The sequence below is a fragment of the Bubalus kerabau genome, chromosome 23 (assembly GCF_029407905.1).
Source record: "Bubalus kerabau isolate K-KA32 ecotype Philippines breed swamp buffalo chromosome 23, PCC_UOA_SB_1v2, whole genome shotgun sequence".
NCBI lineage: Eukaryota > Metazoa > Chordata > Mammalia > Artiodactyla > Bovidae > Bubalus > Bubalus kerabau.
This window is the reverse complement of record NC_073646.1, coordinates 15283897-15549799: the sequence shown is the minus strand read 5'-3', so window position 1 is coordinate 15549799 and position 265903 is coordinate 15283897. Positions and strand designations below refer to the sequence as shown.

Genomic DNA, 265903 nt, shown 5'->3' with positions numbered 1-265903 from the left:
GGAATTTGGAATTCCCAATCCCCTACTTTGGAATTCAATAGCACTGAAACTGGAAATGACGAGAGACTATTGATCGAAGTATCCAACAAATTTCCCGAATCTATTTGACCCGTAAATTTCACAAGTGATGTATCATCTCAAACTCCATTTAGGGATTTGGTCGACTGGTGTAACTTTCCATGATAAATGATCAATTAGCTTTTTTTAAAGCAAAACACGTCGTTTAAGTTCAGCATAATATTTTAAAAGATATTTAAATTGTATTTAATCCCACCTCTGCTGCTGCTACTGCTGCTAAGTCGCTTCAGTCGTGTCGGACTCTATGCGACCCATAGACGGCAGCCCACCAGGCTCCCCCATCCCTGGGATTCTCCAGGCAAGAACACTGGAGTGGGTTGCCATTTCCTTCTCCAAGGCCTGAAAGTGAAAAGTGAAAGTGAAGTCGCTCAGTCGTGTCCCATCAGGCTCCTCCATCCGTGGGATCTTCCAGGCAAGAGTACTGCAGTGGGGTGTCATGGCCTTCTCTGAATCCCACCTCTAGTAACATTTTTATAGAAACAAACTTTGGGGGTTTTCCCCCAGGAAGCAAAAGATGCATGCAGTTTGACTTACTTTGAACTAGCTCTGTGAGGCGATGCATGAAAATCATCTGAAAGCATCTGTCTGAAAATCAGTTCAAAAATCAGCATGTTATGTTTTGTCTCAAGACTGAATGTATGCCATAATGAAGATGAACTACAAGTCACCATATCAAAATAGACAAAAACTGCCCTTCTGACCAGATGTTTGAAATTCTTACATTTCACTCAAGAAAATCAAGTGCTTTTATTTTGATGTTGTTATACCTTGCTCCTAAATGATGAAGTAAAGAGATTTCCCACTGAAATTCGCCACTGTGGTTAAGACTCAAGCACTATGCAACTATGAATTACTACACAGTGGCCACAATGGAAGGATACATGCACCAGAGGATCTCAGCCATGAACACATCTGATTTCTCTCACTCTTCGTTCTCCTTCCAAATACAGTGAGACTCTCAACTGTTTGATTATAAAGAGAAACCATTTAAGTAATTGTTTTATTTTTTAGAGGTTCATTATTTATCATTACAATTAAAACAGATGTTTCCATTTGTTTCTTAACACAAATCCCTGGTTTGTCTTAGCAAATACCAGGGGATTGAAAGTCATCAATTAGGAAGTGCTTGGCCTATGGAATCATCTTATTTTACAGACGGGAAACCAAGGCCCAGAGAGGTAAGAGGACTTATCTAGGGTTGGTGGTTCAGTCAGTAAAGTATCTGCCTGCAATGCAGGAGACCTGGGTTCTATCCTTGGGTCAGAAAGATCCCCTGGAGAAGGAAATGGCAACCCACTCCAGTATTCTTGCCAGGGAAATCCCATGGACAGAGGAGCCTGATGGGCTACAATCCATGGGGTTGCAATAGTCAGACATGACTTAACGACTAAACCACCACCATCAGAGCTCGGCACTCAGCCATGTGCTGTTCAGAGAGCTGGAAAGTAGGCTCTGTATTTGAGTTCTGTTCTTGGCTTACCTGGTTGATTCCCTCTGTGTGCTTTCTGCCTATCTGACCATCCCCCCTCAAACCTTCACCATTTCCCTCAAATTCATCTTCATATATACAAAGAAATAAAGCTCTAGGGCCATGTCCAGTTGCAATGGGGATTTAAGGGGGGGGGTCCTCAAGCCTCCTGATAATTTCCATCAGCCTTCACCAAAACCACCTCAAACAAACAGAGATGATCGGAATGTAAACAGCAGACCTGCCACACTCAGCTTCAAGAAAAATCTTTGAGTTTTTGCATCCCTGCTCTTCCAGAAGACCCAAGCAGGAAGACAGCTGAAAGCATACTGCCAGGGCCCCAGAAGAGGGTTGGGGAATCTCAGGAAAGAAAGGGGAGAAAAGACCAGGTAGCCCCTGCTGTAGAGGCCCTGAAAAAGGCAAGAGAAAAGAAGACACCAAAGTAACAACGCAGCCTGGAGAGTGCAAAGGATTTGAATTCTTCACTCAAATTAAGCACCTGTTCTTGTCTGTCTGAAAAAGCTCAGTCTTTTATTCCTGTCTTGAAAGGGAATACATGGTCATTGCAGAAGGAAAGAAAATAGAAAAAGGAAAGCAAGAAAAAAGAAAAGAAAAGTAGGAGTTCCATGAACACTGCTTTAGTGCATTTCCATCGTTTTGTCTATGCATATATGTTACATAAAGTCATTTCCCAAAAGAACGCTTGGCTTGGGACACACATTACTTTAAGACCCAGAAGAAAAAGGTAAATGACTTGAATTCATTCCCCACTTTCCCTAACTTAAGCATATACTATTTTTTTTTCTTTGCACACATATCGTAAACTATTTTGTATTATAATCTTTTTTTTTCTCGCTTAGCATTCAGTAATCGTTTTTCCGTATTAAACCTATTTCTTCAATGGCATTTTGAACCACTGCTCAGTAACCTAGGGATGAAATAATACTACGAATGCTAATAAAAGTTAACTCTGATTGAACATTTACAGTGTGCCAAACACTCTGCTAGACGTTTTATTAGTAATCTTAAAATCTTCCCACCATCCTAGAGGCAGACAGGGTCGGTCCCACAGGTGAGCGGGCTGCGGCTCCAACCTTAACCCGGGGTCCTCCCATCCCCCATTCCGTCGGTCGCTGGACTTGTGCACACCGGCTGGGTTCGTTTATCTAGATAAATTCCTGGAATTGCTGATCCACAGTATTCGGGAAGTTCGGGATGACACTTGCGCCAGGGGGAAAGGGGATTATATGCAGACATCACCGCACTTTCTGGGGCTCCGGGACCCCCGCCCTCTCTGCCCTAGGTGGCCGCCTTGAGCGCCCCTCCACCTCGCCTCGCTTCACCCCTCCCCGCCCCACCCCCGCCGCCCGGCCGGACCTTGCCCCCCGGCCTTGCAATCCGAGAGCTCGAATCCCCGCCCCTTCCCCCGGCCGGAACGCGGCCGAGGAAGCCTTCCTCGGACCCCGACAGTCCGACAGACAGACCAACAGACAGACGACGCCCGATGGCCGGGCAAGGCGAGCCCTGCGCGGGCCCGGGGGTGAGTGTCCCCACCCCGTTGTATTCCTTCTCCTACTGGCTCGAGAGATCTCTTGGACAGATCCCTGGGGCTGCGATACAGAGGAGGGGCGGGCCCCCGGGGAGGGTAACAGACCTGCCAGACTAACCCCAGGGCTGGGCGATCTCCTTAACCAAGCTGTTCCCCAAGAGACCAACCCTGTGAAAGGGGCCTCTAGACGCCCCAGCTACAGGACTCCCCACGTCTCTGGTTCCTGCCTCAGCAAAAGACTCTAATGGGAGGGTGGCAGTGGTATAGGAGGGAGAGAATTAAAGCAACTGTATTTTCTGAAATTTACATTCCCACTTCTCCGGTTAGGAAAGGCCAGCAGAAGATCTGGGGTAAGTACAGATGGAGACCTCTGGTAGAACAAGCTTTGGGGTTAGCCAGGCCAGCGTGGAGTCAGCTCTGTCCCTTCCTATTTGTGTGGGCCTAAAAGAGCCTGTTACCTTCCTGGCTTCTGAGTTTCCTGGTCTATGAAATTGGAACAGTAATACCTGCCTCCTAGAGTGGTTATAGGGCTTGCCTGGTGGCTCAGTGGTAAAGAATCCACCTGCCAATGCATGAGACATGAGTTCGATCCCTGGGTTGGGAAGATCCCCTGGAGAATGGAATGGCTATCCACTCCAGAATTCTTGCCTGGAGTATCCCATGGACAGAGGAGCCTGGCGGGCTACAGTCGTGGGGTCGCAAAGTGTCAGACATGACTTAGCGACCAAACAACAACAACAGAGTGGTTTTAAGTCTGTGCCCAGCAGTCATCATGGATCCCAGGTCTCCTAGATTCTAGGACCCAACTGCCTTGGTTCAAATCCCAGCAGTACCCCTGTCCGGTTGGGTGTGGTCAGTGGAGTTACTCAATTATGAAGTACTCTAGGGATACAGAGGATGAGATGGTTGGATGGCATCACCAACTCAATGGACACAAGTTTGAGCAAAGTCTGGGAGATAGTGAAGGACAGGGAAGCCTGGCATGCTGCAGTCCATGGGGTTGCAAAGAGTTGGATGTGACTCAGTGACCAAACAACAACAAAAATTGCTTAGCACATTTTTATTGTAAATATTTGGAGTCCAAAGAGTTGCCTGGCCCCCCAAGTGGTGAGTTTGGGACCCCTGCATTGTACCATCATAAGGGTCACCCTGGTGTTCCCTCAGGTCTGGAACCAGACGGAGCCTGAGCCTGCCGCTGCCCGCTTGCTGAGCCTGTGCTTCCTGAAAACAGCAGGGGTCTGGGTGCCCCCCATGTACCTCTGGGTCCTTGGCCCCATCCACCTCCTCTACATCCACCGCCATGACAAGGGCTACATCCAAATGTCCCGCCTCTTCAAGGCCAAGATGGTAGCCCCTTCCTCTGGGAGCCTATAATCAGACAATGGTCAGGGGGTGGGGGAGCAGGCTGGAATCAGGCAGAGACCCCAAAGTGGACACGTGGGACCTTGTTAATCAGACAGAGCAATACCCCAGAGGCTGCAGAGGGAAACTCAGTGGCATAGACGCTGTCAAACCAATCATCACAGATAATAAAAACCGTACATCCCAAACACACCCACAGACACCCACACACACCCAGACAAGTTTATGGCCACCACAGCCTGGCATTCCCCAAAGTGTACGGTGTACACTCCTAAGATACACACGGTGATTTTAGAGCCACACCAGGACGCACCTTTTAAATGTTAACACTTAGGCATTGATTTTTGTGTTTCCCCGCCAGCGGTACTAAAGAACATTCCTTAAAACTCGTGTGTAGTTGTCCAGTGTTAGAAAAACACTGGCATTCCAAATGTGAGCATCTCTGCTCATTCTCCTGTTCTCCAAACCTCTAGAAGCACGCCCTCCATGGTTCATTTATTCCCATACCACCTTGTAAATATTTGACCTCTTGCCAACCACCTCTCCAGGGTCAGCACACTCCTCCTTAAAGGGCCAGAGAGTATCAGTACTTGTCTGAGATTGCAAGGATCATGTCGCCTCTGTCTCAACTACTCAGTTCTGCTCTTGCAGCAGTAAAGCAGCCACAGACAACAAACAGTAAGCAAGTAGACATCACTGTGTTTCAGTAAAAGTTTATTTATAGTTACAGAAATTTGCATTTCATATCAATTTCACGTCATGGCATATTAGGCTTTTTAAAGTTTTGTTCAATGAGTGAACAATGGGAAACCCGCTCTTAGTTCCGAGGTGATACAACAACAGACAAGAGGCCAAACTCAGACTGCAGATAGTAGTTTTGACTCCTGCTTGAGACTAACTGACGTTCAGTGGTTTCTCCGAGGCTCCCAGGTCTGCGTGTGCGTGCTCTCTCCCATTCTTGATTTCTCTTATCCAAAAGAGAGACCAATTTGACCGATGGCAGCTTGGTCAAAGAAGGCCTGGAAATGTATCAGTCCCAACAGAGAGTTCCTCCTTGATTTAACAGTAGGGATGGAAAGAGACTTAAAGAAGGTACAACTTTTTCACCTGGAGAGTAAATAGCTTTTCATGCCGTTCCTTCATCCCCGAAGCATCCTCCTGTGCGTTGTGGGAGCACCACTGGCATTTTGGAAACCACTGACGTTATTTGTATGGTGCATTATTTATATGACAGTTACAGGTCAAGCTTGAGCTGCGTCACCCCTTACAACTTTTTTCTCTCACGTCGGCCTTGTTCAGTGGTTACGCTGGTACATTGCAGTGCCCCACCCGGGGCCACTGTCCAGTTGGACGTGGAGTCCCTGTCCAGTTGGCAGGGACTGGCAGAAAGGCTGCCATCTTTCTTTCCCCCACCAGCCTTATCCCAGCCCATTTCCCCAGGTGCTTGGGTTCGCCCTCATAATCCTGTGCACCTCCAGCGTGTCTGTGACTCTTTGGAGAATCCAGCAGGGAACGCCCCAGGCCCTCGAGTTCCTCATACACCCCACCGTGTGGCTTACCACAATAGTGAGTCGCGGCCCAGACCTGCTGGCTTCCTCCTGGGTGCTGCTTCTCCTGCCCTGGTGGAGGGGTGGGGCAGAGGGAGCTCCCTCCAGACTCTCTCCTCCCCCAGCGTCCCCCACCCCCGGCCCACCTCCCACCCGACCCTCTTGTCCAGAGCTTCGCAGTGTTCCTGATCCATGCCGAAAGGAAGAAGGGCATCCAGGCGTCTGGGGTGCTCTTCGGGTACTGGCTACTCTGCTTTATCTTCCCAGCCACCAGCGCCACCCAGCAGGCCTTGCGAGGGGTAAGTGGGGGCCTGGGTCACCCGGGAACCAGTATAGTGGTTTCAGGCCTTGGGTCCCATCCATCCTCCTCCCGCTTCCACCAAGGCTTATTCTCTCTGCAGAGACACACACTCCGCAAGCACTGAAACTCAAGCAACACACACAGGCATTTCACATAGACGTTCTCATCACCCCATACCTTTTTATCAACAGAAATTCTTATTGTCTTACACACTCAAGTCACACACTTCACTTGCACACACTTGTATGCTCCCATTCACACACTGGGCTTCCCTGGTGGCTCAGACAGTCAAGAATCTGCCTGCAATGCAGGAGACCTAGGTTCAATCCCTGGGTCAGGAAGGTCCCTTGGAGAAGGAAATGGCAACCCACTCCAGTATTCTTGTCTGGAGAATTCCATCGACAGAGGAGCCTGGCGGGCTACAGTCAATGGAATTGCAAAGAGCTGGACACCAGTGAGCAACTAACACTTTTCACTTCACTTTTTTTCATTCGTGTATCACACAACCACAGACTCCAAAACATCACATACACACACACACTCGCCTGCACTCACACTTGCTGCCATCCAGTTGTGTCTATACTTTCAAGCTCCTACAGGACTTGTGCACAAATGTCCCACACTCATACACACACACACACACACACTGCATGGGCACCGACACACTGTTGGTTCAAAACCTCAGGGGTTCCCGGGTGAAATTAGAAACCAACCCCAGACCTGGAGGGCCAAGAGAGACCAAAGAAACAGGCCGCCACTGCAGTTGGTAGGTGACGATTCTCATAAGCAAGGGAACTTATGTCCGATGCTTGTCTTGGCCGCTGCAAAATACATTGATCTCTGCACCTGCCCGCCAGAAACTTAACAGTTTATAGAGGTTTTAACAGGGTTCAGTCATATGTGCCATCCAGTGGATCTCACCAACACATTGCTCTTTCAAGGTGGCATCCTTGAAGTAGTTCCTAGTGCAGGAACAGTGTGGCCAGAATGCACACTTCAAGGGTGGGAGGGGCGAGTGGGGGTGAGGAGCCTCTGGGTCCAGCTCACAGGTCAGCCAGGGGTCACGTCCTCTGGATGACTTCCTCTGGCACACAGCTGTGTTCGTTCTGACGCCACGTAAGTGCGTGTCTCCCCTCACTCTCCACCTTCACCCGTGCCCTCATGCATCTGTATTTACACACTCATTTTGCACATTCACCTGTATTTCCACGTTAGGGGGCGTGATCTGCAAAGAGAAAAATCTATAACTTCAACCAGGGTTTTTCAACCTCAGCACCCTTTATCTACTTCTCTCTTGGGCGGGGGCGGAGAGGAGCTGTCCCACGTGCTGTGGGATGTTGAATAGCATCCCTGGTCTCCACCCACTGGACGCCAGTAGTACCACCCCATTACGGTAACCTGACACGTCTCCTGACAATGGTAAATGTCCCCTGGGGGCAAAGTCACCCCCAGTTGAAAACCGCTTGCATGGCTGGCACACTCACCCAAGACATCTGATCAGGAAACTGATCAGAGTCTGCCGGTCATCATTTCATATGGTTACTCCCTTCGGATCCTGAAAGAAGAAGGCAGAGAAACACTTTCTATCCTAAAGGACAGATTTTTAACAAAGCAATTTTTGTAACTAATGGGAATAGCCCCCAGGCCCTCCACTGATTTATGAGAGGGTAGCTTTCTACAGTTGACTTAGCAGCTAGCTGTTGGGAACACAGCACTGAAAGAATAATATTGGGACCACATATGCTCTGGAGCTCCATGTGCAAGGCCCTGTGGCAAGCACTTGATGTCATGAATTCAGTGAAGATCTGAATGATCCCATTTTAAAGATGAGGAATCCTAAGCCTTAGAGAAGTGAGCGACTTGCTCTAGGTCACGCAGCTCGGGACTACAGAGCCAAAGCCCACCTCACCCAAATTCAGGACAAACTTTCCGACAGAAACGATAGGAAAAATGACACTATGGGGAGTAATGTAGCTGCACTATCAAATTGTCTACTATCTGTCCCCCAAAACGAAACCAAAAACAGGAAAGTAAAAAATCCAATAGAGAAATTGTGATCTGAAACTTGGGCTCATGTTTAAAAACATAAAAACTCAGTTCACACTGGCTCAAGGGGGAAAAGTCCAAGGGTATCTATTAGCTCACATACCTGGGACCTGCTAGGAGGCGTAGCCGGCCCAGACATTCAGAGAACACAGCTAGAGCTCCATTTCTGCCTGTCCCTTGGCTCTCGCCTTTTGGCTTCATTCTCCAATGGGATGACAAGAAGAGCCCCAATTATTCCAGGCTTTCGTTTCACAAATATAGCAAACCTGGAAGATCTCCCGATGGTTCCAGCTCTCCTTGCTCCAGCATAGGTCCTGCGGCCATTTCTAGCCCAAGCACAGTAGCCAGGGACTAGAACATGCTCATTGGTCAGGCCTCCACCATCTGCCTGCCCCGCCCCTCCCCACCTGCTGGGATGGAATTAGCTCTACATAAACCTCATACCTGAGCATGGGGGGAAGAGTTAGGGTGCTCTGGCCAGAAAGGGCAGGGGGTGAAAAGCAATCATGGCAGGGCAGCAAGAGCTCGTGATCTGGAGCAGATCATCTGTGTGGCCTTGAGCAAGGTACTGTCACTTCTCTGAGCCTTGGTTTCCCACTGAGTAACACAGAGCAAGTAAACGCCCCCTGGGACAGGGTGGGGAGGGACTTGACGAGACAGTGTATGTAAAGACTCCAGCATGTGCTGGAGGCAGAGTGAATGCTCCCTGAAACCAGCCCCCTTCTTAAACCAGAGAACACTGGCCACAGGGAGTGGGATGGGAGATCGGGGGGTGGGGTTCCTTTGTTGCCCAGGGAGAAAGACAAAGTGTCCTTCAATCTGTGTCCTGGTGGCTAAGGCCAGTGGCCACCTAACTAAGGGCACACACCCTGCCTGCCGTTTGTCTGGACAGAATCTGTGTAAGCCAGGTGTTTTCAAGGCCAGGAAGGCTGGGGGCTCCAGCCACCGGCCTGGGCACTGCTCCCAGCATCAGAAACCCCGTTCCGCCTCCACCCCTTCCCCCCTTCCCGACACCCTCCCGTCTCTGCTCCTCCTAAGCCCCGACTCAGAGACTTCTGCTTCCTCTCCCGCAGGATTTCCAGAGCGACCCTTTCCGGCACCTGTCACCCTACCTGTACTTGTCTCTGGTGATGGCGCAGTTTGCACTGTCTTGCCTCGCTGATCAACCCCCGCTTTTCCCGAAAAGGGCCCCGCAGGCTGTAAGTCACCATGTCTCCAACCAATGCCTTGCTTGTCCCTGTTTCTCTTCTGGTCCTCAGTGGCCCCCAAGTGATGGAAGGAAGTTAAATTAAAGCACAGGCCTTTATTATTTTTTTTTATTCATTCAGCCAAAAAAAGCATATTACATATCGACTCTATGCCACGGGTTGGCCAACTCTTTCTGTCCAAGATAGAAAATATTCTGGGCTTTGTGGGCCATATGGTCTTTGTATGGCAGCTACGGAGGTCAGGTTTTACAAAAAGCAGACAGACTATATGTCAATAAGGGAACATGGCTGTGTTCCAATAAAACTTTATTCGCAGAGAAAAACAGTGGGCCGGATTTGGCTTGGGGGCTGTAGTTTGCCAACCTATTCTGTGTGCCAGCTCAGTACTGAGGATCTTTGGTAAAAAGTGATGTCTCTGTCCTCATGTGACTAATACCCAATAGGGGAACCATTAATCACACAATTACACAAATGTGTGGAAAATTACAACTCATCATCATAAAAATTCAGGATTAAAGTGACTTGCTCAATAGAAGTGCTCCATAGGAGAAGTTCATGGTCCATAAGAGTTTACAGCAGATAACACTGTGAAATCTGGAAAGAATTCTCTGAGAAAAAGACAGTTGAGTGGAGATCATCTAAAAAGATGCTCAACAGTTTGAATAATTAAATAATTAAATTAAATAATTAAATAATTAAAACTGTAATAGGACTTTGTCCAATGAGTAGCAGAAAAAAAAATTAAAATTGATAACACATGCTGATGGCAAAGATGTGGTGCAATGAGCATTCTCATGCCCTATTGGTAAGAGTATAAATCTGTGCAGTCTTCCTGGAGCCACTGGTAAAATCCCACCTCTTCTTCACCTTCTTGTCACATTCACTGAGAAATATTGTTGAAAACATTGCTTGTGTCATGCATGGTCCTTGCTTTGGGAATTTCTTGGTCTCAGTATTAATAAAGTTGTTCTGAGCAACTGTTAGTTCTTACCTAGGCACTTTCACCGAAAAAGCAAGAGAGTTCCAGAAAAACATCTATTTCTGCTTTATTGACTATGCCAAAGCCTTTGACTGTGTGGATCACAATAAACTGTGGAAAATTCTGAAAGAGATGGGAATACCAGACCACCTGACCTGCCTCTTGAGAAATCTGTATGCAGGTCAGGAAGCAACATTTAGAACTGGACATGGAACAACAGACTGGTTCCAAATAGGAAAAAGAGTACATCAAGGCTATGTATTGTCACCTTGCTTATTTAACTTCTATACAGAGTACATCATGAGAAAGGCTGGGCTGGAGGAAGCAAAAGCTGGAATCAAGATTGCCAGAAGAAATATCAATAACCTCAGATATGCAGATGACACCACCCTTATGGCAGAAAGTGAAGAAGAACTAAAGAGCCTCTTGATGAAAGTGAAAGAGGAGAGTGAAAAAGTTGCCTTAAGGCTCATCATTCAGAAAACTAAGATCATGGCATCCAGTCTCATCACTTCATGGCAAATAGATGGGGCAACAGTGGAAACAGTGGCTGACTTTATTTTTCTGGGCTCCCAAATCACTGCAGATGGTGATTGCAGCCATGAAATTAAAGGACACTTACTCCTTGGAAGGAAAGTTATGACCAACCTAGACAACATATTAAAAAGCAGAACCATGACTTTGTCAACAAAGGTCTGTCTAGTCAAGGCTATGGTTTTTCCAGTGGTCATGTATGGATGTGAGAGTTGGACTATAAAGAAAGCTGAACGCTGAAGAATTGATGCTTTTGAACTGTGGTGTTGGAGAAGACTCTTGAGAGTCCCTTGGACTGCAAGGAGATCCAACCAGTGGAGATCAGTCCTGGGTGTTCATTGGAAGTACTGATGTTGAAGCTGAAACTCCAATACTTTGGCCACCTGATGCAAAGAGCTGACTCATTTGAAAAGACCCTGGTGCTGGGAAAGATTGAGGGCAGGAGGATAAGGGGACGACAGAAGATGAGATGGTTGGATGGCATCACTGGTTCAATGGACATGGGTTTGGGTGGACTCCGGGAGTTGATGATGGACAGGGAGGCCTGGTGTGCTGTGGTTCATGGGGTTGCAAAGAGTTGGACACGACTGAGCAACTAAACTGAACTGAGGCACTTTCAGCCCTGTGACCAAATCCCTTTTTGCCTTGCCTGCTAGGAAGCACCAAGCCCTTTGGTATCTACTATGGTTAAGTATCGGAGAAGGACATGGCAACCCACTCCAGTACTCTTGCCTAGAGCATCCCGTGGACAGAGGAGCCTGGTGGGATGCTGTCCATGAGGTCACACAGAGTCAGACACGACTGAAGCAACTTAGCATGCGTGCATGCACTGGAGAAGGAAATGGCAACCCACTCCAGTGTTCCTGCCTGGAGAATCCCAGGGACGGGGGAGTCTGGTGGGCTGCAGTCTACGGGGTCGCACAGAGTCAGACACGACTGAAGCGACTTAGCAGCAGCAGCAGCAGTGGTTAAATATACAGGACATCTCAGTCTGGTTTTCAGTATTAAGCTTGTTGTCAATTCATTCTGTCTTCCTGCCCTTAGCTCTGCTTGCCACATACTGGCCATGGATTATGAGACCAAGTCCTCCCACTTCTAAATCTTTTGTCTTTGCAGAATCCATGTCCTAAGGCTGGGGCCTCCTTCCCCTCGAAGGCCATGTTCTGGTGGGTTTCTGGGTAAGTAAAGAAGCAGGGGAAGGGGCTGGGGGTGGGGGTGGGGGGTGCCCCCACCCACCTACATGTGCCGCTCTTGTTTGTTACCACAGCTCTTTCCCAAGGAGATTTCCCCAAGCCTACCAAAGTCAGCCAGGCTTTCTCCATCCCAGCCTGGGTACTGGGATTTTAGTTTGTCCACCATCCATATCCCATTGCTACTCACTCACTGGAGTGAGATTGGAGTCCTGGCTCTGTCTCTTAGCTGGCCACATCACAAGCATTTAGTCTCAGTTTTCCCCTCTGTAAAATGGGAACAACTCTATCTTCATTAAATGTAAAGTACTTAGTGCTTGTATATAGAAGGCACTTAATAAAATCGTATCTCTATCTAGTCCTTCCACCAATGTAGTTATCTGCTAAACACCAAGGGTGAGGAGGCAAAAGACCAAATCTTTACTCACCAGAGGCTCCCAGGCTGGTGGAGAAGATGTTTCTCCAGGGTTACCACACCAGGCATGGAGGACGTACCTACCTCCTGGACCCTCTCTTGACCACACTGCCATCAGATCATATTTGAATTCTGTCTCCACCACTTCCTGGCTGTGTGACCTTGGGCAAGCTACTTAACCTCTCTGTGCTTCAGTCTCTGCACTTGTCAAATGAGGATCATAATAGCATCTACCTCACAGGGTTTTGAGGATTAAATGAAATGAGGTTTCTGAAGCACTTAGAACAGAATCTGGCCCATAAAAAGTTTTATATAAAGTGGTTATTAAATAAATGAAGGATAGACTACTCTGTGGAGAAGGCAATGGCACCCCACTCCAGTACTCTTGCCTGGAAAATCCCATGGACAGAGGAGCCTGGTAGGGCTCCTACCAGTCCATGGGGTCACTACGAGTCGGACACGACTGAGCGACTTCACTTTCACTTTTTACTTTCATGCGTTGGAGAAGGAAATGGCAACCCACTCCAGTGTTCTTGCCTGGAGAATCCCAGGGACAGGGAAGCCTGGTGGGCTGCCGTCTACAGGGTCGCACAGAGTCGGACACGACTGAAGTGACTTAGCAGCAGCAGACTACTCTGAGGGCTTCCCAGGTGGCTCAGATGGTAAAGAATCTTCCTGCAGTGTGGGAGACAGGTTCGATCCCTCTGTTGGGCAGATCCCCTGGAGAAGGGAATGGCAACCCACTCTAGTATTCTTGCCTGGAGAATCCCCTGGACAAGAGGAGCCTAAAGGGCTACAGTCCATGGGGTCACAAAGAGTCAGACATGACTAAGCGGCTAAACAACAACGAAGACTACTCCGAGGGTATGGAATTGGTGGAGGGCATGGAATTGGTGGAGGGTACAGAATTGGTGGAGGGCATGGAGTTGGTGGAGGGTACAGAATTGGTGGAGGGCATGGAGTTGGTGGAGGGTACGGAATTGGTGAAAAGAGCCTGGAAGTTTGCTAAATATCTCTGAAGAGAATCTAGCCCACTGTTTACCAAATGCAGGCATTTATGGGCCATTCCTCAAGCTTTTTGCCTTATTTGGGTATCACTTATACTCAATTTACTCAATGTTTTTTCTTTGGATTAATTTGCTTTCTCTATTTTGTGTGTGTGTGTGCTTAGTCGCTCAGTTGTGTCTGACTCTTTGTAACCCTATGGACTGTAGCCCGCCAGGCTCCTCTGTCCATGGGATTCTCCAGGCAAGAATACTGGAGGGGGTTGCCATTTCTGTCTCCTTTCTCTACTTTAGTAACCTGTTATAAGGGAAACTTCCTATCACTACCAAGATCACAAAAATCTAGAATCCCTTGCCATGTAAAATGCTAAAAGTAGTTTCAGTGAAAAACAAATATGAATAATTTCTGGATTCAAACTCTTGCTTGCCTGAGTTTACTCTGTATTAGAAAAGGGAACTTGAAAAGTCTCAAAAAGGAGCTCAAGACCAGCTCCAAACAAGCCCTCCTTGGTGTCACAAGAAAGATGAGAGACCTAAAAGGAAAAAAAAAAACCATTCCTGCTGTGGAAGTCTGCAGTAGTTAATTTCTTTTCTTTATGGCCTGCTGGCTTATTTGCCCCAAGGCATATGGGATCTTAGTCCCCTGACCAGGGCTCAAACTCATTTCTTCTGCATTGGAAGGTGGATTCCTAAATTCCTAACCACCAGGGAAGTTAATTTCTTGTGTATGCATGTTGGTTTGAAAACTGGCCTCAGTTAACCAAGGGCAAGGAGAGACAGAAGAAAGAGGCAGCCACTCCAGGCTGGAAGGAGGCAGGGTTAACAACAAGCCAGAGATCTTACATACGAGGCGTGTCTTGGGCCCTGCAAGCTGAGTACATCTCACTGGACTTCCTAGAGTTTACAGAACAGCCTTAACGGGGTTCAGACACATACACCATCCAGATAGTCTTAATACTTACTCTCAAAGTAGCTCCTAATGTGGTAACAGTGGGCAGAACGTATGTTCCAAGGACAGGGGAGGGAGGAGCCTTAGATTGCCCGGGCCCAGGTCATAGGTCCACCAGTGGCCACATCCTCTCGATGACCTCCTTCAACAGTGCACCAACTACAGTCATCTCATATACCAGTCCCAAGCGCAAGAAAACATTCTCATTTTAAGGTGAGAAAATTGAGGTCCATTGCCGGGAAGTGACTTGCCCAAGGTCACAGCACTGAAAAGTGGTGATTTTATTTGACAAATCTTATGCCCGGAGCCCGCTAGTGGTAAAGAACCTGCCTGCCAATGCAGGCGACATAAGAGATGCAGGTTTGATCCCTGGGTCGGGAAGATTCCCTGGCAACCCAATCCAGCATTCTTGCCTGGAAAATCCCATGGACAGGGGAGCCTGGCAGGCTACAGTCCAGGGGTCACAAAAGAGTTGAACACAACTGAAGCGACTTAGCACCCATGCACACACATGCCATGAGCTGGGAGGTGGTGATAGGAGAGGGAGAATCTTTGTCTCCATGAAACTTATCGCTAATGGAGGAGAAAGACTAAATAAATAATCCGACCAAAAAAAGTAAACAGTGGTCATCGCAGCAAGCATTAGAAAGAAACAGCTCAGGAAACTAAGGGATCTTGCAATGGGGAATCTACCTGGACTCAGGTGTGGGGGTCATAAAGTGGGCTTTTAAGGAAATCATGTCCAAGCCAGAGATGCAGGACAAGTGAGAAGTGGCAGGGAAAGAGTTTTAAACAGAGGGACATGCATGTGCAAAGGTCCTGAGGCCAGGTGGCTGGAGCAGTGAACCAGGAGGAGAATGGGGAGAAGTTCAAGTTTCCTCCACTGTAATAGTTTTCAACTCTGGACTTCTGACTCCTAGGGAGGCTTATTTCCCCTGTTACAGGTTACTCCTTGTTTAAGTCACTTAATCTCTCTGAGCCTCTGTTTTCTTCCTCATCTGTAAAATGGGACAATAGTAATCTATCATATAGGCTCATGTGAGAATTAAATGAGATAATCTTTGTAGACTGGGAAGCGCCTACCACGGTTAGTGCAGTTAGATAAATTGCTTTCCTTGTACCGAGGGGCCAGCAGAGGTGCAGAGAGGTAAACAACCTACCAGGGATCACACAGCTACCAAACCAGGACACTGCAGAGGTGGACGCGGGAAGGGCTGGCTGTGGTGACCCTCTCTTATAGGTTGGTCTGGAAGGGCTACCGGAGGCCACTGGGGCCAAAAGACCTCTGGTCACTTGGGAGCGAAAACTCCTCTGCAGAACTGGTTTCCCAGCTCGAAAAGGAATGGACAAGGAACCGCAGCGCCACCCAGCGGTGAGTATGTGGAAGGTGGGCGCTTAGCCCGAAGCTAGTCAGCAAAGCCCTTGGTCCCACAAACAACCCCGCCCCTACTCTGGGCTGAGTCCCTGAGAAATAAGTTCTCAAATAGGTATAATTAAGCCTGGGTTAAATGTAGCCCTGCCGTCGAGTAGTTGATGACCTTGGACAAGTCGCTTGACCTCACTGGAGCTTGATGTTTCAGGGCACAGACAAAAGTAGCTCTGTGGCAGGACTGACAAGGTTCCCTTGCATACTCTAGGACTTCGTGATTATTGTTATCGATGGCTAAATCCCACACATTGAAAGGAGCCAGAGAGAGAGTCTACGGGCTCATATAGCTGAGAAGGTGGGTCTGGCCTCAGGTGCAGCTGGATTCAGAACTTGCGTGATGTTCAATTCTTTGCCTCCGTCTCTAAGCTCAGCTGTTGTCCGACACTGGTCTCTCCATAAGGCTTGTCCCATACTACGCCAACTCAACACCCACTTCCTCACCAGCCACCTAAAAAAAAAAAAAAAAAAAAAAAAAATCTCAAGGAAGGGCTCTGATTGGCTGGCTGAGTCATGTGCCTCTCAGGGGCCAATCCCATGGCTGGAGGGCAGGCCACATGATTGGCAGTCCTTTCAGAGCCACACAGGGAGGGGAGGGGCTGCTCCCGGAAGGAAGGGTATATGTTTTCCAAAAGGGATAAATAATATGACAGATCGAAACAGCAGCTCTCTCTCACCTCAGGCATATCTTGCTGTACTGCCCCTCCACTCTTAAATGAGTTTTGAGTTCATCCCAAAGGGCTCTGGAGGTCTTGTCCACCTTCTCCCAGCTCTGCTCTCCACTGCCAGCATAAGAATGATGGTCACCCAGTATTAGAGCTGCAGCAGAAGCATTCTCCAGAACGGCTTGAGAATCTGTGAACAACTGACAGTAAGAAAGCAGAGTGGCAGGGTTATACAGAGATCTGGCTCAGGCATTTTCTGAGCTCACTGCGTATACACGGGAGAGAACTTTGGTTTTGTTTCTAAAATATGTTGCAACCTTTGCGGGAAGGGTGAGGACGTCATCTTAAGAGGTCACAGACCGATTTGTTTGCTGGCCAAGTCAGGGTCACAGGGGGCCAGCATGTGTCTTGCTGTTGTTTGAGGTTTGTGCTTTGTTTTGTTTTTTTGGGTAAGTTGCCAACATTTAAGCTGTTGGAGATGTTACAAAAATATGGAATTTGGGTGTCTCTTAAAGTAGAATGGCAGTGTTAGGTCGCATCCCTCATGACAATGGGAGGGTGGGTCTGGGAAGTGGTTGCCCTGTGGAACAGGGCGTGTGTGCTTCACTTTGCCACAGTCCCTACCACTCCCTTTTACATCCCCCAGCAACACCCGGCCCTCACACCCCCTTCCTTGCTCTGTGGTCATTTTTGGAGCTGGCACTAAATCGCTTTGGGACCAGACACCGAAGACCAGCCAACAAGTCTAGTGGTTTCCCTGGTGGCTCAGACAGTAAAGAATCTGCTCTCATTGCAGGAGACCTGGGTTTGATCCCTGGGTGCCAGGGCCAAGGAGAGGTGACATCTTGGGGCTACAGGGATGACCAGGGTAGAGATGTGAGTGCAGGGTTAAAAAATGGTTGAATTAGAAATACTGCTGGCCTCAGAGGCTGGGGGTAGGGGTAGGCTTCAAGACAGGTAGTAAACTAATATTTGTTTATTTCTTTGCAAGCAGGGTGGTAATGACTGGCTCCTTGTAGCCTTTTGTGCTAAAAATACCAAGTTGTCCTAGGACTGCTGGTTGAGATTTGCCCTACCCCTTCATCCTGAGGGGGGCTTCCCTGGTGGCTCAGAGAGTAAGGAATCTGCCTGCTATGCAGGAGACTGGGTTCAATCCCCAGGTCAGGAAGATCCCTTGGAGAAAGGAATGGCTACCCACCCCAGTATTCTTGCCTGGAGAATTCAATGGACAGAGGAGCCTGGCGACCCACAGTCCATGAAGTTGCACACAACTGAGAAGCTAACACTTTCACACTTTTCGTCCAGAGGAGATGCTCAGAAGATTCTTGAGAGGGGAAGGGGGACTGGAGGCCCAGCTTGTGGTGGAGGGGTATTCACCCCGTTAGCTGGGCTCTGGGAGTATAAAGGCTGACATTGAGGGGGCAGGGAACGGGGATGTCTCAAGTTGTCTCTCTAAAGAAAAAGGCCCAGGCACGCCACTGATCCTTAAACTCACTCACGTGGAAGAGGGCTGGGCCGTTTGCTCTGCAGGACAGCTGGAAACTCGGCTCTGTTAAAAACCAGTCCAGGAGACTAGTTGCACAGCATTCTAGTAAAAGCAACCAGTGGGTTAAGTCGAGTGTCAGGAGGAAATCTGGAGAAGTCAGTCAGTTCCCAGGCCGTGGGTGCTTGACTGAGGGCCTGGCAGCCAAACCCTGTTTGGATGATGGGGATACAGCCGTACACAAGACAGCTGAGGCCTCTCGTCCCATAAAGCTGATTTTTTGGTGGAGAAGACAGATACTTGCAAGTTGAAGTCAATGCTGGGACAAAAATAAGGGTCTGGGACGGGGAAACAGAGATACTGCAGTTTCCCAGCAGGGAAAGTGTCTTTGAGGAGGTGATGCTGAAATGGAAGTCAAGCCTGGAAGAACTGGGCAGAGACATTCCAGATCAAGGGCAGTTTGTGCCAAAGCCTGAGAAAGGTGAGCTGTGGATGTGTCAAGGTGAGGAAAGAAAACCAGCCCAGGAAAGAGGACCAGGATGAAGTGGAGAAGTGGGTGGGGGCCAGGTCACACAAGACTGTGTCTAGGAATGGAGACATTTTATTAAACCGTTGAAGGATTTTATGCAGGAAAAAAAAAATAGTCTACCCACTTGGAGTCCTAACAAGACAGATGAGAAAAGGAGTTGGAGACAGCATGGCTCTGAGGGTGATGAATGAAATGATTCCATCCAGTGGGCAGGGGTGGGCAGGGATGGCCTTTATAAGAAGGTAATATCCTTTTGGCATTCAAGACCCAAATATCCAAATGCGAGTGGCAGGCCATGCCCAGCTCATGATGGAGGCCAAGCCACAGCTTACCAGAGATGCCAAGCTAAACCACAAGCCAGGCCAAGCCGGGAGGGGTAAGACCTTGACTTCGTTCATGAGGGCTTAGGTACCTACACTCATCAAGGGCTTTTTTCTTTTTAATTTTTGGGTGAGAGAGGGGGCTCTGTGTGAACTTTGAGTAAAGGTCTGGGTTCAGGACTTCCGTGGTGGTCCAGTGGTTAAGACTTCCACCTTCCAATGTAGAGGATGTAGGTTCAATCCCTGCCCAGGGAGCTAACATCCCAGGTGCCTCACAGCGAAAAAACCAAATCATGAAACAGAAGCAATGTTGTAACAAATTCAATAAAGCCTTTAAAAATTATCTACATAAAAAAAAAATCTTCAAAAAAAATTCTAGGCTCAAATCCCTGCTCTGTCCTCCATGTGTGACCTCAGGCACCTGTCACCACCTCTCAGAGCCTCAGTCTCCTCTGAGGTCAAATGGGGACCCTGTGACACCCAGGGGCCAGGGAGGTCGAGAGGAGTTGATGAGCTTATGTGAGTGAAGCACTGATCCCAGTGCCTGGCCCTGGGTCCCAGCTCTCAGCACCACTGAAGTTCTGATAATCTCATAGGCTGTCAGAGCCAGAAGGGACCCAGAGTGGGACCAGCTCCATCTTTGCATGAGGATACAGAGGCACAGAGAGGGGAGCAGCCTGCCCAAGGCCACACAGCAACCGCATGGCTGCCAGGCTCTCCCTACGGCCAAAGCCTGCCTCTGGAAGGGCCCTCAGGCCTCCCTGCTCCTCCTGTCACTTCTTCCCCTGAACCTTTCCCTGATAACCCAGGGCCTGGGATCTTAGACGTCACGGCTGCCAGACCTTCCATCTGTGGTTTCACTCAGTCCAGGGGTGCCAGGCTCAGACCTCAGCAGTGATTCTAAACTGGTCCTCAACCAGTTCTGAACCACCTCAGGGCTGGCTGGGGTGGGCTGCCTAAGGGGTCAGAAAGTGCTCTGAAGGTTGGGGTTGAATCCCAGCCCTTTCATTTCTCAACCGTGCATCCTTCCCCAGCTTTACCTTCTGAGCCTCAGTTTCCTCATCTGTGAAATGGGGTAACACCCGAGGGAGCTCTCTGGGGTCTTTTTCTTAAGGTCACTAATCCCATTCATGAGGGCTGCACCCACATGACCTAATCACCTCCCGGAGTTCTCACCTCCTAATACCATCACACTGGGAATTAGATTCAACATGAATTTGGGTAGTGGGTGGGACAGGGGTGGGGACATAAACCTTCAGTCTATTAAAAGGGCTCAGAGCTGATGTCTTCTTTCCCCTAAGGCACACCAAGGCGACAGCATTTAAAATGAAAGGAAGCCATAACAAGGAGGCCCCAGAAACAGAGACCCTCTTGCCGCAACAGCGGGGGAAGAGGGGCCCGCTGCTGAGGGCCATCTGGCAGGTGGGCCACTCCACCTTCCTCCTGGGGACCCTCAGCCTCATCGTCAGTGATGTCTTCAGGTTCACAGTGCCCAAGCTCCTCAGGTGGGTCCAGGCCTTGTGTGCCTTGTTGAGGCTGGTGGTCCCTGAACGGTGTTCTTCCAGGGCCTGGAGGGCCTTCAACCCTCCTTCCGCCCCTGCCTGGACCTCTGGCGCTCAAGGCACTGAGGGTGGATGAAAAGGGTGCTGAGGAAGAACAGAAATAAATGAAAAAGTGACTCCCGTTTCCCTTGGGGAGGGAAAATGAATGAATTTGGGCTGACTGCATCACTTTGCTCTCGCTGTACCACAAAAGTCCCCAAAAGTGAGGGGCTTCAAACCGCTTCCTTAGCTGTGATGGTGTGGGGCATCAGTTCATGCTGGGTTCAGTCTTGGCGGGTTCAGTCGTGTGTCTGCAGTCACCGAGATGGTCTCAGCTGGGACAGCTCATCTCTCCCCTGATGGTCTGTCACCCTCAAAAGGCTGATTTCCAGCTCTTTTGCGGGGCTGCTTGGCGGGATCTCTAGACAAAGCCCTTTTCTCCTGAAGCCAAAGCTGGTTGTACAGCCAGCCCAGATTCAAGGGGTGGCCTGTTACTTTGCTCAAGCTGCCGTAGCAAAGGACTACAGACAGGGTGTCGAGCAGAAATCCTTTTCCCGGTGCTTATCTTTTCTACTGTCGTTTCTTTCTTTTCTTTTTTGTAAAATTGAAGTTTAGTTGATTTATAATGCTGTGTTTCAGATGTACAGCTAAGTGATTCCGTTTCATCAGATTCTTTTCTCTCAGAGGTTATTATAAACTATTGAGTATAGTTCCTTATTCTGTACAGTGGATCCTTGGTTATTATTATTTTATAATAGCTAATCCCAAACTCTTAATTTATTCCTCCCCTTTGGTAACTTTGTCTTCTATGTCTGTGAGTCTGCTACTGTTTTGTAAGTTCATTTGTATGATTTTTTTTTTGATTCCACATATAAGTGATATCATATATTTATCTTTGGCTTACTTCACTGTGTGATAATCTCTAGGTCCATCCATGTTGCTGCAAATAGAATTATTTCATTCATTTTTATGGCTGAGTCGTATCCATCTCTTTAATCTGTTCATCTGTTGATGGAGCCTAGGTTGCTTCCACATCTTAACTATTGTGAATAGTGCAATGAGCATTAGGGTGCATGTATATTTTGGGATGGTGTTAGTGGTAAAGAATCATCCTACCGAGGCAGGAGACGCAAGAGATGAGGGTTCAATCCCTGGGTTGGGAGGATCCCCTGGAGTAGGAAATGGTACGTAACTCCTGTATTTCTTGCCTGGAAAATTCCATGTAGAGAAGAGGCTGGCAGGCTACAGTCCCTGGTGCCTCAAAGAGTCAGACACGACTGAGCGACTGAGCACATGCACACACATCTTTTTGAATTATAATTTTCTCTGGATATACCCAGGAGTGGGATTGCAGGATCGTATGGTAGTTCTATTTTTAGTTTTTTAAGGAACTTCCATAATGTTCTCTTCCCCGAGAGAAGGGATAGGCTACCCACTCCAGTATTCTTGGGCTTTCCTTGTGGCTCAGCTGGTAAAGAATCTGCCTGCAATGTGGGAGACCTGGGTTCTATCCCTGGGTTGGGAAGATGCCCTGGAGAAGAGAAGGGCTACCCATTCCAGTATTATAGCCTGGAGAATTCCATGGACTGTATAATCCATGGTGCCTCAGACAGTCAGACATGACTGAGCGACTTTCTCTCACATTCCTACCCATCTCACATACTGTTCTCTATAGTGGCTACACCAATTTACATTCCCAGCAACAGTGTAGGAGGGATCTCTTTCTCTTCACACCCTCTCCAGCATTTATTGTTTGTAGACATTTTGGTGATGGCCATTCTGACCAGAGGATGAGATGGTTGAATGGCATCACCAACCCAATGGACATGAGTTTGAGCAAGCTCCGGGAGTTGGTTATGGACAGGAAAGCCTGGTGTGCTGCAGTCCATGGGGTCGCACAGAATTGGACATGACTTAGTGATTGCACAACAACAAAGTCTAAGTGGTGTGGAGTGATCCCTCATTGTAGTTTGGATTTGCATTTCTCTAATAATTAGCAATGCTGAACATCTTTTCATGTGCACTTTGACCATCCATGTGTCCTCTTTGGAGAAATGTCTATTTAGATCTTCTGTCCATTTTTTATTTGGGTTATTTGTTTTTTTGATATTAAACTGTGGGAGCTGTTTGTGGATTCTGGAGATGAATCCCTTGTTGGTCACATCATTTGCAGATATTTTCTCCCAGTCTGGAGGTAGTCTCTTCATTTTTGTTTCTGGTTTCCTCTGCTGTACAAAAGCTTCTAAATTCAATTAGGTCCCATTTAAACAGCAGACATTTTTGTCTTCCCATCACCGAAGGCTAGAAGTTCAAGATCAAGGTTGTTTCCCCTGAGGCCTCTCTTGTTGCCTTGTACACAGCTGCTTTCTCTCTGCATCCTCACATGGTCTTTCCTCGGAACACACGCACCCCTGGGGTCTCCTTCTGTGTCCAGATTTCCTCTTCTTCTAAGGACACCAGTTGTCCTGGATTCAGGCCCCTCCTAACGGCCTTGTTTGAACTGAATCGCCTCTTTAAGGGCCCTGTCATCAAATGCACGGTCATATTCTGAGGCACTGGGGGTTAGGACCTTAACATATACATTTTGGGGGGACACAACTCAGCCATAACAGATGGGGATAAAAACTCCGCCTGTTGATTGGAGATGTAAGTCATGGTGGAAATGAGCGTGGACAGTGGGAGAAATAGTTGCAATCGTTTTTGCAAAAACAAAAGACCCTCTGGTACTGTCTGGTCCTCCAGACCTGGCCAGGCTTAGGCAGAGGCAGTAGCCATGGGCATCCTCTCTCACCAACTTCTCCCTCCCTCTCCTCCTGCAAGCTTCTTCCTGGAGTTTATCGGGGACCCCAACACCCCGGCCTGGAAGGGCTATCTCCTGGCTGTGCTGATGTTCCTCTCCGCCTGCCTGCAAACGCTGTTCGAGCAGCAGCACATGTACAGACTCAAGGTGCTACAGTTGAGGCTGCGAACGGCCATCACTGGCCTGGTGTACAGAAAGGTGAGCCCCGGGGGACGGGCGTGGCCCTTCCTCTCTTTCCAGCCTGTCCCAATTTACACACAGACGTCCCAGCCAAGGAGAGCCACATCACTGAACTCTCATCTGTGCCCCCAAGCACACTCATTCATCACGTTTCTCATAGTTGCTCATACTGCACTCTCACCTTCTTGGTTATTTCTGTAAGACCTTGTGTGATCTGACCCTGAGACCTCTTCTGTCTGATTACATCACATGCTTCCTTCACATCTCCTTTCCTTTCCTCCAGCCACACCAGTCTCCTTTCAGTTCCTCAAGCATCCTCCTACCTCAGGGCCTTTGCACGTGTGGTTCCCACTGCCTGGGCACCCTTTCCCCAATTCTTCATGTAGTGAATTTCCGCCCACCTCTCTGTGGATAAAGGACTAACCTTTGGGCTGTGTGGAAACCAGATAAAGGTGGACTGTCAGCTATTTGACCAGGTAACACTGCTTACAGTTGAAATGACCCCTGAGCCACTGGTAAACGGAATCTGGGCTGGAAGTTCTGTCAGTGAACTGTGACACCTGGAGGGAAGCCAGCGCTTTGGGCTTCTGTCTGTGTGGTCGTTCTTGGAAACGAAGCCCGTGAGGCTGCTGCTCTAAGACATGTTGGCCCCTCTGGGTCTGCAGCCTCTGAGCCAGGACGACCCAGTCCCCGCTGAGTCCCTTTCTCACACCTGAGCTGTCACCTGGGAGACGAGGGGAGCAAAGGGAACAGCTCCAGGGTGGCTGAGTGAGTGTCTCCTGAGTTCCCGACCACGTGGCTCTCTGGGGACAGGTGTGACCTGTCCTGTCTTTTGAGTCCACACGTGGAGCTGAGGCTGTGGGAAGGCAACCTAAGGGCTTTGCACTTCCCATTTTTTGGAGAATTTCAGGGCAGCCTCTTCATCTCCTGATGGGTCAGACCCCCCCAGTCTGCCCTCTGGGCTGCTTCTGTATTAACCAGGTTTAAAATTAATTTATTTCTTTTTGGCTGCACTGAGTCTTTGTTGCTGTACTCGGGCTTTGTCCAGTTGCGGCGAGCAGGGGCCACTCTCGAGTTGCGGGGTATGCAGTCCTCGTTGTGGTGCTTTCTCTTGTCGTGGAGCACGGGCTCTACTGTGCAGGCTCTGTAGTTGTGGCTCATGGCCTTAGTTGCCCGAGGCATGTGGATCCTCCCCGACCAGGGGTTCAACCCATATCCCCTACATTGGCAGGTGGATTTTTAACCACTGGACCACCAGCTAAGTCCAGCCGTGCTTCCTTATTTTCTGTGTCTGGTGCTTCGACACCTGGGCCTTGCTGACCCTGGAGGGACTGTCCCTCTGTCCCTTCCGAGGTCAGCCAGTTCCTCCAGATGGTAAGTGACCCATCGGAAAGCATGCCTTTCACATGCAAACCAACCCACCCTGACTCACACTCCAGCTGCCTCCTTTTGAGGCCCTCAGCCTCTGGCCATTGTCCTTGCTGTAATCACCCCAGGGCCAGGTATCAGACAATGAGTCCCAGTCCCTATGCCCAGAGCAGCTGGAATTACTCAAACTAGCCAATCCTAAACCTGCCGACCCTGTCTGACTTTCCCATGAAAACCACAGCAAGTTCTTGCCTGTGGTTCATCCCACCCTGCCCCACTCCAGTGCTTCCCCAGGTGCCCCCGCCCCATAGCGTGGAATACCCCTTTCTATTGAGATTGTTGAGTGTAATAAACCCTCTTGTCAATATTAGTCTTCTCTGGTCTGTGGGCTTGCCATACTTGAATAATAATAAAACCTATATTTTAAAACACTTCATGACACTGATCATCAGTTCAGTTCAGTTGCTCAGTCGTGTCCGACTTTTTGGAACCCCATGAATCACAGCACGCCAGGCCTCCCTGTCCATCACCAGCTCCCGGAGTTCACTCAGACTCACGTCCATCGAGTCAGTGATGCCATCCAGCCATCTCTTCCTCTGTCATCCCCTTCTCCTCCTGCCCCCAATCCCTCCCAGCATCAGAGTCTTTTCCAATGAGTCAACTCTTCGCATGAGGTGGCCAAAGTACTGGAGTTTCAGCTTTAGCATCATTCCTTCCAAGGAAATCCCAGGGCTGATCTCCTTCAGAATGGACTGGTTGGATCTCCTTGCTGTCCAAGGGACTCTCAAGAGTCTTTTTCAACACCACAGACACTCATCATAATTACTATTAAACGGTGAACTGTATACATCTCTAATTTTGTTCCCCAGCTCAAACTCCACTCCCAGGAGACCACTCACCTCGCCTCTGTTGACCATAGAACTCAGAGTGAGGCCCAGAGCAGGTGCTCAGTAAAGATTGAAAGATTTTTTTTGAAGAATTTCTATACTTGTTTGTTTCCAGCTCATCATTTCACCCCCTCACTTCTTCCCTGACACACCCAGCAGAGAGGATTGCAAGTAGAATGTAGTGTTCAACAGGCTGGAAGGGGTCCACTGTGACCCCAGAATCAGGGCAAATGTGTGGCTGTTAGAAAACCAGGTTAGTATCTACAAGGCACATTGAATGCCTGGGGGGAATCAGTCTAACACTCTGTCTAGCCTCTGTTATCCTGGATTCCAATCCAAACCCTTTGGTTTTGGGCAAGTTGGTCAATTTCTCTGTGCCTCAGTTTCCTTGTCTGTGAAATGAGATTAATAATTATCCATCTCATTGATTCTAGTTTCACTTTTTCTTTCCTCTTTTAATCAAGATGTTTTAATTTATTGAATAGTTGGCATTGATTTTTTCCCCCCAAAGTGATACAAAAATTGTTGTTTACTTGCTAAGTCATGTCCAACTCTGTCGTGACCGCATGGACTGCAGCCCGCCTGGCTCCTGGGTCCATGGGATTCTCCAGGCAAGAATACTGGAGTGGGTTGCCATTTCCTCCTCCAGGGGATCTTCCTGACCCAGGGATTGAACCTGTGTCTCTTGGGTCTCCTCCAGTGGCAGGTGGATTCTTTACCCCTGCCCCACCTGGGAAACCCTATGTCCTAGGCACTGTGCTAAATAAATGAAGATTTTCATCATTTTTTCCATGATGGGACACAACAGACAGCTGTATGGAACAGGCACAGTGTGTGTCATTTAATTTAAAACACTGTGGATAAAACACTATATTTTTGCAATCAGGCTTCCCTGGTGGCTCAGTGGTAAAGAATCCTCCTGTCAATGCAGGAGGTGTGAGTTCAATCCATGGGTCAGGAAGATCCCCTGGAGAAGGAAATGACAACCCACTTGAATATCCTTGCCTGAAAAATCCCACGGACAGAGGAGCATGGTGGACTACATTCCATAGGGTCACAAAAGAGTCAGAGATGACTGAGCCCGAGCGACTGGGCACAGAACAGCACGGCCAGGACATAGCACCCAGCAGATGGCTACCATTATCATCATAAATCCAAGGTTTTGATGTAGTGTGTTATTGTTTCCAGTACTTCAGGGATATCAAGGTATTTTCGTTTTTGTCATCTCCCTGGATTCTTTGGTCCTGGGAGTTGTGCTTAGGAGATTTTATCAGCCCACTTTACAGATGAGTAGACTGAGGCTCAGATGGTAAAGAAACCTGCCTCAGCCAGCAGGGGCAGCATAACTTAGAGCCCATTCTGCCAGGTGGCTGGGCTCTTGCTCAGTCCAAGCCGTCGGCCTCCCCCACTTCCCTCCGACTCAAGTCTCCATCTGCCCACCCCTCCCAGGTCCTGGCTCTGTCCAGCAGCTCCAGAAAGTCCAGTGCAGTGGGGGACGTGGTCAACCTGGTGTCTGTGGACGTGCAGCGGCTGACTGAGAGCATCACCTACCTCAACGGGCTGTGGCTGCCGCTCATCTGGATCGTCGTGTGCTTTGTCTACCTCTGGCAGGTGTGCTGGGGCAGAGGGAGTGGGATTTGAGCGGAACCCTCCTCCTCCTCATCCCCTTTAATCCTGTCTTTGTCCGCACCCCATGGGCTGCTGTTGTGGCCAAAGTCTCAGGCCAGGGGCGGCCTTCACTTTACCCGGGGGCAGGATGCTCACCAGTCTGGGCCTCGGTTCCCCGTCTGTCAAATAATAATGATGATGGTGATGACGTGGGCACTTTTGGGGGTGTGATACCGGGGCTTCCCAGGTGGTGCTAGTGGTAAAGAACCTGTCTGCCAATGCAGGAGACATAAGAAACATGGGTTTGCTCCCTGTGTCAGAAAAGTCCCCTCAAGAAGGAAATGGCAACCCACTCCAGTATTCTTGCCTGGAGAATCCCATGGACAGAGGATGCCGGCGGGTTACGGTCTGCTATTGCTGCTAAGTCACTTCAGTCGTGTCCGACTCTGTGCGGCCCCATAGATGGCAGCCCACCAGGCTTCCCTGTCCCTGGGATTCTCCAAGCAAGAACACTGGAGTGGGTTGTCATTCTATAGGGTCACGAAGAATCAGACACGACTGAAGTGACTTAGCACGCATGTATGCATGCACGCATGCATCAGGATATGTTTTGAAGTTATCAGTAATGCTGGGGCAGTACCACCGCGCTACCACAAACAAAAATGAAAGAAAATTTAGGAGCAGGAATTTACTTAGTTTTTAAAACACATAAAGTAGCCACTGGGGGCAGGGGCAGGGGGCGGAATCAGAACTTAATTCTGACTCCTTTATATCTGTTTTGTGATGTAGGACCTATTTTTGGTTGCCCACGCAGCTTGTGAGATTGTATTTCCCTAACCAGGGCTTGTACCTGCACCCTTGGCAGTGAAAGCTTGAAGACCCAGCCACTGGACCGCCAGGGAATTCCCTTCTTTTAAAATTTTTAATTAAAATCAGACCTTGCAGTGAGCTCATACCCTGCTTTTATCACTTGCTAGTTGCGAAACTTTCCCACAACTAGCCCCTCTGTGCCTAATTTCCTCATCTGCAAAGTAATAATGACATATAAACTCCCTCTGGCAAAAATGCTACAGTAGCTAACCCCAATGCCCAGCCTTCCCCCTTTACCAGGGTCTCCTGGTGACTTTCTGATGTTAGGGACTGTCTGCCAAGAGGCAAAGTGATGGGTGGTGTCATCTGCAGATTCACTGGGGTCGTTAGTCGGCCTGCTTCACTGCCCTGCATTTTCCCCCGTGTCCTTCCTCCCTTTCTCTCCAATGATAATAATTACGTCTGTGTACTTGCTGAGCACCCACTGTGTGTGCTGGGTCCTGAACTGCAGGGTGGCAAGTTGAAAAGCATCCAGGCTACAAGCTTTTATGGGGGTGGGGTGGGGATGGAAGCAGCAGCAGAGGTACAATAATGATGATAACACATAACTGGTATTCTGGAACATTCCACACACTCACTCACAGCTATTTAGCCACCGATACACCCACCCAGGGGTGTGTGAAACCCGGCATGCAGGCCAGATTCCTCCACCTGCTTATGTGCAGATCTCAACCTCTACAAAATAATCAGTAACTTTTCCAAGAGAGACCCTACTGCCTCCAACATCATACCCTGCATATGGAATTAAAGAAAGGGCCTCTGCCCTTGAGTTGAATTCAGTGAGCGCGTAGACAGCGAGACCTAGCTGTACCCTATAACTGTTTGTCTTGTTGATTACACATGGGGGTGGAGCTCTTTAAAGATCTTCCGCTCTGCTCCAGGTGTGGGTGTCAGGCTCACAAACTTTTCTGTAGAGGACCAGCTCAGATATTTTTTTTTCTTTTTTAAAAAAACTTTTGTATTTGGAGGATAATTGCTGTACAATGTTGTGTTGATTTCTGCTGTATAAGTCAAATCAGTCATGACTATAACTATCTGTCTATATATTTATATCCCCTCCCTCTTGAGCCTCCCTCCCACCCCCCTTCCCACCCCTCTAGGTCATCAGAGTGCCAGGCTGGGCTCCCTGCAGCAGCTTCCCACTAGCTGGCTGTTTCACACATGGTAGTGTGTATATCGGAGAAGGCACTGGCACCCCACTCCAGTGCTCTTACCTGGAGAATCCCATGGATAGAGGAGCCTGGTGGGCTGCAGTCCATGGGGTCGCTAAGAGTCGGACACGACTGAGCGACTTCACTTTCACTTTTCACTTTCATGCATTGGAGAAGGAAATGGCAACCCACTCCAGTGTTCTTGCCTGCAGAATCCCAGGGACGGGGGAGCCTGGTGGGCTGCCGTCTGTGGGGTCGCTAAGAGTCGGACACGACTGAGCGACTTCACTTTCACTTTTCACTTTCATGCATTGGAGAAGGGAATGGCAACCCACTCCAGTGTTCTTGCCTGAAGAATCCCAGGGACAGGGGAGCCTGGTGGGCTGCCATCTGTGGGGTCGCACAGAGTCGGACACGACTGAAGCGACTTGGCAGCAGCAGCAGCAGTGTGTATATATGTCAGCGCTACTCTCTCAATTCATGCCACCTTCTTTTTCCGCTGTGTCTACAAGTCTGTTCTCTACATCTGGGTCCCTGTTCCTTCCCAGCAGATAGATTTCTTAGTACCATTTTCCTAGACTCCATATATGTGCGTGAATATGCAATATTTGTTTTTTCTCTTTCTGACTTGACTTCACTCTGTATAACAGCCTCTAGGTTCATTCACCTCACCAGAACTGACTCGAATGTGTTCCTTTTTATGGCTGAGTAATATTCCATTGTATACAGGTTCCATATCTTCTTTATCCATTCATCTGTCAATGGATATCTAGGTTGCTTCCATGTTCTGGCTATTGTAAACAATGCTGCAGTGAGCATGGGGGTACATGTGTCTTTTTAAACTATGGTTTTCTCAGGGTGTGACATTCTAGGAGTAGTAGGGTCTCTCTTAAAACTATTCAACTCTGCCCTTCTAAGCGGCTACAGACCATACTAACCAAACAGGCCTGGTGGGGTTCCAATAAAATCACTTATGGACACTGAAGTTTGAATTTCACATAATTTCCATGTGTTGTAGAATCTTCATTTGATTTTCATTATCAATCATTTGGTAGTGGAAAACCTATGGATCATTTTGTACAGCTTGAGGTCTACACATAAACAGGTGGAGGAATCTGGCCTGCATGCCGGGTTTCACGGGCCCCTGGGTGGGTGTATCAATGGCTTATTGACTGTGAGTGAGTGTGGAATGTTCCAGAATACCAGTTGTGTGTTATCATCATTATTATACGTCTGCTGCTGCTTCTACCCCGACCCTCCCCATAAGGGCTTGGAGCCTGGATGCTTTTTGACTTGCCACCTTGCAGTCTAGGGCCTAGCACACATAGTGGGTTCTCAGCAAGTAAATAGACGTTAGCTGTTATTATTGGATAGAAAGGGAGGAAGGACACGGGGGAAAATACAGGGCAGTGAAGCAGGCTGACCAGTGACCCCAGTGAATCTGCAGATGACACCACCCATCACTTTTGTCTGCCTCTTGGCAGAAGGTCCCTAACTTCAGAAAGTCACCAGGAGACCCTGGTAAAGGGGGAGGAGTGGGCATTGGGGTTAGCGTTTATAGCATTTTTTGCCAGAGAGAGCTTATTTAACCTTCTGTTCACAGTCCTCTGAGTAGTCTCCCAGCTCTGGCAGGCGTTTGCTTTCTAGGAGCCTTTCCATGTGACCCCTGGGTGGCGATATTGCTGCATAAATGAAACAGACGGGCTAGCTGTTTCATTTTACTGTTTCAACCACATAAAAATCGTTTATCCTCTTGGCCACTTTCACATTTTCCAGAGAGAGAAACCAAAGAGGGAGGGAAGAGACCTGTCCCCAGTCACAAAGCTGGTGGGGGCAGGGCTGCCAGAGAAAATACAGGACGTCCAACTAAAGATGAATTTCAGATCAACAGAAGTATTTCTTATTGTAAGTCTATCCCAAACATGACATGGGATATATTTACACTAAAAACTTATTTGCTGTTTATCTGAAATTCAGATTTAACTGGGCTTGCAGTTAAATATATTTATTTGCTAAGTCTGGCAACCCTTGCAGGGGGTGAATTGAAGATTCAGCTAATGATTGTACAACAGCAGCCCTTGCTACAGGCAGTGGAAACAGCTCCACTCCCCTCTAATATGAGGAAACTGCAGCATGGGGAGGGTTACTATCTTGCCCAGGTGTTGCTGTTCAGTGGCTCAGTCCTATCTGACTCTGCGACCCCATGGACTGCTGCACGCCAGGCTTCCTGTCCATAACCAACTCCCGAAGCTTTTTCAAATTATGTCCATCAAGTCGGTGATGCCATCCAACCATCTCATCCTCTGTGTCCCCTTCTCCTCCTGCCTTCAGTCTTTTCCAGCATCGAGGCCTTTTCTAATGAGTCGACTCTTTGCATCAGGTGGCCAAAGTATTGGAGCTTCAGCTTCAGCAACAGTCCTTCCAGTAAATATTCAGGATTGATTTCCTTTAGGATTGACTGATTTGATCTCCTTGCAGTCCAAGGGACTCTCAAGAGTCTTTTCCAACACCACAGTTCAAAAGCATCAATTCTTTGGCGCTCAGCCTTCTTTATGGGTTCAGCTCTCACTTGCCCAGGGCCACACCAAAGTGTGGCATAAATTCAGGATTGGAACCCAGATCCCCATCCAGAGTCTGTTTTCATCATAGTAGCCAGGCACAACCCTGCCCATTTGGATGCATGTCCTGTCATGACTATGACCGCCCCCTCCATCATGTGAGGTTCATCATTTTTCCTTCCCCCACCAAACACAGGTGGGCTCCATGTTCCACGTGTTCCCTTCTAAGGAGCCCAGGAGTCCTGGTCTCTATGACCTGGTGGCTGCTCTCATTGGACTCTCTGACACCTCACTGCCTTAGGACCCGAGTCTGAGCATCACAACACCACCCCCCACCCCAACCAGCCCCGTTTTGACAGCTGGGCTCCTGGAGGCGTCTCATGACATCCAGCCCCCTCTTTATTCCAGCTTCTAGGACCGTCTGCCCTCACCGCCATCGCTGTCTTCGTGAGCCTCCTCCCTCTGAATTTCTTCATCACCAAGAAGAGAAACCACCATCAGGTTTGGCATTTGGAAGAAGGGACACTCCAGGCTGGAAGTGGGTGGCAAGCCTGCAGGTCTCAGGACCCGCGCTGGTGCAGGGCAGGGGGGAGGAGGCAGGTGCAGGATAGGGGTGGGGGCTTGTGGCAGTTGCAGAGAAGGAACATTCCAGACTTCCTATCCTCTCCTCTCTTCTTCCCTCTGGTCCCAGCAAGAGCAAATGAGGCAGAAGGATTGTCGGGCGCGGCTCACCAGCTGCATCCTCAGGAACGTACGGACGGTCAAGTACCATGGCTGGGAGGGAGCCTTTCTGGACAGAGTCCTGCACATCCGGGCCCAGGAGCTGGGCGCCTTGAAGACCTCCAGCCTCCTCTTCTCCGTGTCTCTGGTGTCCTTCCAAGTGTCCACGTTTCTGGTGATGTCACTCTGGTCCCCCTGCAGAGCAAGGACTTGGGGGGGGGGAGTGCAGGGGGTGTGGGATGAGGGCTCCCCATATAGGCTCACGGGGTCACCATCACACCGAGTGACCGTCGCAGACTGACCATCACCTAGCATGACCATCGTATCAATAACACCCGAAAACATAACAGCACCAACCCCTGGAAATGAACCCCCCACCCAGTGACATTTAAAACCACAAGTGCCACCAGGACCCAGAGTACTCCGTGGTGGCTGACACCTGCGACTTGAGTCATCTTCCCAGAGTCTAGAGTCATAAATCCCACTGTTGTCTAGGACCACGAAAATGCTAACAAGATGGAAAAATGCATCATCATCCAATACCTGGAACTAAGAGTTTCTGATACTAAGAGTGGGGGCCACATACACACAACTCCCTCCATCAATAGCAGAATTTGGGGGATGATCTGGGTGGAAGAAAAGCCATTCCAACATGGCAGGTGTGGCCATTTGGCCCCTGGAGACCCGCAGCCAGCCTGCCTTCCCTGGCCACATTTAGCAGCTCAATGTCACCACCCGTGTCTCACCCAGGTGGCACTGGTTGTCTTTGCTGTGCATACTCTGGTGGCCGAGGAGAACGCCATGGACGCCGAGAAAGCCTTCGTGACCCTCACGGTTCTCAACATCCTCAACAAGGCCCAGGCTTTCCTGCCCTTCTCCATCCACTCCGTCGTCCAGGTGAGGCCGCGGGGAGCGGAGGCTGTCCGGGAGGAACCCTGCAGGCTGGGCTGAAGCAAGGAAACAAAACAGGGAAAGAGAGCCAGTCACAGGGAACAGTGGGAAGAAGCCAGCAAGCATCCTCAAAATAGGCAGCATCACCTTTCTAGCAAACCCATCTGCGAGGATCCATTCTGGTCCCTTTTTTACATTAATACAAACGGATTTCATTTCATTTCTCTTCCTTTACTGTCTCTACTCACACTGTGTCTCCTTGCGCGTGATGAAAATGAAAAAACTGCTCCAGCTGAGACATTCCTATTTATTCTTTCATCCCGGAAGACGGGCTTGGGGCTGGGAGTGGAGACACCCCCAGGCGGACAGAGTCTGTAATTGTTCCTGATGTCAGGCAGTCAAAAAAGCCACCGTCCTCCTCCCTGGTCTGGTCTGCAGAATGGAAGCAAGGAGCTGGGAGCTCACCGCCAGCATTGCGCCAACCTCATGCGCTTCATCATCCGCGACCTGCAAAGCTTTGTGCTGGTGCCTTGTAAATGTGTAGGGCTTGGTAGGCAGGAAGCTTTCCCAGTATCCTGAGGCACCCGACACCCGAAGTCTGAGTTCCCTTGTGGCCCTTACGATACAGCTGACCTAAGGCTTTGGTTTCTCCAGGCCCGGGTGTCCTTTGACCGCCTAGCTGCCTTCCTCTCCCTGGAAGAAACTGACCCTGGGGCTGTGGACTCAAGTCCCTCCAGATGCGGTGAGAGCTGAGTTCAGCAGGAGGGGGTGGGAGAGACAAGAGAACCAGCAGGGCCCCCCTTCCCACTGGTGGAATGCCAGGACCCCAGTTGGGGGCTGCCAGCAATGGGACTGCATGTGCAGACCATGCTGTAGGCGGTGTTACTTGGAACAGGCACTGTGTATGAATCCTCCCCTTGTGACTAAGCAAGCTTCAAGCTGCCTACCTAGAAATCATCCGAATCCAAATTCTGGCTCCAGCACGGACCCCAGGATGGGTGACCTTGACCAGTTATTAATCTGCCCAAGCCTCAGTGTTCCCATCTGCAAAATGGACATGGTGATCATCACAGCACCTCTGCACAGGATTGTTGTGAGGGTTGAATGGGTCCTCTTAAGCCTCGCAGTTAGAGCAGGGCCCTGCAGCAAGTCAGCATCCAATGCATTTTAGTTATTATTAGAATTATTCTTGGTAAAAATCCAATAATCCAATAAAACTTACGTCAGCAAAGAGACCTCTAAATAACCCCAGATTGGTGTTTCTGAGGCTCCTCACGGCTCTGGCACGTTTTCAGCTGGGCACAGCCACGTTTAGCCGAATTGATGTGATTCGGGTGTTTGGAGGTGGATGCTGGCTTGGAATCCCAGGATTGCCTTGCCAGCTGTGTGGCCCAGGCAGTAACAGCCCCACTCCTGGCCTCTGCTCCCCACTGTGGCAACCCACCTCCACTGTCCTGAGGACCGTCCTGAGGGCCACCAAGAGAGAGCAGGCCCCTGACTCTCGGGAGCTGCCCGATAACTAGCCTGGGGTCCGAGATGTCATGCCTGAATCCCAGCATGAGGCCCTGTGGACCCTGGACCAGAAACCCCTGAGTGTTATTTAAGTCATGACTCTGATACCCTTGGTCACCTGCCTATGACCGGAGCCTCACCACACCCCCCTGCCCCCACCCCAGTCCTTGCACTCTCACACACCCGTGAAGGTGTGTGACAGTGAGATTAACACAAACACCAACAGCTGGCAGTGACTGAGCATTTACCATGAGCCAGCACTTTGGAAGTGCTTTTCTTAGTGATGACCCCCTCGAACCTCACCACGGCACCGTGGGGTAGGTGCTCCCGTGACCCACCCACTTTACAGACGGAAATGAAGACGTACCCCCACACCCCAGACTTAAGAAAGGACAAGCCCCCAGAGCAGGGTAGCCAAACTCACAAAGGAAAACACAGGACTCCCAGTTAAGTCTGAATTTCACGTATTAAAAAATTCGGATTTTTTTAGCATAACTATCTCCTATGTAACGTGTGGGCAAAATTATCCTGAAAAAGTGCTCATGGTTTATCTGAAATTCAGATATAACTGGGCATCCTGCAGTCTGAAACCCTCCCCTAGAGACCATCCAGTTCAGTGGGTGTTGACTGCTTATTAAATGTAGGGTTCTCAGGCCTCACCCTCAAGCAGAGTCTCCTTTATTGGTTTGAGCTGAACCATGGAGAGCTTTGTGTTTTTTAAAAAAAATCTTTCCAGGTGATTCTAAATGTGTATTCAGGGTCTGAAACCAGTAATCTGGTGCCTCCCTTATTACATAGATAAAATATCTGAAACCCAGAGACATGGGAAGACTATATATCCCTGGTTACATCAGTGGTCCTGGTGAAATGAATAACACTCCATTTCCAGGGTCCTGGATCAGGTGATAAATTGTATCAGCTGCCCTCTAACCTTTTCTGTGAAGGACCCAATTGTACTTGTTTTAAGCTTTCCAAGTCCTTTTTTCTCTGTTGTAACTGCTCACCTCTGGCTTTCTAGTGTGAAAGCACCCCAGGAATACATAAATGAATGGGCGTGGCTGTGTTCCAATAAAACTTTATAAAAATAGGCAGCAGACAGGGTCTGGCCCCTAGGCTGTGGTTTGCCAACCACTGAGTTATGTAACCATCTGACAGGGAGAGAATGTGACCACTTCAGGGTCACACGAGCCAGTGTGTGGAGGAACAGTTTGTTTAGTGGGGGAGATTTCCTGCGGCCCGTGGGTGTCCTGGAGGAGGGGCGAGCCGGGAGCACCTTGTGTAACTGGCCTGTATGCCCTGTAGCTGCTGGGGAGGACTGCATCAGCATACAGGAAGGCACCTTCACCTGGTCCCAGGAGAGCGCTCCCTGCCTGCGCAGGTACAGGTGGTTGCCCTGGGAACAGCCTTCCCTTGGATGTTGGCGAGGTGGGGAGGTGGGGGAGGAAGACGGGAAAGCGAGAGTTCCCATAGACGGACAGGAACAGGGTTTCTGAGCCTTGCCTATGAGGGAGGAGACGCCCCTCTGGTCCCCAGGCTGGTCATTTTGATGTTGACAGAGGCCTGGCCAAGAGGAGCCTCGGTCCAGTAAGCCGTGGCGACTTCTGTCTCTGCTATGTCAAACTGGCCATTGTCACCTCCAGCCCCCAGCTCTTTGGCTGGGTCTCTGTGGCAGAAAACCCCAGCCAATAGCAAAGCTCCCTGTGAAGGGAGAGGAAACACCCTGGACTGTATCTGTGTTGGTTGTCATCCACTCATTTCATAGTGTTTATTGAGCACTCGCTATGTGCCAGGCCCCGTTCTAGGAACTGGGAATAGAGTGAAGAAAACAGACAAGGGCCCTGTGCTCTTGGGGCTGGCATTCTGATGGCAGGGGGTGGGGTGGGGCAGCGGGCACAAATGAGAAATCAGGGTGAGGGGGCAGAGTGATGTCAAGGGTGGGGTATGTGCAGTGAGGGAAGGCCTGGCATTTAAACAGAGGTCAGATAACGGGAAGGAATGAGCCTTGCACGTGTTTGGGAGAGGAGCTTTCTAGGCAGTGGGAAGAGCAAGTGCCAAGGTCCTGTGGCAGGTGTGTGCCTGGACCCAGGACTCTCCACCTCCACATCACTGACATTTGGGGCTGAGAGTTCTGTGTGGTGGGGGCTATCCTGTGCCCTGTCGCAGGATTAGCAGAACTCCCAGTATCGAGAGCAGCCCCACCAGGTGTGACAACTGAAAGAATCTCTAGACTTTGCCACTCGACACTTGTGGGGCACGATCGCCCAGGTGTGTGTGAGAAACAGGACATCAGCATGGCTGCAGTGATGGGATGCTGGGCGTCCTTCAGGATTGTCAGAACCTCACCTTTCACCCCAAGTGAAGCGGGAACTGCTGGGGCTGCCACTGGGGAGTTGGGTTTGAGCAGGTCCCTCGGGCCTGTGTGTGGGGGATGGACCGCAGGGCATGGACAGGGAGGGGCAAGGGCTTCAGTAGGGAGAGCAATGCGGAGCCTGTGGCTGTGACCTGGGCAACAGGGGATGCTAGTTAGATCCTCCCGACCAGTAAACTCTGTGTGTGTGAGTACATGTGTACATATGGGTGTACATCTGTGTGTGCACACAGGTGTGTGTGCGAGAGCACTTGTGTATGCACTTGTGTGTGCATAGATTGTGCATATGTCATGTGCATGTCTCTGTGCACATGTGTTGTGTGCGTGTGTATGTGTACTTGTGTGAGGGTGTGCATCTGTGTGTATAGTGCATGTGGGCACAGTTACATGTGCCCTTGGGTATGCTGGCATGTGTGTATCTGTGTACAGGTGTGCATGAGGTATGGTGTAGTGAGTGTGCACAGACCCATGTGTGCATGTGTGTATCTGTGTACACATGTGCACGCATGTGTGATGTGTGTGCACAGACCCATGTGCACATGTGTATATCTGTGTACATGTGTGCACGTGTGTGTGGTGTAGTGTGCCCAGACCCACGTGTGTACACATGTGCATGTGGATGTGGTACAGGGAGTGTGAACAGACCTGTGTGCGTGCATGTGTGCATTTGTGTACACATGTGCGTGCGTGTGTGGTATAGTGCGTGTGCACAGACCCGTGTGTGTGTGTACATCTGTGTACACATGTGCATGCATGTGTGGGCACGTGTACAGTCACATGCAGGATGGCAGCTCGCATAGCCATACAGGGGTTGGGAGAGGAAGGGGGCCCCAGACATCCTCTTAGCGGCCCCCCATCCTGGATGAGTTACCAGGAGCCGAGGCCAGTTGTCTGGGGTTCACCAACTCTGCCCAGACTCAGGCTGAGTCCTTCTCAGGGACATGTCACCCCTTCTGTGTTGCCAGGATCAACCTCACGGTGCCCCAGGGCTGCCTGCTCGCTGTTGTCGGTCCCGTGGGGGCAGGAAAGTCCTCCCTGCTGTCTGCCCTCCTCGGGGAGCTGTCCAGGGTGGAGGGGTCCGTAAGCATCAAGGTGAGGCCGGGCCCCTGCCGTTCACTGGACTGTCGCCCGCTTCTGTTCCTCCCGGTTCACCGTCTCACAGCTAAGCTCCTCTCTGCCTTTCACCACTGCCAAGAACCTGGCTCCCACCGCTCCTCCAAAACTGCTCCCAACCCTGTCCCCATCAGCCTGTTTGTCTTTTAGGGTCCGGTGGCTTATGTGCCCCAGGAGGCCTGGGTCCAGAACATGTCTGTGGTGGACAACGTGTGCTTCGGGCAGGAGCTGGATGCACCGTGGCTGGAGACGGTCCTGGAGGCCTGTGCCCTGTGGCCAGATGTGGATGGCTTCCCTGCAGGGGTCCACACCCGAACCGGGGAGCAGGTGAGGGTCCTGGGGGCCTTCATGGGCCAGGGAGGCACGGTGGCTGAGGGCCATTGGTGCCCTGACCTGTGAGGGAAGGATACAGGGGAGACAGAGTGGGCAAGGAAGTAGGGGAGGAAAGGGGCCCAGCTCAGGGCCAGGCACATAGCAAGTGCTCAATAAATAGTCTTTAATGAGAATGGTTGAAAATGGAGACTGAAGAGAGGCCAGGAGACATGGCAGGGGTTGGTGGGGTAGGGGGTGGGGGCTCTCTAACAACTGGGAATGAGGTGACCCAGGCTCCTGCCCTGCCTCTCTGCATGACAACGGTCAGATTGCTTCCTCTTTCAGGACCTCACCAAAAGATCTGGGCTGAGATGTTTAATAAACAGGATGTGTGCATCTAGAACTACAGGTTGGGCTGGGATTGACAAACTATGATCCACAGGTCAAATCCAGCCCACCAGCTGGGTTTGTAAATAAAGTTTTATTGGAACCCAGCCACACACATTCATTTACCTGTGGTCCGTGGCTGCACTTGCATGATCGGGGCAGAGATGAGCAGCTGTGACAGAGACGAGGGTGGGGGTGGGGCAGCAAAGCTTTATTTATTTATTTTTGGCTGCGCTGGATCTGCGTTGCTGCACGTGGGCTTTCTCTAGCTGCAGAGAGCGGGGCCTGCCCTAGTGGCGGTGCACAGGCTTCTCACTGCAGTGGCTTCTCTTTGTTGCAGAGCGTGAACTCTGTGGTACACGGGGCTCCAGTAGCTGCAGCATGTGGGTTCAGTGGTTGTGGGACATGGGCTTAGTTTCTCCACAGCATATGGGGTCTTCCCAGACCAGGGATCAAACCATTGCAAGATGGCTTCTTAACCACTGGACCACCAAGGAAGCCCCTGCAAACCTTTAAATAGTTCCTATCTGGCCCTTTACAGAACACATTTGCTGACCCTTGGATTAAGGGATTGAGAGTGGAAAAATGGGAGATAAAGTTAAGTAAATGGGTAAGGTTTCCTGGAAGGAAGAGGAGAGTTTCCAGGAAAGGGTCTGGAGGAGCCAGAAAGAGCAGCTGAGAAGGAACATCTGGGGAGAAAGACAAGGCGTCCTGCAGCCAAGCGGAGGGAGTGGGGTGCCTGCTGCCGTCCACCTCTGTCCACCTATGTCACATCCTAAACCAAACATGATTTCCCATTCCCTGCTCCCCTGAAACCCACCCCATCCTGGGTAATGGAAGCTCCATCCTTAAAGAGCTCAGAGCCCAAACCTTGGTGTCCTCCTTGATTCTGTCTTTTTCTTACACCCATGTCTAATCCATCAGCAAATCCTGCTGGATCCCCCTTTGAGGTAGACCTAGAATGTTCCACGCCCCACCCTAACATCAGCTCTCCCCACATAATAGCCAGGCAGTAAATATGAGTGGAATGATGAATGAATGAAAATAAGGACTGAAAAGTTCCCACTGGATTAGGCAACAGGGGAGTGACCGGTGTCCATGAGGAAGGCTTTATCAGTGGAGAAATGGGAATAGAATCCGGACTCAAGGGGAGGGAGAGGCAGATGCAGGAAGCTTGGCTGGAAAGGGTAGAGGCCAGGCAGGTGGAGGCTGGGGGCATGTTGTCTTGAGAGCAAGTGCTTCAGGTTGGAGGTGGCCATGGAGGACAGGCACTGTGAGCCATAGCTCACTCTGGTGAGCAGGCGTGTCCCCATCACACTGGCATTGCAGGTGTAGACCCAGGTTCCTGTCCATCTCTTGTCACCACAGGGCATGAATCTCTCTGGGGGCCAGAAGCAGCGGCTGAGCCTGGCCCGGGCCATCTACAGGAAGGCTGCTGTGTACCTCCTGGATGACCCCTTGGCAGCTCTGGATGCCCAAGTTGGCCAGCATGTTTTCAACCGGGTCATTGGGCCTGATGGGCTGCTCCAGGGCACGGTAAGTTTGGAAAAATGTCTCAGAGGCCATAGTACAAAGGTAGATAAAGTTCTATCCTACATCTGTCCACCACCACCCTCCTGTAATTCAGTTTTCCTCTTTGTAATGGTCAGCTTTTGCTGTGACCATGCTGCATAACAAACAGCCCCCAAATCTCAGTGGCTTACATCTTCAGTCATTTCTTGCCTACGGGCCTGTGGTTAAACTACCACAGCTCTGCATCAGGTCACTGGCCAGGTTCAGGTGAACTGTGTCTTCTGGTTTCAAGACAGGTTGAAGGACCTCCTTTACTTCTCTGTTGGGACATGCCATTTCCAGAAACAGGGCAGGAGCACAAGAAGGGGAGGTCTTCCCACTCTGAGCCCCAGGACACTCCCCCAGCCAGCCCCCTCCCCCAGCTCTGGACCAGTGGTCACATGCGTGAGTGTAACTTCCATCCCTTCCTGCCAGACTCGGATTCTCGTCACCCACGCACTCCACGTCCTGCCCCAGGCTGATTGGATCGTGGTGCTAGAAGATGGGGCCATTGCAGAGATGGGTTCCTTCCAGGAGCTGCTGCACAGGAAGGGGGCCCTGGTGGGCCTTCTGGATGGAGCCAGCCAGCCAGGAGATGGAGGAGAAGGAGGTACTGGCTGGGCTTTGCTGGTTCTCTGTGCCTGGCTTCTGCCACCCTTGGAGAGGAGGCTAAACAGCTCCCACTGGCCATAGTGGAGCCTTCAGACCACACCCTCCCTACAGGCCCAGGCCAGAGGCAGACAGCTCTCCCATGAGGCCACCCGTCCCCCAGTTGGTGCCAGTGGAACTTTCTATGAGCCAGGGACTGTGCTAAGTGCTTCTATAAACATGCATTGTCTTATTTGGTCTTCACAACCCCTCTATGAGGCACTGTGCAGTTTTTTTTTCTCCTTATTTTTCATTTTTTTTTAATGCAAATGCAGCATACGAGTCCAGCTTTCATGTGTCTATGTCTTTACATGAGCCAGGCTCACATCTCTTCATCACGGTGGTGGTTCACAGACTTTTGGATGCAAAAGTTTACTTGAAACACTCATTTAAAATGCCATGCCAAGCTCTCCCCATAAAGATTCTGGGATTCAAAGGCTTTTGATGGTTGTGGTCAATATACCACATTTTGAGTAACAAGACCCAAATATGATATCCCTAGACTAGCTTCTCAGCCTTTTGGCCAAGGTCAAGTGCATGCATGCATAGTTGTTCAGTCGTGTCCACTCTTTGTGACCCTTTGGACTTGAGCCCACCAGGCTCCTCAGTCCATGGGATTTTCCAGGCAGGACGACTGGAGTGGGTTGCCATTTCCTTCTCCAGGAGATCTTCCTGACCCAGGGATCCAACCCACGTCCTCTGTGTCTCTGGCATTGAAGGCAGATCCTTTACCTGCTGAGCTCTCAGGGAAGGTCAACTTTAGTACGAGGGCTTCCCTGGTGACTCAGTGGTGAAGAATCTGCTTACCGATACAGGAGATGCAGGTTGGGTCCCTGAATCAGGAAGATCCCCTAGGGTAGGAAATGGCAACCCACTCCAGTGGTCTTGCCTGGAAAATTCAATGGACAGAAGAGCCTGGTGGGCTGCAGTCCATGGGATCGCAAAGAGTTGGACATGACCTAGTGACTGAAAACAGACTAGAATACCTAGATGTACTTTGATATACTAAGTAAGGCAGTAAGAATGTAGCTCTTGATTGGCAAATGTAACTTAGTGGTAAGTAAATTATAGCATTTTATATCGAAACAAGTAGGTATAGATAAGTAGGTATTCATACAGATCTTCAAGACAGCCATGCAAGAAAGTTTTGTGGTTTTTGTGGGTGCTATGTACCACAGATGTATCATTTGATTTTGTTATTAGATGGGGGGTATGCACTTGCTCAATGAATTGCCAGCAGTTTGAAAGTTTGACGTTTGTGTTGGGGCAGGAGATTCTTCCTGAGTTTATTAATTTATGCCATGATTAATCCTACTGAGTTATGTAGCATTATCAGAAGCATTGTTGGATGGGACTTCCCTGGCTGTCCAGTGGTTAAGACTTTGGGTTCCCTGTGCTGGGGCCACGCTGCATGGTATGTCCTGGCCGAGAGCTTCCTCAGGACCGGGTGCCAGGGCAGCAGATTCAGGGCACAACTGTGGACTCTAGGCGCCCACTGCCGCCAGCCCTCAGACAGGACCCACCAACCCAGACCCCAAGAGCATCCAGCGCCCCCACGGCCTCGTGGTGGCCAAGGAGGAAGGGGACGGGGCCGCGGGGGCTCGGCAGCGGGGTCCAGGTCGGAGCAGGAAGGGGCCCACAACGTGCTCACGAGGGTGCTCTGTGAGTCCATCCTGTTGTGCAATTATCGCAGCCACTTTTCAGAGGAGCAACCCAGCCAGAAGAGAGTTAAATAATTTGCCCAGGGTCTCAAGATTAGAACTTGGGTGTGTTTGGCTCTCGAGTCTGTGTTTGTAACTGCTACAGAGACTGAGCAAGGAGGTCACTTGGTGCCTTGAGGCCAGAGGCCCCGGGTGTGCCAGCTAGGGGTTCTAGCTACCCAGAGAACACAGTCCTTACTGGAAAAATTGACAGTGTTCTGGTAGGAAAGTCAGCGATCCACGTTCAGCCACAGTGATGATAAAGAACTGCCAAGGTCACCTCCATTAACTCATTTAATCACCACTTAGCACCTTTGAGCTCAGTACTGTACTTACCTTCATTAAAAAAAAATTTATTTTGACCAGAGGATAATTACAGTATTGTGATGGCCTTGGCCATACAGCCACATGAATCAGCCACGGGCATACTTATGTCCCCTCCCTCCCTCCTGCACCCCCCTCCCACATCCCTTCCCACTCCAGCCCTCCAGGTTGTCACAGAGCATCAGCCTGAAACACATGTATTACCATATGTAAAATAGATAGCCCGTGGGAGTTTGATGTATGACACGGGGAACCTCCATTTTTTAGATGAGAACTGAAGCCCGGAAGTTCAAGAACTGGTCCAAGTTGACCTGATTCGTAAGTGGCAGAGTCAGGCTTTGAACCTCCATCTGTATGCTGTTTGCTGCCCCTGAAAGACAGAGCTGGGGCTCACAGCCAGTTTTCCCCCATCCCAGGCTCCGCCTCCTCTGCTAAGCAGTGGCTCACTCTGGTAAAGTCCCTAAACATTGATTCACTGTGTCACCCACCTGAGGCTTGAAGATAGGACCCTCCCAGCCTGGGGGATGGTGGGTAGGAGGGTCTTTCCTTGGGGAGACGACATCTGAGTTTGGGTGAGAGCTACGTGGAAAAGAACATTCCCGAAACAGTGGACTGCTTGTGCAAGGGCACTGGGGGGACTCAAGCGGTTGGACTTGGTGCAGTGATTATTGCTGTTTCCCAGCCCCAAGTTCATAGCAGATGCTTGGTTATTTTTGCCAAGTGAATAAGTGAGTGAATGAATGAGGTTCCGGGAAGAACCCAGGGAGGACGGGATGAGAGAGAAGGAGCCAGGTGAGAGGATGCAGACGCTCAATGGGTGGAGGCGTCAGAGCCAGCATCCACACCCCAAGGTGCCGACCTCCATCGAGTGACGCGGCTCTCTTGACCTTGCAGACACAGAACCCCGGGCCGGTGCCAAGGACCCCAGAGGCTCTGCTGCAGGTGGGAGGCCTGAGGGCGGATCAGAGAGGTGAGTTCACTGTGGTGCTGAGCACAGGGAGGGCCCAAAAGCCGAGGCCGAAGCAGAGGCACTGTGTTATACCGCCTGCATTTCAGGAGGGTGGGGCGGCCCCAACCATTCTGGGTTGAACACCTGCTAAAGACCCACCACGGGGCCCAGTGCAGGACGACTCACCAGAGACTGCTGGCCGGTCAGTTAGCCAAAATGACTGAGTCCCCACATGTCCCTTTCACAGAATGACCAATCTGCCCTCAGGTGTGATGAAGGCCATGGAGTTTGTCAGAGTTGTCTCGTGGCTGCAGCGGGGCAGGGCCGATGCAAAGAAGGAGTCGGGCCATGCTTGTTAATGTCCATGCCAGGCCCTATGGCTCATGCTTTGAGGGGCATTGGCGTCACTTAGTGCTGGCGGGGTCACCAGGGGGAGGCTTGGTGTCCCCCTTTCTCCAGCTCCCTCTAGCCACTCACTGATGGACTCACTGAGGTGCCATCTGCAGCAGGGGGATGGGCCACCTTTGCGCTCCATTTTTATGGAAAGTGACCCTGTAAAACAGAACAATAAGACCGCTGGGCACTGAAGAGTGAGAACTTAAGTGCCAATCATTGGGGGACTACAAGGGGCAGTGGAGGGGCCTCAGTCCCTGAGGCTGGGCCCAGTTCCTCCCATCACAGCCAGTCACCCAGGGCACTCCTGGGCCATTCACTGGGCAGGCCCATGATGTATAGTATCCTAAGTAAGAGCAGATAGATAGACGTGTAGATAGATGATGGGTAGATAGATAATAGATAGAGAGGTAAGTAGGTAGGTAGGTAGACAAATAGCAAGACAGAGAAAAACAGATACATAGATGCAGGTAGATGAATATTGTATTGGAAAAACTTGCTAATCATCAACCCCCTTTCTCTCCATCATTGTTGTCTTTTCATTGCTAAGTTGTGCCCAACTCTTTTGCGACCCCATGGACTATAGCCCGCCAGGATCCTCTATCCATGGGATTATCCAGGCAAGAATACGGAAATGGGTTGCCATTTCCTTCTCCAGGAGATCTTCCCAACCCGGGGTTCAAACCTGTGTCTCGTGCATTGGCAGGCAGGTTCTTTACCACTGTACCACTAGGGAAGCTCTCACACAACTACATCATTCACTTCTGACACCAAATGGGTGCTCCCCTACTCCCCGCAAACCTTCCCAGCAAGCGATTCTCCAACACCAACAGGATGTCCTACAATTGAACTCAGTTCTGACACTGACCACCTGGAGAGAATGTCAGCTCCCACAAGTGAAGGGCTCAGTCCCTCAAGCCTGCTCCCCCCACTTCAGATGCCAGTCACAAGTAGTAGGTCCCCAGGGTTCACACAACTTCTGTCCTACTTGGGGACGACTCGGGGGCTTGCGTCATGCCCTCCTTGAGTTTGATTAATTTGCCCGAATAGCCCACAGCACTCAGTTTATTGAAGGATGTGATCAAGGAGACGGAACAGCCAGATAAAGAGACACACAGGGCGAGGTCTGGGGTTGGGGGGGGTCCTGCATGCAGGAGCTTCTGTCTGCGTGGAGCCCCATGTGTCAACCTCTGGGTGTGTGTGCAAACCTGGAAGCACCCCAAATCCCATATTACTGGGGCTTTATGAAGGCTTCCCCATGTGGGCATGATTCATCATTAACTCCACTTCCCACCCCTCTTCCCTCGCTGGAGAATTGGGGTGGGGCTGAAAATCCCAAGCTTCTGATCATGGCTTAGTTTTTCTGGTGACCAGCCCCCATCCAGGAACCCACCCAGAGTCATCCCAGTAGAACAGAGATGCTCTCAAGGCTCTTCTCACTTAGGAATTTACAAGGGTTTTAGGAGCTCTGTGCCAGGGATGGGGTCAAAGACCAAATATATATTTCTTAACATAAATCACAATATCACAAAGATAAATTGATAGATGAATAAATAGATTGATGGGTAGGTGATTGGTTGATAGATGATTGATAGTCAGACAGACATAGATTATCCCCATTTTACATCTGAGGAAACTGAGGCACGGAGAGATTAGTCAGCTTCCCATGGTTTCACAGTAAATGGCAATTCATACTTAAGGTCATCTGCCTACTCAGCCACAGTTAATAGGAACAATCCGAAAGCGTTCGGCAGACTTCCTGAAAACCTGGACTGACAAATCTGAGAGTAAACAGCAGGTGCAAAATGATTGCAGCAATGCTCAGGCCAAAATGAAAGCCGAGAAGCTCCTTCAGTGAGATGGCATTGGAAGAACAGGCTTGGTCGACTCTGGGGTAATAGGTGGCATCTAGCTGGCACTGCAGATGGAGAATGGGAGCGTGGCACCTAATTGGTGCTCACAGTGTTAGTTGAATGAATGAATGAGTGAGTGAGTGGCTCAGTGGCTACCATACACCCCATGAGGAGAGACACTGATTCGTCCTCATTTGCTCTAAATGACAGGTTCGTGAAGTTAGTGCCTGAGAAGGACAGCGCTGCCTTAGAGGCCCAGACAGGGCTTCCGCTGGATGATCCTGAGGGGCCAGGACAGCCGAAAGGAAAGGACGGCGCTCAGTATGGCAGGGTAACCATCTGTGCTCCCCTCACCCCACATCCACGGCTGCTGCTGCCGCCCAGGGCTCGAGACCTCCCAGCTCACACAGCACTGGGTGCGGGAAGAGGCTGGGGGGCACGACTCACCTTTATTGAACACCTGCTATGTGCCACGTAAGATTCCAGACACCTCATACTCCTTAATGTTCACAGCCACCATAGACTCAGATGATGATGATGGCTTCATTTTAGGGAGGAAGAAACTGAGTCCGTAAGGAGCTTAGAGATTTGTCTGTGTTCTCACAGCTAGCAAGTGACCACTCGGGACTCAAACTTAGGACAGTCTGAATCTGAAGTTTACAGTATTTCTTCTTTCCTATGCTGCTTTGTCCACCCACCCACTCCCTACCTATTCATTCATTCATCCATCCATTTTCCTTTCCACCCACTCACCCACCCATCTACTCAGGCTTCTATCCATCTCACCCAGCCATCCAACTCTTCACTCACCCAGTCATCCACCCATCCTGCCATCCGTCTATCCACCCAGCGTCTTACAGACCCACTCTTTTACTCTTCCACCCACCCATCTACCTGTTCACTCACGCATTCGTCCACTCAACCATCCACCTACTCATCCATCCAGCAAACATTTTCAGAACTCCCACTGTGTGCCAGATGATGTTTCTGCCTTGGTGGAGATTGCAGGCCAGTGGTGGTGGGGTTAGGAAACAATTAGGCTAATAAGAAAGGTGATATCAGATAATGATAGATGCTGTAAAGAAAATAAAGAAAAGTGATGAGATAGGGACGAACCAAGAGTCGGGGGCCTGCTTGGATAGGATGCTCTGAGGAGTGACATTTGACATCCCTGAAGGAGGTGAAGGAACCAGCCATGGAAAGAGCAGCGAAGAGCATTGCAGGCAGGGGGAACAGCAAGGATCAAGGCCTTGAAGTGAGAAGAAGCCAGAGAGAAGGATCCCATGAGACCGGCAGATAGTGCATAGCGGGCGGGTGAGGTCAGAGGGTGTACTGAGGTTCGGAATTTCTTCTGCGAGCAAGAGAAAGTCAAGGGCAGGTCAGCAACAGCAGAGCGGGGTCAGATGGATGTTTGAACAAGTTCATTCTGGGTGCAGCTGCATGCAGAATTTCATATTTGTAGGAACTAGACCTTAAATAAATGACCCACTCTGCGTCTCAGTTCCTCATCTCTCAAGTGGGAAGTATGAGGATGGAGACACATGCCTGTCCATAGTAGGTGTTCAAATAACCACTCCCAACCCAGGAAGTACCACCACCTGTCCCCGTTAAGGCTCCCACTGGCCACCTGGGAGCCATAGAGGAAGGGGGTCCTGAGACCAGGCGGGCCTGGGGGGAGGTGGTGCTCCAGGCGGGAGGTACTGCATGGTGGCTCTGTCTGCCTGCTGGCATGCTTTGGGAGCCCCACCTGACCCTTCCTGTCTCCCCCTGGGGCCTCGCTCTGCCCCATCTCTCCTATGTGTGCTATAGGTGAAGGCTACCATGTACCTGACCTACCTACGAGCGGTGGGCACACCACTCTGCCTCTACGCGCTTTTCCTCTTCCTCTGCCAGCAAGTGGCCTCCTTCTGCCGTGGCTACTGGCTGAGCCTGTGGGCAGACGACCCCACCGTGGACGGGCAGCAGACTCACGCGGCCCTGCGGGGCTGGGTCTTCGGGCTCCTGGGCTGTCTCCAAGGTACTCCGCTCCATCCTCCAGCTGCAGCCAAGAGTGCCTCGGGGCTGCCTCACCTACACACCCGGGCTCATCCTCTCTTCCTGAACATCTGTGCAATGGTCCTGGCTGCAAACACAGACCTGCATCCTTAAGCTGTGGCTGGGGAAGTCCCTACTTTTACAGACCCCTTAGAGTCTCTCCCAGCCTCATTGGCAAAGGCAGAATGTTGGGCCCCAGGTTTGGGGGCACCTGAGCGCTTGGGTGGGCAGCAGGTCAGCTGGACTCTCCCTCCCCCAAGCAGAGGACCACTCCAAAGTCTGGCTGCTGCTGGCTTCCAGCACCCCCACATGGCTGCCGCTGCCCTCCTCCCAACCCCCAGAGGAGGTGGGTCCTGGACCATTTCCCCACCATCAATGCCCCCTAACTTCTCTCTCTCTCTTTTTTTAAGATAGCTTTATGTTTTGGGTTCACAGCAAAATTGAGCAGAAGGTATAGAAATACACCCCCGCGTCCACATGTATATGGCCTAGGTCACTATCAACATCCCCCCAGTGCTGCGTGTGTCACGAGCAATGAGCCTATATCCTAGCACCTGAAGGCCACAGCTGTTTTTTTTAAACAGTCTTCTTCTTTTTTGGGGGGGGGGGGTGGGGAGGCTGTGCTTTGCTTCAGTTGAGGCACATGGGATCTTTGATCTTCGTTTCAGCATGCAGGATCTTTAGTTGCGGCATGTGGGATCTAGTTCCCAGACCAGGGATCCACCCTGGGCCACCTGCATTGGGAGTGCAGAGTCTTAGCCGTTGGACCAGGAGGAAAGTCCCCTGGAGTCCCCAGTTTTCATCAGGGTTCACTCTGAGAGTTCTACATCCCATTAGTTCATTAGTTCAGTCGCTCAGTCGTGTCCGACTCTGCGACCCCATGAACTGCAGCACGCCAGGCTTCCCTGTCCATCACCAACTCCCGTAGTTCACTCAGACTCACGTCATTCGAGTCGGTGATGCCATCCAGCCATCTCATCCTCTGTCGTCCCCTTCTCTTTCTGCCCCCAATCCCTCCCAGCATCAGAGTCTTTTCCAATGAGTCAATTCTTCGCATGAGGTGGCCAAAGTACTGGAGTTTCAGCTTTAGCATCATTCCTTCCAAAGAAATCCCGGGGCTGATCTCCTTCAGAATGGACTCGTTGGATCTCCAACACCACAGTTCAAAAGCATCAATTCTTTGGCGCTCAGCCTTCTTCACAGTCCAACTCTCACATCCGTACATGACCACTGGAAAAACCATAGCCTTGACTAGACTTTTGTTGGCAAAGTGATGTCTCTGCTTTTCAGTATGCTATCTAGGTTGGTCATAACTTTCCTTCCAAGGAGTAAACGTCTTTTAATCTCATGGCTGCAGTCACCATCTGCAGTGATTTTGGAGCCCCCAAAAATAAAGTCTGCCACTGTTTCCACTGTTTCCCCATCTATTTCCCATGAAGTGATGGGACTGGATGCCATGATCTTCGTTTTCTGAATGTTGAGTTTTAAGCCAACTTTTTCACTCTCCACTTTCACTTTCATCAAGAGGCTTTTGAGTTCCTCTTCACTTTCTGCCATAAGGGTGGCGTCATCTGCATATCTAAGGTTATTGATATTTCTCCTGGCAATCTTGATTCCAGCTTGTGCTTCTTCCAGCCCAGCGTTTCTCATGATGTATTCGGCATAGAAGTTAAAGAAGCAGGGTGACAATACACAGCCTGGACATCCTCCTTTTCCTATTCGGAACCAGGCTGTTGTTCCACGTCCAGCTCTAACTGCTGCTTCCTGACCTGCACACAGTGCATCCCATAGGCTTGGACAAATGTATAATGGCATATATCCACCATTAGAGTGTTATATGGAATAGTTTCACTGCCTGCAATTATCTGTGCTCTACACGTTCACCTCTGTTTCATTGATCTGATTGTCTGTGCTTTCACCAATACCACACAGTCTTTTTTATTTTTTCTGAGTTCTACACCATATTTTTCTTCCACATTTATTGATGTAGTTGACACGCAGCTCTGTGATTTGACTTACATCATGAACTGATTACCATAAAGTTTGGTGAACATCTGTCATCTCTGTATAAGATACAAAATGTTAAACAAATACTTAACAATTTTTCCTTGTGATGAGAACTCTTAGGAGTTACTCTCTTAGCTTTCATATACAACATACATCAGTGTTAATAAGGGCTTCCAGGTGGCTCAGATGGTAAAGAATATGCCTGCAATGCAGGAGACCGAGGTTCGATCCCTGGGTCGGGAAGATCCCCTGGAGAAGGGAAGGGCAACCCGCTCCAGTATGCTTGCCTGGAGAATTCCATGGACAGAGGAGTCTGGCGGGCTGCGGTCCATGGGGTTGCAAAGAGTTGGACATGACTAACTAACACTTTCACTTTCAGTGCTAATTATGTTTATCATGTTGTACATTACTCTTCAAAGTTTTCAACTTTCCCTTACGGTACTTGTTGACTATTGGTCTCATGCCAGTTTCCTGCTACATAACATAGTAATTTGATATTTGTCTGCATTTCAAAATGATGCCCATGGGAAGTCTTAGTTATGCTCTGTCACCATAAAAAGATATTAGATAATTATTGACAATATTACACTATATATTTCATACCTCTTGACCCATTTATATTGTAAAGGGAAATCTGTCCCTTTTAACCTCTCTGATCTATTTCTCTCCTCCTTCCACTCCCCTCTCCTATAGCAACCTCCTGTTTTTCTCTCCGTGTGACTCTGTTTAGTTATGTTTGTTTATTTGTTTTGTTCTTTCGATTCCACATGTAAGTCAAATTACACAGGATTTGTCTTTCTCTGTCATTTCAATTAGCATAATACCTTCTAGGTCCATCCATGTTGTCCCAAATGGCAAGAGTTTTCTTTTTGGCTGAGTCATATTCTATTGGATATATACTACATCTTGTATATCCATTCATCCATCAGTGGGCAGTTCTGTTTCTTCCCTATCTTGGCTTTTGTAAATAATACTGCAATGAGCATAGCGGTGCCTATATCTTTTCAAATTAATGTTTTCATTTTGGGGGAATAAATATCTAGACGTGGACCTGCTGGATTGTATGGAAGGTCTACTTTTAATAGTTTGAGGAGTCCCATACAGGTTTCCATGGTGGCCACACCAGTTTACACTCCTCTCTACAGCACACAAGGCTCCTCTTTTCTCCACATCCTCACCAACACTTGTTTTGTTGTCTTTTTGAGAATAGCCATTCTGACAGGTGTGAGATGATATCTCATTGTGGTTTGATTTACATTTCCCTGATGACTAGTGATGGTGAGCATCTTTTCAAGCACCTGCTGACCATCTGTATGTCGTATTTGAAAAAATGTCCATTCAGATTCTCTGTGCATTTTTCAATTGGGTTGTTTGGTTTTCTGACATTGAGTTGGATGAGTTCTTAGTATATTTGGGATATGAACCCCGTATCAGAAATATCATTTGCAAATAACTTCTCCCATTCAGTAGGCTAATTTTTCATTTTGTTGATAATTTACTTCACTGTGCAAAAGATTTTTAATTTAATGTAGTCATATGTTATTGAAAGAGGTTTTTGTTGTTTAGGGTTTTTTTTTTTCATGAACAAGTGCTGGATTTTATAATCTTTTTCTGCATCTATTGATATGATCATGTAATTTTTCTTCTTTAGTCTGTTCTGTAGTAGATTACATTAATTGATTTTTCAAATGTTGAATCAGCTCTGCATATCTGGGATAAATTCCACTTGGTCATGATGTATAATTCATTTCATACATTGTCGGATTTCATTTGTTATTTTGTTGAGGATTTTTACATGTCCGTTCTTTTGAGATATTGATCTATGCAGTAATGTTTGTCTGATTCTGGCTTTAGGAAATGCTGACCTCATAGAATAAGTTAGGAAATATTCCCACTGCTTCAATCCTCTGAAAGAAATTATAGAGAATCTGAAAAAGATTGTAGAGATTAATATAATTTCTCCTTAAATATTTGTTAGAACTCAACGAGGAAATCACCTGAGCCTGGCACTTTCTGTTTTGGAAAGCTATTATCAATTCAGTTTCTCTAATAGCTTCTGAATAGGCCTACTTAGATTATTTCTTCTTGCATAAGTCTAGGTAGATTGTATCTATCAAGGAATTGGTCCATTTCTCCTAAGTTGTCAAATTTATAGGCATAGAGTTATTCATAGTATTCATTTATTATACTTTTAATATCCATGGGATCTGTAATGACATCCTTTTATTTAAAAGTTCAGATATTAGTAATTTGTCTCCTCTCTCTTTTTTCTTAGTCTGGCTATAAGCTTATCTTTTTTATCTTTAAAAAATTTTTTTTTATCTTTTCAAAGACCTTGGCTTTGTTTTCATTGATTTTCTTAATGATTTCCTGTTTTCCATTTCATTGATTTCTACTGTGCTTTTTATTGTTCACTTTCTTCTGCTCCTTTTGGCTTCAGTTTTCTCTTCTTTTTCTAGTTTCCTAAGGTGAAAGCTCAGATGGTGAATTTTAGAGCTTCCTTTTTTTCTAATATATACTTATTCAGTACTATCAGGCTCTCACTAAGTCGCTTCAGTCTGACTCTTTGCCACCCTATGGGCTGGAGCCCCCCAGGTTCCTCTGTCCATGGGATTCTCCAAGCCAGAATACTGGAGTGGTAGCCATGCCCTCCTCCAAGGGATCTTCTCATCCAGGGGTCAAAGCTGCATCTCTTATGTGTCTGCATTGGCAGGCGGGTTCTTTAGCCCTCACACCACCTGGGAAGCCCCGTTCAGTGCTATCCATTTATTTTAAGTACTGTTTTCACTACATCCTCCAAATTTGATAAGTCGTGTTCTTATTTGCATTTAGTTTAAAATATTTTAAGACTTCTCATGAGGTTTCTTCTTTGACCCGTGTGTTACTTAGAAATGTGTTGTTTAATCTTCAAGTATTTGGGGATTTTCCAAGTATTTGTTGTTTTTGTGTAATTCCACTGCAGTCTGAGAACAGACATTGTAAAGTTTCTCCTCTTTTGAATTTGTTAAGGTGTTTTCTGTGGCCCAGAATGTGGTCTATCTTAGTGAATGTTTCATATGAACTTAGGGATTTGTGTTCTGCTGCCGTTGGATGAAGTGATCTGTTGATGTTCATTGTATCCAGTTGACTGATGGTGGTGTTGAGTTCATCTCTGTCCTTACTGATTTTCTGCCCACTGCGTCTGTCTTTTTCTTATAGAGAGGAGTTGAGGTCTCCAACTATGAGAATGAATGCATCTATTTCTCCTTGCAGTTCTGCCAGTTTTTGCCTCACATATTTTGATGCCCTGTTATTAGGCAGTACACATTAAGGATTGTTCTGTCTTCTTGAGAACTGACACGTTTATCATTATATAATGCCCTCTTTATCCCTGATAACTTGCCTTACTCTAAAGTCTGCTCTATTTGAAATTAATATAGCTAAAAACTATATAGGTATAATGTACTAACTATAGAAAACTATATGTCTCAACCTAGTTTAAACAAGAGAACGTATTGGCTTATGCGACTGGAATCCATAGGTAACTAGCTTCAGGTATGGCTGGATCCAGAGGTTCAACAAATGCTGGAAGATTAGCTTCATTTTCTTCCTCTATGAAAGCTTCCTGTGCAGGCAGGCAACCTGCTTTGGTGTCAAGATGGTATCTCACAGCTCCAGTCTGGCCACCTCAAAAAAGTGAGCACCTCTGCCCAAAAGTCCTAGCAAAGTCCCAGGTCTCACTCTTATTGGCCTGACTTGGGTCATGTGTTCACCCCTGAACTAACTGAAGAGGTTTGGATTGTCCAGGGATGAAATTCTCCCCACTCTAGAAACAAAGAATGAAGTTAGCTCCATTCCAAGAACATAGATGGGCTCTGGGAGGAAGTGGGTGTATGGGTTTCCTAAGGCTGCCGTGGGCTTCCCAAGGTGGCACTAGGGGTAAAGAATCCACCTACCAATGCAAGAGACGCGGGCTCAATCCCTGGGTCAGGAAGATCCCCTGGAGGAGGAAAGGGCAACTTACTCCAGTATTCTTGTTTGAATAATCCCATGGACAGAGAAGCCTGGCAGCCTATGATCCATGAGGTCACAAAAGAGTCAGACACTACTAAGTGGCTAAACAAGAACAACAGGGCTGCCATAAAACTGATTACCACAAGCTTGGTAGCTTAGAACAACAGAAATTTTATTCTCTCACAATTCTGAAGCCAGAAGTCCAAAGTCAGGGGGTCAGCAAAAATCGGTCCCTCTTGGAGGCTCTGAAGGAGAAGCTGTCCCATGCCTTTCGCCTAGCTTCTACTGGTCGCCGGCCATCCTTGGCATACCTGGGCTTGTGGTGCATCACTGCCTCCATATTCACAGCATCTTCTCTTCTTATCCAATGGCGCCAGTCATTGGATTTAGACCCTGCCCTAAATCCAGGATGATTTCCTCTCAAGCTCATTCACTAATAATATCTTCAAAGACTCTATTTCCAAATAAGGTCGCTTTCTGAGATTCCTGGTAGACATGAATATGGAAGGAGGACACTATTCAACCCTCTACGTGGTGGTTCCATCAAGGGATAATCAGGGTGGTCATAAGATAAGATAGCCACCATGGGGTTTTGGGGGTCTCCAGCCCTGATGCCCTGATGTCTCTGTCCCCAGCAATCGGGCTGTTTGCCTCCATGGCCACAGTGCTCCTCGGTGGGATCCGGGCATCGAGCCTGCTCTTCCGGGGGCTGCTGTGGGATGTGGCCCGGTCTCCTATTGGCTTCTTTGAGAGGACGCCCGTTGGGAACCTGCTGAACCGCTTCTCCAAGGAGACAGACATAGTAGATGTGGACATCCCAGACAAACTCCGGTCTCTACTGATGTATGCCTTCGGACTCCTGGAAGTTGGGCTGGTGGTGACAGTGACCACCCCACTGGCCGTCGTGGCCATCCTGCCACTGCTCCTCCTCTATGCTGGGTTTCAGGTAAGGAGAGCTTAAGGAGGCTCCTGGGGTCATCCAAGGTCACCTCCTCCTCTGGACAGGACTCATTGTAAGAGGTTCCACGCAGCTGGACATCTAGGGGCCACCCCTAAAAGAATTCTCAGAGACAGAGACACTATGGTCTAACACTTATTCTCATCTCTGTCTCTCAAATGTTCACATCAAACATCTTAATGTCTAACAGTTTATCAGGCTGCTACTGAAATCAGCTTCCTGTTCTCCAGTGATCTGGAAACCAAGAAGGCATTGCAAGCTCTTGAAGACTGTTGTATTAGGCTAGACTCTTTCAGTGGTTAAAACCAGAGCCCAACTGAAATTAGCTTAAACACAAGAACCGAATTCAATGACTTATGCTCCCAGGGTGTAGGGGATCAGCTGTTATCAGGGTGCTGTCACTCCATATCACCCTTTAGTGGATCTTGAAGTGTGTGATCAGAACAGCAGCATCAGTTTCACCTGGGAACTAGTTAGAAATACACCTTCTCGGGCCCCATCCAAGACCCTCTGATTCAGATACTATGGAGGTGGGGCCCAGAAATCTGGATTTTAAAGAACCTTCCAGATAATTCCAATCCATGCCAATATTTAAGAATCACTTATTCAGCTCTGCGTGGCCTAATTTTGCACACATGCCTTCTCCAGAGGGCAGGCCTGATGGCCCAGTGGCAACCCTGTACTTACAGCCTCCCACCTCAGCAACCCCAGCACAAGCAACCTTTCTCCAGCTCAGCAATCATACATCAGTTCCAGGGAAGATTCAGATTGGCCCTTCATGGGGCATATGTTCATCCTGAACTCATCACTGTGACCAAAGGAATAGTTTACTTTGCCTGGCAGGGCTGTGTCATGTGACCACCTCCTTGATCAGATCTTATTATTGACAGCTAACCTCCCATCCCCTTAAGGAAATCAGAAGTAGAAAAAAAACCTTGGTAGCCAGACAAAAATCAGAAGTAGAAAAAAACAACATGATAGCCAGACAATGTCCATGGTATCACTTCCCTCCACAACTATCCCAAGTCTCTTCTCTACCCTCTTGAGCTGGGGGAGGAACTGCTTTCTCTGTCTGAAGCTTTGGAGTTGGGCAGAGATGGATTTGAATCCAGGTCCTGGCATTTGTGTGCTATAGAGGCTTGGGCCACTTCTTAATCCCTCTGAGTCCCTGGTGTTCTTACATATATGCTGTGAACGATGCTTACAGCTTCTATATTCACATCACTGCCCACCTCCAAATGCCCACCTCACCATGACCAAATGCTGCAGTTCACCCTTGAACAACATAGAGATTAGAGGCACCAACCCTCCTTGCTATTGAAAATGTGCTTCTGAGTTCCAGTCACTCCTCTGTATACACAGTTCCTTCGTATCCACAGATTCAGCCAAGCGTGGGTCGTGTTGTAGTGTAGTATTTACTATTGAGATTTACTGCTGCTGCTGCTGCTGCTGCTAAGTCGCTTCAGTCGTGTCCAACTCTGTGCAACCCCAAGGACTGCAGCCTACCAGGCTCCCCCGTCCCTGGGATTCTCCAGGCAAGAACACTGGAGTGGGTTGCCATGTCCTTCTCCAATGCATGAAAGTGGAAAGTGAAAGGGAAGTCGCTCAGTCGTGTCCAACTCTTAGCGACCCCATGGACTGCAGCCTACCAGGCTCCTCCATCCATGGGATTTTCCGGGCAACAGTACTGGAGTGGGGTGCCATTGCCTTCTCCCATTGAGATTTACTAAAAATCCACAAATAAGTGAACTCATGCAGTTCAGACCCATGTTGTTCAAGAGTCAGCTGTATTCGGAAAGAGCCTGGCATGCAGCCCGGTGATCACAAAGGCAGGTTCCTCCCCACCTGCCAGCTGTACAACACTTCCCGTGTCAAAGCAGATAACAACATACATTGTGTTCATCACTGTGTTCCCAGCACCCGACATGTAATCCTCGAGTTAAGTGAATGCATTCGACTTGTCCAGCTGCCTTCCTTGCCTGTTGTGGCTTTGTTCCCACAATGACTGGCCCTGAGTGAAGCAGTTGGTCTTGGAGCTGAGAATGAGACATGTACAACAGATTAGTGGTTTCTCCACCCTGGGTGTGCTTGAGACTCACTTGAAGGCTTTTGAAAAATTCCAAAGCCATGCTGATGATGCCAGAAATTCCGACTTAATAGTTCTGGGATGAGGCACTGGGAGTTTTTGAGGCTTCCCAGGTGATTTTTAAAATGACCCATGGAACTCTGATTCTGCAAGGACACTGGAGCCCAGAGAGGAGAGGCAGCTGACCCACGGTCATACAGCTAGCTGGTAACAACTCCCTCTGCTTCTCAGACTCTCTCTGTGTTTGTGACTTCTCTGCCATCCTGCTTCAGAGCCTATACGTGGCCAGCTCGTGCCAGCTCAGACGCCTGGAGTCAGCCAGATACTCATATGTATGTTCTCATGTGGCCGAGACATTCCAGGGTGGGCCGGTGGTCAGGGCCTTCCGGGCCCAGGGCCCCTTTGCGGCTCAGAATGACGCCCACGTGGATGAAAGCCAGAGAGTCAGTTTCCCGCGGCTGGTGGCTGACAGGTAGGAAGGGGTCAGAAAAGACCCTGTAATCCATCTGTGTCCCCTGAGAATGAGAGAATGTCATACTGTGTGGCCAGAGAGGTCAAGTGGCCTGCCCAGGGTCACACCGCGAGTCGAGGGTAAACAGAGCCTAGATCCCAGGGGTGCACACGGCTCACATATGAGCAGATGCAGATTGGCCTGGGGTTCCCCAACAGCAGGTGGGCAGGAGGTACAGATGTCAGAAAAAGGGCAGAACCCTCTTTGCCTTGATGACAAAGGAGCTACATAAACATCGTCAGCCTCCTTTCAGTACTAAGCAAGAATAAGAACCCCAGCTTTGAGAACAGACAGACACGGGTGCAAATCCCAGCTCTCCAACTTGCTAGCTGGGTGATCTTGGGCAAGTCACATAACCTCTCTGAGCCTCATTCGTTAAAGTGGGTTTGCACTCGTGGAGTGGCTGTTGAGACTAAACAAATATAGCTAATACTTGTAACATGCTCACCACATACCCAGCACAGTCCTGAGCATCTTCTGTGGGTTAATTGATTGAATCCTTTTAGCAACGCCACCAGGCAGAGACTCTTTCCCAGAGGATGACTCTTAGGCACAGAGAGATTTAGGAACTTTCCCAGGGCCACACAGCAAATATGTGGTGGAATCAGGATTTGAATCCAGGCAGTGTGATGCCAGAGTGTGGAGAAGGGCAAGCCCATAGCAGATGTGAATTCAGTAAATGTCAGTTCCTCTCTTTTCTGCCCAGGTCCCCAGCCAGCTGGGGCTGTGAAGCTCTGTAGCTGTGGGTAGTGTCTCAACTCCATCTGCCCTTTGGGGGACCTGTCCTGGCCCCTTCCTGGGGTCCTAGCCTAGGGAGGAGGAACCTTACAAACATTTAGGAAGCACCTACTTTGTCCAGAGGTCAATGACTTCTGCACCATATACGGCGGGTGTATCTCATTTAATCCTCTCAACTGTAATAAGCCAGATATTATTTCATCCCACAGATGGGTAAGCCAAGGAGGAAAGAAGTGAAGGGACTCCCCCAAGGTCAGCCATCAAGGAAGTGGCAGACCCTCAATCAGGCAGATGTGGCTTCAAATCACTGTGTTTATTATGTGTGTGGACTTGGACCCTTTGAGTCCCCGTGTCCTCATCTGTCCATTGGCGACAAGAGTCTCCCCACCGTGGTGTTGTTAGGAGGACTAGGTGTTATGTGCAGTGAAACCCAGAGCTCCCTGAAGACAGGGCTTTTTATCTTGTCCCCAGCATCTCCTGCATGTGTGGCACACAGTAGGTGCCTAATACACATCTGCTGAACGAATGAATAAACAAATGGATGGTAGAGCAGGAATGCAATAAAAGGGGTGTGTATTTCTTCAGCCACTTGATATATATTTGTTGAGCACCCACTATGTGCTGGATCCTGTGCTGGGTTCTCGGTGGGGACAGAGCCATGAACGAGATGAAGTTGCTGCCCTCATGGAGCTCACGATCTGCTGATGGAGGCCGACAGTCAAGGACAGATTAGTTTAGTTTTTGAGAGTGATAGAAGGAAGGAGTGGTCTGAAGGGCTCTCCGAGGAGATGATATCTGAGCTGACTTGTGTGAGGGTAGGATGTTGGTCAGGTGAAGATGGAGGTGGGGTTCAGGCAGGGGGAACACAGGATGTGGCTCGCCACAGCCCAGGGACAAAAAGCAGAGCTTACTTGAGTACCTACTGTGTGCTGGCTTCTGAGCTGGGCTCAGGCGAGATGGTGCAGCCTGGGCCTCCCCTACCCTCCGAGCTCGGGCAGGGCCTGGGTGTGGAGGAGATCATAGCCGGGACCCTGTGGGCACTCGAGCTGGCACAGCCCTTGTGCCCAGGGAAGCAGGTGTCCCTCGAGAGGCCCCCACTGACGCTACTCTTACCTGTCCCTTTGCAGGTGGCTCGCTGCCAACCTGGAGCTGGTGGGGAACGGGCTGGTGTTCGTGGCTGCCCTGTGTGCTGTGCTGAGCAAGGCCCACCTCAGCCCCGGCCTCGTGGGCTTCTCTGTCTCTGCCGCCCTCCAGGTACTCCAGACACCCCCCAACCTGGGCTCTAGGCTGTGGGTAGAGTGGACGCAGACCCCTGCCAGGGGGACCTTCAAGGACCTGAGTCCAGCCTACCAGCCACTGAGGAAAACACGGCTCTGCCAGAGCCTAGGCTGGACCTCGGGCAAGACTCTTCTTCCCTCTTGGAGCCTCAGTGTACTCCTCCAAAAAATGGGCAGTAACCCCTTCCTTCTAGATGTTGTAAAGATTCATTGAGATAACATATAGAGTCCATTTCCAGCGTGTTGTTAATGTTTTGTTAACTCTTAATAACAATATCTAGTGTCAGGTTATGACATCTGTAAAGGATGGCTTCCCTAGTGGCTCAGACAGTAAAGAATCTGCCTGCAATGCAGGAGACCTGGGTTTGACCCCTGGGTCAGGAACATCCCCTGGAGAAGGGAATGGCAACCCAGTCCAGTATTCTTTCCTGTAGAATCCCATGGACAGAGGAGCCTGGCAGGCTCCAGTGTGTGAGTCACAAAGAGTTAGACACGACTGAGCGACTAACACTTTCACTTTTTTCACTTCTAAGGGAAGGAAAAAAACATATATAAACACACGTGCATATGCAAGTAGCATTCACTGTGAATGAGACATTGTTCTAAGGGCTTTATAACACTAGCTCATTCGGTCCTGCCCATGGCCCCCTCAGGGGTACTGTTATTGTCCTCATTCTATAGTTGAGGCAACTAAGCTTAAGGATGCAGCAAGTAGGAGGAGGAGCCTGACTGACGGGAGGGTGCTTTTCTAGCGCGTGGTCCAGAGGCGTCTCTGAGGAGGGAGCCTAAGATCTGCAACTCTCGAGTGGGATGACGGGGAAGGGAAGTGGAAGGTGGTCCTGGTGTGGCATCAGCAGGAGGAAAGGCCCTGGCATGGGGGGAGAGGTGTGACTGGTGTTAGAGGAACAGCACAAAAGGCGGTGTGGCTGGAGAGAGTGTTTGAGGGCAAGCTTAGAGGGAGAGGTTGGGCGGGCTGGGGGCAGGGCTGGTGCAGACAGGGCAAGTGGGCCCTGGTGAGGAGCTCAGTGAGGTTCCCGGTGTGACGGAAATCAGTGGAAGGAGTCCTCTCTGAATGGAAGTCAGCGGGCCTGGGCCCTGCTGGGTGTCCCTGGGAGGGCTGTGCGCCCTCTCTGGTCCTGTCTCCCTACCTGCTTCAAGAAGGATTGGACAAGCTGGTGTCTGAGGGCTCGTTTCTGGTCCACATACTCCAGTTTGACTAAAGGGGTCCTTGTGGCTACAGTCAAACTCTGCCCCCTTGTTTGCCCTGGGTCCTACCTCCCAGCCCCTGCCTCACCTATGGGGTGGTCTTGCTGATGCTGTCCTGAGGGGTCTTCTTGCACCAGGTGACCCAGACGCTGCAGTGGGCCGTTCGCAGCTGGACAGACCTGGAGAGCAGCATTGTGTCGGTGGAGCGATTGAAGGACTACGCCCAGACGCCCAAGGAGGTGACGGGCGGGAGGCGGGGCGGGGCAGCAGGTCCCATCCGGGCTTCGCAGCAGAGGATGGCGGACCCAGGCTGACATCTGCCGTTGGCTTCAGGGCCCCCACCACTGTAGACCAGAGTCACAGCCAAGGCGGCAGTCATAGTTAAGAGGGTAGGGTCTGGAACGAGGTCAAATCCTGGTTCCTCTGCTTCCTAGCTTAGGCACAGCAGGGCACTCTGAATGACAGGGCACCATGAGTAACAGCATGATAGTGACATGATGGCAACATTATAGAAACATAGCAATAGCATGATAGTAACATGATAGTTGGAGGCTTCCCTGGTGATTCAGATGGTAAAGAATCTGCCTGCAGTGTGCGGGAAACTTGAGTTTGATCCCTGGATTGGGAAGATCCCCTGGAGAAGGAAATGGCAGCCTACTTCAGTATTCTTGCCTGGAGAATTCCATGGACAGAGGAGCCTGGCAGGCTACAGTCCATGAGGTTGGTTTTACTGAAACATAACGGCAGCATTGTAGGAGCAGAAGAGAAACACAGCAGCAGCCTAACAGTTCGGGGTGAGGTCATCCCACAGTAAAGGACTTCATACCGAGTCCAATACACCGTAAATGCTCAACACATGTCCACCGCTCTGATTAGCCCCATTTCATGGATGGGAAAGTCAAGGCTCAAGAGAGTGGAATGACCTGTTTAAGGTCACAGGAATAGCGTATGGCAGCGCCAGTCTCCACACTGCGCAGAGTTGCCCTTTTCATTAAGAAAAAAGGAGAGTATCTACCTCTATTAGTGAAAGAATATTATTTGACAGTTAATACTGGCTAATAATAATAATTTAAAGAGTAGCCAACACCATTATAATTTTCACAATACTCAATATTATTTGTTTTTAGCCTTGCTATAGTCTATGCCCCGTAAGAACCCTAGAGAATAGCAATAAATATGCCCATTTTATGGGGCTTCCCAGGTGGCACTACGAGGTAAAGAATCCACCTGGCAGTGCAGGAGACATGATCGACCTGGGTTGGGAAGCTCCCCTGAAGGAGGGCATGGTAACCCATTCCAGTGTTCTTGCCTGGAGAATTCCATAGACAGAGGAGCCTGGCGGGCTATAGTCTGTGGGGTCCCAAAGAGTCAGATGTGACTAAAGTGACTTAGCATGCATGCCCATTTTACAGATGAGGAAACTGAGGATCAGAGAGGCAGGCCATTTCATGAGAAGCCTGGAGAAAGGTTCCCCTGACCCAGTGTCCCCTCCTGCCTCAGGCTCCCTGGAAGCCACTTACCTGTGCAGCCCACCCGCCCTGGCCTCGTAGGGGGCAGATTGAGTTCCGGGATTTTGGGCTGAGATACCGACCCGAGCTCCCGCTGGCTGTGCGGGGCGTGTCCTTCAAGATCAACGCAGGAGAGAAGGTGAGTGGCTCACCTACAACTCCCTCCTCATGGTGGCCAGGCTGGGCATCACCCCAGGGTCCAGGTCCTTAGCACCAGCTCCCTCCTTCCCTCCCCACCTCAGGTCCCCAGTCTCCAGACCCCTCACTCCCTCGATGGAACTTACTATCTTCCCCAGACCAACTTCCTTCTTGGTGAAACCACTCACCTTCTTGATGTCTCAGATAATGAAGCATCTCCCCAACTTCTTTCTTTTTCCTCTGTCATTAGTTGAACACCTACTATGTGCTGTGTGCTGTGTTGACTGTTCCACATATTATCCAGTTTGCGTGGGCTCCATTTTTGGCTTTGCTATGGCTGACCTTGGGCAAGTCACTGCATGCTTTGGTCTCAGTTTTCTTATCTGTAATAATGGGAATAATAATGTCAACCTCCTAGAGCTGTTGAGAAATTTAACTGGGTTAATACATAGAAACTGAATAGAGCAGTGCCTACCTGGCACATAGCAAGTGCTATAAAAGTATTCACCAATTCTTTTTTATTCATGATTATTTGCATTTTTACTCCAACATCAAGCCTAGCATCATTCTATTTACAGATGCCTAGTCAGGCTGCTTCACGGAATCCCTGAATCCTTCTCTACCCTCCCCACACAGTGGTACTTCCTCTCTGCCCTCCCCCCAACTGCTCCAGGCCCCCCAACCTCCTGTTTCACACCCTCCAGCATGTTTTCCTGTGATCTTGATTTGAGCGCATCATTTCCCTGCTCCAGACCTCCCTCCCTCCTCACATTCTTCTGGTAAAACCCAAACTCCTGAGCTTGGCATTCAAGGCCCTACCCAGCTACCCACTTCACTCACTGTCCTACAAGGGATTAGGCAACATTTGGGGAGCAGCGGCCTCTAGGCCAGATGCACACACGGTGGTGCTCTCGGAGAGGTTACAGCTGAGTACTTGGTATCATTCAGCTGGAACCTTCGCCCTCCCTGAACTCCTGCTTATCCTTCAAGATTCCGCTCAAGTATCCCCTCCTCCATGAAGCCTTCTCTGATCAATCTCCATCCCAGGCAACATGAACAGCAGCTCCATGCTTGCCTCCATTGCTGCAGGGCCAGAGCTTGACTATAGAAAGGGCTTGTGCATCACACTGTGTTAAAATAAAGTTTTCTCAAGGGTGCTATTTCCAAGACCAGATGGTGAGCCCTTTGGGGCAGGGACTCCTTAATTTCTGTATTCCTGTTGCCTTAAAGAGTGCCTGTCATACAGTGGGTGGCACAGATGCTTCATTCATTTATTAAACCGTGTTGATCCCCCACAAAATGTCAAGAAAGGATGGGGGATGGATTAAAAGATGGGCAGGTAGATGGAAGGATGAAGGATGGATGGCTGGGGTTGGGGGCTGGATGGAAGGAAGGAAGAGGCATGGATGGAAGGATGGATGGATGGATAGGGTGGAGTGAAAGAGACAGAAGGAAGGAGTATGCATTGAAGGATGGTGTGTGGAAGAAAGGATGGACAGATGAAAGGATCAGTGTAGTTGGAAGGAAGGGTGGGATAGGCGGAAGGGCGACTGAGAGAAGGATGGGACATTAACAGGTGACATGGGATGGAAGGGAAGATGAGAATGATGGAGTGGTGTGGATGAAAGGATAGGAAAGGATGGAAGGATGAAGGAGCAGAAGGAAGGGTGGGGAAATGAATGAAAAGATGGGAGAGATATATCAGGATGAGGAAAGATAGAGACAAACTCACAGACAGATGGTTGGGCAGATTGATGGATGGATATATGGACAGGTTGGGCAGATGGAAGGACGGATGGGCAGATAGAAGGACGGATGCACAAAAGATGATGATAGATGGATGGACCTTGGGTGCATGTCCAGGAACCCTCTGTGGCCTGCCTTCTGGCCAGGCCTGGTTGAAACAGGCCATGCCATCCCATCCCCTGGCAGGTGGGCATCGTTGGCAGGACAGGGGCCGGAAAGTCCTCCCTGGCCGGGGGCCTGCTGCGGCTCGTGGAGGCGGCTGAGGGCGGGATCTGGATCGACGGGGTCCCCATCGCCCAAGTGGGGCTGCACACCTTGCGGTCCAGGGTCACCATCATCCCCCAGGTGAGGCCTGGGGAGGGGTGGGCAGAGGTGGGAGGGGTGACTGGGCCCAGCTCTGACTCGCTGTCCCTCCTGGCCAGGACCCCATCTTGTTCCCTGGCTCTCTGCGAATGAACCTCGACATGCTGCATGAGCACACGGATGAAGCCATCTGGGAGGTCCTGGAGACGGTGCAGCTCAGAGCCGCGGTGGCCAGCCTGCCTGGCCAGCTGCACTACGAGTGTGCCGACCAAGGCGACAACCTGAGGTAGGGTCACCCCAGCCAGCCAAAAGCTTTGTGAGGTGCTGGGGGAGAGGCAGGTGGGGCCAATGTCCCCCCACCAGGTAATATGCCCTGGAAGTCATCTCCATAGGATTATCATATAGCATTATCAACCCTGTTCTGTTTGTAACCTCAGTACAAATCCCATCCCTCATAAGCAATTCTAACTCCAACACAATCTCCGAGTATCAAGTTTCTTTTTCCTAAATTTGTTTCTAAATTTCTTTGGTGGCAAAAGCCAACCTCTCCTGACACAAGGCAATTTATGTCTTTATTTTTCTCACTGGGGTTGTTAAGTAACGTATGATGTATGCCTTTAAAAGCTTTAAGAAATTGTAGTAAAATACACATAAAATTTACCATCTTAACCATGTTTTAGTGTTCAGTTCTGTAGAGTTAAGTACATTTACATCATTGTGCCTCCAGAATTTTTTCATTTTGTGAAATGGAAACTCTGTAGCCGTTAAATGGCAATTCTCTATTCTTCCCTCCCTCCAGCCCCCTTTAACTTTGTTTCACTGGGTTTGACAATTCTTGGTACTTCATATAAGTATGTTGGGTCAGTTCTCCCTCAGTTCTTGTCTTGTCATAGCAAAGGATTGAAATGACAGACCAGGACAGCTCAAGCAGGCAGGATTTATTAAGCAAGCAGTACTCTCTTGAGATGTGAGAGCAGACCAACCCCCATAGGAATGGTCTTGTCTCAGTTTTCCTTTTTATATCTCTTGTTACTTCCTCTTTGGTGGTTCCTGGGGCTTTGATTGGTTGTGCCCCATGCAAATGAGTCATGAGCCCAAAACCAATCAGGGAAGGGGTTGTGTCTTCCCTTTGGGCTCCAATTTCTTATGCAAATGAAGCATAAGCCAGGACCAATCAGGGCAGGGGTTGAGAGGAGGATGTTGTACAAATGTAAATGAACTTGGCAGGGAAAGAAGTGTGAGTATGTTCTCCCCTTGTCATTTTGGACCACCATTTGGGGCCCTGTTTCCCTATTTTAACTACCTAGCAAGTAGAATATTATAGAACTTGTCTTCCTATGACTAGCTTATCACACATAGCATAATGTCCTCCAGGTTCACCCATGATGTAACAAGTGCCAGATTTCTTCCTTATTTAAAGGCTGAATGATATTCTGTTGTATGGATAGATCACATTTTTCTTATCCATGTATCCATTGATGGATGCTTGGGTTATTTGAACATTTTGGCTACTGTCAACAGTGCTGCTGTGAACATAGATGTACAGGTGTGTGCCTTTATAAAACTCAAGACATTCTGGATTCTTCAACCCACCTGACCCAGAAGGTGTTAGGGTAAGGGCCCATGGGTGGTAAGGCCCCATCGGTGGTAATGGCAGTAGAGGGGCAGCAGAACTTGGTGGTCAAGAGCATAGACATAAGTGGAGGACCTTGGGCAAGTTATTTAATCCCCTGTGTTTCAGTTTCCACATCTGCAAAATGGGAATAATAATTAGAACCTGCCTACCCGTGAAAGGATTGAACAATACATGTAAACTTGTTGATACAGTGCCTGGTGTGTAAGAAATATTCATTTCACAATTCATTTTAATCCTCAAAGCCACAGTCTCACTAATCCCATTTCACAGAATTGGAATCTGGGGCTTCAGACTTACCAACTTGCCTGGCTCATAAGTGGTGAGTCTGGAGCAAGGTCCAGGCATCTGACACCCACCAGGCCACAGTCAGTCCAGGTTCCCTAAAGGGTTTGCTCAGAGCAGAAGCTGAGCATGGCAGGAAATAGCCCCTTAAACACCCTTGAGCCTCCAGGCTCTGGGAGCTCAGTGACTGCGTGTCCTTGACCCTCAACTTCCTCATCTGTAATTGGGGTAAAAGAAGGACTTACGCTGTGATGATCACGGCTTTTACGTGACTTAGCTTGTCCTTACAACCTAGTGAGGAAGGATTCTGTAACATAACCCCCACCTTTGTGGTCTCCATGAGATGAGTCAGTATCCACCAGCACATGGGATGTGTCTGGCACACAGGGAAGACCATGGAATAGAGAGAGAAATAGCCATTCCACAGATGGGGAGACTGAGGCACAGAGGCTTTGTATGACTTGCCTAACGTCACTCTGCTCAAAAATGGCAGAATGAGGATTCCTGTCAGCTCTGTAGACAGGGGACCCGCAAGTAGGGGCACGCATCGCACGCTCCTGCGGTTGCTGTGGGAGTGGGGACACATTTGTGGGCACGCCCTGCGGGTCAGGCCCGACGTGCAGACATCTGGCCTGACTGTCCCACTCATTCCCAGCGTGGGCCAGAAGCAGCTCCTGTGTCTGGCACGTGCCCTTCTCCGGAAAACCCAGATCCTCATTCTGGACGAGGCCACGGCTGCTGTGGACCCAGGGACAGAGCGCCAGATGCAGGCCGCCCTGGGGAGCTGGTTTGCGCAGTGCACAGTACTGCTCATTGCCCACCGCCTGCGCTCCGTGCTGGACTGTGCCAGGTAAGCCCCCTCCCCCCCATCCCACTCCAGGTAGCTGGCACTCCTGCATCAGGGTTTAGAGCCAGAGGGCTCTGGAATACGTTATCAAGTGCCCATTGTACAGATGGCAAGACAAAGGAAGGATGAGTCTGAGGACACATGTCCAGCAGATGCTTCCAACTGGGTCATCAGGGTCAAGAAGCTGCATGGAAGGCCAGACTCTCGCAGAGCAGACATGCTAGGCCTTCAGAGCAACTGAGTCTGTGGGCTGGAGTCTAAGGAGCTGCCTGTCTGTCTCTCCCCTGCAGGGTTCTGGTCATGGACGAGGGGCAGGTGGCAGAGAGTGGCAGCCCGGCCCAGCTGCTGGCCCAGAAGGGCCTGTTTTACAGGCTGGCACAGGAGTCAGGCCTGGTCTGAGCATGGCCCCTCCATCCTCCTCCAGCCCCACCAATCCGGAGATTCTGCCAAGCCCTAGAGACGTGCTGACCTGGGGTCATCAGTGGCCCCGTGGAATTGAGTCTAGACTCCTTTCTAGTCTCTGGGAGGAGAAAGTGCCATATCATCCCAGAGCCAGGAGGACGCAGCCACCCCAAAGTCGGCCTGATCAGGGCCCATCCAACCCCTTCTATTCCAGAACTAAAGTCAACAGCAGGTCTCTGCCCCCCCTGGACTCAACCAGGGACCCTCCAGACCTGTCTGTGCCTGGGCTCCACCACAGACCAATGAAATCAGAATCCCTGGGACGAGCAGTGGTATGCGTACCTTTCACAGAGTACCCCTTCTATTTTGAGATGATTGCAGATTGATAAGCAGAAAAAAAAAAAAAAAAAATAGTCCAGAGAGCTCTTGTATACCCCTTCCCCACTAATAGTAACGTCTTTCTTTTTTAAATATAGCTGATTGACAATGTTGTGATCATTACTACTGTATACAAAGTGATTATACATATACATTATTTTTAATATTCTTTTCCATTATGATTATAGGATATTAAGTATAGTTTCCCTGTGCTATATATACATTATAAAATAGTCATAAAATATGACTATTTTAACAATATTAATTCTTCCAGTTCAAGAGCATGGAGTATCTGTTTCTTTGAACTATCTTTGTTGTTATTCAGTCACTCAGTCGTGTCAGACTCTTTGCAACCCCAGGCAGCACGCCAGGCTTCTCTGCCCTTCACTATGTCCCAGAGTTTGCTCAAATTCGTGTCCATTGAGTCAGTAATACCTTCTAACCATCTCATCCTCTGCTGCCCCCTTCTTTTGCCTTCAATCTTTCCCAACATCAGGGTCTTTTCTAAAAAGTTGGCTCTTCGAATCAGGTGGCCAAAGTATTGGAGCTTCAGCATCAGTCCTTCCAATGAATATTCAGAATTGATTTCCAATTAGGATTGACTGGTTGGATCTCCTTGCAGTCCAAGGGACTCTCAAGAGTCTTCTCCAACACCACAAATTCCCTTTATTAATATCTTAAGAGTTCTCAGCAATATGTCTTTTACCTCCTTGGTGAGGTTTATTCCTAAGTATTTTATTTGGGGGGGTTGCAATTTTGAAAGTTTTTTTTACTCTCCCTTTCTGATATATTGTTGGTTTAAAGAAATGCACAGATTTCTGTATGTTAAGCTTGTATCCTATCTTGCTGAATTTATCAGTTCTGGTAGGTTTTATGCAGTCTTTAGGGTTTTCTATATATAGTAGCATATCATCTGCATATAATGACCATTTTACCTCTTCCCTTCCAATTTGGATTCATTTCTTTTTCTGGTCTGATTGCTGTGAATAGGACTCCCAGTACTCTCTTGAACAGAAGAAGTAAGAGTGGGCATCCTTGTCTTATTCTGGACTTTAGCAGAAAGGCTTTCAAAGTATTCTGAGCTGTGGGTTTGTCATAAATGACTTTTATTATCTTGAGATATGTTCCCTCAGTACCCACTTTGTTAAGAGTTTTTCTCATGAATGGCATTTTGTCAGATGCTTTTTCTGCATCTATTGAGGTGATTATGTGGTTTTTATCTTTTGTTTACGTGGTGTATCACATTGGTTATGTATGTTGAACCATCCTTGTGAATTTAGGATAAATCCCACTTGGTTGTGGTGTCTGATCTTTTTATGTGTTGTTGGATTCAGTTTATGTATATTTTGTTGAGAAGTTTTACATCTATATTCATCAAAGATGTTGGCCCATAATTTTCTTTTTTGGTGGTGTCTTTGGTTTTGGTATCAGGGTGATGGTGGCTTCATAGAATGTCTTTGAGAGTGTTCCCTCCTCTTCGGTTCTTTGGAAGAGCTTGAGAAGGATAGGTACGGTATGTTTGATAGAATTCACCTATGAAGCCAAGAGTAACATCTTAAAAGATAATAGCTCAATATCACAACCAGGAAATTGACATTGGTACAACCCACAGAACGTGTTCAGACTCCCAGCTTTACTTGTCCTCACTGTGTATGTTCTTGCCTGGAGAATCCCAGGGACGGGGGAGCCTGGTGGGCTGCCGTCTATGGGATCACACAGAATTGGACACGACTGACGTGACTTAGCAGCAGCAGCAGTGTGTGTGTTTACTTTCTATGCAATTGCATCACCCATACAACTTCCTGCATCTGTCACAGTTGGGATGCTGCCCGCTTCCATCTCCACGTGGACCCCTCAACCACGCCCACCTCCCTCCCACCCCCATCATCACTGGTGTGGTGTCCAGCCCATGTGATTCCAATGTGTAGCCAGGACTGAGAACCACTGCTCCATCCTCATCCTTGAGCTCCTGGGAGTATCTTGTCTGAACAGATGCACAAACCACAACCCACACAAGGGACGGCCCTCTCCAGGCACAAACCCAGCACTCAGTTGAGTTCCAAAACCGAGATGTGAGGAGCCAGGTCTCCTGGGCCTCACCAGGAGAATTTGCTCAGGATTTGGAGTGTTTCATCCATTTGTTTATCCAAGACCGAGTTCTGCCTCAGCAGCAGTTGGAACACCTGGGGCATTTCTGGTCACACTTCTGCCTACCAGGTGCCAGGGGGGAGATGCTGTTGGAAGGCCAAGGTCAGGGACGTCCTGTGCCCCCTGTGCAGGATGGTCAGCGATATCCCTGGCCTCCACCCACTCGAAGCCACTAGCACCTTCTCTAGTTGAGATGAGACAGTGACTGCCCACTGAATCACTGATCCCCGCCATCAACGATGCACCCATACCTGGGCACCATGGTAGTGAGTCAGAGGAGCCTGTCGACACCCACCTACTTGTCAGGACACAGCCTGCCGTGTCCCACCCAGCTCGGGGCGTCCATCCTGACCTGGGATTTTCAGCCCAGAGTAATCTAAACCCAGCTGCTACCTCCCGCTTTTCAGGAGGTGACCAGAAGTTCATTTTGACAACTTCAAAATGGGGTGGGTGTTGGCATCTCTTGCCTGCCCGTCATGCCAGCCAAATGTCATTACTAGTGATTTTGCCCCATTCTGTAGATGAAGAAACTGAGGCTCGGGGAGTGGACGTGACCTGGAAAGGCCCACCCTGCTGGGAAGTGGCAGAGCGGGCATCTACCCTGGGCCTGCCGCCAAAGTCCACATCATCTCAGGCGGGTGTCCATCCAACTGCAAGCTGCGGCGACATGTGGGAAGGGACCAGACACAGCGCTGCTTGTGTCTCCGCCTGGAGCTGAGCCACCCGCCACCCCGGGAGAGCCCCCATGGGCAGCAGCTGTGTGGTTGGCACCCTCCCTTGGGGTCATTCCAGGGCCACAAGAGCCTCCTTCATGGAGGGAAGTGTTTTGCCAGGGAGCAGAGTGTGGGCCATGGAGCCAGCACCCTCAAAAGCCTGCTAACAAGGCTGCTGTCGGGCGCACCCCATGGCTCCTTGGACACCAGCCCACCGGCCACCCGGGCCATTAATCCCCCTGCTGTGGGTCCTGCCAGCAGCGCCTGGCTGGCATGCAGAGACAGTGAAGAGCCAGGAAAGCCACATACAGACCTTCCTTGGTCGGTGCCTCCCTCAGTAGGTCCTTCAACCTCACCCGAGTCCCACTGGTCACTGCCAACACAGAGCCAGGCTCTAAATGCCTGTTGCCCAGTTCATCCTCACAACTGGAAAGGGAAGTTATGTCACCCTGCACCTTCTTAGGATGCTTTGCTGAGGGAGGTAATATCATGAGGCCCCTTTTATAGGTAAGCAAAACAGAGTGTAAGTAGAGATGTGAATCCAGGCGGGCTGGCTCCAGAGCCCACGACTGAAGTACTGTGCCACACCACTCCTTGCACATTTCTCTAACATCAGCTCACGGTTAACAGCTAAATTCCACTCCAGAATCCACACCCCCCCACCCCCCTGAGGGAAAGGGATCTTTTTCTTCTTGGGCTGAGATGGGAGATTGGTGCATCTGTGTTGGCTGTGCTCTTCCTGGCCCCAGCACGGTACACAGCGTATAGGAGGGGTCAACATTTACCGACTGTATGACTGGATGGATGGAGGGAGAGATGGATAGGTGGATGGACGGACAGACAGACGCATGAATGCACAAGTGGCATCACCATGTATGAAGGCATCCTAAGGGCTAGGCATATGCTGGGTGCTTTACCCCAATCAGTTTTCCCCTCACAGCCACTTGGTCAGGTGGATATGAGGATCCAAGATCTACCAGTGAGGCCATGACTCCGGAAGGGCAAGTTCTAGGGCCCCAGTGACTCCACTCTGGGCTCAGGCCTGGTTCAGAGAATGTGGTCACTGAGTACGTACCCTATGCCCTGCTCTAGAGGTGGGCGTTCAGCAAGGAACAGACAGCCCTGCTCGCACGGAGCTGCCACTGTTCAACAGGGAAGAGAGCAGGGGATGCCAACAGCTGGGGGAAGAGGGAGGACCCTGAGGTTGGAAGAACAGCAGCGAGGTGAGCAGGCGGGTGAGCCTGGGGCTCCTCTCCGGCCCAGTTCCCCTCCCAGGGGAGAGCTGTGCAAAGCGCTGAGTCCAGACCTGAAACACAGCAGGTGCACAACCAAGCTTGGTCCCCCTTCTCCTCCCACGGCACTGGGGCGCTCACCTGGAAGGGCGGTGTGAAGGGCCCCCTCCTCCCCTTCCTCAGGGTTAATGCTGCACCCGCCCCTCTTCATGAAGTGGGTGAACTTCAACCACAACGTACCCGTAGGCACACGCGGGTCCTGTGGCCATGTGGGATCTGACCCGGGACCTTAACACTCAGCATCAGGCCCTGAGACAAACACACGCACATCTAAAACCGACCAGGCTCTCCCACGTGGCTCTCATTCTAAGGGTGACAACCTCGCAGCTGCTTTTCCTTGAGCATCTTACCCCCCGCCCCCCAGCCCCTCCAGCAAGGCAGCCTGGAGGGAGAGGGACACCGTCGTGCTGGGATGGGGGGAACGTGTTCCACTGGAAGGCAGATTCTTAACCACAGGACCACCAGGGAAGCTCCCACGGGAAATTCTTGCCACACATGATGCTTGCCTTGCCTGTGTCTTAGAACCTGACCTGAGCCATGCACAGAAGACCTACATCAGTGCTCATCTTCATAGCAAGCCCAGGAGGTTTGATCAGCCCCATTTTACAGATGAGGCAACAGAGGGAAGACGACTGAGTGACTCGCCCAGGGTCACACAGCCTGCAGAGGATAAGGGCAGGACTCAAGTCCGTCCACCATGCCACGCTGAGTCCCCACCAAACCCCACCTCTAGGTTCCCAATTCCAAGAGCTCCCTCTAGAAACAACATGCCAAGAAGGAAGGACAGCAGCAGATGAGAAGTGCCCCATCCTGACTCTTGGAGAGAGAGCGGGAATCCTCGCTAGAAAGAAAATGGAACAGTCGTTTAGAAAGAAATAAAATTTTTCTTTTTTTACTGCAAATTATTTGCAAATGTTCACGTTTCCAGTGTAAGTCATTACAAAAAGATCCCCAAGAAACACTTGGTTTATCTAATGTGAAAGAATGGTTTAACTTACAAAAAATAAATATATATTTTCACCTAAAAGGAGAAAGATGCTTCTCTGGTTTGAAGTCAGCAATGTAATTCACATAGCGAGCATGAATAGCAACCTCTCTCTGCTTTTTGGGTCTCACTTTGGTCTCCAATTGAGGGACCTACAGGGCTGAGAAGACAGCCCCCAACCTCCAGATGCTGAACCAACCTGGCCATTCCCTGGGGTGCTGGTCTTCAGCCTAACGCTTCCTCCTAAGAAATTAAAGTCTTGAGACTGTTCATCTCCCTGGAGCAGTACTTAAAAAAGAAAGAAAATCACTGACCCTTGTGAAAAGGTCCTTTTCTTGTCTCAGAAGAGACTCAGTAACCGTAAGTCAAGTCAGCCACCGTGCCGGCCTTGACAGCGAACCAGTGGTCCCCGGTGAGAAACTGAAATCTACAAATGAGGAGGAGACTCACGGGGGCTCTTTTCAGTACCAGCTGCTCCCACCTGGAGGGACTGGCGCTCTGGGCTTAGAACGCTTGGTTAACTATGAGCAGGTTTTCATTCTCAGGCACCTGGAGGCATAAACCCATTCTAGCCGTGGGTAAAAAGACGGAGGGAGGAAGGCAAAGACTGAGGTGGGTAAGGAGGTGAGCAGCCAAGCAGGGAAGCCGGCACTGAGAGGGCTCTCCCAGCCTGGACCTCCATGCCCGGTCACCCGGAGTCCAGACAGCAAGTCCCATTGGAGGCAGGGCTGGGAGGCTGGTTCCCAGCAGCTGAGCACCTCGTAGACCAGATGGCTGGTGAGAGGGCTGTCGGTGGTCCTCGGGACACTGCCTGAGGGTGAGCATGGGCTTCACTAAGCCCCTCACCTCCAATTGCAGCCCTGGGGAGACAAGCATCTAGGGGGAGCCAGGCAAGGACGGAGAGGTGCCGGGGACCAGCGAGCTTCCCCAAGGTGCAGAATCCACAGACTTCAGCTGGAGAGACATGAGGCAGTTGGCTGGATTTGGTCACTAGCAGATTTTACGCAACCGGTTTCTGTGGAAGTCTGGTGGCCCAAACGTCCCCACAGAGCAGGGAGAACATGCATGCCCTCCCAGGGGCATGAGAACGTGTGTGCATCTGCAGGGGGTAACAGAGCCGAGGGCGTGTGCATTGTTGGGGGGAGCTGCATCCCAGTGTCTCTCCCATTTCCTCATGGCCAGTTCCAGGGAAAAGGGCCAGAGGGCGGCTGCTCTGTGTATGTTTTGGTTTTGGGGGTTTTCTTTTTGGTTTCAGTCTATGAGAGGCTTGGGTTCCCAGGGATGCTGACTCATCCCTGACTGCTGGCAGGTCGGCCCTGCAGTTCTGACCAGCTGCACCCACTCCAGGCTCACACCAAGCCAGAATCTTTGGCCATGCTGTAGAAGAGACCTCTCTGCTGCAGGAGGTCAGAGGGGGAGCCCCACTCCCGGATCTCCCCTTTGTCCAGGACGATCACCCTGCAAGGGAAGGATGCAGATGTGAGGCGTGGGGGAGGGGCTGGCACCCCGTGCCCCAGGAGTCTACCTGGGCCAGTCCCTGCTTTGGGTCAGACCCCTAACACCCTCTGCCAGGCCTGCTGCAGTAGCCATCCACCTGGCTGCCTGTCCTCAACCCCAGTTCTAGTCAATGTCCTGTTACGTCACCTTCAGTACTCTCTTATCGCCTTGTGTATTTCCCTCCCAGCACAATTCGCTTTTATTGGTTGCTGTGTTTATTGTCCATCTCTGCACCCCACCCCCAACTAATCCATTAGGCAGGGTCCTTGTGTGACAGCTCCCGGCTCAGTCCCCAGTGTCTGGAACGGGGCCAGGAATGTGGCAGACCATCCACACACATGTTAACTTTTGATTGAGTGATCGCAAAAATGCCTGGTACTAACCAGGACAAAGAGACACCAGGGCTGTCACTAGGCATGAGGTCAGTGTTGCATGAATGAATGAATGAGTGGGTGAATGGGGTGGGTGGGGTGGACTGTGAGGCCTAGAGGCCTTCTGGGCCAAGGGCATCACCTCGTGTAGTCCATGATGGTGTTGAGCCGGTGAGCGATGGTCAGGACGGTACAGTCATCAAATTGCGTCCGGATGGTGGACTGAATGAGGTCGTCCGTTTCCAGGTCCACGGCCGCCGTGGCCTCGTCCAACACGAGGATCTTCGTCTTCCTCAGCAGGGCCCGGGCCAGGCACACAAGCTGGCGTTGCCCGACGCTTGACCAGGAGAGAGAGACCAGGAAACGAGTGTCAAAAACATCCCTGACACTGAGCCCAGGCCTGAGCTGAGAGGAGGGAGAGGAGACACTGTCTGCTGCTCAGACCAGGAGGGCACTTCCAACCCCCACATCCACGCCCACATTGGCCATCACTAATTGATCAGCACGGTCTTCCTGTTGAGCTAGAAGCAGCCTCAGATTCATTCTCAACACAGAGCTCGGAGGTGATAGTCAAGATATCTGATCAGTTCAGTACAGCAAGTAGAACAATTAACAAACTGGCCCCAAGCAAAGTTTGCCCCAGAAGGCAAACTGCTTTCTGCAGGGCCTCTCTCAGTGGACTCTGGACTCGACCTTGTCCCTGGCTTTGGCCACCGGGATGCTGGCAAACCTAGAGGCTTGGAACGGGGATGCACACCAGGGTGTGCTCACGCCTGCACCTCTGCCACCACCGTGACAACGTGCCTGGGCTGGTCTGCCGGGGAAGGAGGGACACACGGGGCAGAGCCTAACGGCCCCAGTGGAGGCCAGCTAGAATATCCGCCTGCAGCCAGCGGCCCCCACCCACGTGGTGAGCCAAGACCAGCAGAGCCGCCTGGCTGGCCGCCCCCGTGTGTGAGTGGCCCCAGCTCTTGCTGAGCACACCTGAGGGTTGGTGCTTAGTGATCATGGTGATGCATGCAGTGGGAGAGGCAGAGGATCCCTGCTGTGCTGTGCCAGGCATTACCGCTTTAGTTGCTGGATCCCGGGTGGAGCCTGGGAGAAGGGCCAGGCAGCTGGGGCTATGGGTGGGAGCAGGGAGGGCCCAGAGCAGTACTATTTACGACTGGGAGAGAAGCCTTTCCAAAATGTAACAACTTCACTCTCCACTGAAGGGACCCGGTGTGACAAAGGAGCTGTTCTGACCATCCTGGTTACACGTCACAGTAAAAATGAGCCCAGCATGAAACCCGTTTTAGATACTGAAACTTGAGGCCCAAGAGATTAGGAGGCAAATTGCTCATGTGGCAGAGTTGGAACTCAAGCCCAGGTCTGAACCTGATGCAAACAGACAAAACCTACCAAGGCCCCGACAGAGGTGATGCGGAGGCCCGGCTGGGCGTCACTCCGCCTACCTGAGGTTCTCCCCGCCTTCCGCGCATTCGTGGTTCAGTTTGTCGGGAAGGGCCGACACGAAGCCCTTCAGGTGGGCGAGCTCCAGGGACGTCCAGACCTCTTCATCCGAGTACTGGCTGAACGGGTCCAGGTTCATGCGGAGGGAACCCGAAAACAAAACAGGGTCCTATTTGGAGGGAAGACAGCAGACGGCGTGAGGCTCAAGGCACGGTTGGACACGGGTGGGGCAAATAGGTGGGATGTAGAACGTTCTTGCCAGAATTGTTCAAAATAGGGTTTTGGAGCTCCTCCAAATCACCACTTCTGAAGATGTCAAAGATGGGGGGAAAAAATCTGGAAAACTCTGTGTTAAGGGAAATAAAACAGATTTCTCTCTTGTCATATTTCCCAGAGCATTCAGTACACAAGTGTGTTGGGAACTTTCTGGAAGTGAGAACCAGCATGCGGATGAGGGCAATTCCTAATTGCAAGGTACATGGATTCCCCTCCGTCTCCTGCCTCCAAATTAAAATCTGAGAAGAAATTTAAGGCAACACAACACTAAAAGGCAACATATTATGCAATCGCCACCTACAGGAATCAGTCTAGAAAATTCATCTTTCTCGCCTAGCCTCTTGGGACGGTGAGAGATTCCTGTCCAGCAGAGAAGCCAGTGTCTTAACTGGATGCTGTGAGATGCTTAGGACACTGCCTACTGGGTGGCAGGAGTGAAGGAATGAATGAAACCTACTTAATTCTCCCTGTTAATTATGTGCGAAGGGGAGAGTCCATGAAGAAACGTAGCATACTTTCAGTAAAAAGTCATGAAAACCACGAAGCAGGAACAAACGTCCCTCTGTTCTGAAAATACACACGTGTCACTTTCAGTGTGACCCCGCCCACCTGGGGGATGATGGTGATCTTGAAGCGGAGGTCGTGCAGGCCGATCTTGGCGATGTTGATGTCATCAATGATTATCTCTCCCTCGGCTGACTCTTTGATCCGAAACAAGCCCAGGGTCAGGGACGACTTCCCGGCTCCTGTCCGCCCCACGATGCCAACCTGTGGGGCAGAAAGGGCCCGCGTGAAGTGGGAACGCTGGTATCTGGGCTAACCTCTTGCCCCTTGCATTAAGTACCAGCCACAGAGCAGTTCAGTCATCTGGTCGACCCACCCTTCCCCCACTATTCTACTCCCCTCAGCAGTTTCCAGAGACATTCCTTTAGGGGCTGTTTTGGGCAAAGGTCAAGAAGGACTTCCTTCTCTCTGCCAGCTCTTTTTAGAAATTAAAATTATAATCAGTTCCTTTAATAAGTTAGTTATTTGCAACTCAAGACAGTATTAAGTAACAATCAAATGGTTTTTCAGTTCTATGATGGTGAGTTTCCCCATCCTGAGGTGTTGGAATATCTCAAAGGTTCAGGAAGATGCCCCTGTATCCCAGCTGAGTGAGCAGAGGTCACAGGTACGACCTGGCCTCCACTTATCCTCTTGAGGGAGCTGGGCTCCCCACTTAATGGCTAATGACTGATGTTCCAGGCAAAACTCTCCCCTTCTCATCTGGGCTCCAGAGAGGCAGGCTCCTCCGCCCTGGGACAGCAACTCACAGGGCAGCTTCATTATGCAACATAAGCCAGAAAGCCTCCGTAAGAACATCGCCCACTCTGTTCCTCCTCTTGTTACAAGTTGGAGAAACTCTCTCATGGGAACAGAAGATTCTGGGCCTCCCGACTGGGTGTTTAACAACTCCTGCAGGTTCAGAGAAGAAAGAAACACTGGCCTCTGGCAAATGGCCAGAAAGACCCTCAGTCTGATTCCTCAGGGTATGAGGGTCTGAGGGTCTCAGGGCAAGGACGTCCTATAGGAGCAGCGATACCCTTGAGCTGTCCCCAGTAGTGAGGAGGGCATTTTTCTATTCTAGAGGCCTAGGGGCCAAGGGGGCACAAGAAAAGGGGAGGACGGGACTAGTCAGTAAACTGGGAGGCTCACGTCTTTATCTAGAAAGAGCCAGGCGGGGAGGATGGGCCCGGTGCTGCCAGAAGTATCTTTCAAGAAAAGCAGGAAATGGATTTTTTTTTTAAACATAAAACATTCCAGATTTTTCAGTATTGGCAATTTCCAAAACGTATCTCCTCTGGCTCCTGGGCTACCAGTCTGCAGTTGGGACGCTCTGAGCAGATTTTACTGCCAAAGGCTCTCCCCCTCCACCCTGTGGTTAGGGGCACAGAAAACCTGGTGGCAGCCTGTGCCCGCCCACGGACGGGCAGGAGTCGAGGGGCACCCACCTTCTCCCCACCGTCGATGGTGACGTTGATGTGCTTCAGAACCAAGTCCAGGTCCTCTCGGTACCGCAGGCCGTAGTTCCGGAACTCCACTCGGCCCACCTGGGGCCAGTCCCTGGGCGGTGCCATATCCTGGATTTGCCAGGGAGCCTGCGATGACAGCGGGCAGTGGGTGGGCGTGAGGGGTCTGAAGTCCGTCTCACGTGCTCCAGGGCTCCACGTGAGCGGCTTCCATGACCCCTCTGACTTCACAGCCCCCTCCTTCCCACTCACTGCCTCACTGCTCCTGCACTGACTTCTGGACTGTTCCCTACACACGCCCACGTGCGCTGCTTCCCTACACACGCCCACGTGCGCTGCTTCCCTACACACGCCCACGTGCGCTGCTTCCCTACACACGCCCACGTGCGCTGCTTCCCTACACACGCCCACGTGTGCTGCTTCTGGGCCTTTGCGCTTGCGGCTTCTTCTGCCTGGAACATTCTGTGCCAAACTACCCCTCGGCCTGCTTGACTGCTGTGGATCCCAGGTTAATGCAACCACCCTCTGAGCCCTGGGCCCCTCTGATCCCACACTCTCTGCGTCCATTCTCTTTGAGAGCACTCACCACCTCCTGGCATTTTAAGCAAGTATCTCTGTATTCTGTCACCCACACCCCACTGGAACAGCCCCTCTACGAGAACGGGTTCTTTCACTTGTTCACTGCTACATTCTAGAGCCCAGAGTACGTAGGAGGTGCTCAATAAACATCTGTGGACTGAATCAATGAATGGGCGGTCTCCTCTAGACAGACACAAAGCTAAAGGTGAGATACTCTGATGGCTTCGAAGGCCTGGAAAGTGAAAGTGAAGTCGCTCAGTCGTGTCCGACTCTTTGTGACCCCATGGACTGTAGCCTATCACGCTTCTCCGTCCATGGGATTTTCCCGGCAAGAGTACTGGAGAGGGGTGCCATTGCCTTCTCCAGAGGATCTTCCCAACCCAGGGATCAAACCCGGGTCTCCCGCATTGTAGGCAGACGCTTTACCGTCTGAGCCACCAGGGAGGTCCATGGCCTGGAGGGCGACAATAAAAGCAGCAGCCACTCGATCACACGACCTCCTTTAATCCTCACTACAATCCCCAGAGTGGAGTCCTTTCCCATCCCCAGTTTACACACGAGGAAACTGAAACACAGAGTGAAAGCAGCTTGCCTGGAGTCACACAGCCCCTGTTTCTGAAGAGCTAATTTGTTCAGTTCACATTTCCTGAGGTCTACACCTGGAAATGCTCTGGGCTATGCTCCGGACTCTCTTCAGGGAAGAGGAATGGAGAGGACAATGAAAGAGGGCTTCCATCCTTTCTCCCCCATAAACTTCTTAATTTTTTTACACCCCTCATATAAATAAGGAGACACTGCTATAAGAACACGGAGGGGACTGGAGAGAAATCGGTGGAACTTTCTACCTGTAAATATGTATCGTATGTAATATATACAAACACGTTAAGTAAACATATATTTTAATAGTGGTAAGACTCTGGGTGATATTTTTCTTGTATTTTTCAAATTTGCTCTTATTCTAAAACTATAATTAAAAGTAGTGAAAATAAGTACAGTATTTTTAAAAGTAAAAACCTGAATGTCACACTTTAAATGAGTGAACTGCATGGCATATGAATTATACCTCAAAAGCTGATATAAATAAATGGATAAATCAAGGTAGGGTGGGAACCTGCTGGTGTAATGTGCTCTTATGTCCACAGGGGGCACTCACACCATTCTGAAGAATGCTCTCGGATGAGGTGGGCCCTGGTTCACCGAATGCAAGGACTTGGCACAGGTCACTTCAGTGAATCCCTAAGTCAGACTCTAACCAGGGTCCCTTTAGTTTCATTCCTGGGGGGCATTTTTTTGGAATGCAGTGATAGTCACTCATGTCCAACTCTTTGAGACTCCGTGGACTGTAGCACACTAGGCTCCTCTGTCCATGGGATTCTCCAGGCAAGAACACTGGAGTGGGTTGCCATTCCCTTATCCAAGGGATCTTCCTGACCCTTGGGAAGGGGATCATACCCTGGTCTCCTACATTGCATGCAGATTCTTTACCGTCTGAGCTACAGGGAAGCAAGCCCATGTGATCTTAGGCAAGTAACAAATCCTCTCTGTGTCTGTTTCCTCACCTGCAAAATGGGGGTGATAGTAGAAGGTGAGTTACAAGGTTGTGTAAAGGACAGATGGATTATTCTACACAGAGTGTCTAGCACAGGGCCTGACACCACACAAGGGCACAAGGTGTGTCCCTATTATTACTGGTGGTGGTGGGATGGAGTTATCGCCAGGCATTACTGCTACTGTCATTAACACAACTCCTGCTATTCAGAGATGGTGTGCAGGCAGAATAAGGCAGTTATTAGGGGCAACGTGACACCAGAGCCTTGGGTCCTACTCCCAGCTGTCCTGCTGACCACGGAGGTGACCTCAGACCAGCCGTCGTCCCTCACTACGTGCCCTTTTCCTCCATCCATAAAATGAGGACTTGGGTTAAATAACAGCAGGGTTTCCCAAACTTCAGTAAACTGCTTACCAATAATAGCACAATTTGTGCAATATCCATATCCTGACTCTCTTGTTACTGATACCTGGTATTTTTAAATGACTCACTTGTACTTAACTTTTAAATCTAAAGAGAAAATTAGTATGATTCATTTTGCGTAATGTAAGTCCCCATTCAAAACACGTAACAAATAACAGAGGGTTTTTTTTTTTTGGTCAGGTGGAGGCTGCCTGCAGGAGGCACATGCTGCAGTTCAGAGGATTCTTCTGCGTCAAGTTACACCGAAGATCATGGTCAAGACGTCAGGCCGGGGGCTTACGTTACCTCCTTCTCAGTTTCCGAATATTCCTTGAGTCTCTCCACGGCCACAATGTTGGTCTCCATCTCGGATGACATCCGAACGAGCCAGTTCAAGTATGTGGTGACCTGTGAGGGGAAGAGTCATCCAATGGAGCGTCTAGAGTGAGCATGAGTTGTTTTCTTCTCATGAAGGCAGCATGAATTATGACATGTTTCAGATAACGAAGGCCCAGAAGACAGCTACCTCAGATACCATGGCCAGACCTGCTACTGTGCGTCTCTTATCCCAGCGCCACATTTCCAAATAACCCGCGGGGCTACACAAGCAATCAGAAAGGAAATGAGATAGTATTCCCAACCAGATAATAGTTAAGAAAACACACCGCGTCGAAATTTGGGAGATGCAGCTAAAGCAGTGCCTCGAGGGAAATTTATAGTATTGAGTGCAGTCTTCTGGTAGCTGGAGACATCCTCTCAGGCCATCAGGGACGCTCCTTGGCTGATGGAGGAGTCCTGGCTGCACGTCTGATTTCTCCCCTGCTTCAGTCAGTCACTGGGCTCTAGAGCTGCACCTCAAACTCCACTTAGCCCTCGTCCCCTTCCCCCATGCCCACAGAGATTCAAAGTAAAGGGCCAAGTGCCTGACAATCGGCTCCCCAGCAAGAGGATTAGAAAAGTCCACCTGGGAGTGCCCCCATCTTACCTGCAGGGAGTAAGACACCGAGAGGCCCACCAAGCCTGCACTGAGGCTGTGCCGGGAAATCACGGCAAACAGCGAGGCGAACAGGACGATGCAGTTGCCCACACACTCCAGCCGCACGGCCAGCCACCTGCGTGGAGACGCAGGCAGAGGGACAGGGACACACACATACGCACACACACACACACACGCCCAGGTCAGCTTCTCAGAGGCTCGGTTTCCGGTTGAGGGTGGGGGTGGGGAGGCTGGGTGGCCACTCTGCTTACTGAAATAATTCCCCGATAGTTCCTAAGAGAGGCCTTGTTTGCCCAGTTCATGGGGCATGGGGAAGAAGGGCCGAAGGGACACAATTTCAGGAATTCCTCATTGGTCTGGCAACCCCAGGGACTAAAATAGAGTTCTCCAGAGGTGATCCTCCCAGGAAACTGAAACTTGCTTTCTTAAGAGCCAACCTTTTCTCACTGAAACCTTAAAAATACACCCATGTGTGCATTTTTAAAAAAAGATGTCTGAGAAACTTCCAAAATGCTTAGAAAAATCATCAACTCTGAGAGGCACCCCTGATTTAAAACAAATGTCTCTTGGCAGGAGTGGGGGGAGGGGAGAGTGAGAAATAAACACAGCCAACAGAGCCAAAGGGTCCCCAGACCTAGATCACCACTAGTTTAGAAACATTAAAATGTATTATCTTTCCTTTAAAATACAGACAGATCTACACGTTTAAAGCTAACTTTTGTATGCTATCACATAGGAACACTGTTTTTGTTTGAAAATGTAAAGCATTCTAGAGAGGCAGTATTATCAATCTGTTTTTTTCCCACCACATTCTTAAAGATCCATGTGATGGATCCTCGGGGTGTGAGTTATTCCCACAGAAACCCAGATTTCAACAAACTCCCCAAACAAACTCTGCAAGGGAATTGCAAGGTCTTCCCGGCGATGCCCTATCTTCCTGCCCGTCTCACACTCAGGGATTATGCGGTGTGCACTGGGTCACTGCCAGGGTGCTCTGACCCCTCCCCGGAGTCTTCCCTCTCTCACATCTCAAAAAACATCTTAGGATGTAAGCAAGTGAGGACGGGATGTTCTAGATTCAATCAATAATTAGCCAACTTCTACTCCTTTTTCTTTTAAGCCCGATGCTATTCAACCATGCTTGATCCCCCAAAGGGCAATTTCACACGGTCTAACCTAATACTATTACTAATAACACTGCTTCCCACACTCATCACCCGGGGGCGGGGGTGAAGAGAAGCATGTGACGAGAACACTCAGGAGCCAAGGCCGCCGTCACCGATGGTCCTGTATTACCAGGGGCACGGCGGAAGGATGGCCCTGCGGTATCTTCTGACTCAAAACTCCCTGCGCCTGCGCTTCAGCGGCCACATGCGGGCTGACCGTGCTCCTCTTTCTAATGGTCCTTCCGTCCTCTCCTCTCGCCGAGTCCAAGCCTCCCTCCCGTGAGGCCGGCGCTGGGCCCCACCACCCCGTTCCGGGAGCCTCCCCCATGGCCCCATGCCCACCTGTTGGCCACGATGCTGGGGTAGTAGGCCTTCTGGTTCTCGTCCACCTTCAGGTCGCTCTGGCGGATGAAGCGCTCCTGCTCCTCGAAGGCGCGGATGACGCTGACGCCCAGCAAGGTCTCGTTGAAGTGGGAATAAACCGGCGAGCGGCTGACCGACTCCAGGCGCTTCAGCTGCCGGGAGGAGGCCACGTAGAACCTCTACGGGAGAGAACGGACCGGAGGTGGGCGAGGGGCCCCTCATCCCATCCTTCCAGGGCCATGCTGGAGAAACTCTGGACGTAAATGACCCCTCTGGAGGCGGAATGCTGGACCGGGGCTGCTTTCACCCGAGGAACGGCAGGTGTACTGACTACAATAATAACCGGGGCGGCAGCAGTGATGATGATAATAGCTCATGCTGCAGTGGAGCCCGGATCTCTGGCAGCTCAGCTGGTAAAGAATCCGCCTGCAACGCAGGAGACCCTGGTTCAATTCCTGGGTTGGGAAGATCCGCTGGAGAAGGGCTAGGCTACCCACTCCAGTATTCTTGGGCTTTCCCTTGTGGTTCAGCTGGCAAAGAATCGCCTGCAACGCGGGAGACCTGGGTTTGATCTCTGGGTTGGGAAGATCCCCTGGAGAAGGGAAAGGCTACCCACTCCAGTATTTTGGCCTGGAGAATTCCATGGACTGTATAGTCCACGGGGTCGCAGAAAGTCAGACAGGACTGAGTGACTTTCACTACACTACACGTGGAGCCCAGCATCCCAGGACTCCTTTAAGCACCTTCATAGCCATCAGCTCTTTAATCTTCATCAAAAACCTATGAGGCGCTCAATCCTGTTTCACAAGGAGTAAACTGAGGTCAACCTCTTCCCTAAGGCCATGTGGCTAGGAAGTGGCAGAGCTGGGATTCGAACACCAACAGTCCGGCCTCAAAGTGTTGACCTCAACACGGCATGGCCTCTCTGATGCCACTGACCTCGAGAGTTTATGGACCCCACAGCGTTGCTTTAGGACAAGCAGAGCTCAGCATAAACCCTGCCTCTGCCTGTCCCCATGGGCAGAGACCACATCCACTCTACTCCTGCCCTAACCCGGGTGTTCAGCTCGTTAAGAGACAGAACAAGAGCCCACCAGGAGCACTGAGGAGCTGTGACAGAGGCTGGATTGGCCATCTGAAGACACCTCTGTTCTCCTGGCTTCAGTTTCTGCATGTGTACAAAAGGACCCGCTGAGACCGAAGTTCCCTCACCCGGATGTGCTGAAGATGTAACATGTCTGCACCGGCTTCAACAGCAGAGCCGGGCAAATGAACACAGGTGCTGAAAGACATGTCTCCTGCCTCCTGGGCTGTTCTGGGTGCCCTGGGCCATCTTCAGGGGCAGAGACCTTCCATGGAGAACACTGAACAGAATGGGTGGCTCTTACGGGTTCTCCAAACTTTTTTCTGGATGTCAGCTCACATGGGAATTTGAACCACATGTTGGGGAGCCCTCTGGGGGCCCCAGAAACTCTGAGAACTAACCCAGGGTCACACCAACCCAGGCCACCTCAGATCAGGGGTTCTGCCCATCCCTGCACTGGTCAGATGCCACCTGTCCTCCGGCGACTCTCACTGCCTTGGGACACAGTCCAGACCCCGTGGTCTGGCTCAAGGACCCTGGCATCCGCCTCCATTACCCTCTCCTGGGATCACCTCCTCTCCCGACTTTCTTTCCTCCTGGGTGGAAACTGTTCTAAAATGTTTGACCTGCTCAACTTAATCCAATTGTCATGTCCTCTGAATTTTATTTCCTCTAAAAAGTGAACCCAAGACTTATTTTTGTTATGGAATAGTCTGACTTTTAAAAAAATAATTATTAGCTTTCCTTTTAAGCTCTATTCCTGGAGAGAATCCACCCCGTGGACTCACCTGATTCTTCCAAGGAGTGCCTGGTGCTCATGAGTGAAAATGAATGTTCAACCTACACCTGTCTTGTGCTGGGCTTGGGCTGAGAGCTAAGACACTAAGGGAAGTGCCAGGGAATTTTCTCAGATGCCATGCAATTCCGGGGGTAGAAATGACTTATTCCAACAACCTGGAAGCCCCAACAGAATTCCACATCACCTTACCTCTTACATTCCTTTTCCTAAAACTGACTTGCAAACACTAATGTATCAGTTGAGTTGCTCAGTCATGTCAGACTCTTTGCAACCCTGTGGACTGCAGCACACCATGCTTCCCTTTCCATTACCAACTCCCGAAGCTTGCTCAAACTCATGTCCATCAAGTTGGTGATGCCATCCAACCATCTCATCCTCTGTCGTCCCTTCCTCCTCCTGCCTTCAATCTTTCCCAGCATCAGGGTCTTTTCCAATGAGTCAGTTCTTTGCGCCAGGTGGCCAAAGTATTGGAGTTTCAGCTTCAGTATCAGTCCTTCCAATGAACACCCAGGACTGATCTCCTTTAGGATGGACTGGTTGGATCTCCCTGCAGTCCAAGGGACTCTCAAGAGTCTTCTCCAACACCACAGTTCAAAAGTATCAATTGTTCAGCACTCAGCTTTCTTTATAGTCCAACTCTCACATCCATATATGACTACTGGAAAAACCATAGTTTTGACTAGACAGACCTTTGTCAGCAAAGTAATGTCTCTGCTTTTTAGTATGCTGTTTAGGTTGGTCATAGCTTTTCTTCTATATTTGAAAGTGAAAGTCGCTCAGTCGTGTCCAACTTTTTGCAACCCCATGCATGGACTGTATAGTCCCTGGAATTCTTCAGGCTAGAATACTGGAGTGGGTAACCTTTCCCTTCTCCAGGGGATCTTCCCAACCCAGGGATCGAACCCAGGTCTCCCGCATTGCAGGCATGTTCTTTACCAACTGAGCTATAAGAGAAGCCCTCTTCTATATTAGTGTATATTAATTATTAATATAGTATAATTATAGTGTATATAATATACTGCTGCTGCTGCTGCTAAGTCGCTTCAGTCATGTCCGACCCTGTGCGGACCCCACAGACGGCAGCCCACCAGGCTCCCCCGTCCCTGGGATTCTCCAGGCAAGAACACTGGAGTGGATTGCCATTTCATTCTCCAATGCAGGAAAGTGAAAAGTGAAAGTGAAGTCGCTCAGTCGTGTCCAACTCCTAGCGACCCCATGGACTGCAGCCCACCAGGCTCCTCCGCCCAAGGGATTTTCCAGGCAAGAGTACTGGAGTGGGATACCATTGCCTTCTCCGATATAATATACAATTCATGCATATTAGACATACACTAATGTATATCCATTTAAAATTTTTTTCAAGTGATACAGATAGGATGATTAGAAAAACATTACATTAAGTCCATGATCCTGAGATAAGCACTACTCTGATTTCAGTGTATAATGTTTTAATTCTTTTCCAGAGAGAAAGAACACCCACCCTTACACACATACATCTTTAAAAGGCACTTTTTGAGATGCAACTTCCTTCCACTGGAAAGTGTACTAAATCTTTACAGCTTGGTGAATTTAACATTTATCTACACCTGTATATGCACCACCGGATCAGAATCTAGGAAATTCCCTCGTGTTCTCTCACAGTCAATTCCCCATAGAGTCACTATTCTGACTTCTATTTCATTGCTCATGCCTGTTCTTCAGCTTCATAAAAACAGAATCACACAAATGTACTCTTTTGTGTCTGGCTTATTCTGATCAATGTAGTATCTCTGAGACTCATCCTTCTTGTGTATATGAGTAGCTCATTCCTCTCTACTGCTGGGTCACATCCTTTGTATAAATATACCACAGTGTATGCATCCATCCTCCTGGACAGACATTTGGGGTAATTATGAATCAAAACGCTAAGCACATTCTAGCCAATTTGTTTCTGTGATACAGTCTCTTGATTCTTTTTTTTTTTTTTAAGTTTATTTATTTGGCTGTGCCAAGTCCTAGTTGAGGCACGAGGGCTCTTTGCTCTTTGCTGTGGCACGTGGATCTTCAGTTGCACCATTCAAACTGTTAGTTGTTTTATGTGGGATCTAGTTCCTCAGCCAGGGATAGAACCCAGGCCCCCTGTATTGGGAGCTCAGAATCTTAGCTGCTGGATCACCAAGGAAGTCCCTCTCCTAGCATACACACTGAGTGAGACTGCTGAGTTAAAGGAAGTCAACCCTGAAGATTCACTGGAAGGACTGATGCTGAAGCTCCAATACTTTGGCCACCTGATGCAAAGAATCGACTCACTGGAAAAGGCCCTGATGCTGGGAAAGACTTGAGGGCAGGAGGAGAAAGGGGCGACAGAGGATGAGATGGCTGGATGGCATCACCAACTCGATGGACATGAGTTTGAGCAAGCTCTGGGAGAGGATGAAGGACAAGGAAGCCTGGTGTGCTGCAGTCCAAGGGGTCACAAAGAGTTGAACATGACTTAGACACTGAACAACAATATATAGTTAAAAGCTATGAAAAAAATTCTCCCATAATCTCTTTCTAAGGATTAGTAAGGCAGTGTTTTCATTTTTCTACCTCCATTTCCAGTCCTGCCCACGCACATTATGCATTTTGTCTTAGTTATAATGACAGTGTGCTGACAACATGGGCCTTGGCTAACTTCTTTCCCTTTGTTGTTTAAAAATAAAATTGTTGGTGCCGCAACAGTGTGTTCCCAGTTCTCCTGTTAGAGGGATGTCAGCAGTCCATTGCCACATTACCCGCGGTGTGCTCAAGGCTCTGCTGCCAGCAGACATCTGAGCTGCCCCGAAAGTCACCTTGGGCCTCCTCTTTTGTTCTTTTGAATTGGGTCCTCCAGGAAAAGGTCCAGCCAGGGTCAGAACACCGGTTACATTTTTGATAAATGCAGCTGGAGGACTTTCCACAAAAGCTGGCATCGATTTAAAGAGAACACAGAGAGGGTCTGGGAACTGGACGTGCTCTGATTCCATCTTTGTTCATACTCACCAATGCCGGGCCACAGCATGATGCCCAGCCACAGTGTGTTAGGGTGTGGGGTCTGGCTGACCCGGCCAAGGCCTCCAGGAACCCACACCAACAGGCCACACACAGTGCAGTGTGAGGTACAGAGCACCCCGTGGCTTCTGATTCTTATTTTGTGCAACAGTTATTAGGCTCCCATCTAAACAGCAGTCTCCCGTTAGCATGTATGCTGCAGCTGCATTTTTTAATTAAAAAAATATTTTTACTAATATACATGCATTTGATGACTCTGAATTTACAACACTTATAATCAGCATGAGCAAGGTAAAAAGGTGTCCTTTTCAGGGGCAGGAAAGCACAGTGACAGTTATATCACATGTGAGTTCACATTTCCAATTCTGCCCCCTGGATCTCAACATGCTGATCTGTTAACTGGAAGCACCACAGTGAAGCTGACGCAGCCATCTTGGACCATGAAACCAACTTAAGAATGGAAAGCAAAGATGACAGAAACACATACCCCCAAAAAACCCCAAAACCAAACAGTGAAGGAATCTGAAGCTACCAAACTCATGAAGCTGTCAGATGTGTGTGTGCGTGCTAAGTCGACTCAGTCGTGTCCGACTCTGTGCGACCCTATGGACTGTAGCCCACCAGTCTCCTCTGTCCTTGGGATTCTCCAGGCAAGAATACTGGAGTGAGTTGCCATGCCCTCCTCCAGGGGATCTTCCCAACCCAGGGACTGAACCTGCATCCTTATGTCTCCTGCATTGGTAGGCTGGTTCTTTACCACTAGAGCCACCTGGGAAGCCGGAAGCTGTCATATCGGCCCTGAATAGCATATCTCTAAATTTCTATTATGACTTCCTTGGTGGCACAGATGGTAAAGAATCTGCCTGCTATGCAGGAGACCCTGGTTCAATCCCTGGGTTGGGAAAATCCCCTGGAGAAGGGAATGGCAACCCACTCCAGTATTCGTGCCTGGAGAATCCCATGGACAGAGGAGCCTGGTGGGCTACAGTCCAAGGGGTCACACAGAGTCAGACATGTCTGAGCAACTCACACTTCCACATTCCCTTTCAGATCTCTATTAAAGGGGAAAAAAATCACAGCTGTTATTATTCATGTCTCCATTATCTGCCTATGACCTAAAGAATTTCATACTTAGAGAAAGTTTAATGATAAAGATGACTTCATGGCTATAGCTTATTTCCTTTTAAAACTTTCGGCTTAAAAAAACCCTTATTATTAGGAAAAAAGGCTGTATGGTTATTGCACGCTGAAAACCATCAACTTAGGTAATCAAGACTGACCAAAACAAACCTTAACCCTCCTCTGAGACATCCTCCACAGCCTCACACTGGGGAAACTTAAATGGTCCCCGTTTAAGTTAAAAGTAAAATAAAAAGTTTAAACCATTTAAACTTAAATGGTTCTCGCGGGACAGCGATACACAGCAGGGCTCGTCCTGGACCCCAGGACCCACCTCTCACCTGCACAAAGAAGTAGATGAGGCCCAGGGGCGGGATGATGACGGCAGCTATGGGCGTGGCCAGCAGGATGATGATGCAGGCGCCGATGACGTTGAACAAGGAGCCCATGAACATCTTGATGACCTGCGGGATCATCGAGTCCACCGTGTCCAGCTCCTTGGAGAAGCGGTTCACCAGGTTCCCGCTGGGGGTCCGCTCGAAGAAGCTTATGGGCGACCGGAGGACGTTATGCAGTAGGTCCAGGTGCAGGCGGCAGGAGGCGAAGATGCCCCCGATGGACACGGCCATGGAGTAGCCGAACACTGTGATACCTACAAACACTCTCGCGTCAAACTCCACAGCAGGAGAGGGACCGAGCGGGGGCAGGGGCAAGGAGCCATGTGACCGTGTGGACAAAGCAGCCTGGACTCCCAGCTTCTAGTAACAACCATAATGGTGGCTATTATTAACCCAGCACATACTATGTGCAAAACTCACCGTGTCTTTCACGTGCATCTAATCCTTTTGAGGACCCTGTGTATGTTCTATTAGTACCCATGTTACAGATATGGAAGAATACTGGCGTGGGTAGCCTCTCCCTTCTCCAGGGGAATCTTCCCAACCCATAGATCGAACCCAGGTCTTCTGCATTGCAGGCGGATTCTTTACCAGCTGAGCCACCAGGGAAGCTCAACTGAAGCTCAGATGGGTGAACTCCTTTGCCCTCAGGAAGAAGAGGGTGGGCTCTGAGCCACACTACCTTGCTCAGTGCCAGCTCTGCCATGAATAAGCTGTGTGACTTTGGGCAACTTACTAAACCCTTCTGGGCCTCAGTTTCTGCATGTCTAAAACAAAGAAAAATGAGCTCCTACCTCATGTGACTGCTGCAAAAGTGAAATAAAACACCGTGAAGTGTTTACAGCAGATCCAGACACCAAGTAAGCGCTGTGAACGTTAGCTACTACTGGTAATGCTGCTGTGTCTGGGGATCTTTGCGGGACCACAGGAAGGGTATACAGAGGATTTCTCAGCATCCTCCCTGTTAACCTCTGAGGCCGGACCATCCTCCACTGTGGAGGCCGCGCTGGGCACTGCAGGACATGTAGCAATATCCGGCCTCTAGATCCCGGCAGCACCTACCCCATGGGGAAGCTGTGACAACCCCAGGTATCTCTAGATATGACTAAACTCGAAGTATTTCTAGACGTGAGGGCAGCACTGCCTGCGCTACGAACCACAAGTAGAAACTAATTCCCATCTTTGGGCAGAAGGCAAAAGTCCACAAACAGGACTTCACAGAAACTCCAACACCCTGCCAGAAAAATGAGGGGCAAGGGTCCTTAATCACCTTCTGTTTCTCAACTTAACTCATCTGTAAAATAGGCACAGTGGAGCTCCCTTCCCCTCTGTCTCCTAGAGCCACACGAAACACAGCATTCGAGAAACGTTCATTCTACAAATATCTGAGTGTCTATTATGTGATAGTTAGTGTTCATGTCTGTTTGGCTTGGTTTGTGGGTCTAACAAAACCCTGACAAGTTGAGGGACCTGATTCTATTAACAAGAAATGGAAGTGGCTCCAAGTGCCAACAGCAGGTGAGGGGCAAGGGAGGCTCACCTTGTGAAATGCCCAGGGCTCCATAGACACTCAGCCGGACTTGCGTGTGCTCCTGGGTCCCGTTGACAATGGGGTCATCCGTCCAGAGACTGAGCCAATAGTTAGAGGCCAGGGAAGCCACGTGGTTACACAGGAAAAGGAAGATGCTCAGAAAGGAGATGAAAAGTCCAATCGCCTTCATGTAGTCCCAGTACACAGAGAGCTTGACCTGACACCAGGAGAGAAGGCATCTTACAGAACACACCCACCAGCCATGCCTACCCAAGGTCAGCAGCCTCAACAGACCCTGTGCAGTCCACTGCCCCCACCTATGCTCAAGCCTACAATCCCTTTCCCCTTAGTTACTTGGCAAAGAAATCAGCAGAAGCAAAGGTTTTTGCCCTCATGGAACTTCCAGTTGAGCAGTGAGACAGGCTTTCATCAAATAACTTCCCAGATAAATGTATAATCCCAGAGAAGGGCTGAAGTGGCACATGATTCCACGGGAATATAAAACTGGGTATCCTGTCCTAACCCAGGGTGGAGAGGAATCAGAGGAGGTTTCCATAAGGAAGGGATATCAAAGAATTAACCAGGTGAAAATGAAAAATAAAAAAAGCATTCCAGGCACAGGGACCAACACGTGCAAAGGCCCTGAGGTAGGAGGGAAGCAGAAAGGAGGCAAGGATCTCTGGAGCACGGTAAGGCTGGAGAACAGGGAGTGGCTGGACCACACAGGACCTGAGAGATCCTGTCCAGGATTAAGTTTTACTCCAGGACTATCAGGAAGGCATCAAAGAGTTTGAAGAAAATGGGAAGATGGGACATGTTGCCTAGCAACCATGACCAAGTGTCACATACACTCCCCACACCCTCAGTCCTCTGAACACTCAACACCAATTCCTGCCTGTTGCAACTAGCCTCCAATCGCTTGGCACTTGCTCAGCCTGTTTCCCAGCTCCATGGAGTGACAGCCAGGGGCCTCTTTTACTCCGGTGTCTCCTGCGGAGCCCCGCATGGGGCCCGTGTAATTTACACGTGGTCACTCAAAGCGCAGCTGCACACCACAGATGGGTGCAGTGTGCTCTGGGTCAGCCTGACACCCAACCTGCGTGCTGTGGATTTGGCAAACTCCGGGTATCTTTCCCTGTGTGTGCGCTCCCTGTCACATCAGGCTTTTCATGAGGGTGGACTCCTCATAAATGGGATTAGTGCCCTTATAAAAGGGATCCCTCACCCTTCTGTCATACGAGGATACTGCGAGAGGATGGCCCCTTATGAACCAGGGAGCTCTCTCACCAGAAATGGAATCTCCTGGTGCCATGATCCTGGACTTGCCAATATCCAGAATTATGAGCAATAAATGTATGTTGTTTCTAAGCCACCTGTACCATGGTCTTCTGTTATAGCAGCCCAAAGGGACTAAGACAGGTATTAAAAACAAAGCCCCAGCTGAGACCTTCTCACTGATCAACAGGCACACCTCAAACACTTGTAGGCTTGGTTCCAGACTACTACAATAAATCAAATATCCTGATAAAGGAAGTCACATGAATTTTCTTGTTTCCTGGTGCATATCAAAGCTACATTTATGCTATACTGAAGTCTATTAAGTGTGCAGTAACACTATGACTAGAAACACAATGCACACACCTTAATTAAAAAACAGTGAAAGAAAGAAAGTGAAGTCGCTCAGTCGTGTCTGATTCTTTGTGACCCCATGGATTGTATCCTACCAGGTTTCTCCATCCATGGGATTCTCCAGGCAAGAGTACTGGAGTGGGTTGCCATTTCCTTCTCCAGGGGATCTTCCTGACCCAGGGATCAAACCCGGGTCTCCCACACTGAATTAAAAAAATACTTGGTTGCTAAAAAGTGCTAATCATAATTTGGGCCTTCAGTGAGCTGTAGTAGTAACATCAAAGATCACAAATATTATAATGTTAACATAGTATAACAATAACAAACATAATATTTTATATAATAACAAACTATAATAATGATAAAGTTTGAAATATTCCAAGAACTACCAAAATGTGGCACAGAGAGCCAACGTGAGCAAATGCTGCTGGGAAAATGGCACTGATGTTCAACACAAGACTGCCACACACCTTCAATTTGTAAAAAACAGCATTTGTGAAGCACAACAAAGCCAAGTGCCATCAAACAAGATCTGCCTGTAATAAGGGCAAAAATTGAAAATAAAAAGAAGTGAAAGATAATCTTTTCTGATGACACAATTAATGTTCTTCAGGGCTGCATCTGTGATGACTTGAAACCAACCCACACACAGCTGACCCCTGTGAGGCTGCAGCCTGGATTCAAGGCATCACGTCATCTATGGCCACCAAGGCCCCAGCTGCTCAAAGGAGGCAGCGGTCAGGCAGGCAGAGACTACAGATGCCAACCCTGGAGGCTGAGTGTTGGGTTCACATCCCAGCTCTGTTGCTCACCAGCCGTGACCTGTGGCAAGTCACCTTGGCCCTCCACCATGGTTGCCAGCGCTTAAAACAGTACCTTTTCAAGCCTCTTGGGGAGGAAGACGTAAGCCAAGATGACCACAGCACCCCGCCCAGGGCCCAGCCCCAGCAGACGCACAGCGACCTGACCACCATCCTCACCTGCCCCGTCTGAGCCTTGTCCGCCTCCACGAGCTTCCAGGTCTCCTCCGTGGGCCCAGGCTTCTGCAGCTCAGCGGTGCTGGTGTGATGCCGGCTCATATCCCCGCTGTAGGAAGAGGAGCTGCTGAGCTGCCTGGGGAAGCAAGGCACACGGATGTCCCCCAGATGAAGGCCCTGGGCAGGGTCGGTAACCCCTGCCCTAAGCACCAGGCCTCGTTCACGCTCATGATTATGTAGAGGAGACTCATAGAGGGGAGGGGTCTGGCCCCAGGGTCCCACGGGAGAACTATTCCTTTAGGCAGATTTTATTCCAAAAGCATCTCCTCTCCAACCCCACCCTGTGCTCATCAGCTTTATGAGGATCATGACAGACCATCACCCAGAGAGCCTTCCTCCCTGGGGAAGTGTGTGCTTGCGAGACGATGCGGGGTGTGTGTGTTCATGTGTGTCTGCGTGTGCACACAGCTCAGATCCACATGAGCAAAGGGATGGGGTACAACTTCCATCTTGTAGTCAACTCTACTGCCTTCTTGGTTTGTCTGTCTGCCCCGATGCGGTGAGTGTGGAGGTGGGAGAGGCCCAGGGAGCTGGGGACGGAGGGGTCCTCCAGGATGTGGCCAGTTAGGGACTGAGGAACCACATCCTGCCAGAAGCCTCGTGCGTTTGGAAGAGGATCCTTCCCCAGACGAGCCTTCAGCTGAGATCCCAGCCTGGCTGATGCCTGGGGTATAGCTTTTGAGGGACCCTGAGCAGAGGAGCCAGCTAAGCTGTGCCCAGATACCCCGACCCATAGGAACTGAGATGACAAACCACTAAGCTTGTGATCACTTGTCACGCAGCAATAGAAAAATGAATACCCAGTTGCTGTGTGTTTCTGCTCGGTCCACCCATGGTCTGCTACTCCAAGCGTCCTGTGGTCACCTGCTCCAACAGCCCAGGACTGCCTGCAGGCGCCTGCCCCATCTCAGCCAATTCTTACCTTACGCTGGCCGCCTGCACAGACCAGGGAAGTGCCCCTTCAGCCCCCCACATGCTCCAGGCGAGGCACTGAGTGCTGCACACACACTCCGAGCTCACACCCTGACTGTTGCCCCAGCAGAGAAGGAAGTGTGTCATGTACAACACACAGCTGGGCCCAGGAGGGGACTGTGGGCAGGGTTCTGAGGGGCACAGACGCTCATGCTCATTTTCTTCCCAGCCCATGTCTGTGAAATCCCCCCACCCCAAAAGAAGTAACCCCAGGCAGCTCCAGCTCACCTAAATAATAACTGAGCGGCATTTACTGAGTGCCGAAGGCAGGTGGCACTGTTCTAAGTGCCCACATGCCATATCACAGAGGCCTTCCTACAATCCTACACGGCAGGGGCACAAAAGACCCCATTCGACAATGGAGGAAACCAAGGCACAGACAGGTCAATGCCGCTCCTCCAAATACCCCATGATCTGACCAAAAGCAACCTTCTTTAAAGCACCAAAGCATAAAACTTAGGAGCACTGGCTCAGAGGCTGAACTCGGGTTCAAATAGTCAAGCTTGGCTTCTCTCTGGCTGTATGGCCTGTGGACAGCTCTCAGTCTGCCCACCTGTAAAATGGGAAGATGAGAGAAACTACCTCCAGGTTTATGGACTATACAGGACTTGGCACTGCGCCTGGCTCCTAATGGCACATAAAACGCAGCTGCTATTGTTACTGTGACTAGTTTGAATTGGCTGTTGGTTCTTATAGCCTCAACATTCCAGGCCCCGCTGAGTGACTTGAGCAAAGAGCCACGCCATGTAGGGACCTTGAGTGTCAGAAGTACAGACGGATGGTTAAATCCAACCGTGAGGCCTGTGTGAGCCATGCCCCCTGGCAGGAGTACAACGAGGCTTCCCCTTTGGGCCTCTGCTCTCTGGGAAGTGAGGTTCCGCCAGGATTCGGGGTGGGGGGGGCCGGGGAATCAGAAGCTAAAGGCTTTTTTTTTGGCGGTGAGCCTTGCTGCGGACACCCTGTTCCTCCTCCCTCCCCGCTGGCAGGGGGAGACACGTGGTGCCGGGAAAATCCACAGGGTCCCCCCGGGAAAATCCACAGGGTCCCCCGGCCTGCTCCGCCTCACCTCTGCATTTGCTTCCCTGCAGTGTCTGTCACCAGCATGCCGTTCTCCATCTGTTTCACCTCCTTCCCTGGACCGCTGACACCTGCTAAGCCTGGCAGAAAGGAGGAGGGGGCGGATGGTGATTTCAAGGGCTGGACACCAACACCTGTCACCGTGTGGGGAGATGGCAGACAACCTGGCCGCCAGGAAGCTCAGAAGGCAAAACCTGCTTTGCAGCGGCCACAGACAGGCTTCCCGGCTGGCCAGCTCTCTTGGGGACAGGGATGGTGTTTTGCAACCATCTCAAGAGCCCTGAGTAAGTACCCTGTGCCAGCAGCGACCAGCAAAATCCAGTTCTGCTGATGGTCTCTTGGCTGTGCGCAGCCTGGCTCATGGGGTCAGGATACAAATGAACCATGCAGGGGAAAGGACACACTCCTTTGGTCCCCAAGCATCCCAGACAGGGGTGAAACCCCAAATGAAAACAACTCCTGTGGACAAGGGCATCAGACACTGGAGTCCCAGGCGCCCCCAGACAAGGGGTTAACCCATTGGTTGCAGGATCAAGGGGAGGTCCTGAAGATCGGGGTAAGGGGTTACCTGGGACTGCTGGGGCAGTGGCTGTTCTCCCAGTAAAACGGAACTATTTCAACAACTGATACAGGCAGCACGGGCACACCAGCTGGATATCTGCGCCAATGCCAGGAAGTATCCGCCCAGCATTAACACTGATCCCTCTCACCTTAGAGACAGTGGCTGACATTTATTCAGTGTCAGCCACTGCGCTCTGCTGAAATACATTATCTCCTTTAATCTTCTGACAAGTCAGGGATATGTTTATTACCGCCCACTCTGCACTGACTTCCTTACTTTTTGGTGCTGGGAGACAGACAGCAGGAGAGAGAACGTAACGTAGGACTCCGAAGGGGTGACCCCGGCAGAGGATGCAGGAGAGAAGTTACGAAAGGGTATGAATACACAGACGGCAGGGAGATGCAGGAGAGAAGTTACGAAAGGGTATGAATACACAGACGGCCCCAAGTGACAAAAGGGGCCCGCCAACATGCTGATGCGACATGAACTAAAGCAGAATCCAGAAAGAGTGACTCTCTCAGGCAACAACCACGGGAAGCGACAGAGGATGGCAAGGAAGCAGGGCTGGGGGTCGTTCCTGGGCTGATGGGGGGGCCCTGAGCCGGTGATTCTCAGTCTTGGCCGTGCGTGAATCATCCCCTGGGGCCGGCCCTGGTCCCTGCACTGACTCTGCCAGGGAGGCCGACCCCACGCTGCGAGCAGTCAGGGGGCTGGGAGGCGTGGGAAGTGCTCGCTCACCTCTTAGCTGTGTGAACTGGGGAAGAGATGAACCTCTCTGGGCCTCCCTTTCCACATCTGCAGAATGGGAGGAATAGCATCACCAGCCCCCATGAGCAGGAGGAAGAAATGACACCGCACTTGGTGAATGGAAGAGAGGTCATGGTGCTTACTGTTATCTGCATTTTTAAACCTGTCCCATAGATAAATCTGGGGCACATCCACGACTGAGAATCACTGCTTTAAATATTTCCTTTAAAATCAGCATCTTTTTTTTAATTGGGAAAAAATTAAAACAAATGAAAAAGAAGAGTGATAACAGGCAGGACTTCCCATGCAGCGGCCTGCAGACAGAGCACACATACATGCATAGCACTGGGGCCCAAGCCTGACCTTGACTGTCTTCCGCTGTGCGGGGGGTGGGGGGTGCTTTACAACACTCCCAGAGAACCCCGTCTTTCAGCAGGTACTTCAGAGAGCCCCGTCCTGCCCAGCTGCCCAGGCGCCCTCTGGAAACCTGAGCCTCCCCCCTCCTCCTGCTTCACATGCAGTGGAGGTCCTCACAGTGGCCTCCATGGTGGCCTCTTCATCAAAACCCTATTAGCCCACTGGCGATACACCAACTGGGGCAGCTGGAAAAACTTCGTCTGCAAGGGAGGGACCGTGAGTCCCAGGAGGAGAATGGAAATGTGTGTGAATGGGAATGCTGCATCGTCCTGTTCTTTGCAGAGGACTTGCCCACTTCCCCAGTCTCCCAGACCTGTCTCCCAGGATGCCCAGGCTTTCCAGCCAAGGGGGAACCTGCCGAAGGTCAGCCCATCAGGACCCCTCCCCCAGAGGACTTGAGTGGTGGCCCCACAAGGACCAAAGATCTGTACAACTGCTCTGTCCCCTTCCGAGCACCAGGGGACGGGGCTGTGATGCTGGAGTCTCACGTCCAGAGCTCCCAATGCCCGAGTCTTGATCGTCCACTTTTGCCTTTGATTTCTGCTGTCTGTTTTTAATTTCCTTTTGCTACTTGGAATCTTTCTGGTAAACACCCTTGTTTAAGTGGCCAAAATCAGCTTCAGTCGCTGTCAAAAAGGGCCTTGGTGTGAATCCCCAGCCATACACTGCTGGCTCTGGAAGGCAGGAGGCATGGGTCTGCTCTGGGGACAGTTCATGCCTTTCTGTCACTAGAGGGAGACTGGGCAGCCTTTCCTGCTCAAGTTCTTCTAGAAGACATGCCACCTCTGGGCACCCCTGGCACCTGCAGCTACTCCACGAAGGGCTCATCACCCTGTGCTTGGGTCTTAATCATGCCCAGGAGATGTGGGTGGGATCGTAATAACCAAACTGTTACCATGCATCTTCTACCTACTGGGTGCTGGGCATTTCAAAACCAGAATCTCTTTCAAGGCTCGCTGGCTGTGGTCATCTGACCTGCAACAGTACGGCTTAGCCAAGGTCACTCAGTGGACCAATGAGAGATGGGAAGATTCTATCTGTATCCCCAAGTGACAACCACAAAGTGGCACACAGTAGGTGCCCAATAAATGCTGGATGAATGACGGAAAGGGATGGAAATGCAGACATTCAAGGGCCCCTCCTCAGGCATGCAGCAGCAAGACAAGTCATGTGCAGCCTCGTGCTGCAGGCACAGCCAACTCCAACCCGCTGTCACTGACCTTCCTCCTCATCCACCACGTTGATGCCTAGGAATTCACAAGACCCAAGAAAGTATTAAGAACCAAGGCAAAAGAACCCTCCCCGTGAGACCCCCATTTAAATGCCCAGAGAGGATGGATGCATGTTTTTCCTTAAAGGTGAGGGGCTAGGACAGCTAAGGGACCTGTTGCATTTGTGCCTCGGTTTCCCTGTCCCACGTGATCTGGGTGTATCCCTGACAAGAACAGTACTGCCTGGGGCTGGCTCCCTTCTCTAAAAGCTGTAAGTGTTCAAACATAAGACAAGCTAGAAAAATGCAGACTGACCTTCTGTCTTCACGCCTGTTTTCCAGGCAGCAGAGGGAGAGAGAGAGAAAGTATTTACAGTGTGAAGGGCAGGCGTGCCAGCCAGGAGGTGGCACAGGCCCCTAGCCAGTCCACAGTATTTGCTTCTTCAAGGGCACGAGCACCTTTCTCTGAGCCAGTTCCACGTGGAGAGAAGGGGGAAGGGGTGGTGACTCGGCTCAGATATCATCTTGGACCTTCCCAGGCTAGGACAGGGACCCATCTCAGGGTCCTTCCAACTCCCCAGGCTCACCTCTTTCACATGTTTAGCACCATGATGCCCTTGATTATTTAGCGTTTGTCTCCAGCACTTTCCAAGGTCTTATCTACCACTCTATTCCCAGCACTTTGTGCATCCGATGGCCATGTGGGGTTGCACAGGATGTTCACTGCGCAATCCATGGGGCACCATTCCACATGGTAGCTCAAGTACCAGATGTCCCCGTGGCACACAGCAGAGAACCAGATGGACAGATTAACAAATGAATGGCCACGTGAACAAGCAGAGATGACCTTCCAATGCCGGAAGAGGCACCGTATCAGACACAGTGATGTCATGTCATAGCCTAAGTCCACAAAGCTGGTTTCTAAACCAGCCCTAGAGAAATGTGTAAAATCAGCTCACAGTTGTTCCCAATCTGGGGTATACACACAGCTGTGTTATTGTCCAACCATTACGCAGGACATGCCTTAAATAATAAAGATGTAACTCATTCATTCACTTATTTAAACACACTCCCTGTGTATCTATGATGTGCCAGGCACTGTTCTCAGTCTTGGGGACACAGAGGTGACCAAAAGCCCTCACACAGCTTGGATTTCAAGGGAGAGAAAGAGACTATAAAGTAGCAGATCCAGAATTTACCGTGAGGCAGTGTTAAATGCTACAGAGAAACAGAAAGCCAGGTAAGGAGAAAATATGAATGATGCGGGGGTGGGGGAGTTGGGAGAGAGAGGATCATGTAAAATAATTCAGAAGCAAAGACATAAGACTTATAACCCAATGGGCTCTCCCTTGAGGGCTTCCGAGCACCAGGGGACAGGGCTGTGATGCTGGTAACCAGGCATCTCCTGGCCCTTGAACCACACAAGCGCTGCCTGGGCCGTGTGTTCGGCCGGCCGCTCATCCTCAAGGCTGGCACCTCGCAGGCTCGCTGTTTATTCTCAAGAAGGTTCTGGAACTCTGCCTGGGCAAGAGCCAGCAGGCAAGCTTCCCCCTTGAGGGAAGAATTCAAGTCACTGCTTTACAGTCAATGCCGGGTTTTTGACCAAAAACGGAATCGACTGGCTACATCACCCGGCCCGAGCCTCCCGCCTCAGCCCTGCAAGTTCTTCAGACTCAAAAGTGGAAGAAACACGGACACTGAGGACAGAGGGGAGGAATGAGTCGTCAGTCTGACGGGCTCTCCAGCTGCTGTTAGGAGCTTACGACTGACTTTTGCAGCAAGGGGAGGCACCTGGGACCTAGTGTGAAGAAAAGAAACAAAAAAGAGGGGCAGGAAAACTGGCAACAAAAATGCACGCTAGGAAAAAGGCCCTAAACGAAAACGACAGGTGGGAAACAGCCCAAACGCCAGGGCAGCTCCCCTCGTGGCGGTGGGAGAGCTGAAGCACGTTCTTTTTGCTGCTTCTTGGAGCTTTTCTAGCGTTCGCCGTGGTCTACAAGCGGCACATATTGATTTTATAATCAGGTTAAAAAAAGTTCAGCAAAAATCTGGAAAAGAGGGGAAAAAGACTGAGTGACAAGGTTGAGAGAATAAGACTGGAATAAAGTTTCGAAAAGCAGTCACATCGCTGGAGTCAAGGTCTTTCTCCCAAGATAACAAGGGAAGAGCCTGGGCAGAGAGAAGTCAAAGCAGAGCGGCTTCCACACCCTCGGCACCACTGACATCGTAGCGGGGTGATTCTCTGCTCCTGGGGGGTGGCGGGGGCAGGGCGGAGGGGGCTGCCCCGTGCATGGCAGAGTGTTTAGCAGCATCCTTGGTCTCTCCTGATAAGATGCCAGGGGTGCCCCCCTCCCTCGTTATGACAACCAAACACATCTGCAGACATTGCCAAGTGTCCCCAGGAGGCACAAATGTTTGCAAATTGCCATTCTAGGTTTTAGGTTCCTAATAAAGTCACCAGAGTAAATAAAAATGTTCTATACCTTCCAGGTACAAAGGTTAATGAACCACTTTGTCAATCTCTTTGCCAACAAATAGAAAGTCTCCTAAAAACAGGATAAGGCATATTCCCAGGGAGGGAGTCAGTAGCCCCCCCCCCAACCCCCTACTCCCGAACCCACCCCCATCCCAAGCCTAGCTCCCGTTCTCCATCTGAGAGAGACAGAATTCCCCCAAACCAAACATTCACCCTCCAGCCTGGGTGTTCTGCAAAAGACGTGATTAATCCAACACGGAAACAAAAATTTCCCTTTAGAAGGAGCCAAAAATGTGTTTCAGACAAATCCAAGGTCACTGGCACTGGCCACAGCTGAGCAAGACTGGACCCTGACGCCAGGCCTTATCGCCAGGGTCCCTCCAGAGAGGCAAAAAGACGGTGGGGGGAGAGAGCAAATTTTATTTTAGACCCAGAGGACCTTTGTGACCTGCCCTGCAGGGGGCTGAGTGGCTAAATTGGGGAAATGACCCCACAGCGGTGCAAGGGCGCTGGATGGTATTTTTACCACCAAAATTAAATGCTGACGTGCACACACAAAAAATTTTTTAATTGGCAGCATCCCATGTTCTGCATAATCTGCTTTGGATATGTGTGTGGCTGGGGACAAAGAGAAGGGGGGAAAAAAAAAATCCCTTCTGTGGCCAACAGGGTGCAAGGACTGTCCTTGCTCACCTGGATAGAATGGGGAGAAGAGAGAGAATTCATTCTGGGGAAAAAACTGAGATAATCCACAATTGCTCACCTGGATAGAATGGGGAGAAGAGAGGGAATTCATTCTGGGGGAAAAAACTGAGATAATCCACAGAGCATTATTTTTGCCTAAATATAGCCCACCAAGCAGATGCGGGGAATATAAGTTATTTCAAAATTGCTACCATGCTTTGTGTGACCTTGGCTTGACTTGAGCTAAGAGACAATCCAAGAAAGGAGACTCTGTAGCAAGAGGAGAGCTGGTTAGACTTACAGCAGAACTTTCCGACCACAGGAGCATAGACATGCAGAAACTCATTCAATCGGGCGTTTAAATACTAAAAGGGAGAGTTGGCTATCTCATGCTGGCAAAAGAAAATACTTTTCTTTTAAAACCTCTAGGGTTCGCAGCAGCACTATTCATAATAGTCCAAAACTGGAAACAACTCAAATGCTCATGAGCCGTTGAATGGATAAATAAAATGTGGTGTGTCTACACAATGGAATATGATTCAACAATCAAAAGAAATGAAGTGCTGATGCAAGCTTCCACAGACCGACCTCGGAAACATCACGCTAAGTGAGAGAAGCCAGTCACAAAAGAATTCTGTTCATACAGAAATGTTCAGAGTAGAACAAATCTACACAGAAAGGAGATTTGTGCGGTGGCCACTGTGACATATAGAAATACCAAATCACTATATTGTACACCGGGAACTAACACAGTGCTGTAGGTAAGTTATGCTTTAAAAACAAAATAGAAACAAAGACCAGATTTGTAGTCACCAGAGATGGTGGGGGGAGCAAGAATTGGATGAAGGTAGTCAAGAGGCACTAACTGCCAGTTATAAAATAAGTAAGTGCTAGAAATATAATGTACATCATTAATATAATTAAAACTGCTTAGTAATTACTAAGAGGTCTCATCATAGAAAAAAAAAATTCTTTTTCTGTTTCTGTACTTTTGCATCTATATGAAATGATGGATGTACACTAAACTTCTTGTGGTCACATTTCAGGAGGTACTAAGTCAAATCCCATGCCTCAGATTTACACAGTGCTCTTTGTAAATTACAAATCAGAAGCAATTACAACTCAAAAATCAGAAGGAAAAAAAGCAGATTAAGTGGTTGCCTAGGACTTAGAGGGCGGGGAGGAAGTGGGGAGTGGCTGCCAATGGATGTGAGGTTTCCTCGAGGGGGTGAGATTGTTCTGAAATTCATCTTGGTGATGGCTGCACAAATAAAATACTGGAGTATTTCTAAAACTCACTGAATCATATGATGTGTGAGTTATATCTCAATAAAGGCCTTATTAAAAACCACTAAGAGTCGGACACGACTGAGCGACTTCACTTTCACTTTTCATGTTCATGCATTGGAGAAGGAAATGGCCACCCACTCCAGTGTTCTTACCTGGAGAATCCCAGGGATGGCGGAGCCTGGTGGGCTGCTGTCTATGGGGTCGCACAGAGTCTGACACGACTGAAGCGACTTAGCAGCAGCAGCAGCACCAGGGGGACTTCCCTGGTGGTCCAGTGGTTAACACTTTGCCTTCTAATGCTAGGGGTACAGGTTCCATCCCTGCTTGGGAGCTAAGAACCTACATGCCTTAAGGCCAAAAAACCAAAACAGCAAACAGAAGCAACACTGTAACAAATTCAATAAAGACTTAAAAAAAATGGCTCACATTAAAAAAAAACAAAACCCCAAACCACAAGGACTCCAGCAAACTCTCACCCAGAGGAATGAAGCTGTGCATTCTGGCTGTGGGCCCTCCCCTCTCTGACATTCATCGGCTTCCCAACTGCAATGAGAACAAACCCCAAACTCTTCACGCTGAAAGACCCGGATGGGTAAACCCCCTTGCCAGCCTCATCTCCCACCCTCAGCCCTTGCCCACCGTGGTGTGGCCACACTGGCCTCTCTCCTGTTCCTTGAACAGACGGAGCTCATGCCAGGCTGAGGCCTGTGTTGTCACCTGCGTCAGAACGCTGCTGCCCACAGAGGGAACCCCTGAGGTGCCTGAGGTGCCCGAACCCCCAAACTCTCCAGGCCCTTGCCCAGCATGCTCTCCTTCACAGCACTTAATGCTGCATAGAACAATTTCCATTGGCTGACTGCTGCCTTTCTCTCCCACCAGACTCTGAGCTCCGTGAAGGCAGGACTTGCCTGGATCTTGCTCACTTCTGTCTCCCCCAAATCTAGAACGCTACTAGTTTAAGGGCCAAACTACATCCCCCACCAACTAAATTCATACATTGACGTTCTGACCTCCAGTACCTAGGAATGTAACTGCACGTGCAGCCATGGTCTCTGGATGTTAACTGTTCACATGAGCTCCTGAGGATGGACCCTAATCCTATATAATGGGTGCCTCATAAGAAGGGGAGATCTGGAGTCAGACACACAAAAAGAACACCATGTGAAGAGGAAGGCAGAACTGGCTGATGCTCCTGCAAGCCAAGGAATGCCACAGAACGCCAGCAACCACGAGATGCTGGGGGACAGGCATGGCACCCTCACGGCCCTCAGGAGGCCGCCACCTTGATCTAAGACGGCCAGGCTCCAGGGCTGTGAGACAACACACTCCCATTGTTTAAGCTAGCGGGACTCTCATTACAGTAGCCCTAGGAGAACAACGTGAGTGCTAAACACATGACTGAGTGCTCAGTGAACACCAACTGAATGACTAAATCAGTGACTGGTAAATAGCTCTCTTAGTGCTCAGCCGCACTGACAGAGACAGGGACCCGCCTGCCCCTGGCACATGAGGGACAAGACCCCGTTTTTGTTTTAATCTTTTAGTTTAGCCACACCACTTGGCAAGTGCGATCTTAGTTTCCCAATCAGGGACTGAACCTGAGCCCCCTGCAGTGGAAGTACAGAGTACTAACCACTGCAGTGCCAGGGAAATCCCGGGACGAGCTTCTTGTAAGCCTCAGTTTCCTCCCCAGTGGACCGGGCACCACCATCTTCCCTCCTTCATGAGAAGCTGTGAGGAGGAGTGAGTGAGCCAACGTGATGACCCCTGTCAGGGACACAAGCCCTGGTCAGCAGTCAACAATCACTCACTGATGTGCGTGTCCTCACATCACAGACACCCCGATGACAACTCTGCCCACAGGAGTTGTGCAACGGGACAGTCCTGCAGCCCCAACCAGGGGGGTGGGGGGTGGGAGACAGCCTATCTGAGACCTGCCTGGGGACTGAGCAGGTAACAAACACGCCCCAGGGGCCCAGGGAGTCTGTAATTAGTTCCTGGAAGAGGGAGATCACAGCAGGACAGGCGATCTCGCTTTAGTTCCACTCTTTTAGCAACAGCTGAAACCAAAGCAGAAAAGGCATCAGATGACTTCTTTCCTCTCTGTGTAAGGCAGGTCAAGGCTCCTGGAGGGTGGGGGAGCACCAGCAGAGGATCCGTTCCAGATGCCCATCTGACATAAATACAGGGCAGCCCGCAGGCTGACCGATTCCCTGAATTTCAAACCAAGTAAAGGAGAGAATGGGGCTTCCCTGCTGCAGTCCACGCCAGTAAAGAAACTGCCTGCAATGCAGGAGACCTGGGTTCAATCCCTGAGTAGGGAAGATCCCCTGGAGTAGGAAATGGCAACCCACTCCAGTATTCTTGCCTGGAGAATCCCATGGATAGAGGAGACTGGTGGGCTACAGTCCATGAGATTGCAAAGTCACGCACAATCCAGTGACTAACACACATACACATAATAAGAGAGCACAGGATTCTTAGACGCCTCACCCTGTTTGCTTCAAATAAAGACAGGGGAAGGCCCCAGCCCGGAATTCAGAGCATGCTCTTGTGAGGACAGAGCAGGTGTGGTGGCTGAGAATCGGGCAGGTCTACCTGAACCTGCCAGATGCCACATGCCACATGCGTAGGGTATCAGGGGGCACTCTTCCCAAGAAAAGTAATAGCAGCAGCTGTCACTGGCATTGTGCCGAAGGCTCCAGTAATCTAGCACATTCAGGCGCCAGAAGGTCGGGTCTGTTGTTTCACTGCTTCATCAGGAATGGCCAGACGTCACACAGCTGGAAAGAGCAGCAGCTGAGACTGGAACTCAGGTCCTGCCAACCTCCAACCTGCAGGCTCAGCCACCAAGTTTGGCCTCATGACCCGTGTCACTGCCTCAATGGGCATGAATATGAGCAAACTCAGGGAGACAGCAAGGGACAGGGAAGCCTGGCGTGCTGCAGTCCACGGGGTTGCAAGGAGTCGGCTACGACTGAGCAACTGATCGACAACATGGTGAATGTGCCACTGGCTTCTCACAGCCTCTTGGGAGTCAGGAGGACTGTGATTATCACTACCTCCATCTTTGTCATGAAACCCCTGTAACTCCACAGGCCCAGAGATATATTGCATTAAAGTACCGGGACTTGTGTCCTGTTCTGCTGACCCAGCTCTCTAAAGTATTGGGACTCCCTCTCAATTCAGTCCTGAAAGTCCTTCCAGATGGTTCCTGAGAGGGCCTGACCTAGCCCCCCACCTGATGCCCTCCTGAGCTTCCAGGGCGGCTGGTGGGAACGTTCAGGAGAGACCTGGGGCCGACCGGGCACCACCCACACCGAAGGCCCACACAACCCTACCGTCCTCCGGCTGCCCCTGCTCCTGCTCTGCGCTGGCGTAGGTACGCAGGAACTCGGCGAAGGCGCCGTCCCGAGCCAGTAGCTCCTGGTAGGAGCCCATCTCGGAGATCTTGCCGCCACTCATGACTATGATGACATCCATCTGGGGCAGGTAGCTGATGGCGTGCGTGACCAGGAGCCGTGTCTGCGGGGAGAGCGGAGACACGGCCACATTAGCGCATGCGCGTAAAAGGAATTTCCCCCACCCCCTCTACCTGTACATGCGCCTGGGATTCAGGCACACAGAAGCATTGCAATCTGCAGGCTGGGAGCTGAGGTGGGGGGGTGGGGGTGGGGTGGGCAGGAGTGAGGGAAACAATGATCCTTGCTCCAGATTCTAGGGTCCGGACAGATACGAGTAAAATGCTGCGTGCTGTACTGTGAGCAGGTGGAAGCAAAGGGGAAAGGATACTGAGATGGGATGGGGGGGGGGTTGCAATTTTAGTAAGGGTGATGGGGGAAGTTGGTTTTGAACAAAAATCTGGAGGAGACTCAGGGAAGGAACCATCCATGTGTAGATGAATAAAAGAATGACACTCCTGCAAAAAACTGTGCATGCTGTGACTTAAGTGCTTCAAGTTTCCCCATCCCCAAAAGACTACAGCACTTGTACATGGGCATCTATTTTATCTAACTGAAAGTCTGGGAGGATGTGCATCAAACCGTTTACACAAGTTGGCAAACTTTTTCTTAAAACAGCCTAATGGTAAACATTTTCAGCTTTCTGGCCCCTCTGGTCATACACAAGACATAAACAGATGGGCTGGCCATGATCCAGTAAAGCTTTATTTATGGAAGCAGATGTGTAACTTTAATACAGTTTTCCTATGTCACAAAATATTTGTATTCAGAATTTTTTTCCAACCACTTAAAAATGTAAAGATCATTCTTGGCTGGTAGGCTGCCTACAAGACAGGCAGCAGGCTGGATTCGCTGGCCCCTGCTTTCGAGAGCAGCTAGGGCTGCAGGATGAGGGAGAATTTTTTTTTTTTAACTTTACATATACTCTCTGGTTTTGTTACTATGGGCATGTATTTCTTTCACAACCAAAACAGGTGCTTAATATTTAAAAATTAAACAGAATTCTTATGGGGTGCAGGGGAATGCTTACAACAGATTAAGTGGCATGTTTATTATATGTGTGTGTATATATATATATGCATGATGTGATAATCATATTAAAAAGCTTATACAGAACTTCCTCGGTGGCCCAGTGGTTAAGAATCCACCTGCCAGTGCAGGGGACACGGGTTTGATTCCTTGTCTGGGAAGTTCCCACATGTGAGGAGCAACTAAGCCCTTGTGCCCTCGAGTCTGTTCCACAACAAGAGCAGCCACCGCAATGAGAAGCACATGGAAACTAGGCTGTAGCCAGCCAGCTCCATGCCCTCCCCAACAACTAAGGAAAGTGTGGGCAACAAGGAAGACCCAGTGCAGCCAAAAATAACAAACAAAAAAAGCTTATATACACAGCAAAAAGACTTGAAAGAAATACAAAAATCTCTAAGCAGTGGGACGATGCATAATTGTTTTTATCCTTTGTGGTTTTCAGAATTTGCTACATTTTTTCCCATGGGCATGTCTTACTTTTTAATGGGAGAGGCAGAAGAGCCTCTGTAACTCCCCTAAACAAACACATTTCAAAAAAAAGAAAAGAGGAAAGGAACCCTTTCCTGCCATGTTAAGGTGTAGTAGCCATTTTCCTGATCAAACCTCTGTCCCTCAGCCCACGGCCACTTCAGCAGGGAAAGGAGGGCCGGCTCCTTGGGGACAGGGGTGGGTGGGGGGGTACTTCCCTCGGAGACACCACCCCTATTGTTTAAGCAGAAAGAAAGGCTTCTTTCTGCCAAGCGGAGGCAATGAGAACAAGACGGCTGTCCCCGGAAGGCTGCCAAGGGATGGATTCGAAAATATGCTCTCCAGTCCAATCGAGTGAAGGGGTCCCAAAGAGGACACACCGCGACCTGACCAAAGAGCAGGGACCAGCCCCCAAGCTGCCCCCGCAGCAGGTACCTTGTTCTTCAGAAGCCCCTTGGGGCCAATCACGTTTTCAAATATGTGCTTGCCCACGTGGGCGTCCACGGCTGAGAGGGGATCGTCGAGGAGGTAGACGTCTGAGTCGCAGTACACGGCCCGGGCCAGGCTCACGCGCTGCTTCTGGCCCCCGGACAGGTTCACACCCTGCAGACAAACACGGCAGAAAGTTGGGCCTTCTGGGAAGCCGAGACAGGCAGAGGGGTGCAGCGGATCATCATGCATCGCCCCTCGCCTGAGGCCCCGCAGGGCTGCGTCCGCCTCCCGCGGAAGGAACAGTGGTAACGGAGCGAGATCACGCCTGCGCCAACGTGGGTTCAAGTCCCGGCTCCAGGTTCAGCCTCAACTGTGAAACGGGCAAAGAGAAAACCCGAGCCACCGGGTGCTGCTGAGCAGGGCACGGTCAGGAAGGTGAGGCTGGTGGCACCACACAGTGCTGAGTACAGGAAGGCTCGTGATCTTGGGGCTTCGCTCACTGGTGAAGCCACGCGGTCAAGGCAGGCTGTGCCCCAGGGATGCTACAATCCAGCCTGCACCCCGCCAGCCAGCAGGAAGGGCACAGTTTGTTAATCTGACCCAGGGCACAAGGACCACGGGGCTCTCCTGCAGCAGGTAAGCCAGCATCACATGCATATCTGGCTGGAGTCAGAGTGGACACCTGCGAGGCTAACCACCCAGCCCCTCTCCCAAGAGATGCCCACCCTCCCCCTGCTCTGAGACAGGGTCCTGGCAGCCAGGCTCATTTTGAGAGTTCCTCTAGTTCACAGCTTTTGGCCCCAGTCAGACATCAGACCCAAACTAAGCCAATTGCATCCTCTCCCTCCAAAACTGGGTGCATGTGTGCCTGAGAAGTCACTTCGGTCATGTCCAACTCTGTGCGGCTCTATGGAAGGTAGCCCACCAGGCTCCTCTGTCCATGGAATTCTCCAGGCAAGAATACTGGAGTGGGCTGCCATGCCCTCCTCTAGGGGGTCTTCCCAACCCAGGGATCGAACCAGCGTCTCTTACATCTCCACTAGTGCCACCTGGGAAGCCCCCACATTGGTTACTAGGGCCTAAACAGGGAGAGTGAGGAATCTCCAAGTGGCAGATATATACATTCTGGAAAACAACAACAAAGCTCCGCAGAAAAGCCGAGATGAAATTCAGAGGAGGAATCAGTCCCTTCCTGAGCCCCACCACATTCCAGCCCTTGGATTCCACACAATGCCTGTAAATTCAGTTCTCACTCAGGATTCTTTGCCACTTGAAAACCCCAAAAGCTCTAATAATTTTGTTTTTTTCTTTCCAAGGAACTGCAGATTTCACTCAAATGAAAGAAATGGCTCACGAAGTAGGAAAGTTGGCGGAGCCACTGGCTTGTATTAATAACTAAAAACAAGGACGAGAAAGCTCTTTATTCGGCTCCAGACCATTTGCACTCCTCATGTGCACACCACTTAACCACCAGGCAGCAATTGAGCAAGCCAGCCGGGCAGAGGGGAAAGCATGTGCAAAGGCCCTGAGATGGCAAGGGGCTCCGGAAGTCACTTGGCCTTTCCGTGCCTCCTTTTCCTCCACCATTACACAGGGTGAACAGTAAATCCCATCTCCTGGGCTTGCTGTAAGGACAAGATATGTATAAAGTGTTTAGCACTGTGCCTGGCACATAGCGATTACTCCGTAAGTGTGAGCTATTGCATTATTATGTTTATCATTAATATAATGATAATGTTTTGAAAAGGGCTGTGGACATTGGAATCACTGACACCCCTGTACCCTGTATAGTGCCAATGGTCTTGGGACTTTTCAGTCACATGACCACAAAAGTAACATGCACTCTCTGGTTCTTTGGGTTCAACCAAGTGATTTGCTTTATGGGTAGAAAGGATGGTGTGCTTTAAAAGACATCACATTTTGTTGTTGTTGTTGTTCTCTTGGGCTTCTGCTGCTGCTATTGAAAAAGCTTCCCCCTGGGGAGCTGCTGTCCCTTCACCCAGGCCCTAGTAAGAAGCCACTGGGGAGACCTGAGCCAACCCACAGCCTGGAACTGGGCTTAGCTGGCCTGCAATGTGGAGCAGAACCACCCAGCTGAGCCCAGCCTGGACCACTCAGTCACAGTTGACCCACCCATAAGTAGCAAAGTGTTGAACATCATAAGCCACTGAGATTTTTTGTGCTTGTTTGCTACACAGCAATAGCTGACTGATACAGGGGCCACGCTCAAGTCTACTGACCTTCTCACCAATCTCTGTCCGGTCCCCACTGGGCAGGATTTCCAGGTCTGGGAGGAGGGCACAGGCTTCTATCACAGACTTATAATAACGTTCCTGTAGCTGGCGTCCAAAAAGGATGTTTTCTCGGAGAGAAATGTTCTGAATCCAGGCCTGCTGTGGGACGTAGGCCACTGAGCCCTAGGTGGCAAACAAAGAAGGTGGCAGGACAGACAGACCTGGTTAACAACAGCCAGCCTACTCCCTGCCAGGAAGGCCTTACTTCACACGATACCTTCATCACATCTATGGTTTCAACAAGAGGGAAACCAAGCCCCAAAGGACCACAGACACCAGGGCTGGGATCAGAGTCCATTCTAAGTCAGTCACTGGCTCCAATATTGAGAGTTTGAGAGCTGAAATCCTTGTTAACGAGATTACAGTTACGTATTTAGTAACTATTCACTGAATAGCAGCAAACGAAACGCCTAGCTCCCCTACACTGCACACCTGTATCTGATAAAATACTGTACACCGTCTGTGTGCCAAGTCGCCTCAGTCATGTCTGACACTCTGCAACCATACGGACTGTAGCTCACCAGGCTCCTCTGTCCATGGGACTCTCCAGGCCAGAATAACGGAGTGGGTTGTCATGCCCTCCTCCAGGGGATCTTCCCAACCCAGGGATCGAACCCTTGTCTCTTACGTCTCCCGCATTGGCAGGCGGGTTCTTTACCACTAGCACCACCTGGAAGCCCCCACATCATCTATATTTCAACTTAAGAAATTTTTTAAAATATTGAAAATAAAATAAATTTTAAAATAAACAACAACCAAAACCTCCTGGTTCCCAAGAACGGAAAGTACCTGAATAAAAAAAAAAAAAAATTATTTGATTATTGTTGTGGTACAGACTAAGAGAGAAAAATATGAGACTTTCAAAAAAGTCCTTTAAAAGGAAGACTTAACCTATACTGGAAAAAAATCTGAAAAAGAATATATATACACATTTACCTGAATGACTTCACTGCACACCAGAAACTAACACAACATTGTAAATCAACTATAGTTCAATTAAAAAAAAATTTTTTTTAAAGGGAGACTTAGTTTGAGACAACATTAAAAGAGCCCTTGAGATTTCCTTGATGAAATTTAAGCAAAGACATCTGTATAAAAACTGTCCATTTCTAAAGTTGCTGTATATTTCCACATAATGCAAGGTGTCAGAATGGCATAAGAACAAAGACTACGAGGAGGGCATTTGTTTCATGTATTTCAGTAACTGAAAAAAATATTTTTAACCAGGACTGATAGGTGAAAATAAGTTGGTCTGATAAAGAGAAGAGGAAAGAGCACTTCAGTCTGAGGAACTGCGTGAGAGGGAGGCAGGGGACAGACAGGCTCCAGGTTAGACATTCACACGTGGCCTCTGCCTGCATATCATGGGGGAAGAAGAAGTGGGCTTCCGGTTGGATACTTAAAACTAGTCTCCTCTTTGCATTTCCTGAGACAAGAGACAGGTGGGCTCCAGTTAAGGCATTTACAGTCAGCCTATTTGCCCACCAAAATGGAACAACAGAAACAGGGTAAATAGTAGGTCTTTGTCTTGTAAATATCCTTAAGATAATAGTCTTGGCCAGGACAAAGAACGGCAAAATCCTGTTTGGGTAAAGGATTAAGGGATCTCCACTCCCCTCCTTTTTCTGGAACAAAGGAGACACTACACAAGCATGGGAAGGTTCCTTAGGGTCGAAAGTCAGAGAATAATGCCAGACCATAATAAGTCTTACTCCTCCCAGAAGCCTTCACTTTGAAATCTATCTTGGCTAAGGCCTGCACACCTCAGTTCAGTTCAGTTCAGTCACTCAGTCGTGTCCGACTCTTTGTGACCCCATGAATCGCAGCACGCCAGGCCTCCCTGTCCATCACCAACTCCTGGAGTTCACTCAGACTCATGTCCATTGAGTCAGTGATGCCATCCAGCCATCTCATCCTGTGTTGTCCCCTTCTCCTCCTGCCCCCAATCCTTCCCAGCATCAGAGTCTTTTCCAATGAGTCAACTCTTCGCATGAGGTGGCCAAAGTACTGGAGTTTCATTCCTTCCAAAGAAATCCCAGGGCTGATCTCCTTCAGAATGGACTGGTTGGATCTCCTTGCAGTCCAAGGGACTCTGAAGAGTCTTCTCCAACACCACAGTGCAAAAGCATCAATTCTTCGGCGCTCAGCTTTCTTCACAGTCCAACTCTCACATCCATACATGACCACTGGAAAAACCATAGCCTTGACTAGATGGACCTTTGATGGCAAAATAATGTCTCTGCTTTTGAATGTGCTACCTAGGTTGGTCATAACTTTCCTCCCAAGGAGTAAGCGCCTTTTAATTTCATGGCTGCAATCACCATCTGCAGTGATTTTGGAGCCCAAAAAATAAGTCTGACACTGTTTCCACTGTTTCCCCATCTATTTCCCATGAAGTGATGGGACCAGATGCCATGATCTTCGTTTTCTGAATGTTGAGCTTTAAGCCAACTTTTTCACTTCCACTTTCACTTTCATCAAGAGGCTTTTTAGTTCCTCTTCACTTCTGCCATAAGGGTGGTGTCATCTGCATATCTGCTGCTGCTGCTAAGTCGCTTCAGTCATGTCCGACTCTGTGCGAACCCAGAGACGGCAGCCCACCAGGCTCCCCCATCCCTGGGATTCTCCAGGCAAGAACACTGGAGTGGGTTGCCATTTCCTTCTCCAATGCATGAAAGTGAAAAGTGAAAGTGAAGTCGCTCAGTCGTGCCCGACTCCTAGCGACCCCATGGACTGCAGCCCACCAGGCTCCTCCGTCCATGGGATTTTCCAGGCAAGAGTACCTGAGGTTATTGATATTTCTCCTGGCAATCCTGATTCCAGCTTCTGCTTCTTCCAGCCCAGCGTTTCTCATGATGTACTCTGCATATAAGTTAAATAAGCAGGGTGACAATATACAGCCTTGACGTACTCCTTTTCCTATTTGGAACCAGTCTCTTGTTCCATGTCCAGTTCTAACTGTTGCTTCCTGACCTGCATAGAGGTTTCTCAAGAGGCAGGTCAGGTGGTCTGATATTCCCATCTCTTTCAGAATTTTCCACAGTTTATTGTGATCCACACAGTCAAAGGCTTTGGCATAGTCAATAAAGCAGAAATAGATGCTTTTCTGGAACTCTCTTGCTTTTTCCATGATCCAGCGGATGTTGGCAATTTGATCTCTGGTTCCTCTGCCTTTTCTAAAACCAGCTTGAACATCAGGAAGTTCACGGTTCACATATTGCTGAAGCCTGGCTTGGAGAATTTTGAGCATTACTTTACTAGCGTGTGAGATGAGTGCAATTGTGCGGTAGTTTGAGCATTCTTTGGCATTGCCTTTCTTTGGGATTGGAATGAAAACTGACCTTTTCCAGTCCCGTGGCCACTGCTGAGTTTCCCAAATTTGCTGGCATATTGAGTGCAACACTTTCACAGCATCATCTTTCAGGATTTGAAATAGCTCCACTGGAATTCCATCACCTCCACTAGCTTTGTTCGTAGTGATGCTTTCTAAGGCCCACTTGACTTCACATTCCAGGATGTCTGGCTCTAGGTGAGTGATCACACCATTGTGATTATCTTGGTCGTGAAGATCTTTTTTGTACAGTTCTTCTGTGTATTCCTGCCACCTCTTCTTAATGCACACCTCAGGGGAAGACAAAGACCTGGAAAATGGCCCCCTTATAAAGGATTTAAACTTCCGAAAAGCACAACTCTCTGAGTTTGCCCATGCACCTTTTTGCAGGCACTTTTCTTTTCAACAAACTTTACTTTACTCGTACTTTCTGCCTCCTCTCCTGAATTTGTTCTTGACCAAGTGGGCAAGGGCTAGGGCTAGGGACTCAGGCCCTAACTTCTGGCTCCTGTGGTCCAGGACTCCCAGTTCAGGAAACTAAGACCTGGCTGCCAGCTACTGCTCACTGCTCCTTGCTGCAAGCTGCCGCTGACTGCTGTGTGTGTCCAAAATCAAGAGGAACTTGGCAAGTGTGAGCAACAGGAAGGCCAGTGTGATGGGACCATGATGTGAGAGGAAGACAGGCAGGAAGGAGCTGGGGGGGTGGCACGGGACTCACACAAGGCTGGTGGTCCTAGTGACAAGTGTGTGTGTGTGTGTATGTGTGTGTTAGTTGCTCAGTTCAGTTCAGATCAGTTCAGTAGCTCAGTCGTGTCTGACTCTTTGCAACCCCACGGACTGCAGCCCACAAGGCTTCTCTGCCCATGGCATTCTTCAGGCAAGAATACTGGAGTGGGTTGCCATTCCCTTCTCCGGGGTGAGGAGTATGAGCTTCACTAAAAGGGCAAAGGGGAACCCTCAAAGACTGTTAAATAAAGGGAGGCTAGGAGGATGAGGTTGGAAATGAAACCTAGGGAGCCCAGCTCTTCATCTCCATTCTCAGATAAATAACCAAACTGCTGATTCCAATATCCTAACTTAAAGTGGCCAGACTGTCACAAAGCCTCACTGCAGAACCCACAGGTAATTCCCACAGTATGCATGAGACCTACCAACTAAACTACTGAGACAAAATAAACATTTTAAACACATTTCCCGCACTTTCCTTGTTGTTGTAGTTAGTTGTTCAGTTATGTTCGACTCTGTATGACCCTATGGACTGTAGCCCGCCAGGCTCCTCTGTCCATGGAATTTTCCAGGCAAGAATATTGGAGAGGGTTGCCATTCCCTTCTCCAGGGGATCTTCCTGACCCAGGGATCGAACCTGGGGTCTACCCACATTGTAGGTAGATTCTTTACCATCTGAGCCACAAGGGAAGCCCTTCCCTTACCAAGGCAAAATAACCAGTCACGAATAAATCTACAACCTCATCAAACCAAATATTCAAACACCCTCACTTTTTGGTCCATCATCTCTGTATTCAGTGGTTCTCAACTGGGGGTAATTTTGCCCCCCATGGGACACAAGTGACAATGTCGAGAGACACTTTTGGTTGTTATGACTTGTGGCTGCTTCTGGCATCTCGTGGGCAGAGGTCAGGGATGCTGCTAAACACCCCACAGTGCACAGGACAGCCTCCACAGCAAAGAATTATCTGGCATGAAATGTCAATAGGGCTGTGATTGTGGAAACCCAGGGTTAATCAAACAGAAGGCAGTGTGGATCCCACCATGATCCCGAGTCTTCTTGCAATTAACCTAGCTCATGCTGCTTATGAACCTTACTTTATAACATGTATTTGAAAGTAATGACAGATCATTTCTTAAAACAATAGGTCCAAGGGATCTTCCTGACCCAGAGATTGAACCTCCGTCTCCTGTGTCTCCTGCACTGGCAGACAGGTTCTTTACCACTAGTGCCACCTGGGAAACCCTCATTAGTCTGGACCCAACTATCATACACTTTCTCTAAGGCACACTAGGCTCAATGGGCATGTGATCATCAGCAAAGAAAGGATTTTGCTCTGAAATGAAAACTATGGCACAAACCAGCATCCCCCAAGAGTAGACTCCAGGAGAAAGTAATCTTAAGACATAAGGAGTTGCTGTCTAGACAACAAAGAGGTGCAGGCAAATATGTCTGGGACACGCAGGATTAACCAAAATTAAACAGGCTGGGTTTGGGTTTTTTTTTCCTCCCTGCAGGACTTATCAGAGCCTTTAAGTGTCCAACAGGGAAGGAATCAGAACCTGTACTATTTCCCAAGCTTGTTTGGGCCCAGGACTCTTTATTCCCTAAATAGTAAGATGAATTTGCTGCAGACCATGGTCCAGGAAATGCTGGTGTCAACAAAACTCTGGAAGAAAATATCCCCAACCCCAGGGAAGGGTTTTGGGGGCGGGGGACAGAGCTAAATGCCAAACAAGGCTCCTGATTCTGATGCGACACATCTGTTCACTAAGGCAGCCTCTTAAACTCTCTCCCAAGACATACTGCAACTCAGTTCAAAACACTGTGTTTTTAAAAGCAGTAAAAACAGTCTCCCTTTAGCCCCATATTAAGAATCCAACAAACACTGAGAATTTAAATAAGTCCCTTAAAAAGAATTCTCCAAGGAAATATTCCAATGACATCAATAAAAAATTTTAAGTGTTGTTACATTTGCCAAAAGAGATACAAGGAGAACCACAAAGAGAAAGAACAAGCCTGAAAGAGCCATGCTTAAGGAGGCCCCGGGATGCACACTGCAGGGCAGTGATGGGGAGGGAGTTGAGGGCAGAGGGTGGACCAGTGGGCATTCCTGTGTTTACTAAATACTTACCCAGTGGCTACTACATCCTGAGCACTATTCTAGGTGCTGAGACACAGCAGGAACTAAATGACACCACAATCTTGCCTTCCAGGAGGGGAGAGAAGAAGAGAACAAAAGGAGTTCCCACCTGCTTAACAAGCTCATAAAAGGAAACACCGCATAGCCCCTTGGCCTTCCCCTCGGCCGTGAGTTACCTGGCCCCCACCCAGGCCTCCTACCTTGACGGTCACATGTCCCTCCACCTTGTCCATCTCGGCCAACAGCGCTGAGAGTAGAGACGATTTCCCACAGCCCACCTGGCCCACCACGGCCACCAGGGAACCTTCCGGAACAGAGAAGGTGATGCTGAAACGACATGACACACCCTGGGCTCAGATGGGGGAGCCTGGCTTCCCGACGCTGGACGGGCCCCAAGTGGGGAGAGAGGGAAGGCAGGGTTGTCCGGAGTCTTTGAGGCCTGGACATCACTCCTGCTGTTCTTACAACGAACTTATTAGTTCAGGGAACTGCCGCAGAGGCTTCTGTGCCAGGCTGGACACAGCTGCATCTTAGGAAAGACCCCTGCAGGAGTGACCGAGACAGGAGAAGGGTGCTTGAGTGGAGGGGGATCCACTTCACCTGGGGGCATGATGCAGGTGCTCAAGGAAGGGTGCGTGTGTGCTCAGTCACTCAGTCATGTCCAACCCTTTGCGACCCCATGGACTGTAGCCCACCAGGCTCCTCTGTCCATGGGATTCTCCAGGTAAGAATACTGGAGTGAGCTGCCATGCCCACCTCCAGGGGATCTTCCCGACTCAGGGATCGAGCACACATCTCCTGCACCTCTTGCATTGCAGGTGGATTCTTTACTACTGAACCAATAGGGACGCTCAACAAAGAGGCCACGCCAAAACCAAGCCTAGAGGAAGGGTGAGCACAACCCAGACACCTGGGGACAGCGTGAGGAAAGGCCTATGGGTGTGAAATCACAGGCGTGACCACAGGTAGACAGGTCAATGACACAAGATGAGGCAGGGAGTGGGAGGTCAGTCCTGAAGAGGTGGGTGGGTGGTATCCAGACCCGAGAGGGAGGACACGCTTCCCAGCTGGAAGCCAGACAGAAGGGCCTAACACAATTGAATCAGAGTTTCAGAAACATGTCTCTACTGACATGGCCCTTTGGCGGATATAACAGTAATTGTACTGGGTTGGCCAAAATGTTTGTTCGGGGTTTTCCATAAACTGCTACGGAGAACTTCAAACACACGTTTTGGCCAACCCAACACAACAGGCTCAACACTCTGCTGACAAGATGGGCGTCACACGACATAGGACCACGCCCAGCCCTCCACGGCAGACAGCAAAGTGGAGATGGGGAATCCCACCCGCTGGGGAAGGGTGGGCATGTCCAGGGCCTCCTTGGGTTCACCTACATCAGATGCACTTTCCAAGCTCTGCTATTATGATTTCAACATATTGGTGGAAAGGCTGATGGCTTTTGCTTCCATTGTTCAATTCTTCCGTACCTGCTACGTGGTCACACTGATTGTTCTTTTGTTCTATGCTAGGAGGAGAATGGATGAAGGGGCCAGAACAGAACAGTCAGCCTAGTGAGGCAGCTCCTGTGATCACCCAGGCAAGACGGGAACATTGCACAGGTTTGGATGGAAAAATCTGGGGTCGGTGGGGGTTGAGGGGTGGATATTCAATGGGTTGGTCAAGGGAGGGTGACAGGAACAAGAAGGTCTTTGAGGCTAGAAGGACAGACAGAGGAACAGAGGCATAGACACAGACTACTCACTTATGAAGCAGGACAAGAGAAAAGCTCAAGTTGAAGCTGACATGAGTTAAGTTAAACATAAGGAAGAACTTCCTAAACATGCAGTCCCATCCAGGGTAGTGTTACACAGACTCGTTTCTGCAAAGTCTGATCTGCCCCTCCCCACATCCTCAAATAAAATACAGCAGTAATTTGGCTACTCAGTAAGGGGGCAGTTATTTAGGGGCATGGGTAGGTATAAATCTGGCCCCTAAAAATGTCCCGTCTGGCCCTGTGATGGGGGACTCCTTAAGGAAGTCTGAGATCCCCGGAGCAAGGCCTGCAGTTGGAAACAACTCAGAGGCGTTTGACAAGTAGCCAGGGAAGCAGGTCAATTCCCAGGATGCTGTGACTTAGAAAAATAAGGACTGAGGTGGGCAGTGTCCCAGATATAGAAATGGTGGGAAAGGGTGAACCAGGCAGCTGGGGGAGAGGATGGAGAACAACCCAGCCTGATATCACACGTTAAGTGAAGTCGCTCAGTCGTGTCTGACTCTTTGCGACCCCGTGGACTGTAGCCCACCAGGTTTCTCTGTCCATGGGATTCTCCAGGCAAGAATACTGGAGTGGGTTGCCATTTCCTTCTCCAGATACCACACGTGAGCGGACAAGTTTTCAGCAGACCCAAGCCTTCCTGCCACCATCACAACTTCTGACCCACCAGCCAATCAGTGTGCTCTGTCTCTTCTGGCACAGCGATTGGCTCAGGGAGAAGCACGTGACCCAACCTGGGCCAATAAGAGGCAAGTGGGTCTCCTGATGACATACGAGGGACACCTGGAGGCGATGGGGGCCACTTAGATCTTGAGGGAAGAGGACGTCTGAGAAGGAAGCAGCACAGATGGCTGAGGAACAAGGACACGAAGGAGAGGAACTGAGTCCCTGGATCACACCAAACCTGAAAGTGAACCTTGGCAGTTATGTGAACCAGAAGGCTTGTTGCCTAAGCCTATCTGGGCAAGGTTCGAGTCACTCACAGTCTGAGGGAACCCTCTGAGCCAGGCCCACGGTCATCTGCTCGTCCCCAAAGCCCAAGCAGGTGCGACGGGACCAGCCGGATGAGCCGAACTGATGCTCAGAAAGGCAAAGTGACCCATTCATGGTTACAGAGCTGGAGCTCGGCTGGAATTCGGACCTGCGTTTGCCCAGAGCCCCGTGGCTCTCTCCACGTCCCACTTACCCATGCAGCGTGGGGGGCTCATTCCTGGCCCACGTGAACGTGGCGTTCTTCACGGTGATGCTGTTCGTCGCTCCAGCTGGAAGGCACCAGAGATACAACACGTCAGGCGCAGCTGCAGCCGTGGCCTGCGCTTGAGCAGCAGGCTCTTACTTTTTGTTTTTCCTTATCAGGTTGTTCAACTCCAGAGGCTGGACACCCATGCTAGGCATTATCTGGTCACATCAGTCACTGTTTCTGAAGAACTTCAACCAGCAGCTCTGGAGACGGCCTCCACCCAGAGAGCCAAAACCACGAGAGGGCTCTGCCTTTGAAAGATAGGAGGCCGCACAATCTGGGAGGGCCAGGGACACCCGGGGCCTCCGGCACACATTCCTGGGAGCTTCCGGCAGCTCTGGGGGAGGGGCGGGGGCGGGGTGAGCAGAAGCTAAGGTCACAGGGCCCCAGCAGCGCCCTCATGCAGTCGCCTGTGATTGATCAGCTCAGGCTGGTCCACAGCCCTCATTACACCTCCAGGGCCCCTCCTTTAATGTTCGAAGTAGGGTCCTTCACCCTGAAACTCCCGGATTCCGGGGCAGCTCACGTCAGGGCAGGTCGGTCTTCCCCTCAACACCCATCTGTGTAAACTGTGCAAACTCGGGGATGCAACAGGAAATGGGGAATCGTGGCGGGAGAGGGGAAGGCAAGCCAGACAAAGTCTGTGCAAGGCGGACCTAGGTGTTTCTAGCGCCTCTGCCTCCATCAACATTCCCTCCTTTTATTCTCTTTTTAACTCCATGCCCTTCACTTACACAAACAACTTCTGACTGAAATGATGAGCCAACTTGAAACCATCTAAAGAGAAGATGGGGAGGTGCTTCTAGGTTGTCAAAAGGCATAAATAAATTGCCCCACCCACCAAAGCAACAAAATCTGTGAGGAGAGGAAGTTACTGGTTAACCGAACTTAACCTGCCTGGCCCCCATCTGTCCCCTGAAACAGCAAACGAGGAGGAAGCTGGAAGGTGCTATTTAAGGAATTTAAGAAAAGCCACTAGAGTTGGTCAAGCTAGAGGCTACAAGACTTGGCCGGGAGCTGCCTAGGGGCCCCCGTCTGGCACCCGGAGAGTGTGGATAAACATCTCAAAAGCTGAGTGCCTAAGAGGGGCTGCCTTCAGGGCAGAGAATAGGGGCTGAGGCCTCAACTGAGGTCTGGACCCAGGCCCAGGGGTTTTCCAACATGACTCTTGCTGTGAGCTGATTTGGGGAGCTTGAAACCTCCTTGGTTGACCCCAAACTCTGGAGTAGACGGCATCATTCTGCAACGTGTGTGTGTACATGTCTGTGTACACATGTGTGTGTGTGTTGGGGGCAGGGAATAACTCGATCCTCAACACAACAGAAACTGGACAACCACAGGCCAGGGAAATCAGGAGGGAGGTTCCCGGAAGTGGTGGTTCTCAACTAGGGGTGACTTTGATCCCCCAGGGACACAATGTCTGGAGACATTTTCAGTTGTCGAACCTGGGATGGGTGTTACTGGCACCTAGGGGTGCTGCTCAAGCAGCCTAGAGCACTGGTCAAAAACTCTGTTTGGGTTTTTCGTAACATTATGCAGAAAAACTCAAATGAACTTTCTGGCCAACTCAATACAACGCATGGGACATCCCCACAGCAAAGTGACCCTGACCCGAATGTTGGTGGTGCTGCGGCTGAGGAACGCAGCCCCCCATGCCGCCCGCCTCTCACATACACTGGGGGGGATCGACTACCATGATCTTTGTTTGGCAAGTGCTGTGCTGGGTGTTCCACACGCCACTGAGGACATCTGAATGCCTGCTGCAGCGCTCACATGTACACACATGCTACACTGCTTACGTGCATACACGCGACGTACCGCTCACATGCATACACACATTCATTCCTCTGACCACATCTACTGGGCTTGGAAGCCAGACTCTGTGGGTTCAAATTCCGTGTGGCCATTTCCTAGCTGGTGAAGCACAGGCAAGTTACTTAACTTCTCTGTGCCTCACTTTCCTCATCTGTAAACTGGGATTGTTCATGGGATCGACCTTACAGGGCTGTCATGAGGAGAAAGAGGAGGCAACACAGACAGTCCTTAGAACAACGACTGACACACAGCGGCTGCTCGGTTAAATCTCAGTGCAGAGACGCGGAACCACCGGTGAGAATACAGATTCTGCTGACGGGCTGCGGATGTGAATCCTGACTACTTCTTACTGGTGTGCGAGTTAGGGGCAAGCGTCCTCATCTCCTGATGGGGGGTTTCCACAGCGCCCCTCCGTGAGCTGCGGTGAGCCACGGATGGGTGAGTACGGTGACGCCCTTAGGACAGGACCCACTTAGCGGGCGTGTCGTTACAACGAAAGCGGTCACTACCTCTAGTGCTTAGAATATTTCTTATTGAGTGCCTGGAGATCCCTGCTCAGGGGTCCACTGGGAAAGGAGAAATTAATAAGCTACAGAATAACAAATCTACCAAAACAAAGAAAGGCACTGTCCTTTCCGTTGCCCAGATGGGGAAAGTGAGGCTCAGACCAGTGAAGTGACCTGCCTGAGGCGGCACAGCTACAGGGGTGGAGTTTGGCGAGTCTCCAACTTCCTTAGTTTGCTCATTTGCCCTGAATGGAGTGGAAGCTGGGGCCCTGGAACCTGGCCCTCGGGAGGGGTGGGCCTCTCACAAGAAGGCAAGATACGAGAGGTGCACGTTCACCCTCCTGGGAAGGCCTGTAGGTCGTCCACGCTCCCGGGACGCACCGTCTTTGATGGGCCGGCGCTGGATGCTATCAGGGTCCAGGTCCTCGTGGGACAGGAAGACCCTCAGGCGCTTCAGGGAGACGCTGGCCTGCACGGAGAGCAACAACAAGCTGCAGTTATTTTTAAACACGTTTTTGCAAAAACAGACCGAGGCTAACTCACAGTGGTTTCCCCTGGGTGCGGAAGGGCCCACATCCTCCCTTATTTCTCAAGTTTCTGCATTTCCTACCCCGAGCGGACGCCTCAGAAGACAAAAATTAAATGGGTCTGGGTTGTTGTTTGTCTTCCTTTAAAAAGCCCACAGGTGGCATTACAGAGGAGGGTGGGGGACCGTCCTGGCCAGACAAGAGACTTGAGAAACAACTGAAGGCAATGGTCTTGCTTAAGACAAACTTGAAACTCGGAGATAAAGGTGTCCTGGAGGCTGAATGCCCTGCACAGTGGCTGTGGCCAAGGATACTGTATGATAAACTTCACAGCTGCTAAGAGACGAGGACTGCATGGCTCCCATCACAAAAAACAAACGATAACCGTGACAGGTGACTGAGGTATAGCTGACGCTATGGTCCTAAGAGCAGTGCCACAAGTCCATGTATCGCATCACCATGCTGCATGTACTGAACATATGTTCAACAAAAACAAATTAAAAAAAAAAAAGCAAAGGTTCTGATTTAAACAGCCCAATAGCAAGGACATTGCTGAGAGATAATCCAGAACATTTTAATATGGAGCAAGTATTATTTTAAGAGATTACTGTTACTTTTGTTAAGTCTGATAATGGTGTTACTTATGTAAGAAGAAATGCATGCTGAAATATTTATGGGTGAAATGCCAAGAGATCTGGGATTTGCTTTAAAATTCTTCAGCGAAGAGAGAGAGAGAAAGGAATGGAGGGAGGGAGGAAGACAGAGGATCAGATGAAGTAATCACGGCAAAATGCTGGATCTGGGTGATGGGCATGCAGCATTCTTACACTATTCTCACCACTTCTGCATACACATGAAATCGGTCATAATAACAAGGGGTTTTACTGGCTTATTTTTTTAAAAGCCTTGACCAGAGCTTGGACAATGAAACATTAAGGCGTATTTGTCAATGTGGCTAATGATACGGTTTTCATGGAAACGTGTGCACAATTAGGGAGAAGAGTGTGACAAACGCCATGGGCAGAAAAGTGCAGGAGCTTCAGAGGGTGTAAGTGTGACTGAGTGGCTTCTTCTCCTTTAGAATCACCACCCGGGCTGAGGGCTTCTAGGGCGTCCAGCTGGAGTTTCTCAAATGGTGAGCCAAGCCCATGAGTGGGTTGCAAAACCAATTTAGTGGCGGCATTTTTTCTTTAAATTTATTTATTTTTAATTGAAAGATAATTGCTTCAATTACAATATTGGTTTGATTTCTGTAATACATCAACATGAAGTGGCTGGAGGTGTAAGAAACAGGACACGGTACGACAGGGCAGGGTGGAACAGACTCGATTAGAGCAGAGAGGATCCAGTGTTTCAGAAAGAATCTTGCAGAGCTCAGGAAAGCCTAGCTGCAGTAACTTTTGTTCCATACACCTGGGGCATCCCAGGTGGCGCAGGGGTAAAGAACCCGCCTGCTAATGCAGGAGACACAAGAGACGCAGGCTCGATCCCCGGGTCAGGAAGATCCCCTGGAGAAGGAAATGGCAACCCACTCCAGTATTCTTGCCTGGAGAATCCCATGGACAGAGGAGCCTGGTGGGCTACAGTCCATGGGGTCGCAGAGTCAGACACGACTGACTGAGCGCGTGCGCACACACACACACATACACTTTAGTATGCATGTCAACAAATAAAAACGTCTCTTTTTCTTTAGGGCAGGACCAACAAAAGCACAAAGGTCTCGGCCTCGATCACCGTCGCCCCCGCCCTGAGCACAGGGACAAGTCACACAGAGGCAGCTGCATCCAGGGGACTTTCGTGCCCTTCGGCCTCGTTTCCCCCAAGCCCCTTCCCTGAAACCCCCCGGTCTCGCCTGTACCTGCACAATGCTGCTGATGACCATGGGGAGGATATTCAGGGGGAAGCGGAGGATGTTGAACAAAGCCAAGGACACGAAGGCCTTCTGGGCATCCAGGATGTTGTTCTCGTCGACGGTCACGTAGACAGCAAACGTGGACAGGGCCACCTGCAAGCAGACCAGGTCAGCATCGCAGTCACAGGAGCAGTGACACGTGCCAGACAAAGTCTAGCATACAGCAGGCGCTCACTAACACCCAGAGAATGAACTGGATGAACCAATGGCTAGGAGCCGAAGTCCCGGCCATTCCCGCCACCGTTCTCCACAGGACACTGAACGGGCATTCAAGGGGTCCCTCAACATCACCAAGCGAGGTCAAACCTCTCAGCCAATGTCAGTGCAGTGCCCTCTGCCCAAAATGACTTTCCCGTCTTCCCTGTTAAGGGAGGATGCCTGACCCATAACAGCCCCGCGACCGCTCTCCATCCTTGTTGCTACTGTTTGGTTGCCAGGCTGTGTCTGACTTTGTGGCCCCATGGACTGCAGCATACTAGGCCCCTCTGTCCTCTACTATCTTCCAGAGTTCACTCAAACTCACGGTCATCGAGTCAGTGATACTACCTAAGGATTGCATCCTCTGTTGCCCCCTTCTCCTCCTGCCTTCAATCCTTTCAGCACCAGGGTCTTTTCCAATGAATTGGTTCTTGACATCAGGTGGCCAAAGTACTGGAGCTTCAGCATCAGTCCTTCTAATGAGTATTCAGGGTTGATTTCCCTTAGGATTGACAGGTTTGATCTCTTTGCTGTCCAAGGGACTCTCAAGAATCTTCTCCAGTATCATCCTTACATCCTGGTTTATTTTTTTTCATAACACCTATCACTACCTTACATTGTAAGATCACAGATATTGAGGGTCTGTCTTCTGCACTGAAATGCAAACTCCACAAAGGTAGGGACCTGTGTATGTGGCTGTATCCTCAGTGCCTAGAATGACCCTGAGCACACAGGAGCCCTGAGACCTCAGGCAAGTCACCTCCTCTCACCAGCCTCCACTGCCTCATCTGTGAAATGGGGTAGACGTGGAGGACTCATGCCACTGCTGAAAGCTCCTTCCAGCTCAGAGCACCCCCAGGAAAGGAACGTAGGTGTTTTTAAACAAAGAAAAAACGAACAGCCAAGGGTCCTCTGAAGCCTACTCCCTTCCTCACAAAATCAGACTTGCCTTAAGTCCTGTGGGGAGGCTTGGGATTTCAACTCCCAGGCAACGGGAATTTGGGTTCAGCTGTCTGAGACAGCAGGCCCTCCCTCACCAGGAAAAAGGAAAGACCCCGAATAATCCAGGGCTGGGCCGCACTGTTTAGGCGGGAAAAGATCAACAGGTGTCTCCCCGGGCCCTGCCCCCCTGCTGGGGCGGTGGTGCTGGGAGGCTAACAACATCCCCCGGAGGTCACCGGCACACATTACCAAGGCAATCTGGAAAACCTTGGACCCAGCAGATGGGCGCAAGTCTCCACCCCCATGTTAGCCCAGGCTCCAAGAGCCATTAAAGGCTTTCCCTGGGGGGAAATAAACCGCCCGGGACCTCATTCTTGAGCTCGGGACAGATGGCCAGCAATCAGGAGATCCCAGTGTGGCCAAGATTCTGGTGCAGCTGAGGTCCAGGGTATTTTCAGGGTCTCAGCTGCCTCATTTCTGTACTACCTATTAGAAGGTCGTATATCTTAAACATTAAACCCATAAGCTCTGTTTGTTTACCAGCTGTGTGACCCTGGGCAGTAGACAGCGTCTGTTTTTCCATCTATGAAATGGGAAATCAGGATAAGCACGCACAGGGCTTTTGGCAGCAAGGAACCAGGCACTAGTGAAGAGTGCTTAACCCTGTGCCTGGGGAACAGTAAAATGCAGTAGATGGCGGCTGTCTTATTTCTTGTTTTAGGACTCAGTTCAAAGTCCTTGGACTATTTTTCCAAAGAATCTATTAACTGGGTCCCAGTCGGTAAAGAATCTGCCTGCAATGCAGGAGACCTAGGTTTGATTCCTAGGTCAGGAAGATCCCCTGGAGAAGGAAATGGCAACCCACTCCAGTATTCTTGCCTGGAGAATTCCATGGTCAGAGGAACCTGGCAGGCTATAGTCCACGGACTCACAAGAGTCGGACCCAACTTGGCAACCAAATCACCAAGAACAGGGCACTGGAAAGGAGAGCAGGTTCTGACATTAACAAGGGAGGTGACCCTGAGGGAAGGCATGGAAATTTTCCAGGATCTGTGGCCAAGAGGGAGGTTAGGTGCTCAAAAAGCCACCGACACCCGATCCCTGGGACGACTGCACATGCTGGCTCTCCTCCCCCAGGTTCTGATGGCACACTCGCCTCCTACCTGGAGAGTCTCCTCATTCAAAACTCCCCCCACCAGATCCACACAGAGAAACAGTATTCAACCATAAAAAGGACTGAAGTGCTGATGCCCACTGTGCCATGGATGAACCCTGAAAACATGATCCTAAATGAAAGGAGACAGACATGAAGGCCACACACATTATATATGATTCCATTTAAATGAAATATCCAGAATAGGCAAATCAAAATCAACCCTGAATATCTGATGCTGATGCTGAAGCTCCAATACTTTGGTCATCTGATGTGAAGGTCCAACTCATTGGAAAAGACCCTGATGCCGGGAAAGATTGAAGGCAGGAGGAGAAGGGCATGACAGAGGACGAGATGGTTGCATGGCATCACTGACTCAATGAACAGAGTTTGAGGAAACTCTGGGAGATGGTGAAGGACAGGGAAGCCTGGTCTGCTACAGTCCATGGGATTGCAAACAGCTGGACACGACTGAGCAACTGAACAGCAACAGAGACAGAGGTAGACGAGAGGATGCCCTGGGCTGGAGGATGGGGAGTGACTCCCCTAAGTACAGGGTTTCCTTCTGGGGTGATGGAAGTGCTCTGGAATTAGGCAGTGGGGATGGTTGCCCAGCCCTGTGAATACAATAAACACCACTGAACTGCACACACACACGATGTGGTGAATTATTTATCATTAAAATAAAATTTTTTTAAAAAATCACCTTTCCAATATCAGTCTATTTTACTCACTATAGAAGCCACAGTCTTGACTCAGGCCCCAGAATCTGACTGATTGGCAAACGACACAGCTCTGAACTTGTCTGCCCTCCTCTCCCACCACTCTCCCCGCTCCTTCCCTCTGTTCCAGCCCCACGGCCTCTGTGAGGCAGACACAGACTGGCCACAGCGCCTCTGCACTCACTCTTCCTTCTCAAGGTCGGGCCCCTGACTGCCACCAGCTTAACACTCGGGTATTGCCTTTTCAGTGAAGTCTTGGATCATCGTTTTTTTTTTTTTTTGGCCGCAGAGTGCAGGATCCTAGTTCCCCAACCAGGGACAGAACCCACGGCCCATGCAGTGGAAGCATGGAGTCTTAATCACCGGACCGCCAGGGAAGTCCCGTGATCATCCAATTTAAAAACTGTAAGCCCTCACAGTTGCTCTAACCAGAACCTTTTTTTTTTCCCATTGCACTTATGACAGTTTAGCATACTATATATTCTTTATGCGTTCATTATGTGCATAGTCTATCTCTCCCAGTTAGAATGAATGAACGAACACCCCACGAGGGTGAGGGTTTTTGTCTGTAGTATTCACTGCTCTGTCATCAGTGCCTGGGACAGCACCTGGATCGTGGCAGATACCCAGAAAATGTTTGTGGGTGGGTGAGTGGATGGGTGGGATAGGTAAGTAGATGGATGGGTGAGTGGGTGGATGGATTTGCAAGAAAGCACACACCCAGGGGTGTCTCTTCAACAACACAGAAACCAGGCATCTCACCACCAGGATACCCCAGCTCCACTGGCCCAACTGATGGGGTGACTGCTGGCAGCACGGGGAGCACATCGAGTGGCCCCCATCCAATCTGCAGCGTCCACTTCTCCAGGAAGTAGAGGGCACTTATTCATCCATCAGTTACTAACTGGGCACCCTCTGTGTTCCAGGCACTGTGTAAGGCAGGCTTGGAGATCCTGAGACTCACAGTCGGGTGGGAAATAGGTACTAAACCAGGGTCTCTGGAGCAAGGGCATCTGCCAGTGTGTGGAGGTGGCTGGGGAGCTGGGGCTTGCCACAGCCTTACAAATGGTGAGGGTCAAGGGTTTGGAAAATCCTTCACAAACAAGGAAGAACTACTGACCTCTCTGGGTGAAAACAGAGCCTCCCTCCACACTGAGAAATAGGGCAAATGACCGAACCAACTACCTCAGCCCAACCCCTAAAAACCTGCCGTGTCTTCATGAGAACATCTGTTCCTTCTGCCTGGTTGGTGTCCACTCTTGTTGGTTGTAACAACACGTCAGTTTTCCTTTGGGGAGCTGAATCTCCCCTAACTTCAGTCCATGAGGTTCAGCCACAGATCAAACGTCCACATTACAGCCTAATCTCTGACAGAAGTCACATGATCCAGGCCTGGCCAATCCAAGCATCCCTGTTCCCTGACTCCAGTGAATTGGGGACAAGCACTCAATCAACCATAACCAGTGAGACTCAACCCCACAGCTTTGCTGTGGGAACTAATGGGAAAAGGGGAGCTCTCTCCTCATTGTGGTTACTGAGATGACAGGATCAACTGAAACTGCATGTTGACTTTGCATCTGACAAAGACACCACCGTGGAGAAAGCAAAGGTAGGAGACAGGGAAGGAATTATACCCAACATTATCTTTGGAGTACCTGGATCCAGCCACACCTGAAACCCCAGTCATGCTTAAAACCAACACCTTCCTAGACTTTTCAGTTTTGTGACTCAAAAAGCTCCCTTCTTTTTATTTTACTTGAGTGGATCTAAGTTAGGTTTCTGCCACTTGCAAGATGGTTCCTAACTAATACAGTTTATCCAAATCTTCAGTCTATTCATTTAGTCAGTCATTCTACATACACCTAATGAGTGGGTACTATTTGCCGAGTCCACTATATTTCAGTGGCTTCCCAATTTGTGTTAGTGGTAAGGAATCCTCCTGGCAATGCAGGAGACTTAAGAGATGCAGGTTTGATCCCTGGGTCAGGAAGATCCCCTGGAGAAGGAAATGGCAACCCACTCCAGTATTCTTGCCTGGAAAATCCCAGGGACAGTGGGGCCTGGTGGGCTACCTGCAAAGAGTCAGACACGACTAAAGCAACTTAGCACGCATTGTGTTTCAGGGATACAAGCAATAAAAGACAAGAACCGTGCATGTTCTGGTCAGTGGAGAACTGCACAGCGGGTAATCAGCGTATAGAAGGGTAATTATTCTAAAGCAGGGACATACAAGGCACAGAGATGACAAGAGCTCACAAACCTTCTAAGACAGCAAATGCTAAATACTGACGGCTGCCTGGGGATGCTATTTTAGGAAAGTGCCTTAGGTGGACATGAGGACATGATAAATGCCAGGCTCTATATTCCAGAAAAACAATCCCATCAATCCTGCTACATGGCATCCCCATTCCTGCCTGACCTCCTCAGGACTCTGTCTTCCATCATACCTACCGGTGGGTAAACACATCATCATCCTTGAAGTGCAGGAATCCACCAGTGGAAAGAACATGCAAATACCTTCCAAGGGAACCAGAGGCCACATATTTTATCCTAATGTAGGCAGAGGCTTCGATGTCTCGGCCAGGGTCAAGGTCCCTGACTGACTCCCAGGCTCATCTGTTTCATGACAAACAGCTCAGCTAACTCTGTCTCTGGAAGTCCACCATCACCCCAAAGCTGAATGGCAAATTGAAGGTCAAGAAAAGCCAGTCATACTTTTTAAGCAACTCTTGCTGTGCTTTCCTAAGGGAGACCAGGGCAGGAAATGATTATTTAAACAGTTGGCAGTTTGGGTGACTAGCTAGAAATGGCCAGGTTTTGTCACAGGATCCGACGTGCAAAGCAAAGGGTTATGGGGAAAGATCCTTTCTTCCTAAGCATAACACAACTCAGATGACCCCTCTGACTTCAGATCTTTGCCTATTTATAAAAAAGAAAAAAAAAAAGGAATTCAAACATCTTGGATTTCTGTGTGATTTGCTATCACGAGTATGAAAGTAAAATAGATGTAGCAGTTTAAGTACATTTGTTGTATCTAGTCAATGTTATGCTGGTATACATGCAGGCTCTTTCCGTAAACACATAGAAGAAACTGGTATGGACAAGGAAGCTGGGCAATGGGGGCCTGTGGAGGCAAGAGCAGTGCCTTTCACTGCAGACAGGGGCTTCTCACCTGGGGATATTTTGATCATCATAACTGGGGAGATGTGGGGAGAGGTACCATTTGGCATCTAGTGGGGAAAGGCCAGGGAGGCTGCTCAACAGCCTACAGTGCACAGGACAGCTCCCCACAAAGAAACAACGAATTATCCGGCCCCAGATGTCAGCAGTGCTGGAGTTGAGCAGCTCAGCTGCAGACTCTTCGGAACAGCTTTAACTATCTTCACCACACGAATGCATTACTTTCTGTTTTTAAAATAAAATGCATCATATATACAGTAAGGACTATTTAACAGTTGTATTTAATGCATAGAGACTATTGAAAAGTTGAGCCTCCAGCAGGTGGCTCAGACAGTAAAGAATCTGCCTTTGATGCAGGAGATGCAGGTTCGATCCCTGGGTTGGGAAGATCCCCTGAAGAAGGAAATGGCAACCCACTCTAGCATTCTTGCCTGGAGAATCCCATGGACAGAGGATCCTGGCGGGATTGAACAGTTGGAAGAAAATAAGAACAATCCCTGTTAACTACCATGCAGTATTGTATTTTTTACTTTTAACAAAACAAAGAGAGTTACTAAGGACCTGGGGAAGGCTGGGGAGGCTAGAATGTGAAAAGAATGAGACAGCAGACCTGGAGTGTGGGAGAGTTTGAGCCAGAGGGGATCTTAGGGAACACAGAGTCCCAGAATAGCTAAGTGACCTTGCTGCTTCGGCCAACTCCAGTGCACTGGCAGTGTTCATTCGCCTGGAGGACTGCTTGAGCATAATTCAGTGGGAGGGAGCACCATGACTGTCCAGGGGTGTCGGCTGAGGCAAGGGCCTGCAGAGGGCGGGCCACACGCACAGCCCTGGGGCCCAACCCCTTTATCAAAGCCAAGTCAAGCCAAACGCTCATGGTCAGTCATGTCCCACTCTTTGCGACCCCATGGACTGTAGCCTGCCAGGCTCCTCTGTCCATGGGGATTCCTAGGCAAGAACACTGGAGTGGGTTGCCATTTCCTCCTCTAAGAGATCTTCCTAGCCTAAGGATCCAACATGTGTCTCCTGCATTGCAGGCAGATTCTTTACTACAGAGCCACCAGAAAAGCTCCAACCCCTTCATCTCTCCTGCTCAAAGATCCAGAGGCAGGGAGGTAAAATGACCAGCTGAAGGTACTCCGTGAGCTGGCAGGAGAATTCAGCAGGGGTCCTGACTCTCAGAGAAACATTCCACTCCTCTAAGCCAAGACTCAGCTGGTTATGTCTCAGCCCATGAACTCAGGACGGATTTTACATTTTCAAATGATCTAAAAAACCCCCAATTTTTAAATGATCCAAAAAAAATTTCATGACACGTAGTAAAGTATACAAAATTCAAATTTCAGTGTCTATACAGTAATTTTTATAGGATCACAGCCATACCCATTCATTCTGTCTCATCCATACCTACTTTTTTTTTTTTTTTTTTTTAAATTTTTGGCCACACCCCATAGCATGTGGGATCTCGGTTCTCTGACCAGGGATTGAACCTGTGCCCCTCTTTGGAAGGAGAAGTCTTCACCTCTGGACCACCAGTCAAGTCCCATCCATAGCCACTCTTGCACTACACCAGCAGAGATGAGCAGCTGCCACAGAGATCACACGGCCAAGGACACCTAAATTATTCACTGGGTGGTCCTATACAGAAAACTGTGCTTACTCTGCCTTTTTGCCCATGTTTTTCAAACTTTAATGTGCATACAAATCCCCTGGCGGGGAAATTGCTAAAATTTAGATCTGTCTGAGCTTAGTCTGGGGTGAGGCCTCAGAATCTATATTTCTAATAAGCAACCTGGTGATGCCAATGCTACTGGTCTATGGGCCCCACTGCTGAGGACAAAGCATGGACCCCAGGCCCGCAGCAGCAGCAGCCCCTGGGAACATGTTAGACATGTGAATACTCAGGGCCTTCCTAGACAGTCTGGATCTGAAACTGAGTGGGGCCCAGCAAGCCTGGCTTTCACAAGGCCTGCAGGTGAGTGTGAGGCCTGCACAAGCTGGAGCATCACTGATTTCCGCCACGTTGCCTTGTGTGTGTGTTAAGAATCTAGGAGACATCAAACTGAGCCTAACAAAATCCAGTATCCAAATGAATATACTTTGACAAACATCGAAAAAAGCAGGAGTTTCCTTAAACATTCTACCTGCAACTCTACTGTGATGAAGCAGATGGTAGCCTATTAGAAAATTCTTATTTATGAAAGTTGCGGTTTTGGTCATAGGAATACATATTTGCCAACATAAGTAAGAAGTAACACTACTAGCATAACATTTTTTAAAAAGAATGACATAGTTAATAATACAAAGACAGAAAGAAAAAAGAAGCATGGTGGCGGGGTGGGGGCGGGAGGCATGATCTGAAGTCATCCTTAACCATGTTTAACTGTCCACTGTGCTTAAAGGGCTTCCACAGTCCCTCTCTATATGGTTCCTGGGTTTGCGGCCAGGTTGGGAAAATAGTAACTTACACTCGTCTTTAAACCTTTCAAGGATGGCCAGCTAGGAACAGACCCATTACAGTAACCCAAGACGTGTGTATCAGAACATTCAGTGCAGCAAGTGTATCAGAACATTAAGTAACAGCAAAGAACAAGGAGCAGCCTAAAAGGCCAGCCATGGGAGATGGGTTAAGTCCACAACGGCACACCCACGCTCCGGACAAGTATGCATGGGTCAAACAGATGAAGCAGATCTGAAAGCGTGAACTGAGCAGTTATATACTAAATCCAAAGGTCCAGAACACCATGTAAGTATGACTCCTTTTGAATATATAATAAATATTTTAAAAATATCTACACACAGCATTTTTTTCCTAAAAAGATATACAAAACTGTCATTTTGGAGGAAAGGGATAGATGGAAGGATAATATACTTTTATTACTTTTTATTGCATAACTTTGCATATGATTTGAATTATTTTTTTCAATGAATGAGAAGTATTTGTTGACCACCTATTAGGCACTGGTTCTGGCACTAGGGTACAGAAGTGAACAGAAAAAAATCTTTGCCCTCCTGGAGCTGACATTCTAGTGGAGAAAGACAATTGATGAAACAGTGAGTGACTTTTAGAGTGTGTTTGGCATGGCCACTTAGAGTGTGGTCCACAAGTCACTGCCAGCCCTCCATGTGTGACCAGATGCCCACAGCCCACAGATAAGGAGCTGACACCATCAAGTGGCTCAACTAAGGCACCAAGCACACAGCTTAGTCCTGCTGACTTTTTTTGTTTCTTAGCCAGACTTTCTCGATGAAGGACGCAGAGAGCAGAGCAGCACAAGCTTCTGTGCTCATGGTGAACCTGTAACAGTTCCTGAACTGGCTGCTCCGGGCAGCCCTGGGCTGGAAGCTATTAAGTGCTGTGAATAAAACAAAGGGCAGCGGTGGTACTTTTAAAAAAGAGTGGTTGGAGAAGACTGTGCTGAAATAGCGACTTCCGAAAAATACATAGGCAACGACGACACAATAAAGCGTCTGACCGTGTGGGCCAGGAGAAATCTGGCTTCACTCACCAGGAAAGGGGTGCAGACCCAGGTGAAGGTCCCCACGGCGGCCAGGTAGGCAGATTTCTTCAGCACCTTCAGCTCTTCCTGCCGGATGGCCAGAACCTTGTCTTTGAATGCCAGCTCCCAGGCGTAAAGCTTCAGCACTTTGATCCCGTTGAGAATTTCGTTCATCAGCTTAATCCGATTGTCCTTGCACTTCATGTGGGCCACCTTGGAAGAGGAAGCGGTCAACACCTCACCGGTGGGGGAGCTGGCCGCTCACTTCTGGCCCCAGCACCAGACCAACAACCCCATCTGTTAAGAACGGGCCTTCCTGAGGATGGGAAAGCGGGCCTGCAATCCCTGGGAACCCTGACTCGGGACCCTGATAGCCCTCCAAAGGATTCGTTTTTTCAAGGCAAAAAACTGCTTTGAATCATGTTAGACTTGACATTATTAGCAAAACCTCTTAAAATTAGAAGAAAGGCAAGAAAAACTTTACAGCCATCCAGGGAGGAAGGGGCACATGCCTTACTCTGCTGATCCAAATATGAGAGATGATACTTTTTTCCCCCTCCATTTTCTTATCTTCTTTACTGCTTATCAGCCAGTACACGCTTGCTACAATACTGAAGTGTTTCTGTACCAGCCAGCACTGGTTCTGACCATTGGGTACCCATGCTATAGAGCTGTTAAATATTTTTTATATCACCTAGCCTTTTCCTTAAGCTAGACACTTTTCTAAGCTTTTCAGGGGAATTTAGTCCTGCTCACAAGAACCCTATCATTAAGTGCTATGTCACTCCTGAGTCATGGAACAGGACAGTTTAAGCAACACGAGGTCAAGGCCAGAGACTGAAACTGTTTTGGAGGTGGACCATTCAAGGGAAGAAGATGAGAGGCCATAATCATCCCCCTACCCCCCCAAACCTCATCCCACCAGGCCCACGTTCTGGAACCTGTCTCTCCTATAGCATCATCAGCGCAGCCAAGCTCTCTCATTTGAAATTCCACAGGCACATCATAAATAGCCATCAATGGGGGAGCAAAAAAAAAAAAAAAAGAACTCTGGCCCATCTCTGTTATGGATCATTAGACATGAGCTCAAGAGAATGAAGTCAGACCACATGGCATGCCACAGAAAGATCCCCCAGGCACGGTGTCAAACGACAAAATCATGCTGCCAAAAGGGCCTGTATGTGTTAAAATATATATGGTGATAGCACCACAATGCACACACTTATACACGCCAAGCCTAACTATACAGTGAGTCTGACCTCTACATAACCACACAGAAAGTTCTAGAAGGATTTGCTTTGGTGTGTTCACTGTGGTTGAGAGGACAGGGAAGAGGACAGGCCCTACACTTTTGTATTATTTGAACTTTTTAAATATAATGAGAAGACATTCACTCTGTTACTTGACTATTTAAAAACTTAAAAAATACTAAGTAGCTGTGACCAGGTAAGGTGATGGGGGAAAAAAGCAAGGGGTGGTTTTTGCTCAGCCCTGGACAATGTATACCCATAAGGGAATAGAACCCACGGGAAATGAGGACTCTCCCAGAGGTCCACAGATGCGGCTTCAGACACTGGCCCACGAGGTCTAAATATTTCAGGAGCTCCCAACCTTGGCGGCCCAATGGTAAGCTTTAAAAATCCCTGATGCCCAGGCCCCACCCATATCAGGTGGCTCAGAATTCCCGGAATGGGGCGTGGGGACCAGCGTTTATGAAAGCGCCCCAGAGGATTCCCACAGGCAGGCAAGGCTGAGGCCCCCACTGCCTGTGCAGAAGGAAGTCAGCCGACACTTAGTGGAAGGGCCTCAGGCAGGGGCCTGGCTTGGAGCCCATGGAGACACCCCCTTACCTGGTAGGTCTTGGTCTTCATGGCCATCACAGCATTGAGGGGAACCATGAGGACCATCACGGCCACCCCCGCCAGGACGGAGGGGCCCAGGTTCTACGGGAGGAATGAGAACAAAGCCTCAGCACAGGGCCTCCTGGGCCGAGCCACCCCATGCAGTTCTTTCACTTTTCAGATTTATCCCAGAGCATCCCTCGGGGCCCCACAAATCCTGTACAAATATTAAGGCCACGATCCTTTATCTGAAACCCTTAAGACCAGGTTGTGGTTTTTGCTGTTGTTGCTGTTATTTATTTTTCACTGAAGGATAATTGCTTTACAGTACTGTATTGGTTTCTACCAACAGGGTGGGTTTTGCAAGTAAGAACTGAAGGATTTCAGAAAGGTAATGAGATGTGAAACAGAAAACAGTGAATACACCCACCGGACGGTCTATCTTGCTCAAAGGCCCCTGGCTAGGGTCCGGGTGCTTGGGTTTGGGGAGGGCTCCCCAAATTGTCAGAACTGATTTAAGACTGACTCACTATGCCTAAACTGTACAAACAACACGGCTTCTGCTGATTAAGCCTTTTCCCCTTGGGAGTCTGGAAGTTTGGTCTGTGCCAGGTAGAAGCTGCCAGTGTGATCAGCCCCCAATAAAAACCCTGGACTAGGGGGTCTCTCACAAGCTTCCCTGGCTGGTAACGTTTCACACATGTTGTCACAATCATCCAAACTGGGGAATTAAGTACCTCTTGTTGACTCCAGGGTGAGAGGATGCCTGGAAGCTTGTCCCTGATCCCCCTTCAACCTTTGTTAATCTTGCTGTAACCCTAGCGAATCATGAACCTGCTGGAGTCCTAGGACCCCCTGACATAGGTGGATATGCCTGTATATCTTACCCCACCAGGCCATGGAACAGCATTCCATAAGCAAATGCAATTCTCTTTTTCAATAGCAAATGGGAAAATTTCCACTGAGAGGGATAATTAAGATGATAACACACATCTGTTCAGGTCAGGTCTGGCCACCAAATGAGTTAAGAAACACTTTCGGTTTTTAGAGCTTTTTGATACGAGGACTTGTAGATGAGAAGCTATAGACTGTTCTGTGGTCCCATTTGCAGATTAAGGACACTGCACCTCAGAAAGGTTAAGAGATCATGACTGAGGCAAGATATTGATCGACATTTTTCAACTTGCAAGTTACACACATCAGAAGAGACAGCCTGAGGAGTCTGCCCAGTGTATACGCTCTCAGCTGAGACGGACAGTCAGAACCAGAGGGTAAGCATGTTAGTCCCTTCCAAGGAGTCACTGTTGGGTGCTCCAGTCCTGGTTACCAAAAAGCTGCTCTACTGCTCCAAACTACTGCTCTACTGTCAGTTTGCCAACAAAAATCTGTCTAGTTAAAGCTACGGTTTTTCTAGAAGTCATGTATGGATGTAAGAGTAGTACCATAAAGAAGGCTGAGTGCCAAAGAATTGATGATTTCAAACTATGTTGCTGGAGAAGACTCTTCAGAGTCACCTGGACAGCAAGGAGATTAAACCAGACAATTCTAAAGGAAATCAACCCTGAATATTCAGTGGAAGGACTGATGCTGAAGCTTAAGTTCCAATACTTTGTTCACCTGATGCAGAGAGGCAATGCATTGGAAAGACCCTGATGCTGGGAAAGATTGAAGGCAGGAGGAGAAGGGGACGACAGAGAACGAGATGGTTGGATGGCATCACTGACTCAATGCACATGAGTCTGAGCAAGCTCTGGGAGATGCTGAAGGACAGGGGAGCCAGGCGTGCTGCAGTCCATGGGGTCACAGAGTTGGACACGACTGAGCAACTGAACAACAACAACTGTTCCAAATGTTGTCTGTGATGCAGCTCTGCTCAGTGACGATTGATCCACCTCTAAGAATGAAGGTGATTTCTACCAACAATCTGAAGCATTCAGAATCAACTCTGAAAGCAAATCACAGTAACTAAAAGACACAGGGCACATCTCTGTACCATGTACTGCTCAGGGAACACTGCCTGCAGCAATTCATTCAATTGTCCTGACATCAATCACCGCAATGACGTTTCCTGACTGTCAACAGTTTACAAATGAGGACATCAAGACGTAGCGACATTAAGCCATAAGAGCGGCAAGAGGCAGGATCTGAACCGGGGCAGCCCGATTTCAGAGCCATCTTGTTGCCTCTTATCCTATGTTCTTGACTGTCAGAGAAAGCCCGGTTTTGGTCTAAAGCAGCAGTTCCCAACCAGCGAGGTATACTCCCCCAAGGGACATCTGAAAACATCTGGAGACCTTTTTGCAAGTGGCGGTGGGAGAGTGGGGGTAAAAAGGTGGTATGTGATTGGTATCTCCTGGGGCGAGGCTAGGGAGGCAGCTAAACATACTATACTACAACACACAGATCAGCCCCCAACAATGAAGAATTATCCTGCCCCACATATCAATAACACTTTCAGCAACTCTCATTTAAAATAAAGCCATTTTCTTAGTGGTTCACAAATCAACCCTGAAGGCAATTCTAAAAGGACTGTTCCACGACAGCACTTTCTGGGGAAGTAGATGCCCCAAGACACCTGCCAGATGAAGAAGTCCGCCTAATTGAAAGGGGGAAAAAATCAGTGGAAGTGGTATTTATCACAGCCTTAAAGTCTGGGATAGTCTGGAAGTCCTTGTCATCAGTAGGGAGGAAAGGGAATTCCTGGTGGAAGGAAAAGCATGTGCAAAGGCCCAGAGGTAGAAAGAGTAAGGCCTGGATTAGGCTATGAGCATCTTTGCTCATCATCTTCATACTTTGGGAGGTGCCCTTCCCCATGTGGAAGGGCTGTCAATCACACCCTGTTCACACTGAGAGAGAACATGTGACCCAGGCCGGCCAATCAGAGAATGCTGCCTATTTCAGCCCGATATTTTTTCAAGGATGCGACTAGGACTGTGCTGGGCCACAGTGCTCCCTGGGAGTCTGACTGAGACAAAAGGGAAAGGAGTATCTTCTCTTTTGTCTGGCACCAACACCTGTGAAGATGATATAAACCCAAAGCTATGGAAGCCATGTGAAGAAATCCCAATGAGAATGAAGTCAACTCAGAGAAACACCAAGCTAAGAAATGATGAGGGCATGAGATTGTGTCCTTACAGCACTGCCAGATCTCCCAGATCCATCCATACCTGAAGCCAGTCCCCGAGACTCTTCAGTTACCCCCACCCATAAAATTCCCTTTTCTTGCTTATGTTGCTCTAAAATGCACTTCTACCCCCTGCAACCGAAAGACCAACATAACTTAGGACTCATGAATAAATGAGTTTGCTGAGTGTTTGGGAAGACACAGAGGGAGAAATACAATGGATATGTCAGAGGGTGGTTAACTACACACACCATCAAGAAGAGACACGTGCAAATAAATACCATGTCACCCGAGAGAACACAGCCCAACAACAGAAGAAAGGAACAAAATACCCAGGAGCTGGCTGACAAGCCAGAAAATAAAATGTGAATGATGCCAAGAAACGCCAGCAAGCATGTTATGTGGCAGCCTGGACGGGAGGGGGGTTTGGGGGGAGAATGGATGCATGTGTATGTGTGGCTGAGTCCCTTCGCTGTCCACCTGAAACTATCACAACATTGCTCATCGGCTATACCCCAATACAAAACAAAAGTTTGTGTTGTTTTTTTTTAAAGAAATGCCTGTGAGCTACAGAGGTTCTTATCCCTGGCACCCACTCCCTCCCCCACACATGCAGGTCCCTCCCCACGCGCCAAGGGAATGACGTCAAACACACACCAGCCACAGGAGGTAGAGGGCAAGGATGACTTGCAGAGGGGCTGACCAGATCATGTTAATGTACGTGGCCAGGTCCATGAACCTCTGGGCGTCCACGGACATGAGGTTGACGATCTCCCCGACCGTGGAGGACTTTCTGGCCGCATTGGTGATCACCAGGGCCTGCGGGACAAAGGAGAGGGAAAGAGGGTGGGTGTGGTGGGGGACAGCCAGGGCCCCCGTCCAGGCCCACGTGGAGGAAGGAGACAGCGCACCAGTGGAGAGGTCGCCGCCTTCTCCTCCCCTGGAGGCTTATCTGCCTTCCCAGCCCGTGTGTCTCGTCACAAAGGCCCGTCTCTTGTCGACAGCACCCACTGCCTCCCCCATCCTGAGCTCTTCGCTACAGAAGGGACCTCAGAGGTCGCCTAAACCCTGCGTCATGCACTTGAGTGTGTACGTGTGCACACACACACCCCAGGGAGTCTGCTATGAGGCAACTTCTGACTCTGTAAGCCTGGGGGGACTATCCATTGCTAATAAGCCCCCAGGAGATGCTGACAATGCTGGTCCCCACTTCACCCTGAAGGACCAGGTCTCAGCCAGGGTTTCTCCTTTGTGAGACTACTGACACCCGAGGTCAGATGATCCTCTGGGGGGCTGTCCTGTGCACTGCAGGACGTTCAGCAACATCCCGTCTCCACCCCCTAGATACACGCCCCACTCCACCCCACCCCCCTCCCAGTTATGACAACCAGACATTGCCAACATCTCCCGGAGGGATAAACTCGCCCTGGCTCTCGATGGTTTCATGCTGTCACCTAGGGAGTTTTAGAAATACTGATGCCTGCCCCCTGACCCCCCAACAGAGATTGACTTGATTTGGGTGCAGCCTGGTCCTTGGAAGTTTCTGAAGCTCTCTGGATGAGTCTAACATGCAGACACGGCTAAGAGCCAATGATCAAATCCATCTTTCTCTACCAGTTGCCGAAGAGTCTCTTCCTAACCTGCGGGGCCCAGAGGCTAAGAAATGAAGGGACCAAGGAGGTAATTCAGTTCCCTTAAGGCTGTCCGTGCTGAGGGTCTCTCATCCAGGGAAGGTACCATCTTCTCAGTTCAAATGGAGAGTCAGAACACACTCACACATAGTACATTAACAGCAGGGCAAGGATCTGGATCGTCCCAAGTCAAGAAATGCAATTACCCGCGGTGGACCCGGGCAGGGGGGCTCCTGGGCACCACCCACCCAGACAAGCCTCTAGGAGTAGCTCTGCTAAGCTGTCAAGCCTGATGGTCACCCCCTGCCAACCCACAGCCATTCAGACCACCTTCATGCCACTGCTCTGCAAGCTGGGCCTGAGAGGTGACCTGGCCAAGCCCCCTGAGGGTCCCGCGGGGGGCCGCGCCCCACCTTCCGGTACACAGCCCCGATGACGGCCGTCTTGATGCGCATGCCGCTGACGAAGCAGATGTGGAAGTACTGGTGCAGCACCAGGGTCTGCAGGCAGGCGCTGATGAACAGCAGCGCCGTGTAGAAGTAACCCTGCCATTCCGGGGCCTTCTTGTCATTCACGAAGTTGATGAGCAACCTGTGCGGCAGCGAGGACAGAACCCGGCGTGAGAGACCGCGACAACTGGTGCCCACACAGGGGCAAGCCCTCTGGTGTTGGCAGGTGACGCTCTCCCGAGCCAGCCGGGTGAGCCGGGCACTCACGCTTCGGTTTCAAGGATGGGAAGCCCAACCTACATGGTGCTGCCCCTGCAGGGGTGAAGCCCTGGGCTCCTCATCACGCAAAAGTGATGGAGCAGGGAGCACAAGGCGAAGGGAAGGAGGGAAAGAGAACAAACCCTAGAGAGACAGAAGCAGAGATGGAGGGAAGGAGGGAGGGAGGGAGGGAAACCTCCTTTCCTGTTTCAGCTTGCAGCTTTCATACAATTGACACTCCCTTGAAGGAAAGTTTACAGGGCTCAAAATAGCCTGGAGCGAAAACTCTCCTAGGGTCCTCCCCACCATTCTATGCAAAACAAAGAACTCTCACCCGAAGAAAACAATGGACAGTAAGGTTGATTACGCCCAGCTCCCAGCTGGTCCCAGCCTCTGGCTGATCTCCTGGATTCCTTGCCCCAGCCTTTGAAGAGATAACTAATCTGAACAACCTTGGAGAAGAACAGGCCCCTTAAGACAGTAGCTTTCCACATATATGCCTATATACTTACTCTTTTCTTGCAGTTAGTGCAGCAGCTCACTAACCTGACTGCTGCCCCTTCTCACCTCATTAAAGGTGAGCTGTTCTTGTGAAGTGCCAGTCTCATTCTTTCTCCGAACCTCGCTTTCTCTAACTCCCTTACCCTACATCCCTGCTGTTGACTTCCCAAGATAAGCCTCCGTCTTCTCCCTTCTGGCTTCAGGGGAGCCTGGTAGGTTTCTGTTTCTTATAACCATCGTGGTTTAACAAGCCTTTAAGATGGCTTATTAAAGCAAAGCATCAGGTAAAGCGGGTAAGGATGGGGAAACTTGGCTCTGAGCCCAGAGAACCCTGAGCGTGTGACCCCAGGGGAGGGTGACGGGTGTCGCAAGTGGAAGGTCAAGGACGCAAAGGACTGCCCGGCTGGGGTGGGGTGCGGGGCTTACTTTAAGATCTCCGGGCCGGCAAACATCATCAGGTCATGCACAGCCTTGAACAAGAAGCTCATGAGGAAGTAGGGCCCGAAGGTCTTGTATAACACCTTGAACAGGGACGGGTCCCGCTCCTTCTGGGGACACTTGACAATCAAAGCCTCGGCCTCCTCGTTCACATCCACCTTGGAGCTCCCTTTGGGCTTCGTGGGGTCCTTGGAGGAATACACAATCTTCACCGGCTGCCTGGAACACAAGGAGTGAGGAGCGGCTGTGGGGTCTGCCAGGGCCTCAGCCCACCAGCTGGGAGAGGACCGGAGAAGCCCACCCCTACAGAGGCCTGGCCCCAGAAAACCAGTCACTGCAGAGAAGCAGCTGAGCCTGGTGGTTACGACCACAGACTCAGGACCCCAGCCAGCTGTGTGACTTCAGGTAAGTGTCTTAACCTCTCTAGCTCTTAGTTTCTTCATCTGTACAATGGGGGGAAAGTAGGACTTGCCTCCCAGAGCTTTTGTGAAAACTAAATGACTTACTGTAGGTGAAGGGCTCAGAAAAGCGCGAGTCTCAAAGTGACCTACAGAATCAACGCAATCTCTATCAGAATCCAAGCGCTCTGTACAAATGGACAAGCTAACCCTAAAATTCATATGGAAGCTCCAGGGATTGAAAACAGCCAAAACAATCTTAAACAAGAAAAGCAGAGTTGGAGGATTTACATTTTCCAATTTCAAAACTTACTACTGGACAACCATAATCAAGACAGGCATGTTGCTGCTGTTTAGTCACTATGTCCGATTCTGTTGTGACCCCAAGGACTGTAGCCCACCAGGCTCCTCTAGCCATGAGATTTCCCAGGCAAGAATACTGGAGTGGGTTGCCATTCCCTTTTCCAGGGGATCTTCCCAAGCCAGGGATCAAACCCATGTCTCCTGCTTTGCAAGTGGATTCTTTACTGTCTGAGCCTCCAGGGAAACCCCCAAGACAGGCATGAGGAGGGGCATATACAGAGATCAATGCAATCCAATTCAAAATCCAGAAATAAACTCGATTGATTTTTGACAAAGTTGTGAAGACCATTCAATGGGAAAGGAATTGTTTTTTCAACAAATGGTATTGAAAAACTAGATAGCTACAGGCAAAAGAATGAAGTTGGACCCTTACTTCGCACTGTATACAAAAATTCAAAATGGATGCAAGACTTAACATAGAACTAAAACTGTAAAACTCTTAGAAGGCAACAAGGGGGCAAAATCTTTATGACCTTGGATTTAGCGATGGATACTTAAACACGACACCAAAAGGACAAGCAACAAGAGAAAAAATAAACTGAGCTTTATCAAAACCGAAACTTCAAAAGGTGCTACCAAGAAAGCGAAAAGACAGCCCATGAAATGGGAGGAAATATTCGCCAATCAAAAATCTGATAAGGGACTTGTATTGATAAATAGAGCACATAAAGAACTCTTACAACCCAGTAAGAAAAAAGACAATCCAATTTTAAAAGGTGCAAAGAAGACATGTGAATGGCACAAGCACATGAAATATTGCTTAACTTCCTTACATCATCAGGGAAATGCAAACCAACACCAGGATGAAACACTGCTTCACACCCACTAGGATTGCTATCATCAAAAAGTCAGATAACAAGGTTTCAGGGATGTTGCGAGATCGGAACTCTCATACACGCCCCTGTGAAGTGCCCTCCCACTCGGAATAGGGTATCGGAGAAATGACTTCACAACTTTGTCAAAAAATGGAGAAAGAGTTGTCACCTGCAAGATTAGGTAGCAGAAAACATCATGGCTTCTGTCCTGCCCTCTTGTGAATCCCTCACTCTGGGCAAAGCCAACCACGAGGTCATGAGGACACTCAACCAGCCTTCTGGAGAAGACCTCATGGTGAGACTCTGCCAACAGCCAGCACAGTGACGCCCACCATGTGCAACGTGGAAGAAGATCTGTGCCCCCAGCCAAGCCTTCAGATGACTGCAGCCATGACAGACCCTGAACCAGAACCACCGAGCCAGACCCATCCCAGATCCCTGACCCAGAGACACGGTATGAGACAGTAAATGTTCATTCTTCCTTAAGCCTGCTACATTTTGAGGTGAACTGTTATGTAGCAATAGGTTGTTTCCTTCTCCCACAAAATGCAGTCAAAGCGACTCCCTCAAATGGCCAAATGTGAGCTCCAGCCTTTAAATATGCACATAAGCTTCCTCTGCACACAATCGTAAGATTCACAATTTATAGAATTGGTCCATAGCAGGAGCTCACTGAACAGCACTTAATCACAGGGGACTGTTGCCTCTTCCATCCAAGCCACACCTAACAACCTAGATCAGCTGAAACGCCCTCCTGGAGACCACAGCCTCCTGATCTGCCTTGGTTCCCTCCCCTATCCCTACTCCAAACCATGGGCACTGGTCTGTACGTGCATGCATGCTAAGAAACTCAGTCGTGTCTGACTCTTTGTGACCCTATGGACCGTAGCCCGCCAGGATCCACTGTCCATGGGGATTCTCCAGGCAAGAACACTGGAGTGGGTTGCCAACCCCTCCTCCAGCGGATCTTCCTGACCCAGGGATTGAACCTGCGTCTCTTACAGGTTCTGCATTGGAAGGCAAGTTCTTTACCACTGGCACCAGCTGGGAAGTGGTAAGAGATCCGGGCACTAGTCTGGGCTCCGTCAAATCCGGATCCTTCCCTTCGATGCTCCCACCTCAGGAAAGAACCAGAAACATGGGAATCCTCCCTGATCCCCTTTCCTCCACGCTCCCAGGTCCAATCAGGTGTGTGTCGTGTACGTCCCACTCCTGGGATGTGTGTGCAGTCATCCATCCATGCTATCCATCACCATGGCCTCTGACCCACACAAGTGACCATCGCCGGGGCCCCCTCCCTGCTCCCCCATTTCCTTCCACTCTTGTTCCCTGACAACCGAGCCCCTGCATGGCAGCCAATGGGATCCTCCTAAAGCGCTTCATTCCCCAACCTCGGCTCCACTCCTGGCCTCCCAGTGCGTCCAGACTCAAACGTAAACTCTGGGTGAAGCTGTAGGATTGCCTGGGGCTGCTGCGACCCGTGAATACAAACGAGTGGACTGAAACAACACGAACCTCACATCTCACAGCTGTAGAGGTCAGAAGTCTAAGCTGGCCCGCAGGCTCCAGGGGAGAAGCTGTTTTCACCTTTCCCAGCATCTAGAAGATGCCTACACACCTGGGCACAGAGTGCCTGCCTCCTCGTCCCGCCAGCAGCTCAACACTTTCCCTCTCTGACTTCCTGTCTCCTCCTTATAAGGACCTTCATGATGATTACATCAGGCCCACCCAAAAAACCCAGCCTAGTCGCCTTTCTCAGAATCCTGAACTTAATCACATTTGCAAAGGGACTCTGCCAGTTCCCCAGGTGGCACAGCGGTAAGGAACCTGCCTGCCAATGCAGGAGACACCAGAGACGCAGGTTTGATCCTTGGCTCGGGAAGATCCTCTGGAGAAGGGAATGACAACCTGCTCCAGTATTCCTGCCTGAGAAATCCCATGGACAGAGGAGTCCTGCGGGCTACAGTCCATGGGGTCACAAAGAGTTGGACATGACTGGGCACACCCTGAGCTGAGCTTTGCCATGTAACGTATACACAGGTTCTGGAGATCAGGATGTGGATTTTTTTTTTTTTTTTGGTGGGGGGACATTCTACCAACCACAGAGGATTATCGCTACTCTTGTGTTGTCAGTGAAAGCTCTTTCCCTGCTCACTTCACTGACTTGCCCTGAAGCTGGGATCCTGGCGGGGATTTTTAGTGTGATTTCATTCTGCACACACATGCCCTCTTGGAAAGGAGGACAACAGGCAGGGCAGGGGGACAGGAAGTGGCTTCGTCCCCCACGCCCCCCATTCATTCTCTGCACCACGTCCTAAGCTGGGCCCTGCCGCTGACACAGGGCTGTTTTTGGCGGGCCAGTACACAGGCGGCCAAAGGGCCTGGGGGAAGGTCTCGGATGGGCAGAGAGGAGGAAGGCTCAGGCCTGGGTGGAAGGAACAGTGGGAGGGACCAGCTACGGCGAGTCAGGAGAGAAAAAAGCATCCAGTGAACAAGAGGCTTCCAAGGGAAGCAGGCGCTCTCGGAGGGAGGAAGAAAGCTGGGCATCTGGATGGTCTGGCTGGGAATGGAAGGAAAGTTGGAGAGGGAAGGTCTGAGTCAGGAGAAAACTTCCCAGGACAGGGAAACAGGAAGGGTGGGGAAGCTGGAAGCTGAAACTTGCCCATCGATCTCTCCTCCACAAAGGCCCTGCTTGGGGCTGAGCCATGGGGAAAGCCCCGCCATCAAGCAGCCCTGTGAGAGAAACTGATCACTCTGTGTGTGGGGGGGAGTATATCATGGAGGCTTCCTGGAGGAGGTGACTGAGACCTGCAGGACGAGGGAGCGAGTCCACTCGGGGAGAGAAAGGGCACTCTAGGCAGGAGGAACCGGATCAGCATGGCCTGGAACTGAGGGATTTTGAAAAGAGGTGAGGCAGCTATTCCAAGAACCTCAAGGAACCAGAGCAGACTGGGCAGGGAGTGAACCAACCAGAGGCCCACGAGGAGCTCCCACAGGCTGTGCGTGTCATTTGTTATAAAAAATAAATAAGATCTCTAACATTGTGGCAAAAGGCAAAAATCTCAAACTGAAAAAGGTCATAGCTCAATCAATTTTATGGATGTACTCTGAGCATGGTCTTTGATCCATAATATCCAGTGTAATACAGAGGGGCAGAGAATGAACGTAACACCCTTAACGCACATTTTCATCCTCCTCAGAGCTGTAGGGATGGTGGTTTTGGAAACCACAGATGGGCGTGGCAACCGCCTCCCCACCCCGACTAAAGTACGGCCTGCTAGGATTTTAACTGTGTCCCATACAAATACAAACAACCTAAGATCATTTCCCCCCTTTCTGTTGTTGTTGCTGTTGGAGAGTACTTTTTGTTTCTCAAGAACAGGCTGTCAAGGGGGTTTCTCAGCCTCTGATGTGACAGTGCCTGGGCCAGAGACCAGGCTCTCTCTGACATGCAGCAGGAGTCCCCAGCCCTGGTACTGGTTGGCGGCCTGTTAGGAACTGGGCCACACAGCAGGAGGTGAGGGACCGATGAGCAAGTGGAGTTTCATCCCTATTTACAGTTGCTCTCCCCCGCTTGTATTACCACCTTATCACGACGTAACAATCATAGAAATAAAGTTAGGGCTTCCCGGATGGCTCAGTGGTAAAGACCCCACCTGCCAATGCACGAGACACAGGAGAGGCAGGTTTGATCCTTGGGTCGGGAAGATCCCCTGGAGAAGGAAATGGCTACCCACTCCAGTAGTCTTGCCTGGAAAATCCCATGGACAGAGGAGCCTGGGGAGCTACAGTCTGTGGGGTCACAAAGAGTCAAACATGACTTACCAACCGAGCATGCACCCAATAAATGTAATGCTCCTGAATCATCATGAAACCATCCCCTACCTCCTGCTTCATGGGAAAACTGTCTTCCATGAAACTGGTCCCTGGTGCCAAAAAGGCTGGGTACCACTGACGTCCTGGACCACACCAAAGGAAGACAATCCCACCAGGCACCCATGGAGGTGAAGAGCCTGCCCTGTTGTTCAGCCGCCCAGTCATGTCTGACGCTTTGCGACCTCATGGACAGCAGCAGGCCAGGCCTCCCTGTCCCTCATCTCCCGAAGTTTGCCCAAGTTCATGTTCATCGCAGAGTCTGCCTAAAATCACCCAAATCTATGGATTTGTTTGTTTTTGCCATGCTGTGCGGCTTGCGGGATCTTAGGTTCCTGACCAGGGATCAAACTCAAGTCCCCTGCAGAGGAAGCACAGAATCTTAACTATTGGACCAACAGGGAAGTACCCCAAATCACCCAAATCTCGACTCTAACTCCATCTTCAGCATAAACTCACTGCTGTTATTGCCGTTCAGTCGTTAAGTTGTGTCTGACACTTTGTGACCCCATGGACTGCAGCATGTCAGTTGATCCTAAAGAAAATGAACTCTGAATATTCATTGGAAAGACTGATGCTGAAGCTCCAATACTTTGGCTACCTGATGCAAAGAGCCGACTCATTGGAAAAGACCCTGATGCTGGGAAAGACTGAGGTAAATCCATACACAGCATGTATTTTTTTTTTTGCAAGATGAAATACACCTCGATTTTTTAGAATTGCAGTCAGCGTGCAAATTTAAGTTTTGTTCAGAACTTTGCCAAGTATGAATCGCCACTTTGCAAAACCCTGTGCGTGAGGGTGACGATGGTTCTGGTCTCCAGAACCACCAGACCCAGTTGGTCAGAACTTGCAGCTGCCGCAGAAAAGGTTCCACTTATGAGCACACAGCAATTCTTCACTCTCTGTTCTAGTGCATGCCTGCCTGAGCATTTACATAGACACACATGGCGATTCATTACAAATCACTCACCTTTTAGCTTTAAAGCTTAGCAAGAACATTTTGTTGATTTTTAAACTAAGACACATGGTTGGGTTATTTTAATGGATTGCCTTACATTTAAGGAGGTGTTATACTAATATCTATATTTAATATCTTTAATAATAATGTCTTTCTTATTAAAGGGGGCAATGTATCTGAAAGGTTGGGAACCATAGCTTAACACCTGTATTTTGGAGCCTTTTGTTTTTTGTTTGTTATTTGCTGCTTGCATTCCTTTATGAAATACAGACAATTAAGTTAAAATGGTCACCCCTTCTTTAAACACTACTGCTTTCTTAAGAGTATAACTGATATAAGATCAGGGCTTCCCTGGTGGTTCCGATGGTAAAAAAAAAAAAAAAAAACAAAACCTGCCTGCAAAGCAAGTGCAGACATCTCAAGTGCACAACCTTATGGACATATTTACACACCTGTCAGACCATCAGGGAAATCAAGACAATGAACACGCCCATCACCTCCACAGGGCTCTCCTCTCTCTGGAATTTCTCCCTCCCATCTGACCACCTCCTCCTACTTCAGGCCACCACTGATCTGATTTCTGTCACTACTGACTTGCTTTCATGTTTCTTGACTTGTACATAAAAGGAGTCACCTAGTAGGTACCGCTGCCTGGCTTTGTTCACACAGCTTAATTAGAGATTTTCATGTTGCTGAGTGTATCAATAGTTTATTCTGTTGTATTGCTCAGAAGTGCTCCCTTGCATGGCTACACCAAGATTTGCACACCTATTCACTTGTTAACTGGAGAAGAAAATGGCAACCCATTCCAGTATTCTTGCCTGGAAAATTCCATGGACAGAGGAACCTGGCGGGGTACAGGCTGTGAGGTCGCAAAGAGTCAGACACAACTGACAGACTATCACTTACTCACTTGTTAACAGCTGTCTGGGTTCCTCCCAGCTTTGACCACCACACACAAAGCTGCTATGAACATCTCTGCCCGAGTTCATGAACATACATCTTCGGTTCTCTCAGGTATATACCTAGGAGTAGAATGGCTGGCTGGTATCGTAACTGTTTAACTCCCGTGGCTGATACATGTCGATGTAAGGCAGAAACCACAATACTGTAAAGTAATTAGCTTCCAATTAAAATAAATTAATAAATTAAAAAGATATTTTTTGATGTGGACCATTTTTAAACTCTTTATTGAATTTGTTACAATATTGCTTCTGTTTCATGTTTTGGTATTTTGGCCACGAGGGATGTGGGATTCCCAGCTCCTGGACCAGGGATCAAACCTGGACCCCACCCCTGCATTGGAAGGTGAAGTCTTAACCACTGGACCACCAAGGAAGTCCCTAAGTTTTGTTTTTTTTTAAAACTGCCCAAGTCTTTTTCAGAGCTGCCAAATCATTTTATAGTCATTCCAACAGGAACCATAGTCCAGAGTGGCCTTAATCTATGGGAGGCCGTTAAGTTGAGAAATTTCCACTCTTTTTTTGTTATACTCAAAATCATCTGATGAAACCCAATGAACCACTGGATTTTAAAACCCAAAAGTCAGGGGAGTGGGGGAAGCAGCTAGGACCTGGCCCTGAGAGGAGGCGCTCAGGGGTGAGGAGAGGAGGCAGAGGCCTGAGCCCAAGATGCCAAGGCGGCCCTCCTGCCCAGGCCTTGGTCCCCTGCTCCCCAGGAGCCCCGGGGCGCCCAGCAGACCCTCCCCACCTACACCCACACCCACAGGGGTCACAGGTGCTGGCACGGTTCACACCTCCAGGAACCCATCTCCCTTGATTCTCGTCCCACGATCCACCATCCCCAGAGCACCCCAACTGGTTGTTACGAAACAGAACTCCTGGGGGCCTCCTTGGTGGTCCAGTGGCTAAGACTCCACACTTCCCATGCAAGGGCCCCAGGTTCGATTCCTGATCAGTCAACTAGATCCCACAACGTGCGGCAACTAAGAGTTTGCATGCCGCAATTAAAGATCTCACATGCCACAAGGAAAACCCGGAGGATGTGCCACTGCCCTGCAAAAAGCCCACCTGTCTTCTCACCACATCTGGGATCAAACCCTAGCCCAGTACCATAGCCTACGAACCCCTGCAAATACTTCTCTTGCTTTTTCTCCTCCTGTTCTCCCCACCTCTCACTGCACTTCAGCCACACAAGCCCTGGGCTGCTCTGTCAGCACGCCACCTCACCTCTACCTCAGGACCTTTGCACTAGCCGTTCCTGCGAACAGAAAGCCCTTTCCCATGTTTGCAAAGCTCCCTCCCTCCTTTAACACCAAATCTCCACTCAGAGGGGCCACCCCTGACCACCCAACCCGTATCGGCTCCCAGTCACTCTGGCCCTCATGGCCCCTCCTTGTTAATCTCATCATTTCATTTCACACTCTCTCCAGCTTCTCATAGGATGTGTTTGACTCCCTAAACCCTGGATCCCACATGGAATCTAAGTTCCACCAGACAAGGATCCTGTCTCTCCCGTTCCACTCTCTGAACCTCCAGGGCCAAAGCCACACTCAGCACATCAGCAGTCATCAACTCTATCTGCTGAACGAAACAACTAAGGGCCAGGCCGGTGATGGAGCTTCACGTTGCAAGGCCAGTCCTCCTCCTAGCAAGTCTCCTTGCTGACCTCTCCCACAGCTGCAGCAACCAGCTCATGGGCAGAGCTCCAGAGGACAGCCGGGGGGGCACCCCCTGCTACCCAAGGTGGGAAAAAGCCTAAAGAGACACCTTCCCATCAGGGAGGAGGCTGCAGGCCAGGCCAAAGGGAACCGGAAACCCCAACTATGCCCAAGAACCTCCAACTGGGTCACAGACACGGTGCCCAGCCAGAGCCACATGTGCACAGAGCACCTCCTAACCACGAAGGCCACAGAGGCTCAGCTCAACCCACCTCCCAGGAGACAACGTCTCCTCTGTTCATGGCCACTGCAGACAGTCACAAGGTCCTCTGCTGATGTCCTGGTGGCCAGCAGCGTCAATGTCCCACATTCCCCACCCACAGCCTGATGCAGATTGAAGACCTGGAGCTTGAGCGTTCCTGCAAAAGGTGAGGAATTGGAGAGCCAGGGTTCCTCTCCTGGGAGGCCAGCTGCTCTGTGGGGCTGTGCACCAGGCTTGGGGCTTCCCAGGGGGCACAGGTGGTAAACAATGCAGGAGACGCCAGAGACGTGGGTTTGATCCCTGGGTAAGGAAGATCTCTTGGAGGAGGGCACAGCAACCCACCCCAGTATTCTTGCCTAGAGAATCTTATGGACAAAGGAACCAGGCAGGCTACAATCCATAGGGCTGCAAAGAATCGGACACAAATGAAGTGACTTATCACACATGCACGCACACCAGGCTGGGCCCTCGGCAGCCAGCTCTTCAAGGTGGGCACCATCCCATAATGACCACAAGAGGGCTGACACCATCCCCTGCCATCAGAGTCCCTCTCAAGTTCTCGTCTGGCTTCTCTGGATGCTGGATGCGTCTTAAGTCAATGTCATATCCTGGTTTAACTGGCAGCCGTTTTCCTTTTTCCTTGGTGCATCACACAGGTGATGACATCATAATGATGCACAGCACAGGTGATACCATCTTGTATTTGAAGAAATAAGACACAATACGTGCTGGAGAGGCCCTCGCCTGACTCCCAAAATAACCGGATGACAGAGCTTGGGGTTGGCATACAGCTCGCAAGGGGGGAGGGTGTGAAATCCAAGACAGAGAGTGAACAGTGATGTAAGCCACGTACTCAGTGTGGTCTTATAGGCCGTCACCGATGTGCCCCTCTGGTGGGGGTACCCTGACAGCGGGCAGGGGAGGAGTGTGTGCAACTCTGCAGCTTCTGCTCAGACCTGCTGCGAACCTAAAAGCGCTCCAAAAAATCAAACTCTGTTAAAAAAAAAAATCCAGTACAGCCCAAATCACTCTCAATTGGGGCTTCTTAAGCTGAACACCTCAAGAAGCAGTTGATTTGGCGTGTTAAACCGAACCATTTAAAACAGTAAGAACGCTCAGGATGCCAGCTGCTCAGAGAGAAGGGTGGGGAAACGAAACAACTCCGGGAGGACGGGATCGCTGAGGGTCGCGGCAAACAGAATCCGCTCACTTGACATCTTTCTCTTTTCTTTTCTATCCAAATTGCCTGAGCTACATATTGGACTCCACTCCAATCGCAGGTGAGCAAACCGTGGTTCTGGGAAGGGAAGCAGCCCGCCCAGGGCTATAACACTTCAGGGCACTGAGACCATCCCGGGCCACAGTGGAGGGACGGGGCTACCGGATCAACCTAGTGAGCGTCCGGCTTGCCCGAGGCCGGATGCCTGGCACTTACTTTCTGGACTTGGCACATTCCTTCTTCCAGTTCTTTACCAAGACCGGCACGACTTGTTCTGACGTGTCCTCCTTATTCAGGGACCAGAGGTCGGTGCTCTCCAGGGGCTGGCGGTAGCCCTGGACCATCATCCTGTGGCCAAAACACAAGAGGGGAGGCGATGAGAGTCAGAAGGAGATGACACGATGGCCCTCCCTGCTACCGCGGCCCAGACGACCGCAGGCAGCCGTGATCAGGGAAATCTCAGTATGAATGGACATGCGGGCACGTGGCATCATTACTGCTAATTCCGTTAGATCCCCCAGGAAAAACGGCCTCGTTTTTAGACAAACATACAGAGTATTTAGGAGGAAAGTAGCAGGATGTTTCTAATTTACTTTCCAAAAAAAATTTTAAGGCTAATATCGCAGAGCATTAACCATCATTATATTTGGTGATGAGTTTAAGGTTTATTAGCCTAGTCTTTCTGCTTTGAACACTTTCATTAAAAAAGGGGAAACTTAGTATTTTAACTTGTTATTTTGAAAGATTTCAAATTCACAGAAAAACCATAGGAAGTGTACAAAGAATTCCTGTCGACCCTTCACCAAGCTCACAACTGTTAACATTTCACATGTGCTGTTATCTGTCTCTGTCTCTAGATACACGTGTGCGAACACATACAAGGCAGACCTTGGAGATACCATAGGTGCGGTTTCAGGCCACCATGATAAAGTGAATATCACAGTAAATCGAGTCACAAGAATTTTTTTGGTTTCCCACACTACAGTTATATTTACGCTAGCATTATGTCTAAAAAGTAACATACAGAGCTTAAAAATTCTGTATTGCTAAAAAATGCCAAGTTAAGCATCATCTGAGCCTTTAGCAAATCCAGTAATAATAGCAAGGATCACAGATGACCATAATAAATATAATAATAATGAAAACGTTTGAAAGATTGTGAAAATTACCAAAATGTGACAGAGAGACACAAAGTGAGTGAAAGCTGATGGGAAAAGGGTGCCAACAGACTCATTTGACACAAGGTGGCTACCAACCTTCAATTTGGAAAAAAACACGGTAGCGGGGAAGCGTAATGAAGTATGCCTCTATCTTTTTTCTGAACCATTTCAGAGGAGGCTGCAGACCCTCCACACCTTCACCCCTAAATATCAGTGTGTAACCCCCTAAGAGAAAGGACACGCTCTGATATCACCAGAGGACCGTGACCAAAATCAGAAACACGAGCTTGGCTGGCGTGACCTGCAGGCCATGTCCAAACGCCATCAACTGTCCCAGAGCTCTTCTTTAAGAGCAATTGAAAAACAGTTAAGAAAAACACTAAATTAAGAAGTGTAAAAAGTTCATAAAGACAAGGGAGAAATGCTTGGGGGAGGAGAAGGGATTTAAATAACCCCCAGTAAGATGATGACAATGTGAAGAAAACAACATGCGGATGAAAGGAGGCCGAGCAGGCAGTGTGCTGAGCTGCGGGTGGCGGCGCCTCTGCTGCTACTGGTCCAAACACACTTCTCTCACCCCCTTTTCCTATGTTATTTATTTCAGGGGGCGGCGGGGGGCGCAGCGCGAGCATTATTTAAATCGGGGGGGAAGGGGAATAATGATAATAATTACACCCAGTGCAAAACAAAAACCACCAAATCTGAAGCTGAGCCAGGAGTGTGCAGCTTCTTGCCCAGGCCGAGCTATTTATACACATATCACATGACTGTGGGCTCAGGGTCGGTGTCTCCGAGACCCATGCCCAGGGCACACACGCTCAGGACACATCCCTGTCGAAAAGTGCAAGGGAGGGAGAGCTGCACACTGGTGGCCCAGCACCCGCCCAAGGTTTGGGGGCCAGGACTTACCCTGTGATCCACCAGAAGGTGATCCTGGAAAGGAAGGAGGCACTGGATTCCGGGCAAGGATTCTATGGAAAGAGAGCACAGGGTGGGGAACCCAGAGGAAATGATAGGTTAAACTTCTCGTCTATGCCAGCTCCAGGCAGGGAGCAGCCAGCTCCCTGGTCCTCCCAGTGGGCCATGGTTAATTCATTTATTAGTCCATTCATTTATTCCACCAATATTTATTGAGCATCTACAAAGTGGCAGGCACACAAAGTACTAGCATTATCTTGTATCCTCACAGAACCTGGTATGACCTCTATTCCTCTTTCTTTCATTCATTCACTCACTCATTCTACAAGTATCTTCTGAGCACCTACTATACACAAAGCTAAACTAACAGACATAAATAACCCTAATCCAGGCCAACTGCTAACACCCTCTGCTAGCTAGTAACAGTTCTGTTTTACATGTTTTATGAAAATGATCTCTTTTAATCTTTCCCGACCCAGGAAACGAACCCGGGTCTCCCGCATTGCAGGCAGACGCTTTACCGTCTGAGCCACCAGGGAAGCCCCATAATCACACTAGGAACTAGATAAAGGCATCATTTCCATTCTGTAGTTAAGGACACCGAGGGGCAGAGAGATGAAAAGCCTTGCCCAGGGTGCCAGAGCTGGAAGCGGTGGAGACAGAACGTGAGTCCCAAATAGTCAGGGTCTACAGAGAGAAACATTAATCAATCACATGAACAAATTCAAAACCACAACTGTGACACGGACTACATCCCAGAGGCAGGTCAGTATGACCAGTGCGATTACTGGGACTTCATTGGGCTGATCCAGTTGATGGAGGTCAGGGAAGGCATTCAAGCTGGGGTCTGCAAAGTGAGGAGAGGATGACTAAGTGAAGGGGGAAATGCGAGGTGGTCCCAGCAGAGCAACTGATGTGTACAGAGGCCCCGAGGTAGAGGGGAGCACAGTGGGCTCCAGCAAACAAGAGGGGGCCTGAGCAGTCTACACTGGAAGCTGTGGTCAATCTACACTGGAAGCCACATAAGGGATTTTGGTCTCCATCCCAAGGGCAACAGGAAGTCATCAACAGATTCTAAGCAAGCTTTCAAAGAACCGCTTTCCCAGAGCCACAAAGATGCTCCAGTTCAGCGCCACACAGGCAAGGCCATCAGACAGAGCCTTTGGGATTGCACATGAGGGCTGATACATTCAAGTCTAAATCTGGGGACACGAGCATTGGCGAAGGTGGGGTCACCAGACTAACGATGAGATCACTAGCCAAGGACGTTGCTCTCCGTCCCAGAATTTTGCAGAGATAAGATGCTGGAGAGGGACTTCCCTGGAGATCCAGTGGTTAAGACTTTGCCTTTCAATGTGGGGGTGTGGGTTCCATCCCTCTCGGGGAACAAAGATGCCACATGCTTAGTGGCCCAAAATATCAAAACATAAAACAGAAATGATATTGTAACAAATTCAATAAAGATATTTTAAAAATCCTAAAAAAAAAAAAGAAACTAGAGAGACTGAAGAGGAAACACATTCTACCCAAGCGGTTGTCCACCCTGGCTGGGGGCACTCAGACAATACACTGTATCTGCCCCACTCCCCAGAGACTCCCGTTTAGCTGGTTTGTGGTGGGTCCAGATACTTGAATTCTTGTTTTTGTTTTCAGCTCCCAGTCTCCTTGGCCAAGTAGCTGGGCAGGAAATGTACAAGATAAGCCCAGAATATCTTGTCACACCCAACAAGACAAGGGTAGGTAAAAAACCTCAGATGCAACCAGAAGTGGCTCTCACGAGCCCAGAAAGGGACCATTTGAGCTGCAATACAGACAGTAAGGCAAAAGGACTGAGACGCATCACATTTTAAATACACACGTCCACCTTGATACTGGAAGAGAAGGAAAACCTCTTGGTGTCAGTGAAAACATACTAGAGAACCAAGTCACTGTTTTGAAAACAGAAGGAAAGAAACAAGCATTTGTCTATGACAACATGGGGTGACCAAAGAGATGAGGGGACATGTCTTTGCGTAAAATGGTTCAGCTATCAGGTGGAAAAGGAACAATACCACGTAAGAGGCCGCACCACTCTGCACCACAGTGCATTTCTGGAATACTTGGTGATATTAAGGAATTAGTAAGTTGTTAGGCCATATAATGGTACCATTGTTGTACTACTTAAAATCCTTATCTCTCAGATATTATTGTGGAAATCTGGAGAAGGGTATACAAGAACAACACCATTTTTGTAACTTTTTGTGGGTCAAATTATTTCAAAATAAAATGTTTAAAAATTTTTAAATTCCTTATCTGTTGCAGATACCTAATGAAATGTTTACATGTGATGCAGGGTAAATAGTCCATGGCAGGTAAAAATTTTAAATAAATAAATTAAATAGTCCATGGCACTCATTATAGAATGCTGTCCACTGTTGCACACAGCTGAAAGTTTCTATCATGAAAATCTTCCCCAATGAGTCAAATATGAAGCCTGAGCTGAGAACCACCAGGCTTCACTAGTACTATCTGTTCCAGAATCACCTGGGGAGCGTCATAAACACAGGTGCCCTGACCAACTAGATCACCCTCTCTGGGGGTGGGAGCCTGGCATCAGGGTACCTTTCATCAGATGCAGCTGGCCCACAGACCTACATTCCGAACCAACCAAAAGCCAGATGGCCCTGAGTTTGAATCCCCCAACCCTGCACTTTCGACCTACATGGCCCTGGGCAAGTCCTTTCACCCCCGAGTCTCAGTTTTCACACCTGGGAAATGGGAGTCAGGTGTGTCACACTGCTCAGCCTCCCCCAGGAGACTCCCAGGAAGAATGAGGTCCTTGGGACAGCGTGGAAGCTGCAATTTTTCCAACCCAAGGCCGCAGCATTATTCCTGGAGGAGGTGGTGGTATTTGCTTTGCAGGCTGTTTTTTTTTTCCCCGGAAGTGGGCAGGTTATCAAAGAGTCACAAATGCACTTCAGCTATCGCCTAGTTCCTGCCCCTGTAAAAAGCTGGCAGAGAGAGAAGGAGATGCTTGGGACAATGACTCATTTATTTCTTAGACAAATACTGAGGGCGGGCCTGCTTATATGCCAGGAGATGGCTAAATATCATTACATCCAAGACCAGACAGTGAGCTCCTCGCCCTATATCGCCTCCAGGACAGTAAGCAACACACACACACACACACACACACACACAAGTCGCTCAGTCATGTCCGACTCTTTGCAACCCCATGGATTGTAGCCCACCAGGCTCCTAGGTCCATGGGATTTTCCAGGCATGAATACTGGAGTGGGTTGCCGTTTCCTCCTCCAGGGGATCTTCCTGACCCAGGGATCGAACCCAGGTCTCTTGCATTGTAGGCAGATGCTTTACCGTCTGAGCTACCAGGGATACAAATAAATATATAAAGATAAATGCTCAGAGCTATGAGGAGAACAACAAAACAAGAAGCCTGGGGGGGAGGAGGAGGGCGGGTACCAGGGTAGGAAGCACCCAGAGGTGAAGCAACACGGAGCAAGGTGATTGGAAGGCGGTTTGAATCCCAGCCCTGCCACTTACTGGCTGAGGGGCCTGGGCCATGTTACTTGGTGATGGTGAGAGTAAATGAGATAAAGCCTGTGAAGTACTCAGGACAGTTCCTGGTGCGGAGTAAAAGCTCAAGCGATGACATTAGCAGTATTAACATTAATTCTAATGGTAACCCCAGTAACAAGTCCGCCGTTTCCTGCAGACCCTGACATACCAAGCAGATGTTTCATGTCAAGACTGGCAAACTCAGGCCCACAGTCCGGCCGCTTACAAAATAGTTTTATTTGGACATGGTGATGCCCATTCATTTCCATACTGTTCATGTCTGCTTCTGAGCTACAGCTGAACTAAGTACTTGCGACAGAGACCGTGTAGTCTACAACTATCTACCATCTACCTCTTTACAGAAAAAGTTGGCTAACCCCTGCTTACATCAGACCTCATGACATTAAAGATGGTGATTCTTAAGGAGAGGAACTGGAGCTCAAATGCAGCTTCTTTCGGTCTTGGCATCAACACAGGGTCAGCCCTGCACAAAGATGCTCAGCCAAGGGGGCAAGTGGGGCCTGAAGTTCAGCTGGTGCCTGGACCTGGGGGGCAGGGGGGATGAAGGAGGGGGGACTGCATTAGCGGGAAGGATGCAGGGCCTTTCTCAAATTCACCCACCCTGGGGGGCCAGACACCTTTTTCTAATTAAAAAAAAAATTTTTTTTTCTTTTTGGCTGCACCACACAGCATGTAGGATCTTAGTTTCTCAACCAGAGCTGGAACCCATGCTCTCTGCAGTGGGAGCACAGAGTCCTAAGTGTTGAACTGCCAGGGAGGTCCCCAGGTGTCTTTCTCCAACCTGCATAGAGACCCCAGTGCAAACTGTCAGGGTGTCAGACTTCTACGCCCAGGGGCCTCACAAATCCTGCCATTCCTTTGCAATCAGGCAAGCCTGGATGTGGATCAGGAATGAAACAGCCTAGGATGGAATGTTGCATCTCTAAGCCTTCCCTCTAAGCTCCTGCCTCCTTTCCCCCAAGTCCTTAGGAGGAAAGCTGTAGGATCTTATTTGGCGAGCTACTTTTTCTGCCCTCATCCTAAAGAAGCGATGCCCTCGCTTCTTGCTCTTTTTCTTTCTAGGGCCTAGTTGGAACTAACTGGGCTTGAGTGAGTCTGGGCAAAGCCTCTTTCCACTGCATGGATAAGTCCAACTCGTAAGCTCTTGCTACCGTTCAGTCGCTAAGTCGAGTCTGACTCTTTGCATCCCCATGAACTGCGGCACGCCAGGTTTCCTGGTCCTTCACTCTCTCTCTGAGTTTGCTCAGATTCATGTTTATTAAATCCATGATACCATCTCATCCTCTGTCACCCCCTTCTCCTCTTGCCCTCAATCTTTCCCAGTATCAGGGTCTTTTCCAATGAGTTGGTTCTTCACAGCAGGTGGCCCAAGTACTGGAGCTTCAGCTTCAGCATTAGTCCTTCCCATGGATATTCAGGACTGATTTCCTTTAGGATTGACTGGTTTGATCTCCTTGCTGTTCAAGGGACTCTCAACAGTCTTCTCCAGCACCACATTTAAAAGGCATCAATTCTTTAGCACTCAGGCTTCTTTATGGTCCAACTATCACATCCATACATGACTACTGGAAAAACCACAGCTTTGACTATACAGATCTTATTGCAATATTCAGGCTCAAATTGAAGAAAGTACAGAAATCCACTAGGCCATTCAGATATTACCTAAATCAAATTCCTTATGATTATACAGTGGAGCTGACAAATAGATTCAAAGGACTAGATCTGGTAGACAGAGTGCATGAAACAGAGGTTGGTAATACTGTACAGGAGGTGGTGACCAAAACCATCCCCAAGAAAAAGAAACACAAGAAGGCAAAGTGGTTGTCTGAGGAGCCCTTACAATAGCCGAGAAAGAAGAGACGTGAAAGGCAAAGGAGAAAGGGGAAGATATACCCAGCTGAATGCAGTTTCAGAGAACAGCAAGGAGACTTGTAAGTAGCCAGTGAATCACTAAGTGGAGTTCTTCCCTGATGTCTTTTGTTAACATGGGTTTCACTTTTTCCAAGGATAATCCCTTACTGCCACACTGTTGATTTAAACAATGACCAAAAAAATGTGTATTAATTTAAAATTAAACCCAGCCCAGACTGTTCTGGTCTGTCCCAATTTGGGGGGCGAGGAGGGTATTAAAATAAGGTTTAAGAAAAAAAAGAATGAGGCAACCTAGACTTAATAATGCAGAGAAGGCAATGGCACCTCACTCCAGTACTCTTGCCTGGGAAATCCCATGGACGGAGGAGCCTGGTGGGCTGCAGTCCATGAAGTCGAGAGGAGTCAGACATGACTGAGCAACTTCACTTTCACTTTCATGCATTGGAGAAGGAAATGACAACCCACTCCAGTGTTCTTGCCTGGAGAATCCCAGGGACGGGGGAGCCTGGTAGGAGGCTGTCTATGGGGTCGCACAGAGTTGGACACGACTGAAGCGACTTAGCAGCAGCAGCAGCAGCAGACTTATAACGATAGTTTTGTAAACATATAGTAACAGAGAATCACTATGATGTGCGTCTAGAACTGACAGTGTTTCGGGTCAATTATACTTCCGGTTTAAAAAAGGACACACAGACACAGGACTCCAGTCGGTTCTGCAAGTGAAAAATATTTACAATTGCTATGATGCTGCAAACACTAGTTACTGATATAATTTAACGTATGATAAAATTGGGAGGAGAGGATGAGGAAGGAGAGGTGGAAGTATTCAGTCCTGGTCTCAACATTTATAAATTTAGTGTTAGTCACTCAGTCGTGTTCGATTCTTTGCAACCCCATAGACTGTAGCCTGCCAGGCTCCTCTGTCCATGGGGATTCTCCAGGCAAGAATACTGGAGTGGGTTGCCATTTCCTCCTCCAGGGGATCTTCCCAACCCAGGGATTGAACCTGGGTCTCCTGCATTGCAAGCAGATTCTTTACCATCTGAGCCACCAGGAAAGCTACTTTTGGGGGGAATCCCCTGGAGGTCCAATGGTTAGGACTCTGTGATTTCACTGAGGGCCTGGGTTCAATCTCTGGTTGGGGGACTAAGATCCTGTAAGCCACACAAGAATCCTGGTTGGTGTAGATCAGCCTACCAAAACCCTGCTTTTTTCTTTTCCTTTTATTCTATCTGTATTAGACAACAGATGGTAACTAAACCTACTAATCATTTCACAATATATGTATATGAAACCATAAATGTTGCACATCTTAAGCTAAATCAGGGATGTATGTCAAATATTCCTCAATAAAACTGGGGGTGGGGGAGGGGAGAAGGCTGCATAAGTGGAGATGAATTCAACCCCTTTATACCCAAGTGTGCCCAGATGGAGTCCCACCTGAGACCACAAGGAGTGACGGCCCAGGGTCAGAGATTACTGCTCACTCTGGCTAGTACTAATCCTACCCTGGGAGAACCAACCCCGCCTTCCCCCCAGCCCAGATGCAGGTGAGGCTGGGTCAGCAACAGGAGCATTTCAGTTTCTAAGCTGCAGCATCTGGGAGTCTCCCCAAGTTCCTCTCCCCAGCCCTGCTCCCTCCCCCTGGATCCAGACGTAGACTTTCAGATCACACTGGGCAGACACCGGGTCCCATCACCAGACAAGAAATTACGTAATTTGGGAGCCGGTTTCTGGAAGTCCCTATCTGACACGAGAGGCCTTATGTGATAACATAATCAGAGGTCTGAAATAATCAAGAACTGATCGTTACAGAAGAAAAAAAAAAAGAGGGCTGCTGGCCAAGGATCCGAGCAGCACTTCATTCAGCTGAAACCAAGAAGAGCTTTCTGGTCTAATCCACAAAGTGGAGAAGGCTAGGATGTTGGCTTGGGGCTTATGGGCCTCTGAGACTGAAATGGAGGAACTGCTGTCCCAGGAGGAAGGAGGCTTATTAATGACCAATCCCCCGTTCAGTGAAAACGAGATTAACTCAGGTGAAGGTGGATGAAGAGGAATAAGCTGTTCATACAGAGGGAGCTGTTCTTTGGCATCTTTACCTGGCACTGGAGGTTTAAACTAATTTGACACAACAGCCCCAGGCGCTGGTTCTGGGAACTGGTCCCCCATGACCTCGCACGGGCCACTCGGAGGACCCTGTCTGGGGCCCTCAGCCCTCAGCTCTTTCCATCAGAAACTCTCTGGGTGCCTCCCCCTTTCTGGTTTTGATTCTGCTTTTTAGTTCAGTTTTCTGCAGGGAACTCCAACTCGGCATGCCTAAATGCCCAGCCGTAAGAGATGCGTGAGCAGCAGTGTGGCTCAGACCAGAGGTTCTCAAACCCCGCCTCATCACCAGCATCTGTGGGCCTGGGGGTTTGTTAGAAACAGAAAGGCTTGGGCTCCACCCAGACTGACTGACTCAGAAGCTCCAGGGGGCAGGGGGGACCCAGCAATGATCTGAGTTGTAACAAGCCCTCCAGGTGATGCTGATGCCTGCTCAGGCGTGAAGGGCTCACCCCCTGATCCAGCCCTATGAACCTCGGTGACACTACACCACCCTGAACCTCAGCGTTCCCATTTGTAAAATGGGGGGAGACTCATAGTTCCACCTCAACGCTGGGTTGCTGTGAGGATTAAGTAAGTTAATTTTATTAACACAAGGCTGCTATTATTGATTAGAACCACCGACATGTCTGACAGTAAGAAATCCGGTGATGCAGTGTGTAACACTGGTGTTCTTTGTTCGTTCTGCTGCTTCTCAGCTATGCAAATCTCTTCCAGGCTCAGGACCACAGTTTCTTCTACCGTAGCACACACACCACGTGTGCTTTTCCCATGAACTTGTCCGTTTTCTTTCCGTGGCTTTTGAACAGGGTCACTCTTCGGGACAGCGTTCCTCTCAACCTGCCTGGGCTCCGGTAATGGTTCCCTAGGTGCCACCAGCCTCCTGCACCCTCCTTTCAGCCAGAGGGATCGTCCAAAAGAAGAGGGATCTTCCAACCTGAGTGTGTCACCCACCTCCAGCTGAGAAACTTTCCCTCAGATTATAATTCCAAGTCCATATGGTGACTCTCAATTCTACCCTTGATCTTTCATGCTCAGCTCCCTGGCTCCCCTAACTTAGCCAAGCAGAAGGCCATGCAGTTCCCAAACACCCACAGATTCCATCACACTGCTGGGCCTGTGGACATGCTGTTTCCACCAGCAGGAGAACCCTCCCATCCATCTTCCAGCCTTCTACCCTACTGGCCCAAGGCATCCCCTCATCTGGATGCCGGCTCTGGGGCCCTGGGCTGACTTCAGGACCACTGGCTCCTTGCTCCTCCACAGCCCCCAGCACTTCCCTGCCTGGGAACCCTCTATCCATCCCACAGTGCTGGCTTATTGGCCCTCAGCCTCCTCTTCCATCTCTCCTTTGGGGTGGTCAAGGTCTGTTCATTTCTAGGTACTCAGAGCCCAGCAGAGCCCCTGGCACAATGAAGTACTAAATGGTGGAGAAAGGAATTAGAAATGGAGTTTCCCATGCTCTCATTAACAGTCTATGCCCAGCAGTGGCCTCTGGGCTGCAAGGGGTAGGGCTGGCATAAAGGAACAGGAGGGGACTTTCTGGGGCTCCAGGGATATTCTGTCTCAACAGGAATTTGAGTTATCATTTGTCAGAACTCATCAAATGGGTAATTTAAGATTCAGGAATGTCACTATGTAAATTTACTTGAAGGAAGAAAAAAAAAAAAACCAAAATAGAACCATAAAGAGATATTGAGTTCTGCCTAATGATTCGCATGGTTAAGTGTGCGGATGAAGGATACTGGTGTCATTTCAAGGTCAGTTTTAAAGACCAAAAATCTTAGCCGGCTGGCTGGCTAGACAGATACGTGATAAAAACAAGTTTAGCAAAATGTTAACTTGTAGGCAATCTAGCTGGCAGGTAGATGGCAAGTACTCACTGTATCTTCCAACTTTTCTGCAGGTTTGAAACACTCCATGTAAAATATTCCATATTTATGAAACAGGAATAAAAATACCTCTTCCACCAAATGAGAGAGTAATTTTTAAGAATGTGCTAACCTGGTGCTTTTCCACCATGAACCAGCTGGGGATCTTGTGAAAACGAGACCCGGACTCAGCGGGACTCAGAAGGCCTGAGACTCTGCATTTCAAATGTGCATCTGTGGGGGTGCTGATGCTGCCGGTCCGAGGACCCCCACTGTGAGAAGTGGCAGTCGGGGGGGGGTGGGGGGGAGGCGGTCCACTACCTGCCACATTTGCTCCTGATGCCCCCAACTGCCGATGGCAACCCTGACCCCACGCCCTAAGTGGTAGCCTCAGGGCCAGAAGATCAAAGGATCCGACCCTGGGGACAGGCAGGAGCCCCAGAAAGCCCCCAAGGTCTGGGCCCTAGGCCTGCACGCGGAGGGGAGCAGCCCCGCCAGGAAGCAGGGCCAGGACACGGCTCTGAGTCACGCATTGGGCACGGGGCCAGCTGGGGAGGACGGCGCTCGGTGACTCAGCAGGGGGAGCGGCCCGGCACCGCCAGCCCCACCTGACCCTGGGCTTGGCTGACCACTCTCGCTGAGGACAGGCGACATGTGACGGCTGCTTGGAGAACGGGACAGGGACTGGGGCTGGACCGGCCCCACTTCCTGGCTCCACTGTGATACCAGCCCGAAGAGTGACAAGGGGACAGCAGAGGTGTCACCTGACATGTCCTCCTCCCAGGTCACAGGCCTCGGCTCTGGGGTGGGAGTGGGTCGGGGTGGCGGGTGGTGGGGGGCAGCTGGCATCAAACTGAGCCTCAACCCGTTTTCAAGGATGGGACACTAAGGAGAAGTGACTCACTCGAAGTCAAATCCAAAAGTCACATAACTTGATCCCCAGTCTTCATCTCAGTTGTGGTCAGCTGATCTGCCTAACAGGATGGTAAGCTTCCCTGGGGGCGAGAGGTAGACAGTATTTTTCAAAGACGGCCAGGCATCACCTGCCATCTAACATGCTAGTCCTACAATGAGACCTGGCCACTCCCAGGTCTAGAGTTCACTCTCTCTTGGAATACACACTCTTACAGACCAGCTGCCAGGCTGCGAGGAAGCCTAGGCAGCTGGGAGGAGACCACGTGGGGCCTTCAGCCAGGAGCCAGCACTAACCACACGACCTGTGAGCCTGGAAGCCTTCCAGCTGCTATCCAAGGGCCACTGCAGAAGAGACCCTCAGTGAGAACCACATGGCTGAGCCCAGCCAATGCCCAGGCCTGTGAAACATCCTAACGAAAGACTGTTGCCGTCCTATGCCACTAAATTCAGGGTGGGTGTGTTAGGCAGTGACATATAAGCCCAGCAGGCCACTGACCACATCTTTTCACACACTGCTGTGTCCCCAGAACCAAGCACCATATACAACACGTGCCTAAGAACTATCTACTGAAGGGATAAAGGGACACAGGTGAAATTAAAGCCCAGGGTCTGCCTGCCTCCAGAACAAGTCTCTCCTCCTGTTACCACACTGCTCCACCATCAGACTGAGGCTCTAAGTCCCCAGGGTGGCAGGGCAGGCCCCACGCCCAGGAACTGCAGGAAGTTCAATGGGAGGAGGAAGTCAGCTCTGTGAGTCACCCCAGAGCGCACACACCCAGGAGAGAAGGGAAAGGAATTTTATCTGGATCCCAGAGGGGACCAGAAATCAGTAATTCCCCATAAAGCATCAGCAACAGTCCACAGCGAGCCTGAAGAATCGCAAGATCCACATGTGGGCCTGTCTGCCTCCCACGGGCTCAGTTTAACCCCCGAGTACCCCAGGGTCTGCAGCCCCTCAGGGGGCTGTGACTTGTTCCTTGTGATCCCCAGCTCCACAGAAGAGCCTGATATCTACCCACACCCGTGCACACGAACACCGATCAACAGCAGACATGAGACCCGGAGACATCTGAGCCTCTCCTCTGTGACAGGGAGGAGCTGGATCCCCTGGTGCCCATGCATGGCTGCTGCCCTTGTGAACTTTATACGTACACAATACACACACACACAAACCCACAAAAACACACAAATGTGCACATTCACACACATCCACATGCATACATGTACACGTACACACCTCACATATACACACCTATGTGCATAAACACACATATGAACACACACACACCCCCACACACTTTGCTAATTTCTCCAATCCAGCTCCTCCTAAAGGAGGGAGATGGCAGAACAAGGCCTCTCCTAGGATGGGACATGCTCCGCGGTTTCTAAAGCTCACGCTGGAGCATCACCGCCTCCTCTGAGCTGATGCCCCCCCTGCCCCAGGTCCTTTCATCGCCCACAAAAGCAGCCACAGCCTTTTGCTGAGGTCCAGGCCAAACCCCACAGAACCACATCCGAAAACTGCTCCTACTGCAATTTCGGCCATTAGCAGCTGACTAACCACGAACAATGCATCAGATGATTGCTCCAAAGGCTGCCCATCCCTCTTGGAACAAAATCCAAACAGTTCACCAGGCCCAGAAGTGACTGTCCCACCTCTCGGAGGCCATCCGCAGCCTCCTCCTGCCTCTTGCGGCTCCAGCTGCTCTGGCCTTTCCTGCGGTGATGGTGACATTCACGGCAGCCCTGCCCCAGGGCCTTTGCACCTGAAACCTCTCCCCCTGGATACCTGCCTGCCTGGCTCCCTCGCTCCTTCAGGTCTCTGCTCCAGTGAGGGGGATCCGGTGAGGTGGGCTTCCCTGATTGCTTTTATCAAAACCACACACAACCCCCAACCATCATCTCCCCCTCCTTTCTGTGCATGTTTCTTCACAGCTTTAACCACTACCTAACTGGTAGGATATATATACTTGGGTCCTGGGTTACTGTTTGTGCCCCCGCCCATGAAAACATGAGCTCCAAGTGGCAAGAATTCTGCTTTATTCACTGCTACAGCCCTGTGCCCAGGTCAGAGCTTGGCACTCAGCCTGGATGGAAGAAGGGCGTGCGGGGGAGGAGGAAGGAAAACAGCATGGAGGGAAGCGGGGAGGAAGAAAGGAGAAGGACCAGGGTGATGAACAGCCACGTTCCTCCCACCAGCAGAAGAGCAGCCACGCCACCCTGCCCACTGATAACCCTTCTGCACAAGCAGGATTTTCCTCAAACTGGTGCACAAGACCAAGGGTCTCAAACTCAAATCCTCCAGGGGCCAGGCACATACGCAGGTGAGAAGAGCAAGACTGTCTAACACACCAGGGAGCACTGAGGACCGCGGCAGGAAACCAGGGCCACGTGCCTCAGCGCTGGCCGGCCGCTCGCATGAGGAATAACGGCACTGATGCTGCCACAACACTTTTCTAGAAAACCTGGACAGTTAAGAATGCCTGTGGAATTTCCTGATATTTAAATGTTCATTCATACTGTCTAAAACCACTACGCCCACCAAATGGGCTGGAAGACACAGCTGTTTACAACTAGAAATGGGACACCCTCCTTAAGTACCCTCCAGCCACGTCTGCGGCTTGGTTTTTCCATTGGTAAAGCGGGGAGGAAGACGTTGTGGCCAAACACTACGGCCAAGCGTTTGGGGAAGACAGGATGAGCTCCCAGATGGACGGTGCTGGCTCATATCAGTGTGAGCTATACTGTGTCTTCTGCACACACCCACATGCACACATGCGTGTCTCTGTGCTCATCTGTGATCACACTTACGGGGTCGTTGATGGTTTCGGAGAACAGGGGCGAGCGGTCAGAGAAGCAGGACAACACGAGCTGGATCAGCACGAGGCTAAAGTAAATGTAGAAGGTGACATCGCGAAAGACATCAACTCGGGCATCCTGCACAGGAGGGGAAGGAGGAGAAGGAGCAACGATCACTTTCTAGAAGCAGCTGCAGGGGGCAGGTTATCTTCCGGGTTATCTCCCCTTCAAGATAACAGAAGACAGGTGTTTACATCATGGTGTGGTCCACCCTGCCTGGTCAGGGCAGCTGACATGGAGAGGAGCCCCAGGCTTGGGAGTGGATCAGACCTACCTTCAAGGCCTGGCTCAGCCCACACTGGCCAGGGCCATGGGGCTTGATCAGCTTACTTAACCTCTCTGTGCCTCAGTTTCCCCACCAACAAACAGATCAGTGGCTCTCAACAGGAGGGGTGACTTGGCCTTCCAGTGAATATCTGGCAGTTTCTGGAGACATTTCTGTTCAGGGGTGGGAGGGCTACTGGCACGGCCCCTCAACATCCTGCAAAGCACAGGACAGCCCTCCCCCAGAACAAAAGGAAGACTCGGGCCGCAAATGCCAATCCCTGCTGAGGCTGAGACACCCTGCCAGGGGGACTGTGCGATGGCAGTAAGATTACTCATGAAAAAGACTCAGTCCCCGACCTAGCACTCTGCAAACACGGACTCAACAAATGGCAGCTGCCATCACTATCAAAGACCGCCTGAAATGTACATTGTAGGTGCTCAATAAATGTTTGGTCACTCCTCCCTGCTTTACCTAATGCCAGCTTCCGATTAGCCCGAAGGCGGCAGGGAACAGCGGGACAGTCTGAAATGACCCGCTCTTCACAACTCCTAGGAGCAGCAACAAGGGCCATTTCCCAGCTGGAGTGGCACCAATGCAACGTGGGAACCAGTACAGGGCCCCCCGGAGGCAGTTGCCCTGCAAACACCACTCCCCACGCTGCATTCCAGATGAAACACACAGAGAGCTGACCTGCTCGGCTGTCACCACTGACAGAGGCTCAAAGAATGGTGTGCATCTGCCTGCTGCTCCTGCCCCTGACAGAGGCACAGACAAATGGGGCTTGGAGGAAAGAAGATTCTAGAACAAAGGCTGCATGGGGGGAAGGGAAATCCCCAGGGAAGAAGCCAGACCCACGTGATAGCCATTCTCTGGTTCCCAAGGAAATGCATGGTTTCCACGCGAGAAACATGGAGCAGAAGGAACAGGCATCTCCCGGGCGCCGCTAAAGGAAGACATGGAACAAGGTCACACTTACCTCTTTTAAGGCAGTCATGATTTTGGATCTCAGGATGGCAAGGGCACACAGTAGGGCTATAAGCCAGAAAGTGAGCATGATCCCTGAGGACTGGACTCCCCTCCTTCTCTCGATCTGAATTAAAAAGGTAGCAAGCAGCTGGAAGAGAAAAGCATGCAACAAGAGTTGTCGGGAAAAGGTCGGGTCCCCAAGGCCTCCCCAGTCTGGGGCCTGGCAGATGCAGGACCCGGAGGAGGGCTGCCCCCAGAACGGTGGTAGCAGAATGGCCTGGCTCCAGTCCCAGCTCTGCTCTCGCCTCGCTGGGTGACCTTGGGTGTGTCACCAAACCTCTCTGAGCCTCTGCTGCCTCATCTGCAAAACGGAGGTGACAACAGTATTCATCTCGAAAGCCATGAGAATTTAACAAGATCCAGGATGGGATGGAAAAGTTGGGGCGGGAGGAGGGCCGGTGGCGCAGGCAGGGAGCTCAGTTTATCACAGAAATCAGCACGTTTTTTCTTAAAGGACCAGAGAGTAAATATTTTAGGATTTGTGGGCCATGGAGATTCTTTCACAACCACTCCCATCTGCAGTGTAGCATGAAAGCAGCCTCACATGAGACAGGGAAGAGTGGATCTGGTCACCTGCCAATAAAACTTTATTTAAAAACAGGCTGTGCCCACCCCCTGCTTTAGAGAAGGAAGTCCAGCCTAATGCAGTGGGCTCGTCTGCCTCGGGCAGCAGTGGTAACCACTCTCCTTTACTGAGCCTCTCTTTGCTCCGCCTCCTAGGACGCACTCACCTGCACTGACTCAGTGCAGCCTGTTTTCAGCCCCAGTTTGCAGATCAGGAAACTTACTTAACCTGCTACAGACAGATACATAGTTGTCTTCAGGGAACTTCATTAGAATGACGGTGGTGTGGTGGCGGGGGGGATTCATTTCCTGGTACCCTGAGCTATGACTTCCATTTTACTAGTGACTCAGTGATCAAGGGGAAAGAACAATGAAACCACTTTTCCTTGAAAGAAGGAGATGCCCCCGCCCTTCCGCAGACAGCCCTCTGAAGGCAGACCCCAATGCTGGCCACAGTCATGAACCTGATTCCCAAGGAGCTATGGGCACCCAGGGCACTGCCCCTCAACCCCCAGCTGCCAGAAACCTGGATGTCTGTTCTCATCCCCGGTCCTCTCGTCTCCTTCCCTCCCTGCATCTCTCCATCAGCAACACACCTGGCTCTGCCACCAAGGCCACCCTCAGTTGACCCACCACTCACTCTGGTCTCAGCCTCCATGCCCCTGGCCCAGGTGCCCCTGGGCCCCTACTGACCTCCCAGCTTCCACTCCTGCTCACAACCCATTCTCACCACGCTCAGCTCTTAATTAAGCACAGCCTGCCATGCCACACTTTTCCCTTTCGGGTGAGGGGTTTTAACCCAGGGTCCATGAGGCTCTGGATAGAAGCCAGGGGGTCCATGAACTCGGACGGGAAACAATCATAGCTTTGCTTTCCCTCATCAGCACCACCAATGACAGCTGAAAGCAGGAAAGCTCAATGGCATCAGCAGTGCCCGGGGCTCCGTTACCGCTAGAAGTCACACCCGAAGACAAAAAGCGAAAGGCCTCTCCTCCAGCTACCATGGACGCTGGGCTGCTGTCTGGAAACTAAGGAGGTCTCACACCTGCTGGTGGACCCTGAGTTGAGAGGCACTAATAAAGAAGCCCATATTTTTGCTGTTTACTGTTTTGCAAACTGTGATTAAAGATAACTGGTTTCCCAGCCCAAATGTCCTGCAACTGAAGAATCTATACAGTCCATACAATCAAACACACTGAGCAACTGTGGAAAAAAATAAAATAAAATAAAGGTCTTTGGAACAGCAGAGACTGAGAAGTCAGACTCCAACTGCTCCAGCCTGCATGGTTCCATGCACATGATTTTCTGGAAAAGGCAAAGTCACAGGGGCAGAAAATATAGCGGGAGTGGGGGAGTGGGGGAGGGCAGGGGCAGCATGAGGGAGGTTTCAGGGGGCTATGAATTGTTGTGTTGCTGCGAATCTCCATTGTGGGCATGGTGCTTACCTGACAGTATTGGTTTATCAAAGCTCATCAATGGTTCAAGGAAAAAAGTGAATTTTACCCTATGCAAAATAAACCTCAAGTAAAAACATAAATGGACCTCATTAAGATCTTCATACATACACATATGTGTGTATGACTGGTTTCCTCCACAAGCCTGTGTGTTTGATGATTTTAAGAACACTATTCTGAGACCAGACTGGCAAAGAAGAAAGGGGTGTGTGGCACAGAAAAGGTCTGGAAACCAACTCTGGGACTGAAAAACAAGGCAAATCCCGCTCACCCTGCAGCTCAAGGCCCTTCAGTCAGCTCCCTGCCCTTCCACAGCCCCTGCGCCCCTCCTCACTGCCTCTGCCCCAGCCACACAGGCCAATGCTCAGTCTCCCCTGCTCTGACCCCAGGACATTTGCACGTGCTGGTCTCGCCACTGGATCCTCCCTATCTCTAGCCCCTTCAACTTTAACATCCTGCTCATTCTTTATGCCTTAGTTCCATCATCCTTTCCTCCCTCCTCCCAACAAGACCAAACCAAATTCACCCAAGACAGCCGTATTTCTACTGTGAGATCTTCTCATTTCCAAATGGCGGCCACTACTTACCATGGTGATGCCCAAGAGGGTTGGGCTGACCAGGAACACTGGGGCCAGGAGCTTGCCCATACTTCTTTCCCAGAAAGAGTAGAAGAGGTCTGCCCAGCAGACGATCCATAGCAAAAACCCCAAGGCCTGGAAGAGAAGTACAGGCACATCTTACAATGGACAGCCCTGGAACTGCCCCCAGCATCCCTGCAAAAAGCTCAGCCTCAGAGGAACTGGCTACCCCCTAAACCATCGCCTGCGGTCTTCAGACACAGTATACATCCTCTGGGATCCAATCAAGTCCTAGGCAGGGTGAGCCAGTATCTATGCCGTCCCATGCTGGTCTGTGTCTCCTCTGTACCCCAGCCATGACTCTGTCTGTCACTATTCTCCCCAGCACCTGAAGACTCAAGTCTCTGACTTATCGACATCCATGGCCTACATGGGGGCCCTCACACGATGGCCATTCATCCAACAATATTAAGCCAACCAAAATTTACTGGGGCCTACTATGGGCCACAGACGTGAAGGATAGAACAATGAATAAAACAGACAGAAGTCACTGCTTTCACGGAGCTGTGATTCCAGTGGATGGAACAGGCAAGAGACAAACCGAAAAATACACAGTATAACGCTAGAGAGGAATGAGTGGCATGAAAAGTGAAAGTGTTAGTCTGTCAGTGGTGCCTGACTCTTTATGAAACCATGGACTGTAGCTGCCCACCCCCAGGTTCCTCCGTCTACGGAATTCCCAGACAAGAATATTGGAGTGGGTAGCCATGCCTTTCTCCAGGGGATCTTCCCAACCCAGGGATGGAACCTGGGTCTCCTGCCTTGCAGGCAGATTCTTTACCATCTGAGCCATCAGGAAGAAGAAATAAAACAGATAAGATAGGGTGGACAGAGAAGGCCTCTCCTATCAGGTGACATCTGGTGAAGAGCCAACGGTGACTACTTGAGGGAGAGAACAATTCGGGTAGAAGGCAAAGCAAGTGCAAAGGTCCTGAGGCAGAAATGTGTTCAGCAGGTTCATGCCTGCTGTGGCATGAGCCGTGGGTGTGACAGGAGGTGGCTTAAGAGGAGCCTGGAGCCACATCAAGCTGGGCCACTGAGCAGATGTCCAGGTTTTACTCCCTAGGATGAGAAGTTACTAGAGTGTTTTTCAGCAAGGCACAGACAAAATCTTACAGTTTTTTTAAAAATATTTTTATTTCTTTGGCTGTGCCTTGCCTTAGTTGTGGCATGTGGGATCTAGTTCCCCTAAGGGATTGAGCTCAGGGTCCCCTGCCCTGGGAGCATGGAGTCTTAGCCACTGGACCACCAGGGAAGTCCTCTGGTTTACACGTTAAAGGGAGAGGTTGCTCTCCATGAAAAGTACAAAGTGCTGCCAGAGGTCTAAGAGGAAGACACCAGATCCAGCTGAAAACAGGGGAGCAGACAGCATGGTGAGATGGCTTGGAATGTGGTCTGAGCAACGGTATCACAGGCAAGGGGACAGCTTCGGTAAAATCATTCAAGTTTACCTGTTTGCCAAGGGCTTATGGAAATCAATCTCGGGAAATGGGGCTTTAATAAAGGACAGAGAGACACATGCTAAGAGGAGAAAGTGGAATGCACACACACACATACACACATATACACACACACATACAGGATATATACATGCCCTTCATGTGTCTCCCCCAGAAAGCTCATTCTTACAAGGGGCATACCAGCACCTGTATAGTGGAGAAACAGACTCACTGACCAGATGACCAAAATTAAGCCCATCAATGAGGGGCAGATGGATACCACGTGGCCTTAGATGTAACCCAGAGAAGGACCCGTGGCCCTTTTGTAGTTCTCCAGCCAGACAGGCATTAGTGAATCAAACCGTGAGAAAACATGGTCCCAAGAGCCCAAGTTGAGGAACTGACTCTAAATTAACTGGCCCATGTTCTCCAAATATGTCAGCATGATAAAAAAACAAAAAACAGTGAAAAGTTCTTCCAAAATAACAGAAAAATAAAGAAACGGTGTGACTAAGTGCAATGAATGACCCTGAATTGGGGGAAGGAGGAGGGGATGCTGGAAAGGACAGTATTGGGACAAGTGACAAAAGTGGAATATACATAGTAGTTTTTATTTTTTCTTTTAAAGTATTGTGTCCATATTAAATTTCCTACATTTAATTGTGCTATTGTTACGTAACAGAATATCCTTTTTTTGAGAAAAGATACACTGAAGAAAGGGCAAAGAGACATGGTGGATGCTAGCTTTTCTCAAATAATTCAGAAAAAAATAAATACTGTGTATATGGAGAGAGCAAAGAGAGTAAGATGTTAAAATATTAAATGTGGCAGAATGTTAAAAATCGGTGACTATAAATAATGGGTATTCAGGGCTGAGGGAGTACCTAATATCATCCTTGCAATTTGTCTGCAATTTGAAACTATTTCAAGATAAAAAAAATTTTTTTAATTAAAAAGACATCCTTGGTCAGGGAGGAAGACCTCCATATAATCTTGTGAGATAGATTCTATCACCCCCACTGTAATCATGGGGAAACCGAGGCTCAGGGAGGTTAAGAAATTTGCTCAAGGAAAAAAAATTCTTAAAAAAAAAATTTCTTCCCATTTCTTTAATTTTGTATCTATATGGGATGGTGCATGTTCATTAAATTTACTGCAATAATCACTTCATGACCTATGTAAGTCAAATCATTGTGCTGTACACTTAAACTTAATACAGTGCTGTTTGTCAGTTAGATCTCAATAAAACTGGAAGAAGAAAGAAATTTGCTCAAGCTCATATAGCTAATAAGTGGCAATGCCAACATCTGAACCCATGTCTGAATTCAGAGCCCCAGGCTTTATTCACCACATTATTATTCTGTGTCCTAGTAAAAGGCAGCTCAGGGTCAATTAAGCAGAAGGAACACGTCAGTTATCACAAGCAGTCTTCCCTACCGCAGCACACACCCCACCCCCCAGTACGCACGCACATCACAATAAAACCCCACGAGACTTACAGTCTTGGCTTTGTTGAGATGTGTCATCTGAATGTAGCCCCGGTCATGGTGGGAGAGATAGAGGAAGTAGAAGGGGAAGCAGACCCAGAGGTAAGAGCAAGGCACCCACACGAGGACGGTGTTCTGAAAGCACTTGGTGAAGTCGGGGTTGCTGGTGTTCCACGTGACATTCCACTCCTGCGGACACAAACACAGGCCCAGGTAAACAGGACGCCCCCAGGAGTGTGGACCAGGGGCCTGCGTGGAGTTCAAAGCTACCTGCTGTGGGGTTTAGGAATTAGGATGCCCTCCCAGGCAGAACAGGCAAACTGGAAAGATCAGTAGCCAGAAAGACTTCAAACAAAGAATGACAAACGAAAGTTATGTCTCACCTTCCCTCACAGGTAAGTTCCTGAGACAATAATGGGCAGGTTCCATTATTGTACAAAAGATGGAGACCACCACTTAAAGGAATCCTTAAGGGTATTCTCCTATAAATCGACTCATCCTTTAATCACATAAATCATGCCTACTTTACAATCCTGTGAATTAAGAGCTTTCTAATATTCTTCTTCTTTATCATCCCTATGATCCCCATATCGCTGTATCAATGCATCAGTGATGGCATGACAGTGATCACATCATGATCACTTTCATCAGCACCATCAGCGTCACTATAGCGGTCATCATCAGCACCACCATCTTTGTCACTGGCATCAGCATCGCCATCATCCACCATCATCAGCACCACCATCTTTGTCACTGGCATCAGCATCACCATCATCCACCATCATCAGCACCACCATCAGCAGCATGACCACCAACAGCACCACCACCATAGATAATACCCAAATTGCAGTTCTGTGTTCGAGGCCCTATTCTAAGTTCTTTGTATGTATTATCTCCTTTAATTCTATAATTACTTAATCATTTCTTTCTTAGAAGGGAAAACTACAGCACAGAGAGGTTCAGTGATTTGTCCAGTATCTCACAGTACCTACCCCGTTATTTGGTAAGACCTGGAGCCTGACTCAGACTCAGGCAATTCGATTCTGGAGTTCCTGCGTTTAACCACAAAATTATCCAGGCTGAGAAACAAATCTGTCTTACTTTTATCTTTTTAAGAAGCCACCTGTATTGCATAAGAGACAACGCCAAATAGGTAAAAAGATAAACACATACATAAATAGAGCAGGTATTATCTGCCCAAGAAAAAAACTTCAACCAGCCTTCAGACTTCTGTACTGGAAATTTTAATTCAAGCCCTGATCTGACCACTGAACTGTTTGTTATATGACTTTGGGGAAAGGTATTACCCTATCCAGGGGTTTCAATTTCCTATCTCTACCATAATTAGGCGGGATAAAATTAGAGGTCTGAAACAGGTGACTCCCAGGCTGACTAGGCCCACAGAGATGATCTGCAGTTATTGTTGGTACTTTAAACATGCCTTTTAAAAAAAAAATCTCAGTTTAGCTGCCAACACTTAAAAATGAGGAAATTTCACATAAAAGTTGGATTTCCAGTGTCTCTTTAAAAAATAAAAAACCAGAAAGTCTGGCAGGACTGGGCCCAGATTCCCGCTTCACAGCCATTGGGAAGAACTAGGGAGGAGCCAGTCTTTGGGTAAGGTTCATGCCGTCCAGAGGCCAGTCCCTGTGCAGCACCCTCCCCACAGCACTGTCTCCCCACAGCACTGTCTCCCCACCACTGGATATGTGCTCTCCAGACACCTCTGATTCCAACAGCCTTCCCAGAATCAGATTAAGAGAGACCACCAAGGAACTCCAAGGAACCTGGATTCTTAAAACTCCATGCAAGCTTTAAAGCCACATCAAAGAACATTACAGAACAGAAAGTAATGGGAATAAGCGGACCATTTTACATTTGATGATCAATCAAAATCTATGTTCTGAGCTTTATAAAAGAGACCTAGATGTGTACCAGTGCAAGCATACTTAATGCTACTGAGATGTACACTTAAAACTGGTTGCTGCTGTTCAGTCACTCAGTTGTGTCCAACTCTTTGCAACCCCATGGACTGCAGCACACCAGGCTTCCCTGTCCTTCACTTTCTCCCAGAGTTTGCTCAAACTCACGTCCACTGAGTCAGTGATGCCATCCAACCAGCTCATCCTCTGCCACTCCCTTCTCTTCCTGCCCTCAATCTTTCCCAGCATCAGGGTCTTTTCCAGTGAGTAGGCACTTCCTATCAGGAGGTCAAAATATTGGAGCTTCAGTTTTAACATCAGTCCTTCCAATGAATATTCAGGGTTGATTTCCTTTGGGATTGATTGGTTTGATCTCCCTGCTGTCCCAGGGACTCTCAAGCATCTTCTCCAGCACCACAATTCAAAAGCATCAATTCTTCAGCACTCAGCCTTCTTGATGGTCCAACTCTCACATCCATATGTGACAACTGGAAAAACCACAGCTTTGACTATACCGAACTTTGTCAGGAAAGTGATGTCTCTCCTTTTTAATACACTATCTAGGTTTAAAAATGGTTACGATGGTTAAAGAAAAAAAAAGGAAGAAGAAAAAGAAAAGATTTGACTTTAAAAACAGAGAGAGAAAGATCTAGTATTAAGTAAGTACCCAAACTGGTTCTTCAGAGGTATAATTATTCTATGATATAAATGGTTATTCTTCCAGAACTAAGAACAAGGAATTATTGAAAAATAAACTTTAAAAGGTCAACACAGACAAAGGAATTTAGCTAGGAAACTTTTAGACACAAAGAAACCCTAAAAAGGACAAAGTTCATGCCTCTGTAGACTTGGGCACTTGGAAGACAGCCTTGGAAATAATTTATCTGATCATGGAGAGGAGTAGTTTATATCAAAGACTAATTATTTTAACTGATTTCACACCTAAAATTCTTAAGATGATGGTGAAAAGGGGGATTTAACTGTTGGTGGTTATTATAATCAAAGCAGATTCTGGCCAGAAAAAACGCATTCCAAAGGAATTTGCCTTTGTACTAAGAAAACAATACTGAAACTTAATATAGAATTATATATATAACTTCCCTTGTAGGAAGGGCTTTCCTGGTGGCTCAGCTGGTAAAGAATCCGCCTGCAAGGTGGGAGACCTGGGTTTGATCCCTGGGTTGGGAAGATCTCCTGGAGGAGGGAAAGGCTACCCACTCCAGTATTCTGGCCTGGAGAATTCCATGGACTAAGTCCATGGGGTCACAAAGAGTCGGACACAACTGAGTGACTTTCACTTCACTTCTCTATGTATATAAGAAGCTTGGTTCATATATGAGACATTTCAATCACCTGATCCTTGCCCCAGTTACTCCTTGACTGGACTTCTGCAGTAGCTTGCTAGCCACACCCTGCTTCCAGACCCTCTGGGCCTCACCTAGTCCTCCCCACCACAGCCAAACACATTTTCTATCTTATACATCTATACCTACATCCAGATATAATTATCCACTCATCTGTGAACCCTTCCACCCACCCACCCACCACCCAGGCACCAAGTCATTCATCCATCTACCTATCTATCCACCCACCCACCTCCTCTACCCATGTACCCATCCAATGATCCACCCACCCACCTACTCACCCACTGATTCATGCATCCATCCACCCACCTATCCACCCAGGCATTCATCCATCTGTTTCTTCTACAATTTCTCCCGCCCCATTTCCCAATGTGTCCACTTGGCCTCTCTTCGTATTAATTGACTTTTAATAGGGAACACATTTCTGTGCTAAACTTTCCCCAACTACCCAAAATGGTACACTGTGAAAAATAAGTCTTGCTCGCTGAACTCAAAGCTCTCCCTTCCTACCCCACAGGCAAAACTCCTATATTGCTAACAATATATCGTTATTCTTCCAAATATAGTTTATCTACTTGGTTTCCCCCAAAGGTGCCATAATACATACTTGTTTGGCACCTCACTTTTTTCCCCTTAATATTAGAAACTGATCTCTGTCAGAGCCAGAGATCTGCTTTATTCTTGCTAGTTTAACTTCATTTCTTTTGAACAAAGGGTAGAAGTAACAAGCTACCTCCCCCTCCTGGTCCCAGACTGGTCCCTCTCTCTAGAAGCGACACCATCCATTTCTTCTGTATCCTTCCAGGAAACATTTTATGCATCTATAACAAAAATAAATACATATCTTCTGTAATCAAATGGAGAGAAACATACTCCATACCCTGTTCTGTACCATCCTTTCATCTCTTAAGAACAGATCTGAGAGATTATTCTACTCTGCACATTTCCTCATCCTTTGCTCCAGCTGTTTTGTCTTTCATCGTATGGATGGGCTTGACCTTATATAATCAGCTAATGGGGCACTAGGCTGCTCTTACAATGAAGCAGTGAATAAATCTAGGAAGTGCCTCATTTCACACAAAGCAAGCATATTTGTAAGATAACTTTCGAGACGTGGACCTGCTGGATTAAAGGGTGTATGCATTTAAAATTTAAACGGTTGCTGAATCCAATGGGTACCATCAGTTTATTCTGCACCACACAAAGTACCAGGGTCATTGCTTCCCAAACTACAGTATATTATAAGCTTTTGATATCTGCCAATCTGATAGTGGAAAATATCTCCCTGTAGCTTAACTTCCTTTCTTCTTAATGATGAATGAAACTGAAGATTTTGCCACTTTGTGTGTTAAAAGCAGTTTCTTCTCCTAAGAGGAAAAACCATAGGCTTAAATACCTATGAGTTATTAAATGGGACAGATGTGAACACCCATCTCCTCTGGGTAACAACCTCCAATAGCCTCCCGTCACCTTTCGGAGCCAATCCTTGCTTGCTGCATGAGGCCTTCCACATCCACATTCAAGCTCCATCTGTTTCTTCTATGATTTCTCCCGCCCCATTTCCCAATGTGTTAACTTGGCTATTCATTCAAAGGAGCATTTATCAAGCCTGTGTCAGGCACCATTCAAGGAACTAGAGATTTAGGAAGGCCTGTGGTCCCCGCCTTTAATGCATTCCCCAATTGCTGATCCAATGATTGATGCTTTGGGATATGTCTTGCTAGATGCTCTTCCTGCCTTTTCATAGTAACAAACTCCTACTCATCCTTCAAAATCCAACTCAGAGACACCTCCTTTAAAGAAGCCTTTCTCCTGGGCTTTCCTGGTGGCTCAGTGGTAAAGCTGCTGCTGCTGCTAAGTCACTTCAGTCGTGTCCGACTCTGTGCGACCCCATAGACAGCAGCCCATCAGGCTCCCCCGTCCTTGGGATTCTCCAGGCAAGAACACTGGAGTGGATTGCCATTTCCTTCCCCAATGCATGAAAGTGAAAAGTGAAAGTGAAGTCGCTCAGTCATGTCCGACTCTTAGCGACCCCATGGACTGCAGCCTACCAGGCTCCTCCGTCCATGGGATTTGCCAGGCAAGAGTACTGGAGTGGGGTGCCAAAGAATCCACCTGAAATACAGGAGACAAAGGTTCAATCCCTGACCCAGGAAGATCACACAGGCTGTGATGCAACTAATGCCCACGCGCCACAACTACTGAGCCTGAGCTCTAGAGCCCGGGAGCCGCAACTCCTGAAGCCCGCCTGCCTAGAACCCGTGGCTCTGCAACAAGAGAAGCCTCCGCAGTGAGAAGTCCAGGCACCGCAACTAGAGAGTGACCCTGCTCACTGCAACTGGAGTAAAGCAGCAACAAAGACCCAGCATAGCCAAAACAAATAAACAAATTATTAACAAAAAAAAAAAAAAAAAAAGAGCAGCCTCACTCTCCAAACTATGAGAACAGCTCCCCCACACTGCAATGATGACTTACTTGTCCATCAGTACCTCTGTCCTGCCAGGACTTCTGACTCTTCTCCTCCTCACCCAGCAGGGACCCAGAGGTTACTGAGTAAACAAATGACCCAAACCATGCCTCCCGTCCCCAGCATCATTTGCTACTTTGTTTTTCCAGAAACAATCCATCCAGGTAGAACTTGACTATGACCCTGGCTTTCTGGTCGGATGAATGTGGATTAAAAGTCAGGCGCTGACCGCACTTGCACTTGCGGGTCACTTAATGTCTCCAAGCCTCCATCTCCTTACCAATGTGGCCAGGGAAAAACATGCAGGCCTGGAAGAACTATCAAATGGGTCTGTGCTTTGTACCAGCTGGCATGGTCTAAAGGTAGTAAGTGGTGGCTATTAGCTGCAGACCAATAATTAATAATAATCACCACCGCCACCCTCAGCGCTGCCTAGCATTAGGAAGCTTCAAGGACAAAGAAAAATTCAAGTTCGGAAGTGAGCAAGCAGAAACTCGGGAGCATCCGAGGACACAGAACTCCGGGGAAGGAGAGGTCGGAGAAATGCTTAGCAAAGGAAGGGGTTTGGGTTTATTCTTCAGAAGGCAGCTTCCTCCCCAGAGCCAGATGGCCAGCCCTGACTGAGAGGGCAGAGGAGGAAGGAGGCACGGCTTGAGAAGAGGAAATCTGACCGTGACCTTGAACTTGCACTACCTCCACGGCCACCCACCAATAGTGGCCCTGACCACAACTGTCACAGCAGAGGTGTAACTAGGTCAGGGGCCTCTGCTGTGTTCCTCACTGGCCAGGTCTCTGATGAATCCTTTGTCCAAAGGGGGCTTCCCTGGTGGCTCAGTGGTGAAGAATCTGCTTTCCAATGCAGGAGGCCAGGGTTCAATCCCTGGGTAGGGAAGATCCCCTGGAGAAGGAAATGGCAACTCACTCCAGCATTCCTGCCTGGGAAATCCCATGGACATAGGAGCCTAGAGGGCTACAGCCCATGGGGTCAAGAAAGAGTCGGACAAGATTTAGTGACTAAACAACAACTGTCCAAGGAAACTGATCCCTGCCCCGATGCCCTTGATAACTCCTGGAGACAGGCAGTGGGATCCCCTCTACTAAGGGTTTCCGGGGGAAACAGGGAATGCTGAGGGCCATTAAAAGGCTTAAGGAAGGAGGATTCATGGAGACTACCAGCTACTTGCTGCCCCCAATCCCAGAGATGACAGCTAACCCTAGATTTCCTCCCTAGAGTCTCTGCCTCCTCACACAGGGAGTTCCAGAAATCAAGCTGGTTGGAACACTGCCCCAATTCTGCTGAGCTTCCATCAGTTCAGTTCAGTCGCTCAGTTGGGTCTGACTCTTTGTGACCCCTGGACTGCAGCATGCCAGGCTTCCCTGTACATCACCAACTCCCGGAGTTTACTCAAACTCACGTCCATTGAGTCGGTGATGCCATCCAACCACCTCATCCTCTGCCATCCCCTTCTCCTCTCGCCTTCAATCTTTCCCAGCATCAGGGTCTTTTCCAATGAGTCAGCTCTTTGCATCAGGTGGCCAAAGGATTGGAGCTTAAGCATCAGTCCTTCCAATGAATATTCAGGACTGATTTCCTTTAGGATGAACTGGTTGGATCTCCTTGCAGTCCAAGGGACTCTCAAGAGCTTTCTCCAACACCATAGTTCTAAAGCATCAATTCTTCAGCACTTAGCTTTCTTTATAGTCCAACTCTCACATCCATATATGAATACTGGAAAAGCCATAGCTTTGACTAGACAGACCTTTGTTGGCAAAGTAATGTCTCTGCTTTTTAATATGCTGTATAAGTCGGTCATAGCTTTTCTTCCAAGGAGCAAGCATCTTTTAACTTCACGGCTGCAGTCACTACCAGTGATTTTGGAGCCCCCCAAAATAAAGTCTGACACTGTTTCCACTCTTTCCCCATCTATTTGCCATGAAGTGATGGGACTGGATGTCATGATCTTAGTTTTCTGAATGTTGAGTTTTAAGCCAGCTTTTTCACTCTCCTCTTTGACTTTCAACAAGAGGCTCTTTAGTTCTTCGCTTTCTGCCATAAGGGTGGTGTCATCTGTGTGTCTGAGGTTATTGATATTTCTCCTGGCAATTTTGATTCCAGCTTGTGTTTCATTCAGTCCAGCATTTCTCATGCAGATAATATACTCTGCATATAAGTTAAATAAGCAGGGTGATAATATACAGCCTTGACTTACTCCTTCCCCAACCTGGAACCAGTCTGTTGTTCCATGTCCAGTTCTAACTGTTGCTTCTTGACCTGCATACAGATTTCTTAGGAGGCAGGTAAGGTAGTCTGGTATTCCCATCTCTTGAAGAATTTTCCACAGTCTGTTATGATCCACACAATCAAAGGCTTTGGGCATAGTCAATAAAGCAAAAGTAAATGCTTTTCTGGAACTCTCATGTTTTTCTGATGATCCAATGGATGTTGGCAATTTGATCTCTGGTTGCTCTGTCTTTTCTAAATCCAGCTTGAACATCTGGAAGCTCATGGTTCATGTACTGTTGAAGCCTAGCTTGGAGAATTTTGAGCATTATTTTGCTAGCATGTGAGACGAGTGCAATTGTGCAGTAGTTTGAACATTCTTTGGCATTGCCTTTTTTGGGGGATTGGAATGAAAACTGACCTTTTCCAGGCCTGTGGCCACTGCTGAGTTTTCCAAATCTGCTGGCATATTGAGTGCAGCACTTTCACAGCATCATCTTTCAGGACTTGAAATAGTTCAACTGGAATTCCATCACCTCCACTACCTTTGTTCATAATGATGCTTCCTAAGGCCCACTTGACTTTGAAATCCAGGGTGTCTGGCTCTAGGTGAGTGATCACACCATTGGGGTTATCTGGGTCATTAAGATCTTTTTTGTACAGTTCTTCTGTGTATTCTTGCCACCTCTTCTTAATATCTTCTGCTTCTGTTAGGTCCGTACCATTTCTGTCCTTTTTTGAGCCCATCTTTGCATGAAATGTTCCCTTGGTACCTTAATTTTCTTGAAGAGATCTCTAGTCTTTCCCATTCTATTGTTTTCCTCGATTTCTTTGCATTTGATCACTGAGGAAGGCTTTCTTATCTCTCCTTGCTATTCTTTGGAACTCTGCATTCAAATGGGTATATCTTTCCTTTTGTCCTTTGCCTTTAGCTTCTCTTGCTTTCTCAGCTATTTGCAAGGCCTCCTCAACCATTTTGCCTCTTTGCATTTCTTTTTCTTGGGGATGGTCTTGATCTCTGCCTCCTGTACAATGTCAGGAACATCTGTCCATAGTTCTTCAGGCACTCTTATTAGACCTAATCCCTTGAATCTATTTGTCACTTTCACTGTATAATCATAAGAGATTTGATTTAGGTCATACCTGGTCTAGTGGTTTCCCCTGCTTTCTTCAATTTAAATCTGAATTTGGCAATAAGGAGTTTATGGTCTGAGCCACATTCAGCTCCACCGCTGGGAAACAAAGTTCAGTGATGGGAGACGCAGTCTAGAACATGAACATCAGCACTGGCCCAGGCTCTGCATTTCCAGGGCTCTGGTGCAAGAAAATCTTAGAGAAAGAAAGGCACCCCCAATCTCTGCAACTGAGGCTTTTCTTCGCAAGACATGTTCGTTACCCTTTTATGTCCCTCTCTCCCCAGCATTGAAATTCAAGGATCTGTGGAACACGCTCCAAGCCTGCTGAGCCCACAAACTTTGGGAGTTCATAAAACTTCTATTGTGTGGTGTCACGTGGTACTCTTACCTCGCTTAGCCCGCTCGAAGCCAGCATGTTCTGAGCACCATGGGCCACGCTCATCACTCGGCCCTCAGGAGAAGTGGCACTGCTGTTCTCCCCAATGCAGATAAGGAAACCGAGGCAAGATAAGACATTTTCCCAAAAGTCATGCTGCAGTGGATATGAGTTGTCCAAGGCCCACACATATTTTCCCTTCTTTGATAACAGCGGGAGCTCTTGTTCTTACACAAATCTTTTGGTCAGCCACATGCTTAGGGCAAAGCTCCAGGGAATAAGTCTGCTAATCAGCAGCTCCAGAATGTGGTCCAAATCAATCCAATCACTGCAAGGACACATGCTCCCTTGTCCCCAGTGATACAGAGTGAGGATATGGGGTTTACAGGTGTCTTAGCCATTTTATACTGAGCCATCACTGACTCCATGGACATGAGCTTGAGCAAGCTCCGGGAGATGGTGAAGGACAGGGAAGCCTAGCGTGCTGCAGTCCATGGGATCACAAAGAGTCAGACAAGACTGAGCAACTGAACAACAGCCATTTATAAGGAAAGCATCAAGAGTCGGCAGTGGAGGGAAGGGGTGGCACCACTAGGGCATGTGTGAAAATGAAGCTGATGTCATGAAAGGCAGAGATGAAAGAAAGTAAGCTCGGTGTTTTGTAGGCTGCTGGATCAAGCATCACCTGCAGCACGCCCTCCCAGTGAATCTCTGCAATAAATTCAACGGTTACACAAGTTTGAAATAAATTTACTCTCACCTGCAACACAAATCATCCTAGTAATACAAGTTCCGATCCACTGCGTCAACTTTTATTCAACAATACAATTCAGAATTTGACACAAGTGAATTTAGGCCGCAGATACACCGTTACTACTAGCATACTGCTGGGTAGGTTGCTGTCCTCTCAGGCTCAAAAAGCCCACCAGCAAAATGGAGGTACTATCATCTCCTTCACAGGGAATCATAAAAAGCCCTAATAAATACTGATTATTACTATTATTTATAAGCTCTTCAGCTGAAATTCTGGAATTCATTCTTCTTCCTATTCTCTTTTCTCATCACCCCTCCTCCCTTCTGCTCAAAACTACCTGTCCCCTTGTCCCTTTTCTTACAGGTCCAATTTTCTTCTCTGTTTGCTGTGTGACCTTAGACCAGTTATTTAACCTCTCGGCATCTGGTCCCATCATTTCATTCGAAATAGATGGGCAAACAGTGGAAACAGTGTCAGACTTTATTTTTCTGGGCTCCAAAATCACTGCAGATGGTGACTGCAGCCATGAAATTAAAAGACGCTTACTCCTTGGAAGCAAAGTTATGACCAACCTAGATAGCATATTCAAAAGCAGAGACATTACTTTGCCAACAAAGGTCCATCTAGTCAAGGCTATGGTTTTTCCAGTGGTCATGTATGGATGTGAGAGTTGGACTGTGAAGAAGGCTGAGCGCCAAAGAATTGATGCTTTTGAAGTGTGGTGTTGCAGAAGACTCTTGAGAGTCCCTTGGACTGCAAGGAGATCCAACCAGTCCATTCTGAAGGAGATCAGCCCTGGGATTTCTTTGGAAGGAATGATGCTAAAGCTGAAACTCCAGTACTTTGGCCACCTCATGCAAAGAGTTGACTCACTGGAAAAGACTGATGCTGGGAGAGATTGGGGGCAGGAGGAGAAGGGGACGGCAGAGGATGAGATGGCTGGATGGCATCGCTGACTCGATGGACATGAGTCTGAGTGAACTCCAGGAGTTGGTGATGGACAGGGAGGCCTGGTGTGCTGCAATTCATGGGGTCGCAAAGAGTCGGACACGGCTGACTGACTGAACTGAACTGAAGCCTCACTTATGACTACAGCTAAGAATCAGTTCAGTTCAGTCGCTCAGTTGGGTCTAACTCTTTGTGACCCCATGGACTGCAGCATGCCAGGCTTCCCTGTACATCACCAACTCCCGGAGTTTACTCAAACTCACGTCCATCGAGTCGGTGATGCCATCCAACCACCTCATCCTCTGCCATCCCCTTCTCCTCTCACCTTCAATCTTTCCCAGCATCAGGGTCTTTTCCAATAAGTCAGCTCTTTGCATCAGGTGGCCAAAGGATTGGAGCTTAAGCATCAGTCCTTCCAATGAATATTCAGGACTGATTTCCTTCAGGATTGACTGCTTGGATCTCCTTGCAATCCAAGGGACTCTCAAGAGTTTTCTCCAATACCACAGTTCAAAAGTATCAATTCTTTGGCACTCAGCTTTCTTTACAGTCCAATTCTCACATCCATATATGACTACTGGAAAAACCATAGCTTTGACTAGATGGACCTTTGTTGGCAAAGTAATGTCTCTGCTTTTGAATATGCTATCTAGGTTGGTCATAGCTTTTCTTCCAAGGAGCAAGCATCTTTTAATTTCATGGCTGCAGTCACCATCTGCAGTGATTTTGGAGCCCAAAAAAATAAAGACTTTCACTGTTTTCATTGTTTCCCCATCTATTTGCCATGAAGTGATGGGACTGGATGCCATGATCTTAGTTTTCTGAATGTTGAGTTTTAAACCAGCTTTTTCACTATCCTCTTTTCCTTTCATCAAGAGGCTCTTTAGCTCTTCTTTGCTTTCTGCCATAATGGTGGTGTTATCTGCATATCTGAGGTTACTGATATTTCTCTCATTAATCTTGACTCCAGCTTGTGCTTCATCCAACCCTGCATTTCACATGATATACTCTGCATGTAAGTTACATAAGCAGTGTGACAATATACAGCCTTGACGCACTCCTTCCCGATTGGGAACTGAGTTTCCCCCTCAGTCAATCTCTCCCATCAGGAAGCTTCCATAAGCCTCTTATCCTTATGCATCAGAGGGCAGACAGAATGAAAACCACAATCACAGAAAACTAATCAAACTGATCACATGGACCAGAGCCTTGTCTAATTCAATGAAACCATGAGCCAGCAGGGCCACCTAAAACAGACAGGTCATGGTGGAGAGTTCTGACAAAACGTGGTCCACTGGAGAAGGGAATCGCAAATCAGTTCAGTATTCTTGCCTTGAGAACCCCATGAACAGTATGAAAAGGCAAAAAGATAGGATAGCTAAGAATACTTATCTCCTATAGTTTTGCACTCATCTCACACACTAGTAAAGTAATGCTCAAAATTCTCCAAGTCAGGCTTCAGCAATATGTAAATCGTGAACTTCCAGATGTTCAAGCTGGTTTTAGAAAAGGCAGAGGAACCAGAGATCAAATTGCCAACAATCGCTGGGTCATCGAAAAAACAAGAGAGTTCCAGAAAAACATCTATTTCTGCTTTATTGATTATGCCAAAGCCTTTGACTGTGTGGATCACAATAAACTGTGGAAAATTCTTCAGGAGATGGGAATACCAGACCACCTGACCTGCCTCTTGAGAAACCTATATGCAGGTCAGGAAGCAACAGTTAGAACTGGACGTGGAACAACAGACTGGTTCCAAATAGGAAAAGGAGTACGTCAAGGCTGTATATTGTCACCCTGCTTATTTAACTTATATGCAGAGTACATCATGAGAAACGCTGGGCTGGAAGAAGCACAAGCTGGAATCAAGATTGCTGGGAGAAATATCAATAACTTCAGATATGCAGATGACACCACCCTTATGGCAGAAAGTGAAGAGGAACTCAAAAGCCTCTTGATGAAAGTGAAAGAGGAGAGTGAAAAAGTTGGCTTAAAGCTCAACATTCAGAAAACTAAGATCATGGCATCTGGTCCCATCACTTCATGGCAAATAGATGGGGAAACAGCGGAAACAGTGTCAGACTTTATTTTGGGGGGCTCCAAAATCACTGCAGATGGTGACTGCAGCCATGAAATTAAAAGACACTTACTCCTTGGAAGCAAAGTTATGACCAACCTAGATAGCATATTCAAAAGCAGAGACATTACTTTGCCAACAAAAGTCCGTCTAGTCAAGGCTATGGTTTTTCCAGTGGTCATGTATGGATGTGAGAGTTGGACTGTGAAGAAAGCTGAGTGCCGAAGAATTGATGCTTTTGAACTGTGGTGTTGGAGAAGACTCTTGAGAATCCCTTGGATTGCAAGGAGATCCAACCAGTCCATTCTGAAGGAGATCAGCCCTGGGTGTTCTTTGGAAGGACTGATGCCAAAGCTGAAACTCCAATACTTTGGCCACCTCATGCAAAGAGTTGACTCATTGGAAAAGACTCTGATGCTGGGGGGGAGGGGGTCGGGGGCAGGAGGAGAAGGGGACGACAGAGGATGAGATAGCTGGATGGCATCACCAACTCGATGGATATGAGTTTGGGTGAACTCTGGGAGTTGGTGATGGACAGGGAGGCCTGGTGTGCTGCAATTCATGGGGTCCCAAAGACTCAGACACAACTGAGCAACTGAACTGAACTGATAGCTATGGGTCCAGGGCTCAGTGTCATATATTAACACTTGATAAAGAGCTATTGTCACTAACCTTAATTCTTATATCAGTAATAAAAATAAATGAAGTTTATAGTCTTATACTCAATATGACAATGTATTGATAATAATACCACCTAGCTTTAACTGAGCACTAACTATATGCCAGGCAATGCTTCCCTGCACTTCATGTGAATAAACTCATTTATTCTTAATGATTACACAGAAGGCAGGTTCTGTTTTGACCCCCATTTGGTGAAAGAGGAAACTGTGACACAGAGAAGTTAAATAATTTGCCTGAGATCACACAGTTTGTAAGGGATGAGGCTGGGACTCAAATTTAGGAAGCTTGACTACTGAGTCGCCCGATCCCTGACGACAACTCCTAGTGATGGGCAATATAAGAATTTTAACAGGATTTTCTGGAGCACATGCCTATACCCACAGGGTATCTAGGCCAAGAAGAAGATGTGAATGTATCCAAACACCACCAAGTTCAGAACCAATTACCTGTAACAATGTCCTACAACTGCTGATGCAAATTATTTACACCATAAACATCATGGTTTAAAACAACACTGATTTTTTTTTTCACCCCATAGTTGTAGAAGTCAGAAATCTGAAATGGGTCTGACCAGGCTAAAGTCAAGGTGCTGTCAGACCTGAATTCCTTCTGCAGACTCTCAGGGAGGATCCATTCCCTCACCTTCTCCAGCTCCCGAAAGCTGCCCACATTCCTTGCTGACGGCCCATTCCTCCTTGTTCAAAGCCAGCAGCACCAGGTCCGGGCCTCCTCAGGCTGCCGTCTGTCCGGTTCTCTCTTCTGTCTCCCTCTTCCACTTCATAAGGACCTTGGTGATTACCCTGGGCCCGCCCAGATAACCCAAGACAATGGCACGTTTTCAAGGTTAGCTGATGAGCAACCCTAGCTCCATCTTCATTCCTTTGGCCACGTAACCGTAACATATTCACAGGTTCAGGGGATTTGTTATAGCCATCTGTGGGGAAGCCACTGTTCTGCCTACCACGCCCTCGGGTTTATTCTGGTCCATCCCAAACATTATATGGATGTCCAGGGACACCATCACTCCCCTTAGCTGGGTCAGATTCAGAAGCCATCACAGTCCTGCCAGCTTCAGGCAAGACCTCACACCATCTGCTGGGATGCTGAGCGGCCCTTTCAGCTCAGCTGTGCTTGTTCCAGGAGTGCCTGGGTACCAGTTGTCCCCTCTGCTAGACCCAGGGTCTCTGCTGTGCTACCCCTATAGCCCCGGCCTGGCCGACACAGCTTCACAGATACTTGGCTGGGGCCTGAGTTGTTGTTGTTGTTGTTTGGGTCTGAGGAGACAACAGAAACAGCCCTGCCTAGGACCCAGCTTGCCGACCTCAGGACAGGACGGAAGCTGCCAAGAGGAGGATGGGCAGACAACAGGCAGGGGGCATGACTGTGAACTTGAACTGCTGCTCAGTGTCACCAGCATCGGGGAGTGGAGTCGCTCTGATGCTGTCCAGTAACAAGGACCTACCAGGACCACACTGTTCCTCGGGGCCTGAACATCTGTTCTCCCATTCAACTGTCTCAATAACTTACAACCATCAGGTTTCTACGGCTCGATGGACAATTCTTAATCATGAGATTCCTATGTGCCAATACCCTTCAGAGGTAAATAAGGTTTCCATTCTCAGTTTCGTTCTATTACAAGAGGTAGCTACTAAACAAACAACTCTATGTAAGCTTAGACAACAAACGCCCTGATGAAGAGTCAGGGAAACAGAGGATCACGGTGGGCGCTGGATGCTCCTCTTACATCAGGTGGACAGGAAAGGGCTCTGGGCCAAGAAGACCTCTGAGTGAAGACGTGAAGCAAATGAAGATACGTGTGCTGCCTTCTACTTTCCATGGAAACAGAAAGACTGAGGGCTGGTTAAGGTTCTTAGTAGCATGTGCCAGGACTGATCTAAGTGCTTTACATCACAAACAATTGTGGGAGACACGGCCTAGAGAAAAGATGAACCCATCTCACAGATATAGAAACTGAGGCTGAGTCCTATAGCCTGTAGGTGACATGAATAGCCAAGGACCTGAATTTCAGTGCAGACGCATCTATGTACATAGAAAATGTATTGTTTGCAATTTTTGTCATGTACATGTACCCCTATTGCCATTTAAAATTAGTATCGAAGAGGATATAGATGCTTGTCCAGGCAGGGAGATTTTCTTAGCAGGAGACAAGAACAACAAAAGCTAACATTTTGTTAACATGGAGAGTGACTATCTCCAGGGGGTCGGGCTGAAGCTAGTGAGAGGAAGGTGACTACTAGTTTTTGTTTTATTTCCTTTGTACTGTCTGAATTTTTTCACTCTGCATCTATTACTTCTAAAAAATAACAAAAACAAAACTAGTTCACACATAAATAAACAGCAGCAGCGGGAGTTTATTAAATGTAGAAATTCCCAAATGCTGAGCTGGGAATAAAGGGGCTGCCTATTCTATTAGGACACAGTTGCCATGCCAGACCCTGCGCGTGGACTTTCCAGGTGGCACTAGTGGTAAAGAATCCGTCTGCCAACGCAGGAGACGCAGGTTCGATCCCCGGGTAGGGAAGATCCCCTGGAGGAGGAAATGGCACCCCATTCCAGTATTCTTGCCTGGAAAATTCCATGGGCAGAGGAGCCTGGTGGGTTACAGTCCACAGGGTCGCAAAGACTCAGACGTGACTGGGCACACGATGCTTTCTAAAGATCAGTCCCTTTAAACCTCAAAGCAGCCCTGCAGAGTCGAGACTGTGAAAACACCACCTTTTCAGGGGAGAACTGTGAGGCTCACAGAGTTTACAGAACTGGCTCAGGGTCACACAGCCAGGAAGACGCAGGCAGCATGGGGATTTGAACCCGCACACCATCTGACCCTGAGTTCTTAACTTCTGGGCTCCACCATCTCTCAGCCAGGTTCTTGGAACGCTAAGGGCTTTGCAAGGCCAATGGCCCCACCCCAGAGGCAGCCTGGAAGGCCATGATGTCCTCAGGCCTTGGGGATTCCAAGGTCATCTGTACGAAACGGAGAAGCAATGTGCTGACTCAGACACAGAAATCGTCTACAACTTGTCCCCTCAATGTGAGCCATGCAGGGTGATGGTTAAGAACCGTGGTTCAAGGTCTGGGTTCTAGCCTCCTTCAGGTCACTGATGACTGCCCCAAAACAAGGCTTCTCGAGCTCAGCACTAACAACCGGGGCTGGAACATTCTTTGTTTCAAGGGGCTGCCCCGTGTACTATAGGGTGTTGAGCAGCATCTCTGACCTCCACCCGGTAGAGGCCAAGAGCACACATTAGACTGAATCCCCCCAAACCTCCCTAGGAGGCAGGTATTATAATTAAACCCATTTTACAGCAGAAGAAACTAAGGTCACATACCCTGCAAGTGGCATATACAGCCAGCTATGACAATTACAATGTCTCAGAGATTGCCAAACGTCCCCCTGGCGGGGGCGGGGGAGGATGGACAAACTGCCCCCACTACACTAATGCAGTGGCCTTGGCAGGCCTGGGTTTCTTTATCTGTGAAATGAGACTTAATTCCAGGGCCTTCCTATTGTAGAATGATCAAAAGGGTGAGATGGTCCAAAAGGCTCCAGTTTCAGTTCTTGGCCAAGAGGCTAATCAACAAACACAAGTGCAAGGTTTCATTCATTCATTTGTTCAATTACTCCATCATACAAGAATATGTACTGACTACCTACTCTGTGCCAAGCTCTGGGCTCAGCGTGGGGACACAGGGATCAATCAGGCACAAACCCTGCCCCCTTAAGACTCACAGTCCATGCAAGATATAAGCTCACAAATCAAAACATAATTACAAAGGACAATGCTTCCTGTGAAGGGGGAAAGCGATGGGACAGAACATAACAGGGTGAGGGTCTGGGAAGGGTCAGGAGCAGCCAGCCGCTCAGAGATGGGGGAAACACGTACAAGGAGGGGGACGAGAGCCCGGTGCCTGTCCACCCTTTCAGAAGTGAAGTAAGAGAGGGAGGGGGAGAAAGGAGAAAGGAAATAAAAGGAATGCGAACGGCAGCACCAGCTACAAAGCATGGGGACCCTGGAGCCGGTAAACCTGGGTTTAAATCCAGTTGTCACTTGGCTCTCAACCTTCAGAAAATTAGCTCATCTCTCCCACCCTGGCCCCTCATCTGCACAACAGGACTAATAATGGCATCAGTACTCGGATCCCCTGTGGGCAGGGGGTAGGACGGGGAGAACTTGGCTTGCTGGAGGGAACCCGTCAGCAGCAGGGGCTGGGATGCTGGGATGGAGAGATTACAGAACAGGCTCGAGGCTCAGTGCCACCAGCCACGATACAGGGTGCAAACCCAGGGGGTTGACAGTCAGCCCAACAATAGCAGTAACAGCAGTAATAAAATGGCAGCCTGACTGTGACGCCAAGTATCATGTTTAATGTGCATCAGTCCATTTCACCATCACCATCACCACCCTGTGAGGGAGGCTCTGATTATTCCCATTTTACAGGAAGGGACACAGAGGCAAACGGAGGTGAGAAGAGTTGCTGTAAGGAACCTGGGCAGCACCTGGTGGAGCCCGGATTCAAACCCCGAGACTGAATCAGCTCCCCAGCAAAGGGAGGAACGAGATCAGGAGGACCGAGCCAAGGACCGGGGCCCACCATGGCTGGCCGGGGGTGGAGAGAGAGGCGACAGGCCATGGATAAAACCCATGTGCAGAACTGTCCTGGGTGCGAGATCCCCAGCAAAGGAGCAGCTCTGGAGCAAAAGGGAAGCTTGAGAGGAAGAAAGCTGGGAGGTCCAAGCTAGGTCAGGGGCCTTGCTGGGTTTCAGGACATTAATCCTGTTTACAGGGACAGCAGGGGGCCTGCAGCGCCCCACGCGGTCCTGGAAGAGAGCCGGGTAAGGCCTGAGGCCACCACCAGACACAGCGGCGGAGAAGGCAGCCGTGCCAGCATCACGCTGTGGGCAGAGCCGAAGCCCTCCCTCGGCTCTGACTCACCAGAGCTAAGAATAAAGCCCAGGGACCTGGGGGGAGGGGCGGGGCGCCAGCCAGCCCTCACCCCCAGCGCCTGGGAAAGCCCTGGCCCTGCCCAGGGGAGAGCCCCAAAATCCTTGCTGAGTCCTCACACCCAGGCTGCAGATTTGGACACTTTGGTGAGAAAGGGACATGAGAGACGTGCCAAACTAAGACTCCGGCCTAAACAGCACTTCCCGCGCCAAGAAGAAAACAGCCATGCCTGCCCATCACGGGTCTCTGAGTGTCAGCCTCGGGCGGCCTGCTCCGACCTGCCTTGACCCCAACCCGCCCAGCGAGCACCTCGGGGCCTCTCCAGGGCCCTTCCCGGCAAAGCACACACTTATCCCTGTGCTCTCCATCCACCCCTGACCCCTCTGCCAAGACTCCTCGGATCAGACGCCGGGGCTTCACCGAGGCTTCCATCTGGTCAGGTTCCAGGAACCGGTAAGGGGTCACGCATGTGCCAGGCACAGGAACATGTCTGGGGACGAACAGGACAGACAGCGTCACTCCATCCACCAAGCACCACTCCAGGCGCCGAGGGCCCTGCAGTAAGCGGCACGGACAAAGGGCCCACCCTCCTGGGACTGACAGTCTAGACTGATGCCAGGAGACAGAGCATCAGCTAGAGGGAATACAGATACACACACACTACAGATCATACAAAATACATATATAATGTCTGTGTGTGATGATGATGATCAAAAGGACTCAGACAAGGTACAGGTGAGTAAGGGCTTGAAGGAAACAAGAAAGTAAGCTGTTTGGGGAAAGAATCTGAAAGAAGAGCACTCCAAGTAGAAAAAACAGCAAGTGCAAAGGCCCGGAGGTAGGAACACATCCGGCATTCGGGAGCAGTAAGACAGAGGCCAATATGATCCAAGAGTAATGACAGATGCGGTCAAGGAGGAAGGTGGGAGACGGGGAAGGGCAGGCCGTGCAGGACTCACAGGCCATCGGAGGGATTCTGACTTCCACTGAGTGACATGGATACTGTGGATCTCATGTGTCATCATCCGCTTTATGTTTTCAGATAGTGGTTCTGAACCAGACGCAAGTTATCCCCCAGGAGACATCTGACAATGTGTGGAGGCCTTTTCAGTGTCATTCCTGAAATGGGGCTGGGCATTTCGCAGGTGGTCGTCAAGGCTACTGCTAAAGTCCACAATCCCAGGACAGCCTCCCAGCAGAGGATCACTCGGCCTCAAATGTCAGTAGAGCTGAGGCTGAGAAATCCCATTTTAATAGAATCCTGGCCCCTTACCGAGGTTAGAGGCCATATTCCCCAACCCCTTTATCAGGCAGACAGAGTTTCAGCTCCCCACCATGCATCACTGGGCAAGCAACTAAGCCTCAGTTTCCACATCTGTAAACTGGGAACACAAATCAGATGATGTAAACATACACTCAGTTGAGCACGAACCAGAGCATACGCCAGGTGGGCAACAAGTATCCCTGCTATCCCTGTCTGACTGCCAGGGGTCCACCTCTTGCTCTGTCCCTTCCACCCTTTCAGCCTCACCAAACGATTCCCTCAGCCAACAAAGATGTTCTGTGCCCCCACAATGTGCCAGGAACTGTTGTGGCCAGAGTCCGCCAAAATGCCCACCTCCCAATCCCAGAATGAGTGAGGGCATTACCATACTTGACAAAAGGGACCTTGCATATGTGATTAAGTTGAAGATCTTGAGATGTAAGATGATCCAGGTGGGCCCCATGGACTCACAAGGGAATCACAAGGGTAAAGAGAGAGGCAGGGGGTCTGGAGTCAGAGAAGGAGATGTGTTGACCAAAGCCAAGGTCAAAGTGATGCAGGACCAGGAGTCAATGAACACAGGTGAGTGGCCTCAAGACACTAGAAAACACAAGGAAAGGGGCTCTCTCCAAGAGCCACCTGAAGGAACACAGCACCACATTCTGGCCTCTGACCTCCAAACTCTAAGAGAATAAATCTGTGCTGCTTTAAGCCAAAAGTTTGCAGTGATTTGTTACAGCAGCCACAGGACACTCATACAGCAGAGCCAGCAGGGGACAAGGGCTGGACAGGGGTGCCCCCAGCAAGAGACACACCTGCCCGCCTCCACGCCCTCCTGCAGGCCCTGGCCCCTGCCCATGCCCTGCTCTGAATCAAGGTCAGCCTCATGTTACCTGCTCCCTGACGCCCTGGCTTCTGCTAGCCCAGGGCACTTCTGACACCTTCCTGAAGGATGGGCTTGTCCTTGCCTCCCCCTAAGGGGAGCTGGGAATGATAGAAAACATTGACTCATTTTTAAGTTCACTTTAAAAGGTCATGCATGACTCAAATTCAATTCATACATGTGTGTATATATATGTGTGATACACACACACATACCATGGACTGTAGTTCACCCGGCTCCTTTGTCCATAGAATTCTCCAGGCAAGAGTACTGGAGTGGGTAGCCATTCCCTTCTCCAGGGGATCTTTCCGACCCAGGGATCAAACACAGGTCTCCTGTATTGCAGGCAGATTCTTCACTGCCTAAGCCACCAGGGAAGCCCCCAAAAATATATATATATATAAAGGCAAATAATAAAAAGTTACTCTTCCTTCCTCTTCCCCATAAGTCCATCCGCTCTGCACGGTCCCAACTGCCCTCCACTTGGGTGACTGCCAACCTTTTGCTATTCCAAACAATGACACAATGAATTCCCTTAGAAATCACGCCTTAAGCTAAAGAAAACATGGATAGCCTGACCCGAAGACCAACACAGCTTCCCTTGATCGCTCGAAAGCTCCGCGGCAGAAAACAAGGTGGCCCAGGGTACCTGTGATAACCTAGAGACACACAATGAGATCAGGACACTAAAGATTAACACTGACCCAGGGACTTCTGTGGGGATAGAGTCCTTAAAGCATGACGAAATACACTGGAAGAAAATGCAATCACTCTGCCCCACATTCACCGACCGCAGCATTACTCAGAACAGCCAAGACGTGGACATGAGCCGAGTGCCCAGCGATGGATGAACGGGTAAAGACAACGTGATCCACACACACAGTAAAATATTATTCAACCATAAATAAAGGAAATCCTGCCATTTGTGACAACACAGGTGAACCCTGAAGGCATCATGCTGAGTGAAATGTCAGACAGAGAGAGTGCTCTCTGTTCATTTATATGTGGAACCCAGAAAAATGGAACTCAAATAGGGAAGATGATGGTTGCCAGGGGCTGAAGCTGGGGGAAATGGGGAGATATTGGTCAAAGGTTATGCTTCCAGTTGTAAGATGAGTAAGTTCCGGGGATCTAATGTCCAGGGTAGTGACTACAATTAGTAATACAGTATTGTATATTTCAAAATGGTTAAGAGAGTAGGTCTTAACAATTATCACGACAAAATGAAGACAAAAAAGGTAATTACTGTGAGGGGATAGAGGTGGTAACGAGCCTCACTGTAGTAATCATTTCACGATATATGCATGTATCAAGTCGTCATGCTGTGCAGCTTCAAATTGCATGTTGTATGTCACTAACACCTCAGTGAAGGACTTACCAGGGAGCTCAGCTGGTAAAGAATCTGCCTGCAACGCAGTAGACCTCGGTTCGATTCCTGGGTTGGGAAGTTCCCCTGGAGAAGGGATAGGCTACCCACTCCAGTATTCTTGGGCTTCCCTGGTGGCTCAGTCAGTAAAGAATCTGCCCGCAATGCGGGAGACCTGGGTTCAATTCCTGGGTTGGGAAGATCCCCTGGAATGGGGCATGACAACCCACTCCAGCATTCTTGCCTGGAGAATCCCCATGGACAGAGGAGCCTGGCAGGCTGAAGTACATGGGGTCACAGGGTCAGACACGACTGAGTCACGAAGCACAGACAACACATCACTAAAACCTCAGTGAAGCTAACTGAGCACTGCCCAACAGAAATATAACACAGGCCACATACGGAATTTCAATTTTCAGTCACATTTTTTTAATTATTATTATTTTTTTTTTTTTTACTTTACAATATTGTATTGGTTTTGCCATACATCAACATGCATCCGCCACGGGTGTACATGTCACATTTAAAAAAAAAACAAAAACAAAAGCAGGTGAAAAGACTGGATATGGATTTGCTGGAATAAGACACAGCCACAAACTTTTTTTTTTTTTTTCTCACTGTGCCACATGGCTTGCGGGATCTATAGTTCCCAAACCAGGATCAAACTCAGGCCCCAACAGTGAGAGCATGGAGTCCTAACCACTGGACTGCCAGGGAATTCCCTACCCATGACCTTTTGATAAATACGAAATCCTTTTGAAAGCTAACTCGAAATAACACAATAAGAAAAGAAAAGAGTGACACACCATGAGAAGGTATGTGATTGCTTCCATGTAAACCAAACCTGACAAACGTTTATGCCACCCCAACCTCCTAAAAGGCGGCCTGATCCGCCTCCAGTCCACCCTCCACACCACAGCCAAGGGGACAGCGTCAACCGACAGCCCCATCCCACTCCACCCTGCCTATGACTCCTCACAGAAGCTTCTGGCTCTCACCCTTGCTTGCTGTTCTTGGACCACCCGATGCCTCGGGGCCTCTGCATGGCCAGTTCCCTCTGCCCTGACTTCCACTCAGAGGCATCCTTTGATTCTGCGCCGAAACATCCCTTCCTTGGGAGGCCTGCCCAACCCCCAAGCCCTGTTCAAACAAACCCCTCACTGAACTCTGTTTCCTTTGGGCACTCACCACACTCTGTCCTTACATTTCTTTTAGATATGATTTATTTGTTGACATCATCTATTATTCAACATTTTATATTTGTTATGGAACATATATAAATATAGTATATATCATAGAGAGTGTGGGCTTGCCACGTGGTTCAGTGATAAATAAACTGCCTGCCAAGTAGGAGACATGGGTTTGATCCCTGGGTTGGGAAGATCCCCTGGAAAAGGAAATAGCAACCTGCTCCACTATTCTGGCCTGGGAAATCCCATGGACAGAGGAGCCTGGCCGGCTACAATGAGTGGGGTCGCAAAAGAGTCGGACATGACTTGGCGACTAAACAACAATAATATATATGTATGACTGAAATAAACCGTATGAATTACCAGGTAGGTCACAGGCTGGCAAACTGCAGTGCATGTGCCAGATTCGCCCAGATTGCTGCTTCTGTACAGTCCCCAAACTAGGAATGGACGCCACAATTTAAAATTTTTAAATGTTAAAAAAAAAAGACAATTTGCTTTTTGCCAAGGGTGTGGCTTGATGTTGCCTCTTGTCCTGCAAAGCCTAAAATATTTACAACCTGGCCCTCCACAGAAAAAGTCTGCCAAACCCTGGATGCAAGCCAAGAAACACTGAATGCATTTCACATGGCTCCATCGAATGCTACTAATTTTTTAAATATTTATTTTTTTGACTTATTTTTTGCTGCATTAGGTCTTAGTTGCAACGTGAGGGATCTTTGTTGCAGTGCACAGGGGTAGTTGCCCCTTGGCGTGTAGGATCTTAGTTCCCCAACCAGGGATCGAACTCACATCCCCTGCAATGGAGAACGGATCCTTAACCACTGGACCACCACGGAAGTCCCTGATGCTACTAATTTTATATGTTACTTTTTCTGCATCCCGCTCTCCCACCAGACTGTCAGTCCCAGGTCTGGCTCCTGGATGTACCACTCCCTGTTTCTTCCCTGCAGGTCCTGGCATGTGGCAGGCACTCATAAGCACCTGTGGAAGCCATGAGCAGGCACCAGAATGAGTCTCAGCAAACTGCCAACTGGATGCAGCCGCCATATGTGATCCCACCGGGCATACGCTCCACCGGCTCTTAAGGACACAAAGATAGGCAAATGGAGTGATGGGATGTTCCAAATCGATAGTGGTGATGGACCTACAGCTCCGTGACTATACTAAAAGCTGCCAAATTATACATTTTAAATGGGCAAATTACATGACATGTGAACTATTAATATGTCTCAGTAAAGCTGGCTTTTTTTTTTTTAAAAGGATGACTAAGACCCAGGATCATTTTAACTTAGGTTTTCACTTTGCACTGTTGTTATTGTTCAGCTGCTAAGTCACCTCTGACTCTTTGTGACCGCATGGACTGCGGTATGCCAGGTGTCCCTGTCCTTCACTATCTCCCGGAGCTCGCTCAAACTCATGTACATGGAGTTGGTGATGCCATCCAACCATCTCATTCTCTGTCATTCCCTTTTCCTCATGCCTTCAACATTTCCCAACATCAAGTTCTTTTCCAATGAGTCAGCTCTTTGCATCAGGTGGCCTGAGTATCGGAGCTTCAGCATCAGTCCTTCTGATGAATATTCAGGATTGATTCCCTTTAGGATTGACTGGTTTGATCCCCTTGCAGTCCAAGGGGCTCTCAAGAGTCTTCTCCACAGCTCAAAAGCATCAATTCTTCGGCTCTCAGCCGTCTTCTCTCCTGACATATGCTGTCCTTAAACCTAACAATCTTCAAAACCAGTTAATAAATATACATAGACCCTCCCCGCCTCATTTCATCACCTCAGTAAGAGGACACATCTAGAAGGAATTTGTTTGCATTTGTTTGCATTTTTTCTCGTTAAAGAAAAAAATTAATGCAATGTCTTTTCCTGTTGCCGTCTTGCTTACAACTAGATTATCTGCTCCCTTAACCCAAGGTTCCTCATCTTCACCCAGGCAACACATTTACTAAACCCCACTTTGTAACAGGAGTGAACCAGAAACATCCACATTTGTATCTTGCACTCAAGAAGGGTTAATTCCAAGGTTCCTCACCTTCACCCTAGTGACATTTGGGACCATTTTAATTCCCTATTGTGGGGCTGCCCTGTGCACTGTGGGATGTCTGGCAGCATCCCTGGCCTCTACCCAGCTGAAGCCAGCAGCATCCTCTGCCCACTCCCAGTCACAACAGTAGAGCTCATCAATGTCCCCGAGAAGCTTAACTGCCCCAGTTTTGATCCACTGTCGTAGCAGCTTTTCCATCTGGCCCCACTCCTGCCACCGATACCTAGTGACTCTGAAGACCTGCCCACCTGCCCATTCATTCACGTGTGTCTCCCTTCAGTCACATCCAATTCTTTACAACCCTGTGGACGGTCGCCCACCAGGCTCCTCTGCCCATGGGATTCTCCAGGCAACACATTTACTAAACCGCACTTTGTAACAGGAGTGAACCAGAAGCATCCACATTTGTATCCTGCACTCAAGAAGTTTAGAACTTTGTGCAGCAGGTAGGGTGGGCAGATACATAAGTAAGTGGCTAAAGGATTTTAAAAGCCCTAAGCGCCATTGAAGACATACACATAAACGGCAAGATGTTTTCAAAAAAGGAAGAAGGGTTAATTCCAAAGCAAATAGGAAGAAAACTCAGCTTCCTCCTCCACATGGCAAGGACAATACCTACTTCTCAGAGTCATCAGAAGACTGAATCCACATAGCACGTTATTTCATCTTCATCCCCAACCCTCTGGAGTGGGTACTATTGCTCCTATTTTGCAGAGGAAGTGACCAAGGCACAGAGAGGTAAAGGAACTTGCCCACGGTGGCACAGCCTTGTGGCCAAAGCGGACTTTAGCCAGCGGGCAGGCTGGCTCACTACGGCAGGTCCTACCTCCCTGAAAAAATACACACGCGACAACAGACGGGTACCCAGCCACCACTCCCTTAATGAAAGTTACTGTCACTGTACTTTCCACTTGGGAACTCAGCAGGCTACCGCCTGTAGGCAAAATTTTAAAGGGAGGGGCCCCAGGTTTGCTCATATGCAGACAGGAGGGAACGGCACTCTAAGAGGAGCCCTGGGCTCCTCTTAGGGTGGAAGGTAGCTGCTAGACAAGCTTGGGGCGTGAGTGGAACAAAGAAGTGGAACAAAGTGCCAGGAGGGGACTGGGTGACAAACAGGGCTGGGAGGGCAGGCCAGGGCCTGAAGGAATTAAGCAAAGCAGAGCCGAGACTCACTGAGGATTCCACCAGCAAAGTGCTGCATCACCGACATGCTGCAAAAGCTCCAGGGAGTTGTGAAACCCAGAGAGAAAAATTCCTGGCTTACTCTTCTCATTCCCTTCTCTTGAATTGGGCCAAGAACAGGAAACTGGGAAAGCCACCTCATCCGTAAAAAAAAAAAAAATCCCCTGGAGACACTCTATCACAGTCCCTGCCCCAGAGCCTTCCAACCCAAGGAGTTACAGCTCGCTCACCGCCCCATCCCGGGGTCCCTACACCCAACTGATACCTGAATTCTGGGCTCCGTACCCGTGCCAGGAGCCATCACAGTGGAGACAGCCCAGAGCAGGCCCTGTTGAAGGGAGAACCACGACTCAGTGGCCAAAAGCACAAGCTTTGGAGCAGAAGGCCTTGAATCCTATCCCCACGGCTTCCTGGCTGTATGGCCTTGGGGGAGTCAATCCACGTCTCTGACTTTAAGCCACTCATCTCTCATTGGACTATCAGCAGTCAATGTCATGGGATTTCCCCGATGGTCCGGTGGCTAAGACTCCAAGCTTCCACTGCAGGGGGCACAGGTTTGAGCCCTAGTCAGGGAACTAAGACCCCAAGTGGCATGCAGCGTGACAAAACAACAACAACAGAAACCAAAAGCACTCAGTGTTGGGGGAGGGGAGGCCACAGGGCATTAAGCGTGTTGCTGCTCCTTCTCCCATATTACTGTGGTTGCTGCTCAGTCGGTCGGTCGTGTCCGACTCTTTGTGACCCCATGGCCTCAGCGCGCCAGGCTTCCCTGTCCTCCACTATCTCCCTGAGCTTGCTCAAACTCCTGTCCATCAAGTCAGTGATGCCATCCAACCATCTCGTCCTCTGTCGTCTTTCTCCTCCCACCTTCAATCTCGCCCATCAGGGTCTTTGCCAATGAGTCGGCTCCTTCCATAATTATTACTGCCACTGTCAGAGTCACTGATGTCGTCATCATCATTTCAGTGAGGACAGCTGCTCATAAAGCCACATGCCAGAATGCTGACGCCTCCCCCAGGAGACTTTCTTTCATATCTCCAGCTCCAGGCTTGGTCATCTGACATAGTCCGTTGGAAAAGACTCCACTCTGTCCCACCCGAGTCCTCCTACCACAGCCACTGACCTGCAAGCACCTACAATACGTTAGTCACTCTGTGCCTGACTCGTTGCAACCCTATGGACTGTAGCCCACCAGGCTCCTCTGTCTATGGGGTTCTCCAGGCAAGAGTACTGGAGTGGGTAGCCATAACCTTCTCCAGGGGATCCAGACCCAGGGATCAAACCCGGGTCTCCTGCATCACAAGCAGCTTCTATACCATCTGAGCCATCGGGGGGCACCTACAATGGCCACTGTCAAACAGGCCACTATGGCAACAACCAGGGACACTCCCATCACAGTGGAGATGGCACTTGAGAGCCTAGACCCTGGGCCAAACATCGGGAATCCCATCCCAGCTCTACTACATATGAGCCGTAAGATCTTGCGAAAGTTACATAACAGGCCCAGGCCTCAGTTTCCCGTCTGTAAAATGGGGATGATAACAGTCTATTAACCTCATAGGGCTGTTTTGAGGATTAAATGGAAATTGTTTCATACACGGCTGGGGACTAACGAGCACTGTGAGTATTAATCATCAGTTTCACTGGATCCTGGAAGGCATAGTTGTACCCCCACTTTGGCCTATGATACTCTCTTTGGCCCCAGACCTCTGACGCTCCAGCCTCAATGGCCTCCCCATTGCTCTTCAATCACACCCAGCTTTTCCCCACCTTAGGGCCTCCCACCCGCTGTTCCAGCCTGGAATGCCTGTGGCCTAGCCAGCTCCTCCTCCTCTTTTCAGCAATGCTGGAGGAGAGGCTACCCGTCTCAAGTGCCCCCTTCCTGGTTCTTCACTAGGACCTAACTCTGTGTATTTCCTTCCTTTCCATGTTTACGGGGCAGCACAGGACACGGGTTAGCATCCAGACTCGAGCCAGACAGCCTGGGTTTGGATCCAGCTCTGCCATCTACCAGCTGGGTGACTTCCCCTCTCTCTGCCTCTGTTTCCCCATCAGCCTCTATTCCACTACCGTCAGGATGGAATCATTAGGACTTACAAAGAGCTTAGCACAGTCCTCGGAGCTTCGGAAATGCTCCACGGGTCAGCACTCTCAGTTAGCTCCCAGCTGAGTTTTAAGTGTCCCTCTTAAAGACAATCCGTAACCTCCCCACAGTATGACCAAATTCAGGAGGCACTCATTGAGGACTTGTTCAACCAACAAAAGGAGGAGGTGAATAACTATCTGCCGAGCAATCCAGAAACACACAAAGAAAAGCCGGAACCTCTGTCCCTGCCTGTGACCCAACAATCCCAGCTATGGGCACGAGTCCAAAGGAAATAACCCAAACAGCAAGAAAAGGAACAATTTTCACATGCTGGGCCGTTCTCAGTGACAACCAGGAAGCTCCCAGGCACGCAAGACCTGAGCAAACAGTGGCAGGGGATCCTGCTGTAAATGACCCAGCTGTCATGAACCAGACCCGGGGCCACTTCCCGCCCTGGAGAAGCCGCCAGTGGGGGGAGGCAGGGGGGCACTGACCACCCGGCCTCGTGCCCTCTGATGAGGGTTGTTTGTGGGGCTTTTTGCTTGTTTCTGACCATGCCGTGCAGCATGAGGGATCACAGTTCCCCCAAAAGGGATTGAACCCGCACTCCCCCTGCAGTGGAAGCTCGGAGTCTTTACTACTGAACCGCTAGGGAATTCCTTCTGACCAGGGTTTTTAACCTGCATGTGAAAGCAGACCAAGAACAAGAGCAAAGACCCCATGTACAGCCACCAAAGAGCTGTGGTTAAGGGTCAGGGGAAGATCCCACGTCAAGGAAACACTTGGTGCTGAAGGTGAAAAGGGAGGTGTGTCTTTTTCCGGAGTGGTTTGGAGACCCTCAGAGCAAGTCCTTAAATAGCCCCAGGTGTGGTCTCAGCCTATCTAGGCCCTGAAACAAACCTCTGAGGACACGGGTCCCATTACCAGTCTCCACTTTACAGATGCTTAAACTGAGGCACAGAATAAAGGGCTCCCTGACCTGGGCCAAGGAGCTGGTGTTATCTAGAAGACCAGAAGTGATCTGTGGCTAACTCAGGAGCCAATCAAGGGGCCTACATTGCTGTCCAGTACTTTTTCCATTTCCACTTCCTCCTGGATCCTCAGATTTCACTTTGGACCAGAGCGGGGACTGCTGTGTGGCAATGGCTGACGATGACGGCAGCAATACCAGCGATGGCGAGCAACAGTGATGATAACATCACTTCACAATCATAGGAGCAGCACCTTAGCTGTGTATTAACTCATGTAATTTCACCACTCTATGAGGCAGGCACTGCCATCACCCCATTCTGCACATGTGAGAAAACGGAGGCAGAGAGAGGCAAAGTCACTTTACCAGGTCACACAGCGGGCAAGCAGCAGAATCGGGCATCTGAATAGAGGCTACACCAGTTATCCATGCAGCTATTTCACCCTAAACAATCTTCCCAACTGGCCTCCATGAGGCAGGATGCTGTGGTCTCACTTACACTTAACATCAGACCTACAGCAATAAAAGGCTTCATACACAGAAGAGGGAGGGACCAGAAACTATTATCTTACTGCATCGATTCGAAGACCCGTGTTTCTTCACGCGGTATCTGCGTCTCGCGATCAATGCATCCTAGAGTCTCTGCCGGCCATGCTTTCCTAGCTCAGCTTCTCTGAAACTGGGATGCAAGTCACCACTGCCGGCTTCGTGGACCTGATGAGACGTGGCGTGCCTCTCTCAACACCCGAGGCTCTCCTCTAACCCTACTGCACATTAAGGAGGGCTAGAGGCTTTTTTCTAAGTTTCCAGAATCAAGGAGGAGAAATGAATATAACCCTTACGTCTTAGCAAAGCTAACTCCCGAGAGGCAGACACCACTCCCACTCCCTCACTGTGGCTCCATAACAACTCAATTAACTTTAATGGGGGTGGGGGAGGATGCGCGTAATTGTCAAGCTACCTGACCGGGCCACCCCGGGGAAAACTACCAGCAGCTTGATCTGATCATCTCCACCTGCCAGCTGCCTTCTTGTCTCCACAGCTTCTTCCACGGGCCCTTGCCCAGGCCAGGTTGTTTTTGCCAAACCCAGGCAGAGAGGAGGCAATAAAATCTCCTACTCAACTGAGTATGTACAGCCCTTTCCAAAAGGCCATGGTTTCTGCCTAGCTCCACAAGAGAAACCCTGTCTGCCAACACAGTGTTCTTTCTGAAACACGTACTCAGATAGGACTTGCCTGGGAAAGGGGATATCATTTCAACCACTTCCAGGTCCACAATCTCTCTTTTCCCCAGTTTCTGTAAGGCCCCTGGGGAGGAGCAGTCTGCTGAATTCACGTCCACATGTAAACAACTTCTTGGGTTTACTGGAGATTGGACTCCTTGGCTGTGGGAACACACCTGAGAACTACAAGCAGGCTTCAGAGGTAAAGGGTTCCCCAGCCTCTATCCACTGGATGCCAGGTGCGACCACCAAAAACATTTCCACTGTTGGCAAAAGTCCCCTGGGGGCAAAACTCCCTGGAGGAGAGAAGCAGTGATCTAGTCAGTTTGCAGAATATCCTATGTTTTCCTTTAGTGGTGACATATTTAATAACTATTAGGTAAATACAAGAATATGACCAACCTGCAACTTCACAGACATTCCAAAGTGATAAGAAACTTCTTTGCAGGGGGGATAAGTTTATTTAGGTTACAAAAAAGTGGGCTTATTTAAATTACTAAAGAAGTATGTGCCAGACACTACTGGCTAGCTTACTCAACAGTCTTTCCCAACTCCCTTCTGTTTTGCTGCCTCCCACTGCTGCTGCTGCTAAGTCGCTTCAGTTGTGTCTGACTCTGTGCGACCCCATAGACGGCAGCCCACCAGGCTCCCCAGTCCCTGGGATTCTCCAGGCAAGAACACTGGAGTGGGTTGCCATTTCCTTCTCCAATGCATGAAAGTGAAAAGTGAAAGGGAAGTCGCTCAGTAGTGTCCGACTCTTTGAAACCCCATGGACTGCAGCCTTCCAGGCTCCTCCGTCCATGGGATTTGCCAGGTAAGAGTACTGGAGTGGGGTGCCATCACGAAGCATAAAACCAAATGCTCTTTTCCTACCTCCTTTATAGATAGAGGTGGCCATGAGATTTAATTTCCTGAATAAAAAATAGGTAAATGAAGCTGGTGTGTTCCTTCTTTCCTCCTACCTTGAACCTAGATGTGACGGTTAGAGCTACAGCAGCCATGCTGCGGCCTTGAGGGAAAGACAAAGAATATGGTGTCAGTCCACTGGATTGCTAATCCAATGCCAGCAACTTGTCAGAGGTAGTGGACCCTGTGATACGTAGAAAAACAGATACCTTAGTGTTTAGGCCACTAGAGTTCTTGCAACCAAATGCAATCCTAAGGGTGATGCACTGAGATAAAAATGTCAAGCCCATGAAGAATACACACAAACAACTGAGGGTGAGACAGAGGAGAAGAGAGCAGGCACTGAGGTCTAACTGGAGGGTATGAACACTATCTGCTTACATCCTCTGCCAGCTGTGTCACTGTGGGCAAATCTAACTGTGCCTGTTTCCACATCTAAAAAAGGGATCATAAGAGCACATACTCAGCATTGCCATAAGCTGAAAACAAACCATTCACAGAGAAGAATTTACTACTTGACAGAATAATCCTCAATGTATGTTATTTATTTCTAAAAGTGAATTCTTACCAAAGGCACCCAGAAAAACAGGAATACAGACTAGAAGTGACTTAGTCATTGGTTTAAGGATTCTGTGTAATACCCCTGCCTTGGTGTTAAAGGTGAAGCGAGGGGAGGGAAAAGCAAGCACCCAAGGCTTTCTGGAGGATCCAAGTCCAGAGTCCAGGTCTGTCTCCTCACAACACCCCTCCTTTCCAAGTTCCAGCCACAATGGCCTTCCTTATTAAGCTGAAGCTTCTGCACATGCTTTATTCCACTGTCTAGAACATTCTAACTTTCTGCTTTTGCCTATATAGCAAACTGTTTTACCCCAATATCCACTCTTCCTGAAGCCCTAGTAATTAATCTTCAGCTGAGCACATGTTTATTGAGAAAGGAAACTACATTTCCCAGACTCCCTTGCAGCAATGCGGTCATATGACTAGCTTACTGGCCATGTGAACAGAAGTGAGATGTGAACAGAAGTGATGTGGGTGACTTCTGGGTTACACCCTTCTGCTTCCTTCACTCTGGCTGGAATGTTGACACGGGGGTGCACATTCTTGATTCACAATGAGGGCAGCACCTAGGATAGCACAGCAATGAGACAGGAGGAGCCTGGGCCCCTGGCATCCTCAGGGACAGAGCTGCCATGCCAAGCTGGGATTTTTACACCACAGAGAAATGGTTGTTGTTTAGTCACTAAGTCATATCCAGCTCTTTGCAACCCCATGGACTGTAGCCCACCAGGCTCCTCTGTCCGTGGGATTCTCCAGGCAAGAATACTGGAGTGGGTTGCCATTTCCTTCTCCAGGGGATCTTTCTGACCCTGGGATCCAACCCGCATCTCTTATGTCTCCTGCACTGGCGGGTGGATTCTTTACCACCAGGGAAGCCCAGAGAGAAATTAGCTTCTATCTTAAGCCACTGTGTTTTGGGTCCTTGTCACATAGAGCTACATTTATAACCTCACACAATCTCCCCACTCAGGGAGTCTCTTCTTTCCATCCATGGATCAAATAAAACCCCTACTGCACTCATTGAGCACCACTGAGCCCCCCTTCACAGCCTTACATGGCTATGATTTTCCACTCATTTATTCAATCTCCCACAAGACTGGAACTCAAGGATGGTGGGGAGCCCTGCTCTGCACATCTTTGGATTCCCAGCATCAATTCAGTGCAAGGATAATTAGGAGCCCCTCAGAGAATGCAGACTGAATGGGGCCAGGCCACGAGACCAATGGGCAAGAGCTCTGTCCTCTGAACACAACTCACAACCCTGGGGCACTGACCCTCAGAGGCTCTGTCTCCTGCCAGGGGCATCCGAGAGGGTGGAACAAGTGCCCCTCTGACACCCACCCAACCTTGCTTCACATCTTCCCCAGATGTCCCTTACACAGACATTAAAAAAACAAGGCTATCCAACCGCCTGGAAAGGAAACAATTATTAGCAAATTATATAATTAGGCTCATGTTGACATTTCAAGTAAATATATTCATTAAAAATGGGTGGAATCCAAGATGAACAGTAAATAAAACACAGAGAACGTTTTCATAAAACCTCATTCTTGTTTTTAAAGACCATCTTAACATGTGGGACATGCGGAGAAAAGGAAGTGAAAATTAAAATGCCCATAACAGATAATCTCGAGAAGAGCGCAATTTTGGAGGACTGTCACATTTTACTGTACTAGCTCCTGTCTTATTTCATTTTATACTGGACCTCTTATAATGTCAAAGAAGAGAATACGAGAAAAGTCCCTTTAAGTAATTCAATCATGACCATGTTTACAGTAACTGAAAACCTGGAACTTTCCAAGTATGCATCCGTCAGCAGCTCTCAGCTGTCAGAGCCCACCTTCATCCCTGTGTACTTAAACATGTCTTCTGAATGCCAGACGACAAAGAAAATCTCCAGAACAAACTTTCCCACCCATCGGCCCAGTTTCAGAGCTGACACCCAACACCCCAGCATGCCTTACCCAGACCCTGACACCCTACAGACACCCTGTAACAGCTGGGCGAATTAGCCTGAATCCTCAGATGCTAGAGACCAACGTCTGAATCCCTGAGGTCAGGCTGGGCTCCATTCTCATTCTGCCAAGGCCTGCGTGAGCCCAGAGGTTGCAGGGAGGTGATAAACCAGAAGAGAATCGCCACAGTAGAAATCCCCACGCTACTGCCCGCGACTGTCCGTCACGGTCCCCTCCAGGCCAGCCTCCTACAGAAACACAGCACATGCCTGCTGAGCTTTTCTGAGCTTCCTCTACATCCTGCCTCTTTTCTTTCCAAATCTGAGAGATTCGCAGCAAGATCGTGATCCCCGCTTTACAGATGAGGACACTGAGGTTCCCAGAAGATAAGCAACTGGCCCAAGGTTGAACCAGCCTGGGAACTGGCAGGACCAATTTTCAAGCCTGGGCTCCTGAACCTGGCCTTGAGACCCCAGCCATATACATCCCTGGCTTTCTCTAGTGCTGCACCTTCCCCTCACCCAATAGTGCCTTCAGCTACCAATTCTCTGATCCCCACCACCTCCCCCAACTAATATCCTCTTTGGGAATAACAGGGTCTGACCCAGGGATAAGCCCTCTCTCCAGCCCCTCCCCACCAAATATGCAAATGAACTGCAAGTGGGCCAGCTCTGACTCCAGCATCAAGGGTGAAATGGTCCCCCTAGATCCCCCAGGGATCTCAGTAGACAAAAACACACTGCTGGTGGGAATATAAATCCATACACCCACTTTGGCACCCCACTCCAGTACTCTTGCCTGGAAAATCCCATGGACGGAGGAGCCTGGTAGGCTGCAGTCCATGGGGTCGCAAAGAGTCGGACACGACTGTGACTTCACTTTCACTTTTCACTTTCATGCACTGGAGAAGGAAATGGCAACCCACTCCAGTGTTCTTGCCTGGAGAATCCCAGGGATGGGGAAGCCTGGTGGTCTGCCGTCTATGGGGTTGCAGAGAGTCGGACACGACTGAAGCAACTTAGCAGCAGCAGCAGCACACCCACTTTGGAGAAGAGTATAGAGATCCTTTTAAACAACTAAAAATAGAGCCACCATATGACACAGCAATCCCCCTCCTGGGCATATATCTGGAGAAAAACATGGCTCAAAAGGATACATGCACCCCAGGATCACTGCACCACTGTTTACAATAGCCAAGACATGGAAGCAAACTAAATGTCCACTGACAGATGACTGGATATACATATATACAATGGACTATTACTCAGCCATTAAAAAGAATGAAATAATCCCATCTGCAGCAACATGGATAGACCCGGAGATTATTGTACTAAGTGAAGTAAGTCAGAAAGAAAAAGACAAATATCGTGATATCACTTACGTGCAGAATCTAAAAAAAAATAAAATGGTACAAGTGAACTTACAGAACAGAAACAGACTCATAGTCTTAGAGAATGAATTTATGGTTACGGGGGGAAGGATAGGTTGAGAGTTTGGGACTGACATGTCCACACGGCTATATTTAAAACAGATAGATAACCAGGGCTTCCCCGGTGGCTCAGTGGTCAAGAATCCGCCTGCCAATGCCAGAGACACAGGTTCGATCCCTGATCCAGGAAGAGCTGACATGCCTCGGAGCAACTAAGCCTGCAGGCCACAACTACTGAGCCTGTGCTTTGGAGTCCGGGAGCCGAAACAAGAGAAGCCACCGCAGTAAGAACCTTGCTCTCTGCAACTAGAGTAAAGCCCAGGCAGCAATGAAGACCCAGCACAGCCCACAATAAATAAACAATTAAAACAGACAACCAACAAAGACCTACTATAGAATAAATAAATAGATAAATTACTTAAAAAAAAAAAACAGAAGGGAGAGCCCCATTGCACTACCATCCTCAGAGTCTAATCTAACACGTGCCTTTTCTCCTCGGCCCTGGGTGAGTGAAATTGCTTCTGAGGAAGAACCCTTATCAAAGAGCTCCTGGATAATCTAAATTATTACCGGGTCACCTTCCCCAGCACCCTGGAGTTTCACCTTTCCCCTGGGCTTCCGGTCTCCAGCCTGACAAGGCTGATTAGAGGGACTGGGGAAGGTGCCTCCACTAATGTACACGTATCATCTGCTCTAAATAATCATGAAAGCAACAACCATAATGATGAGCACCTTCAGAGAGACCCTGCTAGAACTGAGCTACCACTTTCTTAAAAAGAAGCTGGGCTTGTTGTAGACAGGAAATAAAACATTTTCAATGATTTTAAATATTCTCTCCACTCCAAACAATATGTTCTAAAGAAGTCAACAGGCACTACCATATGATATTCATTACAATGTTCTCTTTGAAAGAAAAAAAAAAAAAAAGAAGGGGGAAACAGCAACCTAAATGTCAAACCACAGGCAATAATTATGTAAATTACAGTCCACAATACCAGAAACTGCCACTTGGACATTTAAAGGCATAATTACAAAAGTTGTGCAGAACATGGGAAAATTCTCACAAGAATAAATGAAAATGCAGGAGAGAAAAGACCACATAACAATCTGGACAAGGTTCAGATGTTAACGCACCAACAAACCACGGCTGATGGAAAAATATGGACAAAAGAAGCAAGAGTCCCAATATACCGAGTGTGCCCACAAATTAACAGGAAAGAGCAAACCAGAGTAAAAACACACAAAAAGGACAATTACACGCACACAATAGAACACGTGAATCACCAAGGAATATGTCGTAGGATGCTCAACTTCTAACTTCTAAGGGAAATACTGGTGAAAATAAGATATCTTTTTTGTCCATCAAATTAACGGAAGTCAGCCATGTACAGGGCTGGGAAGGATGCCAAGAAATGGGAATTCCCAGTCCCTGTTGCTAGGAATGGACTTGCTACAACCTTTCTGGAAAATAACTGGCCAATGCCCACTGCATATGCGTGTGCTCGGTCATGTCCAACTCTCTGCGACCCCGTGGACTGTGGCCCACCAGGCCCCTCTGTCCATGGGATTTCCCAGGCAAGAACACTGGAGTGAGTTGCCATTACCTACTCCGGGGGATCTTCCAACCCATGGACTGAATCTGCGTCTCTTGTGTCTCCTGTATTGGCAGGTAGATTCTTTACCACTGCACCACCTGGGAACCCCAATACTCATTAAAAACTAAAATTTACAGAATTTTAACCCATGGACAAGGATGTTTACTGGAGCATTGTTTACAGAAGCCAAAAAATGGGAAACAATGCAAGCGATGTTATTAACTGGGAAATGGCTGAATCAATAACAAATCTATAACTTGGAATATTATACAATAGTTTAAGAATTACTAGTGAGATTATGTGTACTGCCATGTATCATGTTAAGCAAAAGAAAAAGTAGAGTGATGATAATAATATAACCTACTTTATTTTTAAGCATATTATTTATGTTTATAAACATTTCCATGATTACAGAGAAAGGACAGGAAGAATGGTTATTGGTTAGAAAGAATTAACGCTTTATTTAAATACCTCTATGCTGTTTTCTCACAAGGAGTATCACTCTGTGAACCAGAAAACTCTACAATTAAACTAGAAAGTTTACATGCAAAAAATAAGTCATGATAAAAGAACTTTTATCGTTTTAGCACGAGAAAATTATGAGTAAAACTTTTACATGTTCTTGAACTGTTAATGTAAAAGTACTTTTTAAACAAAGAAGTCAAAAGATGTTTAAAATGTAAACATATCTTTTTAAAATTAGAACATAAACCAATCTCTCTCTGGACCAAACCCACTGGAAGGATGGTTTAACTGCTGGGCAAAATCCTCTCATACAAAAGGAAGCAACATGAGTCTGGTCAATTCCCAGCCTGATTAATGCTCTCAAATGCCACGAGCACAACAGGTACTTAATAAATGCTGGTGAGTCCACTGTGTGCGTGCACTCAGCTGTGTCTGACTCTCTGGGACCCCATGGACTGCAGCTTGCCAGGCTCCTCTGTCCATGGAATTTTCCAGGAAAGAACACCGGAGGGGGTTGCAATTTCCTCCTCCAAGGGATCTTTACGACCCAGGGATCGAACCCACATCTCTTGCACGTCCTGCATTGGCAGGCAGATTCTTTACCACTGCGCCACCTGGGAAACCCAGTAAACCCATTAGTGAGAGTTTCAACCGCAGCTGTCACTCGAGAATCAGGACTATCACATTTCCCACTCTTTGTGACCTCGTGGACTGCAGCCCACTTCTCTGTCCATGGCATTCTCCAGGCAAGAATACTGGAGTGGGTTGCCATGCCCTCCTCCAGGGGCTCTTGCCAACCCAGGGATTGAACCTCGGTCTCCCACATTGCAGGCAGACACTTTACCCTCTGAGACACCTGGGAAGCACATGTATATTACCATATGTGAAACAGATCGCCAGTCCAGGTTCAATGCATGAGACAGGGAGCTCAGGGCTGGTGCACTGGGATGACCCAGAGGGATGGGATGGGGAGGGAGGTTCAGGATGGGGAACACATGTACACCCGCAGCTGATTCATGTCAATGTATGGCAAAACTACTACAATATTGTAAAGTAATTAGCCTCCAATTAAAATAAATAAATTTTAAAAAATAAATAAAGGAGACTCCAAGAAAAGCAAAGAGAAAAAAAAAAAAAAGAACTGTCACATTTCAAAATGCACAGATCCCCCACCAAGCAATTTCTCAGGGGAAACTGCCTCTGCTGAGTCATTTACACCTCTCCACGGAGAGTACCGAGATGAGCACCTAGCGTGTTTGGGGCAGCACTGTTCACAGTGCAGAAAACTGGAACCAAAGATCCTGAAAGCAACCCAGGGAGGACTGGGTGAATACATGGCACAGTTATGTAACAGGAGAGTGTGGCTGGTAAAGTCTTATTTCTTTTTCTTTCAATTTCCCTGGACCTAGCTCGGACAGAAAAATCAATACGGGTTTCTAAGCGAAAGGAGCAAGATATAGAACGTTATTTAGAATATGAAACTATCTGGGGAGGGAAAAAAGATATTCAATCTCTCCCCGCCCACTCACACTTCCTACATATTTGCATATGCTTGAAATTTTCTAGAAGGACACGCAAGAAACTACCATCAATGGTGACATCTGGGAACAGAGCACAGGTAGGGGAAGTACTGAAACTTTTACTTTGCCTTCATATTCTTCCAGAATACAGCTTTATTCTAGTATTTTTTAACTTTTTTTAAAATTTTATTTTAATCGGAGGATAATTACTTTACAGTATGGTGGTGGTTTTTGCCACATATCAACACGAATCAGCCGCAGGTGCACATGTGGGCCCCCATCCTGAACCCCGCTCCCACCTCCCTCCCCATCCCATCCTCTGGGTTGTCCCAGAGCACCAGCTTTGAGTGCCCTGCTTCATGCATCGAACTTGCGCTAGTCACCTGTTTTACATACGGTAATATACACACTTCAATGTTATTCTCTCATTTCATCCCACCCTTGTCTTCTCCCAGAGTCCAAAAGTCTGTTCCTTACATCTGTGTCTCTTTTGCTGCCTTGCATATAGGATTGTTGTTACCGTCTTTCTAAATTTCATATATATGGGTTAATATACTGTATTGGTGTTTCTCTTTCTGACTTACTTCACTCTGTATAACAGGCTCCAGTTTCATTCACCTCATTAGAACTGACTCAAATGTGTTCTTTCTTATAGTTGAGTAATATTCCATTGTGTATATATACCACAACTTCCTTATCCATTCATCTGCCAATGGACATCTAGTTTGCTTCTGTGTCCTAGCTATTGTAAACAGTGCTGCGATGAACATTGGGGTACACATGTCTCTTTCAATTCTGGTTTCCTTGGTGTGTATGCCCAGCAGTGGGATTACTGAGTCATATGGCAGTTCTATTTCCAGTTTTTTAAGGAATCTCCACACTGTTCTCCATAGTGGCTATACCATAAACTTTTTTTAAAGTTGCAACTTTTTATTTATTTATTTAATATTTTATTTATATGGCTGCAGTGGGTCTGCATGGAGGCAGGCAGGATCTTTTAGTTGCGGCATCTGGGATCTAGTTTCCTGACCAGGGATCAAACCTGGGCCCCCTGCACTGGGAGCACAGAGTCTTAGCCACAGGACCAAGAGGGAAGTCTCTAAAGTTGTAACTTCTAAAAGATAATTCTTTGAAAGCAATAGCATAATCAAAAGAGTTACTATGCAAGACCTTCCAGGTCAATTCAACATCTATTTTAAAAAGAAGACTTTTTTTTAGCAACCCTTTAGAAAGTCATCTTAATCATGTAAGAAAAGCACCTCATCATGTTAATGGGTCCTTAAAAGCCTTTGGAGGGGAATCAAGGGCAGTGGGGATTTCCAACCTGATCTGACCCTGAACAGTGTGGCCAATGTTCTGAAACAGATAAAAACATATAAACACATAAACTTAATTTTTAAGACCTGAGACCCATTCAAACCTAAATAAATCAGAAGACCATGATATCGGGGAGCCAAGTAATAATGTTCCATCTTCCTGCCAAGCTGCAGCAAGCTTCCTCCTTGGAGTTTCCAGGCCCTTCCTAGTACCACAAGTCATTTTGTTAGTGCTAAAGACAGTTTGGTAGCAGGCTCCAGGCCAGATTTTCCTTACATGGGCTCCACAGTTCCTTTGATCACTCCATGCACCTCAGGGCCTTTGCACATGCTGTCCCCTCCATCTGAGATTCCATTCCCCCAGCCCTCGCACGGCCAGCTTTGCCATGGGTCAAAGGTCAGGAGTCATCTCCTTTGAAAGGCCTTCCCTGGACATACCCCCATCGCAGCTCACACCCTAGTTCGTCCCAGTTCATGTCTTTGTGGCATTCGCCGCTATCCAAAATCACTTTGGTCATCCTCAGCATCAGCTCCATGAGAACATGGGTCTCGTCCACCGTGTTCATGGCTGTATCTCCAGTGTCTAGAACAGTGGCAGTGTGCCGCAGATGCTCAACTAATAGTAAAAGACTGAATAAATGAATGAATGAGAAATGGTTGTGGGAAGAACAGGAGAACGAATCCAGTTGTAAAGATCACACTCAAGTACTCTGCACCAGGGAAACACAGGCTCTTGATAACAACTCTCCAGGGAGGAAGGCACTCCAAACAGGTAGCCAATAAAACATGAAGGAAGGTTCTCACAGAGACAATTCACTGAAAGGGAAGGGAGAAGCCTCGTAAAACCTCAATTACTGCCTGAGGGCCAGACGCCACCCTTCCTGGGCATCTAGACCCATTTTCCAGGACCTGCAATCTCCCCCGGGAGATACAATCCCACAATTAAACCAAGGGGACACTTAAGTAGAATCTCCACTTTGTAACTATCCACCTCTCCTGGAGCAGTTTAAGATGCAGGAGCAGCTGATCTCTCTAGACAAGCACTTCACTCTGGGGCCAAACCTTCACACCACCCCACCCTTTCCCAATCCCCTCCCCAGCCAGAATGGATTAGGGAAAAGCAGCCCCAGATGGAAAGAGGCAGGCAAACAGCATGAAAACAGCTGCAATCTCCTTCTCTGGCTAATTGGAGTTTAACCCTCTTCGCATCTCATTAAGCTTCTCCACGGCAACCTCAATAAGCCAATTACGTGAGGTGTTCAACAGCTTAAAAACTCAGGGGGCTGCGGGTCGAGGCAAAAATCTTGCCCCAGATTTCTTCTCTGGATTCCTCCACATCAATGGCTGTGGGACTTCCCCACCCAGGGGACAGGTGACAACATCTGGAGACATTTTTGTTGTCACAACAGGGAGAAGGTGCTACCGGCATCTCGTGGGGAGAGACCAGGGCTGCTGCTGAACAGCCTACAAGGCCCAGGGCGGCCCCACAACAGGGAATTACCTGGCCCCAAAGGTCCAGCATGTCCAGGCTGAGAAACTGCTCTACACCCACCAGCCCTCCCCTACAGGGGGCTTCCTCACAGCCCAGCCTTGTCAAGATAAGTCGAGTCCCATGCCTTCACCACAAAAGACCTGTCTGTCCCATTACCAGGCAAGGCTGGGGGGAACACTGGCCTCAGGAAGTTCAAGTCCTTGTCATTATCCCAAAACATTTTGTTCAGTCGCTCAATCGTGTCCGACTCTTTGTGACCGCATGGACTGCAGCACACCAGACTTCCCTGTCCTTCACTATCTCCTGGAGTTTGCCCTAACTCATGTCCATTGAGTCAACGATGCCATCCAACCATCTCATCCTGTCTTTCCCTTCTCTTGCCTTCAGTCTTTCCCAGCATCAGGGTCTTTTCCAATGAGTCGGCTCTTCATATCAGGTGGCCAAAGTACTGGAGCTTCAGTTTCAGCATCAGTCCTGTCAGTGAATATTCAGGGTTGATTTCCTTTAGGATTGACTGGTTGGCTCTTCTTGCAGTCCAAGGGACTCGCAAGAGTCTTCTCCAGCATCACAGTTCAAAAGCATTTTACTAGCCATTTATTTCTTTCTGCAAAAGGTCCAGGCAAGTTTTTATGGGCTAGCATGTTACTGACCATTAAGATCTGATGAAATCTAGGCCTTATCCCACCATGAAAATCTGGAGCCAAGACAGAAAACCAGACGCTTGCTTCTAATTCCCTGGGCATCGATAATTCATTTATCCTGCCCCCTCCTGCCAACAGGACCAAGCCAGACAGAGCAACACCAAACTGGTGAGCCAGATCGGCCCCAGTCATCTCACCAATGCGCTTCAAAGCAGGAGACACTGACTCAAACACCTACAGGTCCAGGTGGGCTCCATTGATGAAGGAAGCAGACCAAGGGAGAAAGCACAAAGAGAAAAAGGCAACGGATGCCGGGCCTTAGAAGTAAAGTAGCAATAAGGAGGGGAAGGGATTGTGCCAACCTGGGGCCAGCCTGTTCTGGCAGGCTGCTCTGTCAGAGGGGGCAGCCCCAGCCGACAACCCACGACATACAAACGAGGGCCCTCGTGCAAGCAGATCTCCTGATTTTCCAAAAGTCAGAAATGCAGATCGTTCCGTGAATTCTTCTCATCAGTAAATATCAGCAATCACAGTAATTCCACGTTAAAATAAAGGCAGAGCAGAACACTAGCGAGCTAGATCTAATCTCCCAATGGAACGTGTGCCTCAAGACACTCAAATTCAAACGTTAATTGCACCTACTGTATGTGCAACATACTGAGTCCTGGAAAAAGAGAGGCCAGACTCAGTTCTCAACTTTGCAAGACGAAACATAAGCAGTCAGATGTGGAACCTGGAAGGCTCAGTCCACCTGGGTTTCCATTCCAAACAGGTGAGGGTCTATTTCATCCTTAGAAGCCTCTGGGAAGAGGCTTCAATCCAGCTCAAAAGTCACTCCAAAGCCTCCTGTCATTCATTCATTATTTACTGAGAATCTACTATGTTCCAGGCACTGAGGCTGGGATTACAGCCATAAGAACAAGCATAGGCAAAAACCCCTCCTTCCCCCTGTGAAGCTGAACTTTTGGTGGGAGTTTACAGACAGTAAACAAAATAAGTAAGACTTATTTTGGCAGTAAGTGCTGGGTTGCAGGGCTGGAGGGAGCCACAACGAAGCAGCAGGGAGTCCAGGAAAGGTTGCCTGGGCTGACACTGGAACAAGGATCTGAAAGTGCACGAGCATCCTGGGCAGGGGAAACAGCAAGTGCAAAGGCCCCGAGGCAGCCGGTTCTGGAGCAAAGGGAGACAGACGTAGCAGGCAGTGTGATCAGAGAGGTGAGGGATCAGATGCTCTTAGGCCTTGTAAGTTTCTCTGAGGCCTCTGGCTTTTTCCCTGAGGGATGCAAGGAGTCGCTGCAGGGTATAGGGCAGAAGGGGGAGAGGGTCTGAGCTGTGTCTTTAACAGGATTCCTCTGGCCACAGGGCTGAGACCAGACTGCAGGATCAAGGAGGGCAGCAAGGAAAGCACTGAGGTGCGAACAGCCAGCTGCAGAATTGAGGCTGTGATGGGCCTGGCCAGAGAGGAAGGCAAGGAGGCAGTGAGAAGCAGGCAGATTTGGAAACATTCTGAAGGAACAGGCAACAGGATTTGCTGATTTGCTGATCAGATGTGGAATGGGAGGCAAGGAGGGGAATCACAGCTGATGCAGGGTTTGGGCCTGAACTTCTGGGGCAGAGCTGCCCTGGTCAACTGAGATGGGGAGGGCTGGGGTGGTCGGAGCCGGGGGGCATAGGGGGAATGGGAGGGAGACCTCTAAGTTCATCGTGGTGGCAGTGGCTTAGTTGCTAAGTCATGTCTGATTCTTCGTGATCCCATCGACTGTAGCCCGCCAGGCTCCTCTGTCCCTGAGATTTCCCAGGCACGGATACTGGAGTGGGTAGCCAATCCTTTCTCCAGGGGATCGTCCTGACCCAGGGATTGAACCCAGGTCTCCTGCATTGCCGGCGGATTCTTTACTGTGAGCCTCCAGGGAAGCCCAAGTTCCACGTGGGACATGGTAAACTAGCGACACCCAGGTGGTGATGTTGGTTCCAAAAAGTTGAGAATGTGAATGGAAAGAGAGATTTTTCATCCACCACCACGTTCCAAAGGTAAGGCTACCCCAAACAGAGCCTGTCCAGCTGGGAGAAGGAGACTAGCTTCACCCTGCCCTGTCGTTTCAGAGAGTCCCCTCTTCTCCTCCCAAAGCCATTTACCTTGTCATGCTGCCGTTCTGGGCCTCAGGTGGGGTGGACAGAGGGGATGACCCCACCAGTTCCAGGGGCCCCATGGCTCTAGTCCACATGGGAAGAGGAGACCAGAAGGAGGGGCTGACGTAAAGGAGGAGAGAAAGGTGGAGGAAAGCATGGTGATGCGTCTAAAAACCCACAGGAAGCTTAAAGGATGGAGGAAAAAAATGGTTCTTTCTACATTATAGTGAAGCCACAGGGAGTTAATTATGCCAGAAATTAGACTGACGCCAAGGTCAAACCTTACCCCAAGAAGAATTTCAAATGGCTTCTAAAATACTTCTTTTGGGGACTTCCTTGGTGATCCAATGGTTAAGACTCCAAGATTCCAATGCCAGGGGTGTGGGTTCCATCCCTGGTCAGGGAAACGAAGATCCTACATATTGTGCAGTGCGGCCAAAAAATTGAAAAAATAAAATACTCCTTTTCTGCCACCTTTTGGCAGCCAAACTGAATATTCAGGGGGTTACTGAGGTGGAAGAAGGTTCAAGGCATCTCCGAGGCAAATATCAACACCAGGACCAAATGATTAGCAGGACTCCATGAACCATGACACAGAGCCACTAATCCATTCACTCCCCGAAGCAGCAAGTACAGTAGCAAAAATTAACTAGAAAATGCCAGCTAGTGCATCACTTAAATTTACCGAGGGCCACCTGTATACCAGGGCTTCCCTGGTGGCTCAGTGGTAGACAACACAACTGCAATGCAGGAGACGCAGGTTCAATCTCTGGGTTCAGAAGATCCCCTGGAGAAGGAAATGGCAACCCACTCCAGTATTCTTCCCTGGAGAATCCCATGGAAAGAGGAGCCTGGATGGCTATAGACCATGGGGTCGCAAGAATGGGACACGACTTAAAGAGATTAAACCACCAAACACCATACCAACTGTATACCAAGCAACAACATCCTAAGTACCTGCCGAGGATTCGCTTGGTACTGTGTTAACATCCCCATTATTCAGGTGTGGAAACTGAGGCATGGAGTGGCAGGGAGTGATTTGCCCAGGGAGTAGAGCCAGGATTTGAACTCTAGGGATCCAAGCACTGCTCAGAGCCGCCATACGCCACTCCTTACTGACTTGTCACTTACTTTTCGACATTTTCTGATTTTTCTACACTGGACTTGCAATAAATTAATAAACAATCTTTTGGTTAAAAAAATTAGCTTGCAAGGGGAGGCCCAGGCCCATTTGCCCAACCATCATTCAAACATCAGCCACAAAACAGCCCTTCCCACCTACTCCACACCAAGCACCCTCAAAAAAAAAAAATAAAAGCAAACCCAGGGCTGGTGAACTTGGCCCCTATTTTCCATTTAGATAACCAAGTTCCTCTTTTTTCATCCCAGAGCATTTGCCTGGGTGAAGGTGGTAAGTCAGCCGAACCCTCACCACGGGTTATTTCCACATCGTGTAGTTTTTCTGGCCTTTTCCTGGGGCTCAGAGGCAGGCAGACTCAGGAACAAAACTCTGATTAGAGTCTCAGGTGGGCTAGTCGCGTTGATTTCTAAACACATGACCTTGGTCAAGGGAGGAGCCAGGCATGACCGGGTGGATGGCCCAATCCCATGCCCCAGCTTAAGAAAAAGTGGGTCCAAAGGAAGGACCAGCAACCTGAAACACACAACTTTATCTCTGGAAAGAAAGCAATAACCATTGTTTACCTCTGTGCGGGGCATGGGCTGAGAGGCTTGCACAGATGAACTCATTTTACTCTTCAAAACAACTGTAGCAGGTTGAGGCTGTGGGGGCCCACACCCCTATTTTACAGATGAGGAAGCTGAAGCACAGACAGACATAGTGGCTTGCCCAAGATCACATAGTTACCTAGTGGCTGGCAGGTCAGTCTCTCCCGGCCTTGAGTGGGTGCCCTGGGAAACACAGAAGTCACCTGCTCTTGATTACATTCGGTTTCTCAGGCTACCTGGAAATGCTCACGCCCCCGCTGCCTGCACTCAAACCCTGGTTCCAGGGCACCTTGAGAAACTGGGGCAACCAGTGAGTCCAGAAATCCAGAGGGAGGAAGGGCAGAGGAAAGTCTGCAAGGCCAAAGACTGGCAGGGAGATGGAGGGCCTGGCAGAAGGGAAAGCCAACCACCTGGCAATTTCTGTAGCAAAAGTCCTTGCAGGAGAAAAATAAAAAACAAAACACACAACTGATTTCCTCAGATGAGCTTCTTCAGCTAAATAAACAGAGGACACCCCCAAACCCATTCGACGTTGGAAAACCTGATGCCATCCATCAACCGCCAGTTGCCATCAATAAAATACATCCTGGTGAAGAATTCATGGTCACCTATTTTATCCCCTCTGTAATTCAGAACAAAATAAACAAGGAAATTCTCCAGTATCACAGCAACACTAGACCAGATCCCCATCTGATTCTTGCAGAAATAATCTTGTTGTTGTCACACTGGGTACTGAGAGCAAGGACGCCTCAGATTTTCCTGTCTCTGCTAAGTACAATACTACTTTGCACGTAAGTCTGCTCCCCAATCAACCCTGGACCTTGAGTGCAAAGCGTCTGTACTATTTCCAGCCCCCGAGCAAATCCCCTTGGCCTGAAAATGTGAGACACAGCCAGATGTGTGTGGTTGTTCTAACAAGTGATACCTACCGCCCCCATCCCCCAAATAAACCCTTCCCATGGGGCCCTCGAAGATGACTTATCAACACTCCAAATGCAGCCTTCAAGGAGAGGACCACAAAACAGAACAAGAAGGTATTTGGAGATGCTAGTCACTAGCTCCAAAGAACCAGGGGTGTTTCCCGATTCCTAAACAAAAGTGGGAAAACTATCCTGCCCAGGTTTGTCTACAAGAGAGTAAAACACAGAAGTGCTTCCTGTAACAAAGAGGCAAATCGCATTAGAGAGAAACTAAAGCCCAAGACACTGGGGATTAAGCCAGAGTGGCCTCCAGAGACCCGGCCAGGCTCAACAGCAAAGATTCAGAAGGAACCTGGGGTTGGTCCCCACACAGAGGAGCCTCAGGTCTCAGGTGTGGAACAGCACAAAATCCACTGGTACCAGGATCCTTGGGTATCCTCAGCTGACCCCCAAATCTGACCCCAGGGTCAAGCAAGTCAGGGCAGGGGTGAGCAGCCCCACCTTCTTTCCTGGCTATTCCTGAAACTTCCCTAATTCTTCCCCTGTCCCCTCAAACTCGACCCCTCCCCCAAAACCCAAACCCACAGGAATTAAACAGAAGTAAAGTAAAAGATGTCAAAAACATGTAACCACAGGAACTTAATGTGTATGCAAAACAACTGGGGAGGGGGCAAACCTCAAGCCACTGGAAGCCCCTTTCCACAGTCTGAGCCCCTCCCCAGCTCAGCCCTTTGGCAACCGGGTGTTTGTGAAAGCGGGTTCCAAGCCACAAAGGAGATGGGGGAACTTAAGCAGGGAGACACCCCCCATCTCTGGCGTCTCCGTCCGTGGAAGGTTATTTTCAAGTGGAGGGGGAACCCCAGAGAAGAAAGGGCCCCTCTTCTAGGCCCCCTCTCCCAGGCTCTGGCCCCTCACCTTTCCCAAAAAGCACCAGAGTCGGGCATTTGCAACCCCTCCCCAACGCCCTGCTTCCCTGGAACCCAGTCACCCAAGTTTTCCGCCTCCTATCAGCTGCTCTCCCGAAGGGGGCCGGCTGAGGGCAGGGTGGGGAGCGGGCCCCGCCAGGCCGGCTGCGGGGAGGGGAGCGCGGCGTTCGGGGTGGCAGGGGACCCCGGGACCGCGGGCCCAACCCGCTCGAGCCCGGCGCTTCCCCCCGCCGGCCGGCCTCCCCGCCCGCCGGCCGGCCTCCCTGCCGCTGACGCTCGCGGCCGCCGAGCACGTACCCAAAAAGGGTCGGAGCCATCGACGCTGCAGAAATCCCGGAGCGCCATGCGGCCGGCTCGGGCACGACGGGCAGCGGCGGGCGGACGGGCCCGGCTGCTGGCGGCGGCGGTGGTGGCGGTGGCGGCGAGGGCGGGAGGCAGCGACTGAGGGAGCCGGGGCCGCAACGCCGCCTGGTTGGCCGGCGCGTCACGGTGATGCGGCGGCCCCGCCCCGCCCGGCCCCGCCCCGCTCACCTCGCCCGGCCCGCGTGGGCCACGCGGAGAGGCTGCACGCTAGACCTTGCGGCCACCGGGACCGGACCCCCGCCCTCCCTAGGCGCCCGATCCCACCCCCACCACACCCCCATCAGAGGCTCGGGAAAGACCGAGCGCGACCCTTGTGTCCAGACCCCAGACCAGTTTTCAAATCCTGTTGTAACAACAACATCGAGACGACAGCAACAGTAATAGAAACCACCAGGGGCAATAATATGCACTGATCCCTCGATGAGCGCAGAGTGCCAGACACCGTAGCTGCGTCCTCACTGGACTCTGTTGTGACTCCCTTTTCATGAAGGAAGAAAACTGACGGCAGAGAGGTTGAGTGACTTCTCCAGGGTCCTCCGGGCTAACCCGGCCTGCTGGCTCAAGAGCTGACTGGGAAACTGCAGGAGGTGGATACTCAATCTAATCTGCCCTGTACAGATGGAGAAACTTAGGTTCAGAGAGGTGAAGCGACTGACCCAAGGACACATAGCTGGCAAATAGCAGGAGCTGGATTGGAAGCCATGACCAGCCTGACTCAAGGCCTGAAGACTCCAAACTCTATCCCGAACAGCTCTGTGCAGAGAAGCTTGGCATTTTCTCCACTCTCTCTATAGCACTTAGGAAATAACCAGGCTATTGATCCTCACCTTTGAAGTCAAGAAAGGGAGGCCTAGAGATACAGTAAAAATTAATAAGCATTCACAATCATGGGGCTTCCGAAGGCTGAGTTAGCAATGAACTTGAACTAACTTGTGAAATGCTCACTAGAACCCCAAGAGGTAAGTACTGTTATTATCCCCATCTTGCAGTTGAGGAGATTGAAGCCCAGTGAGGCAAGAGTACTTTGTCAGGGATGGTGTAGACAGTAAGTGGCCTAGGTCCCCCTCAGGGTGAGTGGATTTTTATGGGATAATTACTTTCAGGTAATAATGCTCTTTGGGCTGTTGCTCGACATTTATAGTGAACAAATACTTACTGAGCATTTACTATATGCTGGGTCTTGCTAGAAACAAGACAAAGTTTCTGCTCTTATAATGCTTTTATAAAGCATTGGGGTTTCTTATGGGGGGTTTCTTTGTGGGGTTTCTTGTGAGGGTTTAAGTGTGTGGTTTTGTTTTATTTTGTTTTGTTTGATGGGAGGAACAGGTTAATCAAATGATCACATAAAGGGTATTTACAGCTGTGATAAAACCTAAGAAGAAAGTGTAAGTAAGAGGGTTTTAAAGGATCCTGGCCTCCTGGCAATGGAAGTCAGGGAAGGCTGCCTGGAGGAAGAATCTTTTGAGCTGAGAAACAAGTGATGAGTCTGGTTTCATGGGGTCTGAGCTGTGTTCTGGGATAAGAAAATAGCTTGTGGAAAACCATGTAGCAGGACAGAGCAAGTCCCTGGAGGAACCTGAAGACAGGAATCCAGAGAGAGAAGCAGAAAGGGCTCATCTTTGGCAGGAGGGATCAGGAGGTCCCAGAGTATGCAGGGCCATGTTGGCCAGGGGAGAGATTTCAGCCTAGTCCCATGAGTGATGGGGAGCCACTGATGGATTTTAAGCAGGGCCCAAGATGGTCAGATTTATTTCCATTTTTACTCAAATTCTTTATTCATTCATTCTTCCAACAAGTATTTATTGAGCAAACATATGAAAAGGTGCTCTCCATCATTAGTCATCAGGTAATTGCACGTAAAACCCCAGTGAGATACCATTACACACCCACCAGAATGACTAAAAGGAAATCGCTAAATCTTGTCACAGCTGTTACAGCAGGACTGAAACTGTAGTGGAAGTGTAAATTGGTTCAACCACTTTGGAAAACCATTTGGCAGTTTTTCCTAAAGCTAAACATGCAAGTACACAGTGACACAGCAATTCCATTTCTCAAAGGAGTGCTTACGTCCACCAAAAGACAGCTACCAAAAATGTTCAGAACAGCTTTATTCAGATACCCCAAACCAGAACAACTTGTCAAAAGGATGAATGAACTGTGGTATATTCACACAATACAGTATGAGAGAGCAAAAAATAAATAAAATCGCATCAAATGACTAGTGCATGTAACAATATAGACAAATCTCACAACAGGTAATAAGGAACAGAAAAAGACAAGCACGAAAGTGTATTTCTCATGATCACATATAGATAAAGGTTAAGCACAGGCTAAAACTAATAGATGTTGATTGACATCAGAATAATGGTTACTGTTAGGGAGTATGATTAGGAAGGGGTACAAGAGAGCCTGCTGGAGAGCTGAAAATGTCCTTAACTTGATCTGGTGGTCCTTAGGTGGTTTATACCTACACACACACATTTTAAAATTCATTGAGATGGACACTTAAGTTTGCTATACTTTTATAGTTTATAAGGTATAAAACCTATACCTTAGAGGACTCCCTGACAGTCCAATGGTTAAGACTACATGCTTCCACTGCAGGGCACAGTTTCAATCCCTGGACGGGGAACTAAGATCCCACATGTCACACGCTGCAACTAAAAAAAAAAAAAATGTTAGACCTTAGGTGAAAATTTAATGAGGCTTCCCAGGTGCCGCTAGTGGTAAAGAACCTGCCTGCCAATGCAGAGACATGGATTCAGTCGCTGCATCAGGAAGATCCCCTAAAGGAGGGCATGGCAACCCACTTCAGTATGCTTGCATGGAGAATCCAACGGACAGAGGAGCCTGGCAGGCTATGGTCCATAGGATCGCAAAAGAGTCAGACACGACTGAAGGGACCTAGCATGCACACACACACCTATACACACAAGACATATTTTAAAATTCATCGAGCTGGCCACTTAAGGAAGCTGTGCTTTGCTCTATAAGTTATGCCTTAGGAAATTCCTTGGTGTTTCAATGGTTAGGACTCTGTGCTTTCACCACAGGAGGCATGGTTTCAACCCCTGGTCAGGGAACTAAGATCCTGCGTGCCAAACAGTGTGGCCAAAACAAACAAAGTTATATCTTATACGAAAATTTAACATAGAAAATGAGTATAGAAATTAAAAATATTTATTGGGGCCTACCATGTAGGTGCTGTAGACACATCAGTGAACAGAACAAGGATCTCTGCCTTCATGAGGAACAAGCAGAAGACAGACCAAACAAATGAGGTTTCTGTTTTCCAGGAGCAGAAACTGGGGGTTAGAGGGATGAGGTAACTTGCCCACGATCCCACAGCTGGGATGTGGCAGAGAGGAGATCCAGCCCTGCTCTTAACTGCCAAGCCCTCCCCGCACTTCTTTTCAGCCACAAACTCAAAAGTCTTCCCCTCCCCTTCTTTCCAAGCCCCTTCCTTCCTCTCTGCAGCCCTGGAACAGTAATGAACACCCTTAGACCCAGAGGCTCTGGGCCCTGGGCCAAACCCACCCAATGAAAGCAAACAAAATAAATTGATGGTGAAAATGCAGGATCTCAGTTTCAAGTATCAGCTGCCCTGGTAGACCATGAGTTCAGTGAATCATATATGAGAAAGGCCAGAGAGATCCTTTTTATTTTCTCTGGAATCGGAACCTCCTGTTCCTGTTCATTTATTTCACAGGACTTTTCATTATTTGTAATCATCTAGTTATTTACGCCGTAGAGGCCTCCCTAGCCGTACTGGAAGCTTCCAGCTCCTGCTATCTCTCACCTGGACTGCTGTACCAGCCTTTTCCCTGGTCTCCCATCCCTGTCCCTCCCTGCTGTAATCAGAGCTCAACACACCAACCAGGGGTGTGGGGGAGGTCCTATTAAAACAAGAAAGCAACACCCTTGCATTAAGTTCCCCTGGGCTCCTATTGTGCTTAGTACAAAAGTCTATGGGATGTGATCTAGCAATTCCATTTCTGGGTAGACACCCCAAAGAAGTGAAAGCAGAAACTTGATATTCACACACCCATGTTCATAGCAGCATTGTTTACAATAGCCAAGATGTAGAAGCACCCCAAGTGTCCATCAACAGATTAATAAAGAAAACATCATCTACAGGCAATGGAATATTATTCAGCCTTAAAAAGGAAAGAAATTTTCACACATGCTAGAGGGATGAAATTTGAAGTCTTCAGTTCAGTTGCTTAGTTGTGTCCAACTCTTTGCGTCCCCACGGACTGCAGCGTGCCAGGCTTCCCTTTCCATCGCCAACTCCCGAAGCTTGCCCAACTCACGTCCATCGAGTCAGTGATACCATCCAATCATCTCATCCTCTGTCCTCCCCTTCTCCTCCTGCCTTCAATCTTTCCCAGCATCAGAGTCTTTTCCAATGAGTTAGTTTTTCACATCAGGTGGCCAAAGTGTTGGAGCTTCAGCTTCAGCTGAAGACATTATGTTAAGTGAAATAGGACAGTCAGAAGAGGAGAAATATTGGATGAGTCCACTTACATGAAGCTCCCAGAGTAGTCAGTCTCACAGAGAGAAAAAGTGAAATGGTGGTTGCCAGGGGTGAGGGACGTGATGGGGACTTGATGTTTAATGGGCACTGAGTTTCTATTTGACAGTTGGACAACCATATGAGTATAATTAATGCCACAGAACTAACTGTACACTTAAAATGGTCATAAAATGTATAATTTTATGTTGTGTATGTTTTACTACGATAAAAAAAAAAAAATGTCGGAAAAAGGAGCAAAAGACTTAAAAAAAAAATCCTGAAATTCCCTGGTGGTTGAGAATCTCAGTCTCTTCCAGAGGTTGAGAATCAGCTTGCCAGCACAGGGGACTCAGTTCGATCCCCAGTTCAGAAAGAATCCACATGCCATAGGGCAACCAAGCCTGTGTGCCATACCTCCTGAGTCCAGGCTCTAGAGTCTGTGCTTCACAACAAGAGAAGCCACCACAGTGAGAAGCCGCTCACCTCAACTAGACAATAGCTCCTGCTCGCCAGAAAGCCCATGCGCAGCAATGAAGACCCAGTGCAGCCAAAAATAAACAAACAGACCTACTAGGCCTCTGTGACCTGGTCCTTACCCATCCTTGTCATCTTTTTTCTTTTTAAAATTTATTTCTGGCTGTGCTCTCTGTTGCTGCTCAGGATTTTCTCTAGCTGCAGTGCACAGGTTTCTCTTGTTATGGAGCTCACACTATCTAGGGTGCACAGGCTTCAGTAGTTGTGGCGAGTGGGCTCAGTACTTATGGCTCCAGGCTCTAGAGCACAGGCTCAATAGTTGTGGCGCTTGGGCTTAGTGGGATGTGGGCTTTTTCCGGATCAGGGATCGAACTTGTGTCTTTTGCATTGGCAGGCGGATTCTTTACCACTCAGCCACCGGGGAAGCCCCCCAGTGTCATCCTGAACCCCTTTGTCCTCAGTCACTATGTTGCTGCAGCCACACTGAGAACTTTCTGTTTCTTGAACCCCCCACGAAGCTCATCCCACCTCCAAATCTTTCCCCTGGCTGATCCCTCTACCTGGAACCCCTAGCCTCTGGAGCATCACGTAGTCTGGGCTCCCCTTAGACAGGCTTAGCCACCATCCCTTCATCTCACCCCTGCTCTAATGCAATCTGAAACGTCATTGGTTCTTCCTCCTCCTACAATAAGAGCATGACTTCGTCTTCCTTCCCATTTCAGTCAGCAAATATTTATTGCCAGCCTGTGTTCTGAGCAGGAGGTAACAAACTACCACCAGCCACCTGTTTGTGCAAATAAAGTTTTATTGGAACACAGTCCCACATGTTTTCTTATAGCTGTTACAACCTTGGAGCTGGGTAGTTGTAACAGAGCTCTTATGGTCATAAAGCCTGAAATGTTTACTGCCTGGCTCTTCACCTGAAAAATTTTACCGACCTCTGGTCCAAGAGTTTGGGCTACATCGGAGAGCAAAATGTACTAAAATCCCCACCCATACCATGGAGCTGAAATCCTCGTGGGAGAGAGAAGGAGATTTACCTATTTACAAGGCAAATGGGACAATATAATATAGATGACTTAGGATAGTCAAATGCTAAGAAGAAAAATATAAAGTATGGGTCTGGAGAGTGAGTATTTAGATGGAGTGATGCAGGAAGGGGCTTCCCAGGTGGTGCAGTGGTAAAGGATCCACCTGCCAATGCAGGCAACACAGGAGACATGGGTTCAATCCCTGGGTTGGAAGATCCCCTGGAGAAGGGAATGGCAATCTACTCCAGTATTCTTGCCTGGAAAATTCCATGGACAGAGGAGCCTGGCAGATTACAGGCCATTGGGTCACAAAGAGTTGGACGTGACTGAGGAAGCATGATGTGGAAAGACAGGCCAAGGAAGTGGTATTTAAGTAAATGTACGAAGGGGGAGCAGTGAATCTAAGGTCTGGGCTGAAGCATGACAGCCAAAGAACAGCAGAGAACCAGTGGGGTTGGAGTAGAGATGAGGCCTGTTTACAAAGGGCCTCATAGCGAAGACTTGGGTTGTCCTTGGAGTGAAGCAGAAGGTCACGGGAAGGAATTGAGTGGAGGAGCTGGAGTGCCTTGATTTTTATCAGCATCACTCAGGCTACTGGGTGGAAAATAGACCGTGATAAAGAATGTCAACTGTCCTATTAGTAAATAAAGAATGTGTGGTCATCAAGCCATCAGCTACTGCGGCCACCTCCAGCTGTGTACCTGCGGCGGGAGGGTGGGGGGACTCAGGGTGGCAAAAAGCTGAATCTGACCCTATCAGTGTCCTATTAGTTAAGTGCCTATCAAAGGAATGATTTCAAGGAGCCCAGATTCTTGCATCTTCCCATACATAGAGAAGCACCAAATCCCTTAATTTGGAATATCTAGTTTTCTTTAATTTACAATAATCTTCTGATGTTCAGACTACCTGCCCTTTGTAGCAAAACCTCTATATAACCTGGCTCCTCCCCTGCCTCCCACAAGCAATTCTCCTAGGGTTACTTGAGATCCTGCCTCCTGGGCTTAAATCTGAAAAATTTCTGCCAAATAAACCATAACACTCAACGTTGAGATTGCATGTATTTTTTCCAGTCAACAGCTCAAAGAGATCAAGGAATAAAGGGGTTAATATCAGCCTGGACAGCCAAGTGGACCCAAGGTCCTTTCTGAAGGCACACAGTTGAATAATTGTGGACCATTGTATTCGGGACATTTTTACCTGAAGCTCTGTACCTGGCTTGAAACTCAAGGCAGCTCATTGTCTGAGTTGCCGGAGAGAGGAAGGCAGGGCATTGGTATTCACAGAATTTCAAACTGCGAATTTTCTATAATTTTAGAAAACAGAGTTTCTCAGCTAGTGAGAAAGTAGCGGTCGCTCAGAGCAGGAGGTCACTATGTCACTCCACAGCGGCAAGTGTCCTTGGAAGAAAACTCATTTCCTGTTACCTCGGCAGCCAGCTTTATCCTGTCTGTTAGCCCAGCCTAAGGAATGGCCTGGCTGAGTTTTCTTCTCCCAGTCCGATCCAATTTTTACTTTCTCACAATGAAAGATCATGTACTGCATTTAATATTTCTGGCTCTTAAGTGTCTTTTAATCTAGAAGAGTCCCCACTCTTTTATATTAATGAGGGCTTCCCTGGTGGTTCAGACAGTAAAGAATCTGTCTATAATGCAGGAGACCCGGGGTTCAATCCCTGGGTTGGGAAGGTCCCCTGGAGAAGGGAATGGCAACCCACTCCAATATTCTTGCTTGGGAAATCCCACGAATAGAGGAGCCTGGTGGGCTACAGTCTGTGGGGTTGCAAAAAGTCAGGCATTACTGAGCGACTAACACTTTCACTCTTATATTTATATACATACATATATGTGCATGTGTGTATATATATATATATATATATATATATATATATATATAAAGCACTGTCTTGTTAAAAAGATCAAGACAGTTATACTGTAGAATACGCCACAGTCTTGGATTTCTCCTTTTGCATTTCTTCATTAGCGTGGTTTAATGTGTTCCTCTGTCCTTTGTATTTTCTGTAAACTTACCATCTAAAGGCTTGATTGGAATCAGGTTAGTATACATTCTTCCTGGAATAGGAGCTCCTGGGTGAGGGACTATTGACGCAAAGGAGCACGAGGAAACGTTAGGAAATAATGGAAATTTCCTGTGCCTTGAATGCAATGGAAATTACATAGGTGTTTGCCTAGAAAATCCCATGGACAGAGGAGCCTGGTAGGCTACAGTCCATGGGGTCGCTAGAGCCGGACACGACTGAGCGACTTCACTTTCACTTTTCACTTTCATGCATTGGAGAAGGAAATGGCAACCCACTCCAGTGTTCTTGCCTGGAGAATCCCAGGGACGGGGAAGCCTGGTGGGCTGCCGTCTATGGGGTCGCACAGAGTCAGTCACGACTGAAGCGACTTAGCAGCAGCATACTTGTCAGAACCCATCAAAGTGGATACTTCATATGGGTACACTCATATTAAACTATTTATATAATCTGTATAAAAATATCTTTATGAAGTTAGATCTCAATAGAGGAGAAAGAGAATCTGCTTAAAACTCAGCTTCTGTGTGTTCTGTCTCCTAAAACTAAGATACCTGAGAAAGTGCCTGCCTCCAACGTGTTTCCGCCTTCACAATTCTCTTTCCCTCACTGCACGAAAGCAAGGCAGTGCTTCTCACTCATCTTGAAACTTACTGAGGTATGTTGTGCTGTGGTGTAAAATTCTGGATGCCAAACAAAGGCATAAAGATAAAAGATAATAGTATGTAGTTAGAAAGGACAATGCCCCTGAGAACAGGATAACAAATCCTTCTGCAATTTAGATGATTTGTTATTTGCTTCCAGCCAACATTATCCAACTTGTTGGATAATAAATTATTACAAATAATTTGTGATAACTTATCATAATGAGATATGTGGCAAATTACCCAGGCTTTCAAACATGGGGGACCTTGGATTACTTAGCTGTTACAAAATTTCCATTCAGGTCTCCTGTGTATGTGAAAAACAGTTCTCAGAATTTACTTTATAAAAGCAAAAGAAGAGGGGAGGCAATAGCACTTTTTCTAAACTTTGTTGCATTTCAGCAATAAATAATATTAATCCAGACATGTGTGCATGCTTAGCCGCTTAGTAATGTCCTACTCTTTGCGACCCCATGGACTGTAGCCCACCAGGCTCCTCTGTCCTTGGGATTCTCCAGGCAAGAATACTGGAGTGGGTTGCCAGGGGATCTTCCTGCCCTAGGGAGCAAACCAGGTCTCCTGTATTGCAGGTGGATTCTTTACCACTGAGCCACCAGAGAAGCCCCTTTTCCATGGACAGGTGGACCTAAAATTATTCACCAAAAAATAACTAGCCCATCTCTCTCATTTAAAAACTCATTGAGGACAAAACATACTTTTCAGTGTATAACATTACTGATCGTAATGTAGTATATTTATGTTATTTTGATCAGTTATATTCCAATAATAGTTGTAATGATAATTTAGAGAAAAATTTTAAAAGTTAGAGCCTTATAAACACTGGATAATCTTCAAAATTGGAGTCTTGGGGAAACAGGACTTTAATATATATATTAACATATATATATACACACACATATATTAATACACATAAGCATTTTGTTGTAGACAAGTATGATCTGGTGATTAATTTTAAAACTTTTCAAGTATATTAGGATAGAAGTCTGTGAGATAAATAGAATGGAAATACAAGTTCAAGGATAAAAAACCAAATAAAATAAAATTTCCAACTAAGAGCCTGTTCTTATATTTTTTCCCTACAAAATTTTCCATTTATTTCCATAATGCTGTGTGATTATGCTCAAGGATTTTTAAAAATAAACAATGATAGGTATATTTAAAAGTATGAAGTAAAATTATGTTCTAAAATATCAATATTTATAATAACTGGGAAATTAAGACTGCAACTATTTAAACTTACAAAAAACAGATCTCAGACCTTAAGTAAAAATATGCAAGGGGTACAGAGTTCTTAGAAATTCTTTGAGAAGAAATACCCGTAAAATACTTGAGGATCTCTAAACAAGACCTTCTGTCCATCTACTGAGCAGAAACCATGGGCAGGCAAAATGCTTGAGATCAAGACTGACAGGTTCCTCCTCTCATAGAGATAACATCAAGTAATAAATATAAACAAAGGCAGAAAAACAGCCAGTTTCAAGATTAATACTTTGAAGGGTGCAATAAGTATAACAGATTATTCCTTGGATAAGGATGAGAGCAGGGGTGGGTGGAGAGGGAAAGATGGGTTGGTGAAGATCTCACAAAGGAAGTGACATTTGAACAAAGACCAGAGCAGGGATGATGTCAGCAACCAGAAAATCTGGGTAAGAGAGATTCAGGCTGAGGAAACAGCAAGCACAGAGGCCCTGTGGCAGAAACAAGCTTGGTGTGTTCCAGTAATAGAAAAGATGCTTGTGGCTGAAGCATGGTGAGCCAGGGAGAGTGTGGGAAAGGTAGGCTGGAGTGTTGTAAGCTGTGCTGAGGCATTTGAATTTTATTCTGAAGACAATAGGAATCCTTTAGAACAGAGTTTCTCAATTTCCGCTCTATCGACATTTGGTCCAGATAATTCTTTGTTGTGGGGGTTGTCCTGAGCATCACAGGATGTTTGACAGCATCCCTGTCTACTACTCACTGGATGTGAGTAGCCCTCCTCATCTCACAACCCACTGTGGCAATCAAAAATGTCTCCAGACATTGCCAGACATCCTCTGCGGCAGTGAGGGTGGGGTGGGATACATCCCGATAATGGGGTGCTACACAGTCACCAGAAATGGTTGTGCTGGTCTAGAGCCGATGAACAGAAAAACATTCACGACCCCAGCAAGGCATGCCAACCGAATACATTTGATCTCTGCTACCTCCCATTGTTGTTGTTGTTCCGTCACCCAGTTGTGTCTGACTTTTTGTGACCCCCCTGGACTGCAGCACGCCAGGCCTCCCTGTCCCTCACCATCTCCCAGAGTTTGCCCAAGTTGATGTTCATTTCATCGGAGATGCCATCGAACCATCTCATCCTCTGATGCCCTCTTCTCTCCTTCTGCCCTCAATCTTTCCCAGCATCAGGGACTTTTCTAAAAGTCGACTGTTTGCATCAGATGACCAAAATACTGGAGCTTCAGCTTCAGCATCAGTCCTTCCAATGAGTGTTCAGGGTTGATTTCCCTTAAGATTGACTGGTTCAATCTCCTTGCTGTCCAAGGGACTTTCAGGAGTCTTCTCCAGCACCACAGTTCAAAGGCATCAATTCTTTGATGCTCTGCCTTCTTTACAGTCCAGCTCTCACAACCATATGTGACCCCTGGGAAGACCATAGCCTTGACTATACAGACCTTTGTCAGCAGAGGAATGTCTCTACTTTTCAACACACTCTCTGGGTTTGTCATAGCTTTCATGGCAAGAAGCAATTGTCTTCTGATTTCATGACTGCAGTCACCATCTGCAGTGATTTTAGAGCCCAAGAAGAGGAAATCTGTCACTCTTTCCACGTCTTCCCCTTTATTCACCATGAAGTAATGAGTCCACATGCCTCCTATAACCTCCCTAAAATGATCACCAAGGAATAAGAAATGTTTAACTAATGAGTGAGTGAAGTTGCTCAGTCGTGTCTGACTCTTTGTGACCCCATGAACTGTAGCATACCAGGCTCCTCTGCCCATGGAATTTTCCAGGCAAGGGTAACTGGAGTGGGTGTCCATTTCCTTCGCTAGAGGATCTTCCCCACCCAGGGATTGAACTCGGGTCTCCCATATTGCAGGCGGATGCTTTACTGTCTGAGCCACCAGGGAAGCCTTAAACTAATGAGGAAAAGGAAAATAGGAGACGAAACAACATTAGATGAAACGTGCCGGCAAAATTTCAGAAGATAGAAAACAGGTGGTAAGTGAATTAGCTGAACACAGAGATGAAGGCCAAGCTAATTTCCACCACAGAAACCAGAGAAGTCAGAGAAACTAAAATGCCCATCACCTGTGAAAGCTGGGTTGCATTGGGACCAGAAGCTGAAGAATTGTGTGGAAGTTACCATGAGAAGAGGGTGGATTCTTACCACCCTCTGGAGCAGGTGACTTTATCTTTCCCAGCCACAGCATAAAACAGGAAGTTTTAGAGAGTCTAGATTTGGGAAGGGACACGGTAGAGGATGAAGTGAATCACACAACTGAAAACAGGGGATGAAGATAGAGGATACCAAGGAATGGTGAGATTCCCAAGTTCCCATCCCTCCTTGCTCCCACAATGATGACAGGCTTAGACCTCTGAAATAGTCAACATGGGCTCAGTTACGTTGCAGTAACAAAAACCCCTCAATCTCAGTAGTTTAAAACAGACTGCAAGGAGATCCAACCAGTCCATTCTGAAGGAGATCAGTCCTGGGTGTTCATTGGAAGGACTGATGCTGAGGCTGAAACTCCAGTACTTTGGCCACCTCATGCGAAGAGTTGACTCATTGGAAAAGACTCTGATGCTGGGAGGGATTGGGGGCAGGAGGAGAAGGGGACGACAGAGGATGAGATGGCTAGATGGCATCACTGACTCGATGTATGTGAGTCTGAGTGAACTCTGGGAGTTGATGATGGACAGGGAGGCCTGGCGTGCTGCGATTCATGGGGTCGCGAAGAGTCGGACATGACTGAGCGACTGAACTGAACTGAGTGTGTTGTTTGCTTACCTTACATCTCCATGTGGGTTGTCTTCACTCCGCTTCTTGGAGCAGCCATGATCTGAGGGTGGATGATCACCATGCCAAAAGTCGAAAAGAGAGGTTCAGAGTCCCACTTAGAGTCATATATTTTTTTTTTTGAGGGGGAAGGGTGAAATTTATATGACATGAAATTCACCACATCAGAATGAACAATTCACTGGTATTGAGGATATTCACAGTGTTGTATAGCCATCAGTTGTATTTAGCCTCAAGTCACTGCCCAAAAGGAAACCCACCCAGCCTGCTCTCCCCCTGTCTCTGCAACCATCTGTCTGAGTTCTGTGCCTATGGATTGACCTATTCTTGATTATTCTATGTACAGTGCTCCTGCTCATGCTCAGTTGCTCAGCTGTGTCCGACTCTTTGCGACCCCATGGACTAGAGCCCACCAGGATCTGCTGTCCATAGAATTTTCCAGGCAAAAATACTGGAGTGGATTGACATTTCCTTCTTGAAGGATCTTCCACACCCAGGGATCGAACCCGTGTCTTTTACATCTCCTGCAGTGGCAGGCGAATTCTTTACCACTAGCACCACCTGGGAAGCCCTATATACAATGAATACTCCTTATATGTAGATTCCACATTTCTGAACTTGTCTTACTAAATTAATTTATTTGTAATTTCAAAGTTGACAGGACTTCCATGGTCATTGGTGGAGATGAATAGAGTGGCAACAAATTAGAGTTGCTCTACATGGGTGTTCCCAGCTGAAGAGGAGGAAGGCATTTCAGCTCACATACTGTAACCAAGTGTCCATGGTATATTTGGTGCCACATTTTGCATTTTCATGCTTTTTTGTTTGCAATTTCGCTGTTTAAAGACTCTTGAGAGTCCCTTGGACTGCAAGGAGATCCAGCCAGTCCATCCTAAAGGAAATCAGTCCTGAATATTCATTGGAAAGACTGATGCTGAAGCTGAAACTCCAATACTTTGGCCACCTGATGAGAAGAACTGACTCATTAGAAAAGACCCTGATGCTGGGAAAGATTGAAGGCGGGACGAGAAAGGGACGACAGAGGATGAGATGGTTGGATGGCATCACCGACTCAATGGACATGAGTTTGAGTAAACTCCTGGAGTTGGTGATGGACAGGGAGGCCTGGCGTGCTGCAGTCCATGGGGTCGTAAAGAGTCAGACACGACTGAGCGACTGAACTGAACTCGCTGTTTAAAGTGGCCCCAAGTATAGTACTGGAGTGCTGCCTAGTGTTCCGAAAAAGTGGATGCGTTAGGTAAGCTTTGTCCAGGCGTGACTGCTGCTGGCCATGAGTTCCATGTTAATGAACCAAAAATATGTATTAAATAAGGTTTCTTAAAAAATTTTTTTCTTTGTCTTTAATTTTGGCTACACCATGCAGCTTGCAGGACTTTATTTCCCCAACTAGGGATAGAACCTGAGCCCTCAGCAGTGAAAGCATGGAGTCCTAACTACAGGACGGCCAAGGAATTCCCTAAATAAGATTTCTTTAAAGAGGAACACATATAAATCAAGATTATATTTGTTGATTGGTTCATGAAATTGGTTCATGAAAATGTTGTGACCAGAGGTTCACAGGAACTGTGTTTCCCTAGGCTCCCAGAGACATTGTAAAACGTGTCTGCCATGAACAATGAAAACCATCAAATGGAATTTATAAATGGGATCATACAATGTGTGACCTTTTGTCTGGCTTCTTTCCCTTAGCATAATGTTTTTGAGGTTCATCCACATTGTAGCAAGTATCTGTATTTCATTCCTTTCGGCATCTGAATAATATTTCATAGCACAGAGATGCTGCACAATGTTTATCATTCATCAGGTGAACATTTGGACTGCTTCCATCTTTTGACTATTGTGAATAGTGATGCTGTCAATATATGTATGTATACACATGTTAGTTTGAATGAGTGCGTGCTAAGTTGCTTCAGTCGTGTCCAACTCTGTGTGAACCTATGGACTGTCGCCTGCCAGGCTCCTCTGTCCGTGGGGATTCTCCAGGCAAGAATATTGGAGTGACCATCACAATATTGTAAAGTAATAAGCCTCCAATTAAAATAAATTTAATAAATAAATAAATAAGAAAAAAAAGGAAACAAAACAACAAAAAAAAGAATACTGCAGTGGGTTGCCATGCCTCCTCCAGGGAATCTTCCTGACCCAGGGATTGGACCCTTGTTTTGTGTCTCCTGCGTTAGCAGGTGGGTTCTTTATCACTAGTGCCACCTAGGAAGCCCTTAGTTTGAATACCTATTTTCAAATATTTTAGGTATATATCCAGGAATTGAATTTCTGGGTCATATGGTTACATGGACATGAACCTGAGCAAACTCTGGGATATAGTGGAAGACAGGGAAGCCTGTTGTGCTGTAGTCCATGGGGTCACAGAGTCATGTACGACTTAGCGACTGAACAACATGATTCAGTTCAGTTCAGTTCAGTCGCTCAGTCATGTCCGACTCTGCGACCCCATGAATTGCAGCACACCAGGCCTCCCTGTCCATCACCAACTCCTGGAGTTCACCCAAACTCATGTGCATCAACTCGGTGATGCCATCCAGCCATCTCATCCTCTGTCGTCCCCTTGTCCTCCTGCCCCCAATCCCTCCCGGCATCACGGTCTTTTCCAATGAGTCAACTCTTCGCATGAGCTGGCCAAAGTACTGGAGTTTCAGCCTCAGCATCAGTCCTTCCAATGAACACCCAGGACTGATCTCCTTCAGAATGGACTGGTTGGATCTCCTTGCAGTCCAAGGGACTCACAAGAGTCTTCTCCAACACCACAGTTCAAAAGCATCAATTCTTCGGCACTCAGCTTTCTTCACAGTCCAACTCTCACATCCATACATGACCACTGGAAAAACCATAGCCTTGACTAGACAGACCTTTGTTGGCAAAGTAATATCTCTGCTTTTTAATATGCTATCTAGGTTGGTCATAACTTTCCTTCCAAGGAGTAAGCGTCTTTTAATTTCATGGCTGCAATCACTATCTGCAGTGATTTTGGAACCCCCCAAAATAGGAGAGATAAGAAAGCCTTCCTCAGTGATCAATGCAAAGAAATAGAGGAAAACAACAGAATGGGAAAGACTAGAGATCTCTTCAAGAAAATTCGAGATACCAAGGGAACATTTCATGCAAAGATGGGCTCAATAAAGGACAGAAATGGTATGGACCTAACAGAAACAGAAGATATTAAGAAAAGGTGGCAAGAATACACAGAAGAACTGTACAAAAAAGATCTTCATGACCCAGATAATCATGATGGTGTGATCACTCACCTAGAGCCAGACATCCTCAAATGTGAAGTCAAGTGGGCCTTAGGAAGCATCACTACGAACAAAGCTAGTGGAGGTGACGGAATTCCAGTTGAGCTGTTTCAAATCCTGAAAGATGATGCTGTGAAAGTGTTGCACTCAATATGCCAGCAAATTTGGAAAACTCAGCAGTGGCCACAGGCCTGGAAAAGGTCAGTTTTCATTCCAATCCTAAAGAAAGGCAACGCCAAAGAGTGCTCAAACTACCACACAATTGCACTCATCTCACACGCTAGTAAAGTAATGCTCAAAAATTCTCCAAGCCAGGCAGGCTTCAGCAATACATGAACCGTGAACAACACGGTAACTCTATGTTTAACTTTCAAGAGAACCACTGTTTTCCATAACAGCAAAACACTTTTCATTCCCACCAGCAATGTTTGAAGGTTCAAATGTCTCCATAGCTTCATTGTGTGTGTGTGTTAGTGGCTCCAACGTGTCCAACTCTATGCAACCCCATGGACTGCAGTCCCCCAGTCTCCTTGGTCCATGGAATTCCCTAGGCAAGAATCCTGGAGTGGGTAGTCATTCCCATCTCCTGGATCTTCCCGATCCACAAATCCAACCCAGGTTGCCTGTATTGCAGGCAGATTCTTCACCATCTGAGCCACCAGGGAAATCCCATAGCCTCTTTGGTTTCTGGATTTTTTTTTATTTATTTTTTTTAGTTGTAGCTATCCTAGTGGGTATATTTGTATTTTCCTCAATGACTAATGATGTTGAGCATTTTGTTATGTGCTTGTTGGCCATTTATAGCTATGCTTTGGAGGAATGTCTAATCAAATTCTTTGTCTATGTTTTAGTTGGGTTGTTTGCATTTTTGTTGCTGAGTTTTAAATGTTCTTTATATGGTCTGGATACTAGACCTTTATCAGATAAAGGATTTGTAAATATTTTCTCCCATTTTGTAGGTTGTCTTCTCAGTTTCTTGACGATGTCTTTTGACGCACAAAAGTTTTTAATTTGATGAAGTCTAATTTGTCTGTTTTTCTCTTGCTGCTAATGTTTTTGGTGTCATAACTAAGAATCCATTAGCAAATCCAAAATCATAAGGATTCATCCCTATGTTTTCTTCTAAGAGTTTTATAGTTGCAGCTCTTATCTTTAGGTCATTGATCAATTTTGAGTTAATGTTTGTATATGGTGTGAGATAAGCACCCAATTCCAATCTTTTCACATACATATCCATTTGTCCCAGGACTATTTGTTGTAAAGTCTGTTCTTTCCCTCAATGAATGGTCTTGGAATCCTTGCCCAAAATCCATTGGCCATATATGTATGGGTTTATATCCAGATTCTCAGCTCTATTCAAATGGTGTATATGTCTATCCTTGTGTCAGGACCACATGGTTTTGATTACTGTAGGTTTGTGGTGTTTTGAAAATCAAGAAGAGTTCCTCCTCTTTGTTCTTCTGTTACAAATTTTGCTTGTTTGTTGCTATTCAGTGTCCTTTGCAATTCCCTGTGAATTTTAGGATTGGCTTTTTCACTTGTGCAAAAAATGTTCATTGGGATGACCGTAGGGGTCACATTGAATCTGGGGATTCTGTTCAGTAGCATTGCCATCTTATCAATATTAAGTCTTCCAATCCATGGGCATGAGATATCTGTCAGTTTATTTAGGTCTTCTTTAATTTTTTTAGCAATGTTTCATAGTTTCCAGTGTATAATTCTAAACCTGCTTAGTTAAATTATTCCTAAGTATTTTTTTTTATGCTCTTGCAAATGAAATTGTTGTCTTAATTCTTTTCTCAGATTGTTCACTGCTGGGACATACATTATTTTCACTCATAGCACATTGGTTATGGCTACTGACATGGTACAGTCCAACCTCACATACTGGGTGCAGTTGCAAGGAGAGAGACAGAAATATTTTTTTGTATTTTTAAAGTTGCTTTACAATTGTTGTGTTAGTTTCTGCTGTACAATGAAGTGAATCAGCTATATGTATACATATATCCCCTCCCACTTGGACCTCCCTGCTACCCCCCCCACCCCATCCCACCTAGAGGTCATCACAGAGCACCAGACTGAGTTCCCTTAGCTATAACACAGGTTCCCACTAGCAATCTATTTTAATAACACATGATAGTGTATATATGTCAATATTTACTGAGCAACACCGATGACTACCAAGCCTTCAAAGAGGAGATTGCAGAATTCCTCTCTAGGAAGCTGAGTAGCCAAAGAGAAAGACCTACAGACACTGATATTTGGAGCTCTCCAATGATGTGGCTGGATCTGTCTCATCTACCTACAACAGAACTTGTGTGTGTGTCGGTGTGTGTGTGTCAGTGTGTGTGTGTGTGTGTGTGTGTGGTGCTCAGTCATGTCTGACTCTTTGCAAACCCATAGATTGTAGCCTACCAGGTTCCTCTATCCATCGGATTCTCCAGGCAAGAATACTGGAGTGAGTAGCCATTCCCTTCTCCAGGGAATCTTCCTGACCTAGGGATCAAACTCAGTCTCCTGCACTGCAGGCAGATTCTTTACCATCTGAGCCACCAGGGAAGTCCCTACAATAGAGCTTGTCAGTCTAAAAACTTCTCTTCACAGCAGAGCTTTGCAGAAGCTTTCTGCAGAAAGCTTTGCAGAAGCTTTTCAGAAGCCTCACTGAAATATGAGCAGCAAAAGACTCCAACCATCTGAGAAAAGCTTTGATCATAAAAGATAACTCCCAAACAATCAGGAAAAGCAGATTTGAAGAAACAGTGACAATGAGAAGAATAAAGTAAACTTCTAAAAAGCTGCCATAAACATCTTAGAGAGATGATAGATGGTATAGCATTCCCAGAACAGTGCTATCTTTTTCTGGGGCGGAGGGGAGGAGATTAAAATTTAGTTATTATTGCTTCTGGTGTTACTGTAATATAATTGATATATAGCACTGTATAAACTTAAGTTGTAAAGAACAAGATATCTTTTAATATTCAGGGAACAACAACAACAGAAAGCTCTTGGAAAATCAAGAAACTAAGAAGTAAAAAATATTCAATGAAACAAGAGGAAGAAAAAAATTGAGGACGTCTTCCAGAGAGAAAAGGAAATAAAGAATATTAGATGACCATAGCAGAAGGTCCCATATCCAAATAATAAGAATTTGAGAAAAACAAAATTGAGAAAACAAAGGGGAGGAAATTATCAAGAAAATAAGAATTAAAAAAAAAAAAAAACTTTGGGACTTTGCTGGTGGTCCAGTGGTTAAGACTCTGAGCTCCCAATGCAGGTGGCCCAGGTTCTATCCTTAGTCAGGGACTAGATCCCACATGCCACAACTAAGACCCAACGCTGCTGCTGCTGCTGCTGCTAAGTCGCTTCAGTCATGTCCGACTCTGTGCGACCCCATAGACGGCAGCCCACCAGGCTCCCCCGTCCCTGGGATTCTCCAGGCAAGAACACTGGAATGGGTTGCCATTTCCTTCTCCAATGCATGAAAGTGAAAAGTGAAAGTGAAGTCGCTCAGTCCTGTCCGACTCTTAGCGACCCCATGGACTGCAGCCCACCAGGCTCCTCTGTCCATGGGATTTTCCAGGCAAGAGTACTGGGGTGGGGTGCCATTGCCTTCTCCAAAGACCCAATGCAGCTCCCCCCAAAAAACTTCTCGGAACTGACTAGTGACCATTTTTCAGAGTGGTATACTGGAGAGTTTAAGGTGAAATGTCATGATCTCTGTAACTTACTTTAAAATAGTTCAGCAAATCATAATGTGAAAAGTGAAAGTGAAAGTCATGTCTGACTCTTTGCAACCCCATGGACGATACAGTCCATGAAATTCTCCAGGCCAGAATACTAGAATGGGCAGCCTTTCCCTTCTCCATGGATCTTCCCAACTCAGGAATCAAACCTGGGTCTCCTGCATTGCAGGTGGATTCTTTACCAGATGAGCTACCAGGGAAGCTACCACATTATACACATCAGAATGGCTGTAATAAAAAGACAATGTCAGAAACAGATATGGCTTGTGGTTTGCCTTTGTTCTTTCCAATTTGTGTCTAACTTCACCCCCGCTCCCCCGATTGCTGGCCTTGCTGATCTCCAAAAACTTCAGGCGCATTGAATTCTCCACCAGCTTCCACAATTTATAAGATTTAATCCCAGTAATAAATCCCTTGTTACAAATGGTAAGGACTCACTGGTTCTGCTTCCCTGATCAAACCCTAATTGAGGGCTTGATCTTTTGCTTTCTGTTGCAATTTAGTTTGACATTTTGAATGGTAAGGACTCACTGGTTCTGCTTCTGAGGGTTTGATCATGGCAGCCCAGTGGTTCAGACTCAGAGCTTCCACTGCAGGGGCATGGGTTCAGTCCTTGGTCGAGGTACTAAGATTCCACATGCTGCATGGCGTGGCCAAAACAAAACAAATTTATGGCACTAACTACCCAATGAAAGGTGGCTGTTTATTCATAGATGCTACTGCAAGCAGACTCTCTGACAGGCCTCACCAGCCACTAGTAATAGGAGGTGTTTGGAGGGTGGGGTCTGGAGGTCCAGTGGTAGAAAGACTTTTTACCTATCTGTTTGCATTATTTTTTACCTTGTGATGTACACATTTTTAAAAACATGGTAATAGTAAAACATGACATGCATCCAGAAAAAGTGCTGCATGTAGAATTTATGGTGGTATCTCATTGTGGTTTCAATTTGCATTTCCGTGATTACAAATGAGGCTGAGCACTCCCCCAGTCCCCTACCACTTATTACCCATATTGATTTCCTCCTTTTTGCAAGAGTATCTTAAAGCCTCTTGCTATTTTCTACCAACTGTACTTTTCTTAATGATTTGAAGGAGCTCTATTCAATCTAGGCACAAATATGTTGTTATTTACATATATTTCAAATATCTTCTACTACTCCATGGATTTTTTTTTTTTTTTTACCCATTTTTGAAGAATATGTATTTCCTCTTGCTAGAGAACCCGTCCCTAAATTCATATGCTGAAACTTGAATCCCCAGTGTGGTAATATTAGGAGGTGGGGCCTTTGGGAAATGATTAAGTCATGAGGATGGAGCCCTCATGAATGAAGTTAATGCCTTTATAAAAGAGACCCCCCCCCGCCCCCCCCCAACACAAAAGCTTAGCTTTGGAATTTCCCTGGCAGTCAAGTAGTTAAGACTCTGAGCTTCCACTGCAGAGGACACCAGTTTGATCCCTGGATGGGGAACTAAGATCCACATTCCACACAGCTTGGCCAAAACAAAAATTAAAACAAAAAAGATTAAACAAGGCCCCAGAGAGCTCCCTTGCCCCTCCCCCATGTGAGGACTCAGTGAGACTGTGCTACCTATGAACCAGGAAGAGGACCCCTACCAGAGCATGACCATGCTGGCACCTTGATCTTGAACTTCCCAGCCTCCTACACTGTGGGAAGTCAATTTCTGCTGTTTGTAAGCCACCCAGTCTGTGATATTTTGTTAGAGCAGTATCTGCAGACCAAGATACCACTTTTCTTAAGACAAATGCCACAGACTCTGCATCTTTTTTGACAAACTCTCTCCTGAGACTCTAGCAGGCAAGGTGAGAAAGCATAGGGCCGCTTTTGAACACAAGTGGCTGTGTTACTTGTGTTCGGAAGAAGCTGAGTCTGCAAACCCACAGGTGCTGTTGAAGAGGTCTGTGGGGGAAGCCTCCTCCAGCACCACACTCTGTTCTCCGCTCAGTCCTTTTCTTTTTTTAAATTTGTGGTCATCATTTGTTGTTGTTTGGTCGCCCAGTCATGTCTGACTCTTTTGCAACCCCATGGCCTGCAGCACGCCAGGCCTCTCTGTCCCTCACCATTTATTAAATTGCAAAGATCCAAGCCCTGTGCTAAGAACTTTATATACTTGGCCTGCTTTCTCTTGTTCACTCCCCCCAGTGACCAGAGCCCATGTACCCATCCGAAGAAGGCACAGTGCCAAAGGCCAGGATACATTGATGGCCTTAGGAAAATGTTTTCATTGTTTTAAAATCGGAAGAAAAATAAATATAACCCTGCCTTTATTATATTTGTCTTTATACCAATTCTATCATATAGTTTTAGCTTTTTTTTAATTTTTTTTTTTTAAATGGAGGAATGTGGCCCAGACAGCAACCTTACAAGGGGGTCATTATTGTTATGCAGTTTATTCAAGGGAGGAAACTGAAGTCTGAGAAGTGACTTGGCCAAGGTCAGACAGCTGGAAAGTGTGGGAACAGGGATTTGAACTCGAGCTTGGGGAACCCAAAAGCTTTCACACTTGGCCACTACCTAAAGGGTCCCCAGATCAACATTGTCACATCCAGGGGGTGTGCCTGCCTGGAGCTGGGGTGATTTACCCAGGGAGGAGAAGACTTAGAGGAAATTTAATACAGTCTCCAAATATTTGAAAGGCTGTCACATGGGAAAAGGATTAGCCCTGTTTTTGTGGCTCCTGAGAATGGAGCCGGGATCGGTGGGGTATGGTTGCAAGAAAGCAGATTTCCATCCAGTCACATGTCAGTAGCGATTTATCCTGAAAACCACAGAAGGAAAGTTTGACCCCTGTCCCTGACAAGGAAAGAATTCAAAACAAGGCTGCGTTGGAGAGGATTACTGCCTTGGGAAGGGAGCTGGAGGAGAGCAAGATGAACTTTTAGATTCTACATTTGCAGATATTAGAGCTTCAGCAAGAGTAGGTGAGTTGGCATCTTCCCCACTCCTACCCAAGCTTGGCCAATCCTTACTGAGGCCTCTCATGCACTAATAGAGGGAGTATAAAAGGAAGCAGTCTTTTCAGAAGAGATATTGACAACATCTGTCAACACCAAGACTGTTCAGACCTTTTATGTAGCAATACTACATGGAAGAATCTATGCCATGACATAAATGCACAAATAATACAAAGATATTTGCTCAAGGGTGTTCACCACAGTGTGTTTATAATAGCACAAGGTTGACAACAGCCGAAATGTCTATCAGAAGAAGACTGGTTGGGACTTCCCTGGTGGCACAGTGGAGAAGAATCCGCCTGCCAATGTAGGGGACAGACAGATTCTATCCCTGGTCCAGGAAGATTCCACCTGCCTCGGAGCAACTAAGCCTGTGTGCCACAGCTAATGAGCCTGAGTGCCTAGAGTCCATGCTCTGCAACAAGAGAAGCCACCACAATGAGAAGCCCGTGCGCTGTAATGAAGAGTAGCGCTCACCTGCTGCAACTAGAGAAAGCCTGCTGGAAGTAACAAAGACCCAACACAGCCAAAAACAAATAAATAAAATTTTAAAAAGAAGTAATATTATAACAAAAAGGAAATAGACTGGTTGAACAAATGATTATATATGTGTGTGTGTGTGTGTATGTGTGTGTGTGCTATACACCTGAAACTAACAACACTGTAAATCAACTATACTTCAATAAGAAATACACAATTTTTTTAATTAAAAAAATGAATGACAATACATGATTCATGGATCATACAATTGCATTTAATGCTATACACCTGAAACAAACACAACTATAGTAAGTATAGTAAATCAACTATACTTCAATTAAAAAAACTACACAAATTTTAAAAAGAGTTAAAAAAAGTGAATGATGATTCGTGGATCATACATTGCATTAATGATTCGGTCTCTGTTGTAAGCCCTGTGCTATGCTGTGCTTAGTTGCTCAGGCATGTCCAACTCTTTGCAACCCCATGGACTGTAGCCCTCCAGGCTCCTCTGTCCATGGGATTCTCCAGGCAAGAATACTGGAGTGGGTTGCCATGCCCTCCTCTAGGGGATCTTGCTAACTCAGGGATCAAACACAGTCTCCCGCATTGCAGGTGGATTCTTTACCAGCTGAGCTACCAGGGAAGCCCAGTTGTAAGCCCTAAGAGATCCCAAAATGAGCCTGTGTGACAAAGACCCCATACCTACCCTATGGTGGTCCCCCTTGTGGAGTGTGGGAGGAACGCTGGACAATAATCAGACCTATTTAATAAGTAAGTCAAACTGCATGTTAGAAGGTGGTGAGGGTTATGTTGAGAACGTAGGTATGTGGGATGGAGGTGGGGTGCAATTTTAAGTAGGGTGTTCCAGGTAGGCCTCACTGAGAAGGTGACATTAGAGTAATGCTGGAAGCTCGATGGGACACCTGTCACTTGGCAGAGTCAGTGGGAGAACATCTTTGAAGGGCCTGGCATCCATCCATCCAGAGGGACAGTAGCTATTGTTTATTTCAGTCCACAAATTTAACAAGAGCTCACAAAAAGCTTATCTAAGGAAAATGCCTAAAATTTTGCAAATTAAGAGTGGGAGGGCTTGGGCTCTGGTGACTGTTTTATCTGCCTCCCCAGAAAGAAACTGAAACATCTCATCCAAGAGAGGGTTTCTGCCCTGTGTCTTGTTTGCCTGCCTGCCTTTGTAGCAATCCATCTGTCCATTGTGTTTCTTTCCATCAGTTTCATTGTGCGGAGGAGGCTTCCCAACTCCCTTGTCCATGATAAAGCCCCAAAGGGCCCCCATTAGGCAATGATGAAGCCATTGGTGTGGTAAGATTTCTCCCTAGACCAGGGGTGACTCAGAAGAACCTCTTTAAACCACAGGAGTTGGTGCATATCAGCTCATTTCTTCTGAGTTTCGGCAACAGACAGATGGGAGGTATCAAAGTGATCTGTGGCTTGCTCGCCCTGATTCTGAGCAGACCTTATCTAGTGCCTTCTTTTTTTTTTTTTAATATTTATTTATTTGATTGCACTGGGTTTTAATTGTGGCACACAGGATCTTTAGTTGTCACCTGTGGGATCTAGTTCTCTGACCAGGGATCAAACCCTGGACCCCCTGTACTGAGAGTGCAGAGTCTAAGCCACTGGACCATCATGGAAATCCCTCTAGAGCCTTCTAAAAATGGCTCTGGCCTTTTGAGGGTAACAGATAACGGGGTCTGCTCTTGTTTAAGGGTTACCTGAAATAGAGAAAGCGGCTCCTTTAAGGGGAGAAGAGACAAATAGATTTCTATACAAATAGATTTCTATAAGTGCCCCTCTGAGGTCAATAAACACCCAATGAGGGGATAAGAAAAGGCCTCCTTGGCACCAAAAACACTGCTGATGGGACAGGAGGAAACGCAGTTAGGGTTTTGACACAGAAGAAAGGGGGATGGTGTCCTAGGCAGAGAGCACAGCAAAGAAGAACACATGGAAGCAGCCTATAATGAAGCATATTCAAGTTGTTCTAAGTAGTTCTTTCTGTCCAGAGCACAGTGATAAAGAAAGAATAAATAATAGTACTAACTACTCACCTAGAGCCAGACATCCTGGAATGTGAAGTCAAGTGGGCCTTAGAAAGCATCACTACGAACAAAGCTACTGGAGGTGATGGAATTCCAGTTGAGCTATTCCAAATCCTGAAAGATGATGCTGTGAAAGTGCTGCAGTCAATATGCCAACAAATTTGGAAAACTCAGCAGTGGCCACAGGACTGGAAAAGGTCACTTTGCATTCCAATCCCAAAGAAAGGCAATGCCAAAGAATGCTCAAACTACCGCACAATTGCACTCATCTCACACGCTAGTAAAGTAATGCTCAAAATTCTCCAAGCCAGGCTTCAGCAATATATGAACCGTGAACTTCCTGATGTTCAAGCTGGTTTTAGAAAAGGCAGAGGAACCAGAGATCAAATTGCCAGCATCCACTGGATCATGGAAAAAGCAAGAGAGTTCCAGAAAAACATCTATTTCTGCTTTATTGACTATGCCAAAGCCTTTGACTGTGTGGATCACGATAAACTGTGGAAAATTCTTCAGGAGATGGGAATACCAGACCACCTGATCTGCCTCTTGAGAAATTTGTATACAGGTCAGGAAGCAACAGTTAGAACTGGACGTGAAACAACAGACTGGTTCCAAATAGGAAAAGGAGTATGTCAAGGCTGTATATTGTCACCCTGCTTATTTAACTTCTGTGCAGAGTACATCATGAGAAACGCTGGACTGGAAGAAGCACAAGCTGGAATCAAGATTGCCGGGAGAAATATCAATAACCTCAGATATGCAGATGACACCACCCTTATGGCAGAAAGTGAAGAGGAACTCAAAAGCCTCTTGATAAAAGTGAAAGAGGAGAGTGAAAAAGTTGTCTTAAAGCTCAACATTCAGAAAACGAAGACCATGGCACCCGGTCCCATCACTTCATGGGAAATAGATGGGCAAACAGTGGAAACAGTGTCAGACTATTTTTCTGGGCTCCAAAATCACTGCAGATGGTGACTGCAGCCATGAAATTAAAAGACGCTTACTTCTTGGAAGGAAAGTTATGACCAACCTAGATAGCATATTCAAAAGCAGAGACATTATTTTGCCAACAAAGGTTCGTCTAGTCAAGGCTATGGTTTTTCCTGTGGTCACGTATGGATGTGAGAGTTGGACTGTGAAGAAGGCTGAGTGCAGAAGCATTGATGCTTTTGAACTGTGGTGTTGGAGAAGACTCTTGAGAGTCCCTTGGACTGCAAGATCCATCCAGTCCATTCTAAAGGAGATCAGCCCTGGGATTTCTTTGGAAGGAATGATGCTAAAGCTGAAACTCCAGTACTTTGGCCACCTCATGCGAAGAGTTGACTCATTGGAAAAGACTCTGATGCTGGGAGGGATTGGGGGCAAGAGGAGAAGGGGACGACAGAAGATGAGATGGCTGGATGGCATCACTGACTCGATGGATGTGAGTCTGAGTGAACTTCGGGAGTTGGTGATGGACAGGGAGGCCTGGTGTGCTGCAATTCATGGGGTCGCAAAGAGTCAGACACGACTGAGAGACTGATCTGATCTGAACTAACATTCACTGCATACTCACTATGTGCCTGGCAGCATTCTGAACATTTAATCCTCCATCGAATGCCCACCACTATCCTAGAAGACAGTATATCAATAGCCCAGCTCTATAGGTGAGGAAACAGAGACAAAGATAGGTTGATGATTTGCCCATTTGTGGCTGAGAGGTTTGAAACATACCACCACCACCAATAATAATAACTGCAATTCTCAACTGCCACAGGTCCCTTCCTGAGAGTTGGCCATACCTTCTCTTCTGATCCAACCCTCACTGCCCAGGTGAGGAAACTGATGCTCCAAACCATGGAGCTGGTTAAGGACAGAGCCAAGATGGAAACCAAGAACCAACTTCTAAGTCCTAGTTCTTAATCACACAGTTGAATGACTATTTCCTTAACTCACAAGCAACAGAAGATGTATCTTGTGCATATTCATCTGGCTACTGGAATTTGAAGGGGATGGAGATAAGAAGTTTACTACCAGCAAGAGTAGGTAATCTGTCTGCCGAACAAAATCATTGTGAGAAGTGTATTAGAGATTCTTGGACAGTCTGAGTCAGCTGATCTGGAATGGTGGGTTCTGGAATGGTGTCTTCAACAAAAGTCAAGGCTATGGTTTTTCCAGTGGTCATGTATGGATGTGAGAGTTGGACTATAAAGAAAGCTGAGTGCAGAAGAATTGATGCTTTTGAACTGTGGTGCTGGAGAAGACTCTTGAGAGTCCCTTGGACTGCAAGGAGATCAAACCAGTCCATCCTAAAGGAGATCAGTCCTGGGTGTTCATTGGAAGGATTGATGTTGAAGCTGAAACTCCAATACTTTGGCCACCTGATGTGAAGAGCGGACTCATTGGAAAAGACCCTGGTGCTGGGAAAGATTGAGGGCAGGAGGAGAAGGGGATGACAGAGGATGAAATGGTTGGATAGCATCACTGACTCGATGGACATGGGTTTGGGTAGACTCCGAGAGTTGGTGATGGACAGGGAGGCCTGGCATGCTGCGGTTCATGGGGTCGCAAAGAGTCAGACACGACTGAGTGACTGAATTTAACTGAACTGAACTGGAATGGTGTTTTCAACAAAACTGGTCCTAACATCCACTTTATGGGCAGCATAGCAATGTGGCTGATGGACTCTGGAATCAGATGGTGTTGTTTTTGAGTCACTTAGTTGTGTTCGACTCTTTGCAACCCTGTGGACTGTAGTACACCAGGCTTCCCTGTCCTTCACCATCTCCTGGAGCCTGCTCAAACTCATGTCCATGGAGTCAGTGATGCCATCCAACCATCTCATCCTCTGTTGTCCTCTCCTCCTCCTGCCTTCAGTCTTTCCCAGAATCAGGGTCTTTTCTAATGTGTCAGCTCTTCTCATCAGGTGGCCAAAGTATTGAAGCTTCAGGATCAGTCCTTCCAATGAATATTCAGGGCTGATTTCCTTTAGGATTGACTGGTTTGATCTCTTTGCAGTCCAAGGGACTCTCAAGAGTCTTCTCCAACACCACAGTTCAAAAGCATCGGTTCATCAGCCTGGAATCAAATAGTCTGGCTTTCAATGCCAGCTCTGTTTCTTACCAGTTGTATATCCTGGGCAACCTCTCTGTAACCCAGTTTTCTCATGTACAAACTAGAGATGGTAATGCCTATTATTTAGAGTTGCTATGAAGATTAAATGAGTGCATTTATTTTAAATGTTTACATCTGTATATAATAAACTGTTCAGTTTATTGTTGACTGTTCAGTAATAATCATGCTGTTGATGGGCAACCAGGTTTGGGAACCAGCAAGTTAAGAACCTAAAGAAATAATGTAAACTAGCATTTTCCAAATTGTATAGCTGTTGTCTGATGTGAGAGAGAAGAATTGTCTTATCATATGTATTTATCAATAGGATATTTACTAAACAATAAGAGATGTTTTTATTCTTAGGAAATACAAAGTGAAGTGTTTACTTGTAAAAGAGCACAATGTATGCAACTTATTCTCAAACAGCTCAGCAATATATATGTATATACATATAGATAATATAATTATATGTGTTATTACTGCTAAGCCATTTGACAGAATATATAGAGTATATATATTGAGGATAAATGAAAGTGAACGTGTCAGTCACTCAGTCATGTCCGACTGTGAGCCCATGGACTGTAGCCCACCAGGCTCCTTTGCCTATGCAATTCTCCAGGTAAGAATGCAGGAGTGGGTAGCCATTCCCTTTTCCAGAAGATCTTTCTGACCCAGGGATCTAACCTGAGTCTCCTACGTTGCAGGCAGATTCTGTACTGTCTGAGCCACCAGGGAAGTCCCAAGGGTATATGTATATGTTATGTATAGAGAGAAGATATGCATAGATGTGTGTGTGTGTGTGTGTGTGTGTGTATGTATATATATATATATATATACACATATATATGTATATGTATTTGAGAGAGAGAGAGAGAGTGACAGAGAGAGTGAGGAAGAGAGAGTGGAGAAAATGTAAGAAAATACCAACAATGAATATATCCAGGGGGACTTCCCTGGCTGCTCAGTGGTTAAGGCTCCATGTTTCCAATGTAGGGGGCACGGGCTCAATCCCTGGTCAAAGGAACCTAGGTCCCACATGCTGCATGACTTGGCCAAAAAAAAAAAAAAAAAAAGTATATCTACGTAACAGATATGGAGAAGTTCATTGTGCTATTGCAATTTTTCCATAAATTTAATTATTTTGTAAAACAAACAGTAAGAAAAGAATATCTATTCCTTGAAAATCACAATGGTTTATTCAAGGCTCTGAGAAGTTCTGTGATAAATAAATTTTCAGCTCCTAGTGCTCCCTGAATTTGTTTAACCTGAAAAGCTGTTTATTCCTTATTACTTGTAATTCCAGGCAACACTTTGGGCATAGTTTAGGATGATACATGTGGGAATGAAAGGGGGAAAGGATTTTAAAGATGCAATAAAAATACAGACCTCAAGACTAGACACAGTGAATCATGAATTTGGTCTTTGGTTGCTGGGATGGTGATGGAGCTGTTGATAAATTCAACTCCTCTGCAGGATGGGAGTAGGGCCAGGTGAAGAAGGCATTACGTTTTGATGCCTTTACAACATGCAAGTTGTAAACATGCAAGGAGAGGCTTTTAGCAGACGGTTGTAAACATGGTCTAGAATTGGACAAAGAAGTCAACTTTCATTCTGGAAAATGGTGGCTCAGAGGTTAAAGCGTCTGCCTGCAATGCGGGAGATCTGGGTTTGATCCCTGGGTCAGGAAGATCCCCTGGAGAAGGAAATGGCAACCCACTCCAGTATTCTTGCCTGGGAAATCCCATGGACGGAGGAGCCTGGTGGCCTACAGTCCACAGGGTCGCAAAGAGTCAAACACGACTGAGTGACTTCACTTCACTTTCATTCTGGAAATCTGGTAAAGTAAATAGTAGGAGTCAAGTGAATGGCTGAGATCACTGAAAGACAGATGGACAGTGGATGTTTGCTATTTTTTCCTACTTAGCATCCATTCCCCCTGCTTCAACAATGTTAGTTTTCTTTTGCTGTGCTATTCACTCCTCACTGGGAATACTCTTGATAAGACTGTCAATCAAAATATGTCCCCTCTCTGGCCAAGGAGTGAGCAGGCAAACCAATCTGGCCAATTATACTCTCTCTCCTGAAAATCTGAATATTGAGCAAAGTGACATCACAATAAAAAATATTTGGATCCAATTCATTTCAAATCATTGCCCTAGAAAGACTGTGCATGTTCATTATCTATGTATCATCTTATCAAAACTGTTTAACTTGGATTTAATTATGAAGGGAAAATGAAAATGGGACATTCTATTAGACATCTGACCTGGGTTCTCCTGGCAATGTCTTAAAATTTTTTGAAAAGGTGGAGGAGAATTCTCTGGCACCTCAGACTCCACACTTCCACAGAGAGGGGCATGAGTTTAATCCCTGTTTGGGGGAACTAAGATCCCACAAGCCAAGTGGTACAACCAAAAAAAAAAAAATGGTGAAGAAGTCATGCAACACATAGCCTTGATTGAATCCTGAACAGAGAAACAAAATGAAACCCAATTATATTATAAAAAAATCAAAATATCTAGACAAAGAGTTTGTCAACTATTTAAAATATGCTCAAAGAACTAAAGGAAACCATAAAAGCACTATCTTACCAAATAGACTATGTCAACAAAGAGATAGAAATTATTAAAAGGAAACAAATAGAAATTCTGGAGTTGAAAGTTTAATAACTGAAATGAAAACTCACTACAGTGGTTCAAAATCATATGTGAACAGGCAGAAGAAAGAATTGATAAATTTGGACATGGATAAACTGAGATTACTTAGATTTTTTCCTACCTAGTAGGAAAAAAATGAAAGAAAGTGAACAGACTCTAAGAGACTTCTGAGACAGCATCAAGTGCACCAAAAAACACATAATGGGAGTCGAAGGAGAGGAGACAGAAAAAGAAGCAGAAAAAACATTGAAGAAATAATGGATCAAACATTTCCAAAGCTGATGAAAAATGTGGATCTAAACATTCAAGAAGCTCAATGAAACTCAAATAGGATAAACTCAAAGAGATTCACACTGAGTCACATTAAGATCAAACTGTTAAGAAAAAGAGAATCCTGAAAGCAGAAAGAGAGGAAAAACTCATCATATATAAAGGATAGTTAAGGTCAGGCGATGATTTCTTATCAGAAACCATGGAGGCCAGAAGGCAGTGGGATGACATATGAAAGTGCTGAAAGAAAAAAAAAAAAAAAAAAACAGCCAGCCAATAATTCTACAATCTGCAAAACTATCCTTCAAAAGTAAAGGAGAAATTAAGCCATTCCCAGAAAAAACAAAACAAGGGAGAGATCATTGCTGGTAGATCTGACCTGCAATAAATGATGAAAGGAGTTCTTCAAGCTGAAATTGAAGGATGCTAAACAATAATTCAAATCTACATTAAAAAAAAAAAACTGGTTAACTACATAAGTAAATTTAAAAGTCAGTATTAACATATTTTTAGCTTGTTACTCTTTTTTCCTATGTGATTTAAAAGACAATAACATAAAATAATAATTAAAAATCTGTATTCATGGGCACACAGTAAAAAAGGTAGAATTTGTGCCAATAAGAACATAAAGAAAAGAATGGGGCTATATAGGAGTAAAAATTTGAACTTCCTGATGTTCAAGCTGGTTTTAGAAAAGGCAGAGGAACCAGAGATCAAATTGCCAACATCCACTGGATCATGGAAAAAGCAAGAGAGTTCCAGAAAAACATCTATTTCTGCTTTATTGACTATGCCAAAGCCTTTGACTGTGTGGATCACAATAAACTGTGGAAAATTCTTCAGGAGATGGGAATACCAGACCACCTGATCTGCCTCTTGAGAAATCTGTATGCAGGTCAGGAAGCATGGAATAACAGACTGGTTCCAAATAGGAAAAGGAGTCCGTCAAGGCTGTATATTGTCACCCTGCTTATTTAACTTCTATGCAGAGTACATCATGAGAAACGCTGGACTGGAAGAAGCACAAGCTGGAATCAAGATTGCCAGGAGAAATATCAATAACCTCAGATATGCAGATGACACCACCCTTAGGCAGAAAGTGAAGAGGAACTAAAAAGCCTCTTGATGAAAGTGAAAGAGGAGAGTGAAAAAGTTAGCTTAAAGCTCAACATTCAGAAAAGGAAGATCATGGCATCCGGTCCCATCACTTCATGGGAAATAGATGGGCAAACAGTGGAAACAGTGTCAGACTATTTTTCTGGGCTCCAAAATCACTGCAGATGGTGACTGCAGTCATGAAATTAAAAGATGCTTACTCCTTGGAAGGAAAGTTATGACCAACCTAGATAGCATATTCAAAAGCAGAGACATTACTTTACCAACAGAAGTCCGTCTAGTCAAGGCTATGGTTTTTCCTGTGGTCATGTATGGATGTGAGAGTTGGACTGTGAAGAAGGCTGAGCACCAAAGAATTGATGCTTTTGAACTGTGGTGTTGGAGAAGACTCTTGAGAGTCCCTCGGACTGCAAGGAGATCCAACCAGTCCATTCTGAAGGAGATCAGCCCTGGGATTTCTTTGGAAGGAATGATGCTAAAGCTGAAACTCCAGTACTTTGGCCACCTCATGCGAAGTTGACTCATTGGAAAAGACTCTGATGCTGGGAGGGATTGGGGGCAGGAGGAGAAGCGGAGGACAGAGGATGAGATGGTTGGATTGCATCACTGACTCGATGGACGTGAGTCTGAGTGAACTTCGGGAGTTGGTGATGGACAGGGAGGCCTGGCGTGCTGAGATTCATGGGTTTGCGAAGAGTCGGACACGACTGAGCAACTGAACTGAACTGAATATTAAAGCTAAGTTGGGACTTCCCTGGTGACTCAGCTGGTAAAGAATCTGCCTGCAATGTGGGAGACCTGGGTTCAGTCCCTAGGTTGGGAAGATCCCCTGGAGAAGGGAAAGGTTACCCACTCCAGTATTCTGGCCTGGAGAATTCCATGGACGTATAGTTCATGGGGTCACAGAGTTGGACACAGCTCAGTGACTTTCACTTCACTTCAAAGTTAAGTCAGTATCAATTCTAACTATATAATTATACATTAATGTTAATTATAACTCCAAGGAAACCACTAAGAAAATAACTTGAGAATACATAGTAAAAGAAAATTAGTACCAATCCTATTAAACCTTTCAAAAAATAGAAGAGAAGGTGATATGTTCTATTTCATTCTATGAGGCCAGTGTTATCTTGATACCACAGGCAGCCAAAGTGATCAAAAGAAAACTATAGTTCACAAGAAAACTAAAACTTCTGCTTTATTGACTATACCAAAGCCTTTGACTGTGTGGATCACAACAAAATGTTTTCAGTTTCCACAAACTGTGGAAAATTCTTCAAGGGATGGGAATACCAGTCCACCTTACCTGCCTCCTGAGAACTCTGTATGCAGGCCAAGAAGCAACAGTAACAACTGGGCATGGACTGGTTCCAAATCGGGAAAGGAGTACATCAAGGCTCTATATTGTCACTCTGCTTATTTAACTCATATGCAGAGTACATATAAGTACAAGTATACTTATATGCAAAATGCCAGGCTGAATGAAGCACAAATTGGAATCAAGATTGCTGGGAGAAATATCAATAACCTCAGATATGCAGATGACACGACCCTAATGCAAGAAAGCGAAGAACTAAAGAGCCTCTTGATGAAAGTGAAAGAGGAGAGTGAAAAAGTTGGCTTAAAGCTCAACGCTCAAAAATGAAAGATCATGGCATGTGGTCCCATCACTTCATGGCAAATAGATGGGGAAACAATGGAAACAGTGACAGACTTTATTATTTTGGGCTCCAAAATCATTGCAGATAGTGACAGCAGTCATGAAATTAAAAGACGCTTACTCCTTGGAAGGAAATTTATGACCAACCTAGATGGCATATTAAAAAGCAGAGACATTACGTTGCCAACAAAGATCTGTCTAGTCAAGGCTATGGTTTTTCCAGTGGTCATGTATGGATGTGAGAGTTGGACTATAAAGAAAGCTGAGCGCTGAAGAATTGATGCTTTTGAACTGTGGTGTTGGAGAAGACCCTTGAGAGTCCCTTGGACTACAAGGAGATCCAACCAGTCCATCCTAAAGGAGATCAGTCCTGGGTGTTCACTGGAAGGACTGATGTTGAAGCTGAAACTCCAATACTTTGGGCCACCTGATGCGAAGAGCTGACTGACTCATTGGAAAAGACCCTGATGCTGGGAAAGACTGAGAAAGGAGGAGAAGGGGACGACAGAGGGTGAGATGGCTGGATGGCATCACTGACTCAATGGACATGAGTTTGAGCAAGCTCCGGGAGTTGGTGACGGACAGGGAAGCCTGGCATGCTGTGGTTCATGGGGTCACAAAGACTGGAGCATTCCAGGAAGGGTATTCCCATCTCTTTCAGAATTTTCCACAGTTTATTGTGATCCACACAGTCAAAGGCTTTGGCATAGTCAATAAAGCAGAAATAGATGTTTTTCTGGAACTCTCTTGCTTTTTCAATGATCCAGTGGATGTAGGCAATTTGATCTCTGGGTTCCTCTGCCTTTTTTAAAACCATCTTGAACATCTGGAAGTTCACGGTTCAAGTTCAGTTTTTTGCTTTTCCCAGATAAACCCATTTTGCTGATAAAACTGGCTGATTTTAGGTTATCAGTGTCATTCTTAATCAGGTTCTTCTCACTCAGAGTCAAAGATGACACTGGCCCTTCCAGCTATATCCTACCCAGCAACCCCAGAAACAGAGTGCATCCCTTGTCCAGTTACCCCAGGAATGCTTTGCACTTGAGTCTCATTGGCCCTGCCTGGGTCACATGTCCATTCCTGAGCCAATCACTGAGGCTGGTGGGGGTGTGCAGAATGTCCTCATTGGCCAGAACTGGGTCTTAAGTCCACCATTCCAGCCCTACTGAAAGGGGCTGGTGGGGGAGTCAACTGTACCCTGTTGGTACTTTAGGATGCTGTCTCTTCTGGAAGAATAGACAAGGGAAGCTGAGCAGAAACAGCATCACTTAAAGCACAGGACGGACAAAGTCCTGTATGATCAGCCCGTTCAGATTCACTTTGTGTCTCTCTTCTCTCTGCCTCTGTCACTTGGATCTGCTTTCTCTTCCTCAAATGTGCTCAGTGCTCCACCTCAGGGCCTTTCTAAATGCCATCCCACGTTCCTGGAATGCTCTTCCACCACTGTGCCTAGTTAACACCTACTTAGCTTTCAGCTTTCAGTTCAAACATCACACTTCCTCAGGGAAGCTGTGGCCGTTATTATCCAAATATGGCCACAGTTCACGTCTTCCATGGCACACACTCTTCTTACAAGGTGTCTTTGACAATCCGCTCATTGAAAAGTGGGGTCTGTGTTCCTTTCCCTTGAATCCAGGTGAGCTTGAGACTGTTGCAGTGGAAAGGACCAAAGAGGAATGAGGGTTTTTTGTTTTTGTTTTTGTTTTTTTCCATTTCCTGAGAACAACAACATCCAATTAGGACCACTGGGGGACAGTTGACTCCCCCACCTGCCCCTTTCAGTAGGGCCGCAGGGGTGGACTCAAGACCCAGTTCTGGCCAATGAGGACATTCCACACACCCCCACCTGCCTCAGTGAATGGCTCAGGAATGGACATGTGACCCAGGCAGGGCCAATGAGACTCAAGTCCAGCAGCAAAAAGGGAACAGTGACTAGGCCAGAGAATAAGCACAGACGCACCTGAAAGAGCAAGTCACCCCTAGTTTTACTTTAAAATAATTTTTATTCATTTATGTTTGGCTGTGCTGGGTCTTCGTTGCTGCATGGGCCTTTCTCTAGTTTGCAGTATGCAGGGGCTATTCTTTGTTGTGGTGTGTAGGCTTCTCGTTGTGGTGGTTTCTCTTGCTGCAGAGCACAGGCTCTAGGCACATGGACTCAGTAGTTGTGGTGCACAGGCTTAGTTGCTCCATGGCATGTGGGAGTTTACTGGACCAGGGATTGAACCCATATCTCTGCATTGGCAGGCAGATTCTTTACCACTGATCCACCGGGGAAGCCTCCCTAGTTTTACTCTAATACTTTGGCTACCTGATGCAAAGAACTGACTCATTGGAAAAGACCCTAATGCTGGGAAAGATTGGAGGCAGGAAGAGAAGGGGATGACAGAGGATGAGATGGTTGGATGGCATCACTGACTCGATGGACATGAGTTTGAGTAAACTCTGGGAGTTGGTGATGGACAAGGAGGCCTGGCGTGCTGCAGTCCATGGGGTCGCAAAGAGTCGGACATTACTGAGCGACTGAACTGAACTGAATCTGTAGTCTGTAACTAGGTTTGCTTTTCCCCAAACTAACCTGACACTATGTAAATTACATCCTGCACCTATAGCCCCCTAACTCTGCATGAGTTAGTAATACATCCTGCGCTTGTTACCCTTTAACTCTACAATAATTACATCCTGTACCTCCTCCGAGCTCCCTTTGCACACCACTCCTTGTAGCTTTTTGGATTTCAGACATGAATGCTGCAGTGCAATAAGCCAGAGACAAATGTAAATAAAACCAGGCTATGGGACTGCCAGATCCAGTTACTGTGTTACCTGACATCAGCTATGACTGTTTGGAAACAATTCAAAAAGAAGAATGCAAGATCTTTCCTACTTTGCTCCTTATCACATACCCCAGACTCTGCGCCCCATCTATATGATCCCCTCGGATTCCCCGTGGAGTGCCGCACGGTTCTTGAGGCACTAGCCTGTAGTGTTCTCTTCTTGGCCAGCTGAAGATCAAAGCCATCTTTCTATTTCCTCCAAACTCTCTCTCTGAATGTTTTTATTTGGCTTTGGTGGGGAGAGAAAGCCAAGATTTTGATGGTGACAAGACAAGTATCAAAGTGACACTACGTGACTTTCAAATTTAGTCACAAAACATGAAAAGTCTGCCTGATTCTCTTGGAACATTCATTCTTAGAACCCAGTTGTCATGCCATAAGGAAGCAAAAGGGCCCTGACAGAGAAGAGCTAGGATCCCCAGCCCAGATCCCTCACTAAACTCCCAGCTGTCAGCCAGCACCAACGAGCAGGCCAGGTGAGTCAGCCGTCTTCAAGAGAATCCTCCAGAACCTTGACAGCATCCAGGGACAGAAGCCAGACACCGGAGGCCACGTTGTGGATTCTTCCATTTATATGAAATGTCCAGTTATGGATAGCTACAGAAACAGTGATGAGAAATTGTCATATATTGACATATACAGAAGTCATTCTTGTTTATACATGTTAACTTGAAGTTTCTTTTTTTTAATTTTTATTGCAGTATAGTTGATTGACAATGTCGTGTTAGTTTCAGGTGTATAGCAAAGAATCAGTTATGCATATATCCTCTCTTTTGGAGATTCTTTTCCCATATAGGTTATTGAGTAGAGTTCTCTGTGCTATACAGTAGATCCTTACCTGTTATCTATTTTATATACAGCAGTGTGTATATGTCATTCATAATCCCCCGATTTATGAGTTAACCTGAATTTTATGTTAACTTTTTAGTCTGCTTGTGGCCTATCAAACATACCTTGTACATCTGCTTTAATTACTAGAGAAAAGGACATGTTGACCAAAACTAAAGAGTGTTCATGGTATGGAGAAGGAAATGGTGACCCACTCCAGTATTCTTGCCTGGGAAATCACATGGACAGAGGAGCCTGGCAGGCTACAGTCCATGGGGCGCAAAAGAGTCAGATGTGACTTAGCAACTAAACAACAACATGGATTTGTCAGTTTCTGTTATGTGAGTACTGTAAAGAAGCTAAACAATCAAAAGCATTATTTGTGATTAAAAAAAAAAGAATGTCTATGTTAAAAATAAAGATTAAATTCCTCTCTTCTTGGGATGCCAGTGCTTGTCCCCCTTTGATGATAAGACTGCCTTCCCAGGTGCCAAGGCCGTGCTGACTCACTGTATAGCTGACTTACGTGTTTCTTTTTCCCTTGAAATGTATCCCTGACTTGTTTAATGTCTTTGTTCTGACATGATACAAAACTGTCCTGGAAACCATGCTGCTCTGGAGCAGTTTCTCAGAGTCATCTGGGAATCAGGCTTCCAGACTGGTCCTCAGGTTAGCTCAAATAAAACTCTTTTCTTTTCTTATTTTTGTTGTTGTTCAGTAGCCCAGCTGTGTCCAACTCTTTGCGACACCATGGACTGCAGCACTCCACACTTCCCTGTCCCTCACCATCTCCTGAATTTTGTCCCAGTTCATGTCTATTCTTATTATACATTGTTCATTGATTACTTTCACTGAGGACACAAAGTAGAGTAGTGATTGCCTGGGGCTGGGGAGGGGGAAGCATTGGGAAGTGACTGCCAATGAGTACAGGATTTCTTTTTAGGGAAATGAGAATGTCCTGGAATTAGGTAGTGACGATGGTGTACAACCTTATGAATATACCAAAAAACCTCTCAGCTGTATAGTTTGAAATGGTGGATTGTTTAGTATGTAATTTATATCCTTAGGAAAAAAAACTGTACTCTCCCATCCCAGTCAAGCTGCCCCAGATGATGCCATGTGGAGCCCAGATGTGGTGGCCACGTTGAATTCTGCCCAAATTGCAGCTTTGTGGGCAAAATAAATGACTGTAGTTGTTTTAAGTCACTAGGTTTTAGGATAGAATGTTCCAGAATGTCTGAGCCAGAAGCATTCCCTAACTACCTCCCCAGTCCAGGGCGTGGCCCCTGTTGTCTCTGTTTCATTTTGTTGTTGCTGCTGTTGTTATAGTACCTATTCAGTTTGTAATTAAATATTTGATTAATTGCTGTCTTCCCCATTGGCCAGTGTGCCCTGGCTCCGTGTTTAGCAAGGACCAGTTCCCAGAAGCATGTGCACTCACGGTATTTGAGAACCATGTGGCAGATATCAAGCTGGGTAGAAAGCAGGTAGACTTGGCTTTATGGGACCCAGGTGGGCAGGAGGAGAGTGGTCACCTGAGGCCCCTCTCCTACCTGGATGCTGATGTTGTACTCATATGTCTCTCTGTTGGTAGCCCCGATAAAAGGACATTTATCAGGAAACATCAGGTATTCATCAGAAAAACATCTCAGAAAAATGCACTCCAGAAGCCAAGCATTTCTGTTCCAATGGACCCATTATCCTGCTTGAGAGAAGAAGGATCTCTGGAAAGATGAGTGCAGTAAATGGGAGCCAACCAAGATACAGCAAGAGTTGGGAAAACTAGAGCAAGACAAAGGCATGGGAAACAGGATTGGTGCTTTGAGATACATGGGGTGTGCAGCGAAGAGCAAAGATGGAGGGAGGAAGTTTTCTGAAATGGACATGAGAGCAGCTCTGCAAGCCAGAGAAAAGAAGAAAAAATCTGGGCATTCCCTGGAGGTCCAGTGGTTGACAATCCGTGCTTCCAATGCAAGGGGCACCAATTCAATTTCTGGTAGGGGAGCTGGATTCCATATGCTGTGGGTATTTTCAAAAACAAAAAAAGAAAGAAAACATCTGGGTGCTTTGTCTTGGGAAACTGCTGCAGAGCACAGTTCTCATGCAGTAAATTTTTTAGTGCTGTTTATTAATCTTAGTGAATGATTGCTGGCCTTTTTCATTTACCTGTAAAATTAATCTAAGATTACATATCAGAAGTCATCTTGCCATCAGTGTTTAGAAGTCAACCATGCTATCCAA

General features: G+C 48.4%; 2 protein-coding genes, 2 long non-coding RNA genes and 1 pseudogene across 8 annotated transcripts; 2 read left to right on the top strand and 3 right to left on the bottom strand.

Annotated features, from left to right (window-relative positions):
* The first annotated feature begins 3050 nt into the window (after positions 1-3050).
* ABCC6 (ATP binding cassette subfamily C member 6) lies at positions 3051-68762 on the top strand. Its single transcript, XM_055561650.1, has 31 exons — positions 3051-3086; positions 4260-4442; positions 5898-6023; positions 6175-6303; positions 9425-9550; positions 12189-12250; positions 15871-16002; positions 20355-20558; positions 23415-23592; positions 27279-27440; positions 32425-32517; positions 32708-32911; positions 33487-33633; positions 34282-34369; positions 36442-36517; positions 38473-38599; positions 38771-38947; positions 40688-40855; positions 41306-41480; positions 44437-44512; positions 46948-47068; positions 48547-48754; positions 55407-55717; positions 58088-58287; positions 60192-60318; positions 61685-61786; positions 63048-63194; positions 65126-65284; positions 65362-65528; positions 67816-68010; positions 68298-68762. The coding sequence occupies exons 1-31, from the start codon at positions 3051-3053 to the stop codon at positions 68404-68406; spliced, it is 4515 nt and encodes a 1504-aa protein (XP_055417625.1). The 3' UTR covers positions 68407-68762.
* Positions 68763-73804: 5042 nt separating this feature from the next.
* Positions 73805-226087, bottom strand: ABCC1 (ATP binding cassette subfamily C member 1 (ABCC1 blood group)). Of its 4 annotated transcripts, XM_055561633.1 has the most exons (33): positions 225892-226087; positions 196218-196287; positions 176900-177076; positions 173911-174036; positions 171256-171393; positions 169964-170089; positions 156804-156865; positions 154951-155082; positions 144212-144442; positions 142991-143168; positions 141604-141765; positions 137832-137924; positions 135991-136194; positions 126236-126382; positions 124232-124319; positions 121476-121551; positions 118716-118842; positions 112261-112437; positions 110024-110191; positions 107972-108155; positions 100191-100217; positions 97234-97324; positions 95139-95271; positions 92539-92746; positions 90942-91252; positions 84566-84765; positions 83046-83172; positions 82367-82468; positions 79513-79659; positions 78131-78289; positions 77248-77414; positions 75936-76130; positions 73805-75383 (listed from the first exon to the last, which is right to left on the bottom strand). In XM_055561633.1, exons 1-33 carry the CDS (start codon positions 225909-225911, stop codon positions 75275-75277), a joined length of 4662 nt encoding a protein of 1553 aa, XP_055417608.1. In that variant the 5' UTR covers positions 225912-226087; the 3' UTR covers positions 73805-75274. The 4 variants fall into 4 exon arrangements, with proteins under 4 accessions (XP_055417608.1, XP_055417609.1, XP_055417611.1 ...); XM_055561634.1 differs by lacking the exon at positions 196218-196287; XM_055561636.1 differs by lacking the exons at positions 196218-196287; positions 225892-226087 and adding an exon at positions 207363-207625.
* LOC129637462 (uncharacterized) lies at positions 216812-220241 on the bottom strand. Its single transcript, XR_008707474.1, has 2 exons — positions 219406-220241; positions 216812-218573 (listed from the first exon to the last, which is right to left on the bottom strand). It is a non-coding gene; the product is annotated as an uncharacterized LOC129637462 (long non-coding RNA).
* Positions 226088-226359: 272 nt separating the features above from the next.
* Positions 226360-229439, bottom strand: LOC129637463 (uncharacterized). Of its 2 annotated transcripts, none has more exons than XR_008707476.1 (3): positions 229152-229439; positions 228509-228617; positions 226360-226567 (listed from the first exon to the last, which is right to left on the bottom strand). It is a non-coding gene; the product is annotated as an uncharacterized LOC129637463 (long non-coding RNA). The 2 variants fall into 2 exon arrangements; XR_008707475.1 differs by lacking the exon at positions 226360-226567 and adding an exon at positions 227277-228424.
* A 6983-nt stretch (positions 229440-236422) lies between these two features.
* On the top strand, positions 236423-265588 carry LOC129637635 (transforming protein RhoA-like; annotated as a pseudogene).
* Positions 265589-265903: the final 315 nt, after the last annotated feature.

Bases quoted from the DNA above. Each gene is read 5' to 3' on its own strand.
- ABCC6 (XM_055561650.1), top strand. From the start codon at position 3,051: ATGGCCGGGCAAGGCGAGCCCTGCGCGGGCCCGGGG. The intron at 34,370-36,441 runs GTGAGAGCTGAG...TATGCCCTGTAG, and splicing joins CTCAAGTCCCTCCAGATGCG to CTGCTGGGGAGGACTGCATC. The intron at 61,787-63,047 runs GTGACGGGCGGG...CTCCTGCCTCAG, and splicing joins ACGCCCAGACGCCCAAGGAG to GCTCCCTGGAAGCCACTTAC.
- ABCC1 (XM_055561633.1), bottom strand. From the start codon at position 225,911: ATGGCTCCGACCCTTTTTGG. The intron at 137,925-141,603 runs GTGTGTGTTTGA...TTCCTCCCGTAG, and splicing joins CCCTCTACCTCCTGTGGCTG to AACCTGGGCCCCTCCGTCCT. The intron at 100,218-107,971 runs GTAGGGTTGTGT...GTGAATTCCTAG, and splicing joins GCAGGGGCAGCCGGAGGACG to GCATCAACGTGGTGGATGAG.